Source organism: Phodopus roborovskii, unplaced genomic scaffold (assembly GCF_943737965.1).
Source record: "Phodopus roborovskii unplaced genomic scaffold, PHOROB, whole genome shotgun sequence".
NCBI classification, from domain to species: domain Eukaryota; kingdom Metazoa; phylum Chordata; class Mammalia; order Rodentia; family Cricetidae; genus Phodopus; species Phodopus roborovskii.
Genome location: NW_026126444.1, coordinates 1,953,706 through 2,212,906, shown reverse-complemented (window position 1 = coordinate 2,212,906; position 259,201 = coordinate 1,953,706). Strand labels below are relative to the sequence as shown.

Sequence of the window (259,201 nt, the reverse complement as noted above, 5' to 3'; positions counted from 1 at the left end):
ATTAATACTAACATTGTGTATAAGGAAAGAGGACATTAAGTACCATGATGTGAACTGAGACCACTATGATACATAAGACCCCTAAAAATCTCAGAATCTAGTGAGGTAAAAATGTGTGTGTGTGTATTTGAGATATATGTATGTATACATATATATGATATTAAAACACAATTTTGTAAGTGTTGACAAAGATGGAAATAAAAGGAGAAATAGGAAGTTTGCCAGGAGTTGATAGCTAGGCTATGTCTTTAACTATAGCTTTTAGCCAGGAGCCGTGTGTATGTGTGGTGTGTGTGTGTGTGTGTGTGTGTGTGTGTGTGTGTGTGTGTGTAGAACTCCATGAGCCAGTGTGTCTATGAAAGGGACATGGCGAGAAGTTGTAAGAATGATTTTTCGGAAGAGAGACCAGCAACATTGAAGAGAAAGAAACAGGAACCAGCAGGGTCAGGTTTATGTGTTTATAGTATTGGCTTTAGTTTTGAACAAGGAGAAGGACCATGGTATTAATTCCAGTCATACACAGTTCCATTTACATACAATGTAGTGTGGCATCACTCGGTTTGGGCAGTGCAGAGATCCTGCAGAAAGTGACTAAAGATGAAACAGGAAGAGGAAACAAGGGAACCTTGAATGCAGAAGCCTAGGTGAAAGGTGGATAAAGCTAGGAGCTAGCAAATGCAACAGGTGCCTTCTTCGCTCCCTCAAATCATACATAGGTCATCATTGTCTCAGTTTATAATTTCAATTTAAAACTGTGGAAACATAAAGAACAAAAATAAAAGCAGCTTTCATGACTGACTTCAGTGGTTTGATCTGGGACCATAATTTATATTCCAGCACATGTCATACTTTAGTGTTTTCTTCCCACTAGGAAATTGGGAGAGTGTCTTGTGGGGTGAGAGGAGGGACTGCAGGGGTAGACAGGGCAGTGGCTTCCACCCAGACCCCTGGCACAGCTCCATGTTATATAGCCAGGTACTAGGATATAGTACATGATAGATTTTAGGATGTGCAAGACAGGAAGGCTGCTGCCATGGTGTAGACAAAACAATAGTATTGTCCTCAATTGGGCAGGAGGAACTGGCCCTGAATGGAAAGAGTGTGGAGAAATATGTCACAACACAGAACACGTGGGTAAGAGAAAGGCATCCAGCCTGGTTCTCAAGGCTCAAATGACTCAGAGTAAAGTGATAGTATCATTCAGCAGAGAGGTAAAGAGGAGCTGCCAGGCATCACCAGAGGGTTCCAACTTCAACACAAGAAAACCTGCTAACAATTGATGAATGAATGAATGAATGAGTATATTGGTGGGTGGGTGTGTGGGTGGATGGATAAATAAATGAAAATAAATAAGTGTATTGTCATTTCCTTCTGGACTGGAAGCACTTTGTGCTCTGTATACAGCCAGGGAAAGATACTGATCTGCTTTTAATACAACTGAACAGAGGCCTCCAGGAGATGCAAATTAACAAGAACAAAAGGAACTTGAGTTTCTAGAATATGCTTATCTGCAAATTACAATGTCAGACAGTCCCGGAGGTGCAGGAATGAGTAAAGCAACTGATCTTTTGGAGGTTGCACTTCAACTATTTGTAAATCTAAGGAAACAGGTAAGTTACTCTCAGTCAGAAATCATTTTTTCTTATAACAAACTTTCTATCATTGGAAAAATCAATAAACTAGAATGAATATTCCCATGGCCACTGATTACCATTTCTACCCATTATACATCCATTGTTGGCTAAGTGTGGTGTGTGTGTGTGTGTGTGTGTGTGTGTGTGTGTGTGTGTGTGTGTGTGTTGAACATGAAAAGATGTCAGAAGACAGCTTGAGGGGGTCAGCTCACTCCTTCCTCCACGTGGGTCCCAAACATTGAACTTGGGTCTTCAGGCTTGTTAGCAAGTACCTTTACCTGCTAAGTCGCCTTTTGTTTTGGCTTTATTTTATGTGTATGGTTATATTGTTTGCATGTATATCTATGCACCATGTGCACTGAAGTGCACACAGAGTCCAAAAGAATGTCAGATATCCTAGAGTTACTGACAGTTTAAGCCATCATGTAGGGGCTAGGACTCAAACTTCTGGAAGAGAAGCCAGTGCTCTTAACTGTTGAACCACCTCTCCAGTTCCATGCTAAGCAGTCTATTTACAACCTCAGATGTTGCCCTTTAGATCTAGTAAACCATAAAAACTTTTCTCTCTCATCACCCACCTTCATTAATACACCATGAATTCCTCTTTATGCTGATCTCACCAGCAGATCATTGATGTAAACGCATAAATGCCTTGTGAAAACCCCGGTTTCAGTGTCTCCTTGATTCCCCAACCCTAGCAAATTGACTGTCATCCCACTCAAGCCACCAGCTCCCATCAGCTTACACATCCACCTGCCTATTTTTAAGCCAGGATAAACTAACAATGACTTCACTTTACTTTCTCCACATCTAAGTTTACCATGAAATTTACACATGCAGTCCTAGCCTGCACCAAAGCTTAAGAAAGAGATGGTTCCAGCCATACTGAACCTCTTAGAAGAGAAAGTAGGAGGTACCCTTGAACAAATTGGTATAGAAGACTGCTTCCTGAACATAACTCCAGGAGCACAGACACTGAGATCAACAATTAATAAATGGGACCTCCTCAAACTTAGAAGCTTCTGTAAGGCAAAGGACACTGTTGACAAGACCAAACAGCAGCCCACAGACTGAGAAAAGATTTTCACCAAACCTACATCTGACAAAGGGCTGATCTCCAAAATATACAAAGAATTCAAGAAACTAGTCACCAAAACACCAAATAACCCTATTTAAAAATGGGGTACAGAACTGAAGAAACAATTCTTAATAGAGGAAAACAAAATAGCTAAAAGACACTTAAGAAAGTGCTCAACATCCTTAGCTATCAGGGAAATGCAAATCAAAACAACTCTGAGATACCATTTTACTCCTGCCAGAATGGCTAAAATTAGAAACACCAATTACAACTTATGCTAGAGAGGATGTGGAGAAAGGGGAACACTCCTCCATTGCTGGTGGGAGTGCAAACTTGTACAGCCATTTTGGAGATCAGTATGGCAGTTCCTCAGGAAAATGGGAATTAGTTTACCACAGGACCCAGCAATCCCCCCTTAAGCATATACCCAAATGATCCACATCCATGCAACAAAGATATGTGCTCAACTATGTTCATAGCAACATTATTTGTAATAGCAAGAACCTGGAAGCAACCTAGATGCCCCTCAACTGAAGAATGGATAAAGAAGATGTGGCACATTTACACAATGGAATACTATCTATTGAAAAAAACAATGGAATCACACCGCCAGAGAAACTAGGATACAAGGAGGAACCTAAGAGATTCATATAAGGCCCCTCACAGAAGGGGAAAGGAAGAAGATCTCCTGAGCATATTGGGAGTCGGGGGGGGGGCACTGAGTGGAGAGGGAGCTAGGAGAAAGAGAAGGGGAGGAAAGGAAAGCATGTGGGACTAGGAAGATTGAGTCAGGGGAGGAATAGATGAGAGACAGAGAGAGAGAGAGAGAGAGAGAGAGAGAGAGAGAGAGAGAGAGAGAGAGACCATAAAAGAGGGAGCCATTATAGGTTTGAAGAGAAAACTGACTCTAGAGACTGACCCCAACTAACAATTTGAGCAACAGTGGAAAGGCTACCTTAAATGCCCTTCCCTGATAATGAGATCGATGACTAACTTATCCACCATCATGGAGCCCTCATCTAGTAGCTGATGGAAACAAAAGCAGAAACCCACAACTAAACACTGAGCCAAACTAGAATCCAGATGCAGAGAGGGAGGACAAGACCAAGCTACAGAAACCCACAGAGACAGCTGACCTGAACAAGGGGGAGCTAATAGACCCCCAGACTGATAACTGAGAAACCAGCACTGTACCTACTCAGACCCCCTGAACATGGGTCTCAGTTAGAAGGCCTGGGCAGTCTAAGGGACCTCAGACAGTAGAACCAGGATGTATCCTTGGTGCACAAAAGACTTCGGGAGCACATTCCCCATGGAGGGATACTCCCTTAACCTAGAGGCAGGAGGGAGGGCCTAGACCCTACTCCAAATGACTTGACAGATTCTGTTGACCCCTCCTGGAAGGCATCACCCTCCCTGTGGAGTGGGGGAGTGGGAATGGGATGGGAGGGTGGTCAGGGGACATGGGAGGGAGGGAGGAAAATAGAACTGGGATCAATATGTAAAATATGAAAAAATAGATAATAAAAAAAGAAAACAATTAAGAAAGAAAGAAAGAGGAAGGAAGGAAGGAAGGAAGGAAGGAAGGAAGGAAGGAAGGAAGGAAGAGATGGTGCCACGCCATCTCCACATTCCTCTTGATTTCTCCTTCACAGCCATGCTTGGAAGGTGGGCATTCCCTGAGGATACACATTTGGGGAGCAGAAGTGACGGAAAGTTCAGTTGAGGACAGTTGTTCTTCCTGCTTCCCAGACACGGTACTCTCGCTCTAGAAAGCCACCAGCTCTTCCAGGGAGGGAGGTAGTGATACATGGTGAAAATGTCCACGACAGTATCAGAGGAGGGGGCTGTAATGGCCTGCAAGGAAAAAATGTTCTTACAAAACATTTTAAGACAGGGTAACTTGGTTACAGAATAACTTTGTTTTAGACTCCTTCCAGCTCCTTTCTATCATCTGTCATCTTCTGTGATCTTTCTCCCACATGGGCTAGATGTCAGCCTGGAGGAGTTTAGGTGAGCTTTGCAAGCTCAACATACCAAGACCACAATGTGCTTTTATCACTGCTGTGAGCACCAGCCTTCAGCAGCTTGGGGACTGAAGGGAATCCATGGAGTTGGGGGAATAATCACTCAACTTGGCTTTTCTATATGAGAGAGTGAAACTTAATTCTCTGTGTCCTTCAAGGGGGGCCAAACTTAACTCTCTGGGGCTGCCAACAAGGGGAACACACACACACACACACACACACACACACACACACCCTCCAACATTTCAGGATCTCAACTAGGGGTACTGATAATGGCAAGCCTTCAGCAGGTCAGAGAAACTGAAGAGGAGATCAGAGCAGATAAAATACTGGACAGAAAAACATACACACAAGGACTTTCTGGAGAGTCAAAGTTTAGTTCTTCCTTTTATTAGTCTTTCTGTTGTTTGGTCTACTCTATTCTTTTTCTGTCCTCTTTTCCTACCCTGATGTTTCCCTTCATCTCTCTTGATGTCTTCCTTTTAGCTACTTCCTGATGTCTTCCTTCTACATCTTTCCTGGTGTTTCCCTTCTGTCTAGACTTAATTTTTTCCTCAAAACTTATCCCCAGCAAAATCTCTCAAGCAGTATAAAAATTACAATGTGGTTGCATTCTATTGTTTAAGTGAATGATTATAATGTATACAAGTAAAGAACAGCATGTTTTACATGATTAAATATTTTACGTATTACAGGTCAAAAACATGTTGCCCCAAGAACCCACATACATCGTACCCAAGCAACTTGTTATAGATTAACAGAGTATAAGCAAGCAAGGTATTTTTCTCAGCCAGTTCTTTTGCTGGCAGGCTGTATTTTGTGGTTGTGAAGAAAGGAGCAATACTTTATTATCTCAAAAGGTAATCTTATAAGAAATTATAAAAGAATCACAAATCCAAACTTTTATATATGAAAAGCAATCAGCTCTACTCTAAATCCTCAAGGTACACACCCACTCATCCATATGTATCAGGAAGCTGAGGGAAGAAATGGGTACAGGGAATTAGTAATCACCCTCAATCACCAACCCAGCCTAGCAAGAAAGGAATGTCAGCAAGCAATAGCCAGGCTGCCACTGTTCATGCTCCCTGACCTCAACAAATCCCTTGTTTAACTATTAAAAGTGAGTCTTTATAGACGTTACATTGTTCTCCCAAGATTTTCTACCTCAAAGCCATTAACAAAAACATCTTAACCTAACCATACTAACAATTCTACATCTCTAAATTCTTCTAAGGGTGGTGGTTGAGTCATTAATCTGCTCCAGCAGCAATGCTTGGAAGAAGTCAATCACTATTAGTAAGTACACTGTCCAGTGAGGGGCTAGAAACCCATAATCCATAGATTATGAGGGATGTGGTGACCACAAAGGCAACAATCAGAGCTATGGTCAATAACAACATGAGGTTCTCCGGACATTTAGTCCTCAGGGCTTTGCCTCTCTAAGGCTCACTCAGGTGTGGCTTTGAGAGCCACCCAGTAGTGTTCCATGAGTTCCAATGCTGCCTGATAGACCCCTCACATGGCTCTTGACATGTTTTAAATGAGTAAAATGAGCTGTGTAGAGAGGCAGCAAGGAATAATAGGGACTGCAACAAACCAGAAGCCCATAGGAGATCAGGACAATACACTCTACCTAGCTGTAGCCAGTTACCACCATGTAGGAATATAGGTAAATGTGAGGCATCAGATCTGAATTTTCTCTGGAGAACTATCTTTACTTTGGGATAAAACCTATTCCCTAAGAAGAAGATGAATAGCATAAATAAATAGATAGATAGATAGATAGATAGATAGATAGATAGATAGACAGACAGACAGACAGACAGACAGACAGACAGACAGACAGACAATCTTAATAGTCCCGAGGATCGGTGTGCTGCATTTGGTCTACAGTCTCCAGTTTAAGGCATGGGCTGTAAGGACTTTGAACTTCACATCAACACTTCATAGCTTTCCTTTGGTGACAGTTTGTTGATACCCTGGCTATGCAATGGTAGGTGTGGTTCCATCTGGGGAGGGCAGTACTTGTCATTTATGGAGATGTCCAGGGCTGGAATGATGGTTCAGTGAATAAAGCACTTGTCCTGAAAACATGAGGACTTGCATCTGGACCTCTAGCACCCACATAAAAAGCAGATTTAGCACTGCACCTGTGTAATCCTAGCACCAGGGAAACAGAGGCAGGCAGCCCTCCAAAGCTCTCTGGGGAAGTACTCTAATCAAATTCATCAACTCCGGCTTCAGTGAGAAGCCTTGTCTCGAAAATTAAAGTGGAGAGAGATTGAAGAAGACACTGGGTGTCAACCTCTGACCTCTACATGCGTGCACACACACATACATATACACCCACATGCACAGTGCACACACATGTACACACACAAGCTAACATTTAAAAAAAATGCAGACTAAGGCAACAGACTGGCCAGATCATTGTAAACTGATCAATTCAAACTGCCCAAACCTTATGTAAGTCAGAAGATACTCCCAACCCAAATAAGATACCCCATCATTCCAAGACTAGTCCTGGGATTTGATTCACTATGCCATAAGGCAAAAAAGTACTCTAAAATATGTTCTGCTTCTGTGATGCATACCTTTAGTTCCCTGTGAATAAGAGAGTGCCCCCTGCCCTAATCAGTACTCAAAGCCCAAGGCAGCCAGGATGAGGGGAGGACACCAGATCTCACAACAAACCAAGATCAAAACCAGCAAACTCAAGGAGGCACAGGAGGGGAAACTCAAGAAACCCAAGAAAAATATGTAATCTTGTGAATGGAAAGATAAGAATACGATGAGATGAAGAAAGTCTCTTGAGTTCTTCTGATACCAGGCAGGCAGGAGTTAGACATGAGGTCACTAAGAAAAACTGAAACTCTGTCTTGGTTGCCTAAACCTCCTGACAGTCAGGTACCTACCAGTTAAATGTCCTAGTTGTAGTTAGGTTGTCCTTGCTATATCAGAAATTAAGGCACCAGGACACTGTCACAGTTGCTACACCTAACAAAGAGACTGCTTCCTCAGAAGATGTGGACTTCATTATATGATCAATTACATGGTGTTTTCTATCCCCACCCCTACCATTCATGAAAGGAGTACTCTAAAAAGGAAATCTACTCCACTATTGTTTGGGAAGGACTAAGGTTATTTATGCTACATAACGCATAAATATTCATTAAACACTTCTTTAAAATCCCCAGGGCAGGGGGTGGGGGGAGATGGTAATCCATGAGCCGCTTGGCACCATGAGGATCAAGTGGGCTGAGATAAAGACACATAGGCCTGCCCAGAGCCATTTGTCCTAGGCAGGGAGAAGAATCCATGAGGCCCAGTCCCTCTAAAACCAGAAAAATATTATAATCAGCATGGTTCTTGTTTTCTACCTCTTTTTCTCACAAATCTATTATAACATTTAATATAAATCATAAAAGCCTTCATATTGACAAAGTAGTACAAAACACATGTCTGCGTATTTTATGATATTATTTCACACAACTGCATTACTTTGTATTATAGTCGTCATAGATCCTTGCTCAGTTTTGCTTTAGTAAATCATAACTTTCCGACTTTGAGTCTTTGTAAATCCAGAGCCTTGGTTTGTTTTCCCCCAAAGAGAATGAGGAAGTGGGTGCCCTGGGTGCAGTTTAGAAGCACAGATATAGAGGAGGCATTGTCTATTTGTCCAAAGGCTGTATTATCTGTAGGGTATGAAAGGCTTCCAACTCTCATTCATGAAGTATAGGTGGCTACATTCTTGTATGCGAGGAAAAGAGAAAAAAGTGAATGAACACTCCTGAGGGTGAGTGGCTGAATGAAGCAGTCGGTCAGCTTAATTTCAGCTTTCAATTCTCTCACATAATGAGCATTGCAATTATCTTACCTCTAATGAAAATACTAAGTAGACTGTATTGTGTTGGTGATTGTATTTATGAAATAAGAGAATTGGAAATTCATCCCTTGAATCTGTTTCATGTTATTTACACATAATGTTTCTATTTTGACAGACCCCACTGTTCATAAATGGCATTTGTAGTACCCCAGTGTGATGGCTATTCTTGGTTGTCAACTTGACTATATCTGGAATAAACTGCAATCCAGAAGGGGAGGGCACACTTGTGATCCAGATGTTGAGGCAGGAAAACACATGCCTTTAATCCATATCTTGAGGCAGGAAGGCTCACCTTTAACCTGGGCCACACCTTCTGCTGGAAGCCTATGTAATGACAATGAAAGAAGAAAGTATTTGTTCAACTGGGCTCATCATGTAAAATAAAAAATAAATAATAATAATAAAAAGAAAGTGTTTGACCATTCTTCACCTGCTTGCCCTAGACTTGTCAGCACACCCATCCCTTTTCTGGCTTTGTAGCCTACTTCTTCAGGATTCCAGCATATATGAAGGACCAGCTAAGACACCCAGCCTCATGGGACTGAGCAACTACTAGATTCTTAAACTTTCCATTCACAGCTAGCCATTGTTGGACTGTAGCCTGTAAGTCATTCCAATAAATTCCCATGGGGGTGGAATTCATTCCACAAAGTCCTGTGAAGCTAGAGAACCTTAATTTAATATACCCAGGATCTAGGTTGACAGGTATTCTGCATGCAAATGCAGGTTCTCAGGTCTTACTTAGACATCTGAATTAAAATGTTTGAGAATAGAGAAACATAAAGAATATTTGAGAAGCAGGGTGGGTATTTCTATGTAGCCCAGGGTAGACTCAAACTCATGATGCTTCTGCCTCAGCCTCTCAAGTTTCATTTTTAAAGCTCACTCCTGAAAGCTACAAATGAAGCTCGGTAATAGCACACTTAGTTATCATGCCAAAGGCTCTGGGTTCAATCCCCAGCACTGTAAAGAACAAGCAGCAACTGGTCTGTTACCTGTTTGAGGACCATCTAGTCCTCATGAGCTCACGACTGCCATGCTTTGCTTACTTTCAAGAGTCTACCTACCTTTCTTACCTCCCTGCTTTGTCCCCACGGGTCCTCCCCTTGTCTACCCACCACATCAACCTGAGTATATAAAGGAGAATCTTATCTACGCTTGGGTCCCTCCAGCACCTGCTGCCCCGGAAAAGGCAGAGTGGCTGCTACCTCAGTTGGGCTTGATAATTGCTCCTAACCCTGTGAGTGAGGGCAGGAACTATTCTCAGCAGATGTTACAGATGAATTCTCTGTGTGGGGGAGGACAGAGCAGATGCAAAGAAACACAAGGAAGGATGAGAGACAAGGACCACTGGCGGGAGCATCATCACCTTGTCCATCTTGTCACTTTGTACCAGCAGTGAGCAGCAGTTTCTCTTAAGTTAAAAAAAAAAAAAAAGTTCCTTGATATGGTGAATCTTGACTGTCAAGCTAACAGATTTAGAATCATCAAGAGAACAAAATTCTGGGCATGTCTAAAGGGACTATCTGGTTTGGGTTGGTTAAGGTGGGAAGACTCACAGTAAATGTTATTGGCACTAATCAGTGGATAAGGGTACTGAACGGAACAAAATGGAGAAAGCTGAGCACCAGACATTTGCTGCCCTCTGCTTCCTAAATGTAGACTCCCTATAACCAGCCCCTGCCAGCATGCCTTCCCTGTCACGTGGGTTGTATCCCGCCTAAGCAGAAATAAACCCTTCCTTCCTAAGATATTTATGTTAGGTGTTTTGTCATAGGCAGGAGATAAGAAACTACTACAGTATCTCCAGCTCCAAAAGGACTGGGGCTGAAAAGATGGGCCCTGTGGTCAAAAGCATTTGCTGCTCTTGCAGAGGACCTGGGTTCAGTTCCCAGCATCTTCATGCTGACTCACATATCTGCAATTCCAGCTCCAGAGAATCCACACCCTCTTCTAGCTTTCACAGGCACCAGGCACAACCCTGGTACACGCATGAAGGCAACACATCTAAAATAAAAATAATAAAATCTTAAAAAGTAAATAACCCCAAAAACATTGCAATTCACAGAAGCAAATAAAAATTCTAATGTTCATTAATTTGTATGATAAGCCTTAGATCCCATCTTCCAAACGCTAAGAGAAATTAACTAGGGGGATATTGAAAGAAATTTAAATTATCAAAGAAAAAGTACATATGTTGTTATTTTATAACTGTTTTTTAATAAGTAAAATGTGAGTGTATGAATAAGTGTATGCATGATTCTATTTAGTATTTGATTGTCATGGTGCCAAAAGTCATATGAATAATTTTCTAAACCCTAGAGGACTGCCCATTAGAAAAATGTGATGTCCACAAAGGAAACTGGTAAGAATAAGGTCAATTTTAAAATTCCAGAGGACAGAGCACAGAATGCCCTGGAAATAATTTGTTATGAAGACCAGTAGAAACCAGCACTGGAGTTGAATAGGTGTGAGTCAAGGCTTCTGAAATAGAGAGGGAGAGAAATAGCCATGTATGGTCAGGCATGCCTTTAATTCTAGCGCTTCGGAGGCAGAAATAGGCAGGTCTCTGTAAGTTTAAGGCTACTTTGAACTATGTAGTGAGTTCCAGGCCAGCCAGACATACAAAGTAAAACCCTGTCTCAAGCATACATAAATACAGGTGTGGGGGGAATGGGAGGGAGGGAGAGAGAGAGGAAGGGAGAGAGGGAGGGAGGTGGGGGGGAACGCATCCATGTGCACAGTCAAAGCTAACCTACCCTGGCTAATCTCGAGGAATCTGAGTGTTTCTCAGGTGCCACTTCAACTAGTCATTTTCCCCTTTGGATTAGGGTCAGAAAAGAAAATGAAAATAACATTTCATAGAACAGAAAATGAAGTAAGCATAAATGTGTCAGCTTGACCATCATAATTCCTTTAAGACTATAATTTACCTACTGCAAGAGTCAAAAAAGAAATGGTTTGGACATCCAAATTGTGCTGTGTATTATTAAAAGAGGAAATTACTATGGCTGTTTCAAATGTGGCCACTGCCTTTGTGCAGGTTAAACCTCACACAGTCACAAATGACCTGCTTCCTTCCACTCGGCCCTTCTACAGTCACCTCCCTTTACGCATGATCAAATCATCAAACAGGGCAGAGGTGATGGGATGTGACTAGGTTACAACTTCTGCCTTTTGAGCACCCTTCATCACTTGCATCCTTGGATACAACAAGCAGCCCACCAAGCTGAGAGCAGCATCCAATCAGGAGCAGCACAAGTCTGCAATCCTCCGCTAGACAGAACTCCAGGAAGTGAGTTCCACCAATGTGATGGCCTTAGAAGCAGGTCCTTCTGCACTTGAGCTTCCAAATGACACTGCAACCTTGGGCAACAATTTGAAAAAGTTTTGTAATAAACCCTAAAGCATAAAATGCAACTAACTATGCCAGACTTCTTCCTTGTTTATTTTTTTAACTTCTTATTTATTCTCTGTGTCTTTCACATCATCTAACTCCATCCCATTCTTTTCCCATCCTTGAATATACACCTTTTGCCCTTGCAACCTCCCCCCCAAAAAAATTAAATGAAATAAAATTTAAGAGAAAAGATTTTTTAAAAATCGTCAAGGAAGCTTAGTGTGACACAAGGAGTCACACAGTATACCCTTTAGTCCATGCATCTTTACTTGCAAGAGTTCATTGCAAAGAATCACAGGTCTGGTTCAAGGCCTCTGGGTTCTGGTAGACTATCCATACTGTGTCCTCACTGGGATTCCTCTTGGATATCCTGTCCTTGCCCTGTGTCATGGAAGTCCTGAAGCTTTGCATATGCAGAACTGGCCCCTTCCTGTGTTCCAGTAGTTGGAGTGAACTAATTCATTGCCCTGTTTCTGGGCCTGGATGGTTGCAGGGTTGATCAGCCCACCAGCTCTCTCCCATCTCCACCACCAGGGCGACCTCTCCAGCATGCCCTGGGTAGCTCATCCTATGCAGCAAGGAACAACGGGTGTGGCTGGTTCTCCTGTTCTCCTGCTTACCCATACCTACCATCAGAGCCAGCTCTACTGTGTTGCCCAGCAGAGGTACTAGAGCCACTCTCCCAAATGCTGCAGCTGGTGAGGAGTAGAGACAGCTGTCCTGATCTCATGGCCTCAGGGCCAGCTCTCTCAACTGCTGCAGGCACTGAGGGGGAGGGGGAATCGGCATCTCTCCCTGCCCATGCCACTGCATGGTAGATGAGGGGTGGGACCATATCTTCTACGCTCATGTCCTCTGGGCCAGCTCACCCTTGCCCCTGTCAATGGGGTCAGCTCTGCTGTGCTGCCCAGGTGAGGTGCAGGGCCCACTTTTCCCGAGTGCTGCAGCTGGTAAGGGGTAGGCTCAGCTCCCTCGCCTGCTGCAGATGATGAGGGGTGAGAGGCAAGGGAGAGTATCTCTCCCTCCCTCGCCCACACCACCATATGGCAAATGAGGGGAGAAGGCAGATTTATTACATTCATGTTCTCGGAGCTGGCTCACTCACGACCCTAAATACAGGTGAGGAGCAGAGCCTGCTGTCCCTATTGCTGCAGCTGGTGAGGGGAAGGGTCAGGTCTCCTGCTTGCAGCAGGAGGAAGGGCATCTTTTCCCACCCATGCCACCGCATGGTGAGACAAGCAGGGAGAAACCAACTCTCCCCCTCTTAAGGCCTCAGGGCCAGCCAGCACTCAACACTCCAAACAGGGTCAGCTCCATTGTGCTGCCCAGACGAGGTGTAGGCAGTAATGCGGGCGCAGGCAGCTCTGTGCAGCGCTATCCCCTCAGCCTTCAGTAGTATGAGGAGCCACCGTAGTCAACGCAGACTGCAGCTGCAGCAGGGCCAGACATGGGCCTTGGTAACAGCTCAGGCCTGGCATCACCATGGCCCTGGGTGGCAAGCAGACCACCGATCACAGCCTGCTCCCACCGCCTTCATCTCCAGATCTGCTTCTTTCCACAGGACATAAACCATGCGCGCTCTCTCTCTCCCTCTTCTTCTCCTCCTCCTTCTTCTTCCCTCCCTCTCTCTCTCTCCCTCTCTTCCATATTTCACCATCTAGGATGCCACAGATGCCACAAGACTCATGTTTTCTCCTCACCACCTGGGAGAGGCTGCCATGGGTGGGTATGTGGGTCTCCTTCTCCCAGTCAGTCATAATGACACTAAGCAAGGTAGTAAGGTAGTGCATTTATTGGTTTTTGATTGTTTGTTTTGTTTTGGGGTTTGGTTTTTTTTTTTTTTTTTTTTTTTTTTTTTTGGTTGTTTTGTTTTTGAGACAAAGCTTCTCTATGTTATGTAGCCTTGGCTGGCCAGGAACTCACCATGTAAATCAGACTGGCCTCAAACTCATAGAGATCCACCTACATCTACCTACTGAGTGCTGAGATAAAAGGCGTACACCACCACTACACCAAGCTATGCCAGAATTTTTTTTTATTTTAACCTTTATTTTTAATATATATATATATATATATATATATATATATATTATATGGGTGTTATGTCCATATGGGTGTCTGTGTGTCACATGCATGCAGTACCCTCAGAGGTCAAAAGAAGCCACTTGATCCTCTAGGACTGGAGTTACAAATGGTTGTGAGCCACCAGGTGGGTGCAGAGAATTGAATCCAGGTCCTCTGGAAGAATAACCAGTGCCCTTAACCACTCAGTTCTCTCCAACTCCTGTGACAGACTTTAGACCCTCAGAAACCCTAGGACAATAAATACACATTTTAGCCACAACTTCTTCTAAAGATTTTATTTTTGTTTACAGATATGTGTATACCATGTGATGATGATGCTGGTGTGTGTGTGTGTGTGTGTGTGTGTGTGTGTGTGTGTGTGTGTGTGTAGCTGTAGCTGTGGAGGCTAAAACAGAGCATCAGATAGCATGGATGTGAAGTTTCCTGCTGTTCAACCTGGGTGCTGGACCTCTGCAAAGGTGGCAAAGTGCCCTTAACCACTAAGCCACCTCTGCAGCCACTAGCCACAGACTGTTAAACTGTAGGTCATGGCTCCAAGTGGAATCATGTTACTATACGTGGGGACTGGAGAAATTGTGGCAATAGCAAAAGACTTCTGAATGTGCAATGAGCAAACTTGATTCATGATCAAACATATAAGGAATAAGAGATATTTTTAGCTGTGGTCACTCTGTTCATCATGTGACTTCACAGTGGTCACCATGGCTGTGAACATACTATCTGACATCCATAAATGCTAATGAAACCCTTGGATCAGAGTTAGAGACCATCCTGTTACAAATCGCAGAGCATCTACGGTGCACACACTGCTCTTGTAGAAACACAACAGTTTAAAGAAAACAAAGACTGTATTTTCCCACTGCCTTTCCTCAACATGTGTGTACCAAAGTAGTGTATCTCTGGTTGTATTAACTTAGAATTGTTGGTGTTTTACACTGCTGTTTGAGTTATTGACTTGAGTTTTATTTTTTAAACTTTAAAGACTATTCAATAAAGCTGCAAATGGCTCAGTTGGTAATGTGCCAAGGAACTAAATTTAATGTCCCAAACCTAAGGAAAAGTGCCAGGCATGATGGCACCCTTGCAATACTAGCACTGGGGAGGCATAGCCCAGTGGACATGTGGGATTCCCTGGCCAGTGTGGCCTGACTGATGAGCTCCAGGCCAATGTGAGGCTGTGTCTCACCTCAGTGGAGGTTGACAGCATTCCCAAGGATGTCCTGTAGCCTGCACACACAAACACACAAACACACACACACACACACACACACACACACACACAAAAGAAGCTGTCTGATTCATTTTGACTTAGGAGTAGAACAAAATTTCCAACAATTTCTGACATGACCCTAAAAATACTTCTGACATTTTGTTTTACATATTTATGCAAAACAGCATCCTCAGCACTGACACTTTTAAAAATCAAAACTTCAATCAACTCTAAAAAACACTGAATATGCTCTACATCCTGCAATATCAAATTGTAAGCCAAGATTTATTCTTTATACAAAAATTAAAAAGCACATCCTCCTCATTGCTGCACAAATTTGCTTTCATCTTTAATGAATGTTAAGATTGTATGTATAGTAAAGAACTTTTCGGTTTTTAGATTATTGTTATCATTTGGGTTGTGCATACCACAGCATGAGTGTAGAGGGCAGAGAACAGCTATGTGGATGTAGTTCTGTCTTTCCACCTTTATATGGCTTCTGAGACTTAAACTCAGGCCTGGGTCACTGGCTCAAAAATTGCTTTAAAATAAATTTCTTTGCCAGGTATGGTGGCATATGCATTTAATCTCAGCATTAGGGAGACAGGTGGATCTTTGAGTTTGAGACCAGTCTGATCTACAGAGGGAGTTCCAGGACAGCCAAGGCTACACAAAGAAACCTTACCTTGAAAAAATCAAAAAATAAAATAAATTTCCTTATGGTCTCTTAGGAGTAAATATTTTATTTATGCACACCTGTGGGTGGAAGTTTCAGGTCGTAAATAAGCACACAGAGGCTAACACTAATACTAATTATAAACTGTTTGGCCAATGGCTAAGGCTTTTTAAAGGCTAGCTCTCTCTTAACTATGAACCCATAAGAAATCTGTGTATCTCCATGTGATCTTGGCTTACTGGGGAATACAGAACTCTTGCTTCCTCAGCAGCTACATGGCATCTCCCTCTTTACTCACACTCTGCATTCCTCTTCCCATCATTCTCCTAGTCTGGTAGTCCCACCTATACTTCCTGTCTGGCTATATCCTGCCTCTCCATTGGCTAAAATTGCTTTATTCATCAACCAATAGGAGAAACATATATTCACAGCAGATAGAAGGATATCTAGGGTCATGTAAAAATTTCCCAGGCACGGATAATGAATGGAAAAGCTGTTGGAGTCAGTCTAGTTAGGCAGTGAGGCGAGTCCTCATCTGTAATGAAATAAACAACTAATACAATCTTGGTCTGAGCTAAGAACTTTGCCTTTGTCTTTAGTGAAGTCTTTGTGACAAGACATAAGACTTCCAAGCTGCCTGTATCCAGCATACCATGGCAACGGCCCAAAGAGCCACAGGGGGATCTGAGCTTCCCAATGGAGAGGATCTCATTATCCTCAGACCAAAATATTTACTGATCTTGGCTTGTGTTCTGAAGAGCCCTTTAAAACCCAGAGAAGAGCATGATAAATTGAGTGTTACCTCTTCATTTTTAGCCAAAGGCTTCAATTTTAAACAGTCCCACAAGCCACCACCACCAGCTACACATATAGAGGCTGACACACAGGGTAAGGCTTCAACTGTCTAAAACCAGCATTCATATTCTTTCTCTAGGATATAGTGTGTGCACATATACATGCAACACATATATAATATATGTACACACATGCTCATGCACACATACACACACACACACACACACACACACACACACACACACACACACCACCAGACTCTTTGTAGGAAAGTGGGTTCTTAAGACTTCAGTTGCAGCTAATCCTTTTTTGCTGATGCAGTGATGAATGGATTCAATCAGATAGAAATCATAGTTGGGTTCCCTGGGTGTCGTGGTGTGCAGGGCAGAGGTTATAAACTTTCTCCAGACTACAGCACCATGAAGCTCTTTGGTCAGAAGACATGATCATCAATACCCACCTTTTGGTTCCTCTGGCCACATTAGATGCAGAATGGTTTGGGATCACATATTAAATAAGAGTGTCCAACCCTCAGCCCACAGATTACAAAAACATATGTATTCTTATTTTGCATGACATTGTGACATGAGCTATCCTGGCCAACAAGTGGGAAACCTCTGTATCAGCAGTTTTCAATCTGTGGGTTACAACCATCAGAAAACATATTTCCAATGGTCTTAGGAACTGAGACACTACTCACTAGCAAAATTGCAGTTATGAAGTAAACAAAAATAATTTATGGTTGGGGATCACCACAACAGTAGGAACTATATTAAAGGGCCACAGTATTAGGAAGGTTGAGAACCACTCTTCCACATCCTTCTCAATGAAAACTGGTGTAAAAGAAAACAGAAGTGTGCTGAGGCACTTGGCCAAAGGGCAACAGGAGTCTTCCTTCATTCTCTTCTCAGTCCTCCAGGTTCACAAAGTTCAGCTGACTAACACTGAGTAAGACTTGGGTCACCCAGGACTCCTCTTAACCAAATGTAGATACTTGCATTGGGAAGTATAGTGGTCTGTAAGAACACCCTCACTGATGAGAGTCCAAAGGTTCCTTGACAATTCAAGGCAGGGACTCAAGAAACCCACTGAATGCCATAGCACCCGGGTGTAGCCTATCACAATGAAAGAAACAAATTAAAAGCAGCTTGGAGTAGAGACCATTGCACAAGGGCTGGTGAGCATCAAGTGTGAAGCCTTCAGCTGTCTCCTCCCAACAGGAATGTAGACTGCACTGCTACCTTAGCTGACAATAAGCAGAATGTTGTCAACTAGGCTGTCCCACCTGAGAATTGGTGTCAAAAAGTTTTTCTTGGCGCTCAGCTACATAGACATGATTGACTTCCCTGGTCAATCCTAATCCCAGGCTGATATAAATCCTGTACTACCTAGAATGACCCAAGGCTTTAGGGAATCATGGGATGAACCAAGGTCTAGGGTTACTTCCCAGGGAGGAACACGCTCAACCCTCATCTACACTGCACAGCATGTCATAGGCCATCTAGACTTCCTATATCACTTGACAGAACTTCCCTATGACACCCCCTCATCTCAGATCTCTCCTGATCTCAGTTCCCAGGAACATCTCCCACAAACACATCACTGCTGCTACCGCAGTCCACTCAAGCATCAGTTATCACCTGTACTATTCCATCCTCACGTCTCATTTTCTCCACTCTTGTCACCTGGCAGGCCAACCCTCCATAGAACAGAATTCAATTCATTTCTCTGCTTAAACCAAACTCCAGCCCATCGAGAAGTGCCTTCACACTTAAAGAAGAAGTCACAATTACTTTTCCAGTTCTGACTCGTAGAGTCCTTAATGATCACTGGCCTTCCCCGTTCAGCTCATACTGTGTCCTGTACCACTTTCCTGGGGGCACCCAATTGCTGAGATAAGTACATCCCACACTGGGGTGTTAACATGGCATGTTGTCTCTGCAGTAGACCTGTCCTTAGCCTTCCTGAAGTTCTCCTTGAAGGTCAGTTCTCATGATGATGACGTTGATGACGATTGATTTCTATTTGTGTGTGTGTGTGTGTGTGTGTGTGTGTGTGTGTGTGTGTGCAGCCTGCTTATCTGTATGTGCACCATGCATGCAGTGCTTCTGAAGGCCAGAAAAAGGCCTCAATTTCTTTCTTAAAACTGTACAATATTCTTATTTAGAGATTAAAAACTATAGTTCTTCTAGTGGACACCCTTAATTTGATTTCATGTTTCAACTATTGTGAATAATGTTACAATAAACATTGGGATGCCTGCCTTTATCTCTGAACACACTGAATTTCACACTTGGGTTATATCACATAGTAATGGGGGATTGATGATTGGTGGATCATAAGTTCTCTTTTTAATTAAAGGGGATGGTCCTTGGTGTTTTTCTCTAACTAGGCTCCTTTCCACACCCTTTCCAATACTTGCTACATTTTATCTTTTTGATAATGGCCATCCTTACAAGTATCAGGTGATATATCCCATTGAGGTTTTGTGGGCTCATTTCTTGAAGGTCAACTGGTAATCAGTCCTTTATTGACTGAGAAGGATTTATTGAGCATCCACCATAGGGAGACCACACAAAAGAGAGTATAGACAAGAAGCTTGAAGGATCATGGAACCAAATGGGTAGCATTTGTCTCCATATCTACAGGTCTAGCCCAATCATAGAGGTTCACTGAAGAATGAATGGATAGAAATAGAACTCTGATAAGATGCTATTAGAACTCAAATGGAGCAAAATTTTTATTTCTTAAAAATAAAAAGATAAGGGCTAGAGAGATGGCTCAGCTGTTAAAGGCTAGGCTCACAACCAAAAATAAAAAAAAAATAAAAAGATAAATCTGGGTATTGTGGCACATGCCTTTCATCCCAACACTCAGGAGGCAAAGGCAGGCAGATTTCTGTGACTTGAGGTCAGCCTGGTTCCAGGCCAACCAGGATTGTATAATGAGACCCTGTCTCAGAAAAAAAGAAAAGAAGGAAGGAAGGAAGGAAGGAAGGAAGGAAGGAAGGAAGGAAGAGGAAAAGAAAAAGGTCAGGGTAGGCTTTGTGTAGGGTGTGTATTGAGAGAAGTTGGAGGGTCAGCATTCTGCATTTTGGAACTAGCTCAAGCAAAACACAGAGAACAGGAAGGCACCTCTGGGGAGGGCCAAGTAGCCCTGTCTACTATACAAATGGGGAATATAAAGGGTAGTTCAAGTGGGGAAAGCAGAAGAGTCTGGGAATCAGAATTTATATGGTTCTAAAATTTAAAGCCTATGTTGTGTGTGGCTATTGAAGATGCTAGAGTAAGAGAAGGTCCTGGCCATGACCATGACCGTACTTCACAATGACTAAACTCAGGTCTGACTGGCTCCATAAGTAAGCTACCTGTGTGGTCCTCAGACTCTGCACAGAAGGGCACTGCACTGGAGTTCATGTGACTATGCTATGCTGTGTTGAATTATTTTGAATGAGAGTCCTCTGCTTTATCACTCTATGCCTGTCTCTAAATTTACGCAGAACAGTTCATAACTAGATGCTTCCATCAGGAGGAAGTTTAAAAGTCAGGAAGCCTTTGCAGCTGGGATACCCCATATGTCATTCAATAAGCATCTATTGAGTATTCATTACTATGATGTCTGACAATGGAACCAGAAACCTGCAGTGTACAGAGAGACTCATGGATCCTGGCACAAATGCTGCCGCAGTGGGCAGAATTTTGAGCCAGGTATTTAATTACAATAGATGCATCATTTGATTGGTTAAGAGCACTCACTGCTCTTCCAGAAGGGCCAAGTTCCCAAGCATCCACACCAGGTGATTCACAAGTGTCTGTAATTCCAGCTCCAGGGGATTCAACCCTTATGATCTCCACAGGCACTGCATGTACATACGCACATGAACACACACATATGCATAAAATAAAAATAGATCTTAAAATAAAAGATTGGAAAAATAAAAAAAAGAAGCAAACTTGTCTCTGTGGTGGGGGTAGAGGACAGTAATGCCTTCCTCTTCAGTCTGCTTCAGTGAATAGTCAGCAAACATTTTGAGTGGCAGGTAAAGACTGCTCCAGAATTAATTAAACCCCCTGCCAAGCTACACATTCTTACAAAATGCAGAGTTAGTTGTGGGAACATTCAATCAGATCAACCCACGTCTAAGATTATAGTAACCTCTGCATTCCCAGGGAGCTACAATTTTTTTTCTTCCTTCTCAGCAGCCACAGCTGACAGAAAGTGGACATCTGGGACCTGCCTGAAAATGCAGAGGCTCACCTCATCACTGGAAATTGTTACGGCTGAAGCTAAGCAAAAGAAAAGCATTACCCACATGATAACTCATCCTATGGCCTCTCCAGGCAGATTTAAAAAGAGTAACTGCAGTTTTATTAAAGGTTCTATGCCCTGCCACAGAGAAAATCTTACTGGTTTTGTCTTTGGTTTATTTTGCCTCTCCCCAGAATTCAAGATGATTGGTTTATATAGCCTGGAAGAATCTGACAGAAATCTTTAGGCCATCTTTGGGGATAGCTATCTATGGATGCTCTTGAGCTTGTGGTACCCTGTTCCCGGGACTTTTATCTAATCATGAAGTAGGTGGGTATGGGGAGCTAGCAGACATGTGGTGAACAGATCTGGGTCAAAGCAGTAGCTGATCTCTGCTATCCTCAGCTCCCTCAGACTGCTGGGTTCCTTCCCATCCTCTTCCCTTGTATAAAGATAATCTTTTATCATGGTACTATATTAATGTTACAATTAGGGGGCTGTAGGTATTAGCAAGAGGGAGGATGATGTGTCCAGAAAACACCTCACTCTGAGGAGTGCACCATTTCAATGTTATCTGTCCAAGATTCAACTGCTTCCAAAGCAGCTCCATGGAAGTAGAACCCCAAGGAAATGGAGAAAGATGGAGAGGCACAGGCAAGGGAGAAGACTCATTACATGTGTTATTGCTGTGAAAAATACTGGACAAAAACAACTTAAGGACTCCAGAGCTTGTCTTGGCTCATAGCTTGAGGTTGCATTCCACTGTGAATGGAAAGGCATAGCAGCAGGAGCACGGGACAGCTGGTCATGCAAGAATCCACAGTTTGGGAGCAGAGAGGGATGGACGCTGGCACTCAGTCATCTTCTCCATTCTATGCAGTCTGAAATATCACCCTGTGAAGTCATGCAACCCACATTTAAGGTAGACCTTCCCACCTCAGTTAATCAAGTCTAGAAACTCCTTCACAGAGTTTTGTTTCTGTGGTGACTCCACATGCTACTAAGTTAACAAATAAGATTAACCAGACACATGATGTATTTATCTCGTTTCTTTAATTAACCCTCTGTGTTGACTGATATTAATTGGTTTGAGTGAGATACCAGTCATTTTGTAGATTTTCCAACACTGCTGGGCACCATGACCTCGAGTTTATCAATTTCATATGATGGCATTGCCCATTGTTACCTCAGCCATGATTGAGACTCTCCAAGCAAGGCTGCCACTGAAATAACCAAAGACTGTCAAGATAGAGGGAAATTGCACCATTCTGGAAGTCAGGAAACGGCACCCTTTGAGAAATCCATGAAAAATAAAAGGATCAAGGAAAAAAGAAGGGAAGTTTACTCAACGCCCCATCGGTAAATTAATGCCCTGGAAGTTTCTGTTCTTCCAAGCTGAATAAGAACATGGTAAGGAAGCACTTCCACACATAGACAACAAAATAACAATAATTTATACTGCTTTCAGAAAAGGAAGGGACTTCACAGCTGCAGTTGGAACAGGCTGTAAGAAACACATGGTTTGTTCCACAATACAAGACTTTGCTGTCCCTAAGACATCACACAATCTACACACATGTGAAAAGCCAACAAGTGCTCAACTCCCAGGGGAAATGGATAGTTAGTGGTGGACCCATATCACAGGATGTTGAACGGCTGCCCACTGACATACCTACTCTCCAGTGGACATTCACATTGTCCTCTGTGGAAGACTCTAACTCCCAAAGCAAACTTTGGATCATGAAAGAAGAAACACATTTGTCACATTGCTGTTGGTTTTTAAATAACAGAGAATACAAATAGAAATGTCACTATACTAGCCAAAGAGATAACTCAGTGGGTAAAGGTGTTTGCTATCAAGCTTGAAGTGCTGAGTTCAAATCCTGGACCCACATAGTAGAAGATAAGAACTTCACCTTGTCTTGTGCAAGTTGTTTTCTGACTGCCACACATATATATGGTGTGTGCATGCCCGAACACGTGTACACACACACACTAAATAAATAAATAGAATTTAACATTAAAAAAAGAAATGATACTGTGAAGGTTTATTCACATTGTGGTGGGGAGGGGAAGGTGTCAGACTGTAGTATTTGCTCATCACATAGGGAGCAGAGGAGAGAAAGGTAGTGGTCAGTGCCTATTTGGAAAGAATAAGATGTAGAAACCAGAAGAGCAGATTATTTGGGAGGTGAATTGCCTTGGCTAAAATTCTTGTTAAAACTCACCTTTTGGATCCATGAAAAAACAATAAAACATTCCATTCAATATCACCATCAAGGCAAAACAAGGTGTCAGGGAGACCCATAAGAGGCATTAAAAGGGCTTGGGATGAATGCCTCAGACAGGAAAAGCATTCCCTTTTCCAGAAACCATATTTAGATGTGACGGACTAAAGATTCCCAACAGAGATGATATTCCCTCAGGCAGCAAAACTGGTTCTTGGTCTGGGGCTATAGTTCAGTGGTAGAGTGGTTAGCCAGCATTCATAAGACCTTGAATTCAATTCCCAGAACTACAACAAAGTAGAGTAGCTAGGGAGATGGCTCAGTCAGCCAAGTGCTTGACACACAAGCATGAGGGCCAGAGTTTGGTTCTCCCAGAACCCATATATATGGCACACATCTATCCCAGCACTGAAAGGCTGCAATTTCTTGACCAAGTCAGTCAATAAAATCAAATCAGTAAGTTTCAGATTCAATGAGAGACTCTGCCTCAGATAATAAATGGAGAGTAATTGAGGAAAATACTCAATATTGATCTCGTGTGGGGGGAGGGGTGCCCGTGTATGCGCATGTGTGCACACACACGCAAGTGCACGCATACATACAAATAAATGCATAAACATGTACACACACATACATGCACAACTGGTTCTTGGGATTTGTCTTAAATTGAACAGAATCCTTCAAAGGTAATGTCCATCTCAGATCTCAAAATATGTCTTCATTTGAACACATGATCAAAATCTGTATGGTGACTCACAACCCTCTGTAACTTCAGTCCCAAGGTATCTGATGCCTCCTCTGATCTCCACAGGCTCCTGTATGCACACAGTACACATACATACAAACAGACATACACACAAAATAAAATCATTTTTAAAGGTGAGATCATATGACTGAGAATGGGCTGGAAATCCAATGAGAGTGGCCTAAGAGACAGAATAAAGGCAGAGAGAAGAAGGCAGGACAATGGAGGCAGAGAAGGGAGATACAGCCATGGGCCAAGAAATTGGTGGAGTCAACAAAACTGCAAAAGGCAAGGCAGGATTCTCCCTGAGAACATCAAAAGGGGGCCTGGCCCTGCAGACACCACAATTTCAGATTTCTAGCACCCCAACTCCAGGTACATAAGAAAATGAATTCATATTTTCTTATCCACTGTCAGTCTAATTAACATAATATATGGAACGGGGTAATTATGAAGAGCAAAGATTTATTCATCACAGTTTTAAGACTGGGTGGAAACTGGAGCTCAGCCAAGCTAACCCTGACACACTGGGGAGAGGCAGGAGGAGCATGAGCCAGGCCAGGTGGGCCTTGACCAACAGGGTAGAGGCATGAGGTCTGTGAGGTGAGCTGGGCAGCCTCAACTGACCAGGGAATAGAAGGGAGTGTGAGGTGGGGAATCTGGAAGCACCAGCATCAGTGGCTGCCAGAAGCTATAGTAAGAAGTTCCTCTGGGAAAGAACACCTGTGTCCCAGCCAGCCTGCAGTGTCATTCTCTGTGCATGATACCCAGCAGCATCAGTAACCTCTGGAGCATCAGAGCTACCTACACCTAGAGGAGCAATCACCAGAGACACAGCCCTGACTATCCCTGGTGGACCAATCAATCGATCCACCGCCCCCAAACCCCAAAACACAGGCTCTACCTGGACCAATCAGAGGAAGAGATGGGTAGACAACAAGGTAAGAACAGACTCAACAGCAACAAGAGCAATAATGGCACCTCCAGAAACTAGTGGCTCTACAACAACAAGACATGAACATCCCAATGCAGAGAAAGCGGAAGAAAATTACCTTAAAAATAACTTTATGAAGAGGATGGAAACCCTTAAAGAGGAAATGAAAAACTCCCTTGAAAAAATGGAAGAACAGACAAGTAAAAAAAAAAAATGGAAGAAATCAGCAAATCCCTAAAAGAAAACCAAGAAAAAAAAATCAAACAAGTGAAGGCAACAGTTCAAGACTTAAAAAAATGAAATAGAAACAATAAAGAAAACACAAACTGAGAAAATTCTGGAAATGGAAAATATGGGTAAACAATTAGCACCAACTGATGCAAGCATAAACAACAAAAGACAAGAGATGGAAGAGAGAATCTCAGGCATTGAAAACATGATAGAGGTAATAGATTCAGCAGTCAAAGAAAATGTTACATCCAACAAATTTTTAATACAAAATATCCAGGAAACCTGGGACACCATGAAAAGACCAAACCTAAGAATAATAGGGATAGAAGGAGGAGAAGAATTCCAACTCAAAAGCACAGAAAATATATTCAACAAAATCATAGAAGAAAACTTTCCCAAGAAGGATATACCTATGGAAGTACAAGAAGCTTACAGAACACCAAATCGACTGTACCAAAAAAAAAAAAAAAGAAGAAGAAGCACCCTCACCATATAATCAAAACACTGAACATACAGAATAAAGAAAATAAAGAAATAAAAAAGAAAGTCAAAGTAACATGTAAAGGCAGACCTATTAGAATTACACCCAACTTCTCAGTGGAAACAATATAAGCTAGAAGGTAACATGGACAGACATTATACAGACACTAAGAGAACACAGATGTCAGCTCAGATTATTATATCCAGCAAAGCTTTCAATCATCATAGATGGAGAAAACAAAATATTCCATGACAAAATCAGATTTAAACAATACCTATCAACAAATCCAGTTGTGCAGAAAGTACCAGAGGGAAAACTCAACTGAAGGAAGTTAGCTACCCCCACAAAAACACAGGCAAAAGATAATCCCAAAACAGCAAATACCAAAGAATAGAAACATACACACATTACCAACAGCAACAACAAAAACAAAAATAACAAGAACTAGCAATCACTGGTCATTAATATCCCCTAATATCAATGGACTCAATTCACCTATAAAAAAACACACAGACTAACAAAATGGATACAAAAACAGAATCCATCATCCTGCTGCATACAAGAAACACACTTCAACTCCAAAGACAGACATTACCTTATAGTAAAGGGTTGGGAAAAGATTTTTCCAATCAAATGGACCTAAGAAACAAGCTGGTATAGTTATCCTAATATCTAACAAAATAGACTTCAAACTAAAAATAATCAAAAGAGATGGAGAAGGACATTTCATACTCCTAGCAGGAAAAATCCACCACGATGAAGTCTCTATTCTGAACACCTATGCCCCAAACAAAAGGGCTCCTGCATTTGTAAACGAAACATCACTAAAGTTTAAATCACACATCAAGTCCCAAACACTAAAAGTGGGAGACTTAAACACCCCACTTTCACCACTGGACAGATCTGCCAGATAGAAAACTAACAGAGAGCTAAAGGAACTAACATATGACTCAACTGGGCTTAACAGACATCTGTGGAATATTCCACCCAAACAAAAAGAATATATATTCTTTTCAGCAACTCAGGGAACTTTCTCTAAAACTGATCACATACTCAGTAACAAAACAAATCTCAACAGATACGAAAAAAAGTGGTATAACCCCCTGTTTCTTATCAGATCACCATAGCTTAAAGGTAGAATTCAACAATAACACTAACTGCAGAAAACCCACAAACTCATGGAAACTGAGCAACACCCAACTGACTCACCAATGGGTCAAGGAAGAAAAGAAAGAAATTAAAGACTTCCTAAAATTCAATGAAAAGAACTTCACAACATACCCAAACTAAGGGACACAATGAAAGCAGTGCTGTGAGGAAGTTCATAGCAGTAAATACCTACAAAAAGAAGCCGGAAAAATCCCACTCCAGTGAATTAACAGAATAACTGAAAGCTCTAGAACAAAAAGAAGCAAACTCACCCAGGAGAGCTAGACAGCTGGAAATTATAAAACTGGGGGCTGAAATCAATAAAACCAAAGAAAACAATACAAAGAATCAATGAAACACAGAGTTTGTTCTTCAAAAAAAAAAAATCAACCAGATAGGCAAACCTTTATCCAAACTAAAGGCAGAGAGAGAACATCCAAATTAATAAAATCAGAAATGCAAAGGGGGACATGACAAGTGACACTGAGAAAATACAAAGAATTATCAAGTCGTACTTCAAAAACCTGTACTCCACCAAATTGGACATTTTAAAGGAAATGGACTATTTCTTGGACAAGTACCACATACTGAAATTAAATCAAGACCAGGTAAACAAAATAAATAAAACTATAACTCCTAAGGAAATAGAAACAATCATCAAAAGTCTCTCCACCAAAAAAAAAAAAAAAAAAAAAAAGCCCAGGACCAGATGGATTCAGTGCAGAATTCTACCAGAATTTCAAAGAATATCTAATACCAATACTCCTCAAATTGTTCAACACAATAAAAATAGAAGGAACATTACTAAACTCAGTTATGCTGATACCCAAGACACACAAAGACACAACTAACAAGGAGAACTACAGACCAATCTCCCTCATGAACACTGATGCAAAAATATTCAATAAAATACTGGCAAATCGAATCCAAGAACACATCAGAGAAATCATCCACCATGATGAAATAGCCTTCATCCCAGAGATGAAGGGATGGTTCAACATATGAAAATCCATCAATGTAATTCACCATATAAAAAAACTGAAAGAAAAAAAATCACATGATCATATCATTAGATTTTGAAAAAGCCTTTGACAAAATCCAACACCCCTTCATAATAAAGGTCTTGGAGAGATCAGTGGCACAAGGAACATTCCTAAACACAATAAAAGTAATATACATCGAGCCAATAGCTAATGTCAAATTAAATGGAGAAAAACTCAGTGAGTCCACTAAAATCAGGAACAAGACAAGGCTGTCCACTCTCTACATATCTATTCAATATCATACTCAACGTCCTAGCTAGAACAATAAGACAACAAAAGGAAATCAAAGGGATACAAATTGAAAGGGAAGAAGTCAGACTTTCACTATATGTTGATGATATGACAATACACACAGAGATCCCAAAAATTCTACCAAAGAACTCCTACATGTGAAAAACACATTCAGAAATATGGCAGGTTACAAGATTGACTAAAAAAAATCAGTAGCCCTCCTCCTATATACAGATGACAAATGAGGTGAAAAAGAAATCAGGAAAACATTGCCCTTCACAATAGCCACAAGCCACATAAAATATCTTGGGGTGACTCTAACCGAACAAGTGAAAAACCTGTATGACAAGAACTTTAAATCTTTGACGAAAGAAATTGAAGAAGACATCAGTAAATGGGAAGATCTCCCATGTTCTTGGATAAGTAGGATTAACATAGTAAAAATGACAATATTATCAAAAGTAACCTACAGATTCAGTGCAATCCCCATCAAAATCCCTGTACAATTCTTCACAGATCTTAAAAAGAACAATACTCAACTTCATATGGAAAAAAAAAAAAAAACCAAGGATAGGTAAATTGTCACGTTCAATAAATAAACTTCTGGAGGCATCCACATTCCTGATTTCAAGCTCTACTATAGAGCTACAGTAATGAAAACAGCTTGGTACTGGCATAAAAACAGACAAGTAGACCAATCAAATTGAATTTAAGACCCTGATATCAATCCACATACCTCAGAACATTTGATTTTTGACAAAGAAACTAAAACTATAAAATGGAAAAAAGAAAGTATCTTCAACAAATGGTGCTGGCATAACTGGATATTGACATGTAGAAGAATACAAATAGATCCATATCTATCACCATGCCCAATACTCAAGTCCAAATGGATCAAAGACCTCAACATAAAACCAACCACACCGAACCCCATAGAAGAAAAAGTAGTGAGTAGTCTTGAATGCATTGGCACAGGAGACCACTTCCTAAATATAACACCAGTGTCAGAGACACTAAGAACAACAATTAATAAATGGTACCTGAAACTGAGAAGCTTCTGTAAGACAAAGGACACAGTCAACAAGGCAAAACATCAGCCTACAGAATGGGAAAAGATCTCCACCAACCCCACATCTGATAGAGGACTGATTTCCAAACTATACAAAGAACTCAAGAAACTAGACATCAAAAGACCAAATAATCCAATTTAAAAGTTAGGTACAGATCTAAACAAAGAAATATCAACAGAGGAATCTCAAATGGTTCAACATCCTTAGTCATCAGAGAAATGCAAATCAAAACAACTCTGAGACACCATCTTACACCTGTCAGAATGGCTAAGAGCAAAAACACTGGTGACAACCTATGCTGGAGAGGACATAGAGTAAGGGGAGCACTCCTCCATTGCTGGTGGGAGTACAAACTTGTACAGCTGATTTTGAAATCAGTATGGTGGTTTCTCAGAAAATTGGGAATCAATCTACCACAAAACCCAGCAATACCCCTGTTGGGCATAAACCCAAAGGATGCGCACTCACACCACAAGAACATTTACTCAGTTATGTACATAGTAGCATTATTCATAATAGGCAGAACCTGAAAGACCTTAGGTGCCCCTCAACTGAAGAATGAGTAAAGAAAATGTGGCACATTTACACAATGGAGTACTACTCAGTGGTTTTAAAAAAAAAAATGATATCTTGAAATTGTCAGAAAAATGGACAGAAACGAGAAAAAAAATCATACTGAATGAGGTAACCCAAATGCAGAAAGACAAATATAATATGTACTCACTCATAAGTGGATATTAGACATAAAGCAAAAGATTACCAGCCTACAGGCCACAGCCCTAGAGAACCTAGATAACAAAGAGAACCCTAAGAGAGACACAATGGCTCTTCCTGAGAAGGAGAAAAAAGACAAAATCTCCTAAGTAAGTTGGGAGCTTGGGGGCATGGGGGAAAATGGAAGGGAAGAGGGGAGGGAAGGGGAGTGAGGAAAAATGTACAGCTCTAAAAAAAGAAAAATGTACGGTTCAATAAAAAAAAGTTCAAAAAAAGACTGGGAATTGGGGGTATTTCTGAGTTAAGACTTTCTTGCTGTATGAGTTCATAAGCCCTTTGTCGCTATGATCAAACATATGATATATGTTGTTCTTTTGCTGCAGCTTATGCCTAAGAAACACAAACACGAGACTCAGCACCCACGTGGAGTTTATTGAGAGAAGGGAGAGAAAGAGGGGGTAGCTGGTGGCCAACCGAAAGCAGGAGAGAGAGAGAGAGGGGTGTGGACACTTGCTTTAAAAGAGGCTTGTGCATGCGTAACTGAGTCAGTTTAACTAATCAGTTTTACAAGAGAGTAGGAAAAAACCCCACCCTTCTTATTTTTAAGGCATCAGAAGCCCATACTGTACATAAACAGATTTATCTAGGACACTAAATCTTGGGAAGGGGAGACTAGGAAACAAATGTCTGAATAATAAAGGAATTTATAATCCTTTGTTGAGTTATGAAAGTTTACACAGGGCACTGGGCTGTGGAGATCTTGAGGGAGGCTAGAGATAGAGTGTTTTAGTTGAAGCTTACTTTCCTTGGTTATGAGGACCACTTATTTTTTGTTCTTGGCATGTAGAATAAATGTTTCCAATTATTTCTTTTTTCATTCTAGCCCAGAAAATTAACAAGAGGTCCTGAGCATTGTTTTCCTGTCCATGTGGAATGAAATTCATCCCCAACTGAAGCAGAATAATCACCCGTAGTGTGCCAGTTTGCCGTCTTTGTCTCCGCATCATCTGTTTTCTTGCTCCCTGGGAGTTGTAAGGAAGGCAGTGCCAGCACTTCTAGAATTCGCATTTGCTCTTATATTACTGGCTGTATGTTACAGCTGTAATATCTGCAGGAAGGTTGATTCGAGGGAGTTGGGGCCACTTCTTTTATTTTTTGATTTTTTTTATTTAATTTTACATTCCAACTACAGTTCTTGCTCCCACCCTTTCTCCCATCCTCCCTCACCTCCCCACTAGCCCATCCCCAGTTCATTCCTCCTCATCTGTAAGAGCTCCCATGAGGAGTCAATATAGTCTGGCACAATAGGTTGGAGCAGGGCCAGACCCCTCTCTCATGCATTAAGACTGAGCATGGCATCTCACCATAGGGAATGGGCTCCAACAAGCTAGCTCATGTACCAGGTTTGTACAGTGGTCTTACTGCCAGGGACCCCTCTGATAGTCCAAGCTTCACAACTGTCTCCCACATACAGAAGGCCTAGTTTGGTCTCCTGGAGCCTCCACAGTTAGAGGTCTAGAGTTCATGCTTTTACACAAGCTTGGTTCAGCTGTCTCTGTAGACTTCTCCATCATGATTTTGACCTCCCTTGCTCATATGTTCCCTCCTTCCTCTCTTCGACTAGATTCCCAGAGCTCAACCTGCTTCTTGGTTGTGGATCTCTATGTCTCATTCCATCAGTTACCGGATGAGGGCTCTCATGTTTGTCTTTTTGGGTCTAGATTATCTCACTCAGGATAGTTTTTTCTAGTTCCGTCCATTTGCCTGAAAATACTATGAGGTCATCATTTTTTACTGCTGAGTAGTACTCATTGTGTATCACATTTTCCTTACCCATTCTTTGGTTGAGGGACATCTAGGTTCTTTCCAAGTTTTGGCTGTTAAGAATAACGCTGCTATAAACATTGTTGAGCACATGTCCTTGTGGTATGATTGAACTCCTTTTGGGTAAATGCCCAAGAGTGGTATTGTTGGGTCTTGACATAGATTGATTCCCAATTTTCTCAGAAGCCACCATACTGATTTCCAAAATGGCTATATAAGTTGTAGAGTCAGAGGAACACTCCTTTGACATTTTAATATAACTAAGAAAATCATGTGGTCTGTAGTGGATTGAACAGATTCCCCTGGAGTTCATGCCTATCTGAAATTTCAGAATATGTCTTTATTTGAAAATAGATATTGTTAAAGGAAAGATCAAGGTAAGATCATGCAGAGAGTGGGCTGTAAATCCAATGAGAATGACCTTCTGAGAGACAGACCAAGATAAACAAAGACAGAATAAAGAGAAAGCATGTGATGGTGGAGGCAGAGATGGGCATGTTGCTGCCATAAGCCAAAAAATCCCTGGACCCAGGAGAGCTGTGGAGTTAAGTTGTAGGCCTATAGCATGTTCAGTGAGTGCCTGCTCAGTACTGCTGTGAGTCTCAGACAGTCGGAATAGCACTACTTTGTTTTAGAACTTTAACAGAGACTTTCTGGAACTCAGTGCAACATGGAGGTCTCTACCAAGTTCCAAACACAAGGTGGGTACCAGAACCTGAATGTGTTTAAGTTTCTAAATTCTTCACAGTGAATCACAGCAAATGTGATGATACTAGCCTAGCAGATTTTGACAGGCATCTCCACCCACTTTGTAGTAATCATCCTACCTTCTCTGGAATGTTCCATTTTGAATAGCACTGTCTCTACATACATGGTGGGCTCAGAGTTAAGAGGTATCAGCTGTGCAGGTCTCTTCACTAAAGACTTTCAACTACAACAATAATGGTGTCACCTAGATAGCATATGAAGCCTTTGCCTGGCACATGAGGGCTAGAATTTGTCACAGAGACAGAGGTGAGGTAGGGTTCTTTCGAAAAGTCTCAATGTGTTGTGGCTTTGTCCTGCATGTGACATTAAGGATGGGAAAGAAGTGGGAACTCATTTTTGTTTTAAGCCAAACATGGGAGTCTGGGTTTTAGGTCTTGGGAATTCAACAGGTCCTAACTCTGAAAGTCAAACAACAGAAGCTAGAGTTGGTCCCATCCTTGCCAAACAGGAGATGTTGCCTGGCTAGGCAGAGGAGCCATGGACAGAGAGGGAAGGGCTGCATTGAAAATAGTGAGCACTGGATGAGTATAAAGGGCCAAAGACTTTTTCGTAGAACTGGAGGTGCAGCCCAATGGTTGAGTACTTGGTCAGCTTGCACAAGGCCTTAGGTTCAGTCCACATTACCAGATGTTAGGATAAGATCTTTCTACAGAGAAGAATGTTAATAACACTCAAGAATGAAGCAATTCCACTGGATGGCATGGAGGAAGCCACTGAAGCCAGAGACCAGCCTAGAGGCATGCTACATCAGAGTACAGAACACTGCAGACCCAGCAAGAGATCCTTAAGGGACACAAGGAAGAGACCAGGGAGGGAGAAATAGTTCTGACCCCATCAGAGGTCACCAATGCAAGTACAACCATAAGCGCTAGGGAGATGGCCCCACTCCCACGCCCTTACCCTCCTTTGGGTTGTAGCCTAACCCTAGCTAAGCCAAATTAACGGAGCAGAGGAGAACTGGAGAAGCCAGGCAGGTTGAAGAGCTCAATGGCAGCTCCTTTCCTCATTGCTGGTCTCCTGCCTGACACTGTCCACAGAGTGTGACCAGAATCTTAAACCGCAGGAAAATTGACATTTTCTACTCAACCAGACCAGACTTAATACCTGGAACAACAGACCATGCATTGATACCTGAGAGTGACTGCAAAAGCTTCAGGAGCATCTGGGATGTGAAAGGACCTGCAAACAGGGACACTTAGAGGAAGAATGGAGAGGAAAAAGTCCAGTTATGCTTGTTTAATAAACTGCTCACGTGATGTCTTTTAGATAGAAATGTGTCCAAAGGTGGACTAGGATAAAAAGGCCCACAACATGGGTCTTCAAATATAGTCTGCATTATTCAGCCTTCTTGGTAGCTGTAGGGGGGAAAATGACAGAATTTGAGTAAAGAGATTACATGAGTATGATTTCATTGTGAGACAACAGACAAAAATCCCAGTTCATCTTACCTTGCAACTTCCTTCAGCCTGCCCAGTTACTGATGCCCTCCCTCTTCCTCTATCTCAGCAGCCATGGAGACCTCAGATGAGGTGACACTTAACCCCCACTGTCCATTTTGTTGGATCTGGAGTCAAGTAAAAGACTTGCCTCTAGGTAGTCTCTACCAGCTTGTCCAGGAAGGACTAACTGAAGTAAAAATCCCTCTCCTAGAGTGGAGGACAGTTTCCTGTAGAGAGGCCAATGCCGAGGGACCTAGGGGAAAGCAGCACTGCTTGCCTGCCCACCTCTGTTTCTTGCTGGTAAGTGCATCTGTTCTGCTGTGGCTGCCTCTGCTATCCACGCTGACACTGGAAGCCAGCTTCTTGGCCTTCCAACAGCTCTCTGGGAATCTTCTGGCCTTTATGTCTAGATTGGGACTGATGAGGCATCCAGTTTTGTAGCCTGAGCAGCTACAGGTTGCACAGATTCTCCATCACACAGTGGCCATTGTTAGACTACCCTGGTCCTATAATGCAAGTTAATCTAATAAATCTCCTATAATATGCACTCACTCCATCAATTCTATTCCTCTTGGCTAATTCAGGTGACCTACCTCTATGTAGCATCTCCTGAAAATTCTCAAGGTCCCCCCACAGGGGTCGCTTTGCCCCTTTCATTCCTGGAATTCTTTTCATAAGCATTCTCTGACTAGGAAGGGTTCATTATCCTTGTCCAGTCATGCCATCTTCTAGAAATTTCCTGTCCAATGACAGCTCTTGTTCTCTCCCTCTAACCGTGCTAGTCTTAGGATCAAATGACAGCCAGAACCATAGAGTCTATGGGTAGAGTGGACAACAACAGGCTAAGTTCTGAGCTATAGTGATCATCTCAGTTCTGTGCATGACCTAAATTAGCCAAGGGCGCTGCCCATCCAGACTTGATCTCTAAGTAGCTCTTTGTAATTCACAATCTTCCATTTTGCTTTATGTTGCAAATGGCCTTCATCTACTTTGGCTATCCAAGACTCTTGGGTCCATTGTCTTGATGGAACTAAAATGCCTGGATGCGGTGGTGAGCTTCTCCATGCCTTACTATCAGGTCTCTTTAAAGCAAGTCTCATACCAAATTCTGCCACCTGTACAGATACCAAACAGTGCTACCTCTTTTGATTTCTAGACACTGACTCCACTTTGCATAGATCATCCAGAGACAGGCACCACTGGATTCTGTTCCCTTGCTGTTCCCAGAAAGCAGTCAGAATTGCCTCCCTCTATGACTCAACTCAGAACCACTTGGGGACAGAGTTTCAGGTGCCACCCCAGAGCATAGCTATAGGACTTGCTACAGTGATGGCTATCTGTAGAACATTATCGTTTTAGTCTATCCACACACTTGGAAACCTATTTAATCAGATGGGCCTGCACCTAGCACTGTGCTTGTTACTATTCTCATCACTGGAGAAAAATGCCTAACAGAACAATTTAAAGGAGAAAGTGTTTGTGTTTGCTTGAGGTCCCACTCCATCACAATGGGGAAACTGAACTGGAGGGTACCAGTCTACACCCAGCTTACTCATGTGGAAGCAGACAGGACACAAGGAATGTTGGGCAGGAGCCAGAGGTGGCATAACCTTCAAAGATCCAACCCTAGCAACCCACTCTCCTAGCCAGGACCCACTTCAGGCAAAGCTACAGTGGTTCTCAACTGTCTTAATGCTGGACCCTTTAATACAGTTCCTCATGTTGGGATGACCCACAACCATAAAATTATTTCATTGCTATTTCATGACTGTAACTTTTGCTGCTGTTATGAATTGTGATGTAAATATCTGGTGTGCGATCTCAAAGGGGTCCAGACTCACCGGTTGAGTCCACAACTTTCAAAACAGAGCCACAAGCTGGGGCTTGTGAGCAATCAAAACATGAACCTGTGGGGAAAATTTCAAACTCAAACCACAATTTGTCTATTACACAAACCTGTTTTAGCCATGAAAACCCATTTCTGACTGTTTCAGATTAACTATGAGGATCTCTGCCGATGGAATAGGGATGTGGCTTGGTGGTATAGAAAGTGACCAACATACACAAAGCACTGGATTCTGTCTCCAACACCACAGATGTCTCTTGAGGGAACAGACACAGACTACTCAATGGCTGCACTAGCTTCCTTCTGACTAATGCTAAATTGACTAAAGCAACTGAGATCCCTTAGAGAGCTCTGACAAAAATGCATATACTCACATATTCCCATTCACGCCTGGATCTGTGCTCAGATGATGTAAATTACAGACTCCATGACAATATGCAAATAGAAAACAGTGTCTGCCCAAAGTAACTATTTTGGTAGCCCCATAATTGACATCTATGACACTAAGTAGAAAACTGATTTAAATAATGTAAAAATAATGGAATGTACTGATTTTGTTTTTATAAAACTCAATCTTTTTATCCTTTAATTTGGAAAACATAAAAAGCATGGATTAAGTTAAACTCAGTCACAATCCTATAGAGAGCTAATGTCAATGTCTAGCATTTTCCTTTGTTACCATTCCAAGACGTGTGCATATTCTATGAAATTGAATAATCCTGATCACATTGGATAAGCTTTATGACATGGACTTAAACTATAAATATTGGCCTTTAAATATTTATCATTAAATGGTCTTTCAGAATTTAAATTGGTGTTATTGGATATTTAGCTACACCATAATTTACAAACTAATATTTTATGAGATTCTTCTAGGTTGTTCCTACTTGATTTTCCTTTTTGAATACAAGGTCTTACTGTATAGTGCTGACCAGCCTGAACCTTGCTCTGTAGACCAGGTTGGCCTTGAGCTCACAGAGCTCCACCTGACTCAGCCTCCTGAGTAGAGAGATTACAAGCAGGCACAACACCCACTTTGTTTCTGATCTTTTAGTAACATAAACAAGTTCACACTTGGCACTCAGAGAATCATGGATGATACACATACACTGTGAAGCAGATTTTCATAAAGGGCTGCTTATGGCCTGTGTTACCACCGAAGGCCGTGAGGATGTCTGTGCTCTGTGCTGCTGCATGAGGCCATGTTAATGTCCTGGGAGGGCCTGTACTGCCACCAGCGGCTATGATGGTGTCTGTGACCAGTGCTGCTGCTGCAGAGAGCCTTGTTGATGTCCATAGTCTGTACTGCCACCAGAGACCATGCTGAGGACCGAGGCGTGTGCTGACAACAGAGACCGTGTAGATGTCTGTGGCCCGTGTTGTCACCACAAACCATTTGGAAGTCTTCCCACTGACTGTAAAAGGCAAGGAAGCTACTTTCGCAGTAGCACTGGAGGGACATGGAAGGCTTTGGTGACAACCCCTATCTCCACCCCACCCCAAGAAAAAGTACCTAGATGGGAAACCATTGAAAAGAAATTTTAAAAACGTGATAAGGATGATGAAGTGTTTGTAGTTCTCCACAATTAAGGGCTCAGTTTTCTTTAAGGGGCTGGCTACTGGGAGTTTGACCATGCTCCACTGAGTACACAGGCAACACAAATTTAACTTGTGGACTTTTTTCTTTTTTGGGGGGGATGTGGGGGAGGATGTCACAAGGGTGGGGTGAACCTGGGAGGACTGGGAAGTGAATGTGGTCGGGGTGCATGATGTAAATTACCAAATAATCAAAAAAATTATGAAAATAAATAAATGCATAAAGGCTGCTTACAAAGTGATCAGGGACTGCATGGTTAGCATCGGCTCTGAAAAGCTCTCCTAAGGCCCCTGCACTATTCCATGTTCATCCCCTATGGTTCTACTGGGAACCTTTAGGGGGTGGGGCCTAGTGGAGGAAGTGGGGTATGTCCTTCACAGAGATGTTGTTACATTTCCTCAGTTCTCTCCTTTCTGACTGTCATAAGGTGAGTGGTTTTGTTCAGCCTCACCCCAGTCCCCAAACACTGTGGGCAAGCAGCCATGGACTAAAACTTCTGAAACTGTGAGCCAAAATAAGTCTTTACTTCTTGTAAGCTGATGGTCTCAAGCATCTTCTCATTGCTCCAGGAAGCTGACAAATACAGGCAAGGTTTAGGGAAAGCAACCTGAGACAGTACACACGCCTATGGCATAAAGCATGAGGGAGCTGTTACCTACCCCAGACTTGGACAGAGAAAGTAAGGAGAGGGCATGGATAACCTGTAGTGGGTACCTGCAGCATGGTGATTGACAGAAGCTAAACCCATCCAGAGGAGACCCATGGAAATTGTCAGAGGTTTCATTACTCTGAGTGGAGCAGGACAAAGGGCAGAAATCAAGTTAGGGAAATACTGTTCCCCTTCAGGCCCAAAATCCACCCAGACTTACAAGGTTAAAGACTTTCGTCTAATAAATAACTTCAGCATCAAGAAATGTTATCAAGAATCACAGTGAGGAGAGGGTGAGCTCTGTTTAGCAGATTCAGATGGTCCTTCTGATGAATGATGCTGCAGCTGAATTCTGGTCCAGGACTAGGCAATCCATCCAAGACCCACATGACTGATAGGAAGTATTGATATTCAGCCTGGATTTCTGTGCCTGGGTAGATGGATGGGGTATGTCTGTTGCAATGCTGTCATAGTAACAAGTCTCAGCCTTCTGACATTTGTTAACTGGCATATTCTTGCTGAATACCTTAACAGTTATCTCACTGAACCCTCCTGGTCACCCCCAGAGTAAATGTGATTATCATTGCCGTGTCTTACAGAGGAGGAAGTGAAGATCTGAGACATCTAATAATGTGGTCAAAATCACATATTTATTAAGTGGCAAAGCCAGAATCTAGGCCTTAATAGCGCAGAGTTCAAGGCCAAACTACCCATCCTGTGGACAGTGTCTACATGAGCTGTCCCACACAGAACTACCTTACAAAAGCTATGGTAAATAAAAATTAGGCCATCGCATGGAGTGTCTATCAGAATTTAAAGGGGGGGTCTGTGGAGATGGCTGAGTGGGTAAGAGCACTGGCTGCTCTTCCAGAAGATCAGGGTTCAATTTCCAGCATCCACATGGCTGCCCATGACCACCTGTAACTCCAGCTCTACGGAATCCAACACCCTCTTATGGCCTCTACAGGCACCAGGCACACATGTGATCCACAGACATACAAGTTGTCAGAAAACCCATATACATAAAAATAGAACAAAATATAGAAAATAAATGTTAACTGTTTCAAAAAAATGATCAAATTGAGTGTTGCTTGGTTTTATTAATGAGGCTGAAGGGATGGTTCAGGGGCTAAGAGTGCTTGTTGTAGAACCATGAGGACCTAAATGCAAGTGTCTAGAACCAACAAAAATGTTGCACGTGTGTGTGTGTGTGTGTGTGTGTGTGTGTGTGTGACAGAGAGAGAGAGAGAGAGAGAGAGAGAGAGAGAGAGAGAGGATTGCTGGGGCTTCCTGGATGCCAGCATCAATCCAGGTTCAATGAGAGACCCTCTCCTAAGGGCAAAAAGTGAGAAGTTATAGGGAAGGACACCAAGGTCCTCCTTGTCCTCTGCATGTGTATGGACAAATATACTCACACACATACACATCACTCACACACATGCATAAAATAATAATATGCATTAATCATTTCTTGGAGTTGTCTAGAAACTTTCTAAAATGCCAATTCATTATTCTGAAAATTTGCAACAGGCAAGAATTAAGAACCCATTGTTGTTTTTCCTTTTAAACTGTATTTCATGGCAATGAAACAGCTAACGGATATGTGTTTAGGGGCAGAAAATCCAAGCTATTACATACAAGAAGAACTATAGAATTACCATTTTTCATCTTCTTTTCTCCTTCTCTCATTGTGTATGTATGTATGTGTACATATGTATGTATGCATTATGTATGTATTATATATGTATGCATGCATATGTTATGTATATATACATACATGCATGCCATGGCACATGTATGGAGGTCAGAGGGAAACTTCAGGTGTTAATCTCCACCCTCTTCATTATTTAGTCTCTTTCTTGATTTTCCACTGCATATAACAGGCTATCAAGATTCTAAGGATCCTCCTGTCTTTGCTTTCCATCTCCCTGAAGAAGCACTAATATTACAGATGTGTGCACTGCTACATCTGGCTTTCTATGAAGTCTAGAGATTGGAACACATGTCCTCATGCTGGCACAGCAAGTGTTTTACTTACTCAGCCATTCCCCACCAAGTCTTTGTGAAGTGTTTTATCTATGCAACCATTGGTATATGTTAAAATCATCTCATACAGGGATGGTAGGAATACCCAGAAAGTTCTCCTATCCACTGATCATCTCAGTGCCGCATAGCCAGTAGGAAAAGAGGACCCGTGTTTTCCTATGTGGCATATCTATGTGTGTAACCATGTGGGATGTAGGGGATCAGAGGTGAGATCCACAAGTGTCTTTCCAAAGTGACTGAATTATAATCTAATTAAGTCTCCAAATATAATCACCACTTGTGGAAAATGAAGGAGATAAGGAAGTAAGAAAAGCTTATGTGACATCAAGAAGCAGCTCACCCAAGCTGGTGGACAGGGATTGCTGCAAAGGAAATGACTGGGTTTATTTCACAAACAATGACATGATGGGAGATATCATTCTGTAAACATGTTTCTCTTATTAGCTAATAAATAAAGCCCTGTTAGCCAATAGGAAAGCAAGATAGGCGGAACTAGGAGACAAGGAGGATTCTGGGAGATGTAGTAGAGAGGAGTCAAGATGACAGAAGAGGTCCGGACCCTCCTTTTGGTAAGATAAGACCAAGTAGAGACACTTAGATTGATAGAAATGGGCTAATATTTAAGACAAAGCTAGCCAATAAGAAATGCTGGTAACAGGCCAACAGTTTCACAACTAATACAGTGTCTCTGTGTGTTATTTGGGGTTGACACTGCTCTGGGACCAGGCTGGAGGGAAAGTGCTCGTAACAAAATGGCGTCTACAATGTGGGTACCAAGAACTTCCACTTAAAACTTGACAAAAGTTTATAAAGGGGTTTCAAAAACAAAAGAACAGAGATAAGCAATGCCTCTTGGTAGCAGCATTTTTCTCAGGTGGGCTCTGTTTTGCTAGAGACAAGCAGAGACTTGCTCGGCTCCTTTAAGGAAGGTTTCCTACATAAGCAGAAAAACTGCAGGGCTCTTTCAAGAGACCCTGCTAACAATTGAGTGGTGTGCACAAACAGCTACCTAAAGTAGCTGAAGCTTTAATTTTATCAATGTTGTTTAGCAGATAAAAGATATATGGCTGGAAAAAGGTACAGATATATAGTAAAGATAGATTCAGATGAAGTAAAACCTAAAAAGTTTTTACAGTATGTTTAAAAATATACATAGGCTTGGGAGAGTGGTTTTTAAAAAAGAAAGAGAGCAGCTGGGTATGGTGGCAAACACCTTTATTCCAGCATTCCAGAGGCAGAGGCAAGCAAATCTCTGTGATTTCAAAGCAAACCTGGTGTACAGAGTGAATTTCAGGACAGAAAAAAGTTCACAAGAAACCCTGTCTCAGAAAATGAACAAAACAAAAGTAAAATATTTAAATAGAGTAATAAAAAAGCCACATAAAAATGGGAAATACACAGTATGGATACTGCATGCTATTGTGTCGCCTTTGAATTACTCAATTACTAAGGAAGGAACAACTTACTCAATTACTAAGGAAGGAACAACTCCTAAAACACACTTGATTATCAATGCTGCTAAATTAATCCAACTTATATATTTTAAAAATGCATTGACTTCAAAATTTAAGTCTAAAGACAGGTTACTGGGGGAAAGAATTTCTAGTTTTGTTTTCACAGAAAATGAAAAGCTGTGGATTCCTTCCAGACTAACATCAAGCAAGACCCCCTTAAACAGTGTCCCAGGTGATCCAACCAACATTCAAAACAGCTGAGACAAGACATCCTTGCAGACTACAGCCAGGATGTCTTAGTCTTCTTAGGATTCCCATGGTATTACAACATCCCCAACCAGCAGCCAGCAGTTGGAAAGAATACACCCAGACTCCCAAATATTGTCTATAAATGTTTGTTTTCATTTAAATGAGTTAATAGTTAAGACAAAGCTAGCCATTGGCCAAAAGCTTTATAACTAATAGAGTCTCTGTGTTATTTTGGGATGCAGCTCTGGGATCAGGCTGGCGGGAAAGTGCTGGTAACAATGAAGAGGGAGGGGGGACTGTGACAGGCATAGAGGCTTAGGATCCTAGCTGCTTAACAGGATCAGACTTCCTTTGGGAACAATGAAAAGTTCTGGGATTCAAGGTAGAAGTTGAGCAAAACTGTCAAAATGCTAACTGCTGGTGAGTTGTTCACATTAAAAATGATTGGCCTCTGTTATAAGAGATTTAAGAAACACAGTTCAGGGGCCAGGAAGGTAGTTCAGTACAAGAGTGCTTATCTAGATGTGTAAAGCCCTAGATTCAGTGTTCCCTGTCCTCATCAATGTCACATGACCATCAGGCTTTTCATTTTTCTTGAACCAAGGGTCTCTTTTTCTTTCGGAGTTATCTCTGTTCAGTCTATCAGGACAGCTTCCCATAGGCCTGCAGCTTCCCTGGTGAGTGAAGCTGCCTTTCCTAGCACAAGGAAAGCATCCCCTGGGGCAAGCATATCACTACACCTGGGAGGCAGTGCAGGTGGGGAATCCAGGAATCACCCCTTTCTTTAGTCTAAATTTTTCATTGATTTATTTTTCCTCCCTAGTGACAGTGAAGAATTTATACCATATACCATTCAAAGCCTTTAATTTTTCTTTTTTGTCTTAAATTTGTCATTTCCTTAGAGAAAGATGCTTTTTCTCTAAGATCCCTGAAGTAGTGTACATTTCTCATATACCCCCCAAGTTTATCCAGAATGCCAGTTTGTCCCCCAAGTTGACACAGCCCATCCTCGAGTCATCAGACCTCTCAAACCATTATAACTTTAACTGTCAACTGGATACAACCTACAATCATGTCAGAAGAAACTTTGGGGTGGGGTGGAGGGTTCAAGACACAATTTCTCTGTATCTCCCAAGCTGTCCTGTAACTCACTCTGTTGACCAGGCTGACCTTAAACCCAGAGATCCATCTGCCTCTGCTTCTGCCTCCTGAGTGCTGGGATTAAAGGTGTGCACCACCACTGCCCAGTTAGAAGACACTGTTAATGAGGAGTAGTCTAGATTAGGTTACTCTATGGGCATGTCTTTGGAGGACTATCTTGATTGCTAATGAATGTAGGAATACCCAGCCCACTGAGGGCAGCACCATTCCCAAGGCAAGGGGTCCCGAATAATATGAGAGGAGAAAGCTAGCTGACAGCAAGCAGATGGCATGAGCACATTCATTTCCCTTTGCCCTTGCCTATGGCTATGATGTGACCAGCTGTCTCTCATTCACCTGCTTCTGTGACTGCCCCACAAAGAACCTGCAACCTGGAATTGTGAGCCAAGTAATTGTGAGCCTTCCCTCCCCTCCGTTGCTATTTATCAGAAATGAAACTAGATAGGAAGCTCCAATTGTGAAGTTTTTGCCCTGACAAACCATTCATTCTTGCACACATGTGTTTATGCATTCCTTTCACAACTACATATAGAAGCACAACTATATGACAAGCACTCACTTGAATAACACATGGCTTCCATCATCAGAAACCTAAAGTCTTATTTCAAATACACTTGGTGCTCTATGTCACACTTTGTATGAAATTGTATTAAAATAAAGTAAGTGAAATCAATTCAAACAGTTCTCTATGGAAGGCAGAAGACCACATTGCAGCACCAGCAAACATCCCACCTTCCCTTTCTGTACCTCTCTTACGCACTCCCAGGGCTGCGGGTATAGGGTACATGGTAGATTGCTTGCCTAGCATGCACAAAGACAACACAACTATGACCCAGCATCCAAGTGGCAGAGGCTACACAGTGAGTTCAAAACCAGCCTAGGGCACATGAGACTCTATCAAAATAACTTTTTTTTATTTAAAAAACAATGTCTTTTCTAGGGTAATTTAGTTCACCATGACAAATGTACCGGACATATCATAGACGAAACTCACTCCCACCTCAGCAATAAGCATGCAAAAATCCAATACATAGTCCTTCTCCTAAAACAAGGTGTTCAAGAATACACTGATAAATTAGAAATCAAACTCAGGTATGCTGACAATGTTTAGAAAGGACCTTGGCTCTGAGAGTTGGAAGGCTTGGAAATAAATAGCAAAGCCTCATATTCTTTGGGGGAAAGAGCAAGGGAGGGAAGGGGGAGGGGAGTTCTCCTATTCTATCACCATGAAGGAGACATACTGGCTTTTTGATTTATATTTGCCAAGTAAATGAAGGAGGGACAGACTGAGGGGAAAAAAAAGACTCAATGAAACCTAATCTTCAACCTAACCTTATACAAAAGTATGGGATGGGGGCAGGGTGGAGAGATGACTCAGTAGTTAGAAGCATTGGCTCTTCTTCCAGAAGATCAAGTTCAATTATTGAGAGGTTCACAACTCTCAGCAACTACAGTCGCACAGGGTCTGGTGCCCTCTTCTGACCTCCGTAGGCACTGCATGTACATGACACACATGATGCATTTACATACTGGCAAAACCCCCATGCAAATAAAACAAGTGATAATAATTTAAAAGTACATAGTCATTGTTATTAAAAGAACTAGATTAGTTTTTATATGGATAATAAATATGTTTATATGTCTATAGATGTGTTTATGTGCAGAGTAAATAGAACAGCATTTATCAGCCTTGGGGGTCATGCCACCTAAAGGGGTTGCATAACAGATATTTACATTCCAATTCATAACAGTAGCAAAATTACAGTTACGAAGTATCAATGAAATAATTTTATGGTTGGGGATCACCTCAGCATGAGGAACTGTATCAAAGGACCACAGCATTAGAAAGGCTGAGAACCACTGAACTAGAAGAATAAGTAAATCTTTGGACAAAGAACTAAGGACCAGAGCTAAGAAAGGTTTGTTTGTATTGTTTATCTTCTGGTACCATATGACATTTTCCCATATAATTATCTAGCTTTTCATACACATGCAAAGCACCTCAAATAATTCTATGTCTACCTGATTACATGAAGAAATGATGCTCTGTCAACCTCACCCTCTTGCTGTGATGATTTTGAATGAGACAAAACAACATGGAGCACTCACTACACTGTGAGTATTACACAAGCATCGGTTGTTAATATAATTCCTCTGTGGGTCCTGTCTCCACGTCTCACTTTGACTGGCAGGTGCTGGCAATACAGTGATAATTCCAAGCCAGGAGCATCCCCTTTGGGGACGGTCCAACTAGCAGTTCAGAGGGCCAGGAAAGGTGACTAAACACTGTGTCCTCTATTTCATGCAGGCTCGGTTTTCTCTTAAGACTGCAAAATCTACATGCCTGGACAATCCCTGCATTCTTGGGTGACTTCTTTTGGAAACTGAAACATAAATAATTACCTGAGCCAGGACAAGAAAGTTTTTCTTACAAAAGAGAAACATCTCATTTGGAGTCCCTCTCCATGTCCCACCAAAAGCACATGACCTACTCTTCTGTGCATTCTTTCCATACGATTTCAGTTTAACCAGTCTGAACCACCGCTTTATGTAAGGCTCACCTGTACATAGACCTACCGTTCCAGAATCTTCTTCCCAGCTAACAGGAGAAAATGCAGGGGACGTTTCTGTTCTGAGAACACAAATGACTAGTCCAATTTGGACCTGCATGGGTTTGGTTTTGTTTGTTTGTTTAGTTTTGTTTAGTTTAGTTTGTTTTTTAGGGGTAGGGGGGTAAATATTTACTCAGCAGCTGCCAGGCAACTGGCACCATTAAGCCTATGTCAGGAGGGCACGAGTAATGGTGTCTGCTTCGCTCCAGGAAAAGCAAATACCTTGTACATTATCTCTTTTGTGATGAGGTGAGCAACCATTCTGATAGAGCCAGGTCCACAAAGGGGCCATCACTCTGCCATCTCAGCCTCTTTTCACTTGTCACTGGATTACATAGGCAGAGCTCGGGTCCCTAACTTGAACATGCCACTGTCTGTTGACTGTGGCTGTGGATGAGCCAACCCAGACCTAAGTTCCTCCAGGGGTGCTTCTATGCATCTCCAGCTGAATGCTAAGGTGTTAGATCTTACAGTGGACAACATGGGACTGCGTTTGTTTTCTTTCGTTTCTATGGTTTTTGCATGTTGGGTCCCAAGGATGGCATCTCTCATCTCTTGCCTTAAAGAGAGGAATGTTCAGGGAATGAGACATTGAGAAGAAACATCCCTGAATGACAAGTGCACAAAAGCAAGCCTGGCAGATGAGGGACAGAATCCCAGTTCTCTGTCCCTGCTCTGCTGGGCTGCCCTCCCCGTCATCAAGCTTTGAGCATTTGCTTGAGTTGCTGCAGGAGAGTCTCTGCTCAGAGCTTCCCACCAGAGTCCTGGCTGAGGGATACAGGCGGCACTCAAGCATCTGATAGACATCAAATACATCAACGGATGGAGAGAACAGGCCAACAGACAACTCTCGCCTGAAAGGACTCAACAGACTGATTCTGCATTTTCACCACCCACCCACCTACTCAGTCACCCCCAGGACCAGAGAGAACAGCCCTTTCCCAAAGCAGACAGTGACCCTGACCATGGTTCACTCTTCTTCCAAGTCCTCCTGGGTTTTCTTCTGTATCCCTGTTCTTGCTTTTAAAATTGAACCAACCAAAGTTTCACAAAAGTAACATCCAAAATTAATCTGTGGATTTTTTTCTAGTGTTGGCTATGGGAAGAGCCCAGATCTCACAAACAACCTAAACCATGCTTGCCTAGCTGGAGAGTCATTAAAAGCCAGCCCTACTTGGAAACCTTCCTAATAACTATGGGAACCTGTCAGATGCCCTAGGCGGGGAAGAGGGTTTAATTAAGTCCAATGTCAGATGGCTCTGATTAGGGAACTAAGGACACAGTGACTGGGTGCCATTCAAGCCATGATCTGTTCCTTTTGTGAAGACACAGTGAGGGTCTCTTGTTACCTACGACAAACTGGAGGGTGTAAGTACACAATGTCAGACTGCAGCTAGGCATGCTGTTTTGGATTTCATATTTTTCCTGGAGAGTTCTACAGCCTAGAAGATGAAGAGCCTAGCCTCCCCACTTGAGTAGTGGCTGTGTATTTGGAGTACTCAAGTCCCTGTAACACTCTATAATCCTAATTATACTCTTCATGGCAAACAGAGAGTCACCAGCCAAAATCCGGTGGTGTGTGCTTCATACAGCTGTGGGAGCCTTGTGTCGTCTCCTAGCCAGGACTGTGTGGTTTAAACAGCAGAAATGTATTCTCTGCCAGTTTGGGGGAGCTGGAAGTTCAGATCTAGGTGGTGGCCTGTGAAGGAAATCTGTTCTATGCCCCTTCCCTCCACCCCTGATGGTTGCTCTTGGCTTGTCAATACATCACCCCATCTCTGTCTTCAGCTTTACAATTTATCTCCATAGGTATTCATCCAAATGTCCTTTCCTGAGGGCATGATTGTCTTGGATGAAGGCTTACTTTAATGACCTCATCTTGACTTTACCATCTACAAAGATTGTGTTTCTAAATTCATAGTCCCAGGAACCGAGTTAAGATTTCAATGTCTTTTGAAGTAACACAACCCACATTGTATTGGTTCTGATTAAATCTTAGGTGGATGCTCCCTGTTGGTGAAAAAAAAAAAAAGGAAAAGAAAAGAAAGGAAAGGAAAATAAGCAGATGAGGATAGAACTTATGTGATTGGCATGGGATTGCAGAGTACATACTGAGCTAAATCCCATTCTGTGTCGGTCCTCAAAGTATCACCCCTCGTTCCCATCTCAGTGAGCCTGCACAGCGACATCCAACTTCTTCTGATTTTAAATAAACTAAACTGGAAGAAAACGAATTCTCCCACCCCACAAGCGTGTGCCAGAGATTTATTTAACTTGTTAATTAATAAGAGAAGCAGCAAGATGTTACAGCCAGATAAAAACAGATCATGAACACGCCTGCCAGGATAATCTGGAAAGCTGAGACGAAGTCACAAATAAATACAGAACAGTCCATATCCATACCACAACAGCCAACCATATCTCCACCGGGTAAACCCATTTGCATTTCTATTGGCCGGCCGCATTTGCATTACTATCAGATCATTTTTCGGTTCCTCAGGAAAATGGGAATCAGTCTACCACAGGACCCAGCAATCCCCCTCTTAGGCATATACCCAAATGATCCACATCCATGCAACAAAGACATGTGCTCAACTATGTTCATAGCAGCATTATTTGTAATAGCAAGACCCTGGAAGCAACCTAGATGCCTCTCAACTGAAGAATGGATAATGAAGATGTGGCATATTTACACAATGGAATACTATCTGCTGAAAAAAACAATGGAATTTTGACATTCGCAGGCAAATAGATGGAACTTGAAGAAACCATCCTGAATGAGGTAACCCAGTCACAAAAAGAGGAACATGGTATGTACTCACTCATAAATGGATTTTAGACATAGAGCAAAGGATCACCAGTCTATAATTCACACCACCAGAGAAACAAGGATACAAGGAGAATTCTAAAAGATTCATATAAAGTCCCTCACAGAAGGGGAAAGGGACAAGATCTCCTGAGCATATGGGGGGGGGGCAGTGAGTGGAGAAGGAACTAGGAGAAAGAGAAGGGGAGGAGAGGAAAGCATGTGGGACCAGGAAGATTGAGTCAGGGAAGGAATAGACAAGGCGGGAGGAGAGACCATAAAAGAGGGAGCCATTATAGATTTGAAGAGAAAACTGAACCTAGAGAAATGTCCAGAGACCTACAAGACTGACCCCAACTAACAATTTGAGCAACAGTGGAAAGGCTACCATAAATGTCCTTCCTTGATAATGAGATCGATGACTAACGTATCCACCATCATGGAGCCCTCATCTAGTAGCTGATGGAAACAAAAGCAGAAACCCACAACTAAACACTGAACCGAACTGGAATTCAGATGCAGAGAGAGAGGACAAGACCAGACTACAGAAACACATAGAGACAGCTGACCTGAACAAGGAGGAGCTAATGGGCCCCAGACTGATAGCTGGGAATCCAGCATGTGACAGACTCAGACCCCCTGAACATGGATCTCAGTTTGAAGGACTGAGCAGTCTAAGGGACCTCAGACAGTGGAACCAGGATGTATCCCTGGTGCATGAAAGGACTTTGGGAGCACATCCCCCATGGAGGGATACTTCCTTAACCTAGAGGCAGAAGTCCTAGTCCCTACTCCAGCAAATTACTAGGGAAAAAGGCCAAAGACGATGAAGGTGGGGATAAACCAGAAGGATGCTCTGCATGGGCTTCCCAGGTGCTTGGATTGCCTGTGCACACAGTGCTGAACAGAGAGGGGCTGGCTTCCCTCAAATTTCAGAAATATCGAGATGGTGCCTCTGGGCCCAGCAAGGTAGCTCAGTATACGAAGGTGTTTGTCACTTAGTCTGGCATCCTGAGTTCAATCCCCAGGATTATGTGTTGGAAAGAGACTGATTTCCTCAAGTTGTCCTCTAGCCTCCATATCTGCCACTTGTGTGTGTGTGTGTGTGTGTGTATATTGTGTGTGTACGAGCGCATGCTCATGTGTACATGTCTGACACACTAAATAAATAAGTATACAAGTTTTTAGGAAGCCAGCCCCCTGAGATGGGTGTGCTGGTACTTGCCAATATTCAAATTCTTAGAAGACTGAGGCAGGAGGATCTCATGTCTAAAACAAATGTAGACCACTGAAGCAAGTTTCTGTCTCAAAAACTAACAGCAACCAAAAGGTAGTCTCTTCCTCACCCTGCCCCTGATACTTCCAAGGCCCCACAGCTGAGAGACTGTACTTCCTTCTCTGGATTTCTTAAAAGCCTTCCTTAAAAGCACACCTCAGAGGCCAGGCTTTCCCATATCCCCACCCTTTGCCCTGCTGCTGAGCTGTTTAGTTCTCTCTCACACTCACTCACTCTCTCACTCACTCACTCACTCCCCCCATCCCCGTCCCTCTTCATCTCCCTCCTCTCCCTTCCCCCACCCCAGACTCCAAGGACAGACTCTTCTGTCCTTCAGGACATGTTCATGGCTTGGCTCAGTCCCAGCTGGTCATGTTTCCAGGGCCACTCCAGGCCTAGACATTCACAAGCCTCGACAGCCACCGTTTTCTGTCCTCTCTGCTGTGTCTGCTGTTCACTTCAGCCCCTGACCTGGGGACCGAGCCTGGAGTCCTGAACTGTTCTCCTAGCTCTACTTACAGCTAAGTGTTTCCCCTAACCTCAGATCTCAGCACTAAAAGGGACACGATGACAACAGCTTCTTCCACAAATGGTAGGACCTTCATCCCCGCCTTCACTCCTAACAGTCCTTCCGTGGAAACTGCCCCCAGCCAATAGGCAATGACTAGTCTCTGTGGTGACAAAAAGTCCCATGTCTTTCTTTAATTTAGAACAAGTTGGAGCCTCAAAGACCCTGTGGGGTCAGCAAAAGTGGCAGCCACCTGAGCACAGCCTGGTCCTGCTCTGGCTCCATGGCAGGTGTGGCCCTGTGGCACACCCAGAAGAATCCTTGCATACCAGCCTGGGAGTTTTCAGATCCCTTCCTTCTAGCAACTCAATCCTGCAATGATAAGAAAATCAGAGAATGTAACAAGAGCTCAAATGCATTCCAACAAATCATGTGGCCTTCATCTCTCATGTCTCCCTGGCCTTGATTTTCTAAACAGTGTGTCTGCCCCAAATAGTCTCTGGCTTTCTTCTAAGCAGCAACATTCTCACAATTACTGAACAAGCAGCAGAAGGATGGGTGCACGGAGCAGTAGAAACCAGCCCCATCACCGTCCCCCTCGCTGTCCAGGCTTCACAAATGTGTGCTCACTCAGGTACATTACAAAAGAAGAGTAAGCGAGCCTTGCCTACAAAGAACGAGAAAGATCCAGAGAGGATGGCTCTTTCTTTACTGGTTTCTAGCACAAATTCCAGTGACAAGATGGGAGGGGAAGTGCCCTGAGAGACCTAAGATTCTTTTCCCTCCATACCCTGCCAGACTCCCGACACTGATAGCCCTGGGAAAGGCTCACAGCCCAGTTACATTCTCTCACAGGCCAGCTTCATTCTTGGCTATCCCTCTACATCTCCCATAGGAGCTGGGATCTTATTTGTCAGCAACACAACAGCACCTAGCCCAGATGAGACATGACAGACCCTGCTCTGGCCACTCACCACTCAGCAAGGCACAGAAACAGCCATCCATCTCCTCGCTAGAGTACACCACGGTGTGGAGCATCTCAGGGTCCACAGAGTCTAGAAATACTGATGGAATGGTAACATATACACATGCACTCACCAGCATGCGCGCACGCGCACACACCTCACTTCCCACTGACACTCTTAGACTCAACTTTTTCACCTGTAAAATGAGAACGAACTTAGTGTGGGTGCCACGGTTGTTCTAAAAGATAAACCCCAAATATCTCAGTGCCTTACCACACGCAGTAGGAACTTGTGTGACACTCCTACTGAGTGGAAGCTGTCCCCTAAATTTGCAGCTTCCACTACCTCATACCTGCCTACCCTGATGGAAGAGGAGAAAAGAACATGGAAGGTCTTGCATAGAAAGGTTGATTTAGCCAGTACTACACAATGGTACCCAGAATGAGGTGTACCCAGAATGAGGACCGTTTGTGAGAAGGCAGCCAGTCCCCTCCCAGGATGAAAACCTTATAGCACTGTTGGATTGAATAGGAGGGTAGGTGTTCTTCAGCCCCTGGGTGTTGGCAGGGCAGGAAGTGAGGAGGAGGGAGAGGGTGGGTTCCTCAGCAGACTGCAGACCTTCTCTACCTGCCACACTTGGGCAACTGTGTCACTGCAGTGAGTCTCGGGATTCCCATATTCCCATGGTAATGCAATGCCCAGATTCTTTGTTTCATGGCAGTTGAACAAAACATAGTAATGCAAATACAGATTTGTCTAAAAGTGAGCATACAGAACATGCCACAGAATGGAGAAGGCTCAGATAAGCACGTGACTGCCATAACATCTTCTTGTAAGTCTGGGCAGAGGAGAGGACCTAATCCCCAAGGGCAAGAATGGGACGGATCCTTACCATGACTGACAGATAAGGCCCTTATATAGCTGTAGAATTTGTGTGTGTGGGAGCTGTACACCCCATATTCCTAAGCATGCATGCCCTCCATTATACATGACATGAACACAGGGGGTTTGCCCCATGACATGTCAGTTCAAGGATAGATTGGCATGTATAAGCTTACATCAGTCCAGGTATATGAGTTACCTTCTGTTGCTGTGATAAAACACCATGACCAAAAGCAACTTAGGGGAGAAAGTTTACAGCTCAAGTCTCCAGGGTGAGAGAGTCGGCCCTGATGGGAAAGCATGGCAACAAGCAGCAGATGTGACAGCAGAGGCAGGAGGATGAGCAAGAACATCTTCAGACACAACACGGAAAGTGAGTGCACTCAGAATCCATGTACTTCCTCCACAGGCAGCACCTCCTAAACCTCCCCGACAGTGCCACCTACTGGTGACCAAGTGTTCATATACCCAAAAGTATAGGGGACATTTTCCTTTTTTTTTATTTTATTTTTTTATTTTACATGTCGATCCCAGTTCCCTCTCCCTCCCTCCCTTCCTCTTACCCTCTCTCCCCCCTCACATGCACCCTGACCACCCTCCCCTTCTATCCCCCCATCCCAGTTCCACATGTAGGACAATGCCATCCAGGTGGGGTCATGTAGATCTGTCAAGTCATTTGAAGTAGGGACTAGGACTTCTCTCCTGTCTCTAGGTTAAGGGAGTATCCCTCCATGGGGGATGTGTCCGCAAGGTCCTTTTGTGCACCAGAAATACATCCTGGTTCCACTGTCTGAGGTCCCTTAGACTGCTCAGTCCTTCTGGCTGAGACCCTTATTCAGGGGAGCCTGAGTCAGTCCCATGCTGGATTCCCAGCTATCAGTCTGGGGGCCCGTTAGCTCCTCCTTGTTCAGGTCAGCTGTCTCTATGTGTTTCTGCAACCTGGTCTTGTCCTCTCCCTTTACATCTGGATTCTAGTTCGACTCAGTGTTTAGGTATGGGTGTTTGCTTCTGTTTCCGACGGGTACTAAATGAGAGCTCCATGATGGTGGATAAATTAGTTGATGTCATTATCTGGGAAGGGCATTTATGGTAGCCTTTCCACCGTTGCTCAAATTGTTAGTTTGGGTCAGTCTTGTAGGTCTCTAGACCTTATTTTAGGTTCAGTTTCCTCTTCAAACCAATAATGGCTCCCTTTTTTATGTTTGTTGTCTCTCTCTCTCTCTCTCTCTCTCTCTCTCTCTCTCTCTCTCTCTCTCTCTCTCTCTCTCCTCTGTCTTCTATTCCTACCCTGACTCAATTTTCTTAATCCCACGTGCTTTCCTCTCCTCCACTTCTCTTTCTCCTACTTCTCTCTCCATTCACTGGCCCCCCACTTCCCCTGTGCCTGGGGGGGGGACTTGTCTCTTCCCCCTTCTGTGAGGGACCTTATATGATTCTCTTAGAATACACCTTGTATCCTAGTTCCTCTGGTGGTGTGAATTATAGGCTGGTGATCCTTTGCTCTAGGTCTAAAATCCATATATGAGCGAGTACATACCATGTTCCTTTTTTTGTGACTGGGTTACCTCATTCAGGATGGTTTCTTCAAGTGCCATCCACTTGCCTGAGAATTTCAAGATTCCATTTTTTTTTTCTGCAGAGTAATATTCCATTGTGTAGATGTGCCACATCTTCTTAATCCATTCTTCAGTTGAGGGGCATCTAAGTTGCTTCCAGGTTCTTGTTATTACAAATAATGCTGCTATGAACATAGTTGAACAGATGTCTTTGTTGCATGGATGTGGATCATTTGGGTATATGCCTAAGAGGGGGATTGCCTGGTCCTGTGGTAGACTGATTCCCATTCTACTGATCTCCAAAATGGCTGTACGAGTTTGCACTCCCACCAGCAGTGGAGGAGTGTTTCCCTTTCTCCACATCCTCTCCAGCAATAGTTGTCATTGGTGTTTCTAATTTTAGCCATTCTGGCGGGAGTAAGATGGTATCTCAGAGTTGTTTTGATTTGCATTTCCATGATAGCTAAGGTTGTTGAACACTTTCTTAAGTGTCTTTCAGCCTTTTTGATTTCCTCTATTGAGAATTCTCTCTTCAGTTCTGTACCCCATTTTTAAATAGGGTTATTTGGTATTTTGTTGACTAACAAGACTTGCAACCAGAAAAACCAAACGCCCTTCCAAAGCACACGTTAAGTGACAGGATAGACTTATGCGCTTCCCACTGGCCCCACTCCTTAGGAGGTAACAGCCCACATCTCATTTGCACAGGTGAATATGTGCCTCTTTTCTTTTCTCTTGTCTTCTTTTTCTTTCCTTTTTTTTTTTTAAACAGCATTTTGTTATGTAGCCTCCAGATCCTCCTGCCTCAGCCTCCCGAATACTAGGATTCTAGGCATGTACCACGCCTGGCTCATCTTTATTTTATTTAAAAGGTCTCTGTGTTAGCATGACATGACTGAACAGGTTGTATTTAGCATTATATGTGTATAATAACAATTAGTGAAAAAAGAGGCCGTGAATCTGAAGGAGAGCATCGAGGGGCACATGGGAACATTTGCAAGGAAAAATTGGGAAGAGAGAAATGGTGTAATGTGTAGAGTCTACACTACAATCTGTTCCACTAATTGGGCGAAGGCCTAGAGACTTAAATGAAAGACAAGACAGGTCATTTGTGCAACAGCAATGTCGGAATGCTGAATGCCATTTATTGAGGAGACCAAGTAGGCTTATATGCTGACTCACAGCACAGTGGAAAACAATCAAGGGTCAAGTGTGTAAGTTTTCGGGCTCAGTTCTTCCCCAGCAGATGTGTGTTAGCGAATCAAGAAAACTACCAAGAACTACTCCGGGTAAGACGTTCCAGTCAACAGCTTCAGGCTTGCTCAAGGTGCTTCGAGGGTCCATGCAGGGCCCTACTGTAATTAAATTATAATATCAAAAATTAGGGGAAAAAAGTCTTCATGCTAACCCCGCTTGCCTCTGCCTAAGATATTTGGGGCAGAGACTTCACGATCAAATTCCTCCTCTCTGAAATTTGAAGATTCTGTGGATGAGCACGGAGAAAAGTTATGCCAACACGAGGAAGAGAAAGCAGTCCCGGATGTTCTGTGTGCAATGCCACCTTCTCAGTGTGTCTGAGCACACACTTGGACCTCACCAACATTGACAACAGTGCTGTGTGCACGCACACACCCAGGATCAGCGACAGGGACAATAGGGCAGTGTTTGCCACACACGGACCCCACCAACAGTGCCAACGGCACCAGCTCTCCGCGAAATTTACATGCTGGGTTTTTGAATGTGAAAAAGAAGCAGGAAATGGGAGGGGAGGGCAAAGCAATGGAAAAGACAACTGGGGGACAGGAGAGGAAGGTGAGAGAGTGTCCAGATATGCTGTCGTCTGCTGCTGTTAATCCCACCAAACGAGAGGGAACACCACTGACCCAAATATTTTTGGTTGAATTGAGCAAGCTTTATTATATGTGAACAATATAGCCGGTTCAGCTACTGCCTCTTCCTAAATGGAGGATTTGAGAGTCAGCCCTGACCATAGGAGAAATGGGGTTTTTATAGTCCCAAACGATAAGGCTAGGGGAGGTTCCAAGCATTGGGGATTTCCAGGGCAATTTTGATTGGCAGAACATCTTATCTTCTGAGGTCAGAGGTCAGGCTATAGAGTATGGAATGTGTCAAAATCCAGAAAATAGGTGAAGACACAGCTAAACTACTTTTACAGTAAACAGAAACAAACTTACTTTGACCTTGTAACAAAATGGCTGCTGAGGGGTTTGCATGGGACAGAACCAGGCTCTCTGCATGTGGGCAACCAGTTTTGTAGCCTGGTCTGTTTGTGGGTGCCCTGGCAGCAGGACCAGGATCTATCCTTAGTGTATGATGAGCTGACTCTTTGAAGCCCATTCCATATGGTGGGATGCTGGGGGGTGCGGGGGGCTTAGTCCTGCCTCAACTAAATGTGCCAGACTTTGTGTGGGGAGGCCGTACCCTTTTTGCAGAGTGGATGGAGTGGGTTGGGGGAAGGGGAGGGGAGGGAGAACTGTGGTTGGTATGTAATAAGGAATAAAAAATAAGATATAAAAAAATGGCTACTGATCTTAAGATGGAATCAGGCTGGTTCATCATTGCCACACCCACAGACAATTTCAGTTCCAAGAATCTACTATCCTTAGAAGGTAAATGACTACATTAACATTCTGGAGATGCCCTCACAAAATGCCACAACCCAGGTGGTTTAAATAACAGGAACTGTTTTCTGGAGGTTTAAAGTCTGAACTGAAGATTTGGGCAGGGTCAGTTTCTTCCGAGGCCTCTCTCCTATGCTGCAGATGGGTGAGTTTCCATTCTGTCCCTGCATGGCCTTTTCCAGCATGCACAAGGCCTTCTGTTTGCTGTCTGGATCCTAGACATGTCTGCTTGCAGCCCCCTCTAACCACCTTGCTGCCTCAGTTTTTTGTCTTTCTATTTGTGTGTAATAAAACACTGACCGAAATCAATTTAGAGGAAAGGTTCATTGCCTCTTACAGCTTCCGCCCATCACTGACAGGAGTGGAGGAGGCACTGACTGAGGCGGCCATGGAAACAATACTGACTGGCTCACTCTCCATGACTTGCTCAGCTTGCTTTAGAATACAACTCAGGAAATGCCCAGAGATGGTGCCACTCAAGGTGATCTGAACCCTCCCACATCATTCGTCAAGAAAATGTCCCACAGCCCAGGCTTGGTGACCCATGCCTTGAATCTCGGTATTTGGGAGACAGAAGTGGATCTCTGTAAGTTTATCCAGACAGGGTCTACTTAAGGCGGTCTTGGACAGCCACAGCTACGTAGTGAAATGTTGTCTCTAAAAAGAAAGACTGAATGAATGGGGGCTTGAGACATGACTCAGCTGTTAAGAGCATCGACTGCTCTTCCAAAGGACCCAGGTTCAATTCTGAGCACCTGTATGGCAGATAACAACTATCTGTAACTCCAAGATCTGACACCCTACGCTGACATACATGCAGGCAAAACATCAATACAAGCAAAATAAAAATAAATAACTATCGGTATTTAAAAACAAAAAGAAATAATGACTGAAGAAAAAAGAAAGGAAGGAAGGAAGGAAGAAAGGAAGGAAGGAAGGGAGAGAGAGAGAAGGAAAGACCCACAGCATTCCTACAAACCAATCTGATGGAGAATTTTCTCATTTGAAGTTCCCTCTTCCCAGATGACTCTGGCTGTGGCCAGTTGACAGCACACTTGCCTTAACTTAATCACCTCCTGAAAAGACAGATCTCCAAATACAGTCACGTTCGGGGATATTGTGAGGTAGTAGTTCCACATGTGACTCTGGAAGGATCCACACAGCCCAGCCCATAAAAGTAACCTTGCATCTAGTAAAAACTTTTAGAGTTGAAAATATAGAAAAATAAAGGGACTAAAATACAAGGTGCGTATATCATTTGGATAACTCTGGTCCTCCAGCTTTGCAGCTCCTCCAAATGTTGTGCCATTTGGTTGATTACATGGCATCAAAAATTCCATTTGTTCAACCCATAGCCACATTCATTGGAAGTCTGTATGGATTTCAACATTATCATTGTCAAGCTTGTGGTGGCAAGAACAAGTTTTCCCAAAATTCTCACTTATGCTTGACAACATGGATCTGATCATTGGTAACAAATACTGTTGGTTGTTTTCCTTGAAATAGTGGGCTCATTTTGTTCGCTTTAAGAAAAATATTTGCCAATTCCCCTTATCCAAGCAACCACAGTTGGCCTGTCAGCCACTCTTTCAAATACAAATGAGTTCCACAAGAACAGCCTTTGACAGTAACTGCCACTGGGTTACAAAATGTGTTTTGTTTGGTTCGGTTTGGTTTAGTTTGCTTCAGTTTGGTTTCTCTGCATAATAGCTCTGACTGTCCTGGAACTCACTCTGTAGACCAGACTCGAAGAGATCCACCTGCCTCTGCCTCCCAAAAGCTGGGGGGGGATTAAAGCTATGTACCACCACCACCCGGCTGCTACACGTGTTTTTTAATTAAGTATACAAGAGTCAGATTTAGTTTCTGCCACTTTTTTCAGTACATTCTTTTTAAGATTTTGTTTTGTTTTTTGAGACAAGATTTTTCTGTGTAGCCCTGTCTGTCGTGGAACTATCTTTTTGACCAGTCTGGCCTCAAACTCACAGAGATCCATCTACCTGCCTCTGCCTCTGCCTCCTGAGTGTTGGAGCAAGATTTCTTTTTATGGTGTGTGTGTGTGTGTGTGTGTGTGTGTGTGTGTGTGTGTGTGGTGTGTGTGTGTGTGTGTGCGCGCGCACACATTTGAGTCCAGGTGAGCCTGTAGAGTTCAGAAAAAGGTGTCAGATCTCCTGGCACAAGAGTTCCAGGCAATAATGGGCTGTCCAGTGTGGGTGCCAGGAACTGATTTTGGGTCCTTTGCAAGAGCAGTATATACTCTTAACCATCAAGCCATCTCTCCAGTTGAGTGAAGCCAGTTAGTTTTCTTTGTGAAGTACAGGACGCATGAGTGATGAGCACAGTGTAGAGCCATGGTCTTGATTTGCACTAGCATTCTACAGCCTTATACATCACTGGTTTTGTGCCATCTGTGCAAATGTTGGTCCACTAAAAAGTCAAGTAACACCCTAGTGTTTGCTGTGAACTAAGTAGTTGTGTCTGCTCAAAATTCAGATGTTGCTAACTGAATCTCCAATAGGATGACGTTAGTTCTTATTATTACCTTGGGCAGAATCATCTGATTATGATGGCAGGAACTTCATAAGTGGAGTTAGTGCATTCATTAAATAGTCAGGAAAAGAGGCCTCAGAAAACTGTCTTCCCTTTCCACTGCATGAGCACACACCAAGAAGAAGCCATCTGTGAACCAGGAAGCAGGGCTTCCCCAGACTTCCAGCATCTAGAATTGTCAGAAGTAAGTATATGTGGTGAGAAGCCACCCAGACTATAACAGCCTCAAGTCAACATGCTAACACACTGTATCGTGAAAACAGTTGTAAACTGGAACATCCTCTAAAGAAGGCTATGGAAACTTCCTAGGACCCTACAAGCACACTCTCAAGAGTTGGCACAGACCTTGCTGAAGTACCACTCCACTGGTCCCAATTTCTCTACAACCGCCAGCTCCCAGCACTGCTATAAGCATAGTCACAGAACTAGCATCTCTCTAGGCTGACAGGTGTGCCACCAGGCTGTTCAGCTAAAACAGTTTCCTCTCCCTTGGGCTCTACATGTTGATTAAAACAAATGAAGTCACTCAATTTTTTCCATCGCTTTTACTTTATGCATATGGGTGTTTTGCCTGCATGTATTTCTGCACTATGGACATGTGGTGCTCTAGGAGGCCAGAGGGGCCGTCAGCTCCTAGGACTCAGATGGCTGTGACCCACCATGAGGATGCTAGGAATCTGATTCTTGTCCTCTGGAAGAGCAGCTGGTGCTCTTAACCACTGGACCCTCTCTACACCCCGAGAAGGTACTTTTTAAACTTGTAGTAATCCATAGGACACATTACCCTGTTTTAATGTATCCATTCTCCCACCCAAAAAGAGTTTCTTCATTTCTTTCAAAGTGCTGACTTTCCTTTTTCATGTGCATCCTGAGGCAGTGCCTTTGAGCTGCTACATACAAGACACCACCTGTAATGTGCAGGTGATACACAAATAACACAACCCTGGCACCTCAAGTGCAGAGCTACATATACCAGAGTGAGCCTCACACTCAGCAGGGATGCTCTAGATTGCCCAGGGTATCTGTTGTCTAGTTTCCCACTCATGAATCTTGGCAAGGCTTCAGGGCCCCGTGGAGGAGGCATGAAAAGACATCATTCTTGAAGTTTCCGATAAAACCTGCTCTTTCTTTTGCTCCGGGAAAAGGCACTCCCCTTTTCTGGAGCTGAATGATACACACACAGAGTGTCCTTGTTCCCCTCCAGCAAGGCTCAGGTAAAGGGTCTTTTCCCAACCCATGTCCACAGCACAGTGAAGTATTCAGCCTTTCGCAGTTCTGAGGCAAAGCCATGCCGTGCCCAACAGCAGCCTTCTTCAGTAATCACCTCAGCTACCAGCATTTCAGTCACAATGGTCATATGCAGCAGAGTTATAACATTTCTTTCTTAGATACTTATTAGCTAGAATTTAATGTAGGGAGAGCTCTCAGTTTTTGGTAAAGTGCTTCCCTTGCAAGTACCTTGGGTTCTATCACCGGAACCCACATAAAAAAAAAAAAAACGACAAGCATAGTGACATGATTTTGTAACCCACCACTGGCAATGCAAAAAGAGCATAGCTTTCTTGGGGGGTTTCAAGCCAGTGACAGACCCTGTCTCAAACAAACGAAGTGGACAGCGCTGAAAAAACCAACACCCAAACTTGTCCTCTGGCCTCCACGTACCCACATGCATCCATGCACACTACATGCATAGGCACATATACAAACATGCACACATACACATGTACACACACAGAAACAACAGGAGGGTGTTTTCAGGTTGCCATTGAAGTTCCAAGACATGACATGAACTTTGGACTAGCTCTGAGATAAATGAGACATACTGTACTGCCACTCAAAAATGGTATGACACCGAGCTGGTCAGCTAGGGCTTATAAACATTAATTTGTGTGTATCTTTGTCAGTTTCTGACACAGAGCTGTGGGCATCACGGAAGATCATCTATGCAAAGTGTTTGCCATAGTATAAACACACTAAGCTACGGGTACTTGTATGTCCACCACAAGAGCTATGCCCTAAAGATACGGTGGGTATTTTATCAGAACTCTGGATTTGACTTGACTCTACATTATTCTTAGAAGTTTAATAATTACTCCTTAACTCTTTATTCCTGCTCAACTTCCATTCCAACTGACAGCACACAGCCATTCTTTCTGAAATAGCCACAGTAAGCATTAAGCCATGTGCTTGACTATATTTAAATGTGATGCCTAGAAAAGAAAGCCTGGCCCCATCGCCAGGCCTTGGCTAGAGGTCAGTCTGGGACAAATTCTAGTGGACTTTCCCCTACACCCTTCCCCAGGAACTCCCTGGGTTGGCCCTGGATCTCGCTGCCCCTGTGTCCTGTCCCCATCGAGAGTGCTCTCGGAGCTCTGATACACCCCCACCCACCCTCACCAAGAGCCTGCCCTCCCCCTACCCTGTACCCTACCCTGCCCACTGTCCCACCTCTCTGGTTGACCACTGGGACAGAGAGTGGAGCCAACAATCCAGACACCTTCAGGGAACTTCCAGGAGCGGCTCTGAACACATGAGACCTGCCTATCCACGCAGGACCACCCGTAATTTCCACCTGCCTGGTCTCCGACCCCCACCACCAGTCCTCTACTAGAGTTACGCGACTCTCCCAGAGATCCACCTATCTCTGTGGGACCACTCTGAGTTCCTGCTGGCAGGACCTCCATGGCAGGGCCTCTGCTAAAGAGGCCTCAGCTGGAGAGTGCCAGGCCCAGGCTAGATCTGCCTATAGGCACAAGGAACATCCTGAGTCCCAGCCTTTGGGACCTTTGACCCCCACCGCCAGTCTTCTGCTGGAGCCTGATCACTGATCCCCATCGCCGGGCCCCTGTCTGTGGAGAGACCTCCTAGAGAGCTTGGACCACCCAGAGCTACAGACATTGAACTTCTGACCCACCTAAGCCCACTGGGGAAGTACCATAGAGAGAGGGAGAGACCCCACCAACACCTACTGGAAGAAACTATGGGAAGACGACAATACAAGAAAACACCTAACAATAGAAAGACAAGCATGACACCATCAGAATCTAGGGAATCTACACCAACTAGACCTGAACACAACAAAGCAGATGAAGCAGAAGGGAAAGACTTAAAAATGATTGTCATAAAAATGATAGAGGCCCTCAAAGAAGATGTGAGAAAAATCCCTTAAGGAAATGGAAGAAAAAACAAAAAATTGGAAGAAATGAACAAATTTCTTAAGGAAAGTAAAGAAAGTACAGAAAGCCAAGAAAAAACAATTAAACAGGTGAAGGAAATGGTTCAAGACTTGAAAACTAATAGAGAAAATAAAGACAACACAAACCGAAGGAATGCTGGAAATAGAAAAACTGGGCAAACAATCCGGAACTACAGACGCAAGCATAACCAACAGAATTCAAGAGTTGGAAGAGAGAATCTCAGGTGCGGAAGATAAACTAGAGGAAATAGATTCATCAACCAAAGAAAATCATAAATATAACAATTCCTTAACACAAAACATCCAGGAAATGTGGGACACCATGAAAAGGCCAAACCTAAGAATAATAGGCATAGAGGAAGGTGGGGAAGCCCAGCTCAAAGGTGCCGAAAACATATTCAACAAAATCATCAAGGAAAACTTTCCCAATCTGAAGAAGGACATGCTCAGGAAAGTGCAAGAAGCATACCGAACACCAAATAGGCTGGACCAAAGAAAAAGGACCCCTCAACATATAATAATCAAAACGCCTAGCATACAGAATAAAGAAAGAATATTAAGAGCAGTGAAGTAAAAAGGCCAGGTAACATATAAAGGCAGATCTATTAAAATTACACCTGACTTCTCCATGGAAACCCTCAAGGCCAGAAGGTCCTGGATAGATGTTCTACAAGTACTAAGAGTCCATGGATGCCAACAAAACTATACCCAGCAAAACTCTCAATCACTATAGATGGAGAAAACAAGATATTTAATAACAAAGCCAGATTTTCACAATACGTATCTACAAATCCAGCCCTACAGAAAGTTTTGGAAGGAAAACTCCAACCCAAGGAAGTTAACTATGCCTACAAAGATGTAGGCAACAGATAATCTCACTACACCAGAAACCAAGTGTAAAGCATGACAAATATATTCACAATACACTGCCAACAACAAATCTAAAACAAGCATTAACAATCAATGGTCCATACTCACCCTCAACATTAATGGTCTTAACTCACCTATAAAAACACACAGGCTAACAGAATGGATACAAAAACAGAATCCATCCTTCTGCTGCATACAAGAAACACATCTAAGCTTCAAAGATAGACGTTACCTCAGGATAAAGGGTTGGGAAAAGATTTTCCAATCAAATGGACCCAAGAAGCTAGCAGATGTAGCTATCCTAATATCTAACAAATTAGACTTCAAACCAAAATTAATCAAAAGAGAAGAAGACGGTCATTTCGTATTCATCCCAGGAGAAATCCATCAACACAAAGTCTCACTTCTGAACATCTATGCCCCAAACACAAAGGCACCCACATTCATAAAAGAAACGCTACTAAAACTCAAACCTCACATAAAACCTCACACACTTATAGTGGGAGACTTCAACACAACACTCTCACCATTAGACAGGACAACCAATCAGAAACTCAACAAAGAAACAAAAGAACTAACAGAAGTTATATCTCAACTGGGTTTAACAGACATCTATAGACAAAAGACAAAAGAATATACCTTCTTCTCTGCTCCACATGGAACCTTCTCTAAAATCGACCACATACTAGGTGGCATAACAAACCTCAAAAGATATGAGAGAATTGGAATAGTCCCCTGTATCTTATCAGGCCACCATGCTTTAAAATTGGAATTCAACAGCAACACAAATCACAGAAAACCTACAAACTCCTGGAAACAGAACAATGTGCAATTGCACCACACCTGGGTCAAAGAAGAAATAAAGAAAGGAATTAAGGACTTTCTAAAATTCAACGAGACTGAGGACACAACATACCCGAATTTATGGAACACCTTGAAAGCAGTATTAGGAAGGAAGTTCATTGCACTAAGTGCCCATATAAAGAAAACAGAGGATAGTTCACATAAGAGAATTAACAACACAACTGAAAGCCTTAGAACAAAAAGAAGCAAACTCAACCCAGAGGAGTAGACGCCAGGAAATAATCAATTTGAGGGCTAAAATCAACAACATAGAAACCAGGAAAACAATATTAAAAAAAAAATCAATGCAACAGAGAGTTGGTTTTCTGAGAAATTCAACAAGATAGACAAACCTTTATCCAAACTAATGAAAAAGCAGAGAGAGAACATGCAAATTAACAAAATCAGAAACAAAAAGGAACATAACAATGGACACAGAGGAAATCCAGACAATTTTCAGGTCTTTGAAAACCTGTATCCACAAAAGTTGAAAATTCAAAGGAAATAGACAAATTCTGGATAACTATCACTTACCAAAATTAAATCAAGAACAGACAAACAACTTAAATAGACCTATAACCCGCAATGAAATAGAAGCAGTCTTCGAAAGACTTCCAACCAAAAAAAAATCCCAGGGCCAGATGGCTTCAGTGCAGAATTCTACCAGAAATTCAAGGAAGATCTAATACCAATACTCCTCAAATTGTTCCACACAATAGAAACAGAAGGTTCATTGCCAAACTCTTTCTATGAGGCCACAATAACCTTGCTACCCAAGCCTCACAAAGACACAACTAAGAAGGAAAACTACAGACCAATATCCCTGATGAACATCGATGCAAAAATACTCAATAAAATACTGGCAAACAAATACAGGAATACATCAGAGAAATCAACCACCCTGACCAAATAGGCTTCATCCCTGGATTGCAGGGATGGTTTAACATACAAAAATCTATCAATGTGATCCACCATATAAACAAACTGAAAAAGAAAAACCATATAATCATCTCCCTAGATGCTGAAAAAGCCTTCGACAAAATTCAACACCTTTTCATGATAAAGATCTTGGAGAGATCAGGGATAACAGGAACATACCTAAACATAATAAGAGCAATATACAGCAAGCCAACAGCCAACATCAAACTGAATGGAGAGAAGCTTAAGGTGATTCCTCTAAAATCAGGAACAAGACAAGGCTGCCCTCTCTCTCCATATCTCTTCAATATCGTACTTGAAGTTATACTTAAAGCTATAAGACAACAAAAGGAAATCAAGGGGAGCCAAATTGGAAAGGAACAACTCAAACTCTCTATTTGCAGATGATACAATAGTTTACATAAGCGACCCAATAAACTCTACCAGGGAACTCCTACAGCTGACAAACACCTTCAGCAAGCTAGCAGGATACAAGATAAACTCAAAAAAGTCAGTAGCCCTACTATATTCAGATGACAAAGAGGCTGAGAAAGAAATCAGAGAAACATCACCCTTTACAATAGCCACAAGCAACATAAAGTATCTTGGGGTAACGCTAGTCAAACAAGTGAAAGACCTATATAATAAGAACTTTGTAGCTCTAAAGAAAGAAATTAAAGAAGATACCAGAAAATGGAAAGATCTCCCATGTTCTTGGATAGGTAGGATAAATATAGTAAAAATGGCAATCTTGCCAAAAGCAATCTACAGATTCAATGCAAACACCATTAAAATCCCAGCACAATTCTTCACTGACCTTGAAAGGATAATAGTCAACTTTATATGGAAAAACAAAACACCCAGGATAGCCAAAACAACTCTGTACAATAAAGGAACTTCAGGAGGCATCACCATCCCTGACTTTAAGCTCTACTACAGAACACAGCCTTGTATTGGCACAAAAATAGACAGGTAGACAAATGGAATCAAATCAAAAATCCTGATATAAACCCACACACCTATGAACACCTGATTTTCAACAAAACAGGTAAAAGAATACAATGGGAGGAGGAAAGCATCTTCAACAAATGGTGCTGGCACAATTGAATGATGGTGTGTAGATGACTGCAGATAGACCCTCGTCTGTCGCCATGCACAAAACTCAAGTCCAAATGGATTAAAGACCTCAACATCAATCCAGCCACACTGAACCTCTTAGAAGAGAAAGTAGGAGGTACCCTTGAACAAATTGGTATAGGAGACCACTTCCTGAACATAACTCCAGGAGCACAGACACTGAGATCAACAATTAATAAATGGGATCTCCTCAAACTTAGAAGCTTCTGTAAGGCAAAGGACACTGTTGACAAGACCAAACGGCAGCCCACAGACTGGGAAAAGATCTTCACCAATCCTACATCTGACAAAAGGCTGATCTCCAAAATATACAAAGAAATCAAGAAACTAGTCAACAAAACACCAAATAACCATATTTAAAAATGGGGTACAGAACTGAAGAAAGAATTCTCAACAGAGGAAATCAAAAAGGCTGAAAGACACTTAAGAAAGTGTTCAACAACCTTAGCTATCATGGAAATGCAAATCAAAACAACTTTGAGATAGCATCTTACTCCTGCCAGAATGGCTAAAATTAGAAACACCAATGATGATTCATGTTGGAGAGGACGTGGAGAAAGTGGAACACTCCTCCACTGCTGGTGGGAGTGCAAACTCATACAGTCATTTTGGAGATCAGTATGGCGGTTCCTCAGGAAAATGGGAATCAGTTTACCACAGGAACCAGCAATCCCCCTCTTAGGCATATACCCAAAGGATTCACCTCCATGCAACAAAGACATCTGTTCAACTATGTTTATAGCAGCATTATTTTTAATAGCAAGAACGTAGAAGCAACCTAGATGCCCCTCAACTGAAGAATGGATAAAGATGATGTGGCACATCTACACAATGGAATACTACTCTGCAGAAAAAAATAATGGAATATTGAAATTCGCAGGCAAGTGGATGGCACTTGAAGAAACCATCCTGAATGAGGTAACCCAGTCACAAAAAGTGGAACATGGTATGTACTAGCTCGTAAATGGATTTTAGACCTAGAGCAAAGGATCACCAGCCTATAATTCACACCAACAGAGGAACTAGGACACAAGGCATATTCTAAGAGAATCATATAAGTTCCCTCACAAAAGGGGGAAGGGACAAGTCCCCCCAGAGCACATGGGAAGTGGGGGGGGGGAGCAGTGAATGGAGAGAGAAGTAGGAGAAAGAGAAGTGGAGGAGAGGAAAGCACGTGAGACTAGGAAGATTGAGTCAGGGTAGGAATAGAAGACAGGAGAGGGAGAGAAAAAGAGAGAGAGTGATCATAATAGAGGGAGCCATTATTAGTTTGAAGAGAAAACTGAACCTAACGAAAGGTCTAGAGACCTACAAGACTGCCACCAACTAACAATTTGAGCAACAGTGGAAAGGCTACCATAAATGCCCTTTCCAGATAGTGGGAGCAAAAACTAACTTATCTACCATCATGGAGCCCTTATCTAATACCTGTTGGAAACAGAAGCAAACACCCATAACTAAACACTGAGTCGAACTAGAATCCAGATGCAGAGGGAGAGGACAAGACCAGGTTGCAGAAACACATAGAGACAGCTGACCTGAACAAGGAGGAGCTAATGGGGCCCCAGACTGATAGCTGGGAATCCAGCATGGGACTGACTCAGGCCCCCCTGAATATGGGTCTCAGCTAGAAGGACTGAGCAGTCTAAGGGACCTCAGACAGTGGAACCAGGATGTATTCCTGGTGCACAAAAGGACCTTTGCAGACACATCCCCCCATGGAGGGATACTCCCTTAACCTAGAGACAGGAGAGAAGTCCTAGTCCCTACTTCAAATGACTTGACAGATTTACACGACCCCACCTGGATGGCATTGTCCTTCATGTGTAATTGGGGTGGGGTGGAAGGGAAGGGGGGTCAGGGTGCATGTGAGGAGGCAGAGATGTTAAGGGTTAGTGAGGGAGGGGGAACTGGGATCGACATATAAAATAAAAAAATAAATAATTAAAAAAAGAAAGAAAGAAATTTTTGATATAGGACAGCAGAGTGAACATACTTGTAATAGCCAAAAAAAAAAAAAGGAGAAAAAAGTAGAGTAACTAGGTGTGGTGGCACACGCCTTTAATTCCAGTACTCGGGAGACAGAGGCAAGCAGATCTCTGTGATTGTAAAGTAAACCTGGTATACAGAGTTAATTCCAGGACAAATAAAAGTTTCACAGAGAAACCCTGTCTCAAAAAATTAAAAAATAGAAGTAGAAGAAATAGAGTAATAAAAAAGCCATGTAAAGATGAAAAGCACAGAGGAACTTTGGATACTATATGCTCTTCTGTTATCTTTAAATTGTTTAACTGCTGAGAAAAAACAACTGTTAAAAGAAATACTGCTGGATTAATTCAATTTTTATATTTCAAAAATCCAGTTCAGACCAGTTCTATCTGGTTCAGACCAGATCTATCCGGTTCAGACCGGTTCTATCCAATTCAGACAGGTTCTGTCCAGTTCAAACCAGTTCAGACAGGTTTAGACAGGTTCTGACGGGTTCGATCTGGTTTCAGACCTGTTTTATCCGGCTTGATCAGGTTCAGACCAGTTCTACCCAGTTCAGACCTGTTTAGACTGGATCAAACTGGGTCTATCTGGTTCAGACCAGTTTAGACAGGTTAGATCTGGCTCAGACCGGTTCTATCCGGTTCAAACCAGTTCAGACCGATTTAGACAGGTTCGCACCAGTTCGATCTGGTTCAAACCGGTATAGACCAGTTTTATCGGGCTAGATCCGGTTCTATCCGGTTCAGACCGGTTTAGACCAGTTCGATCTGGTTCAGACCAGTTCTATCCAGTTCAGACTGGATTGATACTGTTTAAGCCAGTTCATACCGGTTTGTTCTTGTTCATACCAGGTTGATCCTTTTTGGACCGGTTCAGACCAGTTTAGACCGGATCAAACTGGGTCTATCCAGTTCAGTTCAGACAGGTCGATCTGGTTCAGACTGGTTCGATCAGGTTCAAACCAGTTTAAACTGGCTCTATCCAGTTCAAGCCAGTTTGGACCGGTTCAATCCGATTCAGACTGGTACAGACCTGTTTTATCTGGCTCTATCTGGTTCAGACCGTTTCTATCCAGTTGAGACCTGATCAAACTGGGTCTATATGGTTCAGTTGATTTACACAGGTTCGATGGAATTCAGACCGATTGGATCCAATTCAGACCATACAGACATTTTTGATCCAGTTCAGACCAATTGGATCTTGTTCATATTGGTTCAGACCGGTTTAAACCAGTTCAATCCGGTTCAGACTGGTTTGATCAGTTTGAGATTGATTCAGACTGGTTTAATCCGGTTCTATCTGGTTCAGACTGGTTTTATCCTGTTCAAGCCAGTTCAATCAGGTTCAGACTGGTTTAATCACTATAGATTTGTTTTCTGTTGAATTTAAGTTTTACTACATCATGTTCAGATGGATACACTGACATATTTCAATTTTTATGACACAATAGTTCATTTTACAAATCAATAAATTAAGCCAGAGAAATAAATGATATACTGAGGCTCACATACAAATCAGTAAAGCACTGAAATACCAAATGTATTTCCCAGATGCCTGCATTTCCTTAAGCACGCCGTTTTTCTTTACAAGTAACTGGGGAAAAGGATTTCTAATTTTGTTTCCACAGAAAATGAAAAGCTGAGATTCCTTCTAGATTAATGTGTCTGATCAAGCAAGACCCCCTGAAACAGAGTCCCAGGTGATCCAACATTCAAAACAGTTGGGACAAGGCAACCTTACAGATTACAGCCAGGATTTCTGCATTTCCTTCAGATCCCCCATGACAGCGCCCCCTACCAGCAGGAAGCAGTTTGGAAAGAACAACACCCAAATTCCCAAATATTGTTTATAAATGTTTGTTGTCATTTAAATGGGCTTGGTTATGAATGGTTAATGATCACAACCAATACTTTTAAAGGTAAAAAGGGGATATGGTATAGAGATGAACACTTAGTTTTAAAATGGATTTTCATTTATTGATACAATTTAAGGTCAATTTTGTGATGTGTATATTTCTCCTCTTGTTTAGGTATTGTGTTTATATAGCTCATTTTAAAATGTAATGTATAATTTAATACAGATTATAGATAGTTACTTATAATAGTCAAAACTTAGAGTTAAGTTACTTAGGTTTTCAAGATACACAGAGATGTATTTGAGATAAATAGGCATTCTTCAAACCTTTCAAAGACCTACAGAATATGGCATTTGGAATGGTTTAGGGTTTTTCTTAACAGTGAGGCACAACTGCTCCTGGCAACACCACCTGCATCAGAAAGGAAGATGGACATTGAAGAAACTTGTTATGGAGTTTACTCCCAATATGACAAAACTAGCCATTTTGGACAAGATACTGCTCTTGTCTGGACTGTTTGACTTTGTGCTGTATAAACTGGACATGCAGGACCCACAGGAAAATGACTGCTGATACAAGATGGACATTGCTACAAGGTTCCTGCTTCATGGAAGAGTCTGCCAGACAGTCTGCAGGACACAGAGAAAAGTGACTGGCAAACTGCCAATACAGATAAACAGTTCAAAGTTTCCTGCCTTGCTGAGGAGTCTGCAAGAAGATGGAACATTACAGAAGAACTTCAGGTGACTGACCAGGAGGCAAGTTGTCTCTGTCATTTCTAGAGTTTAGATATTGTCCTTCTGTGGTCTTTGAAGGAATTAAAGACAGATAGTTATGGTTATAGTTATCTTTAGTTAGGATTAAAGATAAGTTACATATAGGACTTCAGACTCACAAAGATAGGATAGATGATGAAATATTTTCTTTAAATCTTACTAAATGTTAATGGACTAAATATTATTGACTGTGGTTCTCATTTGATAACTGTTTTGTTATACATTTTGCTATTCTAAGGTTAAAACCCTTCTTTTTTATTTTAGACAGAAAAGAGAAGATGATGGGAGATGTCATTCTGTAAATATGTTTCTCTTATTGGTTAATGAATACAGCACTGTTGGCCAATAGGAAAGGAAGATAGGTGGGACTAGGAGACAAGGAGGAGAGAGGAAGTAGGAGGGAGGAGATTCAAGATGGAGGATAGAGAGAAGAATGCCAGCCCCTCTCTCCGGTTCGATAAGACCATATGGAAATACTTAGATTAAGAGAAATGGGTTAATAATTAAGACCGAGCTAGCCCATAAGAAACAAGTAACTGGCCTACAGCTTTATATCAAAAGAAAAGAAAGACAGAAAGCAGATCAGCGGGTCTGAGGGTCTGAGAGAGTGAACAGTGACTGTTATTGGGTATATAGGGTTGTTTGTTTGTTTGTTTGGGGGGGGAGTGAGGCTGAAACATCTTAGATTTGGATTAGCTAATGGTGGTGATTAAACAACCCAGATGCTAAATGCCACTCAACTGCAAATTTTATAGCGTGTAACTCATATCTCAATTTTTAAAGAGTATTGCAGGGCTGGGGGAATAGCTCAGCTGTTAAAGGCAAAAGTTCATAACCAAACATCAAAAGTTCGGTTCCCAGCATCCATAGCAGTGTGTCCCTCCTGCTTCTGTCTGGAGCTGGAGAGATGGGCTCAGTTGTTAAGAGAAATGGCTGCTGTTGCAAAGAACCTGGGTTCAGTTCCCAACACCCACACTGTGGTTAACAGCCATCTATAACTCAAATTCCAGGGGTTCAGTGATGCCCTCTTCTGACTCCCGTGGCACCAGGCATGCACGTGTGCACAGATACACGTGCAAGCACAACATCAAATAACATAGATAAATCTCTTCCTAAAACAAATTCTAAGAGTATGCAAACAAGCTGGCATAGTGGTGCACATCTTTAAACCCAGCACTCCGAAGGCAGAGGCAGGGAGATCTGAGTTTGAGGTCAGTCTGGTCTACAGAGTGATTTCCAGGACAGCTGGCACTACATTGAGAAACCTCTCTCTAAAAAACAAAAACCAAACAAAACAAAAAACAGTATGACAAACTAAGAATCATAGATAGCCATTTTCAAACGCAGTGGGAACTTCCAGAATGTAATAATCACACCAAAGAGTGAGACATATTCAAATCATGCTCTCCAACCTATAACTTCAAGAATGTGAACATCTTGTATCAATGTCTCTAAAAATTGTCTTGTTTTCCTGTACGTGAGAGCGTTGTATATGTGTGGGACTGTTTGGGGATTAAATGAAACCCTAAGAGCAAGCTAGTGTGCTAGCACTGTTCCAAACTTTTAATAATAGGCCCCCATTAATTGATATAAACCACTAACTGATATTACTACTCATTTTTTTTACTATTGTAATTATTTTCCTATCCATTCATTTCAATAGGTTTCTTATTTGTTATTTATAGTAGAGAGACATTGAATGCCTCTTGTTTTTGTGAAGATAACCTTGGAGAATCCTCTAGAAGATATGACTCGAAGGAACGTCTACCTTTAGAATACTGAGAAGTCTGCTGTGCCTCCTCCATGAAGCACTTGGGCGACACAACAGCAGCACAAAGGCTTGCTGAGACCAAGTCGCTTGCAGAAATGTTTGCTTAGGGCACCCTCTTGTGGTAGTTTGTAGTAACTGCTTCTGCTCTGCCAGTACCCAACATAACAATTCAAGGTGCCAGCCTCAGAGTCACAGCACAATAGGCATTATAGAAAGTGAGACTTGGAGTCCCAGCCCAGAATCTGCCGAATCTGCTCCCTGGTGACTTGTATGTGTGCTAAGTTTGAGAAGTGCTGGATGAGAGTCCCTAGGGCACATGCCATCTGTGATGCCAGAACCATTTCTTGAGTGTCTGTCCTGGGAACTTGGAAACCCTGCTCTAAATATCAACCTTTCCGTAAAGAGTTGTTTACTTAAAACTTTATAATAACAGGAATGAAATTCTTTCTCACTTTTAAGAGATTTTTTTTTTAGGTCCCTTACACCGTGACTATCTGCTTTGCTAAAATGGGTGTTTCTGCTGTGGTCGTGGTATGAGTTTGCTCTTCGATGGACAGAAAGATGTCATAGTGACCAAGAGACAACAATCTTGGGCTCATTTTTCACCACTAATGGGAGAGGCCACGAATCTAGCTCACCTCCAAGGTCCCAGAGCCACTGTCTGTACAATTGTGTTTGGATTTTCTGGCACTACTTTTGTTCAGACGCTGCTGATTGAAACCATTTTCATATATTTCATCATATTCACTTTATATATCCTTTCAAAAACATACACAAACTATGTTTTCAATGTTGGCCTCCAATGTTTTTAATATATATATATATATATATATATATATATATATATATATATATTTCCGTTTGTGCTGATTTAAAAAATAAAAGTTCGATTGTTGGGCGGTAGTGGCACACACCTTTACTCTCAGCACTCAGGAGACAGAGGCAGGAGGATCTCTGTGAGTTCCAGACCAGCCCAGTCTACAGAGCTAGTTCCAGAACAGGCTCCAAGTCACAGAGAAAACCTGTCTCTAAATAAATAAATAATAAAAGTTTGATTTTATGATAAGTGAATTATATCTCAATTTTTAAAAGCAAAAGTTAAGAATCACAAGCCACTGATGGGAGATGTCATTCTGAAATATGTTTCTCTTATTGGTTAATGAATAAAGCACTGTTGGCAGATAGGTAGGCAAGATAAGTGGGACTCTAGGAGACAAGGAGGATTCTAGGAGATGGAGTAAGGAGATTCAAGATGTAGAGGCTTGAAAAGAAGGTCCAGACCCTTTCTCTGGTAAGATAAGATCACATGGAAATACTTAGATTAATAGAAATGGGTTAATATTTAAGACAGAGATCTCCAATAAGAAACACTAGTAACTGGCCAACAGCTTTATATCTAATACAGCATCTCTGTCTCTGTGTTTTATTTGGGGCTGACATGGTTATGGGACCAGACTGGCAGGAAAACTACACGTAACAAAATGGCACCTACAAAGTGGGGCCTGAAACTTTCACTTAAAACTTGACAAAAGCTTAAAAAGATGTTTTAGAAACAAAAGAACAGAGACAAGCAAGGCTTCTTGGTAGCAGCATTTTTCTCGGTTAGGCTCGGTTTTGCTAGAGACAAGCAGAGACTTGCATGGCCCCTTTAAGGGAAGTTTCCGGACTCAGCATAAGTGGCAAATCCTGCTAACAATTGAATGGTGTATGGGAGAGCTGGCAATGGCATTGACCACATCTCCTTGCAGCTTGATGGCAGCTTAGTCCTAGGCGGTGAGTACAGCTGTCAGTGCTGGTGGTAAATGTACCCCATCATCTTTGTTAGACTGCAGCTAATACAGCTGTGGCTTTAATATTAGCAATGTCGTTTAGCAGATTTGGCCAGAAAAAGATAAAGATTTACAGTAAAACAGATTCACATAAAGAAAAACCTCTAAAGGTTTACAGTGTGTTATAAAATATACGTAGGCTTGGGAGAGAGAAAGAAACAGGATAAAGTGATTTAAAAAAAATAGAAAGAGAGTAGCTGGGTGTGGTAGCACTTGGGAGACAGAGGCAAGCAGATCTGTGTGATTTCTAAATGACCCTGGTGAAGAGTAAATTCAAGGACAGGCAAAAGTTACACAGAGAAGCCCTGTCTCAATAAAAAAAAAAAAAAAAAAAAAAAAAAGAAGAAGTAAAATAAAATAGAAGTAAAATAATTAGAGTAATAAAATCCACGTAAAAATGAAAAATACACAGAGTCTGGATACTGTATGCTATTGTGTTGTCTCTGAATTGCTCAATTGCTAAGGAAGGAACAACAATAGCTACATTACACTTGATTATCAATGCTGCTGAATTAATCCCATTTATATATTTTTAAAATGCTTTGATCTCAACACTTAAGTCTAAGGACAGGTTACTGGGGAAAAGAGTTTCTATTCTTGTTCCCACAGAAAATGAAAAGCTGTGGAATCCTTCCAGACTAACATGGTTTGATCAAGCAAGAGCCCCTGAAGAATTGTCCCAGGTGATCCAGCATTCAAAACAGCTGGGACAAGGCAGCCTTGCAGACCGCTACAGCCAGGATTTCTTCATCTTCTTAGGATACACAAGACAGTGCCCCCTACCAGCAGGAAGCAGTTTGGAAAGAACAACACCCAAATTCCCAAATATTGTTTATAAATGTTTGTTTTCATTTAAATGGGGTTGGTTATAAATGGTTAATGACCACAACTAATCTCTTTTTAAAGGTAAAAAGGTAAGACTATGGTATAGATATGACTACTTTGTTTTGGAATGGATTTTCATTTATTGATACAATTTAAGGTCAATTTTGTGATGTGTATATTTCTCCTCCTATTGTGTTTATATAGCTCATTTAAAAATGTATAATTTAGTACAAATTTTAGATAGTTACCTATAATAGGCAAAACTTTAGTTAGGTTTTACCTGTAATAGTTGTTAGTTAGGATTTCTAGATATACATAAATATATTTGAGATAAATAAATATTCTTCAAACCTTTCAAAGACCTACAGAATATGGCATTTGGAATGGTTTAGGGTTTTTCTTAACAGTGAGGCACAACTGCTCCTGGCAACACCACCTGCATCAGAAAGGAAGATGGACATCGAAGAAACTCGTTATGGAGTTTACTCCCAATATGACAAAACTAGCCATTTTGGACAAGATACTGCTCTTGTCTAGACTGTTTGACTTTATGCTGTATAAACTGGACATGCAGGACCCACAGGAAAGTGACTGCTGATTCATGATGGACATTGCTACAGGGTTCCTGCTTCATGGAAGAGTCTGCCAGACAGTCTGCAGGACACAGAGAAAAGTGACTAACAAACTGCCAATACAGGAGGACAGTTTAAACTTTCCTTCTTTGCTGAGGACTCTGCCAGACACACTTTGGCCTATAGGCTGAAGATGAGACATTACAAAAGAACTTCAGGTGACTGACCAGGCAGCAATTTGTCTTTGTCATTTCTAGAGTTTATATAGTATCCTTCTGTGGTGTTTGATGGAGTTGAAAACAGATAGTTAGGGTTATAGTTTTCCTTAGTTAGGATTAAAGATAAGTTACATATAAGACTTTAGACTCACAAAGATAGAATAGATGGTAGAATATTTTCTTTAATTCTTGATAATGCCAATAGACTAAATATTGTTAACTATAGTTCTTATTTGATAACTGTTTTGTTATATATTTTACTATGTTATAGTTAAAATCCTTTTTATTTAGACAAAAAAAAAGAGATGATGGGAGATGTCATTCTATAAATATTTTTCTCTTACTGGTTAATGAATAAAGCACTGTTGGCCAATAGGAAAGCAAGATAAGTGGGACTAGGAGACAAGGAGAATTCGGGAGAGGTAGGAGGAGATTCAAGATGTAGGAACTTGAGAAGAAGGTCCAGACCCTCTCTCGTAAGGTAAGACCATGTGGAAATACTTAGATTAATAGAAATGGGTTAATATTTAAGACAGAGCTACTCAATAAGAAACGCTAGTACTGGCCAACAGCTTTGTATCTAATAGTGTCCCTGTGTGTTATTTGGGGCTGGCATGGCTGTGGGACCAGGCTGGCGGGAAAACTACATGTAACAAGCCACTGCTCTAGATGCAGTCGAAAAATACCATGAACTGTCTGTGATCCCAGCAGTCAGGATGCTCAAGCGGAGGAATCTGAAGTTCAAGGCCAGCCTGGGCTACATAGTGAGCCCCTGCCTAAAGAGAGGAGGTGGTGGTGGAAGGGAGTGGCAAACTAGACCTGACTCCACCAAACTGTCCTCTGACCTTCACTGTGTCCCATGGTGCACACACACACACACACACACACACACACACACACACACACACACACACACACACAAATAATAATGAATAAATCTTAAAGAGAGGATAAGTAGTTGAATATATATGAATTTCAAAGTTCAGGAACTATTATAATATATAAATAAGATTAGTGAGAGCATAGAAGACTGGATAATATTATATCAATCAACTTGAGAAGGCCAGATGGGTCAGTGGGTTAAGGCACCAAGCTAAAAAATGTGAACGCAATACCTGGGACTCACCTGTTGGGAAGAGAAAGCCAACTCATGCTGGCTACATGTGAGCATGCACGCACACACTAAATAAACTGTAAAAGTACAAATTCAGCCAATTTGACTTTGTCTTTCTAGAACACTTAATATACCAACATACAATATGCTGAATGTCACCAGTGGCTTGTGCCCCAAAGACTTGGTCTGCAACCCATTTTGATACTAAATGTAGTAGGAGACAGGGCCTAGCAGAACACTAGGCCATTGGGAGATATCGGGATCCCTAATCCCTTGGGGTTCTTCACATTTCAATATGCTGTGCTTTGATTTCCATTCAGTTGAAAGAAAGGAAGGAAGGAAGGAAGGAAGGAAGGAAGGAAGGAAGGAAGGAACTATTTTATACTTTTCCTTGTTCTTCTTGGACTCATGACTGGGTTAAAAAATGTGTTATTTCACTTACAGGTATTTGAGAGTTATATTTCTTGTATATTGTTGTTGTTGTTAATTTCTAACTTAATCCCACCATTGTCTTCAGCATTTAAATATTTGAGTTAAATCTTTTGACATTTGAGATTAGCTCAGCTTGAGTCAGGTTTCAAATTGCTGTAACAAAACAAATAAACAAACAAAACAACCTCCAGTAAAACACTGGTCAGGAGGAAAGGCTAGAAGTTTCAACCTGGTAGTCTGTGGGTTTTGGTCCTGTGGTGCCACAATATGTGGTGATTCGAGAACAAGGCATGGCAAGGGAGGCCCATTCACCACCCCAGCCCCAGGAGGTGAAAAGTGGCAGAGCCTGGTAAGGCAGCTCAGCCAGCAAAGGCCCTTGCTGCTAAGTATGACATCCAAATTGAATCCCCAGAGCCACATGGTGGGAAGAAAGAACTGAATCCTTCAAATTATCTTCTGATTTACACACACACACACACACACACACACACACAGGACATAATGTAAATAATAATAATAATAATAAGGTCTTCTGAGAAACAAAAAACAAAGAGGACAAGTTTGTCTATTTTTATGAAGCATGGCAACAGGAACAAACCTAGCCTCTACCCCAGCTGCTACGGCCCAAACTGGAGCCCAAAGTAACTTCCTTCCCTGACAGTCTGGGGGGAACACAGCTGTGTGTCACAGCCGTCATTTCTCCAGGGATAGACAGAGGCCTTTGTTAAAATTCCATGCCCCACAGGCTAGCAGGAAATGGCAGGGTCTTTCACATAGGGCTCCCAAGAGCAGGAGTTTAAGTAGGAGTCCAACAACCCCAAGAACCAGGTAGAAAGGGGAGGCTGGGGTCTGCGGGGCAAGTGTCCAGGGGTCGCCCAATGACTCCTGCAACAGATCACACTGCTTTTAGTCATACCCTGAGCACCAAAGGCACAAGCAGAGGGCCAGAGAGCAGCCCGATCTTTATGCTTCTGGGGACTAGACAGGAGGGACGGTAAGATTATTCATGCTAATAATGCTCTCCTTTAAAAGTATGTGTGTATCTGTATGTTCACGTATGTGTGTATCAGAAGGCACATGTATAAGATACATAAGTATATCAAAAACTGCCAAATGCATGTGCAAATTTACATGCTTTCATATGCGTTATATTTCAGTTATTTATTGACTTAATCCAAAAGGGATTTTTAATTTAAAAAATTCCCTTGCTGTCAGTTGGCACTGAACCATAGAATGTTCTGATGTCACCCATGATGTCAGAGAAGCCTGTTGGCTGGATTCTGGTGACAGTTTGAATCCTGAACAGTCATTCTGGTGGTAGGGTACAGAGCAGTGCCTCTGGGGTTGCTGGTTTAAGGGACCTGTCCCTGATCATTTGAGGAGAAGAGAGGCTTTGGTTGCCTGTTTTGTTTGGGGCTCTTTCTGGCCCTCAGAAAATCTAGGTGTGCCTAGTGTGCCTAAAGGCAAGAAAGATGAAGTGGCTGGCAGAGATGACAGGAGCCATTGGTAAGAACACAACCTCTTAGGGAAAGATGGTGCATGCTGCTGGCTCAAGCCAGCTGTGAATGAGAATTCAGCCTCGTGGGGAGAGAAAAGGCTGGTGGCACAGGAGAGGTTTCTGGATTTGGTGTCCTTCCTGAGGGAACCAATGGACTGAAGAAGACAGACCCTGCTGTCCCTATCTCTGGCCCTTTTCTCTCCTGCCCATTTTCCAATGGCCACAGAAGACTGGGAAAGTAGCCTAAGCCTCAGTTTCACTCCCCCAAATCCCCTTTACTAAGGAGGACAAAGGGTCTTGAGAATTGAATTCCAATGATGAAAATTTTCAAAAGAAACCTGAGTTCAAATTTCTATCTCCCATTTATTCAGCAGATGGGTGTCAACAAGGGCCTTAAGCTTGTTAGGCCTCCATGTCTTTATCTGTTAATAGGTACAGTGACTCCAAGGTTACAGGACAATCCTACCACTTGATGGATGCTCTCAGAGGGAGTGAGCACTGTACCGTCAGGACCATCAAGCTGAACTAGGGTCTTTGATTTTGAGAAAGTACATTTTAGTGTGCATTCTGACCTCATTATTTCCTTTGCCCTAACTTAGGGTACATAAAAAGTCAGCAGTGTTTTTCCAGCTCCACAGTTGGAGGTAGGAGAAGGGTAATGTGCTCTAATAATGACACTGTGGCTTTCTAGCCCATTTTTGTAGGCTTGTGTGCATGGGTGTGTGCAGGTCTGTGTGTATGCCAGAGGTCACCCTCAGAGGTTGCTCTCAGGGCTCTTGTCTGCCTTGTTGGTTTGAGACAGGGTCTCTCTCCAGCCTGGACCTCACTAAGTGAGCTAGGAACCTGCCCATCTCTGCCTCCCCAACTCTGGGATTACAAGTGTGTACCACTACACCTGGCTTTTGTTTGTTTTGTTTTGTTTTAACATAGGCTCTGGGGATTGAACTCTGGTCCTTGGGTTTGCACAGCAAGCCTTTCACCAGCTCAGTCATTTCCCCAGCCTCTGTACCCTGCTCTTCAGAAGTCACAAATAGCAGGAACACAGGGCAACAGACTGCAGCTCTTTCCACAACCAACACCCACTAGATGACACTAGAGCTGTGACTGCCACCACTTCCCAGCCCAGAGCCTCCTTACTATATAGCACGGCACGCAGGAAAGATGGAGGGATGGAGATTATTTCCCCAGGTCCTAACCAGATTTAGAGGACAATGGACTGGTGAGGCAGGGTCACATGCAGGATAGACTCTGAGCCAGAGGTTTTATCACAGATGTCCATTCTCCCCCACGTGACCTCACCACTGGCCCTTCCACCGCCATTTCAGTTCCTCTTCCCAGGGTAGTGTTCATGAGTCAGATGGAGCGAAGTCCAATCACAATTTACTTCTACAGCCTTGGGGGGCACATTCCCCATGGAAGAATACTCCCTTAGCCTAGAGACAGGAGGGAGGGCCTAGACCATACTCCAAATGACTTGACAGATTTTGACATCCCTCCTGGAAGGCCTTACCCTTCCCTGTGGAGTGGGTGGGAAATGGGGTAGGGAGAAGGGGAATGGGAGGGAGGGAGGGAGAGGGAACTTGGATCGATATGTAAAACAAGAAAAAAAAAATAAAATTAAAAAAAATTTTAAAAGCTTAGGTTCAAAAAGTAACAGCCTGTGATACTGATGTGGGGTGGGTATGCCAGACTCCTAGCTAGACTTCTTAGAAGCTGGAGAAGAAATAGTCTACTTCTTTAAGAGTAGGTTTCTTGGTTACAAGGCACATTTCTTGTAAATCTGTCGTTTCCATGGAAGAAACATTAATCCTTGAGATTAATTAGACATAAGGGGTTAGACATGAGATATGCCCAGTTTTGTGATGGGACAATTACCTTGGACACTGGGTAATTTCTTTATGGCACTCTTTTGGGTCCTAGTTAAACTTAGGTCATTGCATTGAGAAATTTCTTAAATTCTGAAGATTCTAGGAAAGTGTGTCTCTTCTAGTTAAGGTCTTATACTAGGCATCATGAAGAAGTAAAAACCTACAGGTTCTTGACAATTTGTGACAAATCATGCTGGACTGTATATGATGATGTGTTTATATTAGTCTTGTGTGGTTTCTTTTGTTGTTTCATCTTCATGCCTTTATTTTCCTGGCTAGCTGAAAGTCTTAAGGTAAACATGACAAGATTATGAACTCTGTCCAAGAAAATATCTCCCAAAAGGAGTTATCGACACATTTTAATATCATTATGTATTTGAAAGTGTTTTCTTTGCATTTCAGTTTTTCTTGGGAAAAGATTCATATGTTAATTTTGTGTCTTTACTGTATACATACATCTTACAGGAAATAACATTAAAAGAATAAAATTCCTCCAGGAAAGTACAGTCTGGAGAACACAAAGGATTAAAAAAAAAAAAAAAGAATAATTCCACATTTGGCCTTGAACTAAAAAAGCAGCTTGAGGGAGCTGGAGAGGTGACTTAGTGATTGAGAGCAGTGGCTGCTCTTCCAGAGGTCCTGAATTCAATTCCCAGCCAACACATGGTGGCTCACAGCCCTTCCTAATGAGATCTGGTGCCCTCTTCTGGCCTGCAGGCACACGTGCAGGCAGAGCACTGTATCATTAATCTTTTTTAAAAAGACAAAAAGAAAGGAAGAAAATAAAACTGGCTAGTCTTGCACAAGTTCAACTCCTTGAACTCACATACTGAAGTCCAAACCTCTGAATTCCAGCTCCAGGAAATTCAATGCTCTCTTCTGGGCTCCTCGGGCACTCTGTACTGACACACAGGCTGGCAAACACTCATATACATAAAATAAAAGATACCTGGGAAAGGCAACTCCAAATTCAGGTAGCCAGAGGGACACTGGGACCGTCTTCATCAACAGCCTTTAGGTACTGCAGTGTCCCTGGCAACCTCCACTGCTAAAGTCACAAGGGAGCTGGAACTTGACAAAAAAAAAAAACCCAAGTCCATTTTGTGTGCCTACTGCTGAGCCCTTCTATTCCGGGACTGGTCTCTAGATACAGCGAACCTTGGCAGTACTGCCAAGGAAAAGAGGGGAAGGGTCATCCAGGTAACATCACAGTCATCACTTTTGCAAATCTCTGTCTTTGCTCTTGTAATGTAGGACATGACTCTGCTTGCCAGACATTACAGTGGGCTGGATTTGGATCCTTCCGGCGTCACCTGGACTGGCTGCCCTGGAGACATACTTTGCAACTCCTACAGGTACTCTTATTCCCCTGCTCCCATGGAATGGATAGTGGGGCCTCACTGGCCAGTTTATCTAAGCTGTTTAGAGAGACCTTCAAGCCTGAGAAGAGCCTGCAAAGGAACGGTCAGTCACCCAGTGCCCCCACGTCAGCATGGAGTCAGCGAGGGTGGGGGACGATTTTAGGGCGGTAAGACTAACAGATAGGCACTTCTTGTTTGGAAGCAAATGCCCTTGTGAGGGCATGCAGGGTCAAACCGCAGGCAGAGAGGGTGACATAGCTAGGGTGTCGGCAAAGGCCACAAAGACACTGGAAATGCCCCCTCCCCCTTAGCAGGTGGAGAATGCTATGTGACAAGTACCAAAGAGGCAAGGCAGAAGCACGAGACAGACTAGGTCCCCACAGGGAACACATGTCAGAACAGTGGACAGGGAAGAAGAGAGAAAAAGAGCAGGCAGCCAGGCAGGGCGCCCAGGGAACACAGTATAGGGTAGCTGGGGCTGGGACATCCCTGAGGCTCAGCCTAGGTCAGAAACAGCTGCCAGCCACTGGGGCACATGTGGGCAGACACAGGCAGGCAGTGCGCTGGAGTTGAGGAGTTTCAGAAAACACAGCTGAGCAACCTCCTATTGGCAAGACTTTTCCAGTTCATCACCAGGGGCAGGACAATGGATGGATTCAACCTTAGCCTTTGGTTTCTTGGTCTGTGTGCTCAGCACATTGCTAGCAGCCACCAGGGCACAGGCCTCCCACCTGAGCACTCACTAGGCAAGTTAGGCACTGGTACCATGCATGGCCCCAGTACTTTTCCTGGGAAGCAGAGAACCCTCCACCCCAGCCTGTACTGTAGCATATCCTTGCCTTGAGAAAGTCTCAAGGGTGTGGTCTGTAACTCTCCAGTTCCCCAAGGCTTATGTGGAGCCCATACCTTGACCTTGGAGACCCCTAAGGACTGAGCATACCAAAAGCATGGCCTGCAGGAACCTGGGCTTCTCATCCACCATCAATGAGTCACACACACTTTATCTTAGCTGATGTCACTTTTGCCCCTCCCATCCTGAGCTCCAAGGGCTTCATAGGTAATGTAGAATAGTCCTGGCATTTCCACCTGGTCTACCGCTGCAAATTCCCAAGGTTGCCACAGAATCATGCAGACTGTTTGCTTGGTGTCTCCACACTTGGATGAGCTTCTGGGGGAAACAGCTCGTCTTCTAATGGACAAGGCCACCTGCAGAGTGAAACCAACAGGTTGATGTCCCCTTCCCAGTTTAGATAAGAAAAGAATAAAGCACAGAGGCAGTGTGGTTGCTTAGGTGAACACACAGGGACCATGCTCCTTGCTGTCCATTGGACAGCCGCTAGCCATTTATGTCAGCTAGGTTTGGTTCCCAGAATTCATATTAGCTCAGAACTGCCTATGTTTCCAATTCTAGGGAATCAACATCTTCTTTTTGGCCTCTGAAACCACCTCCATATGTGTGGTGCATATTAACTCCAGGCACACAGGCACCTTTTAAGTAAAACTTTAATTAAAAAAAAAATAGAACTTAAAGTCTACAATTTAAAGCTTACTTCCTGTAAGCAAATGTGGGTGATAGGTTTCTGCACCAAAATGTAAGCAAGTGTGAGTGTTAGTTCTGGAGCTGCAAAGGTGTTCTGACTTATCAGAAAGCAGAGCTGCAACTGAACTGCTCAACCTTGGAGAGAAAGATATCCTGACTTATCCGGAAGACAGGCTACCAGAAACTGGTGTGCGATGGAAGGGATGGTCTCCCCACAAGATACAGCAGAGTTAATAGCTTCTTTTTTTTTTTTTTTTTTTTTTTTTTTTTTTTTTTGAGTCTGCTGGTAAGGGGTGCTGTGATGGGGGATTCGAAGAAGATTCAGAAATCCTGGCTGTAGTCTGTAAGGCTGCTTTGTCCAGCTGTTTTGAATGTAGGATCACCTGGTACTCTGTTTCAGGTGGTCTGGCTTGATCAAACCACATTAATCAGGAAGGAATCCACATCTTTTCATTTTCTGTAGAAACAAAAATAGAAATCCTTTTCCCCAGTAACTTGTCCTTGAACTTCCTGTATGCTTCTTCTTTAGCCCTTCTGCTACAGTCTACTTAAGGCGAAGCCGCTGCAAAAAAACGCAGCAAGCTCCTTCTGCTCTGGTGAAAAGTTGTTACTTTTCTGCTACAGACTTGCTCAGCCCCCTAAGATCTTCACCTAAGACTCTTTTGAGGAAAAGGCTTATTTGGGAAGGAGGAGTCCAGAAGAATGGCTAATTCTAGAACCAGGGTGATGAATGACAGCCAACAACTGATCAGGCATACATAGCTTCTTGAGGGCAGAGTTTTCCCAGGAAGAGGTTTTTTGTTGTTGGGTTTGTTTGTTTGTTTGTTTTTGCTCCGGGATTGATTAGTTTAGTGTGGGCAGAGATGGCCCTGGCATCAGGGCAATCTGTGTTTCTTTCCCTGGCCTTTTTTAGCCTTTTGGCTCTAATTTTAGGCCAGAGCATATTTCTTTCACTGGTTCTGATTCTAGGATCAAAGTGTGTTTCTTTGGCACTAGTTTCAAAGTTGGGGTGTTTTTGATTCTGGGTTCAGGGATAAAGTGTTCCTTTCACTGGCTCAGGTTTCAGATCCTGGGTGTGTTCCTTTCACTGGCTCTGGGTTCAGAGTCAGGGTGCTCAGGGATTGGTTGGCTCTGTGTTTCAGTTGGTCAGGGGCAGAATTGGCTCTGGTGTCAGTTGGTCAAAGTGAGCCCTTTTACTCTACAGTTGCAATGGTCCTATTTTAAATCCTCAGTAGTCAATAAGCAACAGTAGATACCCCATCAGGGAGCTCAAACAGTGACCTCCAACAACACTTCCCAAGCCTTCAAGTCTGATGGTTGTCACTCAACGGTAGCTGGGTAAGGAGCCAAAACACTGTCTTCCCTATGTCACTCTGACCCAGACTTGTTTCATTTTCCTCCACCAGATTGTCCCAGTCCCCAGAATGCTTGGAACCCTTGCCACTGAGATGCAAGTAAAGAGATAAGTACTAAGCATGTGGTCGATTGGCCTGGAGTTCCCCAACAAACCTGTACTGGACACCCAGCAGGAGACGTTACTGACTGGAACCAGAATGCCCCCCCAACCCCCCTTCCAAGCCATGTCCTCACCAAATTCTCGACAAACACAGGTCTCTAGTAGCTTCTGGCATTTCAGAGACCAGGGAAGGTCAAGTTTGCCCAAAGTCCTGGATTCTTCTGGCTTCTCTACGCTCAGAACTTACATTAGGAGACTGCTCATTCTCTCATGAGCTCCTACGCAGCCCCTCACTCTGGTTATACTCTGATAAAGCAGTACACCCACCGTAGCCTGCTAACTGGTCTTCCATGGAGGCACCAAGGCTGGGCCACCTTGACCTTCAGAGCCATACCCCACAAGGCTGTCCAGATGTGTCCTGTGTCCTTCATCCTCCGCATGCCTTCGGTCCTCCCACTGCCTTGGTCTCTGTCTCCTTCCTAGCAACTGGCTCATGTGCCATCCACACACAGCTCCCAGGCACCATGTTCTTTCTTCTGGCTTTGGGTAGGTCCCACTCATCTGCTGCTTCTGTGACCCACAACCCAAGGGAACAGAGAGCCGCCTCATCCTTTTCTGGGCTGCTTTTGCCACAGCTGACCCGTGATGGAGTGGGAGTCAAGATGTCATAGCCCTTCCTATCGAGTGTGCATTCCAAGTTCCAGGCTGCAGAAATCAACCACCTGAGAGTCAAAACCATTATCTTCTCTTTCCCTTGTATGGAGTCTCCACACGAGAAACCAGGTCCCTTTTTGTAGGTTTGCCTCCTCCATGTCAGACAGGATGTTTCTAATGGGCACACCCTTCCTTCGGTAAACCCCTCAAAGGAGCCTGACTCCCTGGGGGGCTGGAGGCCCTTTCCATCAATTGGAAAGTTGCTGCCAACTTTCCCATTGGATCTGCAAAGAGTGGGTACTAAGGACCTTTCTGCTGCTTGGTAACAGGAAACAGACTAAGACCTTGTGGGAAGAAGAAGCAAATAAAAAAAAGAAGAGACTTTGCAAAGCTTTTCCTAACTGTCTCTCCACATCTATTCTGCTGCTACCGGTTTGTTTAATAAACACCCCATGTGAATTGCGGGAAGAAAAAAAAAGGAGGGGAGCATGAAAGGCAACGCTCACAGAAAGCCAAGCAAGAAAAGGGAAGCATCTAAAATGGACCTGTATTCAAGTTCACAGTCAGCCAAGAAAATGAAGCCTGGCACTCTGGGAGGCCAATTCACACCTATTACATAGGCAGGAATCTAAAATGATGGTCACTTCCAGTAGTGGAAGGCTGGTTTGTCAAGATGTGAAGGGTCTGGGGACTTTCCCTCCCCTTGCACAATTTGACACATTTTTGTATGCGTGAATGGATGTTGCAAAAATATGAGGTGCTGGGGTCATGGATGAGGGTTTCTCTCAGATGAAAACACCCAGGAACACAGCTTCTACTGCTTTCACCCACTGAGTCCCATAGGCCACAAGCAGCGGTCACTCCACAGCCATGACAGAGAAAACATAGTTCTCTGTATCCAAGCGAGAAGAGAAGCGGAGCAGCTCCATCAACCCCCGCAGCGCAGGGAGACAAGCCTTCGTTCCCTTGGGAAGGATCCTGGATTCTCACCCCAGCCTTTTGGAATATAAGAAGCCTCTCTCCAAGAGCCCTAATTTGTACGGCTTTTGGAGCCGTAGAGAAGTCTCCAAGGTGTGGAATGTAAATACCTGGGGTGGTGGAGAAGTAGTAGATCCTTTGTCCTGCAGTTTTTAAGAATTTCACGTGAGATATTAGTCTGGGCTTTAATTATTAGGACGTTAACTGAAAAGTTTTATTATCCTTATGGATCAGAGAAATGGAAGAAATAAATAGGGTGGAAAAAAAAAAAATCTGAGCTCTAAGGAAAGTCTAGGCAAACCGCCACCTGCTGGCCACACATGTGAAGGCTAGGAAAGCCTTCACATCAAAGTTGGACAGGACAAACTAACAAGGAAAAAGCTCAGAAGAAGGCACTAGAATCAGAGACCCACCAGTTCCCACACGGAAGCCTCACAAAAATACTACACTGAAAGCTAGCATGTATAGGACTAGGCTTAGACTCACGGCTTTCAATAATTGCAGAGACTGTAGTTTGGGTTTTGCAGATGGATGTGCACAACCTTACGATTCTTCAGGGGGAGGAAGAAACCCGGGAAAGTGGACTCTGACCGCAGAACTTTGACTCCAGAAATTCCACTTTGTGGAATCTGGACAAAGATGAAACATGAAGTCAAGAAGAGTTACAAGGCTTCCAGTTACAGAATGGCTGAGATTGACAGACTGGAAAGCAAAATGCAAAGGGAGCAATGCAGGGGAAGTCTCAGAGCTAGAGTGACAGGCCTCAGAGCCAGAGGGGATGCCCTGCCCCCAGCCCACCCCACCCTCCACCCCGCCCCCACCCCGTGAAGACCACAACCTGCATTTCCTAGCTTTCTACTCCCTTTTTTTTGTTTGTTTGTTTCCCAATTTGGACAACTTGTGTCAATGTTTGGTCTTGCAGCTTTCTTTTGAGAATTTAATAATGGACCTGGGAGAACAGTTGTGACTGCAGACCTGAGCCCACGAAGTATTGTGATAGGTTGTTTTTAAATGATGCTTCTACACCCCGATCTGGAATACTTCTCATTGTCTACTTGGAGTGAAAACTGAAAAACACAGCACTTGATCCAAAAGGAAAGGAATAAGAGAATTTATTCTGAGCCAAATATGAGTAGCCAATGCCCAGAAATTCACACGGAGGTTATCTTAAATGTGATAGCACTCCCCTCCATGGAAGAGACTACATGAATGTTCATAATATAGAACAAAAAGTCATATAGTAATACATTTACCCAATACATTGGTGGAGACATCAGGTATAAAACCACTCAAGAGAAAAGAAATCTCTTCAAAAGTCCCAGGTTTGGGTTTGGGGTTGGTAGGAGTTAGTGGTCCAGCTCAGAGAACACATGCCAACAGTTTTGCCTGACAATAACAATGGCATTAGGTCAGATACAGAAACTGATCATTAATGGTTTGTTTGTCTGTTTGTTTTTGGGGGGAGGGTGGCATAGAACTGAAGTTAGCCAGAGATGATATTGGAACTTGATCTACAACACTTCCTTCTCCAGGCCTGTGATTGGTCACAGGTTTGTGATTGGTCGATTGCTACAGAATCATCCATGTGCATATGGTCTTTTCAGGGAATCTACAGTTCCTCTTGCACAGGCAAGACATGGAGAGCTGGCAACATTGTCTTTGGAAGAGCATGGACGAGAAAAGTTTAAATGCAGCCACACAGAAAAGTATCAGTGAAAATAGAGAATGCCATGAGTTTATGCTAAGGAACAAACTGCACCCGCTCCTGGACAAGGGCTGGGCTGTGGAAGGAACAAGTGGAAGTATTCTCTTATTAGGGACTCAGATTTATTCACTCAGGCACTGAATTCTTCCCAAAAATATAGTGCTGGGCACCAGCCTTGACATTGTAGAAATTGCTCTCCAGTAGCAGGGCTGAGGCATTACAGTCAGACGTAGATGGGTCCCACAACATCAGGAGGCAGAAATGCCTTGATGAATAATTAAATCAGGTGTCCCAGAAACCGGGCTTACTATTTTGAATGGGGTGATGAGGGAAGGCTTCTTTCTAGGAGGTAGAGAACCAAAGGAAAAGAAGGTGCCAATCAAGCGATTTCCTAGCCAAGTCCCATTTTGTGGTTCGTCTCTGGTTCGTAACATCCCAAACCCAGCCCTAACATTTTCTGGATGATTTTCTAGTGTAAGAAGATGCCTGGGTTCATATCCTGCCACACTAGTTCCTCTTCATTAATATGTATATACACATATATAAGTTGGTAAAGAAAAATGGATTTATTTACAGTTTGGACAAAACAGAAAGACAGAGGCTTTGATTTTGTCCTGCAATGCCCTGCAGTGTTGGGTCACCTTTTGTCTGTGCATAGAGACACATATACAAGAAGTGTGCCACTCAGAGAACCCTGCCAGGTGCAAGGTTCTGGTACCCGGCTCTCTCTTTCCAGAGAGATCCCAAAGAAGTCCTGATTCCTGTTTATTTCCTCTGGGCTTGGGAGTACAATGTTTCAGCACCACAGAGCAGAGATGTGGCTACCAGCTACCCTTTCTCTCCTGCAAACACATCAGCTGCTGTTTATTACATGGACCGGCACTGTTCTGGAGAGTGTAAGCCATGAGAGTGAAGAGTATGCAATCTGGAGAGGCATGTTCCAGGCTCAGCTCCTGCTTTCCTATTGTGTGACCTTGACCCTGAGCCCTCTATAATAAAATCTCCAAAACAAGGAATTGTTTCAACTGTCCCACAGAAGCAATGCTTTTAAAGACTTCGTTGGTGTCTGGTATAGAAATGTTAACTCTATAGCTCACCATTGTTGCTGCTACTAACTTGAGAGTTGGCTCTTGTGAAACTTGGAGAATTCTTTTCCCCAGAGTACAACTGACAAATAAATCTTTCCTGTATTGAAGACAGACTGTGAAGTGTTGTTATATGCAATGTGAGATGATTACCGAAATCAAGCTTGTTCCTTGGGGGTGGGGTAGCGGAAAACATCCAAAATTGTTGTCTTGGTATGTTTCAAGTGTCCAGTAGTCATCACTAGCTGTAGTCACTTTCATTGTGCTATCAAGTCTCCAGAATTAATTCCTCTTGTGACTGATATTTGTTCCCTGTTACCAAGATCTCTCCATTTATCTCACACCCTGATTGATGGACAGTCTGTGTCCTTCTACTGTGTGTTCCTGTGAGTTGGACTCCTTTAGATTATACACATAACTGAGTGTTCTGGTTTCCAGTTTCTGTGACAAAATACCCTGACAAAAACCAGCTTGGGCTGGAGAGATGGCTCAGAGGTTAAGAACACTGGCTGCTTTTCTAGAAGTCCTGAGTTCAATTCCCAGCAACCACATGGTGGCTCACAACCACCTATAATGAGATCTGGTGCCCTCTTCTGGCGGTGCAGGCATACATGCAGAAAAAAATACTGTGTATTTAATAAATAAAATAAAACCAACTTGGGGAGGAAGGGTATGTTTTTGTTAGTGCAGAGAAGTCAGGGAGTGGGGTATGGTTCTGTCTACGTGCTGTGTTTTATAGCCTGAATGGTACTTCCATCAGAGTCAGTTGTGCTAAGGTCTGAAGCCCTGTTACAATTCATTTCAGGTCATAATTCTGGACACCCATGGTTGAGGGGCTGTGTCTGCTCACTAGCAGACTCCCTAGACAGTGTGGAGACCATGTGACAAGCACAGGGAATAAAGATACTAGATTCCATCATGGGGTCTACCCTTATGAATTTATACTACCTTTATCATTCTCAAAGGCCCTGCCTTAAACACCATACTTAGAGTTTTGACCCTCTCAACACCTCACAACGGTAGCTTAGTTTCAACGCACAAAGCCTCCAGAGATACACAAACCATATGAGAGCCATATATCACCAACCAATCAATAGTAAGGTCCTATCTCATTTCGAATGTTAATCTGCTTGGGCTAGGACAGGTATTTCCAGGTTCTTGGGCTCTTGTTGAAGGAACAGAAATAAAAGCGCTCACAGATCTACAAAAGGAGCAATAGTAAAGCTCCTTTTAAAGCAAGCAAGGAATGCACTTCAAGGGCATAACAGACCACATGTGTGAAGACACCCGGGGTCTCTGGCTGTTGGGGGGCACCCTTTTATGGATTCAGCAGAAGAGTTTGTTTCTAAGGGGTGTAACATGGGTGTTTCCTCTTTCTATTGATAATCATATCATAATGTCCCTTCCATAATGTCAGTTTGGTTTGGTGTGGGTTTAGGTTTAGGGTGGGGTTTTGTGGACCAGGATGGCCTCAAATGTGAAGTGATCCTCCTGCCTCCACATGCCCAGTAGGACAGGGTTTTTCTGTGTAGCTTTGGAGCCTGTCCTGGAACTCGCTCTGTAGACCAGGCTGGCCTTGATCACACAGAGATCCTCCTGCCTCTGCCTCCCAAGTGCTGGGATTAAAGGCATGTGCCACCAATGCCCAGCTTACATGCACAGTTTTTCATGGGCATAAGATGATGAGTAGGGGCTTCTCCCTAAAAGTTTTCTAATGAAGACAGTTTTTTCTTACTGCTCATTCATGCAAAATCAGTCCAGACTGGACCAACCTTTCTAGTCTCCATACCCAGACATTTTGGGAACATATTTGAATAGAAACTTAAGTTTGGCAGTGGTTAGAAAAGGAGACACATCCCATTGTGTAGATAAAGGAGCACTACAGGTATAGCCCAATGCTGGGAGGGGACAAGTATTGTCTGTTGCACTGTTAGGGGTGAGGCGTGCTTAGTACATGCAGGTAAAGAAACTGGAATGCCAAGTGTATTAGAACAGGTGGTGGGGGTAGCCCAAGCCAAGCAGAAATCCCAGGAAATAAAGGCATTCTCTATGTGCAGTAATTAGTGACACTGGTTAAGCACCAGTGTGTCTTCTTTGGGGGAAAAAATGTCTCCATATCTCTTAGTCATTTTTATTGGGTGACTTAAGGGCATTATTTTTCCCTTGAGGTAGGGTCCCCTGTATCCTAGTTTTGACTCCTACTCTCTATGAAGCCAAGGATGATCTTGAACTCCTGATCCCCCTGCCTCTGCTTCCCAAGTATTGGGGCTACAGATGTACTGGATGCTTACTAAGCAAACCATGGAAATATTCCTCCCATGTTATGTAATGTCATTTTGCTGTTTCCGTTCTTGTACAGATTTTCCCCATTATATCTACTTTTTTTTTTACTTTTGTTGCTTGTTATGTTGGTGTCAAATCCAAAATCCCTTGCAAGACCAATGTCACAGAACTTCCCCTGTCTTCTCCCAGTGGTGCACTTAAAGCTTCAAGTTGTATCAAGCTTTTTCCCTATTTGAGTATTTGTGACTCTTATTTGACTTATACGTGTTTAGATTTGTTTCTGGGCTTTCTGTTCTATTTCCCTGGCCTCTGTGTCTGCTTTTGTGTTTTACCTGTTTCTATTACTGTTTTAAAAGTTGTAAAATAATAAAATATTTGAAGACAAAGCACAATATTCACAAGGAATGTATGCTAAGCAGCCGTTTTCTCATTTTTATATTTCTTTTTTCATACTGTGTATTTTGATTGTGTTCTTTCCTTTCCCCTAACTTCTCCCAGATCCCATCCATTTCCCTACCCATCTATCTTAGTTACTGTTCTATTGCTGTGAAGAAAACCATGACCAAGACAACTCCTATAACAGAAACCATTCGACTGAGGGCTTGCTTACAGTTTCAGAGGGTTGGTCCATGATTATCACTGCGGGAAGCAGACAGGCTTGGCACTAGAGGAGTAGCTGAGAGCTTTACATCCCAAGGGCAACAGCGGGCAGAGAGAGAAAAACACAGGGCCTGGTGTGGGCTTTTGGAATTGCAGAGCCAACTCCCAGTGACATACCCCCAACACGTGCACACCTCCAGATCCTTCCCAAACAGTTCCGCTAACTGGGGAATCAAGCATTCAGATGTGGGAGCCTGTGGGGACTGCTCACTTTCAAACCATCCAGCCGCTCAACTTTCTCAAAAGAAAGTAGTAAAGAAAATAAGCTGGCCTTGAACTCCTAGATATCCGCCTACTTCTGCCTCCCACATGTTGTGGGAATTACCTTAACCATGTAAAGATGGATTACATTTGTTTATGCTGTGGAATATTACTTAACTGTGTAAAGGCGTGTGACAGTTGCTTATGCTGCCTTTGTCAATGATGTAAGGGTGTGTTGCTGTTTCATCTTGCATGCTTAAGGTAGCAGTTTGCTCTAGTGAAGAGCTGAACAGCCAATTGCTAGGCAGATAAAGGATAGGCAGGACTGGCAGGCAGAGAGAAAAGTAGGAGGAAAAAAAAAATCTAGGTTCAAAGGAGGGAAGAGAGACGAGAACAAGGGAGAAGGGAGAAAGAGAAGGACACACCCAGAGCCAGAAGCCAGGCAACTGCCAGACAGACAGACATAAGAAGCAAGAAAGTAGGACAAGCAGGAAAAAAAGCCCTGAGGCAAAATGTAGATGAAGAGAAACAAGTTATAAGATCAAGAAATGAGCCTAAGCTAAGACCAAGCATTCATTATTAATAAGTCTCCGTGTCATGATTTGGGAAGTGGTTGGTGGTCTAAAAAAAAAAAAAAAAAAAAAAAAAAAAAAAAAAGGCTGATACATTTGGTGTTCCCAACATGGGGCCCATATTTCCACATAGGGCCTGAGATAGCTGGTACACTAAACAGACACAGCACGCTAAGTATAAACACCTGTCACAGCGCGGGGCACCAGCTTCCTAGAGCTGAGGTGGTTGAATGCAGTTCCCAGTCAAATCATGCTCCAGCTCTGGACCGGGTCATGGGCTTAGGCTTGGCTTTCATAGATCCAAAATGGGGGCAGAGCCAGTCATCAGAGCTGCTAGCAGAGGGCCTGGCCACTGCTATTTAGCAGTTTTAAATATAAAAAGGGGGGGTACAGAAAGTCATAGAAAAAGTAAATAGTTTAAAAATAGTATCTTTTAAAGAAAAAGTAAAGGAAAGGAAAAAAGTGCTCAACATCCTTAGCCATCAGGGAAATGCAAATCAAAACAACTCTGAGATACCATCTTATATCAGTCAGAATGGCTAAGATCAAAAACACTGGTGACAGCTTATGTTGGAGAGGATTCAGAGCAAGGGGGACACTCCTCCATTGCTGGTGGGAATGCAAACTTGTACAGCTGTTTTAGATACCAGTATGGTGGTTTCTCAGAAAATTGGGAATCAACCCACCTCAAGACCCAGCAATACCACTCTTGGGCATATACCCAAAGGATGCACTCTCATACCACAAGGGCATTTGCTCAACTATGTTTGTAGCAGCATTACTCATAATAGCCAGAACCCAGAAACAGCCTAAATGCTCCTCAACCAAAAAATGGGTAAAGAAAATGTACAATTACACAATGGAGTATTATTCATCGGTTAAAAAAAAAAATGACATCTTGAATTGCAGGCAAGTGGATGGATCTATGAAAAACCATCCTGAGTGAAGTAACCCAGACCCAGAAAGACAAACATGGATACTAGATGTGAAGCAAAGGATAACCAGGGTACAATCCACAGCCCCAGAGAAGCTAGGTAAAAAGGACACATGAAGAGCCCCAGGAAGGGAAAATAGTTAAGATTTCCAGGGTAAACTGGGGGTGGGGGATAGAAGGGAGGGGATGGGGGATGGGAACATGGGGAGGGACTGAGAGGGAGAGCAATGAAAGAGATATCATGATAGAGGGAGTTGTTATGGGGTTAGGAAGAAACCTGGTGCTAGGGAGACTCCTAGAAATCCACAAGGATGACCCCAACTGAGACTCCTAGCAATAGCCTGGTGGTAGTGGCTGCAGCTACAGCACACACCTTTAATCCCAGCACTTGAGAGGCAGAGATAGGCAGATCTCTGTGAGTTCAAGGCCAGTCTGGTCTACAGAGAAAGTTCCAGCATAGCTAGGGCAACACAGAGAAACCCTGTCTCGAGAGAGAGAGACCTATCAATAGTGGAGAGGATGCCTGAAGTGGCCTTCCTCTGTAATCAGATTGGTGATCACCCTAACTCTCATCATAGAATCGACATCCAGTAACTGATGGAAGCAGATGCAGTGGCCCGCAGCCAAGCACTGGGCTGAGCTCCTGGAGTTCAGTTGAAGAGAGGGAGGAGAGATCATATGAGCAAGGGGGGTCAAGATCATGATAAGAAAAACCACAGAGACAGCTGATCCCAGCTATCGGTAGCTCAAGGACTCTGAACTGATAGCTGGGGATCCTGCATGGGACCAAACTAAGTCCTCTAAATGTGGGTGACAGTTATGTGGAGTGATCTGTTTTGTTTGTTTTTTTTTTGGGGGGGGGGCCACTGGTAAGACCAGGACTTATTCCAGGTACATGAACTGGCTTTGTAGAGCCCATTACCTATAGTACCTAAGATACCTTGCCCATTGTCATCATCTATTAATCCATTTGACTAGTCAGCCACCCAGCCTACTGCAAGTCCATCCATTTATGCATGTATCTGAACTATTCAACAGTCCATCCATTCAATAAACAATTACTAGCTTCTGTGCTAAGGAATCTAAGGCAGAAGGACTTAGGCCTTGGTTTTCAACCTCATTGAATAGAGCTTTAAAAAGCAATAAACAGATAACCAAAACAATACCATAAAGTGTTAAAAGTGTCAGGACAAATGTGTGACTCACTCAGTGATCTCATAAACATAGTGGTAGAGTGAGGGTGTGGCTCATTAAAAAAATAAAAAAAACCTCCAAAATAGAGGCACCACCTGCACTATGTAGAAAGTGCTGAGAAGACAGGTGTTGGTGAGGAGTTAGGTCAAAGAGTATCAAGGCATGGCATCATTGTCTTTCAGAGAAAGGTAGCTCTTAGGTATTGCCAAAGGGAGTGATAAGACCAAGCTTGGGAGTCAGCAAAACTCCAGATGACTCTGGTTGGAATAAGTGCTCCAAAGGGATTGCAATCAAAGAAATCAGAGCTAGCCAAGTGTGGTGGCACATGTCTTTAATCTCACCACTTGGGAGGCAGAAATAGGCAGATCTCTGTGAGTTGAAGACCAGCCTGGTACCAACAAAGCCAGAAGAAAGAGGCGACCAGAGGTTCAAGTTGAAAACACTGGACAGACCTCTAGGGTAGGAGGCCTAGAGAGACTCTGACAACTGGGTATGAAGAGCCCTACAAAGGTCTGCTCCTTCAACACACGTAAAGGGAGTGCCACATTTATTTGAGGTGTAAGGACTTCAGCCTGAGGAAGATAAGAAACCAGTGAAGACAGGGAAATACAATAATTTCTATATAGTGTAACAAGAGCAAGAGTGGAAGGAAATTCAGAGTTCCTGGAATGGCCAGGAGAGCAGCTAACCAGGCCACATATCAGAGTCAGTCCCAATGAAGGCGACACTGAGTGGAGTATTAAAGGCTCAATCAGAGTTAGCTAGGTAAGCTGGAATCTCTGAGGAATGTGCCATGGGCCACGCAAGGACTCGAGCAGCTGAAAGCATAAGCAGTTCCGTATTTCTGGGCTGCCAGTCAAGGATGAGGGAGAAGGTTGGCTGTAGGTAATGGGAGAGGAGCGTGGAAAGGTTCACAAGAGAGCTAGCTACTGGGAAGCCCAGGACAACAAGGACTTCATCCTGAAGTTCAAAGAGAGCCACTGGAGTGTCTCACAGATGAGTTGTAGATCAGAAAATGCATTGAGATGAGAAGTTGCTCTGACTATGGAGACAGAATTGGATTGCACCAAGGAAGTGGGGGCAGAATGAGGAAGAGCAACTAAGCAGGAAACTGAAACTCGGAATGGGCCAAATAGGAAGATTCAGCCCGGAGGGAGAGGAGGAAGGAGGTGGGAGGGGGGAACAGCGGTACTATTAGAAATCATGACTAGGACTAGAGAGGCGGGTCATCAGATAAAAACACTTGCTGCTCTTAAGGAGAACCTGGGTTCAGATCCCAGCACCCACATGGTGCCTCATGTCCATGCTTAGCTCCAATTCCAGAGGATCCAGTGCCCTCTTTTGTCCTTCTGGGCATCAGGCACATGTGGTACACACACATACATGCAGGCAAAGCATTCATTAAAAAAAAATCAGTTTAAAAATCATGACAAGAAAGTCCATATTTATGGATGGAAAAAAATGTTCATCAGGAGCTAGAAAGATAGCTCAGCAGTAAAGAGCACTTACTGCTATTCCAGAAGACCCGGATATGGTTCCCAGGACCTACATATCAGCTCACAACCATCTAACTCCAGTCAGTCCCAAGGAATTCAAAACCCTCTTCTGGCCTCTATGGTACACAGGCACACATGCAGATGAAACAGCCATATACATATAACTAAATAAAATTTTAAGTCCACTAAAAATGGTCAAATAAGGAACTAGAGAGATGGCTCAGCAGTTAAGAGCATGGACTGCTCTTACAGAGGACCTGGGTTCAGTTCTCAGCACCCACATGGCAGCTCACAACCACCTGTAACTCCAGTCCCCGAGGATCTTATGTCTCTTCTTGCCTCCTTGGGAACTGCACACACATAATGTGTGTGTGTGTGTGTGTGTGTGTGTGTGTGTGTGTGTGTGTATATATGAAGGCAAACACTCATGCACATAAAATAAAAATATTTCTACAAAATTGTCAAGTGAACTTGGCTATGGTGGTACATAAGTTAAACACAGCACTCAAAAGGCAGAGGCAGGAGGATTTCTATAAACTTAAGACCATCCTGGCCTATACAGTGTGTTCCAGACCAGTCTGGCCTATACAGTGAGTTCCAGAACAGCCTGGAACTACAGCCAGAGTCACATAGACAAAAAAAAAAAAAAAAAAAAAAAAGTCAAGTTGATGTTTTTTGTTTGTTTGTTTGTTTGTTTGTTTTGAGACAGGGTTTTTCTGTATTGCTTTGGAGCCTGTCCTGGAACTTGATCTGTAGACCAGGCTGGCCTCAAACTCACAGAGATCTGCCTGCCTGCCTCCTGAGTGCTGGGACTAAGGGCATGTGCCACCAACTCCGGCCTAATTATTCTTTATCAATGAAAACTTGGGAGTCAGATATCTAAGTAAGAACCTGAATGATCAGAGAAGTGGCAGAGAAGCAACCAATTACCTCTCCTATCTCTGTCATTCCTCCACCCAAAAAGGGTGAGACCCTCTCTAAGCCCCACCCTACTACTTCCTGTCTATCTATCCACAATCCTCCAAAACCTCTATGGTCAATTTTGGTCAGTTAGTAGCTAGCTCTGCCCTCTGATTCAAAGTAACCTTTATTGTCAGAATGTTATCAAAATATACAACATCAAGTAAAAAAGGATTGAGAGGCACTATTTCACAATAACGATGAAATGACATTTTAATATGAGCTGTGTGTGTATGTGCATGGCTGTCCACACATTTAGAGAAATCTAGAATGAAAGTGAAAATAAGCTCAAGGTAAATTTTCCCTGGTATCGGGATTCCAGGTAACTTTTACTTTATTCTATACACTACTGCCCTATCTTTTTATTCTTCCATTGACATGCCCAATCTTCATAATCAGAAAAATCTATGAAGCTATTTTCATTCTGGAAAAAAAATATCTAAATAAGAGCTGATGAGATAACTCAGCTAGTAAAATGTTTGCCTCTTAAGAACAGGGACCTGAGTTCAATTCCCCAGAACCAGGGTAAACAAGTCAGGCATGGTAGCACATGTTTATAATCCCAGTGCTGGTGACACAGAGACAGGAAAATCCCTGGAGTTTGCAGACCAGACAACCTAGCCTACTCTGCAAGTTCCAGACCAAAGAAAGGACTCAATTAAAAAAGAAAAAAAAAGTGGTTGGGCCTATGGAATGCCACCCAAGGTTATACACATGCACACATTCATACACACACACACACACACACACACACACACACACACACACACACACCCCGATAAATGCAAACCCTAGAAAGTACTTTCTGCTTCCTTTCTAGCTGTTCCTGGACAGCTACTCTTGCAAACTCAGTGAACTCCAAGTTCAATAAGAGAACCTGTCTGAAAAAATAAAGTGGAGAGCAACTGAGGAAGACTCTGAACATTGATCTCGGGCTTCCCTGCACACACATGCGCACATGCATGCCTACAAATACATATGCCCATACATAAACACACATAAGGAAATAGAGGGTGTTGATGGTACTCCAATCCACAGCAGTAGCCCGACTCCTCTTTTTCTTCCTCCTACCACATATTCATAACCTTCCATTTCTTTCTAAGAATATGTTTCTCAAATTTGGATGCATAGATGAATTACCAGGCAACCCTGTTTACTACATTCTCAGGACCCATTCACAGATCTCATTTCTTAGTTCAAGAGTGGGTTGCAAGAATTTGTATCATTAAGAGTACTAGGTGATGTTCATCCTGCCTTGAAAAACATTGTCCTAGAAGATGTCACCGGGCAGTGGTGACACATGCCTTTAATCCCAGCACTCAGGAGGCAGAGACAGGAGGATCTCTAAGTTCCAGACCAGCCTGGTCTACAAGAGCTAGTTTCAGAACAGCCTCCAAAGCCACAGAGAAACTCTGTCTCGAAAAACCAAAGAAGAAGAAGGAAGAAGAGGAAGAGGAAGAGGGAGAGGGGGAGGGAGAAGGAGAAGGAGAAGGAGAAGGAGAAGGAGAAGGAGAAGGAGAAGGAGAAGGAGAAGGAGAAGAAGAAGAAGAAGAAGAAGAAGAAGAAGAAGAAGAAGAAGAAGAAGAAGAAGAAGAAGAAGAAGAAGAAGAAGGTGTCTTTCCTCATTCTTGATACTGATGTGAGCTGAGGAAGATGTGAGTGGTGGTGTAGCCAACATTCTCCGTTTCCCAAAGGTCTTGATCCTCAAAACTCAGTCTTGTCAGTTCAGATCTCACACAAATTCTGGGACACAGAAAAGGTGTCTGTGTGTAAGAAATAGACTGTGTCTGAGTGACAGCTTCCCAAGCCTTTTGCTCTTGACTCACAAGTGTGGTGACTTGGTCCCATTATATATCATAACAATAATTGCCACTATCACCACATTGGGAACTGCCATATGAAAAGCCCCTACTAAATTTCAAACACTCCAAATCTTTTATTAGCATTGTCTTCCTTAATACAGTAATTCTCTGCTGCAAATACTATCATTATCCTGTCCCAGTCAGGAAACTGAGATTAAGGGAGGTTTTATTCAAGGTAATAACCTTGAAAACAATGAATCCCATGTTTTTTCCCATTAATATTCCTGATGTATTCTCCTTCCAAGTGTTCTCTGTAACAATAACAACACAACAACAACAATAAACTGTGAAAATATCAAAGGTCTAAAATGGAGGGGTGGGACCAGAGAGATGGCTTAACAAGTAAAGTCACCTGCTGCCAAGCCTGACAACCTGGCTTCAACTCCTGGAACCCATATGGTGGAAGAAGAGCGCTGACTCCCACAAAGTACAATGCATATTGTCCTTTGACCTCCAACTGTAGGAAGCAAAAATATTTAGTGTTGTCTGGTAAGATTTTGCACCTATATGGATGTAATAAATGCAACCTTTCTATAATACAGGAGGAAATGTGTATTATTCTAAGGTTTCTACATTTTATCTGCTTTTGTAAAATATTAACTCTAAGTAGTCTATAGAATTTTAGGTGTGGAATCTAGGGTGTAGCTCAGTGGAAAAACACCTGCCTCACATGCATGACATTCTATATCTGGACCCAAGCTCTGCAAAAAAAAGTAAAATAAAATGTTAGGTATGTATGATACACTGAGAAAGAAATTTAAAAAAAAAATCCATGTACAAAAATTACAGAGTCAGGGCTGGAGAGATGGCTCAAAGGCTAAGAGCATTGGCTGCTCTTTCAGAGGACCCAGGTTCAATTCCCAGCACCTACACGGCAGTCCACAACTGTCTGTAACTCCAGTTCAAGGGGATCTAACACCCTCACACCAATACATACAAAATAAAATTAAATAAATTAAGATTACAGCTTCATAGACAAAGGCTGATTAAAACAGGATGTTGTTTATCTAATCCAAAGAAGACAAAAAAGGAAGAACAAGATCAACAGAATGAATCCAAATAGATAATTGCATTAAATATAAACAGTCAAAGGGTCTGAGGAGATAGTGCAGAGGGGAAAGTGCTTACCAAGCAAACCTGACAACATGCATTCAACCCCTGAAATACATAAAGAGCCCTACAAAGTGGGATGCAGTGGTGTGCATCTGGAACTCCAGCACTCCTCTGGCGAGACGAGAAGCAGAATCAGGAGAGACACCTGGAAGCCTGAAGGCCAACTGGCCTGGAATGCACTGCTTAGCAATAACGACAGAAGCAATTCTGCCTCAAGAAGGTGGAAAGTGTTCTAGCTAATGCTATAAGACAACAAAAGGAGATCAAGGGGATCCAAATTGGAAAGGAAGAAGTCAAACTGTCTCTATTTGCAGATGATATGATAGTTTACATAAGTAACCCAATAAACTCTGCCAGGGAACTCCTACAGCTGATAAACACCTTCAGCAAACTAGCAGGATACAAGATAAACTCAAAAAAGTCAGTAGCCCTACTTTTTTCAGACGACAAAGAGACAGAGAAAGAAATCAGAGAAACATCACCCTTTACAATAGCCACAAGCAACATAAAGTATCTTGGTGTAACGCTTACCAAACAAGTAAAAGACCTATATAATAAGAACTTTGTGGCTCTAAAGAAAGAAATTAAAGAAGATACCAGAAAATGGAAAGATCTCCCATGCTCTTGGATAGGTAGGATAAACATAGTAAAAATGGCAATCTTGCCAAAAGCAATCTACAGATTCAATGCAATCCCCATTAAAATCCCACCACAATTCTTCACTGACCTTGAAAGGATAATAATCAACTTTATATGGAAAATCAAAAGACCCAGGATAGCCAAAACAACCCTATACAATAAAAGAACTTCAGGAGGCATCACCATTCCTGACTTTAAGCTCTACTACAGAGCTATAGTTCTGAAAACAGCCTGGTATTGGCATAAAAATAGACAGGTAGACCAATGGAATTGAATTGAAAATCCTGATATTAACACACACACACCTGTGAACACCTGCTTTTCGACAAAACAGCTAAAATTATACAATGGGGCGAAGACAGCATCTTCAACAAATGGTGCTAGCACAATTGGATGAGGGTGTGTAGAAGACTGCAGATAGACCCATGTCAGTCGCCATGCACAAAACTCAAGTCCAAATGGATCAAAGACCTCAACATCAATCCAGCCACATTGAACCTCTTAGAAGAGAAAGTAGGAGGTATCCTTGAACAAATTGGTATAGGAGACCACTTCCTGAACATAACTCCAGGGGCACAGACACTGAGATCAACAATTAATAAATGGGACCTCTTCAAACTTAGAAGCTTCTGTAAGGCAAAGGACACTGTTGACAAGACCAAATGGCAGCCCACAGACTGGGAAAAGATTTTCACCAATCCTATATCCGACAAAGGGCTGATCTCCAAAATATACAAAGAACTCAAGAAACTAGTCAACAAAACACCAAATAACCCTATTAAAAAATGGGGTACAAAACTGAAGAAAGAATTCTCAACAGAGGAAATCAAAAAGGCTGAAAGGCACTTAAGAAAATGTTCCACATCCTTAACTATCAGGGAAATGCAAATCAAAACAACTTTGAGATACCATCTTACCCCTGCCAGAATGGCTAAAATTAGAAACACCAATGATAACTCATGCTGGAGAGGATGTGGAGAAAGGGGAACACTCCTCCACTGCTGGTGGAAGTGCAAACTCATACAGCCATTTTGGAGATCAGTATGGCGGTTCCTCAGGAAAATGGGATTTAGTTTACCACAGGACCCGGAAATCCCCCTCTTAGGCATATACCCAAAGGATTCACATCCATGCAACAAAGACATCTGTTCAACTATGTTCATAGCAGCACTATTTGTAATAGCAAGAACCTGGAAGCAACCTAGATGTCCCTCAATTGAAGAATGGTTAATGAAGATGTGGCACATCTACACAATGGAATACTATTCTGCAGAAAAAAATAATGGTATCTTGAAATTCACAGGCAAGTGGATGGCACTTGAAGAAACCATCCTGAATGAGGTAACCCAGTCACAAAAAGAGGAACACAGTATGTACTCACTCATATATGGATTTTAGACCTAGATCAAAGGATCACCAGCCTATAATTCACACCACCAGAGGAACTAGGATACAAGGTGTATTCTAAGAGATTCATATAAAGTCCCTCACAGAACTGGGAAGGGACAAGTCCCCCAGAGCTCAGGGGAAGTAGGGGGGGCAGTGAATGGAGAGAGAAGTAGGAGAAAATGAGGGGGAGGAAAGGAAAACATGTGTGACCAGGAAGATTGAGCCTGGTTAGGAATAGAAGACAGGAAAGAAAGAGAGAGAGACAGAGACAGAGAGACAGAGACAGAGAGACAGAGAGAGAGCGAGAACATAAAAGAGGGAGCCAATATTGTTTTGAAGATAAAATTGAACACAAAGAAAGGTCTAGAGAACAAGACTGCTCCCAACTAACAGTTTGAGCTTCCGTGGAAAGGCTATCATAAATGCCCTTCCTGGAGAGTGAGATCAACAACTAACTTATCCATGGAGCCCTCAACTAATGCCTGTTGGAAACAGGATCAAACACCCATACATAAACACTGAGTCGAACTAGAACCCAGTTCAGTTGCAAATGGAGAGGACAAGACCAGGCCGCAGAAACACAGACAGCTTACCTGAACAAGGAGGAGCTAATGGCCACTAGACTGATAGCTGGGAATCCACCATGGGACTGACTCAGGCCCCCCTGAATATGGGTCTCAGCCAGAAGGACTGAGCAGTCTAAGGGACCTCAGACAGTGGAGCCAGGATGTATCCCTGGTGCACAAAAGGAGTTTGCGAACACATCCCCCATGGAGGGATAACTGCCTTAATCTAGAGACAGGAGAGAAGCCCTAGTCCCTACTTCACATGACCTGTCAGATCTACATGACCCCAACTGGATGGCATTCCCCTACATATGGAATTAGGGTGGGGGGATGGGAGAGGAGGGTGGTTAGAGTGCATGTGAGAGGGCAGAGAGGGTAAAAGGGAGGGAAGGAGGGAGAGAGGGAGGGAGATGGAACTGGGATCGACATGTAAAATAATAAAGTAAATTAAAAAAATGCTTTGAATTCAAAATTTAAGTTCAAGGACAAGTTACTGGGGAAAAGGATTTCTATTTTTGTTTCCACAGAAAATGAAAAGCTGTGGATTCCTTCCAGACTAATGTGGTTTGATCAAGCCAGACTGCCTGAAACAGTATGAGGTGATCCTACATTCAAAACAGCTGGACAAAGCAGCCTTACAGACTACAGCCAGGATTTCTGAATCTTCTTCGAATCCCCCATGACAGCGCTCCTTACCAGCAGGAAGTGGTTTGGAAAGAACAATGCCCAAATTCCCAAATATTGTCTATAAATGTTGTTTTCATTTAAATGGACTTTGTTATATAAAATAAATTAAAAAAGAATTTAAAAAAAAAAAGAAATCTAAGCAATCCACTATGAACAACCCAGAAGCCAGTGTTCCTCTGTGGCCTGTGATTTGGTCCCTGTATTCAGGTTTCTGCCTTGACTTCCTGCCCTGTCTTCCTTTGATGATGGACTGTAATTTATAAGACAGATAAATTATTTCCTTCCTGATAGTTTTGATCAGTTTTTTTTTAAATCACAAAAACAAATATCAAACTAAGGGCAATACCTTTTATTTCCTTCTCTTCTCCCACAGTCAGCTAGGATTATAAGCAGTACACTTGAATAAAACAAAGAAAATTAGAAAGCTTTTCTCACTCCTAATTTTACTGGAAATGTTTTTGCCTTTTGCTTTAAAAATAATGTTGGATTATGGGTTTGCTGTATATAGCCCTTAAAACATTGTGGTATGTTCTATCTATTCTCCTAGCTCCTGCCTAGGGGATTTGTCATATTATGTTCAATTTTGCTAATAGCCTCTCTTTCTATTGAGATAATCATATGTTTTTGTTTTTAAGTCTGTATGTAATGTATCACATCTGGTAATACTCATAAGTATGTTATTTATTACTACCTAATTACTTGGAATAAAGCAATCTTCAACACACACACACACAAAAAAAAAAAGAAGGTAGAAAGTGAGAATCAAGCCCTAAAAGTTGTCCTTTGCCTGACATCAGCACCATGGTCCTTGTGCACTTGTATCTTCATATCTAAGCATATGAAGGATGCTTTTTCAAGTTATGTATAAATGATCAATAAATACTGAAATACTTGGGTTGTCATAATGTATTTTTTTTCTTTCCCCTACCCCCTGTTTTGTTTTGTTTTGTTTTGTTTGTCTTCAAGAAGCACACTCTGAGGCTGAGAGTTGGCTCATTGAGTACAGGTGCTTGTTGTTGGTGTTGAGGCTCCATTCCTCAAAGGTTCCACAAGCAAACATCAACGGGGGACCAAGTGTTTGAACACAGGAGTCTGTGGAGGACATTTCTCATTCCAACCACCCTGTGCAAGCCCAGCGACCTGAGTTAGATGGCCAGAACCCAGATAAAAAGCAGAAACAATAATGCAACTCGTGCAGACTCCGCACTCCCTATGGAAACATGGGAGACAGAGACAGAATAGATGGGAGCTTGAAGGCCAGTGAACCTGGCTCAGAAAGAAGAGAGACTGCCTCAGGAAAGGTGAGGACCAGTGCCCAAACGTAGTCCTCTGACCTCCATCCAAGCACTTAGCTGAGTAGTTTTGTGTCAACTTGACACAAGCTAAAGTCATCTGAGAGGAGGGAGCCTCAATTAAGAAAATGCCTCCATAAGATGTGTCTGTAAGCAAGCCTGTAGAGCATTTCCTTAATTAGTCATTGATGGGAGACAGCCCAGCCCATTGTGGGTGGTGCAATGCCTGGTGGTCCTTGGTTATAAGTAAGCAAGCTGAGCAAGCCATGGGGAGTAAGTCAGTAAGCAGCATCCCTCTGTGGCTTCTACAGCTGCTCCTGACTCCAGGTACCTGGCCTGTTTGAGTTCCTGTCCTGATGGACTACCAATATGAAGGTATAAGCCAAATGAAACCCTTTCCTCCTCCAACTTGTTTTTGGACATAATGCTTCATCAGAGCGATAGGAATCCTAATTAAGACAATCACCATGATACATACACTTCTATATCTACACACAAGATATAATAAAACTAAAATAGGGAAAGTCATACCACAAAAACCACAAATTAAAAGTAGACAAAGACACTATGACAAAGAATATTTATTACCGGGTATGAAGTGTATTACATAGCAACAAAATGTTGATTTCTATCACTATAGCAAAAAGACATTGTGGTTATAAAAGTATATGTATTTAAAAACATTTTAAAATATATGAAACAAAAAAGAGAAATAGATAAACACACAATCATAGTTGGAGAATTCAATCGTCTTAGTAATTGGCAGAGAAAGATGTAATAAACATTATGCTGTGGAGAAAGCTTAAAGCACTTACTGTGAAAGCGTGAGTTCTGTCCCCAGGCTGGCTTGCTCTTTAATGCTGGCACTGGGAACACAAAAGACAAATAAGCAGATCTCTGGATCTCACTGGCTGACCAGTCTAGGCTAATCAGAGAGTCCCTGAGTCTCGGTGAAGAGACTCTGCCTCAAGAAACAAGGCAGGAGGTTAGAGAAGATGACTCAGCAATTGAAAGCTGCCCTTGCAGGATTGAGTGTGACAGCACAGCCTTTATCTCAGCTCTCAGGAGGCAGAGGCAGACAGATCTCTGAGTTTGAGGCCAGCCTGGTCCACATAGTAAGTTTCAAGACAGCCAGGGCTACATAGAAAGACCCTGTCTCAAAAAAAAAAAAAAAAAAAAAGGAATCAACACAGGTCTCGTCACTAATACAGAGCTAAGAGCTAAGACATAGTTCTGGCTCTAGCTGTGTGACCTCAGGAAGCCTCTGTTTCCCTCATTTGTGAAATAGTTTGACAAGGTGCAAAAAATACTAGCAAATAGTGGCAAGCCTTTATCTTCTTCACTGAGAAAAAGGCTGTCTGCATCTCTGGTTCCCCCTTTCCTTCCCATCACCAGCTATTGCTACCCCAGGAGATGTAGACAAATGAATGCTTCAGCACATTCTTTCCCAGCTGTGTGCTATGAAGATTAAGGACTATTTCTACTCATGCTGAAATGGAGTGCCACTGGGTTTGAAAATGTCAGAAGAGAAGGAACAGGAAGGAAGAAGAGGAGAAGAGGAGACAAACAGGAAAAGGGAGAAAGGAAATACGAAATGGAAAGAAATTGAGAATTTTTTTTAAACATCTACTATCTCAGTTTGAGAGATTTAGGATTTGAGTTTGACTAAGGAAAGAGAAGATAGATGTGAGGCAAGCAGGTGAGTGAACAGGTGGCAAATATGTGACAGATGGGCAAAGAGAGAAGAATGGATGACAGCTACATTAGATGATAGATGATTGACAGAAAATGGTGATGGTGATGATAGATAGATAGATAGATAGATAGATAGATAGATAGATAGATAGATAGATAATACAGGAAGGGAAGGAAAACAGAACATAACAGCAGAAGGATCCACTCTGTCACTGACAAACCTCCTTCAGGTCTTTTTGAGTGATAGTAATAAAAATTCAGATTATTTTCCATTGCCCAGTACACAGTAATGTCTAGGCCCTGCCATGAGTCAAGCTGGTTTTATAGGCTACATGGGGATAACCCACAGAGGTAGAGAAGGTCCAGTGAGATCCTAGGTACAAAATCGCAGTTGTTTTAGTATGAAGCTTCTTCAGCTGTCCATTTTAAAGTTAGTTCGCATTATTAACTCAGCATTCCAAAGGACCCCCGGTTATTTTTCCCAAATACCAACATGGTGGCTCACATATATCTGTAACTCCAGTTCCAGGAGAACCTGATGCCCTTTTCTGGCCTCCTAGGGCACTGCATGCATGTGGTGCATGAACACAGACACAACACCCATACACATAAAAATTTAAAAGTTTAAAATTCGCCGGGCGTTGTTGGCGTATGCTTTTAATCCCAGCACTAGGGAGGCAGAGGTTGGTGGTCAACCTGGTCTACAGAGGTAGTTCCAGGACAAGCTCCAAAGCTACACAGAGAAACCCTGTCTCAAAAAAAACAAAACAAAAATCTAAAATTTATGAAACGTGAGAAATAGATAAATGCACAGTTGGTGTTTCTTTCTCAGTATTTAGTAGAGAAAGTACATAGGAAACTGGGAAAGTTATAATGGACCTTCAGCTGTGGAAAAAGCAAGTAAAGAGACCACAGTCCCATATTTAGCACCCGTGTGAAAAGCCAGGAGCTGTCTTGTGGCACGATCTTGGCTACTAGCCAAGGAAGACGATCATTACTAACCAAGCATCTGTTATTTAACCTACCTTGGCCACTTACTGTCTGTGTTCCCCTGAACAGGGTACAAGCCCCTTTGGGCCTCAGTATTCTTAATTCTAAAATGGGCATAATGGTGGCCATTCTGCCCTCTGTAAAATGTCATCAGGAAGAGGAAACGACAGGATATAGGAAGGTGCTTTATGTGGGATCTCCCCGTCTGGTGGTGGAAACCCAGGGCATCACTCTTTGTACTGTTCTTTCTTCGGGACTAGTAAGAACACGGTCTCTAGAACCATGTGAGCCCTGACCGAGGACTTCCCAGGTTGCACTGAGCCTCAGTAAAGTTCTCTTCCTCAAGCACAATCATCAAGGCGCAAAACAAATTTATTTGCATTGTGAAACAATCTGTCTGCTATGCGACAACAAATTAAACTCAGGTGACTATTCCTGTAAAACATGTCCTGCGCACAGCACTACTATTATGGGGTGGATAGACCTGGTGAAGAATCAATTAAAAACTCTGACACACGAACTGGAGCCCGAAGACCTGTTTCACAGGTCTACCCAGAAGAAAATAATCCTGTAACATTAGCGCTTGGAAGCCGATGGAGACGAGACTTCTGAGGCAGGTCCCCGGGTTTGCAAGACAAACTTGCGCCTTTGTGAAGCTCTAGTTAAAGGATTGCAGCTTTCCAGTCACCCCATCGGGCCAGCTGCAGCATGGTGGAGCAAGAGGGGTTTCCGCCACGTGGGCCACCTGAGGACAACCGTGAGTTCCCTTGACAAGTGGAGGGAATGGGGTGGTGCCTGTCCTTAAAATTGCTCCCATTTTGAAGCAAAAGCCATCACTGAGGAAGTAAAATCTAAGGGCTATTGAGCCTGTAACCGTCTTTCTGTTTTCATCCTCTCCTGTAAAAAAAAGTAGATCCTGGGCTCAAGAACTGTCTTTTAAAAATAAAGTTTGCAGGACTCCACCCAGGGAGAGCCCCCACGAAAATAAAGGGAGAGGGTTAACAGTGGGCTAGGAATCGTGTACATTCTGTAACAGCAAGTGGCAATGTTCGCCGTAATTCAGACATCTGTGTAAGCGTCTTCCCAGCTCACTGTCTCTCAAGCTGAATAAACAGAAAACAGTTTGAAGTTCAGGCAGGATTGCTTCGGAAGTGGCCCACACATGAGAATCAGTTGGCGGCAAGATGCCAGCCAGGCATAGGGAAGTGAAAGCTCAGCCGGGGCGACTGCTGAGGGACAGGAAGTATTGGGGAGTCTCGGCCAAGGCTTGATTCAGAACTGCTAGCTAGGGCAGAGTGTGAATGTCATGCTCTCAAGACATTTTGTTAGAAGAGAGAGACAGAGAAAGCTAAGAAACCGGGCACAGGACAAGACAAGGCCTGCCCACTCCTGTGCCGAGCCGCGGTACAGAGTCAAGCATTTCCACAGGAAATGTTCTCATAGAACAGGAATCCATTCAGTTCAAAGTAAAAAATGTTCTGGTCACGAAATTTACCCTCAGCATCTTTTCATATTTAATATAAAAGTTGAGAAATATATGTATATATATATAATAAAAGGTTTAATATAAAAAAAGAGCTCCCTTCTTAGCCAAGAGCATTACTCACTATATTTCAAAAAGAATTTCTGATTCTTTTCTAACTTAAGTTACTTTTAAAAAATAACTTTTATATATTTACCTCTCAGTGTTGGAATGGAACTCAGGGTTTCGTACAGGCAAGGCAAGTACTAATACCACACTCCAAGCCCTTTAGTTGCTATTTAAATTTTTTTTAAGATTTATTAATTTTATGTACATGAGTGTTTTGCCTGCATGTATCTATGTGAATCTGTGTGCCTGGTGCTTGAAGAAGCCAGAAGAGGGTGCCTGGTCCCCTGGAACTGGAGTTACAGATGGTTATGAGTCACCAGGTGGGTGCTGGGAATTGAACCCAAGTCTCTGGAACGGTAGCCAGTGCTCTTAACTGCTGAGCCATCTCTCCATCCCTACTATTTGAATCTTACGTCCCCTCTTCTCAAAAAAAAGATGTATTTTTGATTATCAATATAAACCTGTGTCTATAGCTTTCTTTGTCTTCGAAAGACTCGGAATAAGCAGGGACTTGAGAGTTGTGGAGGTTTTGCTAGGGTTCTTGGGATGCAGAGTCAGGCCATGCCTGGGCCCTGCCTCCTCTCTGTGCTATCACCACTCTCTCCTCATCAAGTGCACTTCCAACTCCACAAGGTTTTCACCCATGCGTTCAAATTGTCTTTACGTTTTTATTCACGCATTTTATTTTATGTGTGAGTGTTTAGCCTGCATGTGTACATATGAATCACTTGTGTGCCTGGTGCCCTCAGGGATCAGAAGAGGGCATCAACCCGGACCCAGAACCTCTCTGCAAGGGCAACAGTGCTCCTAATCTCTGAGTCATCTTTCCAGCCTCGGTTCATATTTTTTAAGTGATGCTTCTGCTGTGTAAAGCAACAAAAAGAACTGTGTATCACTGAAATATGTGGTCTTTTCATTTGGCAGAAGAATGTGGTTCCCTGGCGAATTATTAGTTAAAGCCCCAGCCCCACCCCCACCCCGCGCTCACCCAATAAGTGCATGTAAACTAATTCTCCCACCATGCTCTTCCTTTCTCTCTGTTCAAAGAAGTGGGGGAGGCTGTCCTGGCCCCATCTGCTCCCTCTTCCCACCTGTGTTATCTCTCAAATTCCAAAGCCTCCCCACAGATATACCAGCTCCTCCTTAAAGATAGAACTGTTTGTGGGCTGGGAAGGTAGCTCCATCACTGAAGTGATTGCCATGCCAACAGTGGAGAACAGACTTAGATCTCCAAAACACACATTAAAACTAATAATAATAATAGTAAGTTGCCATGGTAATGTATGTTTGTAATCCCAGGGCTGGCAAGGCTGAAACAGGCAGATTCTTGGCCTCTGTGGGCAGGCAGTCTAGCCTAACTCCTGCCAGGGAGAGACCATGTCTCTAAAAAGAGTTGATGGCTCCGGAGGCTGAACTATGGTTTACATACACACACACACACAGAGAGAGAGAGAGAGAGAGAGAGAGAGAGAGAGAGAGAGAGAGAGAGAGAGAGAGAGACTCTTCTAGAGACCATCCAATTCCACAAGCATTTACTAAACATCTTTTTTGTGCAGCCCCTATGCCAGATACTAAAGACTGACACATAAATTCCAGGCAGACACAATTCCTGCCCCCCACAAATATCTATACAATCTGTTATTACTAAAGATATCTCATTTTACTAACTAGGGCATATTGTCTTGAATATATATGTTATGGGAACAGAGAAGAGAAGCAAACACGTTGGTGGGTCTTCCATGTGTTGGCTATAGAATTAGCCTGTGAGCCTGTAAGGGATAGATATCATTATGTCTCAAAGAATATATAACAGGTGCTCAAACATATATGTGGACATACATACACTATTCACACTAGCCAAAACATAGGAGTCACCCAAATGCCCACTAGTGGGTCAACAGATAAAACAAATATGAAATGTCCACGTACAGCAATATCACTCAGCCATTAAAGAGACCAAGACTCTAAGACATGCAACCATGTGGATGAAATTTGGCAACATTAAGATAACCAAAAGAAACCAGACTCAAGTCTGGAACTGTATGGTTCCATTTATAAGCAGTATCCAGAACAAGCAAAGCCACAGATAGAATGTAGGTTTTACTATTGAGGCCAGAGTGAGGGGTTTCTTAGAACAGGATTTTGTTTGGGGTGATGAAAATCTCCAGAAACTCGATTTCAGTTCTCTTAACATTTTTCTTTTTGCTGTGAGAAAATAGCAATCTAGGGAAGAAAGGGTTTACTTCAGCGCACCGTTCTAGGTCTAGTGCGTCATGGCTTGAAGGACATGGCAGCAGGAGTGTGAAGCAGTTGTATCCACAGCTGGGAAGCAGAGAGCATGAATTCTGATCATTAGCTCAACTTCTCCTTTATATTCAGTCCTGGGCCCTAACCCACATTTAGAAGGGGTCTTTATACCTCAGTTAACCCAAACTAAAACTTCCTCATAAACAAACCTAGAGGTTTGTTCCCTAAGTGATTGTAGATCCTGTCAGGATGATGGCCTAGTTCTTGCAGAGCATTGTAAATGAGCTAAATGCCAGAGAATCAACTTATTTGACACAATTCTGGCTAGTTTTATGTCAGTTTGACACAAACTAGAGTCAGTGGAAAGGAGACAGCCTCGGTTAAGAAAATGCCTCCTAAGATCAGGTTGTAGGCAAGTCTATGGGGCATTCCTTAATTAGTGATTTGAGTGGAGACACCCCTGGGCTGGTGACCCTAGATTCTATAAGAAAGCAGGCTGAGCAAGCCAGTAAGCAGCACCCCTTTGAGGTCTCTACATCAGCTCCTGCCTCCAGGTTCCTGCCCTGTTTAAGTTCCTGTCATGACTTCCTTTAATGATTAGTGATGAGGAAGAGTAAGCCATGGTGGGTTTTTTTGTTTGTTTGTTTTGTTTTGTTTTTTTGTTTTTTATTTTGTTTGGTCATGGTGTTTCATAACATCAAGAAGAACCCTAAGAACATGGTTGGTTCTGAGATATTCGAATTTTACCCTGATTGAAAAGATAGGCAAGAGTGGGGAAGAGCCTCTAAAGAAACTGGGAGCATGGACACTCGCTGGTAGCATCAGAAGAGATGGCTTTGGGTCTGGTCCTAAGAGAAGTGGACCAGCCAATAGAAGCCTTCAGGTAGGAGGAGGATGTGACCAGATCTGTGATTTGCACTGGGCATTTGAGTAGAGGGCTGACATTAAGAAGATGGATTCTTGAAACAACAGGGAAGTCATAAAGAACATTCCAGGTATGAAACACCTGCCAGATCATGTTCCAGCTAAGTCACTAAAAATACTTTCTACCAAGTTCAAACTCAGAAATACTAGCTAGGGTGAGGAAAAAAAAAAAAGTACCTTTCAAACTTATTTTTAAAACAACATAAGCCCATGGTTTTGCACATCCTACCAGCTTTGGCATCCAAGTTAACCTACTTCCTCTTCCTATAGGGATTACTCATACAAACTTGTCCTAGCACAAACACCTCACCAAAGCAGCAAGCCTACTTCTGATGAGAACAAACTGCAGCCAGAAAGCAGGCTTGAAGGGGAACTGAGAAACAGAGTTAACATCAGCTTGGGTCAAGGTCGGGTCACATTAGCATGCAGAAAACAATGCACACTGGCTGTATTACAAGCACCAGCTACATCACGTGTTTATATAGTCAAACCTGAGCAAGAGGCTGCAGAGATGGCTCAGCTATTATGAGTGTGCTCCTCTTCAGAGGATTGGGTTCCTAGCACCCATGGAGCAACTCACAACTGGCTGGAACTCCAGCTGTAGGGAATCCAATACCCTCTTCTGGCCTCCATGGGTACCTGCACACACATGTGCACATACACAGAATGTGTGTGTGTGTGTGTGTGTGTGTGTGTTTCTATTTACAATCTTTTTTTGAATGAAGACAGAATAAAACTTTGATCTACCCCATATTTGTGTAAGCCCTAACATCAATACATCCTAATAGAACCAACCAAGTCAAACTACCAGTGGAATTCATATCTTAGTCTTGTAATGAGTGATTTTTGTCTGTGTTGTAGTAGAGGAATTAACCACTTGGAGAAAATAACCAAGGCCCAAAGAGTTTTCTGAACTCTCGGTGACAAAACTAAGTACTCAGCCTCACTGCCACAAATAACAACTCCTCAGACACCTAGCTGGTTTCATTTGGAAAGCAAAAAATGACAGAGCCATGAAGAGAAGAACACCTACCATCCATATTGTAGAGAAGTCTCAGTGAACCTCCATGTCCACAGCTTGCTGGCCACGGGGTTCCCGTTAGCAGGACCCTAAGGTTCCATCCATGGCTTCAGATTCAAGGACCAGTCAGAAATATTCAGGAAAAACATGCAACTGTACTGATCACTAACAGACTTTTCCTTTGTGCTAGTGTTGGAACAACACCATGGGGTACTCATCCAGCACTGACCTTGTATTACATGTTCTAAGTATGTGGTCAGAGTATACACAAGCACTATACAAGTTACATGCATATACTACATCATTTTACATGAGTGACTTGCACATCCAGGAGTCATGTGTCTGGAAGGGTACGGGAACCAATACCAACCAATATGGAAGGCTGCCTGTGTTTGCAAAGAGCAAGAATTCAAGTGAGATCTCAGACTCCTGGCTGCAAATGTGTATATCCTGACAGTGCTGTGGTTTCCAGGCTGGCTGAAGGAGAATTTTTTCCTTTTGTTTTCCAAACCATTCAGTAAACAAATCCTACTGAGTCCTCCATGTGCTAGGATTTGGGGTACAGAAAGGAAGATGATCCAGGCTGGTCTCTAGGGATGCTCATGTGCTCCAGGCTGAGCAGAGGATGTAGTGAGAGATAACCTGTCTCACACAATGGAACTAATAATTAGAGGTCCCAACTTCCAAGAGTGAGAGGCTTGCATACATTATCTCTCATTCCTACAAGAAAAACTTCAGGAGATTATTATTATCCCCATTTTAGAGATAAGGAAAAGTAAAACCTAAGCATAAGGAAGTTATGGGAGTTAGCCAAGGCCACCCAGCTAGTACTAGCAGTACAAAATGCAAACCAAGGCTTTGAAACAAGGCCACTAGGCTCTAGTGGCTCTGCCCTTCTGTTGGCCCTAGCGCCCCTTTAAGTATGACCAGAGTTAAGGTCATGGTCATTTCTTCCTTCCTTTTATTTAAGGTTTAGTTTATTTTTAATTATGTATATGAATGTGGGGAGGTATGCACACATGAGTGCAAGTAGTTGAGAGTCCAGAAGAGGGTGTTGGATCTCTCAGAGCTAGAGTACAGGTGTCTGTGAGCCATTGGACATGTGAGACTTAGTCTTTTACCAGACAGCAGTATCTACACTCTAGATTCATAACAAAATAGCCAGGTTTTAAACATTCATGCTAAATGGCAAGGTAGGGAACTGGGGTAATTAGATACTTATAAGTAACAGATATTTGAAAACTATTTTTGAAGGTTGTTTAGATTGTATAGAAGAAGTATACAAAGTGGAAAATACCAGAAGTTTCATGAGTTTGACTTTGACAATGCCTTCTTTTTTAAAAATGATTGATTTTTATGTGCATTGATGTTTTGCCTGCATGTATATCCATGTGGGGGTACCAGGTCCCTGGGAACTGGGGTTACAAACAGTTGTGGGTATTGGGAATTGAACCCAGGCCCTCTGGAAGAGCAGCCATTGCTCTTAACCACTGTGCCATCTCTGCAGCCTCTGGCAATGCTTTCTTAAGCAAGACACCAAAGGCATAAGAAACAAAAGGGAGGAAAATACTCGCTGAACTTCATCAACATGAAAAACTGTTATGTGTGCGTGAACAAAGGCCACAACATAGTAAGGAGCCAATGCCCGTAGTCAAGAGGGTACACCACTTCACTCACTGAGAGAGCTGTTGGTGGGGAATGGCCCAGTTGCTAAGATGTTTGCTATACAAGCATGAGGTACTGAGTTCAGATGCCAGCCATGCTGGCATCTGGGTAACCCCAGCACTGGGGTGACAGAGACAGAATTCCTGGCTTCACTAGCCAGCCAGTCTAGCTATTTAGCTAACCTATTTAGGTTAGCTCCAGATTCTCTGAGAGACCCTGTTTGAAAAAAAACTTAAGTGGAGGGGGGTGGAGACTCAACAGTTAAAAGTTCTCATTACTCTTCCAGAAGATCCAAATTCCATTCCTAGTGCCCACTTTGGGAGGCTCACAAATGCCATAACTCCAGCTCCAGGGGACCTGACACCCTCTTCTGTCCTCTGTGCGCACCCATACTCACACGGCATATACACACAGAGAGACCCATACAGTTCAATCAAAATAGAGGTAAATGTTAAAAAAAAAAAAAAAAAAAAAAAGGTGGAGTCCAATTAAGAAAGACTTAATAGAAACCTGTGTCCTACAGGTGCACCCTCTCACCATACACACACAGGTGAAGACTGTTGATTTAAAACAGAAAATAACAACTGGTGCCAAAAGCCAGAGGGAAATTAGAACCCTTGCACACCACAGTAGGGAGTATAAAATGATGCAGCATCAATAAAACACAGTACAGTAGTTCCTGAAAAAGTTAAAACTGGGTAGCCAGAAGTATTGGTGCACACTTTTAATCCAAGCACTCGGGAGGCAGAGGCAGGTGAATCTCTGAGTTTGAGGCTAACCTAATCTACAGAGTGAGTTTCATTACAGCTGGGGCTATACAGAGAATCCCTGTCTTGAAAAGAAAAAAGAAATCACTAAAACTGTAATCACCACATAACCTAGTGACTCTACTTCTGTCCTAAAAGCATTGCAAGTAGAGATGTGAAAACACATTTGCACATCCATGTTCTTAGCAGCCATTTTCACAGCAGCCAAAACACATCAGCAACTCAAGTGTTCATTGGCAGTTGACCTAAGAAAGTATGCTGGGAAATATAACTGTTAGATAGGTCCGGAGGAAATTCTTATTCCCCAAACTCCAAAGGCAGTCCAAATATCGAGAAAAGAGTTCAACCTGAACTGTAGGAGGACTTCTGGTGGTTAGATAAACGCCAGCACTTCTTGGGAACTTGTGAAGCTGGTTCTCCTCTACCAAAACAAGTCAGTTAGTTCCCTTACCTCTGGCAGAAGGGACATATGGCTACCTGTGGTCCTTTCACTATCACAAGTACCTGTTACACATTTCAAAGTCCATGTTAGCATCCTATCCCTTCTCACCTTGTCCCCTACCCAAAACTCCCTCCAGCTTCTCCTCCACCGCTATTCATTCTCCTTATAACCCTGTTATTCTCACTATGCTCTCTCTCTCTCTCTCTCTCTCTCTCTCTCTCATTCTTGCTTCTCTAACCATATTTTCATATTTTCTCTATTCTCTATCCCCTGCTATTATTCCCTGTCTCACACATAGCCTTGGGCAGGTCCAGTATACTTCTTTCTCTCCTGCTCTGGACCCTTCAAGATACCTTTGTTTGTTCTCTCTCTCTCATATCTACAATCAAAACCTAAACATACCATACCAATACCTTGGAGCTATCATGTCATCACTTTATACAACAGAATAATATTCAGACTTTCAAAGGACAAGAATTCTGACACTCAAACACACACACACACAGAGTAACCCTGATGAATCTCAAAAGCACTACACCCAGTGAAACCAACCAGTTACATAAAGACCAAGCTGTATGTGTCCATGAGTCAGCTTCACAGAGATAGGAAGGAGAAAGGGACTGGGTATTCGGAGTAGGGGTGGGAGGTGTGTTAAATGAGCGCAGAATCTCACAGTGCAGTCTGAGGAGGAGAGAGGCATTCTGGGGATGAAAGTGGCTTGTATTGATGATAGCACAGCTCCTTGAGTGCATACAACTGAACCTATAAACTATGCCTACAAATGCTTGGAACTGTTCATTTCATATATTTTATATTATGTTTCATAGAGTCTATCACAATGAAGTAAAAATTTTAAAAAGACATGCAAACATGTGTCTACTGATCTCAAACTCTCCCAAAATTGCTATTGATAACCCCCCCCCAAAAAAAACGTGATTTTAAAAAGCCATTAAAGGACCAGGCAGTGGTGGCACATGCCTTTAATCTCAGCACTCAGGAGGCAGAGAGAGGCTGATCTCTGTGAGTTCAAGGCCAGCCTGGTCTACAAAGAAAGTTCCAGGACAGCCAGAGCTGTTGTTATTAAAAATAAAATAAAATAAAATAAAAAAAGAAAGCCAGTCTTAAAAAGCCATTTTAAAAAAATGCAGTGAAGGGCTGGTGAGATGACTCTGCAGGTTGCCAGCTGTGCTACCTGCCCCACAAGCCTGGAAATATATATAAACAGGGGACATGTCAAGTGGCAGCCAACAGGGATAAAGAAATCTGTGATGTTCAGGAAGTTAACTGGGGCATTCTCTGATACAGTCCCTGTCAGTCTCAAACAACAAGACAGGCCAAAGCAGACTGCTGGCCCACCCAGACTTTGCAATTCTAATGATCTGGGTGGAGTGAGGACTTTGAATTTCTTATAAGTGCAAGTTTAGGAACCAGGAGATGTCCAGCTGCACCTGTCCACCCTCCCTCCTCCTTCACTTGTCCAAAGATGCAACATTCATCCCAGGGAGAGTGCAGGGTACAGGTACAAGGACACTCAAGGGACTGGGAGTCTCCACACTAACAGGCATCTACCACGACCTACCAGCAAGTCCTCCCCATAATAAGGGCAGCAGTTATTGTAAGCTTAACACACTTCTAACGTCCTAAAGAGCCTCAGCCAAAAATGTCTAAGAATTGATACACGAGAAAGTAGAAGTAAAATCAATCAAACCAACATGATAGATAGAGAGAGAGAGAGAGAGAGAGAGAGAGAGATGTATCTTATATTCTCACACTCTAAAGACACAGGAAGAGAAGAAAGAGACTGGAAGAAAACCATTAAACCTTATAGTCATAAAATGCACCCGTATCAAGCTCAGTTACAACTGGAATTCATTCTAACACATGGAGATCATTTTTAGACAACAGGCACTCTTGAAACCACCACCTGCATCCAAATGAAGTCTACATCCAGGGCCAGACATGGTGGCCCACACCTGTCAATCCAGCATACTAGAGGCTGAAGCAAGAGGTCATGAGTTTGAATCTTCTCCCTACACAGAGAGACAGAAATAAAAAGAATTGTAGAATAGATTAATGAACAGGTCAGATCCAATCCTGCAGAAGGCTCCTTCCCCAGCCAGTAACCCCCATACTTCTTGCTCTGTCCCCAGATGCCTAGCTCGATGCCTCGCACAATACAACAAAAGACTATGTGCTCTTCATGTCTGAACTCTTACGTAGGCTTTCTTCTGTGACATGAGTCCTCTTTGTTGTGGATAGCAGTAGTTTGTCTGTAGTAGGGCCCTACAGATGAGTGTCGCACTGATGTTACACTGATGTTGATGGACATTCAGGTTGTTTCCACGTAGCTCTTATAAGTGATAGATGGAAAAAACCGTTCATATACATACATGCTGAAGAGTATCTGTCTTGTGTCTATGCTGACTGGCATTGCTTGAACATAAAGACTCACTTGACTTAAATTAATGTCATCCAGTTGTTCTATATATTTGCTAACACCAATGTATCAATTGTTTGAATTATTGTAAATGATGTGGGAGAAGGCACGTGTAGTTTTAATTCACATAATCCTAATGAGTAATGACACGTACTTTTTTTAACATTTATTATTTGAATATCTCTTTATTTCAATAGTCTTTAGCCTATTTTGTTATGGGATTGATTTTTTATTGATTTATTAAAGGCCTTTACATATGATGTATCCAAGTCCTTTAACAAAGCTACATGTATATTCAGTTATTTGCTACCAAGCTGGTTTCCCTTCTTGATCTTATGATATCCTTTGTTAGAAGGTATTTGCTTTAATGAAGTTGCTTATCAAGTTTTTTGTGAGTTTGTGCTTTTGTGTATCTTTGTGTTCTATTGTGAAAATTGATGCTTCCCCTCAAGTACATGAAGATATTCTGCTGTGTTTTCTTCTACAATCTCTTTTAAAGATTTATTTTATCTTTAGTTGTGGGGAGCAGGGTATGTGACCTTGAATGCTGACCCAGAGGTCAGAAGAAAGCACCTGACCCTGGAGTTGGACTTACAGGTGTTTTGTGGCCCAGAAGGTATGGGGGTGCTGGGAACGGAGCTCAGACCCTCTGCAGGAGCAGCAAGTGCCCTTAACTGATGAGCTATCTCTCCAGGCCCTCCTTTTAGAATCATTATTGTAGCAATTGCTTTGGTTTGTATACCTTTAATCCAATGTGTAATCTGTGTGTGTGTTTGAAGGACCCAATTCTTCCTTCATTTCTTCCTTCATTCCTTCCTTCCACCTCTTTCCTTTCCTAGAACCCCAATTGACTCAGTGTCATTTACTGATATCTAACTGATCAGCACTTCCACTGACTTGCTATTGGAACACTCGTTCAAAACCATGCACTCTCATGAATGAGACTGTATGGTCTGAACCCTCCAACCTATTTCAATGGTCTATCTGCTTTAGGGAATTTTTTGTGAAGAGGGGACAGGGTTTTTCTGGTGGTGATGGTGGCTCTTTAGACAGGGTCTCAGTTTGTGACTCTGGCTGTCCTGGAACTCACTATGTAGAGCAGACTGTCCCCAAGTGCTGGAAGGCAGGCACCATGTCCATCAGTTAACTTGCTTTGTTGTTTTGTTTTGTTCTGTTTTGTTTGAGACAGAACCTCACTGCATAGCCTGGATAACCTGGAACTCTCTTTGTAGACCAGGCTGGCCTTGAACTCACAGAGCTCTGCCTGCTGGGGTTAGAGGCGTGTGCCTCCACACCCAGGTTTAGTTTGTTTCTAATTCAAGTTCATCACTGGTGGTCCTCTTAGCTCTAACCACCTTCAGCCTGTGCTATCCTAACTCTTTTTCAGTCATGCAAATTTTGGACTAAACTCCTCAGTGTTCACTAAAACTAAGCCAGAATTTTTGGAGTTACAGGTGGTTGTGAGCTGCCTGATGTGAGTGCTGGGAATCAAACTCAGGTCCTCTGGAAGATAGGTACATGTTCATAACCACCAAGCCATCCAGCAGAGGGTAATTTTTTTTTTTTTTAGAACTAAAACAGTGGACCCCATGCAACAAGCATGAGCCTATTTAAGACTAAACTATGTCATTTTCTCACCTTGCACAGCAAATAGCCTCAAGGTTCTGCCACCTGAAGACATAATCTTGCACAAGGATTCTCACAAAAGCTTGCTTTTGACTTTGGAATCACCATTCAGTATAAGCATTTTGCTGGGAAGGCAAAATTCCAAGTGTGGCCTTGGAGACGAACAAACCCAGTTAAAATACCAGCTTGTTCTGATGCATGGGGGCTGTGTGACAAACAAACTCCTTAACATGTAAGACTTGCACAGGCTCCGGCTCCAATGGGATCGCGTGCCTACCTCAAAAGTACTTTGTAAGAAATGCCTGGAAAGCCACAGTAGTGAAATCCTAGGCAAGCATCAGGCTTTCAAGGAATCTGTCTGTTATCATTGGAACAGTAGGGTTGTCTCCTGAGGGGGGGGGGGGGAAATTACCCTGTAAGTCAGGGAAGTCAGAGTGAAGAAGGACAAAAGGGACTCCCTGGTACTCAGCAACAGAACTCAGGCACCATGAAAGAGTGACTTGCTGAAGGCAGCTGGGCATGTGTGTGCATTCGTGTATGTATTCATGTGTATGTTAAACACTGCCAGTTCAGGCCTATGTATGGTAAAGTTATCATAAAAGAGCAAAAGTTAGTGGTGATAGTAGGGATTGAAAAATGATCCTGGGGACTATAGAGATGGCTAAGCAGGTAAAGGTGCTTGCTGCCAAGTCTGAGAACCGGAGTTCGATCCTCAGAACATCATATAGTGGAAGGGAATAACTGGCTCCTGTGACCTCCACATGAGCACTGTGACCACAGACCACATGTACCCCTTACTCCAACACCCCCCCACACACACACAGAGAGAGAAAATTAAAAAAGAAAAGACAGTCAGTCCCTGGGTTGCCTGTCTCAGTATCAACAGGATAACAACCACAAGAGCCACACTGAATAGGCTGTGTGAACTAGTTGAGCACACTCATTTGTTCTCTCTGCTTAGCCTGGAAAGAAAAGGGGGAAACAAAAAACTACGCTGACTACAAATAGGGCTGGGGAAATGGCCTAAGGGTCTTGGATTTATCTCAGGATATCAAGCCCTGAGGTGGGAAGACAGACAGCTTTGCAACAGATGTGGTGGGCATTCTGTTTGCATGTTAAAATGGCGATACACATCTACGAAGAGGCACTATTACAAGCCCTTTAATGGATGCAATTAAGCCACTTGATCTTCCCGGGAGCCCACTGGAGTAGATACTGTTATCATCCCCTTCCTCCAGGTGAGGAGATGGAGGCATACAGCAGCTATGTCAGCTTTCCCAGAGTCACACAGTCAGCTACAGAGAACTACATCCCAGAGAACATGTTCTTAACCCCTGGGCGCCAGCAGGTGAACGAGGGCCCCTGAGTGCTGGGCAGTAAAGACACATCGCCCTTTCTACTTACAGCCTGGGTATTTTCTACTTTCGGCTGTAATAGACACTTCTGAGCATGTGATTTTTCTCTCCTGTTGAATCACCTCTCAGGATTGTCTCCTGGAAGTGGCATGACTCCGTCCCAGGCGATAAAACACTCCACAGTCATTGCTACACATTGTGCTTGCCAAACAGGCGGCACCGGTTTACAGCGTAGAGTATGACTCCGCCACTTTCACCACCACCATTAGGAGCAGATGAAGAATCATCGGTAGAAATAAACACCCAGTTCTACAGTGTTTAAATGGGATACACACATAGATGGTAGGCAGTTTGTGGCATCTGACTGGCAAATAGCCTTTCAGCTAGGGTTCTGAAAGTCTCTCTTTGGTCAAGGCCTTTTTGTTCACCACATCAGTTTCTCTGGAGGTGAATTTTCCCTTTCACGCAGGGCTTCCAGTCTATCTGGAACGCTGGGGGTGAGGGGTCCATGCTTTTGACTTTCTCCGCAGTGTGCACTAAATACACAAGATGCTGACTACGAACACTGTTTTGTTTTCTTTTCCTGTTTTCATAAAATCAGAGGGATTTTAAAGCCAGGCTAGCTATCCCTCTGGCTCACTGAAAGAAACTTCCATATCTTTATTTTGTCTGCAAAGTCCCTAGAAATCTCATTAGAATGAAAACTCTGAATCAGCTATTTGAGGGGAGTCAAGGGAAGGACCCAAGAATCTAATTAACTCCCTTCATTGAGCTGCTGAAGGCAAAGCACCCTCTAGTCTTAGATAAGCCTGACAGCAAACAACGCCCCCAGGATCTCCATTAGAACCCCCCCATTTCCAGGTCTGCCACAGATGACCTCCAGGATTGCAATCTCAACTCTCTCTGTGCCTCGGTTTCTCCATCTGTGTTCCTCGATTCTCATTTCCATCTTGAAATTATCTAGCCCATTCGTATTATTTGCACTGAACACTCACTTCAGCAAGTAGTTCTTGAGTTCAGAGAATGACGGACTGCAGACCCCATTTAATCACTTGACACACTAGACATCATCTCTCTTTTTGTGGAAGTCTGATGGGAAAGATAGGAACCTGAAGCTGGGGAGGAGTCTGATAAATGCCCTGATGGGCAAGCCAAGGTAACTATGCAAATGAATGGAATATGAATGTCACCCAGACCATTGGGAGTGAGTGGGGATTTCCTCCACGGAACTGCTTGCAGGTTGACACCTGAGAGATGAGATGGGAGAGAGGTGACACTGGCCAAGGTAAGGGGGAAAGACGTGGCAGAAGAAAGTGAGCAAGAAAGAACACGGAGATCTGAAAGGACCAGGGGTGGGGCTCAAAACGCAGAAGAGCAGCTGTGAAAACAGCACAGAGATCTAGAGCCTCCCAAAGCACTGAGGGCCCCGTGTGTCACGAGTGTGGGTGTTTCTCTAAGAGTGACGACAAGCCCTTGTGACCGGAATGTAAATGGAGTTTAGGAACGTCACTCCTGCTGGTGTGCAGAGATTAGACTGGAGAGCACAAGACTGAACACGAGGACATCAGGGGAAAGCCTTGTAAGAGTCTGATGGTAAAAAGCCAGGTCAGTGACGGCAGTGATGGCAAAGGAGATAACTGGAAGAATCAGGACAGATGTGGGAGGTGAAATGGGAAGGCTGGATGAGGCAAGTGAGGAGCCAAAGCGAACAGAAGTCCCAGTGGCTTACAGCACATGCACTTATGTCCTGTTTGTGTGTCTGTGGGTCCACTGGGCTCCAGCTGGCTCAGCTGGACAAGTTCAGGTCTGCTCCAAGCATCGCCCATCCAGGGATCCAGGTGGAAGGCTAACAGCGACCTGTAACATCTCCAGCTTGCTGTTTTCACCACAGATGGCAGAAGTGCCAGGGGAGAGACAGTGAGGCCCCAGCACAGTACCATGAGATTCTGTGAGAAAAGGCCATATGGCCATCCCCTTATTCAAAGCAAGACACATAGAGGAGCCAAGTCCAAGTGATACAAATCGAAATACACTCTGAGTCAAAATGGTGAGGGGTTGTGAATACTGCATAACAATAGTATATTCTAGAAGCAGGAAGCCAGGCCAGCTCCAGGGAGGCACCTGCTGAAGTAAAGAACACAGAAGAGACAAGCCTCTCTAGGGAGGGTGGGAAAATGAAGAGAGCCTTCAAGGGCATGTTGAGCATATTGTCAATGAGATGTCGGTAGAGGTATAAAAAAGGCATCCGGATAGATGGTTCGCAGGGCTCAGTAATGATGGGTTGAGATAGTCTTGATGAGTCATCAGCAGGCGGCTGGTCAGGAGAGGGGATGAGGTCATCCCGGGAGAATCTGCAGGCCTAGCACAGCACAGTTGGAATGACAAAGTAAAGTTCTTGGGGGAAATACCTGCAAGAGAGACTAGGGGTATTGCTTCTAGGAACTAAGGATGGAGTATTTTATGAGAGAGCAGCCCAGAAATTCAAGCACTAAAAGTCCGATGGTTGTGACAACCAGAGATGAATTTCAGAGGTTTGGGGGCTGTCAATGACTAGCTTTCTTCCCGGGAGTGTATGCAGCTCAGTGGTGGAGTGCTTGCCCAGCATGCATGACAAAGCTAGACTGTAAGACAACAAATGATAGGGACTGGAGACATGGCTCAGCAGTTAAGAACACTCAGTGTTCTTCTAGTTGTTCTAAATTTGATTCTCAGATCAGACATCTCATAACCACCTGCAACTCTAGGTACAGGGAGAGCCCACAGAACATCTGTGTCCATACCAAAGAAATGCATGGGTGTGCGACACATAACACACACACACACACACACACCACACCATACACACATATTCACACACACACCATACACATATTCACACACACATACATAACACACACACATATTCACACACACTTGTTAGGAGGAAAATCACACACACACACACACACACACACACACACCCCTTTTTTTTTTAAGACAGCAAATGTGGAAAATACCTTCAAAAAAAACTCAACAACCTACCCTACCCTTGTAAGTAGGCTTCAGGGAACGAGGATGGATCTGGAATTCAAGAAAATCACTTGTGCCACAGTGCAGATTGGCCTCTAGAATTTGAGGACTCCAGGGAAGACACTTAACCAAGCTCAAGATGGCTAAGTCCCTCTCGAGTACCATTCAAGTATATAATGTTCACTGGCGAATAACACACAAACCCTAAGGATACTTCTGAGTACCACACCTTCACATGGTGAGCGCTTGTACCAGCAGCAGTATCCTCAAAGCCCTCCTTCTATCCCAGCTCCATCTGCTGACACCCTGAACCCCAAAAGTTTGGAACCAGGGAGCCAACTCAGAAACACACTCTACCCCTCACACACACACACACACACTCACACACACACACACACACACCTCACTGCTTCTCCTCATCCCTGACATTCTTTCTCAGCTCACTGTGTCTTCTTTGGTTCATCTGCTCTTCTGTCGGGCCGTCATCCTTTGGTTTAACTTACTTGGAGCACTCATGTGTCCTATGCTGTACAAGGGGGCAGGGAGGGACTACGAAGGCCAGTGACACCAGGCTTCTAGTTAAAAAGACAGGCATGTCCCTGGGCAGCTGGCATCCATTGTGGTGACCATAGTGAAGGAGTGCTGCTGGGCCTGTGGAGAGGGTGTGTGCTTGCACAGTCAGGAGGCAGCACTTAGGGAAATAATCGAAATTGTGTGGGAGAGATCAACTGGACTCCTGAGTCCGATGGGAATGAAGGCAACTGGCTTTCTCTTTGTTACATTATGGACTTCTGTGGATGAACTTGATAGCTCATGGCTTCTTGTGGCAGTAAAAGCTGTAGCCCTTGCTTTCAAGAAAACAACATACAAAATCAAACAACAATACTTCAGCTGAACAGTAGAGGGCACCAAAGACTTGTGCTTGATGACAAAATTAAGCACACCCCACATATAACACCCTCCCCCCCCCAAAAAAAAAAAAAAAAAAAAAAAACTTTCATGAAAGTTCTCTGAAAAGAGATAAGGAAGCAGATGAAGCTCAGGGTATGGTCAGATTCACACATCTCAACAGCAGGGGGAGCCTGGTCCAGCCTCATTCACATTATCCCTACTGCTGTCAATTTTCCAAAAATCTCAGTTCTTAAAATCCAGATGCTTCATGCGTCTCTTTTTAAATTTCCTTTTTCTCCTTTTCTTTGAGGTGGTGAAGGGAAAATGAGCCACGGTGTAGAGGCGTATTTAAGTATGAATGTCTTACAAATAAAACTCGACCCGTAGCTTCCCTTTCTTCCTGTCCCTGAATGAAGTTGGTGACTCAAAGCATGGTGTGCCGGTTTGAGCAGAAGCCCTTCCTCTTCTTGCTATGGTCATAGATTCATTGCTTGGAGCCTTTGGACCTAACTGTAAAACCAGGAGCTCACATCTATACCTCCAAGACCGGCAGCAGGGTTGAGAGAATCGGTTAAACGTGTCCCAAACAGTTCCTGGCACAGAGCAGGTGTTCCATCAAGCAGTATTCCTATTGGCAGTCCCAACCCACATGGTCCTCTGTACCAAGTCCCAGCTCTGTCATAAACATTGCGGGTCCTTCTCTGTGTCAAGCCATAGTCATCTCATTCTTCAAACGAGGATGATAAGATCACTGTTTGTTGTTGGTTGGTTGGTTGGTTGGTTTTTTGAGACACTGTTTCTCTGTGTAATAGAACTCATAACCTCACCGGTTATTCTAATTCTACTGCTAAAACAATTTATTTTAGTTCAGCAAAACAGATATTGTCCACTCTTTCACTATGCTCTGGGCACACTGCTGGGCCCTAGAAGAAACAGATAAGTGGGTCAGAGACAAATATCCAAGAGTCTAGCAACCAAGGGTGTTGCTTAAACTCATGGCTGTGACGAATTATCAGAGACCCTATCACAAGTTCCAGGCCAGCCTCAACAACTCAGTGAGACCTTATATCAAAAGGGGGTGGGGTGAGGCAGGGGTGTTGATCAGTGTAGAGTACTTACCTTACACGCTCAGAACTCTGGATTTAATCCCCAGGCTTGTCAGTAAGACAGGGTTAGGGTTTTCTTTTTCACTGGAGGAGGTGAAATCTCATTGTCTGTTGAGGGGGTGGAAAAATGACTCAGTGGTTAAGAGCAGGGACTGCTCTTCCAGAGGACATGGGTTCCATTCCCAGCACCCACATAGCAGTTTGTAAATGTTTATAACTCCTGCAATAGGGGATCTGACACCCTCACATAGAATTACATGCAGGCAAAACACCAATGTACATAAATGCAAATAAATTAATTTAAAAAAAAAGAGTTTGCCAGATTCACCCTCCCTTCAAGTCAGCAGAGGTAGCTCATAGCCTCAGGAATCTAGGGCCCATCTAGGGCACATATCAGACACAACTGTTATCTTCACCTCAGGGCTCCCAGGCCCATGATGCCACGCCTCCTTGTTTTCTCTCAGATGCTCCTCTACTGGGAGCTAGTGGGGACTACTTAGGTAAGCCAGTAGATTTGGGGATGCTTGAAAAGAAAGGAAGCCAAAATTACGACAACTAGAAGATACTGGGGGCACTCAACCAGCACAGGTAACCTAGAGGTGAAAGTACTTCATAGTCCTAGACTCAGCTGTTCCCTCCCCTGCCCATCACTTGCATATGGTTGGTACCTAGCACTTCAGCTAAGTGCCCCTCCCCCATATTCTCCCTGCATCCTGTCTCCCAGGAAGCTGTGGCTGGGTCCCCGCCTGTAGGTTCTGTGTCTGTGTTTTCTCGGTCCCCAGTTCCTGGCACAAAGCCTGATGGAGAGGACCTCACTCAGTCAATGTTTGCTAAATTGAATTGAACTGAGCTGCACTGGGCCCAGAATTATTGACCTTTCCAGGCAATGTTTTTGTTTTCCTAGCTTTGCAGGAAGCACAGGGCACACTCAAAAAGGTAATTGGAGAGTGTGTCATGGAGAGATCCCTGAGAGAGGGCTAAACAGGTTAAAGGAAATAAAGATGAGAAAGTGTCCGGGCATCTGCAGGCAGGGGAAGCAGTACCTCTCCCAGACTTACAGGGGAAAGGAGGAGCTTGGGAAGAACTTGGCAAGCTGCAGACTTTGAGAGGAGCTAAGGACAGGATGCAGCCACCTGCCAAAAGGCAGCCAGTGGGCAGGGTGAAGTAAAGATCCATTCCACCTTCTCCCTTCGGTGCTGATGTTGTCTCTCAGTGGTTGGACACACATAGAAGCCAAAGAATCCCAGGGTCCAAGCCGTCAAAGGCAACTTCTCTGGACTCAAAGCCAAAAGGATGAAAATCAAAAACACATCTGGACAGGTGAATGAGGAATGCCCAACACCAGGAAGTGTCATTCCCCCAAACATCCTCTGCTTTGCATTAGCATCGTAACTGCTTCACAAGCTAATTTCTCTTTCTCCTTTTCATTTGTTTGGTTTTGAGACAGGGTCCATCTATGTAGCCCTGGTTGTCCTTGAACTTGCTTTGTAAACCATGCTGGCCTCCAACTCACAGAGATTTCCCTGCCTCTACCCACTAAGTGCTGGGGTTAAAGGAGCGCCCCACCATGCCCCACCACCTTATAATAGTCTATGGTCCTGTGGTAGTTGGTGTTGTCAATTCGATAGAATCTAGACTTCACCTAGGAATGGGCCTCTGAACATGCCTACAGGGATTATCTTGACTGTGTTAGCTAATTGAGATAGGAAGGTCTCTGCCCACTGTGGGTGGCACAGTTCCCTGGCTGGGACCCTGGACTGTATCAGTAGAGAAAGGGAGCTGAGCAGCGGCAGGTGATCATGGCTCTCTATTCCTGATTGCAGGTCTGGGGTGATGAGCTACCTTGATGCACTACAACCCAGGAACTATGAACCAAAAATACCTTAAGCTGGTTCTGTCAAGGTATTTTATCTCAACAACAAAGAACTAAGACATGCCTCTTCTGTTAGTCTCTGATCCCTCTAAAAGCAGATCACTCATTGCATTCATCTCTACATTCAGATGCATACAGAGTATCTTCTGGCCACCAGGTGGAGTGGATGGATGAGAGGACAGGTAATCCAAATTAACCGTAGTAGCTTTTTGTTTGAGGAAGGATCATCCAGGAGAAGATGCAGGGCAAACTGTCTCATTCGACTTACTAATTTAACAGGAGTTAAGTCAGATTTTACCACTAGAACGGTATACCAGATCATCCCCTGTGTTCTATGCCCACACATCAATCAAGAACAGTGTTAGGCTGGGGAGAGGGGCCAATGGTTGAATAAATACTCTCTTGCAGGAGACCAGAGTTCAGTTCCCATCCATCTGTGGAGCAACTACTCCAGCTGCAGAAGATCTAATGCCAACGGCCACTTTCAGGCTATAGGGTAAAGAGTCTCTTATTTCTTAGGTGCTGATGAAACAGCTATATGAAGTACTTTTTATATGGAATTTTTTCTCATATAGAACCATGAGAGCCATCCTGGTGCAGGCCAGTCCCTCTGGACCAGTACTTCCAATTCAGGGCTGTACCAGGCTTTTTCTTTTAGCCCACCAACCCGTTCCCAAATCATGACACAGAGACTTATTATTAGTTCTGAATGCTCAGCCTAACTTAGGCACATTTCTGGCTAGCTCTTTTAAATTAACCTGCAAAGATGCTGAAATACCAAGTGACATTCACCAAGGGAAGGATCCAAACAGGTCCAGAGCAGTTACGTACTTTTATTCCCAGCACTTGGGAGGCAGAGGCAGGTGGATCTCTTTGAGTTCAAGACCAGCCTGGTCTACATAATGAGTTCTAGGATAGCCAGGGTTACACAGAGAAACCCTATCAAAAAAATAAAGCAGAAGCCAACCAATCAAAAACATTCAAGTGTCCAAGGATACCTTTCCTTGAGGAATTTTTCAGCAGGGATCTCAAAGATTTGCCTCTGGTAATGAATTCTAATTGGTTTCCTTAAGTTAGGGCTGGACAGGTGGCTCGATAGGTTAAGAGCTTGTTCTGCTCTCGCAGAGGACCTGAGTTGGGTCCCAGCACCCACTTCAGGTAGCTCATAACCACCTGTAGCTCAGTTCCAGTGGCTCTGCAGCTCTCCGGGGGCAATTGCATTCGCATGCACAGACCCCCGCATAGATCCACATGCTTCTACATAATGAAAAGTAAATAAATAATTTAGATGAACTGTTTTAACCCTCTGTGTGATATATGTGTAGTGAAAGCCTTCCTGATTCTGTGCATGGTGCTTGAAGTTCTAACATGGGATCATACACCTTAATTATTCCATCCTCACAGCATACGGAAGGCAGATGCTGCTCTCATCTGTTTGACAAATGAGCCATTAAGATGCACAGAGAGCTTTTCCCCAAAGGCTGGGAGTCTGGTGTGGTGACATTTAACTAAGCAGGAGTGAGAGGACAGTTGACTGCCACACGCCTTTCAGAGGTTTGTGGTGCCTGGTGCCTATCCTTACTGGTGGACCAGTTTCACCCAGGATCTCCTTAATAATCTAGTCTGTGACTCTCTGCCCTTTGTGAAGACCAGGGGCTACTCTGAAGTGGTTTTCTAGGAGGCTCAAAATCAGAGTTATTGGAACATTAGTTTGGTATGTCCTTCTGCTGTCTGTCTCAGCATCACTCAGCTGTCTTCAAGCCAACTCAGTTACCTGGGCCCACTTAAACCTCCCAAACTAATCTCCAGAGGCACTCTGTGATCCACACTTTAAATGAACCTCCAAGGTCCGTTTGCTCATTTACTCACAAACATTGCTTGGGTCTGGCTACATGATGGATACCATCCAGACATGGGGATGTACTAGTGAGTAAGACCAATAACATAGTTCCCTTAAGGAAACGTGTTTTGTCTCAGCTCTTTTAGGTAGAGTTTAAGAACCACTGACTTAAAATAGTAAGGGAGGGGCTGCCACCAGAATGGGAGAAGAATGGCAGGGATGGGGGAGTTGACGAAAAAAAAAAAAAAAAAACACAAAACCTAATTTGTTTGAAAATGTTATAATGGTATCCAACCTATTTTACGCCTATTTTAAAAATCCAAATAATAACAAGGGGCAGTGGTAGGGCTATAAGAGGCAATGTTGAGCTGGGGCTAGGTGAATCCAAGGATTAGGCAAAGCCAAAGGGGTCCCTTTCTCTGACTGCCTTAGTTATGTGGCTGGTAACAGAGCCCCATGGAAATACAATGCCTGGAAGTGGCACCAGTTTCTCGTGTTTCTTATGATTCAGCTCTAGCAATCTGCTTCATATTCAGCTAAAACTTTGCACAGCCAGACCTCTCCCCACAGAGAAGTTAATCTTGGTGTTGGGGATGGAGCCCAGGGCCTCAGACACATGCTCTGCCAAGCAGGACCTGCCAGCCCCGTTCTAGGCTTCTTGTCTGGTTAATGGTGTCAGGGTTCTACCAGGGCCAGCACAAACAAGCTGATGTCCATCTAGTCCCTGCTGTGCTGCATCCACTGATGTCCCCTCTGGTCAAATCAAAATGAAGCCATGCTGAGCCAACACAGCAGGGAAGTCACAGTGGTGTGGACACCAGAGGGTCACTTCTTTGCATGTCACTGCCGTGTATCAGTTGGTCTGGCAGGCTCCCAGTCTAAGGATTCTCTTGTGTGTCCTCTCTCTTTCCTTTGGGGTCCAGTAATAATTCCCACAGAAAGGAATCCAGTTGATATTCTAAGATCTCCCCTAGAATCCTGGGGACTCTTCCTCACTCATGGGATATAAGAATCCTCACTGGACTATTGCCAAGCAGCCATTGGGCCTCCCAGAGGACCACCAGGAAATCCTGGCCCAAGTTACAGGCATACTCCTGTATCTTTTGTGTGTTTGTTTCTGGGAACGACGTTGAAGTTTCATGGGGGAATTTTTCTTTTAAAATATTTTGTTTGCTTTGCTGAGTTGGGGAGGGAGAGGAACTATGCTGGTACCCTCACAGAGATCTCTTTGTGCTGCGGGTTCTGGGGCTGGAACTCAGGTCTCGGGCTCTGCCAGAAGCACCTTTACCTGCTGAACCATCATGCTGGTCATCTTCTAGACATTTGTGGTGCACAAGTGTCTTTGTTTACTATGCAGTATTGTGAGTACAGCTTTGCGGTATCATGACCTAAACTGTACCACTAGAAATGCCCCATGCCATTACAACCCCTGCCAATAACCAAGTTACACAATAAGCAAGGAGACATGCTATTTTAATCTTCCTTTAGTCACTTGGGTTGTATCTCTATTACTAGCCATCATGATTCATTTGAGAGAAGAAGTCTTGGTCTTCACCTGGATATTTTTTCCCTTGAATGGATTGAGTCCATGTTTTTTCCCCTTACGCACTGAGGCACTCAAGATTGCTTCAGTATTTCCTAGCAAACAGCTGAAGAGACAGTTTTCTCCCACATGAGAAGCATGCATGCCTCTCTCTGTTCCATGAGCAAAAGCTGGCCTGACAGGGCTAACCTTTCAGAATAGGCCCATTTCCTCTTGCTTGGTTTCCTCTCAGTTGACATCCTTCATCTGTCCCTGTTTCCCACACGAGTACACACTGCAGCCTGGCTGGGTTGGCTTTTCCTAATTTTACCACAACTGGAGAAAGCTGTACATGTTCCCACGGCTGCCCCTTTGTCCAAACTATGGAAAACTGGTCTTTTCTGTTCCTCATAACTGGCATGGGCTGTGTTTGGGTCAGGCGCCCAACACAAACTACAAAGAATGACCTCAACCCAGGGAACTTGAGAAGCAACTAGATAACACTGTTAGGAAAGTATTCCCTCACATGAACTGGCATTTGAAATATGTACTGGTTGTGTGTGTGTGTGTGGGGGGGGTTTGAGCTAGTGTAATGGGAAAAAATCCATTAGCTTTCATAAGCCAACAGACTTAGCTTAGGGCTGGGGATATAATTTGGCTGATAGAGTAACGACCTAGCTTATACAGGCCCCGTGTTTGCTCTCTAACATTGGATAAACCAAGCATGGTGTTTCATACCTGTGGTCTCAGAATATGGAAAGTGGAGGCAGGAGGGTCAGAAGTCCAAGGTCATACTTTGTTACATCATATGTTTGAGGGCATCCTGAGAGATATGAGGTTCTGTCTCAAAAACAAACACACAAACACTGTTTGACTTGAATGTGTTAATAAGGTACTCTAAAGCTGTGAACATAGTTCACTGGCTGAGAGCATAGTTCAGTGACTATGAGCATAGTTCAGTAGCTGTGGGCATAATTCATTGGCTGTGAGCAAAGTTCAGTGGTTGTGAGCATAGTTCAGTGGTAGAGAACTTGTTTAGCATGCAAGATCAAGGTTCAACCTCCAGCATCAAACAAAATAAGTAAATAAAAATAAGGTAACCGGGTTGCAGAGATGGCTCAGTGGTTAAAAGCAAGGACTGCTCTTTCAGAGAAACCAAGTTTGGTTCCTAACACTCATGTCAGGTAGCTCACAACCACCAGTAACTCGATACTTCTGGCCTTCAAGGGTTCCTGCACTCATGTACTTGTATATGTACATGAGTACACACCACACACCACACACACACACACACACACACACACACACACACACACACACACTTAAAATAAATCTCTAGAAAAATAAGGTCAACCAATTTCAACCCATTCGCTCACTTGTCACTCTCAGTAACAGATTCTGTCTTGGCCTCAAGTATAAAGAGAAAAGTCGTGAGAGAGTTCACAGTTGGGATCGCAGATTTGTACAGATGAATATAATGTGTTAATGTGTGAATCTGAGGGAATATAAATGCAGGAGGAAGGGGTCCCTCCGCCTGCCCATGCGAACAAAGCTGGATACTACAGACTGACATCACTAAGAGACCTACAGGCCAGAGTGTTTATCCAATAGTGTGAAGATGAAACATTGTCACAGGGGCAGCTTCCTGTGGTTGAGACTGTACGTGATTCCAGATTGCAGTGAAATTGAAACCATGAGACACAGAAGGATTTTCACCCTCTCATTATTACCTGGTAATTTCGATGAGTGATTTTACTGGCTGTGCTATTGTCTGTCCTTCTGCCTAAATGTGGAGGTTACTGGCCCCAGAGCTGGTTTGGAAACAGCTCACTCAGCAATACAGGGAGACAAGGAAAGGGTGTGGCCTTCACCTGCAGGTGACTCCTTTAGGGAGAAGGGGGTGGGGGACAGTAAAGCCCTAGCTCCTTTGACTGCTTCACTTAGGCAAGACATTGAGAGTGCTCAGGACACCCAATCCCAGATTTATTCTACCATTCAGGACATTACCAGATTTTTTTCACCATATCCCTCTACATCTCTTCAATCTAGCTAATACTTAATCAATTACCAAGCTGGCAAGCCAAGTTCTAGAAGGATTTCTGACCAACAACTATTAGACACAACAGACTTTTTGTTCATAGGGGACAGGCAAACTTTATTTATTTATTTGTTTGTTTGTTTGTTTGTTTGTTTATTTTTCCAGAAAGGGCTCATATTTTGTGATGGTTAATCTTGATTGTGTAGAGTCACTGAGGGAGCAGACCTTGAGTATGTTATAGATGAATTTCTAGACTGGATTAATTAAGCAAGAAGACCCACCCTGAATGTGGACATCAAAATCCAATGGACTGGGGTCTCAGACTGAAACAAAAGGAGGAAGCAAGTTGAGCACCGGTATTCATCACTCTCTGCCTGGTGACTGTGGATGCAAAGTGAGCAGGTACTCCATATTCCTGCTGCTGTGCTGTGCCTTTCTTGCTGTGATGGCCTGTACCAAGATAAACCCTCCCTTCCATGGGCCTGGAGAGATGGATTCATTGTTAAGAGTACTTACTACTTTTGCAGAGGTTTCGTTCCCAGCGCCCACACAGCAGCTGACAACCAGCAATGAGAAAAGCGACTGAGGCACCGTCTTTTCATGCTCTGGGAGGAACAGCTGCAGTCTCTGGCGTTTGGGAGAACTTTTAGGGGATTTCCAGAAGTTTTCCAAAGGACAAATGCACATTAACAGTAAAATGAAGATCAAATTGTGTTGTGAAGCAGGAAAGAAAGGTCCTGGCACCCTGTAGGGCAGGAGGTTGGTAGAATCCATGCAACAGGGAGACAAGTTTAAACACAGTGGATTTCAGCAGGTGGACTTGGTGGTCTGAGTCCTTCTGGAAGGATGATGAGGGCGATTTTCATTCTTCATGGGGAAGCAAAGAAGATGCTTGGGTTGGGATGACCAAGGCTGTGGTGGCATCAAGGACCCGAGGGAAGTTCAAAAGGTTGCTATGGTTTGAGTTAGGTTTCTTCCCTCCAAAAGCTGTGTTGAGCTTGACTCACTGTGTAGTGATGTTGAGAAATGATGGGGGTCTAAAGAGTGACACTTTCTCAAAAGACTGGACTAGTTCCCCCTCACCACAAAAAACAGATTATACTGTATGCCTGTAACCTGCACAGCACCCAGAAAACTGAGGTTGGAGTTCAAGATGAGCCTAGGCTACAAAGTCAGGACCAGGCTAGTTTGAGATTTTGCTGCAAAACAAAAAGAAACAACAACAAAAGCAGTAGATGGTGATGGAGCGAGGCAGCCCCTCCTAGCTTTTTTTCTTTCCACTTCTCACTTTCACCACAACACAGAGCAATACGACACCTTCACAAGATGACCAGATGGGGCTGCCCAATTAGGCTTTCCCAGCCTCTAAAACCATGCGCCAAAATAAACCTCTCTTTATAAATCATTCAGACTCAAATATTCTGTCACAGTGACACAAGACAAAGACGAAGAAATGGAAATGTGCTGTGACTGCTGGAGAACTGTATCACGGGAGGCAAAGTTAGGAATGAAGAAAAGCTATGCATGTGTAGGCAGGCCTCTGTGACTTCTGCCTTAGAGCTCCACTTGGGCACCTCGGCAGGCCACATCCCTCACATGAAGGTGATGTGCCTTGGGAGCCCTGCTGTCCCCCACACTGAGCACGAAGCCCTTTAACTTCGCATGTGACTCATGTTTACAGAGGCAATGCCGGATAGCCTGTTTGTACCGTGATGCAATGGATGTGTGTCCCATGGAAAAAATGAAAAAGTCATCGCAGCAGGACGCCAGGGCGCAGTTGAGGAAATCCTGTGATGTGTCATCTGTGCGGTGCTAGAAGGTCACCAGAGCACTGGGCAGCCCAGCAGCAACTCTGTTCTTGAAATGTCACCAGGAGGTGGGGCGTAGTGTTCTGGGCACAGATCAAGTTTCTGGTGTCTCAGGGATGAACTAGAGAGCCAAGCAAGCTGAGTTCTCAGGTGATGCCTTTGCCTGGATGTGAGTTCCCGCAGAGGCCTAGGCATCAAAGTTCTCCCAGTGGCTTCTCAGCCCCATAGTGCTGGACCAGTGATGTCAGGAAAGCATCATTCCTGACCCCAAGGTGACTGTGACCATTTTTCTTTCTCTTTTATCCTCATCCAAAGTTCTGTTTCCTGTTCCACCCTTCAATCATGTGAATTTCCAAGAGGAGTTAAAAGTGTTTGAGTCAGGGCATCCTTCCAGCACCCTGTACATTACTGTGTCCTGATGTAGCCAGAGCCTTGATGTGTCAAACAACCAGGGCTTTGCTCTTGGGCAGTAGAAACAAGAAGCAAAATATTTAGCAAAAAAGATCATGAATTCTTGATTGTTTTCCCTTGAGATACAATGCCTTTAGAGTTAAATTGGCTAGATATATCACATGGTACAAAAATTCAAAAGACACCAAAATGTTTAGGGTACAAGTTAAATGTGTACCCCTCCTCTCACTGACTCACTCGGCTCCTCCTGGGGATGTAATGACCTCTCTGGGGTCAGTTTTCTGTGTATCCTACGCGCTCCAGCGCTCCAGCACTCCAGTACTCTAATATGTTTATTTAAAGGTCCACTCCCCTTAGCAAACATCACCACTGTGATTACTAGCCTCATCACTCCCTCCTCTCCTGTCTCATGATTAGCTGCTATTAGCCTCTGGAGAGGGAGCCAAGGTCAAGGGCAGAGAGCCTGACGTCTGGAAGGCATGCCCTCTCTACATCCCCTCTTCCTTTCCCTTCTGCTCTTTTGTTTGGTGAGGATAGGAACCTTCTGTCTAGGTTCTGGAAAGTGACCATTTCATTCAGTGGTTAAAAATATGGCAGCCATAGCTCAGGATGACAGCATCCTTCCTCTGATTTCTCCTTGTCATTCTGTTTCTAAAGCCTCAATGCATTGGGTTTCCACAACTGGACCACACAATGTCTTCGACTTACTATTTTGTTTTCCCAAATAGCAGCTAATTCATAGGGTCTATTGTGGTCCGGTTCTGTCAGTCCTAAGGTGTATGCATGCAGTCCTAAGGGCCTGCATGGGGATACCCAAAAGTCCAAGCATCCTGAGAGAAATAGTTAATGTTATCTTCCCAGTCTGCATGCCTGGCTGACCTCGTCAGCTGCTAGCTGATTTTCAACCACTTATTTGAGTCTGTGATCACTGTCAAGTAGATCAGGAACAGCATTTACATTTGGATGTGTTGGCAGGTGCATTTAGCTGCCAGGAAACTGGCTATCTCTGGAGGGCCAAGCCCTTCTTAGTGCTGGTGGTGAAGGCTCTCTTCTCAGTCCTCAATGCTCTCCATTTTGTTCTCTGCTGCTTTCTTCAAGGCCTCAGGCTTCATTCTTGCACATCTGCTCCCTCAAGGGTATTGGGAGTTGCTGCTTTGGCTGTTAGAAGATTCTCTTCTCAGACCCTGTGTGAATAACTCCCTCCTCTCCTTCAGTTCTGTTTAAATACTTTTCTTGGTTTTATATAAAATGGTTGTCTCCGTAGCCCGTGAGGGCCTTAAACTTGCTATGCAGCTGAGGAGACCTTAGTGTGGGTCTTTTGTTTGTTTTGTGGGGTTTTTTTTTGTTTTGTTTTGTCTTTTGAGACAGAGTCCCACTGTGTCTTCCTGGTTAGCCTGGAACTCACTATGTAGACCGGGATGACTTTGAGCTCACATAGATTCACCTATTTCTGCCTTCTGAGTGTGGGGATTAAAGGGATCTACTCCTATGCCAGGCAACCTTGACTTTTGAACCTCCTACCTCTATGGTCAGATGCTGGGATCACAGGCCTGTGTCAGGTGTCACCATGCCTACTTTTAACAGTGTTGGGAACAGTGCCTCATGCATGCTAAACAAGCCCTCTATCAGCCGAGTCATATCCCTAAGACTTGCTTACTATCCCTCTGAACTCAGGCATTCAGGTTTGTTATCCACAAGGTGGGAAAGGGTGTTTGTTTTGACCTCTGTCACTGGTGTTTCCTAAGCATGTAGAGCAATGCTGAACACACAATAGGCGCCTAATAAATAGTTGAATGAATGTTCTAGCCTTGAGGGGTCCTGGACTTCTTAATTTATAACTGACCACTTCCTCCTCTCTCTTACTCTTGGACCAGGGACCGTGCCCCCCGCTGCCACCACAGGGGAGAGGCTTTTTTTGGATGAAAAGTTTCTTCTTACTTTTTGTAATCTCCAAGTAACCCCTTTTCCTCTCTTTCCACATTCTTTCCCTTGAGCCAGCTTCAACATTTGCTTTATTTTTCTTCCCCTGACAATAAAAGAAACCAGGCTTGTTGTAAAATGAGAGCCTGCAAACTCTAAGGACATTTTCACACATGTAAGATACCTTCTGTGGCTGCTTCTCCACCCCTAAAGGCAACAGTGAGAGCCAGCCACCCTCCATAGGCTTATGCAGCTCATTAGTTTTCCTTTGTGCACTCACTGCATCGAAACACAGGAAGCTGCCCATGTTCATTCTGACCCACATAATGGCAACCTTCTATGGTTCAACCCGGTGATTTTGGTCTCAGTGGAGGCCATCCTATGCACAAGGCTTGACGGCTTATTCCTCCTTCCCCCTGGCGTCCCCCCCCCCCAGCTTCATCAGTACCACTTACCCATCCTTCTCTGTTCTGGAACCCCTCGTGAGCTTGCATTAACAGCACAAATAATTCATAAGCATTAGCAAGTCAGTGGGGAGCCCTGCCACTCAATCACTGTCCAGATTTCCTGAGTCTTGATTTGAGTGACTGATGGGCTGTGGTGTTTTTTCCAGGAAACTCTTCCCACTAATGCTCCCAACCAATTGCTGCTATACTGTGTTGGTCACTGGACAGTTCACACAAATGGTGCCTTCCTGGGGCTGCTGCTAACTTTGCTTGCTGTTCACACTGTTCTCTTCCATCAATCCAGTCTCTAACAAATGGTGAATATTTAGCCTGCTGTGTATCTCCTCTGTCATGAAATCACTTCCCTGGTTCGTTGTTTGCGGAGAGGGTTTGGATTTCTGGGCCAACACCACTAAGACAAAGAGAAAATTGGCGCTTAATTTTAAAAGGGCTGTTGGGGCGGGGTGCTTTTCTCCAGCAAACAGCAGCAGGACCGTTAACTCTACATCCCACCACAGTCTTGAGTCTTAAAGGGGTCTGGGGACAATGTGTCTCCAGAGTCATGACCCTGTCCCCACCCCCAAATGAATGTCCAGGGACATCATCTATCTATATGAATTCCTTTGGGCCTGGCCTCATTCTCTGGGGCTTAGAACAGCCCCATTCACTACTGAGAGTCATTTGCTTTAGAGCTAGCTGTGAAGATTACACGTCCATTCAAAAGCCCCATTCACATAAGAAGGGGCATGAAGACTATAAGATCACCTGTCATTAAGGCTAATAACATCATGCCAATCCAGCTGCACCAGATTAAATGTCTGGGTTTGAATATTTTGGCTCCAAGAACAAAACAGTAACAGGAGACCAGGACGTTAAAAGTAATCTGCAGACTAAAAAATGCATCAGACTAGATGGGGAAAGGCACACAAAAGGCAGAATAAAATGACAGTCTCCTTTACTCATCAATCAACGGCTAGCTCCTTTACACAGAGTAACAGACCATAAAACCCGACACCCTCACTAGCTATGAGGTCAATGGGCTTGCCTTCAAATCCTCCCCAGTGTGTCACCAACTGTGAACCCACCCCTGTCCCCAGCTGTGAACCCACCTCTGTAATTGTTTTCAGTGAAACTGAGATAAAAACAAACAAAACCACCTACTGTAAGGATTGAAGAAAGAATTGATGGAAAGCATACGCCACATTTAAACCTAATCACAGCAGTTTAGATGAACACAAGAAAAAATTAATTGGATCTTTTGTGTGTTATTTACTTGGGAGAGGATTTTTGAGACAGGGTGTCTCTAATGAGCCCTGGCTATACTGGAACTTGCTATGTAGACCAAACTGGCCTAGAACTCACAGAGACCTGACTGCCTCTGCTTCCAGTGCTGGGATTAAAGAAATGTATCACCATGTCCAGGTCTTTATGGGTTTATTATCACAAACACAGCACCAAGACATTAATTAACTTTAAAAACAAAACAAAACATAGAAGCCCTGGCTATCCTAGAACTTGCTTTGTAGACCAGGCTGGCCTCAAACTCACAGAGATCTGATGGCCTCTACCTCCTGAGTGCTGATATTAAAGGCCTGCACCACCACTCCTGGCTTCAAAATTCTATTATTTGCATTCTCAGTGAGTGTGGCCATGCCACCTTTTCACAATGTATTGCTTTCAATATTTTCATTCCTTGTTTTCCTGTTGTAGCATGCTTATGATAATTTTATTTATTGTGTGTATGTATGTATGTGCACACACCTGGAGGGCAGAGGATGACTTGCTTGCAGGAATAGCCTTCCACCACGAGGGCCTTGTCTGCAAGTGCCCTTACCCACTGAACCATATCAAGGACCCAGAGAGACCTAGTTGTAATAATTATTTCAATGAATGTATCTGAATACAATCAATCATTACCCTCCCTTTGAGCATCTTCTTTGTTTCCAGTTGGGGAGGGAGATTCTTTTATTTCTTTTATTGTGTTCTTGGTTTAGTTATGATGACTTGAAATATGAATTAAAAAAAAAAAAGTCTTGCCTGTTGGGGTAGCACATGCCTTTAATTCCAGTACCTGGGAGATAGAGGCAGGTGGAAGGTTGAGACCAGCCTGGTCTACAGATTGAGTTCCAGGACAGCAAGGCTACACAGAGAAAGAAACCTTATCTCGAAAAACAAAACAAAAATTAATAATCATCTTTAGGGCTTTAAGGTTCACTGCTATTTTCTAGCTCAAATCCGAGACCATTGCTTAAGCAATGGTGAGCAGAAGAAAGGTAACGCTTTTACTCCAACAACTTTAAGCTGGACAGCTCTAAGAATTCCCCATGCCTCTACTTAGCAGTCCGTGTTACGTATGAGAGGATGACAAAATTGAGACAGGGCAAATTCGATGGTTGAGATTTATGCTTATGGTGTGCAAATCCCTGGATTCATGCCTCATCAAGGAGAAAAATATTTAAAGTGGACTGAATACATTCACGTTCTTCCCCCCCCCCCTCCCCCCAATCCCCACACGCCTCCGGATCCAAGCGTAGGCATTTGTATTATTTAGGGCACAGAGAGCGCAAGGCTCTGGTAGCAGATCACACAGCAGCTGGTAGAGGACAGAGTGTGCCGTCAGCTGACTGAATGGTCTTCCCACCATTGCTTGGGGGAGGAGAGTTACCCAACACTCAGCAGAAGGCTGAGTCTTAGATGGCTAGGTGGGACTCGGTGGGTAGCCTAACCAACCCCTCCAGGGGTCTTTTCCTTCCCGACGCTGGGCTTCCCCAGGATCCGAGCATGCCCAGAGCTCTCCCTGCCTGTCGGAATGGTGCTGCCACGGCGCGGTGGCTCCAGGTTTTGCGTACGATCCTAGGCGGGGCCAGGGCAGTGCAGCCCCCGGGACTCCGGGCTCAGTCGGAATTCGCCGGTCGCGACGCTCTGGCGGCGCCCACAGCGATGCACTACTTCAGGACCGGGACCGAGATCTAAACCAGGAAACCAGGCACGGTCGAGGGCCTCATGGTACCTCGGGGACAAAAGGTTCTCAGGACAGCTGGCACTCAGGTCCGACTATAGGGTTCTAGCCACCTCTACATCCTTCTGTTAACATCTTCATTCAACAAGAACGTTTTTAGTTTGTGCCAGTAGTTGTTTAGAGGCTAGGTCTCTTGAGAGGAGGAGCTACCGAACTGACACTGAAGCAAGGCACTCCTTACGGGGGATCTGAGTCAAGAGAGACAGCCAGACAACCGACCCCATTTGCCCCTCTGCCCTTTTTTCCTGTGCCGTAGGCACAAAACCTGCACTCCTTGTTTTGGCACTGGCTTTTCCGTCCCAGGAAAGCTTCCTCGTTTAGCTGTATGACTGAATGGTATTTGTCACCTGATCCGGCTGTTCCACCAGCTCTCACCGGCCACCCCCTAGCCTTCTTGCCCAGCTCTTTTTCCCTGTTCTTAAGAATTTATCACCGCATACACGGCGTTGTTTGCGGACCTGTTGTTTGGTGCGAGAGACTCCCTTCCAAACTCCCAGCAAGGGGCAGAAATTTTGTCTATATACTAAGTGTGAAGAACGTAAGTAATTGCTGAATGGATACGTGATACATGCTTGGAAGGCGATAACGGACGTGGAGAGTCGCCAAGAGGTCAGGGCTAATTTAGAACGGTAGCCAGAAAGGCCTCTCCTACGGAAGATACCTGTACGGTGAGAGAGCGCCGGGCACAGCTAAGTTGGGGAAAAGGCGTCCTACCCCGAGGGAAAGGTAGTGCAAACGTCCCGAGGCGAGTCAAGTTCAGAGGGTGTGATGAAGAGGAAGGTGCACTCAGCGCAGGAAGGCAGGTGTGGGAGGAGGCGGAAGAGGCAGGCAGGAACGCCCGCCAGCTAGGGGCCCTGCAGGCCTTGGGACGGACTAACCAGCTTGGCGTCCTAGGACTAGCAAAGGAGCACTGCGCTGGAGTCAGCGCGACCCCCAACTCAGCCACGGAGCCCGATGCAAGCTCGCAGTCATTTCAAAGATTCATTGAGCGCCAAGTCCTTGCCATTCCTAGGCATGCAATCCCGGAAAGCCAGGCACACAGTAGGTGTTCAATGAATGCTTAAGGTATGAATGGCAGCGTGCATGAGCCGGGGTCTCGTAGGTCTGCGGGAGTACAGCAGGTGGCCCGCAAAGGCGCGTGGCAGTGTTCCCTAAGCCGGCCCCGGGCCCGCCCCTGTCCCGGGTCCCCCCGCCCCGCGCGCTGGCCCGTCGCGGCCACAGCCGGGCCGGCGGGAGCCGCCCGCGGGCTGCACTGGGCATGCTCAGACGGCGGCCAGGTCGCGGCGCGAGCGAGCTTCCGAGCCGCCCGTCCGCGCGACCTACCTGGGCGCCCCGCGCCCCCGGATGCTGCAGGTATGGGCGGCTGGGACCTCCGCGGGGCGGGCCGGGGCGGGGGCTGCGGCGATCGGGGACACGCGGGGCGCCACCCCACCCCCACCCGGCCCGGGGCGCGGCGGACGCGCGGGAGGACTAGCGGGAAGGCTGGCAGCCCCGGGTCCCCCGCGCCACGTCGGGCATCTGGGGAAGGGGGCGCAGGCCGGGATCACCTGGTGGGGCTGGGGCGGGGCGCGAGCGGAGGCGGCGCAGGGCTGGGCGTTCAGGACACGGCGGCGCGGGCGTGGGCGTGCGCTCCAGTCTGAGCCCTGGGCCCCGCGCCGCTGTAAACTCAACCCAGCCGAGGGGGCACACGGCCGCAGGGATCCAGCCCTCCGCGGCCCCAGAGGCTCGCCCCCCAAAGGGGGGTGCAGATTGGCCTCCCAATTGCAAAACTGGCATTTCCTGGGCTTGGCACGAACTCCAGAGCCAAATCAATTCAGCCCCTCTCCGCCGGCGACCGGGTGGCTTCTCTGTTAACTTGCGGTGACATTGCTGCGTTGTGCGGAGAGAGAACCGGAAACCCTCGCCCCCGCTGCTGCCAACCAAACTTATTGCGAACTTGAGGGTTGCCTTTAAAAAATTAATGAGAAGTTAAGACAAGACAACTTGGCACCTGGGTGTTCCATGAAGGTGCAGGGAGCTTGTGGTTAGGAAACGCGAGACCTAGGTTCATGTTGGGCTCTTTACCTTGGCCAGCTGGTGACCTTGGACGAGTCGTTTAACCGCCCTGATCCTCCATTTCCTCCCTTGCATGCAGGCAGTAATAATGCCCACCTCGCCTGGTTGGTGGTGGATTAAGTAGGATAAATGATGTGGAGGTGTTTGGCTCTGTGCCCGGCACAAAGCAAGCGAGCAGTTGGCGTGATGTGATTTTAATTCAGTTAGAGACCCTCGTGGCTCCCATTTCGTCAGGAAATTAGAATTAGGCAAGCATTTTTGGAGCCTGTTTGTGCCCGGAGAACGTCTGCTGAGGCTTTGGAAAAGCAACTCAACGGAGCGGTGGGGAGCAGAGAGCCTCTTGTTTAAAGACAATCTGGAGTTCAGAAACTCCAGAAGTTGACACTCGGGCCCCACTTGCAGAAAGAACTATTTCTGCAAGATGACCCGCCTTGCAAATGTGGAAGCCGATGAGTTGGAAAGCCTGTCTGGGAAGATGCCTATGCTGCAGAGCTCCCAGGCCTAACCTTAAGTACTTGGATCAGGGTCTGTCGGCTTCTCACAGTGGCTTTGTGCCTTCTTTGTGGTGCCCCTTGTGCATTATAGGTTGCAAAAGCAGCCTCCCTGGTCTTTGCTCAGTCGGTTCTAGCCGTAGCCCTCTCCCTGTGCCAACCAGGAATGCCACCTTATATTGTCTGGGTTGAAGTGTCCCCCCTTTTGGCAGAATCAGTTGTGATACCCTCTACTTTTTGTCTAACCTGAGCTGAGAATTTCATCTGGGTTTTTTTTTTTTTTTTTCTGATAATATCGAACATTTGCAGTTAATTACCTCGTACGTAGAGTTGTGCGGTGTGTATGGACATCTCATTTCGCTTTTACAGTTCTCCCTCGGAGGGTAGTGCCACTCCCGTTTTATAGTGGAGGAAATTGAGGCTCTGAGAGGGCACCTGTAATTGTCTTGATCTTGACTGAGATGGAGGAACCCAAAGGCTTCTGGTTCCAGGGACAGTGCTTTTTCTTCTGGATAAAACAGCCAAGTGTGGTTAGACCTCACATAGTTGTCTTTCCTGATGATTAAATCAAGATCTAGACTGTATTGGAAACCGGAAGCCTTCCTGAGATTGACTAGTTGAAAATTAACAACAGTAAGCTATTATCTGACAGGGAGTAGGCTATTCTAGTTAAATATTCTAGAATATGAGCACTCCCATAAATCCCCACATACAGTTAATGGAATACCAATAGAATGGAATAAAAATCGTGCCTAATACTCTATATTGATCTGGGTTGCCTCTGGTGATTTGTCTTCTCAAAAGACTAGTGTATGCAAATTAGACATGAAAGGCAGACTGGGAGGTCAGGTTGCTGAGGGCACTTGGAAGAGCTGAGGCAGCCTTTGAGCAGATGTTCCTGTTTGGCAGCTATAGGGCTGCAGGTAGGGAAGCATGGTGAATAGGTCAAGGACCCCATACCCCCAACCAGGAATCTGATGCACTTCCCTGCAGCTCAGGCCAGATCTTAGTATGGCTTGGGGCTCCTAGCTTACCTAGGAGCTAAATCCAAGATCACAGCTTGAAGCCCTCATTTTACCTGACTGATCTCATAGCAAAAAGGTATGATAGCTTTGGATATGCTAGCTGAGGTCTCGACTCCCTCCCAAAGAGACAAGGTCATAGGCAAATCTCATCCCAGGAAGAAGTTGGAGTTCTAGGTTGGTATTTGGACTCAGTCCTAGGATGGTAATTGCTCTCAGTTGTTGCTGGCTGAAACTTTAATTATAGTGTGCCCCACTCCCCACCCCCAACAGGCACACATGTGGGCTAGCAAAGACTGAGACCAGAGCGAGAGGACTGACTGTGTCCTTCCAAGCTACACACAGGTCCGTGAACGCAAGGGGCACTTGTTTTCTGCAATGGGTGTAACCTGCTGGAGTGACCAGAAGACATGGAACACCCTCTTCCCTTTCCAGGGATTGGCCTGTTGGGAAGGGATTGGTGATTTGTGGTCCCCTCTCTTGACCATAATCACAGGGCTTACCTTCCTGCTCCAGTCAGTCAGTTCCTGGAAAGCAAAGCCTGGCCCCGTTTCTCTCCACAGGCTCTGGCAAGGCTGGAATCCCAATGGTATTCTACATAGCTTAGCCTGGCTGGGCTGGTGTAGGGGGGCGGGGGAGGAGCAGTCCCCTGCTACCTTCCCCCATACTGCAGAGAAAGGACTGGATTGGATGCTATTGCTGTTGTCTGGGCTCAGTGACCAGCTCTGAGACTTGGTGAAGCTCTGGCCTTGACTCCTAGGACCCAGAAGTCTTGCATCTCCAGAATTTCTGCTAGTGTCAGCACCTGAAGCCACCTCTACCTCCAAGTTATCTAGTTATCCCAAGGCCCTCCCTCTTAAGTGCAGGTCCAATAGCAAATGCAGACTTTTGTTGTTGTTAAGTCTAGACTTCCTGTCAGGCTGAGCAACTGGAAGCTGAATTGGGCTGTGAAGGTGTGTACAGTGGGCTTTCGAAGACAAATGTACATGAGTGTCTCTGTCTATTCACCTATCTCATAACTGTTTTCAAGCAGGATCAAGTTAGATGCCAAGTGACAGTAGGGGTGCAGCCACGCATCATCCATACCATGTTACTTTTCTCATTGCTGTGACCAGTTCCCTGACAGGAGCAGCTTAAGGCAGGTTTATTCTGGCTCCCATCGCATAATTCATTATGGCAGGAAAGTCACCACTGTAAGAGCTTCAGTCATCTGGTCACGTTGGCTCCACAGTCAGAAAACAGAGATGGCTGACCCCTGATGCTTTGCTCGCTTTCTCCTTTTTATGTAGTCTGGGGTTCCAGGTCATGAGATGGTGCCAGCCATATTGTGAGTGGTCTTCCCACTTTTAATCAAAACGCTCTAGAAAATGCCTGGCAGTCAGCTCCCCTCCCCCTATGTGACTGGAGAGCCCATCAAGTTGGAGGTCATTATTAAGCACCTTGGATGGTTGCCAGGAAATACACAGAGATGGGTCTGTGTTACTGTTTTCAGAGTAATTGGGGTGCTCCCTAGTTGCTGAGTAAGGCAGGCCTTACTCGCCATGTACAAGGCTAAGTGCTGATTGTTTTCCTACTTCCCTCTACCTTGTACCAGAGGTGTCTCTTATCCAAATTAATATGGTCCTTCCTGGCCACCAGATGCTGCTTGAGTGCTTAGGCCTCACAGCCACTCTCTAGCAATGCTGCCTCCCCAGGAAGGGTCTGCTGGGCAGCTACCAAATCAGAGATCGCGGAGAGTCCTGGTGGCCCTGGGTTGTTATCCCTGACACTGGGGCCAGCAGGGCTCTGCTGACAACATTTTCTGAACCAAAGACTGGGCTCTGTCCCATGAAAAAGACTGTTGGAGCAGGCGCTCTGTAAGAGGAGGCGCAGGAGGTGTTTGGATATTGAGAGAGTGGAATTTTTGAGGCACTCAATGGTTTATGTGGAAAGTTGGAACCAGGATAGTTCTGGAAGCCACAAGCTCCCGATAAACTGTCAGTATACACATGCTTTAACAAATGTGGATGCAGCTTGGCTGCTGTAATGGATGTTCAGTGCTGTGCCTGGGGCTGAAAGCATGGAGTCCCTCCCTGCCTCTGAGACTTACTTAGTAACTCCCACTTCACAGATGCATTGAACAAACAGGGCTCAGAGATGGCAGGGACTTCCCAGAAGACCCCGCAGCAGCATGGTGGGGACTTGAGTCCACATCTGTCCCCTAGACTGATTATTTGCCTGTGAAGTGAAAATCACCAAAGATCTCATTTCTCTTAAACAGGCTTTTCTTAAATGAGCTAATGAGCTCCTAATGTCTGGGACAGTGACAGTCCCCTCTGGGGACTCTCCCAAGTCAAGGCCACAGGTTCCCTTCCTCAGGACTGAAGGAAGGCAAGATTCAGGATCTGGAGGGCTTTGCTGGCTGCTGTGCTGTGTTTATGAACTGAGATGGGCGTGGGCGTGGGGTGGAGCCCTGGCCTCTGTACCCACCTCCTTTAGATGAGTCAGCTTTGAGGGCCAGACCAGAGAGGCCCAGTTCCCTGGCAGCCAGCCCCTGCCCACTCTGGGCACACAGCTTGACCCCACTTACCACTGTGTCCCTTTGTCTGGTTGGCAAATGAGTGCATGTGGTTGTAGAACACTGCAGTGTCGGTCAGGAGAAACACATAGATGGTGCTTCTTCAAGAAGCAGCTGTCACCACCGCCACAGTGGCCTTCACGTGTCCTGTCACCTGTCCAGTCTGTTCCATGTAGAAAGGGCCCCAGTGTTCCTAGAGTAAGGACACATCAGTCTCCGTTCTTTACTTGGCCCCTGTGCACCTACTCTGGCCTCTTGCAACTCTGCCTCATGATCCTGCAGCCTGGGACTGACAGGGCTGGCAAATGGCTCCCTCCCACTCAGGTCGGCTCAGCCCTGAGCTTTAGCTTGGGATGTTCAGTCCAGCACCGCCTTGCCTTGACAGCCCTTTCCACACTGGCAATTTTCGTGGTTGTTTAGTGTAGTTTGTAGTAATACCTGTGTCCCCATATGGGCTGGGAGCTCTGCTGCCAAGTCAGGCTAGATCTTAATGGCTCCCTCCCCTCCCTCCTTTCTTCCTTCCCCTCCCTCCCCCACCTTCCCTCCCTCTCCCTCCCTCCCTCCCCACTCCTCCTCTCTCCCCACTGCCCATCCCTCCCTCCCACCTCTCCCTCCCTCCTTTCTCTGAGCTTTGTTTTTTAACTTTGTTCTGACCTAATCAGACATAAAGAAAAGTTTCAAGAACCCCAGGGAGAACTCCCCTGTCCTTTCACTGAAATCCCTTAGCCCCCATCCCCACCACCACTCTGTCCCATTTATCATAATCCTCCTGTGTGTTCGAGGGCCACTGATAGGCTCTTCCCCCAATATATTTATTTCCCGAGAGCAGTCACATCCTTTGACATAACTGTAGTGCACGCTTTATTCTCCTTTTTAGTTAGAGTACAAACGTCACTGGCTGATAACCTTTCCGTACACTCGCATTTTCCTCCTATGAGCCCCTGCCAGCCTCCCTTTGTGTCCTCCCCTCTGCTGCTGGTGCGTTCTTCCCCCCCCTACATATAGTCTGTCTTCTGCTTCCGTGTTTTCAGATGTGTGTGCACACATGTTCATGCCTGTGTGTGTGTGTGAGTGTGTGTGTGTGTGAGAGAGAGAAAGATGTATATATGAGAAAAAGGATGCTTCACTGTACACATTTCTCTCTTTTGATTTTGACGACCTTATGAAGGCCCTGCTAACCTCAATCTTGTTCATTTGTTTTTTTTTTTTTTTTTTTTTTTTTTTGGTTTTGTTTGTTTTGGTTTTTTTGTTCTTTAGAGACAGGGTTTCTCTGTATTGTTTTGGAGCCAGTCCTGGAACTCGCTCTGCAGATCAGGCTGGCCTTGAACTAACAGAGAATCACCTGCCTCTGCCTCCCAAGTTCTGGGATTAAAGGGTGTGCCACCAATGCCCAGCTCCTTTTTACAGAAATACGCCGACCTCTGCCTCCTGAGTGCTGGAGGCGTGCTGCACCACTGCCCAGCCGTCCTCAATTTTTCTGTGCAGTTGAGGAGTTCAGATTTTGTGCTGTTAGAACTCAGAGTTTCATGCTTGCTAGACAAGCATTCTCCCCAGGGAGCTGAATCCCCATTCCTCTCCACCACCCCGATAACTTTTAGACTCACAAAATTCATAGCTACGGCACTGCTGCCTAATCTGAAATCTTATTTTTTGTCACTTGCCTCACTATCGTGCTTCGTGGAGCAAACAAAGCCTCTGGGGTGTGCTCAGTGTGGTATGTCCCAGTTACTGTGCCTCTCTTTTAGAGTGATTTAAAGGAGAGCAGTTCTCCAGCTTACCTGTATGACCATGGCATTTTTGCTGTGCACACGTCAGTCATTTTGTCGCAGGTCCTTCAACGTTGGGCCTTTCTATTTGACTCACTGTTGTGTCCCTAACGTCAGCCACAGTCAGGGACAGTCCAGGGTTCTTAGTAAACACTTGTTGAGTCTGGGGGGGAGTTACACCATGGAAAGTGAAGTGAAGCAGGTTTCCTGGTTTCCTGTGTCCCCAGCCCTTGCCTTGCTGAGGGATGTTGGTGTTATTTGTTATAATCTTGCTGTAGATAAGTTTCAGTGCTGCTATTTTTATCTTATCTTACACACCAAAAGGGTGGGATAGTAAACCTACTGTTGGCACAAGCAACCTCATTAAAGGGTTGGCAGGTATCATACTTGATGAGGAAGGAGACTCCCTTTTGAGGCTCCCCTACCTCAAAAATAGCATCCTCCAACTGTGCCTTTGACTTCTCTGGATTTGGGGCTCAAGGTATTACCCAAAACAAGAACATTTTGAGAGTGATGGGTTGTGTTGTTAATAACTGATCGGTAAGCCTTGGCTGGGACTACTGTAGGTACATAAGTGTATGTGTTCAAGCTAACCAATTGTGACTTTGAGGTTGCAATAAGACCAGCCTAACAACCCCCCCCAACACACACACACACACACACACACACACACACACACACACACACACACACACGAAATCCTCCATCTTGATGAAGACAGAAGCTGTTGAGATTCTTGGTAGTGCTTAGGAGCTCAACATGTTCTGTGTTCCCTACTTTGGTCCCATCCCTCTGATCACCCTGTTCCTGGATGTGCTCTTCCCAAGCTGTTCCTGTCATGGCCTCTATACAGCCTTCACTTTGCTCTTTCTTCAATGCAAACTCAGGTTGGATGGAGGAGCAGGGCAGGTTTATGATGTAAGGCCTCAAGGAGAAGTGTGCCAGGCCTGCTGCTCTCCACCCATTATGGAGCAAATTCCAATGGAATTCAAAGGCCAGATGTGTAAGCAAGGCAGAGCAGGAGGCCCACAGTCTCCCTAAATTAGAGTTTCTTTCCCCGACCATGCACAGCTCACATATCCCTGTAGCTTCAGCTCTGTGATCAGATCCTTGGCAGAGGCATGCAAACAGGTGGCATTGGGGACCTAGTCACAAGCAACTGGCTATTCATGCCCAGTAGGTACAGACAGGTTTGGATGCAGAGAAACCAGGCAGTAAGCCCGCCTAGAAAGATCCTAGTAACTGTGTCAATCCCGGGCCGCTTATCAGGAAGCCTAGGTTCCCAGTGTCAAATGTGCACAGGGCCGGGGCAGGTTTTGGCGTCCATGCAGACAGGCCCCTTTTTCACTTTCACCCCCTAAGAGAACACCAGCCAGAATGCCTGGGTCCACAAGTATTGTAGGATAGAAATTTTATAGAAAACTGGCCAGGTGGGCTTCAAGAACACCATCTAAGAAAGCACGATTTGACCTCAAAATGAAAAAGTACAAAAAGAGGGCTGGGCCTGTGACTCAGTGGCAGAATGATTTCTGAGCGTGTGCAAGGCCCTTAGGACCACAGAAACGGTAACCAAAGCAAAACTGCTATGTATGTAAAAACAAAATGTCGTTTCCCCAAGCTGAGAGAGGCAAAAGCATTTAGCCTTGAGTCTCCTTTTACAGGGTTAGGATTACAGGACAAAATGTCAGTGTCAAAACTTCAGGGGACCTTAAGGCAACCTTATCTCGTTCCCTTCTCATATAGACGGAGGTCCTAATGGGACTTGCATTCTCAAGGGCATTCAGGTACATAGCAATGACTGGGACCCACTTCTCAGAGTTCCCAGCCCCCAGGTCTTGGGTGTGTTTTTAGGTCTGCTCCGACAGAACATATCAGGCGGGCTGTATATTTTTATTTGTTAATAGCCTTTGACATTTCTCTTACTACATGAGTAAGTTTGCTGTTGCCTTTGGAGCAGTTAGACATTTCTTGTTCTTTTATATAAAAGTTATTAGGTTGGTGGGATTCCCCCCCCCCATTTTCATATATATATTTTTAAGACTATATAAACTTTCCATTGACTATAGTCCATGCTTGTGTTTCTCAGATTTAGAACATCGGAATCCCCTGGAGGACTTGGCTTCTGGGCCACATTCTCCGAGCTCTGTTGGTCTGACTCAGATCTGTGGTGGGCCGGAGCGTTTTCATTGCAGTTGGCTTTATGGAAGTCACCAATGCAGAGATTGTCCTCCTAGAAACTGTGCTAGGGTAGGAGATGGTTGAAGATGCTAGCCCAGACCTTGTAGCCAGCTGGCTCTCTCATGTGGTCCCTCTTTGCTCAGATTGGTCCACACCCTGGCCTTGACCTCTACATTCTCCGCAGGACTTCTCCCGATCACCACACCACCTCTGCCTCTTGCCCCATCACGCTGAAGGCATTTGAACTAACATCCCTGCTTGTCTTCGTCTTCCTGCTCTACTCTCCTTGCTTTCTGTCCTCCAGTCAGAGGAAAATGAATGTGTCTGCTGGGGACTTTGGCCTTTCTTAACCCATCACCACCTGGAGGAGAAAAGGTCCCTGCCCCCTTCCTGCTAGGTCTCTGCCCAAGTCTCTCTTTACCACCAAGCATCCTGGAGAGACAGTCAACAGAAACTGAGAAAGAGTGGTTCTCATCTCTCATGACACAGACTTGCCATTCAATTCCACTTCAGATTTGTTTGTCCCTATAATGAAGGAAAGACCTCATTAAAACAACAACAACAACAAAAAATGGTGGTAAAAAATAGTAGAGTTTAGAATTTTCCATTTGGCCATGTTTATGTGTCCAGGTTAAGGGGCATGAAATGATTAAATGCATTTGTGCTGTTGTACAGTGGTCCCTGCCATCCACCGAACTCCACATCTCACACTTGGGAGTAGATGCCCATTGAGGAACAGCTTCCTTAAACACACCTTTCTCCATGGCTCACACAGCCACCAGCTTAGTTTCTGTGTACAGATTTGGCTGTTCTGAAATACTTCAGCACTATTTCTTTACTGTCCCGATGATGTCACTTAGCATAAGGGAAATCAAACCAGGCATGATGATACACATCCTTAATCCCAGCACTCTGGAGGCAGAGGCAGGCAGATCTCTGTGAGTTTGAAGCCAGCCTGGTCTAAGAGCCTGTTCCAAGCCAACTAAGGCTACCGAGTGAGGTCTCAAACACAAAACAGAAAAGCAAAATCAAGCTTTATCCATGTTGTAGCATATGTTGGTATGTTCTTTAAAATACTGAGTACTGTTCTGTTGTGTGTTTTGTTTTTTCTTTGTCCTTTGATGGACAAGTGGGTTATTTCTGCCTTTGGCTGTTGTCAGTACCTCTGGAAGCACAGGAGTGCAGGCAGTAGCATTCTGACTAATTTGCATGCTCAGGTGACTATTTAGGCATTTATATGGCAGTCACACCCTGCCATTTAACCGATGCTGTGGCTGCTGTGATGGCCACGTGGAAGACACTTGCTATGATGGGGCCTCTACAATGCTGTTCTCCCCTTACCCGCAGTCTGCGTGGCTCTCCCACTGCTTCTGAGTTCCTCTGTCCCCTTTTCTCCCTGTCCTGGAGGCCTTCCTGTGTTAGCTTCCTTATCTTTCCATGCTCTCAGGTGTGAGCCTTTGGCTTGGTCAGCACTGTTCATTTTTGGTCTGTATATTACTGCTGAGTATCTCCCTATGTGTGTCCCCAAATCCTTCTCATGTTCAAAGCAGCTCACTGCCTTCTTTCTTCAAATACCTCCTGTTGCCCAGATTGATGGCACACACCTTTAGTCCCAGCATTCCAGAGACAGGCAGGTGAATTGATGTTAGTTCAAAACCAGCCTGGTCTATATAGTAAGTTCAAGGCCAGGAAGGGCTACATAGTCCTCCAGTGTCTAAGAATTTTAAAGTTACCCTTTTTTGGTCTCCATCCCTGCCCTGGACAGATCTTATCTTTTCATCTCACAGATCTTTTCCCACCCGACTCTAATTCTACCCCTTACTCGACCAGCTTTCCCCCAACACTTTTCTTATGTTTCTCCCTTTACCAACAGTCCCCTATGCACTCCCAGACCCCTTTACTGTTGTCCCCATAAAGTGTTCCCCGAAAAAAGCATAGGGGTCAATCTCATTCTCTACAGGCTGTGTATGAACTGGTGACATCTGTCCCTGCCTCCTGCCATCTTTCCCCAGCACCTCAAACTGTGACTCCAAACCAAGCTTCCCCAGGTTACATGTTTTAATGGAGATGTCCATTCCCCGGGACTTAGTTGAATTCTACATTCTTTGTTTCCAGAAAGTTCCTAGAAGATGCTGAGATGTGGCCTACACACCAGCAACTGTGACACAGGTAGAGTCCAGGACACATCTGTCACAGGCCTATTTTCAGGCTAGTTTGCAAGAATTGTGTGTGTGTGTGTGTGTGTGTGTGTGTGTGTGTGTGTGTGTATGCGCGCGTGCATGCGTGCGCACACACCCCCAGGTATAGTTTGTATAGGGGTTTGTGCATGTGTGTTTGTATGTGCAAGCATAAGCAGGCATGTGGAAGCCTGAGTTGATGTCAAGCGTCTTCCTCCGTCGCTGACCACTTTATTTATTCAGGTAGGGAGGGTCTCACTGAACTCTGAAATTACCACTTAGGACTAGTCTGGTATAGTGGTTTGACTGAGAATGGCCTGCATAAGCTCATAGATTTGAATGCTTGATTCCCAGTTAGTGGACTGTTTGGGAAGGGCTCAGAGGTGTGGCCTTGTTGGAGAGGTGTGCCATTAGGGCAGGTTTTGAGGCTTCAAATGACTCCTATGACTGCCAGTGCTCTCCCTCTACCTGTGGCTGTGGATCAAGATGAGAACTCCGCGCTGTTACTCTGTCCCCACACCATGGACCCCAGCCCTCTGAAATCATAAGCCAAGTTAAATGCTTTTTTAAATAAGTGGCCTTGGTCATGGTGTTTTATCACAGCAATAGAAGCCAGCTGAGGATCCCTGTCTCTGCTTCCTGAGTGCTGGGGTTTCAAGTGGCAGCTATGTCTGTGAGCTCTTTATATGGTGTTAGGGATCCAAACTGCAGTCCTCATACTCTTAGGACAAACACTTTAGCCCCTGAGCCATCTCCCCAGCCCCTGCAAGGATCTTCAAGTTTGTGTTGTAATTTTAACCTTCCCATCTTACAGAAAGTTGATCTTAAATGGCTGAAATCAGGAAGGCATATTCTTTGCCACTGGTGATATTAAAAGAAATTCTAAAAGACTTTTTTTCTTAGCCATAAGCCTCAGGCATGGAAGGTCTGTGGGTTGGGCCTCTCTTAAAGGGGGGGGTGTGTCTCTCTGTGGGGTTCCTGGGCTGGAGCACCCTCTTACTCAGCTCTATCCCCAGGGCCCAGCATGTCAGGGCTATTGGTGGGAGGAGTAGAAGTGCCCCAGGGCCTCCTGGGAAGAGATGAATGTAAGAACAAAATTCCAGGTGGGGTGACATTCTGGGGAAGATGCTGTCAGTCGTGGAAGAGAGAGAGAGGTCTGACACTGGGTCTTTTGAGGGGCCCTTCAGACCTGTCTTTTGAGCATCATGAGTTTCTAATTGAGAAGCCAGCTGCAGGGAGCCAGATGTTCTGGCAGTTTCTGGAGTGGGTGTTCTGGAGGGCTGAGGGTTGTGGGAGGTTGAGCTGGCAGCAGATGGGGCCCTATGCACCTGGGAGCCAGACAGCATTTGGGACTTTTGATGGGGGTGGGGGATTGGGGGTTTAAGTTCCAAGTAGGGATCTTGGAACTGTTGGGTGAGGAAATGAGATGAATGGCAGGGTGAGTGACTCCCCAAACTAAATTACCTTCCTGACTTCCTCTCTGCTGCCTTCGAACGGTTTTGCCCTCTGGCCTCCTGCTTGCTTGCTGAACAACCTTCTCTCCTCTTCTAAGTCCCAGCCAGGTGATTATCCCCACTGAAATGCCCATGCCTTTTCTCATTGCCAAGCTGTCACTCAGCAAAGTAGCCTGTGCTCAGGTGTGAGGCTCAGTAGCAGCAGTTGTGAGCCTGGGCTAGCAGACTCCACCCACACCCTCTGTGACCCCGGACCTCTGTGGTCCCTAATAGCTGTTTACTGTTCTGCACTTGAGGAATGACAGTGACACCCCATCTTCAGGAGTCACGTGAAGATCCCTGATGGCACAGTGGTACATGGTGATTACTCTGACATAGCTGTTGTCAGTTTCTGCTTGTTGGGTGATACTGATCTCTGGTTTGAGCTGGCAGCCTCGGGGATGGAGAAGGCTAGTGTTGGTGTTCGCTGCCTGAACTGTGGAGCCTTAGCTCCTTGCATGGATGGTGACAACATCCAAAGATGGTGGCTGGCAACAGAGAGGAGGGAGTCAAAGATCTAGGGAACTGGCCATAGCAGATCCTCCTCAGCTTCAGTGAGAATACAGCGTGCATGGATTTGCCAGGCCTGGAGTGGGACTCGGAAGTCTTCGTTTCTAGTAGGAGACTTCTGATTCTGAACTGTTGGTTAGAGACCACACCTGGCGGTTTAGAACTTGCTTTATGGAAGTGGGGACTATAGAGTGTACAGTACTAAACCCTAGTATACTATGGATTTTCCTGGCTGTCCATACCTAGGTGTACTAACTTGTAAATTACCCACAGTAAGAGATTAAGAACCGAAAATAAAATAGAAAACAGTAAATTCTGTAATAAAAAGATATTTAGCTGGCTATGGTAGCACACACCTTTAATCCCAGGACTTGGGAGTCAGAGGCAGGTGGCTATCTATGAATTCAAGGCCAGCCTGGGCTATGTAGTGAGACACTGTGTAAAACTAAGTAAAATTAAAATAAGAAATATGAAAGGATTGTGGAGTGAGCTAGCATGTTCAAAGCCCTGGATGCCATCACTAAGAATCCAGCATAAGCCAAGGATGTGGCTCCAATCACGGAGGAGGTGGAGGCAGGAAGACCAGAAGTTCTGGGTCACCATCAGCTACGTAGCCAGTTTGAGGCCAGCCTGGGATACATGAGAGCCTGTCCAAGAAAAATACTGGAGAGTTATATAAAACTTATGCATTGAGAACTGAAAATATATAACTTGGTAGCAGCCCGGGGTGGGGGGGTGGGCTGGGTGTGTATGGTCACCACACAACAACAAACCCACCAAAACAACCTGCATGAATTGTTCACTTCTAGAACTTTCCATTTTGTATTTTCAGAACCAGTCAGTTCTAGGTAATTGAAACTACAGAAAGCTACATTCATCCCTGCTGAATTCTCAGCCTGACACTCAGCTCTCAGTGGGACCAGTGGACCTGGATCCCGGGCATGGCGGGTTCATTGGCGTGAGATCGGAAGTGCTGATATGTCAGTTCAGTAAGAGCCCTAGAGCTCTTGAGATTGCATGGGGTGACTTGATGGTTGACCTGCATTCCCTCAGAGTCGCTTCACAGTTAGATTTCTCTTAGAAGGTGCTGTTTTCTGTCCCACTGAGCTGTGGTCATCTCCTGGAGGGAGGACAGACAGCCCAGAGGCCGGTGGCACCATTCCCTCTCTTTCAACACTCACTGAGCTGATGGTGATTATTCCTGAGATAGCCCAGTACTCACTTCCCTAAGCAACTGCCCTGCCCTGCAATTTAGGCAGAGGAGGGCCTCATGAATGCCCGAGGTGTTGTAGAGCAGGACACAAGCAGAGTTCAGGAGGGGCGGATGTATCTGTCCAGTGCTGATATCAGCAGGCTACCTGAGAACCCAGCTCCGAGCCAGGAAGAGGCCCGGGTATGGGGTCGGCAGGCCCTCCAGTGCAAGCACCAGTGACATAGCATGCTGGAGGCTAAGAGACCAGGGCCGGGCTGTGAACTGTCTGAGCTGGTGGAGGGTCCACACAAGGAATGGGGAGTTTCTGTGAAGAAGGCAGCAGTGAGTGTGGTAGCCCAGAACAGATTTCTTTTCTGCTGCTTAGAAGATAGGCCCCAGGCTTAGGATCGGGTCTCTGCGTGGACCTAAGGGTGCTGCCCTTAGCGGCTCTCCCCTAGGCTGTTCGAGCAGTGTTCGGTATCAGCACCACCCAGAGAATGAGGGCCCGAGCACTCCTGTTCCCAAGGAGGAATGGAATGTCTGCTAGGTTCTAGCATTTGCAGCAGGCATAGGGCTGTTGCAGGAGGGCATCTGGCTTCCAAGCTCTTGCAGGAGGTCTGGAACTGGGCTAAGCACTTCAGGCCCTGAAGGACTGTGGGGGTGGACCTAGGGCCAGAGCCACCCCTGGAAGGGGAAGCTAGTCAGGCCGGTTGCAAAATAGAAGGAAGGTGGGAGGTGTCAGGCAGAGCAGGAAGGATTAAGGTCTTAATCCCCAGGCACCCAAAAAGCCTCAGGTGACAGCCTTTCTTTCAAAATGATATCTACTTGATTTTCTTTAAATTCATCATAGCTCCTTATAGAAAACCATACCATAGATGTGGCTTTAAACAAACAAACTGATAGTTTCACTGTTTTTTGTTTGTTTGTTTGTTTTGTTTTATAAAATTTCTTTTTCTGTTTTGGTCTGTCATTTTGAGACAGGGTCTCCTGTAGCCCAGGATAACCCCAAACTCACCATGTAGTCAAAGGTGACCTTGAACTCCCGGCTTTTGTGCCTCCAGTTCCTGAGTGCTGGGATTACAGACATGCTCCCTAGCCGCCACCACCGTTATACCTGGTCCATACTGTGAAATGTCCATGACTCCCTTGTAGCTATTTAAGATTGGGACCACACTTGTATGGTCCACACAAGTTGGCAGTTAGCCTTTTTGTTTTTAGTTTTCAGTGTGGTAGATGTGGTGGGGAGAAAGACTTTTGCAGCTGCCACCTTTCCCTTGTCTGAATGTTTCCTGGCAGTAGGTTTCTGGGAATCATTTCCTGTAACCACCTTCTGGCTTCATTGGAATGTGTTAAGGCTGACAGCCCTTTTCACGGTGTGGGCACGGTGTGGGTGAGATGGCCACTTACTCATTCACACGTGCATCTCACAAACATCTATCATGGGTGGAGATTCCATCTCCTGTGGCTAAGTCAATTGCCACCAACATCTGAGCTTGACTGACAGATGTAGGAGTGTTGGATTACATGTGGTGTTCTGCCCTCTCCCTGTCCTTGTCACAACTCAGGGGTCCCAGACAGCCTGCAGGTCCAGAAGTAAGTGTGGGTGCCTCTGTGGCCACACCTGTGCATATGGAACTGTCTAGGTAACCTCTTGTGTATAGTGGAATCATATAGACTTGGGTATGCTGCCTTCCCTTTTATCCACTTACTTGTGCTATGAAGAAAAAGTAGGGTTCTGGGCATAAGTAATGATATATAGAAGAAGATCACACTGATAAAGTGAAATTTGAGCAGACACGTGAGGGGAGGGAGAGACAGAAACCCTTCTAAAGAAGGGTGTCACAGGGAGAGGGGACAGCGAGCATGAACCTCCAAGGTAGAATAAGCGTAGGGCAAGCTGGGAACAGTCGTGGGGGCTGGGTCTAGGCAGAGTGAGCACGGTGGAGGCGGACAGAAGTGGCCGCAGCCAGGTCATGCAAGGTCCTAAGGGAGATCTGGAAGATGGGGTTCCCACCCCTGACTCTTTGAATGGAGTCAGAACAATGGCATGGATCTTCCCTGCATATCTGTGTGGGTGAACACCTGGGCCCAGGCTATGTTTGCTCCTGGGTAAGGCCCTGAGAGCTGAAGCCCGGGCTGTGGGAAGGTCCTATTTTACTCTTCCCTTCAGTTCCTCATCCATGTGCCGAGGACCCAAGACAGGAAGCTGGTAAGAAAATGCTGAGCTTCCCAAGGCTGGAGCCCTCCATCTTGTCATTACTTAGGAGTGTTTATTTGTCATTTTAGGCTAGCCAGTGGGTGTGTGTAAACTCCATGGTTTGTTTGTACGTATTTAGTCTTTAACCTGTTTAGATGATCGATCAGACTCAACTTCCTCGCTGGGAAGCAGCCAGCTCCCTGCCTGCTGTGGGTCGTCATGTAGCAGTCAGGGACATCAGGTGGAGGAACGGGGTATATATGCCTGGGATGGTTTTTCTGCTCATGGTGGCTTAACCCACGATGAACTATTGATTGGATGCTGGGGACTGGGAGCAAGGCTGGTTGCCTGAGCCATGGGGCTGACCTTTTACATGCTGTCATCAGCCTTCATGGTTAACTCTGCTGTCATAACCTAGCTAAACAACAACACCACCGAACCCTCAAAATATGTTGGATCGATGTATAAAAGCTAAAACCTCTTAGAGAAAGCCTTGGAGATCAGTCTTTATTGCTTTGGATTTTGCAGTGGGTTCTTCACATATGGTACCAGAAGCCCAAACCACAAAGGAAAAAGTAGTACATTGAGTTCCATCAAAGCTAAAGCTTTGGTGCAGCACTTAAGGGATGGTAGCCTATAGAGCAGGAGAGCGTGTTTTAGAATCCCAAGCCCATGAAAGTTTAATATTAGGAACGTATTTCTAAAATTAGGGGGTGAGAGAGATGGTTCAGTGGTCAAGAGTGCATGCTGCTCTTCTAGAGGAGCTAAGTTCTGTTCACACATTATGAGCAGCTCCTAACAGCCTGTGACTTGTGTTCCAGGAACTTCCATACCCTCTTTGGTTTCTGTGGGCACTGTAATCATAAGCACATACTTGCACACACAGATATGCTTAAAAATGAATCCTTCAAAAGTATCCTAAAGCTCACCAGCGCTAATCTTGACAAGTTCATTGCAATAAAGGACAGGGAACTTGAACAGACTTTTCACTTAAAGACGGATGGTCAGTGAGCATACATGAAAGAGCACACTCACTGTCGTAGTCATTATGGCTGGGAAAATCTACCTAGAAGAATGTTAATAACTAGAAGAAAGGGGAAGGGAGACACCCAAGTGTTTGCAGGGATGTGGGGAGATAGGAGACATTGCTGGTGAAAATGTGAAGTGATTTAGCCTCTGTAGGAAAGGTCAGTGGGTCTTATGTCTTGGTTAGGGTTATTATTGCTGCGATGAAACACTATGACCAAAAGCAGGATGGGGAGAAAAGGGTTTATTTGGCTTTCACTTCTCCATTATAGTCCATCATTGAAGGAAGCCAGGACAGGATGTACAGGCCACAAAGAGAATGCTGCTTACTGGCTTGCTCAGCCTGCTTTACTATAGAACCTAGGACCACCAGCTCAGGGATGGCACCATTTACAATGGACTGGGCCCTCTCCCATCGATCACTAATTAAGAAAATGGCCTACAGCCTGATCTTAGTGAAGCATTTTTTAAACTGAGGTTCCCTCCTTTCTGATAACTCTAGCTTGTGTCAAGTTGACACAAAACTAGCCAGCACCTCTTGAGAAAAGTAGATATGGAATTCCCATATGACCTGGCAAACTGTCCTTAGGCCTTGAACAGAACACAAGCATCCAAACATTTGTTGTTGTTGTTTTGTGACATAATTTCTCTCTGTGGTTGTTGCTGTCCTGGAACTCACACTGTAGACCAGGCTCTGGCCTTGAACTCAGAGCTCCACCTGTCTCTGTCTACCTAGTGCTGGGATTAAAGGTGTGCACCACCATGCCCAGTTCCAAATGGATCCTTCCACACTGAAGTTGACTGCATCACTAGGCACAACTGGCACAAGGTGAAAACAACTTGAATGAATGAATGGCTGTGGGAAAATGCATTGAGGTAAAGAAACGGGATGTTAGGTAGCCATGAAAAAGGAAAAAGTTGTGACACATGCTAAAACATAGAAGAACTTAAGAGCGCATGCTGAAGAATAGTAAGGCAGACTCAAAAGGAGATACTTCATGATTCCACTTTGTCCTCATTAGGTTTTTCATTTGTTTGTTTGTTTTTTCAACTTGACATAAGCTAGAGTCAAATGGAAGAGGATCCTTAGTTGAGAAAATGCCTCCAATCAGATTGACCTGGAAGGAAGTCAGCGGGGCGTTTTCTTGACTGCTAATTGATGGAGGAAGGCCCAGCCTGATTTGGGAGATACCACCCCCGGGCAGGTGTTCCTGGGTGTGTAAAAGTGGGTTGAGCAAGGCATGAAGAACAAGGCAGTAAGCAGGGCATTCCTCCATGGTTTCTGCTTCGGCTCTTGTCTTGGATCCTCTTGGATCGCCTGTAACCCATAAATAACTTAATAAATGCTTTCCTCCCCAAGTTGATTTTGGTCATGGTTTTTTTTTTATCACAACAATAGAAAGCAAACTGGGGCACACTTACGTGAAAGATCAAAAATCGGTAGATCCTCAGGCAGGAGGTAGAACAGTTGTGGAGTTGGGTAGAGACCTATTGCCTAATGAGTACAGAGTTTCTGTTTGGGGTGATGGGATTTCTGGGAACAGATAGTAGTGCGGTTGTACAATATTGCATATGAATATAATTAATGTTACAGAATTGTACTGAGAAGTGGTTAAAATAGCCCTACCATAGTTTCAAGAGCACAATTAATGTTAACATTCCGTGCCTGGGGAAAGCTTGATTCTTTCAGCACCCCCTGGGATGGACTGAGACATGAGGGTATCTCAGAGACACATAGGCTTACCTCAAGGGCTGAGCTCAGTTGTGTTTCTGATATGATTTCCATCAGTATTGTGTCTCACTGGCCATGAGAGGCTTTCAGGATGGCTCCCTATCTCTCTGTGTCCTAGTTCAGTGCAAAGACTGCTCTGCCTGGTTGGAAAAAAAAAGAAAAAGACAGAAACAGTAAATGTGGGTGCTTTCTCCCGAATTGTCTTCAGTAGCCTGTTTATTGGTCTTGCTGTTTTTTTGCCTGAGTATTGGTCTAGCCTCTTCCTGGAAGTTCACACCCACTGAGCTTTCACAGTTTTACCGGAAAACACACCTCTTCTGGGCCCTGCAGCCATGAAGTTAGTGCCTATCCTGGCTCCTTCTCCTCCTCTGTGTTTTCTGTGTGTCCTTTTGAGATCTTAGCCCCACTACTTGAATGTCCAGCTGCAGTCATATGCACACCCACTTGGAATACTGTAAAACGGAAGACAGGAGGTCTGTGATGTGGTTGAGGCCAGTGATAGCGCAGGCTGGCGTGGTGTGAAGCGCAGAGGTTACAACTTCCTGAAACAGATGAACACTATTTAAACAAAATCACCCTGCAGGTTGGCATGTTGCTTTGCCTCGGGTATGCTCCCCTGAGTGTGTCCTTGAATATCACCTGTATGTTCTTCAGGGTCAGCTGTCACCCGATGCTCAGAGCCACATTGCTGTGCCACATCCAGGTTGATTCTGCTGGGCCTGATCATCTCCCACTTGTGTTTTAGAATCTGAAGCTGGATTATATCCTGTGTCCCTACATACCCAAGGTGTTCCCTAGCTTATTGTTCACAGTGACTGTCTTTATTAGATCCTCTGTTTGAAATCTTTAGGAGTATCTGCAACTGTGAAAAAGCTAGGGTCTAGCTGAGTTCTAGTTTATAGAGGCCAGGCTGCTCTGGGGTCTTCCTGGGGTCATAGAATAGGAGGGGCCCAAGGTCAAATCCAGGGTCTGGCCTCAGACACTAGGTGGCTCACTCCTGCTCTTGGGAAGCTAATAATTAAAGCTGGTGGCTTCTGATCTGGAAGTGCCTTGATTGACACATGATGCTTTCCAACCCACAACTTTTTATAAAACTAAGGAGATCATTTGCTGTGTTTCTCAATTCCGAAAGGGGCTGAAATGGCCCTGACCTTCACCGAAAAGGACTGTCCTTTGGGTAGTTTCCTGGGGCACCTGTTAAAAGTGTTGTGTCAGCTTACCACAGAGGAACACTGGTAATAAACAGCCATATCATTGCCCGAGTTTCTAATGTTACAGAATTAATTGGGGAGAAAGGCGGCTTTTCTGGACCATTTCCTTCATAAGAGGAAATTCTCCTTCATGTGAGCCTTGGGGAGTGCTTATGAAGATTATCTCACAGGGGTAAGAATGGACCTGTCGTCAGTAAATTACAGAGACAGAGTGATTAAGTATGGGGCCCTGTTTACCTGCAGTGAATCACCTGTAATTCACCTCCCGCCCAGTGGCATGGGTCAGGAGACTTGGTGCTGGCAAGCGTGTAATGCTAGAATTGAGTGGGAATACATATTACTGTTGGAGTTGACCATGGGTTTGGCTGGGCATGCATCTCTGAGTCTAATCTACTGACCTGTACAATGGATCAGTGCTGACACAAGCCATGATGTCAGGAGAGATAATGAAAGGAAAAGCAATGGGAAACCTGGTGCTTTCTAGGACCGTCTCTTGTTCCTCTCACAGCAGTTCCAGCTTTGGGGTGGCCCTGGGACACAGGAACGAGGTGACAGGAGAGTTGACTATGGGAGTGGGAGACCAGGTCCTCTGCTGCACTGGGTTTTAAACCCCCTGCTCCTAGGGAATGTTTACAGGGAGGCAGCTGAGACCTAAGAAGTCAGTTTGTTCAGGGTCATGTTAGTCTGCCAATGGCGGAGCAGAGGCCTGCTGAGATACTCCTCCTAAAGTGGGCTTTATTCAAGTCACCAATCACTCCTGGCCTTCAACACATGTTTGCACTCAGTCTAAATAAATGCAATATATATATTCCTTAAGACTTTAAACATCTGCTTTTATTGGTACTAAGGGCAATTATACATTTCTGTATTTTGTGCATGTTTAGCTTGTAGAACACGGTATTTTGAATGTTCATATTCCCAAATACCAACGTTCTGCACACTAAGTCTATGTTTTAAGTCTTCAAAGAAAAAGAGTTTTATTAGCTTCTGCTCTCATTTTATCAAGAGACAAAACCCCAGGAAGCTGAAAAGGCGTCATGAGAGTACATTTTTATCTCAGTTTCTAGAGGCACTGACAGCTGGCATGGTTACAGTGCCTAGTCCAACCGGAGATGGCCTGTGGGATTGAAGCCTTCCAGGCAGAGGGCTGGCTCTAGGGCTGGAACAAGCTTCGCAGCCTTGCCTAGGAAACCCATGAAAGCAAAGGTAGCTGAAGGAAAGCCTCCCCAGCTTGATATTCACAAATGGAAGGATGCTGGGAAGTGGGCGTTGGGGTGGGAGCAAGGATAAGGGTGGGAGCATTTCTCTGTGTTTCCTTGGGAAGGCTGCTCGATGGTAATGAGCATTGGCTTTTTCTGGCCTGGCTGTCCCTGGCTTCAGACTTCTTGGCAGGAGTGGAGGCTGGCAGGACAGTCCACTGTGAGATTCCAGCCTCTTGGCTGGGATGCACCATGATTAGCACATCTCAAACCTTTCAAAGTGACTTTAGCTGTTTTCTTTAGTGAAGGCTTCTGCTGCTTTTGGCTGTAAAGGGGTGGGGGCTGGAGCCCAAGACAGAAATATCAGAGGCTGACACCCAAGTGGGTGTGGTCATGGCTGAGGGCAAATATTACCACAGTATTTTTGTAAAGTTTATGCAACTTGATTCATGTTCCAGTAGAGTAAATTTATTCCATCCTGTTTTTTCCAGTCTGATCCACAGGCAAGATGAAACAAGGTTGGTTGCTTAATTTTAGGTAGAAAGTGCTAAGAATTGAACATACTTCAATGTCAGTGTTTAATTAAGCCTTACATAGTGCCTTGCTGTGTCTTCATACTACTTTGGCCCCTAGCTCGTGATCTGATGGACCATTTAAAAGTTCCAAGAATGAGGCATCCATTTAGAATGATTTCCGTGGAAATCTATGTAAGGAGATAGTCTGAGAAGTTGAGTGTGGCTTCTAAACAAATATACCCTGGACACTTCCAAAACAGAAGTCATGATAGAATTTTGGCCCCCAAAGCCTAGAGCTCATTCATCATACCCTCCATTAGCCTTCTCATCAGGGGTGTCATCGAGTTCCTCAACTTGGTTACCTCTAGTGATGGGTGTTGGTTAACTAAGAACCGCCCACATTCCAGAGCCAGGTTCCTCAGAGCTTCTCCACCCTTTCAATGGGTTGACTCAGTGTCTTTCATGTTTGTGCAGCCTTTTCGTTACGCTTTTTTCTTCTGTCGAGCAGAAATCTGTTTCGTTTCTTCTGTGTGTGTGAGTGTGCCTGTGTGTAGGAGGGCCATGGCATGTTTGTGGACATCAGGGAATAAACATGGGTGTTGATGATTATGTTCTCTCGTGTTTGAGATCAGGGGCTTTCTTCTGTGTTTCTGTGTACCATTTTCCAGGTTACCTGGCCTGTGAGACTGGGAATTGTGTCTCTGCCTCATGTTTTTCCCACAGGAGCTCTGGGAGCGCACACAAAAGGTGTTCTCACACCTGCATGGCAAGCTGTTACCGGCTGAGCAATCTCTCAGGCCCTGAAACCTGGTTTTTTTTCACCTGTTTAACCACTGGGTTACTAAGAGTCAGCCCAGCCGGGCAGTGGTGGTGCAAGGCTTTAATCTTTACTCCAGACAGAGGCAGGTGGATCTCTGTGATCCAGCCTTGTCTGCAAAGTGAGTTCCAGGACTGTTAAATAGAGAAACACCCATCTCCAAAAACAATGACAACAAAAGAAAGTCATTAATTTGCATACATAGTCTCTGAAAGGCTCAAAACAGCCCGAGAAGGAAGGAAACGTGCCTTTTACTAGATAAGGAAAGTGAGTCTTAGACAGAAAATAAATCCTGCTGAGGTTCCTCTCCACAAGGAAGTGATTAAGCAGGAGCTCCCATCTTCCTCCCACTGCCCGATGCTAACTAACACTCTCACCTTATCCGGATTCCTCTTTTGTGTAAAAGCCTTTAAAAAGAACCTGGCCTAATCTCTGAACTTTTACTAAGATATCAGTCATCCCGCAGGCTCTCTCTTGCCTGGAGCGTCTACCCCCCCCCCCCCACTTCCCCTGCTGACCTTTCAGTGCAGTCCTGTCTGCCGGTGGGGAGTCTTCCCCAGGCCTGGAAACCTCAGTGAGCTGGTCCCATCACCCACCTCACCCTGGAGCTCCTCTCCTGTCTTCAAGGGCTTCTTATACTGTGGAAGCTGGGCTTCCAGCACCTCTACCCTCCCCCTCCTCCTTGCCACTTCCTGGCTTGGCCTGGGGCCGAGTAAATGAGTATTGAGTGAGTAAATGGTCCGGAACTCCTTTGCCAAAGTAATAACAAAGGAAACCAAATGTAATTATAAACAAGATCTGCAGGTCCTGGGGGTCGGCGGGGGTTGGGGGGGTGGTTGTGTGCAACCAAAATACCCTAGTATAAGGCTGGAATTTGGGGGTTACTCACATAGTGAGTTCTTAAAGAGTCTGTCCCTCCACAGCTTGATCTGGTGAGAACCGTCCATCCCTGGGTCTTGTATTTGACCTGTTTGTCCCAGCAGGCAGGTCTGTGGCTGAGGCTTCTGGATTCACCAAGGTTGCAGAGAACAGGGCAAGTCCACCAGTGACTGTTGGGTGAGTGCATGGTCAAGGCCCAGCACCGCCTATACCCTGTGTGCCTCTAGAGAAGTCAGGTGGGTTCTGTGAACTCTAAGGGTGTGGTTCCAGCATGATAACGTCTTCCCAAACATTAAAGTAACTAATAAAAAAATCTCATTTCAACAGTCTTTCCAACAGATACTGTCAGTTGGGGAGAAGAGTCACCCACTTGAGGGAGGCCTGGGGCCTGGGGAGTTTTGGCTGCCTTGGCCCTGTGTGATACCCCCAGGAAAAGGGCTCCTCATACATACCCAGAGTTGCCACCCTCTCATGCTGGGGCTGATTTCCTCTTGCCTGAGGCAGACCTGTGTGAAGGTAGCTGAGGCCAGCAGTATAGTATAGGGAACCTGTTTCCCTTTATACTATAAAACTTATAGGCAACCTCTCCACCGCCTGCAGCTCCACTGGGAGGAGCCTAAGCCGCTTCTTAACCTCCCAGTGGCCAGACTAACACTTTTTTATTTTGTTAGTTTTGAAAGTGTCATGGTGTCCAACCTATAAATAAAACCTATAAATAAACCCTGGGCTCTAGAATAAGAAAACTATTTGACATTTTGAAGTCGTCTGAGGGTGCTAATTACAGGTCTTGGTTTGAATTGAACTGATGGGACAGTCCCTCACAGCTTTGGTGGGGGTGGTAGGGGGTGGTAGGGGGGAGTCTTCTTTGGGAGCTCCCCTCTCCGAACAAATTAAAGGACCTAGGGGAACAAAGGAAGCAACTGATTCTACAGTTGTCCTCAGGGAGTGTTCAGATTGGTGATGCAAGTCAAGTTGCACACTAATTGCTAACTCTTAAGTGTGATCTGATGAACAAAAGGTACTAGTACTTTCGTGAATGCATACCCAGTTAAAAATAAAAGTTTGGTTTTCCACACCATTTGAGATTATCATATTGGTTAGCAGGCCTTAAGCTTTAAAAGTATTATTTTAAAAGTTAATGTTTTTTTTTGGTATAAAGCTTAAGAAAAATTGTTTACTGACCTTAACATTAATTTAGCAATAAATATGAAATTGTCTTGTTTGTTTGGTTGGTTGGTTTGTTGTTGCTTGGTGTTTTTGTTTTGTTTTGAGGCAGGGTTTCTCATTGTAACACCTCTAGCTGTCCTGGCTTTGTAGACAGCCTCCCGAGTGCTCCAATGGGCCTAGCAAAAGTGCCTTTTTAAGTGAATAGACTTGTTTTCCTAACTCTGTGTGTGCAGGCTTTCTCGTGTATGTACATGTGGTGTGGGTATGTGTGCCTGTCTGCCGAGGCCCTAGGTTGATGCTGGGAGCCTTCCTCAACCACTCTCCCTACCTTCTTCTTCGAGGCAGAGGAAGACAGTTCCTCTCGTGGCCTCCCATCTCTGCCTGCTCAATGCTGGGGTTATCCATGGATTGCCACACCTGCCCAGAGTATACATGGGTGCTTGGGAACTAAATTCTTGTCCTCGTGCTCAAGCTATGAGCAGTGTACAAACTGAGCCATCTCCCCGCCCCTACTATAGTGTTCAGTACTGACTGTGTACATTGAAAACTAAAGTGGACAGTAAATTAGTGTATTAACCTTTGTATTGTTATGCCTTGTATTTAAGGAATTAAGAAAGCCAGAAAAATGAAAGGACAGTGGATAGTATTGATCAGTTTACAAAAAATCACAGCCATGAGAAAAAAAAAGGTTCCATGTGCCACTTTAATTTGGTTACCAGCACATAAATTAAAATTGATCAAACAAAACCGTGTTGATGGATGTGTTTTTCTGCGTGTGTGGGCATTTCCCAAGCAAAAACTAAAACCACTGATTTTTAATTCACTTGGCTGAATTGAACTTCAAAACATTTGGCAAGCCTAATAAATCACACTCATTGTAGGCAGCTTTCCCTCTCTGCTCCTTTTTAGGAAAATGCTAGCTGTCCCTTGCACATGCTTCTGAGAGGGATGTACTCTGTGAGGGTGTCCTGGTCTCTAGTCTCGGGTGTCACAGACTGATATGAATTTGGGATCAGGATGATGCCAGCTCCTTTGAGGAAACAAGACAAGACATCTGGTTACATAATAGCAGGTGAAAATGCACTTTTTGAACTTTCCTTCTTCTTTGTTTTGACATCTGTGCTAATCCCAGTACTGACATATAGACTAGAAAATTCTGCCACTCACTCCATCAACAATGATTTAGGGAGCACTTCTTCCACCCTGAGTGACAGGGCTCCTGCTAAGCTATGAAAATGCTGCCTATGTAGCCCTGGGAAGTAACTGTAACTTAGGCTTGGAAACTGGCATCGCACTCTGGTCCCCAACACCAGATGGGTAGAACCAGAAGAGATCCTGGAGATGGTAGTTGACAGTGTTCCAGTGTGTGACTCTCAGGTTGTCATGGGGTACAGGTATTAAAAGTATGTCTTCTCTGGGACAGTATAATACCACATTGTTTCAGATTTTGTCCTGGGGCAGTAGGAAAGAAAGACAGAATGATTTGTAAAATTTAATTACGATCTGTAAGATAAGTGCTTGTTCGATGCTTGTTTTCTTGAGTGCAGTAGCTTTACTGTGGTTATGAAATAAATATCCTTGGTCTTGGGAGATCTGTGCTAAAATATTTAGACGCAAAGTGATAATATCAGACCTGTAGCGTGTGCTACAGAGCCAACCCTGGGTTCTGTACACATGTACATGTATGCACGTGCATGAGAGTGTGTGTATTTCACAGGCATGTGAGTGTGATCCACCTACCTCTCTGCTGAGATTAGGGATACATCATCACCCCTGTTTTCCTCTTTTTAAATTATGTCTATGGATGTGTGTCTGTATACATGTGATCACAGGTGCCCTTTATTTACTGAAACCTTCTCTCACTCAACTAGGAACTTGTGGATTCTGCTAGTCAGATAACCAGCTTGCCCCAGGGACCTCCTGTCTCCTCACCTCCTGAACACTGGGATTACAGATGACCACATTGCCTGGTTTTTATTTAGGTGCTGGAATCCAACCCCCCGAATTCCAGTCCGCACACTAGGTGATGGCAAGTCCTCATCCACAGAGTCATCTTCCCACCCTGTAAAGGGTTATTTGTAGGAAGGCATGCCCTTTAGCATTTAAGGAACACCCTAACCTGGTCCCAAAACGGAGGACCTGGGGACATTGTATGTCAGGTGGAGGCAGTGGTTGGAGTCTGTTTTCTTCTGGAAGAACCATAAAGTATGTGTGTGATGTGGTTGTTACAGACCTGGTTGATTCTTCCTCTACACTCCACCCCACCCCCCACCAGGACTGAATTAGCACAAAATGCAGTCCAGCTTCTGTGTGTTCCCAGCAAAAAGAAAAGGCAATATTGATACTCTCTCCGTGGCCAAATAAAGCATCTACATTCCACCTATTAAATATTGATAATTGATGAGAATTGCTGCTGAGTCATTGCCTCACGTTGCTGATGGTACATGGTGTTCTTTTCTGTGCTAGAAGTCTCCCCCTCTCTCGGATTGGTCTTCATTGGTACTCACAATTAGAAAAGAAAAAAAAAAAAAAAAGGAAGGGGGAGCACTCCTCAGCCCAGCAGGGAAGAAGGATTAGGAAAAAGATACTGAGCTGCTGAGAAAGGCTTACACACTCAGAGAGCAATTGCCTGGTAGACAAGAACAGAGCCCAACTGTGTCGCCCCTAAGTCATAGGGTTGGAGGCAACTGCATCCTTCTGGTGGCCACTAGATGGTAGTATTGGCAAGGTCAGCCTGATTGTGGGTGCCTGGGTTGGTTCTAGGAGCAAGGCCCACCCATGGTTCACTTACACAGAATACGCATACATTTCTTCATAAATCCAGACTGTTTTCTTTAAAAAGATCTGAGTGTGGTGTGGCATGCCTAATCCTTGCATCTGGCAGGTGGAAATAGGAACATCAAAGCTACCCTCCACTACATAGCAGGTTCTGGGCCAGCCTAAGCTATATAAGACACAGTCTCAAATCAAATTGAATCAGTGGTTGCTTACTTTTTTTTTTTTTTTTTCTGAAAGCCTCATGACATTAAGCTTCCCCTGTTTCTACCTTTGCCCAATGTGGCGGGATCACCTTTGGGCATTGCCTGGTTTGTGCAGGACTGTGGATCAAACCCAGGACCCCATGCTTGCAACACAAGCACTCTACCAACTGAGCTACATCCTTAGGCCTTCAGTTAAAAGTCATGTTTCCTTAATTATTTCCAGAGGCATGTAACATCTATAGTGGTGACTGGCTTTAAACACACTGTGAGTTGCTCTAAAAGAAATAACATTACAGAAATGAAACCTTTATATGTCTGTAAGATATATGACGTCAAGAGTCAAGATAGCCCCCACAAAATCTGGACTCTATCTATAGTCAGTACCTGTTCACATCAGAAACTTAGCCTTATGTCCTGGCATGGTGGCACATACCTATAATCCCAGTTCTTGGGAGGTGGGGGCAGGAGGATCACATCCAACCTCAGCTCTGTAGTAAATTGGAGGTCAGCCTTGGCTATATGAAACCCCAACCTCCACGGTAATAAATAAACAATGCCTTTTGTTGGTACATGTCCCCTATGGTACGCTAGACATCTTATGTATTCCATCTCTTATCTTTGAAGTATTTACTGAGCCCCAGCTGTGTGCATCATGAGATCATGCTTTTTCTATAAATGTTTTTCGAATCTCATCTTTGATTAAGATCTGAATCACGGTAGAACACACAGAGCGTTCCAGTTATCCCAAAGCTATAGCTCTTTGATGTGAAACCTTGTGCAAATGGGCTTGCCTCCCATGATGTCAGTGGTAGTACCTGCAGCTCTGATGGTCTGTGGTTACTGAGGCCAATGTGATCCTGTTTGGGTTTTGGCTTTGTTTAGAATTAAGAGGCTTATAAAGGAAGCCATAGAAAACCCGAGTTCCCCAATTGCTGTGGTACAGGAAACCGGGCAATTAGTCAGCCTCCATTGTCCAACCAGATTGTTTAAGATGCAATTTCAAGACAATCGGGAAACACCTCCTGACCTGATAGTGTGTAGTTTAGTGTCGGGCAAGCTCTTATCAAAGTTTGCATTAGGGACAATCACAGGAAGAACATTCTGCGGTTTTCATGAAGTATCTTTCAATGGTACTGTCCTTAGGTTCCAAGGCCTTCGTGTGACAAACAGGGAGGAGGGAAAAGTCTGAGTATATGGCCATGTGGGGAAGCATGGTCAGCCACGGTTGTTTCCAGTGCTAGGATCCCATGCTGGCACAGGGATAAGTGGTTGCCTAGGAGGGGAACAGCGATTTGGACTGTGCCTGTGATTGGCTCAGCAGCTGACGTTGCTTTCATTCCCAGAGTTCCTCCCTGAAGTCCCTGTAGGTTTTATGTCCAGTGTCTATCTGCTTTGTCTGGTCTGCAGACCTGACTCTGTTCTAAGGCCAGCCATGTGAAAAGCTGCTGTCTGCGCAGCCCCAGTCTGCCCTTTGAGGGGCTCCCAAAGGCCCAGTGTGCTGCATCCTCACAGGAGGTCAGACCAATGGAAGCATTATTTTCACAAGATGCCTCAGGAGGCTCTGAGGGGCACTGCCCATTAACACAATACTTCATAATGATGCTATTGTGTCTTCTAAAAAGCACAGTTCACCTGAGATTCTTAAACAAGAAAAAAAGCAACAGAATTGACATTTTCAGTTGCATTGTGGGATAAAGCATTCGGGAACACATTTGTTGTCTTTTGATAACTTCTTGTATTACTCAGAAAATGCACCCCTGATTCCAATGACATTTTTATTGAAAAGGGCATGATGGAGGTGGTGGGTGGAATTTTCTGTGATTGAGTGTGTGTGTGTGTGTGTGTGTGTGTGTGTGTGTGTGTGTGTGCGCGCGCGTGTGCACATGCACTGCCAGTCCCAGGAATTTTTTTAAATTAATATTTGAGGTTTTCCCGTCCTAGCTAGCTACTTTTCAAAGCTAGAACTTTTACCTAGAACACCTTAAATTTATTGATGGGGACTCCATGCACTGTTTCTGTCATCTTCCGGTACCCAGCCTGTGGTCCCTGCTGTCCCAGAGACTTGATTTTCAGCCTCTGGTCTGCTCTGCCCCCCTTTCCACAGCAGAGTGACACACAGATCTTCTCACTGCCCCGGTCTTTACCTCTGGTCCTGCCCTGACGTTTAGCACTGTCTTTCTGGGTGTTTGTGCCTTGTTCCCTAAGAGCAGACAGACCGCGGATGGCTAACTTGAGCATCATTTGGAAGAGTAAGAGATTCAGAAGGACACTCAGACCATACTAGGAACTACTGCATTTTGGTCCAAATCCTGCTCTGTCTACTCAACTTGCCATGTAAGAAGCACTGGCGTAAAGGCTATCTCCTTTTCCACCCACCCTCACACATCTTTCTGTCCTGCCTGCCCTGCTCTAGTCAGCCTGAGTTTGCCTGTCTCAATCTAACGTGCTTGTTCTCCAGACTTTTATGGCTTCACTTTCTGTGCCATTTATTGGTCTATGCAAGTACTTAATGGATTGCCCATCAGAGCTGGTGTCCACAGGTAGAGTGAACAAAACCAGACCTTATTTGTACCCTCATGGAGTTTGTTATGTAGTGGGGAACACAGCTAGAAACACACACCATGAGTTCCAAGTGCAGAATTAGTGAGCACAATTGGGAGAGTCTGTAACACCCAATGTGACTGGCTGGGGACACAGGGTGAGTAGGGTAATCAGAGGGAAAGCAGGAAGTACAGCAGAAGCAGGGAGGGGGCGGGCATGCTCTTCAAACCTTCGCCTGCTTTCGCTCGTCCACTTAACCAGTTAACCACGTCTCCTTTCCATGTGAATTATTCGTCCTGTTTTCTCTGTGGAGGCCCAGGCCCTCAGCACAGCCGCAGGGATGCTGTAGCCATGTGCTCAGTTGCAAATCTCATCATTCTTTTTATTCTACCATCCCATTATTGAGCAGTTGGTAAAACCAGTTTCCTTACTCTTCCAAAGCACAGTGATCAGATTTTAAACTGCCCTCTAATGCAACCTCTCTTCCTCCTCCTCTTAGTTTTGTGAGTGTGTGTGTGTGTGTGTGTGTGTGTGTGTGTGTGTGTGTTGAGGAAAAAGTCTCTATTCTACTAGTTCTGGTTGTCCTGGAACTCACTTTGTGCATCAGGCTGGCTTCAAACTCACAGAGATCCGCTTGCCTCTGCCTCCAGAGTGCTGGGATAAAAAGTGTGCTTCTTCTTTTTTTTTTTTTTTTTTTTTTTTTTTTTTTTTGAGACACGGTTTCTCTGTGTAGCTTTGGAGCCTGTTCTGTAACTCCCTCTGTAGACCAGGCTGGCCTCTAACTCACAGAGATCCTCCTGCCCCTGCCTTCTGAGTGCTGGGATGAAAAGCGAGCACCACCACTGCCCAGCTTTGATGCTTCCTTCCTAAAAGTGTCTCAAGGGCCCAGGAGAACACTCAGCTGCTAAACACCTGCCATACAAGTGAGGGCCGAGTCTGAGTCCCTTCCCCTCCACTTATATGGAGAACCATGTGCAGTGGCGGGGAGACAGCCAGGAGGATGGTGGGCAACCGGCCAGCTGGCCTGCCAAATCAGTGGTCTCTGAAAGGTAGAATAAAGGTAGAGGGTTGGTGTTGAGACAGCACAGCAGGTAAAGGTGTCTGCCCTCAAGCCTGAGTTCAATTCCTGGGGCCCACGTGGTAGGAGAGAGCTGTCTCCTAAAAGTTGTCCTCTGGTCTCCTCCACATGCTCACTGTGGCGCATGGGCGCACGCGTGCGCGCGCGCGCACACACACACACACACACACACACACACACACACACACACAGGTTTAAAGTAGGAAAAACAAAGTAGAAAGTGATTAAAGGAAGTCACTGAGCATCAACTTCTGTTGCTCTCTGGCTCCCACTTCAGGCAGGCAGACAGACAGACAGACACACACACACACACACACACACACACACACACACACACAGGTTTAAAGTAGGAAAAACAAAGTAGAAAGTGATTAAAGGAAGTCACTGAGCATCAACTTCTGTTGCTCTCTGGCTCCCACTTCAGGCAGGCAGGCAGGCAGGCAGGCAGGCAGACAGACAGACAGACACACACACACACACACACACACACGCGCGCGCACGCACAAACATACAAAAGCATTGTGGACACCCTCCAGAGGTAGCCGCTGGTTTTTCTTCTATCAGTATTGATTAGTTTTGCCCATTTTTGACTTTTAATACATGGAATTGTGTTTAGGGAACACAATTTATGTTGTCTGGCTTCTTTTACACAAAGTAACATTAGAGAAAAGCCTGTGTTGTAGGGTTTCATTCCTGTCCTTTGCTGCATACAAGTGCATGGTCTGAACATACTACAATTTATCCATCCTACAGCTGGTGGCAACTTAGGTCTCTTCCCATTTGGTTGTATTATGAAGAGTTGTGTGTGTGTGTGTGTGTTGTTTTTTCTATTTTTGTTGTTTCTATTAGGTGCACACCAAGGAATGAGATTGTTGTGTCACAGAACATGTGTATGTTCAACTTGGTAGATATATTGCTCCAAAATTTCCCAAAGTAGTTGTGTTAATTTATGTTCTTTGCAGCAGCTAGTAGAAGTTAGGAAAACTGGACACCTTCCACAGTGTTGTCAGACTTTAAGCATAGTCCTGCAGTGGGTGTGTGGGGAACTTTGTTTTGTGGCTTTACTTTGTATCTATTTGACAAGCAATTGTCTAAGTACTTCCTTTTATTTCTCCCCATGTTTTTAAAAATAGAAAGTCTTTAATTCCTTAAATTATAGGTATATGTCAGGTGGTTGTGGCATATGCCTTTGATGCCTTTAATCCCAGCACTCGGGAGGCAGAGGCAGGCAGATATCAATGAGTTCCAGGCTAGCCTGTCTACAGAGCAAGTGCCAGGATAGGCTCTAAACCTACACAAGAAACCAAAAAACAGAACAAACAAACAAAAAAACAAAAAACGGATATGCGTGTGTATCTGAGTATAGGTGTGTACAGTTCCTGCAGAGGCCTGAAGAGGGCAGGGCAATGGATCTGCTGGAGTTACCTAGCAGTTGTGAGCTGCCTGATGTGGGTGCTGGGAATAGAACTTTGGCCCTCTACAATAGTTGTATGTGCTCTTGACTGCTGAGCCATCTCTCCAGCTCTCTCTCCATTGTCTATTGCATTGTTTTACTCTTGTGGAGCTCAAGGAATACTTAAGTCTTTGTAGATCTGCTGCAGATGTACTCCTCCACTGTGGGGACTGCTTTTTTTGGTCTTCTGAATAAATGTTCTTTTTTAAGAAGTAGAAGTTTGGGGGCTGGAGAGATGGATCAGTGGTTTACAGTGCTTGTTGCTCTTGCAGAGGACCCAGGTTTGGCTCCTGGCACCCACATGATGTCTCACAACCATCCATTAACTCTAGATCCAAAGGATCCAATGTCCTCTTCTGAGCTCTGAGGGCACCAAGCATGTATGCATGTGGTTACATACATACAGACATGCAAAATACTCATCAACATAAAATAAATATTTTTATACCATACTGATGTTTTGAAATTCATTTTTATTTTATGTATATGAGTGTTTTGCCTGCTTGTCTGTAAGTGCACCATGTGTATTTGGTGCCTGTGGAGGCCAGAAAAGAGTACTGGATCCCCTGGGACTGTAGTTATAGATAGTTGTGGGCCACCATGTGAGTGCTGGGAATCTAACTCAGGTCCTTTGGAAGAACAGCCAGTGTTCTTAACTGCTAAGCCGTCTCACCCACTAGCCAAAATAAAATAATCTTTTAAAAAAATTTCTTTTACGAAGTAGAAGTTCTTAATTTTAATGTAATTAATTAACCAGCTTTTTCATGTCGTATTTATTTCATGCTTAGTTTTGTAAAACATGCAAATATCTAAGGTAGGAATTACACTCTGGGAAATTAGGAAGTACAGATCTTGGAGATAATAGGACAAACAGCTAAATAAGCCATGTATTTCTTTGACCTAACATCATCAAGAGCAGGTTTTGCTTAGCAGTGGTTCTCAACCTTCCTAACGCTGTGACCCTTCAGTATGGTTCCTCGTGTTGTAGTGACGCCCCCCAACCATAAAATTGTTTTCATTGCTACTTCACAACTGCAATTTTGCTGCTGTGACGAATCCAGCATGTCATATCTGTGTTTTCCGATGGTCTTAGGCGACCTCTGTGAATCCATCCCCAGGTTGACAACCACTGGCTTAGGAGACCCTGTTCTCCTGCCTGCAGATTCTGCAGCTGACCGGTGTGGGGAAGGAGCTGTGTGGGGCCTGATGTTTTGCATTTGAAAGGACTGACACGTGTCTTACATTACAGGTTACTCAGCGGTCGTTATGACCTCCCGGTTACGCGCGTTGGGTGGAAGAATTAATAATATACGAACCTCCGAATTACCCAAAGAGAAAACCCGATCCGAGGTCATTTGCAGCATACGGTTTTTAGATGGCTTGGTACAGACCTTTAAAGTTAATGTAAGTTCTCCACTTTCTTTTCTTTTCTTTTTTGTGTAAATCCTCTTAAATAGTTTTAAGAAAAAAAGATTGACCGAAAATTGCTTGAGATTTCAGATCTCATATGGTGAGACTGGGCTGGGCATAGCTTGCAACCTTTGCCCTGTCTCACCTTTTCCATTCTTCTGAGGGATGTGAATCTCCTGGTGTCTTCCTCCAATGTTGATGTGCCTGATGTCCCCACCCACTCCCCTCCCTACCCCCAGGCAGAGCTGGTCCTTGGATGACTGTGCTCTCTGTACGTGATACATAGAGCCCACGTGACTCTACGATTTTAAAAATAGTAAAAATGACTAGGTTATAAGTCTCCTACTAAAGTGTGACCCCCTTGAGGACAGGACGGGTGTCCTGGCACAAGACTGGGCACGCAGCTGTGCTCTGTGAGATGGTCAGCCTCACAGATGGCAGGACTCCTAAAGGTCCTGGCTCCTGCTCAGAGCCCTTGATCTCAGGTTTTCATGTAAGCAGCTGTGAGAGGCAAGAGCAGCAACTGTCGTCTCAGCTGGCTGCACACCCAGGCTCCACGCTACCTAGCCCAGGACTTCTCTGTGTCTCTCAGTCCTAATAGCATCAAGTTCAGCCCCCAGTCACCTGTGCCTCAGTTTTTATGGTGTGTGCAGAGAAAGAGAATGATGGTGGAGGAGACAGACTGGATATGATGGTAAATGCCTGTGATTCAGCGGACTCAGGAGGAGCAAAAGTTTGAGGCCAACCTGGGCTATGTGACACCCTGTCTTAAAACACACACACATAGTCGAGGGTGGGGTGGGGGACATTGGCCAGAAAAGGCCATAGCACTTAAACCTTATTGAAATCTGACAGACCCCTGCTGTAGCTGCTACTGTTCTACCACCCCACTTTCTTCTCCTTTGACAGCCTTGGCTGGCCTAAACTCACTAGGAAGACTAGGCTGGCCTAGAAATCTGAGGTCTGCCTGCCTCTGCCTAGGATCAAAGGCTTGCACCACTATTTTTGCGTTTTCTTACCCATTCACAAGATCTCTTTCTCTCCCTCCCTGCCCCTCTCTCTCTCTCTCTCTCTCTCTCTCTCTCTCTCTCTCTCTCTCTCTCTCTCTCGTATCAGTGACCTTGGTGCAGGCAGAAGGTAATTTTCAGTTCTTCCAAACCAAGCCAGGGCGGCTACCCCGTGTGTGGGTGTGAGAATGGTCCTCAGCAGCACACAGGACTCAGGTTCCAGCCAGCTCAGTGGCAGTGCTTAGCGGAGACGTGTTACCCTGCCTTCTTCAGTTCTTCAGCTGTCTCTAAGGCCATGCTTTGTCTTTCTGAGGATGGGATGTGTTGTTTATTGTACCAAGAGAGAGAAGAACAAGATAGCTCAGCCAGGAAGGGTGCTTGCCGCCGAGCCTGGACCCTCATGCTGGAAGGAAGGCCTGTGCATCTGGGATGACGTGAGCCCCAAGGGAGGAGAGCCAGAGAAGAGTGAGGTCAGAGGTACCACAGGGTTGGAGATGGGAGGCCAGCTGCAACCCGGGTGCCCTGGCTTCCACACTGGGTGAGGTAGAGAGCACTGGATAGAGACCTGACATGGCCTGACTTAAGGGTCCACAGCAGCCAGGGAGACTACAGCAGCGGTCACCAAGCCAGGTTCTGATGCTGAGCAGAGAGCAGTGTTTGGGCCTGGCCAGAGCATGGCATCTAGAGGATGGAGCCAATAGGACTTGCTGGCAGTGCCCCGATTGGTGTGCTGCTCTAGTTTCTCTCCTCTGTATTCCCCTTTCCCCATTTTCCCCCTGAGATGTGATCTCACCATATATCTATCCCCTGCTGGGCTGGGCCCAAACTCACAGAGATCCACTTGCCTCTACCTCTCAGGGGTAAAAGGGGTGTGCCTTTGGTCCTGTATTAATTCTTCTGGGAAGGAGGAGAATTGAGCAGAATTGATACCTGCATGTATGGATTCTGCAGCTCAGAGGTGAGAGACTCAATCCAGCAAGAACATAGGGCTTTGGTGTTGCACTTATGTGAGTCAGATGGTCAGGTAGGGTGATAAGGTGGGAATGCCAGGCATGGCACCTCCCAGTGCCTGGTTCCCAGTGGCAAGGCACGTGTCGAGGGCTACTTTGCAGAGTTGCATCAAAGTGAGTGTGGTATCATGTCTCTGCAGGTGTGCAGTGAATTACAGGTGCTAATGATATAATAAGTCAAAGTTACATAAATGATGTCCCCAAATGTATAAGGAATAATTACAGTAAAGTCAGAGGGTTAGCTCTGATACTCGAGGAGAATGGCTCTGGCCTGGGAGATGACTGGGGTTGAGGGGGCAAAGTGCTTGTTTGCAAGCATGAGGACTCCAGATCGCAAGCAAACCCATAAAAACTGGGTGATGCTATATGTGGCTACAACCCTGCACTAGGGTTGGGTGTGGGAGATGGAGATGCCAGTACCCCTAGGGCTGACCAGCCAGTCTTGCTGAAACTGTAAAGTTAAGATTCAATGAGAAATTCTGCCCCCCAACCCCCCCCCCACACACACACACAGTATCTGGTAACTCAGGGGAACTGGTAAATTGGGGGAATGGGCAGACTGTATTGTTCTTACCCAAGGAGACTTTCTTCTGGTGGATGGTGGCAAGTTCTGGCGCCTTCAGGACATAGGTTATGCATTCTAGAAACAGACAAGTCTCATTCTCTCACAAAACAGACCAAATTCCATGAAGTCACCCCAAAGATGCTGCTGCAGGAATGTCCTCAGGTTACCTAACTCTGCTGGCCCTGGTCAACTGCGACCCAATTTCCACAGGTTACCTGCTCTCTCAGAAGCTCCCAGGAAGAGCCTCTTCTGTACCTGTCTATTTCTGACTTGCATTGTCCTGAGTTAAATGGTTGGGTTCAAAGCATTCCTGGGAGGTCAACCTCTTAAAATAGAATCTGAAATCTCCCAAATGCTCCATGCTGTTTTTGCGTGCATGTCTCACCCCGCCTCCCAAAGCCATCTTTTGTTTGTGCCGTCAGCTTCAAACTGGGTGGGCCCACTAGATAGATTGGGGGGAAGGTGACATTACACCCTGTCATCCCCCTGAACACAGAGGAAGGGGTTCCATATCCCTGTCCCCAGGAGGCCCCCACTCTTCATGCTGCCCTCTAAAGACTCTCTCCACTGTGTCTGACTGGTTCAAAGCACTTGACAGCGTTTGACACTCTGTGTTAGTCACCACCTCTACAGCCGAGAAGGAGAGAGATGCTTACTGTGGCTCTGTCCCAGTGCCCACATCAGGCTGCCCCATAAACACTGGAGCAGGCCGCTGAGTCCCACTCTGGAGTGAAGTGTGGCCGAATGTCCCCACCGGCTTCTCACTTCGGATGACCGGCAAGCAGTAGGGCAGATAATCCCACAGGGGGACCCAGGCCAAGTCACTTTGAGGGTATTTTGGATGGCATTCGAGTATTTTTAGCTGTTAGTGGAGAGTTTTCCTCCCTGCACACTCTCTGGGTTCCTCCAGGAGAAGGAGATACAGCTGGAGCCCAAGCAGCCAACAGGAGCTGACCTGGGATTAGCATTTGCTGTGTGTAATCCGCAGCGGGTCATGGCGTGTTTGCTGTGTAATGTGTGAGTTTTCCAACTTAGAAGTCACTGGAGAACCCCAGCTAAGGGATGGAAGCAGCTTAGAAAGCTCAGTTAAGCTCACAGGGGTGTGTGGGGGTGTGTGCACGTGCACGTTCACATGCATGTGTACATACATGGCATGTGGAGGCCAGAAGACAGCCTTCGATGTTATTTCTCAGAAGCCATCACAGTCATTCATTAACCTGGAGCTTGATAAATTGGCCAGGTTGGCTGACAAGTGAAGCCAGAGGCTAATGTAACATGTCTTCTTTTGTTGTTCTCCACCTTATTTTATTTTCTTAAACATTTTGCCTATCTTTCTCTCTACTTATTTGAGACAGATTCTCACTATATAGACAAGGCTGGTTTCAAATTCAAAGAGATCTGTCTGCCCCTGCCTTCTGAGCACAGGCATTCATTAAAAATGTGTGCCCACTAAGATTTATTTTTATTTATGTGTCTCTATGGTAGTAGTGCACATGCAATCAGAGGCCAGAAGAGGGTGTTAGGTCCCCTGTAGCTGGTATTGTAGGTGATTTGAGTGTCTCAGCTTCATGCTAGGAATGGAACTTCAGTATTCGGCAAGTGCAGAAAGTATTTAACCACGCCAGCTCCTGCCTTAATTTTTTGAGACATGATCTCACTGAACCTGGAACATTCATATTTGGCTAAATTGCTTGGCCAGCAAGCTCTAAGGATGTGTCTTCCCCCACTCATGGATTGTGGGGAGATGAGTTCAGGTCCTCACTCTTGCAAGGCAAGTAAGTACTCTGTTAACTTACTTTTCTCCCTGGTCTTTTCAACTCAAAGTGTCTCAAATCATTTATATAGTTTGTCTTGAACCTACTTTGTAACCCTCTTGTAGCCTTGTAACTTGGAATTTATTAATGCTTTTGTTACTCTGGGAAATATATATTCATAAACTCTGAAGATTTTAGTTTCCCTCTGCATATATAGAAAAGCAAAGCAGTTTCCCTCGCATATAGAAAAGCAAAGCAAAACAAACAAAAAAAGTTGTTGCTTCTAGTTCTTGGTTTAACACTTTCTCCACTTGATGTTTTCTGATCTAGAAACAAGATTTGGGCCAGTCGCTTTTGGACTTGGCATATGGCCACCTGGGTGTGACAGAGAAGGAGTACTTTGGCTTGCAACATGGCGATGACCCAGTGGACTCCCCTGTAAGTGTTAACCCATAAGAAGTGCTGCTTGCCTGCTTGGGTTGGTCTCATTGCTTATGTTTTCTCACTCAACAGAGATGGCTTGAGGCGAGCAAACCCCTCAGGAAGCAGCTGAAAGGTAGGTATGACCTCACTTGGGTTGGTCATTGGGTGTGTGGCCATCTATCTTCTCCTCGGAGAGTTATGGGGGCCAGGGAGAGATGCTCCAGCTGTGCTTCAGAGCAGCCTTAAGGATCCCAGCTGTGCAGAAGGGTGAGGGGAGAGGAGCCTGCTCACAACAAGGGAGCTCTCGCTTATTTTTATAAGGGAGGAAGTGAAGGAAGGATGGGTCTTCTCAGCCCAGTATAAGAAAGAGAGATGTAAAAGGGCTGGGTGATGTCTCAGTCGGTAAACATGCTGGCTGTACAAGCTTAAGCACCTGAGCTGGGATCCCAAGCACCAACGTTAAAAGCTGGTACTGCGGTGCCTGCCCAGTGCTGAGAGGCTGAGACAGGGTTCAGTAAGAGACCCTGTCTCAAAAAACTAGATGGAGAGCAGTGGAGGAAGATACCTGAATGTCAGCCTGTGGTTTCCACGTGCACATGCATGTATGCTCACATGTGTGCACACATGCATGTACACGCACGCACACACACACACAAGTGCATACACACCAAGGGAGACAGATATAAACCCTCATACTTTCCAAAAGCACAGATGCTGGCTCGTCCACTCTGAGTGGGCTCCTGTGTTACCCTCAGCTCCCAGTGAGACAGTGACTCTGGTCATGCTCAGCCTACCTTCTGGCCACTCCTTCTCAGCCTTGCTTCCCTCATGGCTCTCATTGGCCCAGGTGGGTACCTGTTGTCCCAGCCTAACTTGACAAGTCTACAGGACTTCTTTGAACTGCCCTTCAGTCTCCTCCCTCTGTAAAGAATGCTTTTCCTCTTAACCCAGAGTCCATCCATCTCCTGCCATTCATTCCTCAGGGTTCCACAGATATCTCCTGCTATCTGAAAGGAAGCACTAATTCTCACCTTCCTTCTCCTTTCTTTGACCACTCTTCCGGGTACCTCACAGTGAGTGTTTTAAGTGCCTTTCATTCTCGCTGCATTCTTCTCTGTCCCCTTCATGATTGATGATGCACCAGAGATGGCCAATCACATGAGGCCTAGGGAGCTGTTATCTGTCCTTCTCCTTCTGACTCATTCTTGCAGCAAGCACTGTACTAAGCCTGGGAAATGCAGACCAAACTAGATTCAACCCCTGCTCTCACAGTCAAGTGTAGAAGTTGAAAAGAGGAGTTCTGTGATAGGACTATCATCTCTACTTACGCATGCGCGCGCCAGCGCTCACACACACACACACACACACACACACACACATATGCATATATGTGCTCCGAGTCCACAGAAGAACCAAGAAAGACAAACAGACCACGCCTGAAACACCAAAGTAACAAATGGTGGAAGGGGAAGACTAGAAAACTTCGCCGCGGAGCTAGCGCCACCCACTGGTAGCTAGATGTGTATACAAAGGCACACCTACCTACCATTGATGACAGTTTTAGCACCCACCAGCCTAGAGGTGACAAAGGAACTAAGAGATGATAGAGTGGAGCCAGGATGAACCAAGGCAGAAGACGAGATGAGCAGTAGGATTAGCCAGCTAGCCAGACCACAGAAGGACTTGGATTTCAGAGAGCATGGACATGCTGTATGAGCCTGTAGACAGGACCTGGGCATATTTACCAAGTTGCAGAGACAGGGTGAACTCAGCGAGGTCGGTTCTTCCCATGTCTTGGCAACAGTCGGATCTTCAATCAGACATGTGGCTAGTTTTATCCCACAAGCAAAGCGGCCTTTGGTGTTGATGTCTAAGTCACATCTGAGTGGCGTAGCCCTCTGGATCATAGTGACAGTTGTGATGGCCATTGAAATTGCAAAAATGTTTTCCAGTTTAAAAAAAAAAAATCAAGTCAAAAAATTGAGTCCAGTTTAAAAAAAAAACAAAAAACAAAAAAACATCAAGTCAAAAAATTGAGTCAGTGTTACAGAATGTTCTGGTCTTGTCACTGGTGCCTAGTCAGGAGAGCCGTTTATACCCACTGAGCCCTCAGGTAGCCATGGTGGTGTTTAAGTTCTAGAGGCTACAGGAAATGTTGCAAAAGCATGAGTCACTATGTAAATGCAAGTGGCTTGAGTTATTTGTGAGTTTTATGGATTGATGCTGGTTTTGAGACTTTTACACATGCTTAATACAGATGTCACTGTTTGCACAGGGCCCTAAGGCAGATGTACAACCGGAAGTAGGTGACACCACAATGGAACAGATGCTAAATAAGTACTTTTGGTGTGTGTGGATGCTTCTGAACCGTTAGCTTACACACTGTAGGTCTGAACTTGGGGCTTTTATAATGGAAAACATTGCGATTCAGTGAGAAGTACTCCTTTTATGGGAGAGTAGCATTGTTCGTTGACTTTTAAAGGGAAAACCTAACTTGTTTTTGAAAAATATTATAGGAGGTCTCCCCTGTACCCTGCATTTTCGAGTAAGATATTTTATACCTGATCCCAACACACTGCAGCAGGAACAAACCAGGTAATAACCTTTTTTGAAGTTCTCTGTCTAGTATATATGAATCTGTAGCCACCAAAAATGTGCTCTTTGTTTTCTAGCTATGGACACTTAATTTGATTTTGGTATGACCTCCCCAACAATCATGATCCAAGAAAAAAGTTGGGGTTGCATAGACTGAAATTTTAATCGGCAGTTTTGTTTTCAGTTTGTGGCCTGTGTCTCAAAGCCCCAAACTGGTGTGATTTCCTACACATGGGCACCCTATCTCTCTCCTCTTCTATCTGGTTAAGCATTGTGACTATTAAGGGTGCTGAGTCAGTCCTGCCTGGAATAGAGTGGTCACCCATGGGGTACATAATCTGGACTATGAGGGGCTGGAATGAAGTCCTTTGAGGATGACAAGGCTTAGCTGTAACTGGAACATTCCATCAGGTTCCCCCTTTGCAGGGGTGAGGAAGGAGAGTGGGCTCTGGCTGGATCCAACTTGTCTTCTGGGTGAATAAGCAGGTGCAAGAAGTTTGGGAGGCAGATGGGGGGCAATGATAGGAGCTATTTACCCCAAGGGGCTTGAAGGCTGTGATGGCTGTGGTTGGCCCTGACAAGTGGGTTTTCTGTGTGGGAAAACAGGGACGTGCAGGATGGGAAGGATGCAGTAAGAGAGCCATTGTTGCCTTGGGCTAGAAGACTGTGCCAGCCATTTCCTCTGCCTTATGACCACTCTGAGCCCTTTCGTAATGTGTCCCTTTGTTGTTCTTAAGGAGGGAAACTGTCTTCCTGGGAAGAAGAGGCTGTTCTGGATTATTGAATCTCATTTTATGGCGGAAAAATCCCACCAAAGAGATGCCATTAACTCAGACATAGACTGCTCTCTCATTTTTTCTTTCTTCTTTTTAATGGCAATTACATGATCATATTTTAGCTTTTAATATGTTTAAACACCAGTTGTTCGTTTATTACTGTTTTTCCTTCTGTGTATGAGCTTCTTTTCCTCCACAGAGTCAGGCCTTGGGGCTGGACTGTGTTTATCATTATGGGTAGCTCCTTGGGAGCCATGAAGTGCATGCTGCTTTGAATCATTTTCGTATACTACCCCCACCCCTCCACACCACCACCCCTACCACACCCACCACAACTACACCTACACCACCACCATCACACCATCCCCTATTCTCCCACCCCTTTATCCCCACCACCACCACCACCATCACAATATAACTCTTTACTCTGGTGAACTAGGGACATTGGTGGGATACTCAACCCAGCATACCATGTCATTGTTTTTTTTTTTTTTTTTTTTTTTTTCTGAAGTTGAGGTCTGTTCCACTTAAAATTCTGTTACTGTGATAAAATACCCTAACCAAAAGCAACATAGGGGAGGAAGGGGTTTGTTTCAACTCACAGTTCCAGGTTAAAGTCCATCACTGCAAGCAAGGGAAGGGAGAAATGAGATAGCCAGTCTTATCACATCTATAGTCAAGAGCATGCATGCTCCATTGCTTGTTCACCTCAGTTTCTTCATTCCTGCACAGTTAAGGGATCCCTTCCTAGGGAATAGTGCTGCCCACAGTGGTCTGCATCTTCCCATATTAATTAACCTATTAGGGCTGTCCCCATGACATGCCTACAGGCCAACTGTGTAGACAGTACCTCATCAAGACTCTTCCCAGGTGATTGTAGTTTGTGTCAGATTGACAGCCATCATAGGATCTGGAAGGAATATACTCTCAGAGGAGATCAAATGTTAGACATGCCAAGTCACTCCCATTGACAGTGTTCCTTTATTCTCATGGGCACTTTCTTCCATGTCTGTGTATTGTGAGCCTCCACAACTGCTGGTACTGATAAATTTAGATCATTCTAAGCAGTGTTCCACTTACTGACAGTCTCTGATTACAATTTGAACTCCTTGGGGAAAATGATAAAACCTCCTAAGTTTGGGGGTGCGTTCTGTGATTCTTGTTTCTTTACACGTGATTCTGTGGGGTTGACTCGGATTTGCTCTGCAAAGGGCCAGGTAGCATTTGGTGAAGGATCCATGGAATGTTCAAGGTCTCGTTTATGGCCATCAGTGAAAGCCTAGGTTTTATCAGTGGATCAACTATAGCTCTGCCCCTTTCTTCTTTCTCCCAGCATCCTTCCAGGAAGAGAGAACACTTAATTCTGGTTGAATGTTAGCTTGGATAAACATAGAAACCAACTAGAAAGAACTGGTTATGTTCTCCTAGGTGGAAAAGATAATCCCACTACTGAGTGGGTGTGAATTAGCATAAGTATTTTGTTACTTTCCTTATTGATGTGAGGAAATCCTTAAGAAGAAGAATAAGAAGTTACTTAAGGGAAGAGGATTTGACTTGGCTCACAGTTCTAGAGGCTCCAGTCGGTCATGGCAGACGTCCTGGCGGTGGGAGTGAGAGAGGCAGCCAATCACATTGTGCCCTCAGTCAGGAAGCACAGGTGAATACTAGTGTTGGGCTTGCTTCCTCCTCCTGTTCGGTCCGTGAATTATTCATCAGATTATTCACCAGTTATTCATCACCAGATTCAGGGTGGGTCTTCCATCTTCAGTTAAACCTTCTGGAAACATCATTAGATACACTCAGAGGTGTGTTTCCATGGTGATCCTAAACCCTGTCAAGTTGACAGAAAGGTTAACCACTCGTGTGCCCATGTGACTAATACCATCTATCAGTGCCCTAGGTTCAACATAACAGAGTGTTGATAATAGATCCTAAGCTTGGCGGTGACTTATACAAAGTCATATTGTTCTCATAGCATGTGTGTCCAGGCTAAAGGGAAGCAAAGCTAATCCATAAAACGCGCCTGAGTACCAGTTTTCCCAGACTGGCAATTCTTACTGTAGAGAATTCATTGAGATGTATAGCCTTCAGGTCTGCTTAATTTTGTAGTGTGATTTTCTTTTATTCTTTTTCTTTTTCTTCATTTGTGAGTTCTTTACCATGAAGTTTTAGTAAGTTAAAGAGTGGAGATGGTGTTACAGAGTCACAGAGTCACTGAGCAGCTGAAATGAGGAAGAAAGCCTCAGAGCACCAGGCATCCAGCCCCAGGCTGCACATAGGAGGTTGCAATATTGTCTGAAGCATCCAGGTCTCAAAACAGCTAGCTCCCTGACCTTTCTCAACCCCAAGGAATATGAGACTGGTTTGTTTAAATTGCCAGAGTGATCTCTCCTGTCCCCAGAACTTCTGCGCTTGTCTGTATTAGCTTTCAAGAGGTTTCCCTTTTGTCATCTTTGGCCAGACCCTGGAATGTCAATCCCGCTTGAATCTGGGTTTTAAAAAAGAGTGGGGATAGGAGCCAAGCGTCACATGTATGCCGCGTCCCTAAATATAAATGCCTCCACAGTGCTTCCTGGCCTTGCCAGGCCTGTGGGCGTTGGCCTCCTTTTCCCCTATCTGCCCCAGGGCAAAGAGGCGGCCTGCAGGGCTAAGGGGCCTGGAACAGTTTGCCCCTAGGACAGCTCTGGGCTTTCAAAGCTGATTCTGTTGCATTCAGGTTCTGGCAACTAGGCTATCAATACTTTGCTCTAGGACCCATAGCTTTTAGGTTACAGGACAAAGCCCAGCTGGAGTTTGCACCCCAGCTAAGGCATGATCTCCACCTCCTCTTAGTTTCACACAGTGGAACAGGGGCAGGGGAGGGGGTGTATACATGCCCATTCAGTGTTTAGAGCAGTGCCTGTGTGTGTGGGCAGCTTGTACAGAATGCTATGGGTCCCCGTGCCTAATTAAGAAAGCCCATGCAGCCGGTGGGGCACCCTTGACTGCTACCCCATCCATCCCCACAGCCCTCCCTAGCACAGGGCGCCTAGGCAGTTTACAAATAGATAAAATGGTATTTGCATACATATATATCCCAGTTTTCAAATGTTCATTTTTCTTGTTTATTATTTGATTATTGCATTCTGAGCATTTGTTAACAAACACCGTTGTTTCCTAGGCATTTGTATTTCTTACAACTGAAGATGGATGTTTGCGAAGGAAGGTAATGAGACTTTCATATTCTTCTTTTCCTGTCAGACTAGCCAGATTCCTGGTTTTAATCTAATGAGCATTCATTCCTGGCAACAGTACTCAATTTAAACAAAGCCTGTACGTTTTCAACTCCGTCTCGGTTTACAGAGACTAACAATTGAGAAATTTTGTTCCATACTGTGATTTTATTACAAAAGATACAGTGATTTTCCCCCCACCCCCACCCCCGGTAAAGACTTGGGGAATTTTAAGAGTTCAGGAAAGACCCTGGATGTAAAATGGGCCTCAGGTCAGGTAGCAAATGGGTATGACTTAGAGCCGCTTCCGAGCCGGTGGTGCTTGTGGGTGACTTATCTTCTCTCTGGAAGGGACTATGTTCAGATGCGAGCATCTGCTTGTGAGTCAGTGTTCTGGGTGTATCCAGACCTTCTCAGCGCTTGGACGGGAGCTGAGAGTGGCTAGAAAGGGAATCAAAATTCCACAGAACCCCCATCTTCCAAGTCCTTGATATTTTTTAAAAACATTTTTGCTGATTATTTTTAGAGACAGGATTAATGAGCATGAGTGTATTCGTGTGTGTATGTGTGTGTGTGTGTGTGTGTTTGTGTGTGTGTGTGTGTGTGTGCATATGCCTGTGTGTGCATGTGTGCGCCTACCTGCTAAGCCCTCTCACCTGCCGGTGGCCCCTTAGCATTTTCTTGTCTTCTGAAAAAAATCCACAGCAGGGAAGGAGCCCCCTCTAATTCCATTTTCCTCACCCCCCACTTCTTCCTGGGCCTTCACTTCCACTGCAGAGGGTCGCCAGAGGCCACCAGCCTGCTGCACCACAAGGAGGCTGGCAGTTAGTGTGACTGGTGACATGAGACAGGAGTCCATGAAGCAAGTGAGACCATTATGGGCAGTGGGGATCACAGTTGGCCTAGAATTTCAGGAGCTGTGGCCTAGAAAAGTCTCTGTGGGTTACTGGGAGTAAGCCAAAGTTAGAGTTGGTGGAGAAAATAAATATGGGATTTCCCTGGACAGCCAGGAGGCCCTCCCATCCCCATTCCAGCTGGAGGCCATATGTGGTTGACTTGGAGGCAAACAAGGAGGGCTTTGCATACTCAGTGGGGGCTTCTCTCTCTCTCTCTCTCTCTCTCTCTCTCTCTCTCTCTCTCTCTCATCCACCAGACAGAAGAAAGCAGCTGCAGGGTCTTAAAGCAGAGGACAGGCTATAGTAAGAGACAAATCTGCAGACATGGTGTCTGTGTGCACGAGGACGGACTGAAAGAGACCGGGGCTTCCCTCTGCTGGACGGGAGCCTCCTTGAGGGGCTAGCAGAGCTGTTGGCTATGTAGTGATCACAGGCTACCAGAGCTTCGTGAATTCTATGTATCTTTTCCCCAAAGTACATCCCTTCTCCAGCACAAACTGTAGACCAGTGCTGGGGACTCCTCTTTGGCACTGCAAGGCAGCCTCAGAAGAACTCCATGTTGAAATGCCCCACTCCCTCTTGAGCTGTTCTTGACATAGAAACCTGTTCAATGGCACCCTTACGTGCCATTGCTTTGCTTTTCCATAAATACCTGTTTTATGAGGCAGGTTCCAGCCTATGCTGGTCACCAGGCCAGGACCTCCCCTTTAATCTTCCTGTCCTCCAAACTCTAGGACTACATTGTCCTCTTCTCTGCAGAGATGGGTCCTCCAGGATAGTCCCTTCACTTGACACATGGAGGTCTGAACCACAGAGGAAAAGAAATCTGTATAGGAGCATATGGAATGCTGAGAGGAGCATACAGGCTGTCATTGTTTTTGACTATATATTTGAACACCAACCATTCTTGGGAATTTTTTCCCCCTTCAGTTTCCATAGGATCCTTCTATCTAGTCTGGGCTTCCATAGCTTGTTTCTTGGCTGTCCCACAAATCCATTCAGCTGTCCATCTTCTAGCAAAGACACAAGATACTAACTAGAGGTTAAGTGAAGCTCACCTTAGTAGGAGAGTGACAGCTTGTGCTCATCACATATCTAATGAGCAACCCTAGGATAGATACATCCATAGACTCAGAGAGACACACTTTTCTGTAGGGACGCACAGAGTTACTCAGTGGGATCAGGGGCCCTTCAGATAGGGGGTGCTACTACCTTCATAAGAACCTTCCGAACCAGCAGGAGTTCCGGACAGAAAGGGAAACTGCTGGAGGCCAACCAGATTAGACAGGCAAGTGATGACTCACATGTGGGAACTTCATAGGCTGCCATGGAAACTACATGTTCTCTCAGCTTGCCACAGGGCTGGAAGATTGCTTTTAAAATCTCATTGTCTCCCAGTGTTGCTGGTAAGGACGGCTCCCTTTCCCAGTTGCTGCCCCTAGCTTTCCCCAGCCCATTCTTCCACTCAGCAGTGGCCCTTGCTCCAGGTTTGGTGGCAGAGCTCTTGAGCAGACCATAGAGTCAGATTTGAATGGAGGGAAAAAAAAAAAAAAGAAGAAGAAGAAGAAGAAGAAAGAAAGTAATGTCACTGAGAACAGGCATTTGGGAGGACAGTGAGGTTAGCTGGAAATAAGAACAAATCCAGGCTAAGCCTAGATTCCTAGTGGGTGGCGGATGACAGGGAAGCAGGCAGATGGTTGAATCCTATAAACCTCAGTGAGGTCAGGAGGTTAAAGAATAGTAATTAGTGAATTAAGTAATTTAATTACAGAATTATAAATGTTAAACTGTAGAATACCTTTTTTTTCCTTCCTTTTATTTTTCCATCTAGAAGGTGTCACCATTCCAGGAAGGAGGTGCCCAAGAGTCCTAAAGGAAGTAGTCAGAGCCCAAGTCTCAGGTCTTTATTAGAAAGATTGGAAGGCCGCTCACATCTCGGATTCCATCTTCTCACTTTCCGTCTTGCAATATGAGCATGCCATCCAACCCAAGATCACCAGCTTCCTGGTCTTTGTCATAGTTATAATTTTAAACCAAAAATTATGTTTTTGCTTTTTTTTTTTTTTAATCTTCAGAAAACACTTTAATGTATTCCCTGTGCTATTTGAGATCGATTGGTATTGTAGTTGCCTTTAAGATTCATGTTGCTCATTAACAGTTAATGGAGAAGAGAATGCTATGGGCTGTCTGTGATTTATGAGTGTCCATGGTTCTTCTGACTTAACTCATCCTCATTTCTCCTGACAGGTTAACGTGCCCTCTCAACTCAGCGGTGGTCCTAGCCTCCTATGCTGTGCAGTGTAAGTCCTGAGATTGACTAGGTAGTGGCCAGCTTGTTCCAGTTAGCCACTGAGAGAGCCCCCGGCTGCTCTCTTTGAGGGAGTCTCTTCCCCAGGATTCCTAGAACGGAACCTTGTGCTGTCCCGATAGTAAAACTTTTAACCTGAGCCATACTCTCCTTTTACTTGGGGATATCAGATGGACAGTGATGCTGGGGGAAGGCGTGGTGTGGCTTTCCCCCCAACCCCCCCAGGGAGCTATGAAACAGCAGACAGCTACACCCAGCTTTTTCCAGAGTCTCTGCCCAGGTATTTGGATCTGGTCTCCATACAAACCCCTACGGAACAATATTTATATCCCTTGCCTCCTCAGAACATGGAAACTGAGACCCAACTAGTTTAAGGAATTTGCTGGAAGGCACCACTGCTGCTTGCCTGATGCCCATTTAAAATGATACTGAGATCTTATGAATCTATATTCAGAGCTTCCGTGTAGCTATGGTCAATGACCATTCAGAAGCAAAATCACAAGTTCAAAGTCATCCTTGGCTTCATGGTGAGTTCAAGGCCAGCCTGGACAACAGGAGGCCCTCCTTTAAAAAAAATATGAGGAAAATAATTTAAATGTTTTATTTAACCCATTTAAATATTATTTTAATATACAGTCAGTATTAAAAAATTAATGAGATATTTTTATGGGTTTTTTCTTTCCTTTTTCTTTTTAATTAAATATTTGAAATCCCATCTAGGTTTTGCAATTTCTATACTTTCCAATTGAACTAGCCACACATAATTATGGGTACCACTGTGGATAGAAAGTCCAGATAGAGTTTTCCACCAAGGCTGGTTTAAACTACAGAAGAAATCTCTTCATTCTGTCAGCAAAACATAATTAATCATATTCAGTGTCAGATCCCATAAAAGGTGAAATACACTTTGCCAGTCATTGGGTGCATGGTGCCAGCACAGACACCATGTTACTTGCATTAAATTGTGTAGTAGCATAGGACTGAAGTGTCTGTCCCCTCTGCCTTTCCAGAAGTCTCAACCAACAGGTCAGGTGGTTAAGAAAGCAAGATGATGATGTCTCAGAGCAGGTGCCGACCAAATTACCCATCTTACTGTGGCCTCAGAAATATAATGGCAAAAAAAGAAAGAAAAAAGGGCTGCTGAGGAGACCCCAGATGCATCTCCTCCCTTAGCAAAAAGGACAGACACAGGAGAGGTGAAGGACAAGGCTGGGGAAGCTGCGTGGAACCAGAGAATGGGAGAAAGAGGATATCAGGGTTGACCCCCGTGATGTTGAGCATAAGGCTAGGCTCCTAACTGGAAAGATGCCCAGCATCAGCTCCATCTCTCCTGCCTCCTCTTCTCAGGATGGGAAATTCAGAAGAGGTTGCTCTCTTCTTATGTTACCAGCTTGCAGCATCCACATGTCCCCATGGCACAGTGTGTGACTTCTCCTGGGAAGACACAACCTACAGATAGGACACCAACAACAGACCAAAGAAACTATTCTGTCCAAGTCCAGCTTCATGAGCCACTGGGTTTATACTTTGAAGGAGCACGACTGACTTTAAAAATATCTGCTTCACCCAACATGGATGATGACTTCCCAAAAGCTGCATGAACGGAGCCACCCTGTCAGTTAACATCCACCTACTATGTACCAGGAAGAGCTGAGGCAGGATTGCATGGAGCAGGTAGTAGGCAGGAGAGAGTGAGTGGCTGGATTCTCTAGTGATGGTCTAATGACCCTCCTCCCACTCCCTCTGGGAGGGAAAGTTAATAGGCACCGTCTTGTGAGGCTCCAGGACAATAGTCATGCTGCTATGATTAAGATGGTGCCGACCCAGAGGGCAGTGTTCTATAACGTACGGCCAGAGTTGGCGTGTTCTCATCCATCTCTAGATTTGTGCCTCCCATTTCTTCGAGCTGATCAGTGACAGAGGCAGGGACTTTCTCACATTGAAGACAAGGTGGATGCTTACCACTAGAGCATCAGGGCTGGGAGGAAAGAACTTGAGGAAGGCAACAATTGTATTTAGTTTACCTCACCCTACTCATTTGTCACTGTGTGATACTGCCTCAATGAACCTCCAGCTTCCCACCTGGGAATGGAGGTGACACTGGCACCTGTGCCAACTTGGCAATATGGCTGTCTCGCTAAGGTGACCTATAGTAAAAGATTCCTCATAGTTGAACCAACAGTGACTTAGGTAGGTAAGGATAGGGATAGAAGCCATGTTGCCTGGGTCTTGGCTTTTCTCTTATCTGCATGACCTGACCTTTCAGGCCTCATGTGTTGAGCAGGGCTAGAAATGTCTGTTCTACTTTGGAGGGTGGTAGGAAAGAGAGCACAAACCACTGAATGAAGAACTCTCTACATAGAGTTAACTCTTGGTGTCTTTTCCTGTCAGTCCATAAGGAAACTGTTATGGGCAATATGGCTCCTCACATAAAAATGCTTGCTGCCAAGCCTGATGGCCTGAGTTCAGTCAAGTTACTCACACTGGGAGGAAAATACTTACCCCTGAATGTTGTCATCTGACCTCCACACATACCTTAGAAAATAAAAATAAAAATTAACCCATGATAGACAATAAGCTATAATTAGAGAAAATTAAAGGCCTACATTAAAGACATCCTGTTCATGAGTCTGCCATCAGGCTTCCCACTGTGGAAGATTAATAGAATGGTAACTAAACAAAGTCATCAGAGGCCTGACAGTGTTGGTGCAGGCCTTTACCTTCAGGCAGAGGCAGGCAGATCTCTGAGTTCAAGGCCAACCTGGTCTAAAGAATGAATTCCCAGACAGCCAGGGCTACACAGAGAAACCCTGTCTCAAAAAACCAAAAAAACAAACAAACAAAAACAAAACATCATCAACAAAAAGATGCTTTGAATTAAATAACTAAAAAAAAAGCCATTAGAACTGAAAAGGTATAAGCTGGTTGACAGAAAACTTTGCATTACTGTCATACTGAAAGATCATGAGTTGTTAGACAGTTTGAAGTTTAAGCTCTTTATATTCCTATAGCCTTGATAAATAAATAAACACATATCTGCATACTCTACATACGTTTCTTTTTGGTTTTTGAGACAGGATTTCTCTGTGTAGCTTTAGTTGTCACTCTGTAGATCAGGCTGGCCTGGAACTCAAGAGATCTTCCTGCCTTTGCCTCCTGCATGCTGGGATTAAGAGAGTGTGCCACCACCACGTGGCATGCATACATTTCTTATCGAACTGATTCTTACATTTAAAAATTAGTGACTTAGAAGGTATACTAACTACCTTTTGTCTGATACATTTTGGCGGGTTATTACAAGATGAGTGCCTAATGGTTAAGTCCTGCCTGTGTGATCTGCTAGCGGAAGCACGTTTTCTTATTAGACTAAAAAGCAAAGTATTTGAGAGATAAAATACTTTTAGCACAATGGCCGAAGATTGCTGCTGGCCACAAGGGCTTTTGAGGCACAAGAAAATGTTTGAGAAGAATGTAGATTCTTCATAATGTTTTCTGCCACAAGCAGGCACTGGATTAGCCTGGGATAAAGGGAGCTCGCTGCTCTCCCTAAGGGTTCTGCATCCTGCTGAGAATGCTGACTCTAAGGAAGACCCCCACCCCCAGCTTGGGGAAGGAAAGGGAGTCTAGAAAAGTTATCAGAGGAATGAGCCCCAAGAGGAGGCTCGAAGATCAAGTTAGAGTTGGAAGACTAGCTGGTGGAAGATTTCCCATTGGGCTAGATTGGTCACTTGAAACAGTACCTGGGATCTCAAGTTGGCAGTGTGTGTTCAGCTAATACATTAGACAGGCCCCTATAGTGGGGAGTCTAGGGATGTAGATCCTGCGTCTTGTTCGGTCTTCTTATCTGTATAATAGGAATAAAGGCATTATCTGTGGTTTTGGGGTGTGTGTTGAGCATTTGCTCAAGCCCTCCAGTGAGATGATGTCATTGACACCCTTTGCAGACCTCCTCCCACCTCCCCAGGCCTTTGCAAATGTGTCTGGTGTGGCTGTTGACCTTTCCCCCTAGTGGTTATCCCAGAGCTCTGAGCTGGTTATGTTAAGGTCAAAATGTTTGTCAAGTGACTTTGCTAAAGCAAGAAGCTTATAGCTTATTCCTGTCAAATGGAAGTTGGACCGGGACAACTAATTAACTGATTCAGAAGGCTCTCCATGAGCTAATGAATCCAACAGGGAAATTGAAGAGGTTTCAGCCTTTGGTCTTGGGAAAATCAGTCACAGCACTTGTTGGCCTTCCAGGACATCAAGAGAAGACTCAGCAGCTCACTGTCATCTAGGTCTTTACTCTGCTGAAAATAGCCTGTGTCGGGGGTGGGTCTCTCCCCCCCCCCCCGGTCTCAGTTCCTTTCTCTTTAATGTGAACTCCAATGAAGATATATTAATGCCATCTCACTGGGCACCCTATAAGAACATCCCAGTGGTAGTACCTCATAGCGCAACGGTAGCACATCTGACTCCGAGAAGATCCCAGTGTTATCTTTTTAAGCACGCTATTGTGAGCTTAACCACCCCCACCCCTGGTCTGCCACCCTTGCACTTAACATGGAACTTAGCCCTAAGCAGAGGTTCCGATTAGAAGCATGGAATTGGAAACTAATGAGACACTGGTACATATGGCTCAGAGCTTATCACAACTGTTCCCATGGGAGGCATTTCTCATGATGTTATCGATACTTGTTGATGCAGACCACACTGAACAAGCCAGGCTAATTATGATTTTCCCCCATTGTGTTTTAATAGCTCATTTTGGAGACTTTAATTCTTCCGTACATCACCCAGGCTATCTTGCCGACAGCCAGTTCATACCAGATCAAAATGATGACTTTTTAAGCAAAGTGGAGTCGCTCCATGAACAGCACAGGTGCGGGGACTGGGTGGGAGGGGAGTGGTGTTGGAACTCAGGCTGGGTATTTACAGATACTGTATCACTTTGTGTTTGTGCGCCCTTGGCTTCCTTTGTCGTTGTTTTTGTTGTTGTTGTTTGTTTTTGTACCTTTAAGGTGTGATGGTGGTAAATAAATATATATTTAACATCACTTGCATTCTTGGGAAACATAAAAATGCAATAGGAATTGAGGGTGATAGCTGGCACATTCTTCCTTCAAGATGTCATAGACATTGACTAATTCCTCCAGGAAATGCCCATTTTCAATCTGATTGATTGGCCTACAGGATGAATGAACCACGCATACCTTTTCGCCATTTGCCTCATTTAATAAGATAGGCCGTTCCCTCAGGTGTTGTTGAGTGGACAGACTGGTGGACTGGAGAGCTGATAGGGTGGATAGCCCTGGATTCAGACCACTTTTCCTCCACATAGGAAGACACTAGGGACAAGCTTTTCCCCTAACAAATACTTGCCATTTCCAATCTCCTTTTCCCACTCCTCACGTGACTGGAAGCTCCTGTGGCAGCTGCTGTGTTCCCATTAAATGAGGACCACGCTGACCCAGGCCAGCTCTCCAAACACATCTCATTTCTTGGGGAGGCCATAAAAACAAAGGGCAAGCTACCAGCGTACCTTCTTAGAGGGCACTGCCAACCCTCTCTCCCGGAATTGCTCCCGGGACAGAAGTCAGTGTCTTAAAATAGCACAGGGCCACTGGCGTTTGAAGCGTGAGGGCCACTGTTGAGAGAATAGACGGGCAAAAAGATGAAAGATTACCTATTAATTGAACAACGTGGCACAATGAAGGCAGGGTTTCTGCAAGGCGACAGATAGTTTTCACTGTCTGAAGACCTCTCTTGAGAGCACGTTAAGTGTCGAGTGTTTCTTAGTAAGGACCGAGGTGTCCAGAGGAGGTCAGGTTCATGGACAAGAAGAAAACCTTGCTTCAGTAAAATTGTTAGAGTGCTTAGGGGGCTAACCCAAGGCATTCAGTAACCTTTAGTAACTATTACGGAGGACTATTACGTTTTACAGATACTTTTAATTTTTAAACCCTCAAGTTAATGTTCTCCACCTACTGAGTGAGTCTTGCAATTTCTCTTTTCTTCTGCAGTGGGCTAAAGCAGTCAGAAGCGGAATCTTGCTATATCAACATAGCCCGGACCCTTGACTTCTACGGAGTGGAGCTTCACGGAGGCAGAGTATGTATCCTTTAGTTCATAAACTATTGCTTATTTTTTAATTGTGCAAGTTCACAAACTTCCTTGGGGAGTTGTTTCTCTCCCACTAGAACAAATAAGACCTTTTTAAAAGATGGTTGGGGGCTGGAGAGATGACTCTGTGTTTAAAAGCACTTGTTCTTGCAGAGGACCTGGGTTTGAGTCCCGGAACCCACATGGAGGCTCATAACCTCCGTGGGAATCAGGCACACACATGATCCACAGACATACATGCAGACAAAACACTCATGTGCACAAAATAATAAATAAAGCAAATCTGAGAGAGGGAGGGAAACAGGGAAGGGGGGAGAGAGAGAGAGAAAAAGAGAGAGACTTGGAAAGTGGATCTAGTACTTACTGAGTTTTACCGATCATCCAGTCAATTGCTTTTTTCACACTTCTGAAGGATCACAGCACAGGAAACTTACAAGCTTTTTTGTCTAAATGGGAAAAATCCATTTTTCTGTGTTATAAATTTTTTAGTAAGCATACAAAATGATGGCTTTAGGGGCTGAGGATGTCCTTTGGCTGGCAGAGTGTTTCTCTAGCATTTGTGAGGCCCTGGGTTCAATCCCAGTACCATGTAAACTGGGTGTGCTGGTGTACATCTGTGATCCCAGCATTCAGGAGGAAGAGACAAGAGGATCAAAGGTTCAAGGCCGTCCTCTGTTACATAGTGAGGTTGAGGCCAGCCTGGGCCCCCATCTCTAAAAGTGGGGAGGGTGTTAATGACATTTCCATGCATGCATGTTATTTGTATTTTGCTCATATTCAACCTATCCTCATGCTCCCTTGTCTCTCCTCACCCTGAACCCTTCTTCCCCACAAATGGCCCCCCCTTCTACATTCATGTGATTTTATAAATCTATTTTTAAGTGGCAGTTTAATGAGCCAAGGTTTCTACTGCATCTTAGGTATTACTCAGATTAGAGCTGGATAATCAAATACAGTAATGTGTGTATGTCTGCATATGATGTATGTAGTGTATATGTATGCATGCTTGTGTGTGTGCATATGTGTATGTATGTAGGTATAACTAGAAGCAACTTGCATGCGTGCCTGTGGAGACCAGAGGTTGATGTCCAGGGTCTTCTTAGTCACTCTCCACCTTCATCTCTTAAAACGGCGTCTATCATGAATCTGTATTCACTGTCTGGCTGCCCAGTGCACTCCGGTCATCCACATCTGTCTCACTTTCTCAGTGCTGGGATTACAGTCATGTATAGCCATGCCTAGGTGCTGGGGATGGGAACTCAGATCCTAAATGCTTGCACATCAGGCACTTTGCTGACTGAACCATCTCCCCAGCCCTATTCAAGCTTAATCGTTTTATAGGAGAAATTACAGTGGCAGGATTTCAAGACTGGTAAATCTTTTACATTGGGATTAGTTTAATAGAATTGGCTAATATGTGTCATTTACTGGGCAGATTTCTATGTTCGGATAGTTTCTTCCAGTAATTACTTACATCACCTGGGGGATTATCACGTTTCCCACTTTGTAAGTAAGAGACCGGTTCTGTGGTATTAGAGGACACTCAGTCAGGACATGACCTCAGCACTGGTTGTCTTTTGTTTGTTGGTTGGTTTTCATCGAGACAGGGTTTCTCTGTAGCTTTGGAGTCTGTCCAGGAACTAGCTCTGTAGACTAGGCTGGCCTCGAACTCAGAGATCCGCCTGCCTCTGCCTCCCGAGGGCTGGGATTAAAGGGTGCACAACCAACACCTGGGAGCACTGGTTGTCTTAAGACACTTTTTATTGCTGGGAAGAGACACCATAACCAGGACAACTTATTAAAGAAAACATTTGTTGGAGCTCATGGTTCCTGAGGGTTTGAGTCCAGTAGGGAGCATGGCAGCAGGCAAGCATGGCTCTGGAGCAGTAGCTGAGAGCTACATACAGGTCAGCAAGCATGAGGTGGAGAGTATGTGAGCGCTGTCTGGGAGTGACACAGGTCTTTTGAAATATTAAACTCTGCCTCCAGTGACACACCTCCTCCAACGAGGCCCCGACTCCTAATCCTTCCAAAACAGTTCTACCAACTGGGCACCAGGCATTTAAATATATAAATCTGGGTTGGGCATGGTGCTCTAGGACACAGAGGCAGGAAAATCTCTTTGAGTTCGAGGCCAACCTGTTCTAAATAGCAAGTTCCGGGACAGCCAGGACTACTTAGAGAGACCTTTTCTCAAAAAAAAAAAAAAAATCTCCCCCCAAAACATGTGGGGCTCATTCTCATTCAAACCATCACGCCAACATTTTAGCACTGACACACTAACATTGACTGCCTGTCATTAGCCCGCATCGTACCCACCATGAAACAATTATTGGGCGGAGAAGATAGCTCACTCCATCAAGTTCTTGTTGCAGAAGCACGAGGACCTGAGCTCAGAACACATGTGAAAAGCCAGGCTTGGTGATGTGTGCTTTGGAATCCCAGTGCTGGAGAGGCAGGGGTGGGAGGTGGGGACAGGAGGACCTCTGGGCCACCATGGCTAACTAGACTAGCTTCCTGATGAGGTCCAGGCCTATCTCCACCAAGGTCCATAGCTCCCAAGGAATGACAGACACTCAGGGTTGTCCTCTGGCCTCCATACTCTCAAATACACATGTGCACACATATATGCATTTGCACACACACACACACACACACACACCGTATTAATTAAGCACCAGCTGTGGGCTAGTCTTTGTTTCACGTGCTTTTATAGAAGACCTTTGGGTCTTGTTTCTACAGAAACCTTGCCAAATTGGTGTTCTTAGCATCTTCATTTACAGATGAGAGAGCTGTGCCTGTTTAAAAATCTACACATTGTGCTGAAGCTTACAGAAACACTTAAACTTCTTTGTCTCACTTCTGTCCCATGAGCTCTCCATTAGACAGGGTCTAACATGGTTCATAAATGGAGGGAATATATTGTCTCTTATACAATAACAGCTTTGGGATATAACTGGTAAGTTTTATTCCTTCTTGCAAGTATTTTTTTCCCCCTTGATAGAATGTTTTGGAGAACCTTATTCAGTGGCAGAATAGGAATATCTGTCTACTTCCAGAATTAATCTTCACCTTCTCTGCCCTTTGCTGTCAGTGAAGTAAACCCTTCAGGCTGGCAGGGTGTACACATCCCAATACTTGTGGGGTTGAGGCAAGAGGAATGTAACTTTGAGGTCAACCTGGGCTCCATAGTGAGGTCTAGGCCAGCCTGGTATACATATGGAAACCCAATCTGAAAAGGAGAAAAAAATTGCTTGGTGATTAAAAGTACTTGTTGCTCTTGTAGAGGACCAGGGCTTGATTCCCAGCCCCTACATGGTGGCTCACAGCCATCTGTAACTCAGTTCTAGGGGATCCAGTGGCCTTTTCTAACCTCTGAGGACACCAAGCATAAACAGGGTTCACTTATATGCATGCAGGCAAAACACTTACACATAAAACAAGTCTAAAAAGGAAGAAAGGAAGGAAGGAAAGAAGGAAGGAAGGAAGCAAGCAAGCAAGCAAGCAAAACACGAGACCAGTCTGCGTTTGGAGGCAAATGATCCGCTGACATCCCAACCTCAGTCCCCTAGTTACTGGAGGAGCTACCTTAACACCAGTCAGTACTGAGTGGATACTGCCATGTCTGAGCAGCTTTATGCCACATAGTTTTTAGTAGCGTTCTGTTGTCATTGGGCCCAGACTTCTCTTCAGGCGGCTCCTACCATCCAGTAGCTTCACAGTCTGGGCTCCTTCTCCGGCTTCACTATCTTCCCATGTGGTTTCCATGTTGTCAGGAGCCAGAGCATGGTGGCCAGAACTGGTCACATGACCCAGCCTTCTGCACAGGAAGCTGGGATGCAGGGCTGGTGTGGGAATTGAGTAAAGAGCTAACTGGGATTAACTGTAGTTAGCTGGGGTAAAGGTGCACCCTGAAAGGCAATGGAAATGCCTGATGAGATTCAGTCCTTGGCCCACCAAGCCATTCATAGCCATACATTCAGTCCCTCTCCCTATACTGTGGTGAGTGTCATGCTTGCCACAGCTTTGTTCTTCACCATGCCGTCCTGGCTTTGCTTACGTGTGTGATTTTAGCCTGGTGTCTAGTGTGAATGCTCAAGACTTCCTCTGTCCACTTTCTATCCCCGTTTTTGTTCCTTTGTTACTCATAAACGATGGCCCCATCCCAACAGAAAATGAGCATTTGTTATATCAGCCATGTGCCAATTCTCCACCTAGAGCATCATATACACACAGCCTTGTTTCTGGTTCTTATTTTTCTCTACTTTCAGCCTGATAGAAACCTTTGAGGTAGAACCCATAATTTTTATAATGCTAAAAGGAAAATGGAGGCTTTCTTGAACCTCAAATAACGTAGGCTACAAGTGGCAGGCCAAAAGTTCATGCTCACTTTTTACTGGCTCTGCCCCGTGTTTGTAGTTGTGGTAGCTGATTGGAAATAGAGATATGTGTGACTCAAGGAAGGAACTCTTGTCCCTTTGAATGTTACTTGCTTATTCTCAAGTGGATTTAAAACAGTTTTAGATGCCTGTGTTTTCCTTTCGTTTCTGTGTGATATATGGCTGTGCCAAACACACAAGCCCTTAGTGTAGTGACATTAGTGTAGACTCATAAGCAGCATTTATTTCTTGATTGGATTTAGAGTCATGTCTACATGTGTAATTTTTCTTTATTATTTCATAATAGCTAAAGCCTTTTCAGTAATTGAAGTTGAGATCTGTACGGAGTTGTACAGAGAAGAGGCCTATTTGAGTCTTATGTGGCTCCCAAATGCTGATGGTTGAAAATTCAAGAGTGTTTTTATATCTGATTCTGTGGAGTGAATATTCTTACCTGGTAACTTCCTAAACCAGGTATCATGACATGCTCTGCACGCGTGTGTGTACATGCATGCACGTGTGCGTGTGTGTGTTTTCACTTTAGAAAAACTGGGTGCCAAGTACTTGGCTCTTAAGTGGCTGCTAAGTGGGGCTTTTTTCCTGTGTTCTGTGGCACTTTCCTCTCTTGAGTGGATACATACTGCTATTTATAAAAGCGTGGGCACTTTAAAGTTAGAGGATGAGCATGGCTGTAACACATTGTGAACCTAGTCTCTTCCCTCCCACCCCCCAGGATCTGCACAATTTAGATCTAATGATCGGAATTGCTTCTGCGGGCATTGCAGTATACCGAAAATACATTTGCACAAGTTTCTACCCTTGGTAAGTGCAAACATTTCCAATTGTCTGAATCATGCTTTAAAAATACGCTGAGCAAAAGTAATGCTAGTTCCAATTTTAAGCTTTTATTTCTGAAGAAGGGCTAGAAGTCCCCCGCTGCTTTTAAGCTCTGAACTCTGAATTTGATCCAGATTTGGCACCTGGGAAAGTAAACTTTGGCTTTCATGAACTTTCCTCTGCCAGTCATCCTATGGTTAGGATAGTTGGTGGATAAATGGCACAGGTGGGTCTTGGAGTTATATGTGTAGAATCAGTCTTCGATTGTGGTAATCAAGAGCCTGTAAGTATCACAAGCCCTATATATGTGGGTGGGGTTTTCCCCTCTACCTATATATCTGTGGTAAAGTTTAATCTATGAATTAAGTCCACTAAGAGATTTCAAACGATACATAATAAAATCAAACAGTTGTTACCACAGTATACTGTAATGGAAAGTATGTGGGTATGGCGTCTCTCTTGAGAGAGTCAAGGCAGTAGAGTTTTTAAATTGTGGTGGACTCCAGGAGATTGAAACCATAGAGAAACAGAGCAGAGGTGGAGAAAGGAAGAATGGAATTGATCTTTCAAGATGACTTTGAAAGATCAGGCAAATGAGCTTCGGGGAAATAGGAGACCTCCCAAATAATGCATTTTTATGAATGAAAATATGAGCACGTGTAGGGCAGGGGTGGGGCAGATCGAGGAGAGCAAGTGCCGCAGACCATGGAAGTTATGAAAATACAAACACGCATAGAAAATACAAGCACACATGGAAACTTATTGAAAGGGGAAAGGAGATTTGGGCATCAGAGTTGTGGCACACCAGATATGACATTTAGGTTTATACCTGTTCCTCAGTTTGACTGTCTAGAACTTCACAAACAGGTGATAAAATCTTGAGCCCCTCACTGGCAGCAGAAAACCCCAGCCATGGCTTGGCTAGCTGGGTGTGGCCTGCAGAGTTCTCTGGCCTGCTCAGAACGAAGGGCCAGGCAGTAGGCACAGACCTGATTCTCTCTTAAGTGTTACCAGTCCCCCAATACCATAGGCCAGGAGCCACCCTGATTTAATCTGTGGCTGGATCGGTGAAGTTTCCATAAGCTGGTATGGACATCACCTTTAAAGGTAGAGTTGGATCCCATAAGCATTTGTTAGTTAGGAAGCTGAAAGCTTCATAAAGCAAGTTCACAAACAGAAGCCTTTGGGGCAGGAAGGACAGGGACTCTTGCCACCCCTCCAGTCCCTCAGACTCTCCTTCCGATAATCTGGGTTACTCTTCAGCTTCAGCCCCTGTTAAAGCCTGTCTCTGATGCCGCTGCTGTATTGGTTACTTTTTGTAACACTGCAACAAAACAACTAATAGAAGCAATTTAAGAGAAGCAAATTGGCTCACAGCTCTGAGAATCTGGTATGCCATGCAGGTAGAGTGTGAGCACTTGAGTGGCTCAGCAACTGGCAGTAAGAGTTTGCAACGTGGCCTTTTCACAGGCCTGATATTAGTAGATCAGGAAACAGCTCAGGCTGGAGCCTTCAGGGTGCCCTCCCGCTGATCCATAGCTAGGCCCCATTTCCCAAAGGTTCCAGAACTTTCCAAACAGCACCACAAACAGCTGGGGAACCAGTGTTCAAGCTTATAAACACTTCACACTCAGACTGTAACAAGTGCAAACCTCAGAGACCAGTAGGAAGGTCAGCACTGGAGAGTAAACTCAAGGTAATAATAGGTCACAGGGCAGGGTGCAGAAAGGCCCAGAGCCTGCAGGAGTGACTCTAAAGAGGGTAGGTAGGCTTTGGCCTCAGCGATATGTTCTAGAAAGAAGGTACAGAGTGAGTGTGTCTCCAGAAACAAGGGAGAACATAGTGACCAGCACAGGGTAGATGGTGGATTAGGCTAGAGCATGGTGTGCCATGGCCAGTCACTAGAGAGTGATCTGGGCACCGAGCAACTCACAGGACACTGGAGTGGAGACGTAATCCTCGATGTTCCAATGAGAACTAGATTATCTCAACTGCAGTGCTCACAGGGGTTTGGCTGTATGTATCTTTTGGTACCTGTTTCCTTTGTTAGGTCATGAATGTCCAGATTGCAGTACCCACTGTCTAGTTCTTTCTGTCCCTGAGACCTGGCACAGGGCTTAGTCCAGCTACACACTCGGTACATTCCATCTTTCCTTGTGACTGAGGGGCAGTAGGGAGCCCACTGTAGGGCCTTTGGCCTGGAAACCACATCTGTGTTCTTCACATTTGCTCTAGTGGAGGACACAGCCAATGAGAGACTTGTAAGCAGAGGCTTGAGGCAGAACAGTCTGAACCAGGGAGCCTAGCAGGGGACCCCCACATGAAGCCATTGGCACACAGGCTAAGAACTCTGTTAAGAATGAGTTTGTTCTTCTGACCCCTGTGAAATATGTGTGCCCTTCATCACAAGTTGTATGGAGGAGACCTGCCCACCTCAAAGTGTAACATGATCTGTGATGGGTGCCTCAGAACTGACCCTACGAGCCTTCTGGTCACTCCCAAAATTCACTTGTCAAATAAAAGCATCTGCCAGCAGATTACTTAAACTAGCTGTTCACTTTTAGTATATAATGTAAGTGTGCTCGAGTGTGTGTGTGTTGCTGATCTACTGGGGAAATGCCATATGAATAAATGTTCACTTTTCTTACTCAACCCCTCTGTTCTTGAATGCTCTTATCAAGTTCTTGATATGATCCTAGAGAGTAGCAGAGTTCCTTTCTTCCCCCAAATATTGTGTGGGTTATTGTAGCTTGTCATAGTGAATACAATCTATTTAAGAGGTGAACGTCTACTGAGCATGGTGGTGCACATTTGTAATCCCAACACTAGGGGATCAGAAAGGATAATCTCTGAGGTCACTGGCCCGGCAGCCTAGCCTCACGTAGTAGGTGAGCTCCAGGTCAAATGAAAGACACTGTCTTAAAGAATAAGGTGGACAGCACTTGAGGAAGGACACTCAGGGTAGACCTCTGGCTTCCACGTATGAACACACACACACACACACACACACACACACACACACACACACACGTGTGCACACGCACATGCACCCTGGTCTCATTCACCAGTTTTAATGAAAAGTACCAACACTGAGCACCTATGGTGCATTAAGAATCATGTAAGAACTTGGCTTGCTTACTGCATCTGTACTGTCATAGGACCATGGTGAGAAAGGCTGTGATGGGCTACCACTCAGCAGATGTTATAGGGCCCAAGATCATAGGCTCTGGAGGTTGAGCCCCAAGCTCAGAGCATGGCTCCCAGCAACGACATCTCTGCACCCCAACTTCCTCTTCTAGATAAATACTGTTTGGGACTGTTACAAGATACAATGGAGGCAGTGTTTATAAAGCCTGTGGCAGTGGCCTAGTAGATGAAAACACTTGGTGTACTTACTTGGCAGGGGAGATAAGGTGATCACAAAGGTGGTTTCCCCAGGGCAAGGTTTATCCATTGCACTCTGGATGTGCTGACCCTTGCGATTTCCCCAAATTTGGGAAGCTCGACTGAATAATTTGTGGTAGTGGACGGCTTCATTCGTGCTGTCCCCAGAAGAGAGAGGAAAATGAGAAAATACTTGGTGACTGGTAGCTTTCATTCCATATCATGCACATGGTAAAGAGGTTCTTTCGCACGTGACTGTTAAGTAACAGAGCTGGGGTACAACCCAGGTCTGTCCTCCCTCTGCTCCACACTGCCCTCAGCTGCCTTCCCCCATGTAGGCACCAGCTCCTGCAGGAGCTGCAGTGTCACAAAGAGACTTAGAGCAAAGAGTGCGCATGGCCCACGCTCCCAGTTATTTAAAAGCTACCTCACAGTCCAGAGGCCCCATGGAAATCCAGCTCGGTCAGCTCCTTGTATTCAGCCCAGGCACACTCCCAGCAGCCAGCAGTCATCGGATCATGAAATAGAGGACCATTGCCTCCAGAGAGTCAGCTATAGCCCGGCTGAACCCTGATGTCTTTGTTTGATTTGCATTTTGCTTTATTTTTTGTGTTATGTGTGGTTCTGTTTTGCTTTGCTTTTTACAGGGTGAACATACTCAAAATTTCTTTCAAAAGGAAAAAGTTCTTCATACACCAGCGCCAAAAACAGGTGAGTTCTGCCCACACTTGCTGCATGGGTTCTGGGTTCTGTACACGCTTGCTGTATTTGCTGTGTTATCGAGGCTTCCTCCAGACCTTCAGGGATGGGTTTCTGTATTTTAGGAAGGGAGAACTGGCCATCAGGTCTTCAGACCTGTGGTCCTCTCCATGAGTCAGTTGGCCTATAACTTGTTTTAGATGCAGAGACTCTGAAGATTCTGGCTCTTCCCCCAACAGCGCCTCTAGCCCATATTACCTTGTTTCTAGAAGTTCAAGTAATGCCCACTTCTCAGGGAGCTGTTTGGATTAGACAAAGGGGCCCAGTCTGAGCACCTAGCAGAGTCCACGGCTGCATAATAGGAAGCATCCATGCAGCCAGTCCCTTCTTTGAGTGTGTTCCACTGGTGATAGCTTGTGACTGGGTCTTACGAGTGGAGTCGGCAGGATCCTAGACAACTCTGTTTGTTTGCTTAGCCACAGCCGAAGTACACTCAGTAAGAAAGCCAAAGCTCCCACAGCCTCAGAGTGAAGGAGCTGGAATTTGAACCGAGGCGCCTGCCCTTTCCACACCACACCCTGTCTTGTTATGCTGCATAGTTGTCACTGGCTGTCACTGTGTGTCCATTTCCCAACTTTACAAAGATGATATGCCCTTAGGCTGACCCCACACAGTGAATGGGCACTTAAAAACGGGATTACTAGAGCTCAGAGTACCAAGGACTGGAATCTGGGTTGCCTGAGTACCCATCAACTCCCACCCCTAGGGCAAGGAGGGTCAGGATGGCACTAAATTTCATAGGGAATCAGAAAGCCTAAATGCAGGTAGACTAAAACCACAGCCCAGGGATGAAATGGCCTATTTATAAATACTGGAATTTACTCTAGAGCAAGAATTTGAGAGTCCCAGGGTTCTAACGTCTCTACTACCTGCTTGGTAGAAGAGTATTTCTTCAGGAAAGAGGTATTTCCAAGTCTGAGTTTCCAAGTTTATCAGGTGGTAGCTCCAAGTAAGCTCCCTCTTAAACTATATGCAGGTTTGAAACAACAGTGTTTGTGAAGCCCCCTCCCCCCGTGGTGAGGGGTCATGGATTTGGGCCATTTTTATTATCACACTCATAGAGACACTCCTACTCCAAGATATTCCTGGGACCCTGAAGTGCCTGGAATCCTGTTCCTTCCCTTTGTCACGTCTTCCCTGGTTATTCCATGTGGGTTGCAAGCACCACACATTTTAATCATCCTATACATCCATTACAGTGACTCCTCTACTCTTCTCCCTCCCAGGCTGAATCCAGGGAACATATCGTGGCCTTCAACATGCTAAATTACCGATCTTGCAAAAACTTGTGGAAATCCTGCGTCGAGCACCATTCATTCTTTCAAGCAAAGAAGTTACTACCTCAGGAAAAGAATGTTCTGTCTCAGTACTGGACTCTAGGCTCCAGGAACCCCAAAAAGTGAGTATGCTTTAGGGGGACCATCCATGCTAACCTGAGATATTAATGTGTGCTGGTTGTTCGTGGGTCAGGGGCATCCTTGGGCATGAGAGGCAGCTGTGAGAGGGTAAATCTGTAAAATTTACCCAGATTTTAGGTCCCTGGATGGCAGCTGAGGCTCTCCAGGGGAAGTTGTGATCTTTATATACCTACTCAGGTACATCTCATATCCTCAGCATTAGTGTGTGCCCCCCCCACCCCCCCTCCATTGTCATCTGAGTTCCCAGACAGCTGGAATTACAATTGCCACCACACCTTGTCCAATAAAGGAAACTGAGTGTCACTGCCAGCATATTGGGCTTTTCACAGCCTGAGGCCACTAAGCCAGCCCCTCCCATAGAACATTCATTAGTTCATAGGCACCCTATAAAAATGAACAAAGGTTTCCAGAGTCTGGTGGCTTTGGAATATATTGCCAATAATAGCTACAAAACAATAATTATAATAGACAATTACCTAGTATTTATAAAAAGAACACACTTAATTATAGTTAATTCTTGTAATAAACTTGACAAATGCTACCTACAAGAATAATATTCAAAATATTAAATGATAAGAACAGTAAAATTAAATTTATATATGTATGTCATGTACATTATAATTTTTAAAAATAATATATCTGTTGGGTCTTTAAGTAAAGTAACTGTGGGGCCTATGTTTTTGTTCTGTTTGTTCCAAGACAGCCTTGTATAAGAGACAGCAGAAATTGCTTATCACATTGTTAGAATTTCTAAGTCATTTGCTGGTTTTTTCAAAATTGTGATTGATTGTTGTGAATGTGGCTTTTTCTAAATGAGGCTCAAGTATGAGCTATTATTTGATGTGAAATTTGATAAGAGCGTTCTTGTCGCTTTTCTATTACATGTTAGTCCTTAGGTAATGTAATAATCTAGTAAGTGGCAAATTGCTTCTGGTAGGGGTGGTGTTATTTCTTATGAACCAAGAGCAATCATTTTTTAAAAAAGTGTTTAGCTCTTATAGTATTCATATGCACTCAATATTCTATCTACTACTGAATAGGCCATAAGGATAATGTTGATGAGGCACCTGTGGAGCTGCCTGGTACCCAGGATGCTACATGGTAACTATATCCTCTTCCTGCATGGTGGTCCCTCCAGCCAGCCGGAGGCATCAGATGAGAGATGCACTCAAGCGTGGTGAGCTTAGTCTCCCCACTGCTCGTCCACTACTGTTTTCCAGTGCCAGCACTGACAGCCCAGTTAGCTGCAGCTGGTAGGGCCATGCCTCTTTGTTAGGCACTCACTGGGTCACGCCATCCTGGGGACTTCCCTGGTGGAAGTAATGCTGAACACTCCAGGCCTGGCATCCCCCGCCAGGAGCCTCAGGATCCTAGCCCGTGTAGCAGCAGGAGCAACAATAGCAGATTAGCAACCCGTGTCTGGGAGAGTCCGGGAGTGTGCTCAGAGTAATGGAATCAGACTCAGGCGCTACAGCGGGTCAGATTGGCAGATTTGTACACTCAAGGAGTTCAGGTTGAAGAAACAAAAAAAAAAAGAAATTGTTTTTTTTTTTGTGACCTCTCCATCATAAAAATGTAATTGAGCTAAAGTACAAGGCATGAATGCACCAGTGAACTCTGCTATACACAGCTTTGCTGCGGAGTGGCTGTGTGAGTGGTAATATCACTATAGTTTCAGTACAGAGTGCAATGAGATGTGGAGTTTTCAGGGGGCCTCCTTGTCGGTGTGTTATTTGTGTGGCCCCACCCAGATGTTATAATGTTACTGTTTATGTGGTCTTTAGAAGGAAGCGGTTTTCTTCTAAGTAAGAATTGGCTAGACCTTGATGGGCAGTGGTGGTACACACCTTTAATCCAGCACTGGGGAGACAGAGGCAGGTGGGTCTCTGAGTTGGAGGTGAGCCTGGTCTATAGAGAGAGTTCCAGGACAGCCAGGGCTGTTACACAGAGAAATCTTGTCTTAAAAAAACAAACAAAAAAGTCAAATTGGCTAGACCTAATTCTCCAGGCAGGTTGGAGGTGGCATATAAGAGACTTGAAAGGGTACATTCCAACACTGAGTGACAGAGTTCAAATCCTCTGTCTCACACTTGAGTTTTAGTTTACCACCTCAAACTTCTCCATCTGCAGACAGTACAAAATGATGAGTTCTGGTCAACTTCTGTGATGTGAGAACCCCTATTTTGGCGCTTACAACAACAATAGTCTTTTATATCTCAAGGTTTGTGGGTTTGGAATTCCAGAAGGATGCTCCAGTGACTTTTCTGTTCCATTAGACCTACCCTGATGGGCAGGGGTTTTGTGACAGTCAGTTGCTCGTAGCCATTTTTAATCCTCTACAAAGGGTCACTTGAGGCCTGGGAGGCAGTTTAGGGTACAATTCGTCAATTTTTATTGGTACCATCTTTGAGCATACTGTTAATTTTGACTCTTAAATTGTTTTGTTGTTGTTGTTTTGTTTGTTTGTTTTACATTTACTTATTTATGTGTAGGGATGGGGTGGAGTTAAACACGTGCACACCATGGTACAAATGTGGAGGTCCAATGACAAATTCTGGGAATCAATTCTCTTCTATCCTGTGGGTCTCGGGGATGGAATTCAATTCATCAGGCTTGGTGGCAAGTGCCATTACCCACTGAGCTGTCTGACTAGCCCTTACCACTCACTTCCACTCATTTCCCAGATGAGGAAACCAAGGTCCAGCCCAGCCCCAGAGTATCATCCGTGTGTGTTGGGCCTTCTGATAGGTTTCATGAAAGAGGAATTTGACCATTAGTTTCCAGAGATAATGGAACAGTTTCAAGTTTCTATTAATAACTCGTGACACGTGCTTTAGGGATCTGCCATATTAAACCTTGGAGTCACGCTGCCTGCTTCTCCTTATTTTGATTTCATATCCTTAATCAGTGGCCATGTGGCTTCTGATATAACTGACCTCAGGGGAAAGGGTCGCCTGGTGATACAGCACTGAGCACTTTGATGAGAGTGACAATGGCATTCGTTATTATAAACCTGTACCTAGATTTTATTGTGCTTCTTTGAGCTGTTGTTTTTATCAGTCAGTTGGTTTTAGGCCATAAGGAAATATATGGAATATTTAAGACATTAGAGCATGGTGTAAAATTGGAAATGCCCCAACTGTTACCTCTAACCAGACTTCAAATGATTTACTAAGGTAATCTATTCTTTGGGATTTCAGTTTTCTAACTATAAATAAACTTCAGAAATAATAGCCTTCAGATAACACGTTCAAGGACTATGACCTGAAGCTGTTCTAAGTACATCCTTAGCTTCTCTGTCAAAGATTTCCCAGTGATCTGTGGTCACTGCCTCTGCTGGCCAAGGAATGGGGAGCATCTGGAAGGATGAGTGTGCTTTTGTTCAGGCTAGTGGGAGGCAAGTGAGGTAGATCCATTGAAGTTACCGGAGATGTGCTGGTCTGTGCTATTCTGGTGCTCCCTCTAACAGGTAGCTTTGGTTATAGTCTAGAAGCAGCTCGACTGTTTAAAGTAGTACAGACACAGAAGCATTTTCACCAAAAGACCAAATATAACCTGAAGAAACGCTGAACAAGAAAAGAAGTCTGGGCCAAGGGGATGGTTCATTGGGTAAAGGCACTTGCTGCCAAGCCTGATGACCTGAGTTTAGATCCCATCCCCACATGATGGAAAGAGTTGTTTACTGACCTCCGCAAGCACACCATGGCATGCCCACACACGTGTGTACCCATACAAAATAAATTAATCTAATCTTCAAATATTTTTAGAAGGGGGCTGATGATGGTGGCGCATGCCTTTAATCCCAGCACTTGGGAGGCAGAGGTAGGTGGATCTCTCTGTGGGTTCGAGCCCAGCCTGGTTTACAGAGTGAGTGCTAGGCCACACAGAGAAACCTTGTCTCAAAAAACAAAAACTTTTTTTTTTTTAATGGGTACTCTGGAAACTGCCTCCTGTCTCCACTCATCACTAGCTGGTGTGGCCAGGGCTGGTGTCACTGGGGGGGGCTAAGTAAGTGCCTTCGGAGAAGGTATCAGGGACATTGTATTTTATGGATGCTGCACTTGCTTCTTATTGGACATGTCAGTATGGAAAGTGACCCTGCATCTGGTTTTTCAGGTCTGTAAATAACCAATATTGCAAAAAAGTGATTGGAGGGATGGTGTGGAACCCAGCCATGAGGAGGTCCTTATCGGTGGAACGACTAGAAACCAAGAGCCTGCCTTCTCGGTCCCCACCCATCACCCCCAACTGGTATGCCCTCTTTTATGCTGTTCACTAGCAGCAGAAACCTTCTCTCTTTTAAAAACATAAAGTCAACTTTAAACTCTTCAACAGGGATGGCCTGTAGTCAGATGTCCATGTGAGTTCTATGTGTTGCAGAAGGAGCCAGTCAAGGCATACAGACTCTTTCCATACTGGATACTGCTAAGATGGCCTTAAAATAATAATAAATTCACCTATTCATGGATGCACTGTGACATTCCAATACATGTGTGGTATTCAAGTCAAGTTACTTGTCATGTCCATCAGACAAATAGCATTTCTTTGTGTTGAGAACTTAAAAATCCCTTCTAGTAGCTGGACATGGTGGTAAATACTTGTACGTTTAGCATTCAGGAGCCTGAGGCAAGAGAGCCAAGAGTTCTAGGCCAGCTTGGGCTACATAGACCCAATCTCACACAAGCAAGCAAACAAATAAGTGCATCCTTTCTGCTGGCTGTTTTGAATAGTCAGTTGATTTATTGTATAGCCCAGTCACCCTACTGTTCTAGAGTATCAGATGCTATCCCTTCTACCTAACTGCATTCCTGAAGTACTTCTGTAAACTGCATTCCTGAAGTACTTCTGTAAAAGATGGTCAATTGCTGGATGGTGGTGCACACATCTTTAATCCCAGCACTCCAGAGGCAGAGGCAGGGGGATCTCTGAGTTCGAGGCCAGCCTGATCTACAATGTGAGTTCCAGGACAACCATGGCTACAGCATTTTTTTTTGAGACAGGGTTTCTCTATATTGCTTTGGAGCCTGTCCTGGAACTAGCTCTTATAGATCAGGCTAGACTCAAGTTCACAGAGATCCTCTTGCCTCTGCCGACCACGTGCTAGGACTAAAGATGCGCACCACTACTGCCCTGTTAGAAACCCTGTCTTGAAAAACCAAATAATAATAATAATAATAATAATAATAATAATAATAATAATAATAATAATAAAAAATTGGGGCAGGGCCCAAGGGCTCAGTGATAAAGTACTTATATAGCATGGGCAGATCCTGTTTTCATTCTACGACCTTACAAAATAAATTAAAAAAGCATTTGGAGCCTAGGGGCCTGCTGTAACGTCCGCCTTAGAATCATGGGGTATGGCAGCATCTTGAACTCATTATGCTCTAAGAAGTTTGTGGTAAGGAAGTTAAAAGGATAAAGGATGAAAAGAGAAAAGAAACCCTCAGGGTTCTAAGTTTCCACAAATGGAATAATATATGATGCTTCTTCTTAAGCTTATTTCAGAAAAGGATCATGTGGAATCTTCTATTGGTATTTTAATGCTCCACAAAGATAGCAGCCATTTTTGTGAATGTCTCCTAAAAGACCAGGTGTCATCAACAGAAGAAGCAAAGCAGGGAACGATTGTACCCTGGCTCCATAGGATTAGCAGCATGGCTTGCAAGACAGGTGCACCTGCACATTTCCTAGTTAGGATCTATGGACTTAAGGGTTATGGGGAGAGGCTTGCTAGGAAAGGAGCCTCTACAGGGGCCTTGTTTCCTGGGCAGTATTGATGATGATGATGACGATGACGACAATGACATGTGTGCTGTAAAGCTCTGGCTTAATTTACAAGGAAATTTGTCAAGGAGCTAGAGAAGAGCCCCTAGTGATATCTTGGAGAATAGCAAGCTTGGGTGTTACTGCATCCCTGGCTTGTCTCTCTTATTGCAAATTAAAGATCCTCTCCCAGGAGTTGCAAGAGCCATCTTGCTTCCACAATGGACACACATTGATTGTGCAGGAGGAGGGGGAGGGGCTTGCAAGTCACTGAGAGTCCCAGAGAGAGTAGCTGACAAAGGGAAGCTGGGGACACTTCAGGAGAAGGATGCACTAAGGGCCCGGCACCCAGGTGCAAGCCTAAATGTTCCATGAACACTGTCTCGTTTGGCTCATCCTCAGGAGCTGTATCTACAGCTGAGGCCCAGAGGTGATGGGACTTATCCAAGGTCACCTGACTACTGTTGATAATGGAAAGCAGGGCAGTGTTCTGATGCCCATCACATTACAGGTGTTGAATAAGAACACTAAAAATACCAAGCATGTTTGGTCTGCAGAGAAGGCTGTGTGTAAAGTGCTTGCTGTGTAAACAGGAGGACTGAGTTCCGATGCTAGCATGCACATTGAAAAGTAAGGCATTGCTATAAGTGCCTATAATCCCAGAGATGGGAGAACCCCAGGGGCTGGCCAGCCAGCCTAGCTGGGTGGATGAGCTCCATGTTCAATAAGAGACCCTGCTTCAAAAAATAAGGTAAAAGTGACAGAAGGTACCAAGCTAGACATGCACTTTCATGGACACCCCCACACACATATAACACACATGTACACAAGTTCTAAAGTTAATTTTCCCTCTTGGATCAAGGGAAACTCAGTGAGAAGTAACACACTTTGCCTTTTTAATCTGTCAGTGTGTAGTTAGGCGGGAAGTGAATGGTACCTTTGACAATAGAACCAGGATGTAACCCTAGTGCAGAAACGGACTTCAGGAGCCCATTCCCCATGGAGGGATACTCCCTTAGCCTGGAGACACCAAATGATTTGACAGACTTTGATGATCCCTCATGGAAGGCCTCACCCTCCCTGGGGAGTGGATGGGGGATGGGATGGGGGGGGTTCAGTGGGGGACATGGGAGAGAGAGGGTACTGGGATCAATATGCAAAATAAGAAAAAAATATTTAAAAAAAAAATCTGTCAGTGTACATTGTTGGATTGGTGAGAAAACTTCCAGATGGCTTGAACCTTCTAGGAGAGCAGCTCATCCTTAATCAATACTCACTGACCAGAAGGCCTAAACCAGTTCAGTTCTGCCTATTTCTAAGCTGAGACTGTGGTTCTCTGGGCTACACTACTTACTGGAACATGTCAGGGACCTGTGTTGCCCTGGCTGGAGTCTACTGGAGTAAGAATGATCTCACTGGCCCTGACATATTTGTTTTGGTTGTTTTTGAGACAAGTTCTCATTAATTCCCCTGACTGCCCTCCTTGGTGCTGGAGTTATGGGTGTGTACCACCACACCCAGCTCTGGAGCTGACTTTCTAAGCACCAGTCAGGGCATCCATGGAGACACCGGGTCATAAGGTTACACAGCTGCTATTGGGTCAGACCCCCGGGTGGGGACTGCGCTCAGCACTTGGCAGTGTACTTCTCCCCTTTGCAGGCGAAGTCCCCGGCTACGGCACGAAATCCGAAAGCCCCGCCACTCCTCTGCAGACAACCTGGCCAATGAGATGACCTACATCACGGAAACAGAAGATGTGTTCTATACCTACAAGGGATCCCTGTCCCCAAAAGACAGTGATTCCGAAGTTTCCCAGAACCACAGCCCACACCGAGAGTAAGAATCACATATTTTTGTATCTGTCTTTGGGCTGGTGAGGAGTTTGCTCAGGCCCGAGTGCCAGCTGAGAAGAGGTAGGAGCTGGTGGTGCTGAGATGGGAACATTTATCCAAATGCCTGTGTGTTCCTGGAGCTCACAGAAGCTGAGCTACTCTCCAAGACCTGTATGTGGGTCCTGTACTGCCCAGGACACAGGCAGTGCCTTGTATAAGATATTTCTGTCTGCGTCACACAAGTACAGACTCACTATTCCTCTGCATCATTTAAGCTTGGCCTGTGACCTTAGTCAACAAGACCATTCTGACATCCATCTAGGAGCTGTCTGGGAACAGCAGTGTGTCCTCGGATTCTGTTTCCATTCCACTTTAAATTAATAGTGTAAAGAGAGAAAACAAAACAGGACTGCCAGAGTGGCTCAGTGGGTAAAGGCACTTGTTGCCAAGTCTGTCGACCCATACCCGTGTGGTGGGAGCAGAGAACCAGCTCCCACCACTTGTCATCCCACCCCCACAGCATGCATGCACGTGCACACTCATTAAAATATTTCAAAGTAGGCTTTTTATTGGGAAGTGTTTGTCAAGGAGAGTTTCTTCTCAAGTCTTCCGTGGCCTCTTTTATGTTGTCTGAGACAGGTGCAGCAATGTACTTCTATGTGGCTTGCATTACGGGACCATTGAGGATCTGGTCTTTCACTTTCCTGTAGAGTGTCCACTTGCCACAAGACTTCATGCTTCTAACTTGCTGTGTAGCTGAATCTGATGCTGAACTCTTGATGCTCCTGTCTTCACCTCCTAAGTGCTGGGGTTACAGTCATGTGCCAGCATACCCAGTTTATGTCCACTCTTCCTGCAGTGGCATGGTCCCCTCATCGATCAAGGCCAGGAAAAAGTGTCTGTTCTGAACGTCAGGCTTGAGTCTTAGTTACTCAGACACAGCTGGTGCACCTGCTCTGTTTTTGCCTTGATTATCAGAGAGCTCGGAACTGCTTAAGCATTAGATTCAATTGCATTTACTTCCCCCAAGCCAGGTGTCTGGTAGTCTCTTCTCCACATTCCTCACCTTCAGTATACAATTCTATCATACCTCTGTGTTTGGGATAAGCCATCTCATATTTTGAAGCAGATAAGACGCAGGTCATAAATGGTATCTTTAAGTTAAATCATGATAGGAGAGGGTAAGGCATTCGGAAGCCACTCTTAGCCATTGGGTATTCAAACCGTTAAGCCCCAAATAATGGCCAAAAACCGAGAAAGGTAATGTCTCCCATATTGGAAAAGGATTAGCAAGCAGGCACTTCAATCTGTAAATGTTTGCCAAAGAAGCTGCTAACGCTTCCTCCATTAAGTACATCCTGCATGTGCAGTAGGCATTCACAGGTGAATGGCAGATCTTCCCACTTCCTTGAGGGGTGGAAAGGTAGGGAGCTTGTTTCTTTGTCCCTGCCCACAGCAAACTTGCTTTTCAGATGATCTGCATTGTTAACACCTCCGCTTAAATGATCCCTGTGCTCATTATCTCTTTGTGATCTGAACCTCAGGACTCTGTTGAAATGATCTCTGTCTGTTGCTGCAGTTTGCAGCCTGCTGCACTGCTGTGAAAGCTGCAATAGAAGGGTGTGAGCTTCATTCATGAACCTGTGGTTTTGTAAACTATGAGCAGCTCTATGATGGCAAAGCAGGAGTATAGCAGGTGGCTATTGGAACCAGCCTGAGTCCTCCTTGACCTCCAGAGTCTGTTACCTTGATACAAGGTAACAAACCCCATCGAGGGTTTGTGGAAGTCCACATATACTCTCCCTATTGAGCATCTAGATTTTCACTGGCCAGTGCAGCAGCCACCCACTGTAGGCAGCTGCCCATATGTAAGCCAACTAAATTAAGATGTGTGTTCAGCAACTAGGACATGCACATGCATTTTAAGCATCGTCGAGTCACATGTGCACGACCCCTCCATATCAGTCAGCCGTTACTGCCCGAGCCTATCATCCCACCTTGCCAGTGGGATGAAAATAGAGCAAACCCCCAAAAGTCAAGTTTAGGGGCATCACCTGGCTTACCTGTGAAGTATTTGCCACCTCTCACCTAGCTGCACAGCTGTAGAGTAGGTGGGGGACCTCTCAGAGTCTTTGTGTTCCCATGCCTATGATGGCTGAGGTCTTGTCTCTGTTTCTCCTGAGTACGTCATCATACTGGCTGGTTGTGGAGAAGGGACCACAAAATGCAGTTCAGTAAGGCTTCATTTGTAAGTGCTTCCAGGCCTGCTGGGGCAGTACCGTGTCATCTGCCTTCACTGTCACACTGTGGTGCTCTGTGGCTCTGGGTTGAGAAAGGCCCACACAGACTTTCCTACTGTTCTACAGCCACAGTGGCTGTCAGCATTTCTAGGCTTTCATGGTCAGGTCTGCCAACCACCACCCATACCAGACTGCTTACTTATAAACTCTTGAGAGTGAGGTACAGTTTGAGGTCTGCTTCTTCCAGCTCTGGTGGCTTCAGTGACTTCTTGCCCCAGCCATTTCTTCACATTTCATGCTGGTTCTCTGAACTGGTTCCATGAGACCTTCCTTGTAAGATGGCCCCTCTGGGCGCTTTTTCTTTTGCAGCCCAGGATTAGGAGACACAGAAGATGCTATTGCAAAGGTACTCTGACAGCGCAGAGAGTATGCTTTGTGGCTGGGCTTCCCAAGGTGGGGGTGGATGGTTGGAAAACCAGAACCCCAGTCCCCTCAGTGGCATCAAGGACCACTCTGTACTGGGGCTTCTGAAGCCTTAGCACCTGGGCAGGAGGGCTTTATACCTCAGGCAAGAGATACAGGCTGGTCTGAACTTAATTGAAAAGAAACTTTGCGGTAACATTGTATTTACGAAATGTTTAAGAAGCAGTTTGACATGTTTTCTACAGCAGGTTTGTGTTAAGAGTCTAAAAGAAGCGTTCTGTCAGAGAAATCAGAGGAAGGAGCTCAGACAGCAAGGACGACTCCTTTGAAGCAGAATTAAGTGTAATGTTCTGTGCTCATTCACAAAAGAGAAGAGAGAGAAAGAGAGAAAGGCGTGCTTAGCCCCATCACCCACACCCACCCACCCCCACCCCCCCCAGTGCACAGGGAAGGAACATCATCCCGGCAGATGAGTCACTTGCTGGTTGGTTCCATATTTATAGCAGCGCCGCAGAGTTTATGATTATAGTTTTGAAGCCTTGGCAGAGTGCTTTGTGCCCAGGCAGGCTGTGTGCTTTTGTTATTCCCAGCTCCGCTCTCTATTCCTCCTTGCTTCCAGGGGAAGTTCAAATTCTGGCAGAGGAGCCGATTTTCCTCATGGAAGAGACAAAAACCAAAATTCCCCATCTCCTCACACCCAGACACAAGGAAGGAGATGTGTGCAAAGGAGGAGCCCACCCTTGGAGCTGGCACGGGGGCGGGGGGGGGGGGCAAGCAAGGGTGACGGCGGCTCGGGCTTGTACCCCAGAGATGTTACTGGGCTTCTTGGTCAGAGTTGTTTTGGTGGGTCACCACTATTGTGCCCAGAGTGAGTCTCACTTCCTGTCACAGTAGCTTATTGGCTGCTTACTTCTTTCCCGAAGGCCTGTCCTCTTCCATTAGACACAGGATAACTCTTACATTCATTTGAAAACTTGTGTGGTTTGGATGGGACCTTGTGGCAGTCTCCTTTCTCCATCTACAGCCCCACAATGGAGGAGTTCATGTGGCCCCATCCTGAGCCCTTGGGGTCTCTGAACCCTACCAGTGACAGGATTCCTTGCACTGTGATGCTCTGTTGTACTGTTAGACACTCAAGTTGTTGATACAATTGACCCTCTCTGCCCACATATTCTGCATCCATAGACCAAATCACCTACGTGTCCAGAGTGATGAGACCTATCCTGGTCACTGAAGTAAAATATGTACTGATTTTGTTTTTCTTATCAGGACAACAAGTGTTTGTGCAACATTGGTACCAAATTGGGTATCGCAAGTAACCTAGATATGATTTAAAAACATAGGGAGTTGCATATAGATAAAATGAAAATATTAGAGCATTTTATATAAGAGACTTAAGCACCTGCAAGGGAGGGTATCCTGGAACTCCTCATCAGGGGATACTGAAGGGCAACTGTGTTATTCTCAAACTGTTCTTATCTTAGGGTTTCTATTGCTGTGAAGAGACACCATGACCACAGCAACTCCTTTTATAAAAGGAAACATTTAATTGAGGGTGGCTCACTTACTGTTTCAGTGGTTTAGGCCATTATCATCATGACAGGAAGCAAGGCAGTGTGCAGACAAACAAGGTGCTGGAATTGAGTCTTTATATCTTGATCCAAAGGAAGCAGGAAGTGAACTGACTCACAGGGCATGGCTTGAGCATATAGAAAACCTCAAAGCCCACCTCCACAGTGACACACTTCCTCCAAGAAGGCCACACCCATTCCAAAAAGGCCAACCTCCTAACAGTGACACTCCCTTTAGTGGGGGACATTTTCTTTCAAGCCACCACAGTGATCTACATTTTGATGTTGACCTAGCATGTAGGCTCCTGCCTTTGGTTTCTAGAATGAACGTGCGGCACATTGCTTTCCAGGTCTCCTGGCAGCCCTGCCTTAAAGAACAGTGGTTCTTTAAGTAAAGCAGTCTAGTTCTTCTTGCCACTTTCTACTTTCCTTCCCTGCCACTACCGTCTGGGAACACGTGGTCCCCTAAGCAAAAGACAGTGCAGCACCTAATGTAGGAGAGGGTCTGCTACCATCCAAGGGAGCCAGCCAGGGTCAAGGTTTCTTTAGGTGTGGGTAAGGTGGTGGTGATGGCAATTATCCCTGAGCCAGACCAGGTCTATGGGTGAACCCCCATAAGTACTGGAACCTCCCAACCTAGACTCTGCTCTTGATCTCTGTATTGGTGCTATGACTCCCATTGTCTCAGAGCCACCCGGTTTTCACCTGCAGAGAACCTTAGTTTCCTTTGTCCTCTTTTCCATCTGCCATCCTCACTCACATGATTGGTTCTAATCTACGTCACCACCTCCACCATCCTCTGACATCTTTTGGATCAGAGAAAACATCATATACAAGTATTTCATGAGAATGGCGCTGTTTCTCATCTCTCCAACATTGCAATTCATTCAGAAAATAGGATTCCGTCATGACCTTTGTTTCTGATGCCTGTTACATCTCTAGCCCCGGTGTCTGACATTCTGTCTCTCTGCCCCTTTCTTCCCAGGGACTGGGGTGTCTATCCCACTCTGGCTGCTCCGTTTCCTGGAGGATGGAGACAGGTCTCTTGGTGTTGCCTACCTCCTATTCAGAGGTGGCTTCTTGCTTCCTTCACCCTCCCCCTTTCTCAGCTCCTTTTTCAGTAACTTCCCTGAATTCCCCATTCCGTGGGGCTGTGTCTTCTCCCGACAACTCCACAGAGTACCCTGGAGAGAGAGCCATGCCGTTCTGACATCTTCTCTCTTGGCATCCCATCATCTGCCTGTCCAACTTCTCATCATTCTATTTTCTCTTTGAGTCTCTCTCCATCCGCCCTGAACACCAAGGAGAATGTCGTTATGCTCTTCAGGAATAAACCTGTGTGCAGCTAATCCATCCAAACACTGGCCACTTGTTCATTAAACCCCTACCTGTTGGTAGAATAGCCTCTCCAACCCTACTTAGGAGACAGGTTAGGGTGTGGGAGGTCTTAGAATATGTCAATGTTCACTGTTTTAAAACAGGATTAAATGTTTTTAGGTTTATTATATTTTATGTATTTGAGTGTTTTGCCTACATGTTTGTATGTGTACCATATGTATGCCTGATTATCATGGAGTTCAGAAGAAAGAATTGAATTCCCTGTGAGCTACCATGTGGGTGCCAGAAACCAAACCCAGGTCCTCTGCAAGAGCAAAAAGTGTTCTTATCTGCTGCGCTATCTGTCTAGCCCCAAGTTCCCTTTTTAGATATAGATCAAAAGCTGTTTTATTTTTGTTTGTTTTGCTTTTCTGGGACAGGGCCTGTCTACTTAGCCCTCTTAGCCCTGGCTGTCCTGGAGCTCACTATGTAGACCAACCAATGTTTGGTATTAGGAAGAGAAAAACACTTTGAAACCCTGTGAAACAAAACTCATGAACTACAATTTTAAAACCTAAGGGAATAGGATGGTTGATGGTACCATTTTACTGAATGCAGTTTTTTTTCACAGGCTGGTGAGATGGTAACCAGTAAACTGCAGGCCAGATTCTTCTCTTACACACCTCTGTTTGCCTCTGGTCTGCCGTTGAATATTTTGTTCAAATAAACTAAGACGGTGAATCATTGTGTGTGAATAGGGTGCAGATTTTATATTTAGAGTAGGCTAACTTAGGCTGGGGGTGTAGCTCAGTCCTTGCTTACCATGTGAGAGGCCCTGGACTCTCAGCAGTGAAATAAGAGAGAGAAAGAGAGGGAGAGAGAGAGAGAGAGAGAGGGAAGGAAAAAAAAAAAAAACAACCAATCCCTCCAACTTCTACCCCGCAATTTTAACTTGCTAGGAAAGCAGAAGCACCATTTAAAGAAAAAATCTACAGGCAACGGCCTGGAATAGACATTTATGGAACTGTAGAAGCAGACGTGGGACTGTGAGGAATGGGTGGAGAAGCCACGCCCGGAGGTTTTGTAGGATCCTGTGCTGGTTACATCATGTACAGTATATAACCCACCGCCCACCCACTGCCTGTGCATTACTCTTTAAATGATGCTTCTGCTCCCTGGAAGTTCATATTAGTGGGTCCATGGCTGCAGTCCTCTTGAGCCAGAAGTTCAAAACCAGCCCAGGCAGCACCTCCCACGTTAAGAAGCAAGGTGTTAAACCAGAGTAGCTGTCTGCATCTGCCCACCAGCCTTCAAAGCAGCTGAGAGAGGAGCTGTTGCCCATGGCCATAGTTCCTCCTGCCCTTTGCCCCTAAGTCATATGTGATTGTATTTAGCCAAAATGAGAGCTTGGGTAGCCTAAGGACTTCTGCAGAAATGCTCAGGTTCCATTATCCCATGGCAAAGTCAAGATGCCAGCTCCATCCCCCCCACCCCAGTCAATGGTATTTACTCTGATAGTATTAATTGATTTATTAAAACATCTCCTTCTTCCCCATGATGAAGGAGTTTGTCTGAAAACAAGCCAACACAAAGCTGCCTGACCCGGAAGTCATCCAGTTCTGTGTCGCCGTCTTCGAATGCTCCGGGCTCCTGCTCCCCAGACGGAGTTGACCAACAGTTCTTAGAAGACTATCACAAGATGATCAAAGGGGGCTCTGTCGAGGATGCCAGCCAGTACTACTGTGACAAGGTGAGGGGGTCCAGGTGCTGCCACACTTGGCCCAAGTGACTTGGTGACCCTCCCTCATGGACAGGCAAACGAGTAGTTCTGACTGAGAGGAAGGATCTTGTCACCAACCACTGCGAATGGAAGGGATATAAATGACACTGTCACCTCTCTTCTAGAATGACGAAGGTGATGGCTACCTTGTCCTGATCCGTATCACCCCAGATGAAGATGGAAGATTTGGATTTAATCTTAAGGTATGCTTTGGCGAGTATGTGTAGCCCTTAGGTTATATGCAGCGAGACAGTCTTCAGGTGAATTTTGAATTTCAGTCGGAGATCTGCTATATACCCACACTGTATCAACAAAACAAAACCTCACTTGGCGCTGTAGAGGCAGCTCAGTCGGTAAGGTTCTTGCCATGCAAACATGAGGACCTGCTTTCAGTCCCCAGAAACTACCTAACAGAGATGAGTGTGGTGGTGCACTCCTGTGATCCCAGCACTGGGGGAGCAGAAGCAGGTGGATCCCTGGGCCTTACTGGCCTGTCTAGCATAATCGGCAAGCTCTGGGCAAGTAAAAGACACTGTCTCAAGAAACAAATTAGATGGCACCAGAAGAATGAGATCCCCAAGGATGACCTCTAGCCTCCACCCATATACACATGTGCACACGGTCATTCAGAACTACCCAGGGCCTTTTATATGCTTGTATAACTACCTTATCGTAAGTGTTTGCAGTGTGCCTGACAATAGCCGTATTATACTATATTTCTGTCATTTTACTGAGCTCTTAGAATAAGTGGTTTATGCAGAGCCTTGGGGACTAATGCCTGTAACTCCAGTATATCAGAGACCAACACAGGAAGATTATGAGTTTGAAGCCAGCCTAGACTGCATATCAAGTTCATGGCCAGCCAGAGCTGTCGAGACCTTATCTCAAAAGAAATGAAGAAAGCCTAAGACGGTTGTTAAACAGATCTTACAAATGAAACTGAGGCTCAGAAAGTAGTGTGTGTGATTGGTGATCAAACTCAGGCCACAGCCCACCCTGGAGGGGTTATTTAGAGAACCCTACAGCCCTGCTAGACTGGTAAAGGAAGCTGGCTCTTTAAATTGCTGGGTTCCTTGTCTAATGGGTCCCTCTAGGCAGTGTCTCCAAACTGCTACCATGGGCCAGCGCCCATCTGTTTGTGTACATAGCATTATTGAAGCAGGCGCTGCACGCATTCGATTACAGATCCAGGTATTTATTGGTGGTATTAAATGACTGCCTCAGGGCCCTCTTTCCCACACAGCTTAAATAGCTATTGAAGGAAGCATAATCTAACTTCCATCTCACTCCCACCTCCCCACTCCTCCCGCCCCCATCCCTCTTCTAGGGTACCAGCCTCTGGCATGTCACACACATCCTATTCTTCCCAGCAGCCCCCTAGGGCTCTCCTCACAGGGGAGCACTCAGGTGCATGTGGCCCTTCCTGAGGCTTTGTGCCTCCTCTTTCAGAAAAGTTAACATAGCCCTTTGCCAGAAAATGTTGTTGGGTCCTCCAAGGGCATCTTCAGTTCCGGTGATGAGGATGTTAGGATATGCTTCTGAGCAGAATTCTGGCTATCCTGCTGGGTAAAGAGGAGTCAGCAGTGTGTTCTGTAATTCTGCAAGGGGTCCCAGCCCTGTGATTGGTGGTCCTTCTGCAAAACCTTTCTGAACCATAAGGCTCACATCTACTGTATCTACATCTCTTTGATGGCAAAACTACTTCAGTGTTTTAGTTTTGGTTTTGTTTGCTTTAAAACATTTACAGGGAGGAGTGGATCAAAAGATGCCTCTTGTGGTCTCTAGGATAAACCCAGAGTCGCCTGTAAGTAAACATATTCCATTTTGCTTCCTGCGTTTGCTTTCCCCTGAGTCAAGCAAGTTTCTATTTCTACATCCCATTCCTGAGTTTTGTTGGGATTTAATTTTTATTTGATTGGGGTGGCTGGTTAGGTGATCAGGTCCTTGCTTGGTTTGATCAGTAACAACGTGTATTTGGTAATAGACACAGACAGATGAAGACAAAAGTGGGACTCACATTAACTGTAACTGTGTAGTATGGTCCCTGAAACTGTGGAGCTGTCACCTGGGGCCTTGTTATATGTGTGAACCTCTGGCCAAAGCACAGGTGCGGGCCCAGGCCTAGAGTCCTGCTTACCCTAGGTCTGTCTGTAAGAAGATCCTTGTGTGATATGTATGCACATTGAACTTTGGGTAGTGCTACTCTAGTGAAGGAGACTGAGAGAGTTTGCTTCCTGCTTGCCTCCCGTAGAGATCCTTTGCCTCTTTTTGATTTTCTTGCTATGTACATGTGTAAGGTATTGAATGATCTATTGGCTAAGCCTGTATGGAGTGGACAGATGAGTGGGAAGACCTGTTATCTTCCCTGGTTTTTGTGTGATGGTTTGCTTTCACTAACACACTGCAATGTGAGCAAGTGACTGTGCCATCTCTGAGGGGATCGCTTGGGCAGAGGGTTCCCTCTTCAGTCCTCATACAGCTTACCACTGGGGTCTGGGAAGATGGCTCAGTGGTTGATGCGCATGCTGCTCAAGCCAGAGGACCAGGTTTGCATCCCTAGTACCCACATAAAAGGCAGGCAGCAGGTGCAATGACCACCTGTAATCCTATTGTGTGGGAGGCAGATGGGACCCCAGAGCCTGGATAGCAGGACTAGGTGAACTAATAAGATGAGTGAGAGCCCCTGCCTTGGTAATGGAGTAAAAAAACAATCAAGGAAGATACCCATTGCCCGTGACTGTGTGCATGTGAACACATACACACACAGGGTTTTGTTTCTGTTTTAAACTTGCCTTTTACCAGTTGCTTTTTGCTTGTGGTTTGTAGGGAATAAAGCTTGTTTTCCCACACCATTCTGGTCACCATCTTGCTATGGTTTCTGCCCCTGCTACGGGACGGACAACATTGTATTTCTCCCTTTGTAAGACAGATTAATGCTCATTCATAGCTGACTGGGCATTTTTGTTCTATCCAACACACCAAAGGTTGGAGGTGTTGTTGCGTCATTCTGCTTAGCAAGGTGGGCTCCCGTGAAGAAACGCTTCTGTAAACTTGGCTTCCCTGTTCTGATTCGCTTTTAAGTCCCAGCAGCAGCAGCAGCAGCAGCTTTGTCCACCTAGCAGCAGCTACACAAACGACGGCAGTGAAACCCAAGAGAGGGGAGGTGAACTTGATCGCAGTCTCAGGTGTCTGGGATCAGAGAGAGGCGGCCCTCTTCTTCCCCTTGAGGCCAGTGCTATGGTAACAAAGAAACTCACTTCCCTCCACCAGGCGGACACCTGTATGCCTAAGCTGAATGAAGGGGATCAGATCGTGTTGATCAATGGCCGGGACATCTCAGAGCACACTCATGACCAGGTGGTGATGTTCATCAAAGCAAGCCGGGAGTCCCACTCGAGAGAACTGGCCCTGGTGATCAGGAGGAAAGGTAACTCACAGGCCCCTGGGGGTGGAGCCACAGGGACACGCTGCCGAGGAGCTGCATCTTATCTACCCAGTTTCTTTGTTTATTTGGTGTTCTGGGACAGCTCCCACACATAGCCCACGCTATACTCCAGTAGCAGCAATTTTTCTGCTTCAGCTTCCGGGATGTTCCACTTGTAAGCATGAGGTCCCATTCTGGGCTGCATGCTGTATTTTCTACAGTAGTAGTCAGCGTTTGGAAATGAATTTCTTAACAATATCTGACTTGTCACCAGCACAAACAAATAAACAAACAAATATGAAGGTCTGTATGCAGAGGCCATGACCATTCCTGGCCAGTCCTCCAGAGAGAGGCAACCCTAGTACCCTTTACATAGACTTAGAGCCCTGTAATTCTAACAGCCCACTCTTAGCTTGCCTGGCTCTGAATGTGACTCACTAGGTCCTGTCTTATTTTTGAGTGTTTGTCTTTGTCACAAGGGAGGCAGTAGGATCAGAGGGCAGGGACCTGACCCTGCCTCTTATACTGTGGACCCTCCAAGATAACCAGTCTTCCCTATCGTTCCCCAGATGTTACACCAGCATGGGTAGCCTAGACTCTCCTCAGGGGCTCTTGTGCAGATTAAATGACTCACTTGGAGCACTGGGGAAATGGGGGAATACTGTAAATATGTGAAGAAAGGCCTGTTAAATAGTATTACTGAAGAAAGGCCTGTTGAATAGTGTTACTTGTTGTTTTAATATGCTGAGCCAAGTACTCCCAACTAGGGACAGTGACAGAATAAAGAAAAGATGGACACACAGACTCAGGACAGCTGAGTTCATATGGGCTGTGTGCACTCTGGTACATGGCATCAACCACTTCAACAGTGAGTTTACTGTGGACAGCACAGGGGGGAGGAGTTAGCTAGACACTGTAGGCGGTTTCTGTAGGCAGTAGTCTCAGGCTGTAAACATCTGGGAGGAGGAAGCTACAGTTGCTAGATTTTGTACACACTGGCCAGTCATTCATAAACACTTTTACTTGGGCTACAGGGTGGCTATGCCATTCTGAGCCTGACCTGAGGAAGGCTTTGCCAATTTCCTATGGGTCCAAGGCATTGGTCCTTGACATGGCTGTGCCTGTGACCTGTGACAACATACATATTCATTCAGGACTTCTTATGCTCTTTATAAATTCACTTCCTCAGCTCCCCACACTTCTATAGTCATATTATTAGTATTATTATAACATTTGTTTGTCCATTTTATTTTTGTACATATGTGTGCTGGCTCTTGCATAGCTTTAAACACTAACATGAATAGAACCTGGGTTTGTAGTCTGGCCTTGGTGTAGGCGCGGCCCATTGCCTCACTCCCTGCTCCCACTAGGACCCCTATCAGCCATACTGGAGCCATGCTCACCCTACCCCTCCTGGGAGGCCTTAGGGCAGCTCTCCAGCTCCCATCCATCCCTGTCCTGACACCCACTGTGCAAATCCCAGCAGCCTCCTAGAACTCAGACGCTCAGTGGGAGTTCAACAGTAACAGGCCATACCAGGGAAAGTGTGCTTTGGGCTGCCTGCTTCATGGTGGCAATCCCTTTAGCCCTCACCTGCAGGGAGAAGAATCAGGAAACAAAGCCACAGAGAGAGGGAAGGCAGTTGCCCTACTACCATGTGGTTATGGCCACACATTGATAAGGGACCAGTCCACCCCCTTTGTGCCATCCTGATTATCCAGACCCCCAGGAAAGGTCACCTCTTTTGGCCACAGGGGACTGATGCCTGCTGGTGATAAGGAAAACCTAGCACTGTTAGAGATCACCTGTTTTCAAGCAACTATAATAACCTTCTTTGTAGCATCAGTCTGACAGTGAGAAATACGAATTTAAAGAAAAGGAAGTTAGCGAGTTTAACACAAAGGGTTGAAAATATGACCGAAACCACATATCATAAGAAAAATTGCTTTGCTGTGGTCAGTAAGTGTGGCCCTTAAAGGCAGGTAAAGATATGGACTGCTTTCCCATGACCCTGCCTGGACAGGCTGGGTGACTGAACAAACTCTCTGGAATGGGAAACTCAATAGCTGACTCAGAATTCTGAAGATTCAGTTCAACTATCTGAGAAAATTCGAAGTTGTTTAGTTACTTTCTCCTTTCCTCTTGTCTTGAAAGTCGGGAGCCATCGAGAGCTCAGTGAGGGAATAATTTCCCTTTCTGAGTTAAAGGGAAAATTCAGAAATGTTCCTGAAGTTTCAAATTTAGGAAGAGGAAGTAAGGGTTGATGATGACATCTGAGGTGAAGTATTGCATAAGGCAGAGAAGGGGAGGAGATGTGGCTCAGCAGACAGCGTGAGAACTGGAATTTAGACCTCTAGCACCCATATAAAAAAAACAAGGTGCATTATCCCAGCACATGGGACGTAGAGACGGGACCCCCAGAATTTGCAGCTAGCTTGATTACCCAGTTCATTGAGTTCTAGGGCCAAGGGACAGGCCCAGTCTAAGGTGGAGAGTGATGAGGGAAGATACATAATGTCAACTTTGAACTCCCCAAACACAGACACACACACAGACACACACACACACACACACACACGATAGGAAGCTTGGGCCTGTGTTTTTCTCCATAGAGCCTGGTGTGTAAGGAGAAGTTGAACTTGAAGAGGTGAGGCTGAAATGCAGAGATGTTGGCACTAGTACTAATCCCTTGGCAAAACTGATCTCAAATTGAAACTAGGCTCTTAAGGGGAAGGAACAACACACTGGGACAGTGAGATATAGCTCAGTGGATAAAGGCACCTGCTGCCAAGCCTGCTGACCTAAGTTTGATCCCTAGGGCTCACTCAGTATGAGAGAACTGACTTTAAGAGTTTTCCCTGATGTTCTCACATGCACTCACACACATGCATACACACACACATGCACACATACTCCCACACATACATACATGCATACACACACATGCGCTCACACATAAACACACATGCACTTGGACACATGCACACCTAATGATAAACAGAAATGTAATTTAAAATTTTTGTAAGAAGAAACCAGACTGTAGGAAACAGTAATGTCACAGGGAGAGCTTGAGGTCCTCCTCATGTGTCTAGAAAAAGAGCACTCATGTTGAGGATGTTGGTGGGAGCCAAAGAGTTCTTCCTTCCTCCCTCCCTCCCTTCCTTTCTTCCTTCTGCCCTCCCTCCCTCCCTCCCTTCCTTCCCTCTCCTCCCCTGCCCTCTTTCTTCCTTCCCTCTCCTCCCCTCCCCCTTCCTTCCTTCTTTCCTTCCTTCTTTCCTCTTCTTTGTAGCTCTGGGAACTGAACTTAGAGCCTCATACCTCTCTACCACTAATCTGTGTTCCCAGCCCATGACCTCTTTCTTCAACAATGTTCATTCCCACACCTGACCTATGACCCACAGCCTGCCAGGGTCACTCACCTAGAAATGGCATTGGGTAGAAATGATGCCCATGTAATTGACCATTTAATGAGGCCAGTGGACCACCTCACCTGGTGTTCTGGGCCGATAAGCAGAGTGACCATTGTCCTGTCTTTTGTGTCTGTTCCAGCTGTGCGCTCACTGGCGGAGATCAGATCAGAAGATGAGCTGAGTCAGCTTTTCCCAGAAGCCATGTTTCCTGTCTGTCCTGAGGGTGGGGACAGTCTAGAGGGATCCATGGAACTACTAAAGAAAGGTCTGGAAAGTGGTACAGTGCTGATCCAGTTTGAGGTAAGGGGATCCCAGGGCCTGAGTCTCCACCCATTTACTGTCATTCACTGTGTGCCCCTGCTACGCCTCTGCTGCAACTGAGTAGCAGGCGGCAAAGCTGGAACATGGTTCTGTCTCATTGGCCAAGGTGACTCTGGTTCACAGGCCTCAGACTACAGTCTCAGTGAGGACCGTACTATAAAGGCTCACGCTCCCCAGGTCAGATGGGAACCTCCTCTCAGGCTCAGAGTGATGAAGCATCAGGTGAAGGCCCAGGGCCTCTTCCAGGTGTTCAGCTCTCCTAGCAGCAATCTGTAGGCAGGCCTGGCCTGTCAGAAACTGAGGATGAGGGGCTCTGAACCTACAGAGCTGCCAACAGGAGCTCGAAACTCCACAGGACAGAAAATGGTGCCGTTCACAGGATAGCAGCACGTTAGCACTCTACCCCCAACTACACTTGTGATTTAGAGAGTTGGTATCACCCCCACGAGGGCACGGTGTCTGGCCTCCCAAAGCCACCAGACCACAGAAACATAAAGTCTGTGCTGTCTTCTCAGGGAGGATGGCTCTGCAGTAGGCAGGGTCATGCCTCACCTGCAACAGCGCCCACAAAGCCCCTATCACACAAACCCCAAAAGCACAACTGCTCTCAAGTCACTTTTATCCACCTCTAACCAAATGAAAACAGAACGTGGTCATCTGCCATGTGTTTGAAGGTAGAAGAGAGCAGTTGTTCATGCAATGAACAGGTGCCTCCTGCATGGTGCCTGGGTGTGCTGAAGGCTGACGCAGAAGGATCACAGGTTCAAGCCTAGCCTGGACCACATAGTAAGACCCTGTCTCAGAAGGGGTCTTGGGGTAGGAGAGAGGAGAAAAAGGAAAACAAAAGAATCTGGTTAACAGTTTTACACAGTAAACAATGCCATACATGGTCTCAACTCACAAAGTAGGCATAAGAGGTGCCAAATGAGATTCAGAAACAGATCAACAATACATCATTTACTAGAAAAACCCTAGAAGGAAAAAGACAAAGGAAGGTGGGCAATCTGTCAAATGTATTGACTGCAGGGTGACTCAGGAAGAAAGTGTAGCACAGATGGCAGACGAAAAGGAATGCCAAGCAAAAAGCCTTAAGCAAAAGCCTTACCCAACAGTAGCCTGGGGCCCAGAATGTAAACTATGTGAGAACAGTGTGAGCTGAACGCCAGTAGAAAGAACTCCATGGGAGAAAAAGCAAAGGTGGTTGACTTCTCCCTTCCACACACCCCCCCCCCACATCAATAGAAGATTCTCAATTTTTTTAAAGCCACCAGTACCCTGGACGAGTAACATAAAAGTTTGCATCTTGTGGTGGTGATATTTGGGTGAGAAATTGTGACATGAATACTCCAGAGTAACTGAAGCAAGGATGTGAATCCAGGCTGAGACTCCATGAGTTTCCTCCTTTTGGTGCTGGGGATGCTGTGAACTGGGAGGGCAGTGGTGGACTATTTGTTGATTCTGCCAATATGTCGGAGTTACTCTGGGGGCATGATGAGGGATGGAGAAGGAGGCTTCTAACCACAAGGAGCCTGCTGTTTAATTTTGATGTATTTTGGGGGCTGTATCATGGGACCAAGCAAGACAGGGTAAGATTTTATAATTGTGAGTATGTGTTTACTGGCAACTGGTAATTCCAGTTGATCAGAAAATCCACAAGGAGGCACTGTCGGCTCTCCTTGGGAACTTGAAGCCATGCTCTTTGCCTAACCAAAGCCTCTGTGCTATTGGCTCAACTTTGGTGTGCTTTTTACATCTAAGAAGCCCCCATAAGGTTCTCCTTGCAATGATTGCAACAGCTTCTAAAAGGTTTTTAAGAATATTTCTTTCTCATCACTGGAAGTCCAATGCCCAATCCTTTGCACCACACAGCCACCTTGGAAAGTATTTCTTAAAGGGCAAGCCTGAAGCCACTTGTACGGAAATCACACGAGGAGCCGTGGACCTAGCCCACAGCTACCAGGCATTGATGTGTTTTGGTTTGGTTTGGTTTTGGTTTTTTCAAGACAAGGTCTCTCTGTGTAGACCAGGCTGGCCTTGAACTCACAGAGAGATCCACCTGCTTCTGCCTCCCAAGTGCTGGGATTAAAGGCATGAGCCACCACTGCCTGGCTAGACATTGGTGTTTTAACAAAGTCACCTGAGATTCTATGAGTGTTTAGGGGCACTAATTTATTATTAGCACATGGTATGGCAGGGGGCTTGTGCTGCAGCGTGCACGAAGAGGGCAAAGGACAGCCTTGTGAAGCCATGTGTTTTCTTTTTTGTTTTGTTCTGGGGGTTTTTTGTTGTTGTTTTTTGTTTTGTTTTGTTTGTTTGATTTTTGTTTTTTGTTTGTTGTTGTTGTTGTTGTTGTTTTGAGACAGGCTTTCTCTCTGTGGCTCTGGCTATCCTGGAACTTGCTCTGTAGATCAGGCTTGTTCTCGAACTCAGAGATCTGCCTGCCTCTGCCCAACGAGAGCTGGGATTAAAGGCATGAGCCGCCACATGCCTTTTCTGGCTTGTTTATTTTCTTTTATGTGAGTTTTGGAGATTGAACTCAGGTTGCCAGACTTTCGCATCAAGCACCTCTATTCATTGAGCTGCCTCCCTTGTCCTCGCTTGAGGTTTTGATGCTTCAAATGATCCCAGAGAAGAAGGTAGAAATGGTATTAGGCCCATTGCCCACTACTGCCTCTCCCTGCCCTCCAGAGGATGCCTTAAGAATACCCACAGCTGGGCAATGGTGGCACACACCTTTAATCCAGCCCTCAAGAGGCAGAGAGGTGAATCTCTGTGAGTTTGAGGTCAGTCTAGTCTACAACAGCTAGAACTGTTACACAGAGAAACCCTGTCTTGAAAAACCAAAAAAAGGAAGGGAGGGAGGGAGGGAGGAAGGATGGACATTGGGGTTTATACTTCAGTCTGGTATACTTCTTACTTCATGTTCTAGGATATTCCTCTTTGAAATAATGTCTTATTGAAGTCTAAGATAGTGACTGGATAAGACAGATCTAATCTGCAAGGAGCTGCTGCGATCCCACAGCTCTCTGGGTGTTCCTCGCTGCCCCTCAAGGAGCCCTAGGCTCCTGGGAGCATCATGTGACACCCACCATCTCAGGGTGGGAGGTTGTGTGTCAACACTAAGCAGCAGGACCCAAGGGAGACCAGAACAAACAGGAAACACCCAGGAAAGGCAGCCTTGGTGAGCCCTTGCTGTGTCCAGGGCATCAGCTTCTGAAATTCTCACATCACTTCTGTTAGAGCAGTTTCATCCCATAGCACACAGGAGGGAGCAGAATCTCAGATTCTCATAGTAGAAGTCAGAGAGCCTGACTGGAGCCCAGAGAGAGTACCAGTACCTCAAGCTTGTTCTTTTAACCACCACATACACAGGCTTAGGAAACTAAGATGTTCTTGGCCCTTGAAGTTGTCATTAGAGGCATACATGCCAATGCTATCTGGGAGGCTGTCTAGCCACATGGAGCCAGACATTAAATTCTGGCTCTACCCTTTACCCCCACCCCTTAACCTCTATGGCCCTTGTCTCCCCATGTGTAAATTGGATGTCTCCTGAATTGATTGTTAGGATTAGATGAGATAAATGCTTACTGCATCATCTGGCCCTTGATAAGAACACTATAAAAATTAATAGCTGTTATTATTTAAAAAACAAGAGCGGCTACAAGAGCCATGTCCAGCCTGCATAAGGTATCATCACTTGGCACTGAGCTTGGAGCCCTGGGCTGTCAATTCCAGAGTCATGGCTGTCTGAGTCCTTCCATCCTCCAGTTCCTTGACAAATGGCTTTTTGGCTTATGGACTCTGTGGACAAGTGTGGGATAAAGATCCTGGTTCCCAGCAGGCATTGACGCTGCCTCCTTCATGACACAGAGTCCCTGCCCAAGGGTTGTGGTCTGCAGACTGATATCCCCACCCTCACTCTTGTAAAACTTATTTTAAACATTTTTTTTTTCATTAAGGGAATTCCTTCATCCTTTCCTGTGTCTTCCAGTAAACAGAAGGCATTTGGTCCCCAATGTACCAAAATGACAATAATAATTAGCATTTCTAAAGTACTCTGCAGTCTACTGAGTGTGTCTCACATGTCAGCTACATTAACTCTCCCATCATCTGTGAAATAGATGGGGCAGGAGTTACTAGAATCAGCCTTTACATGCTGTTGCTGCTGGAGATTGAACCCCAGGACCTCTGCTACCCTAAGCATGCACTCTGCCACAGAGCCACAACCATAGCCCACAGATCGCTGTTTAGAAATAGAGCAAAAGAGGTTAGGAGATATTCAAGAACTCATCCAGTGTATACACCTCGTCAGAGAGAGACCTAGAATTAGATCCATGCTGAAAATGAAATCTGGGGCTAGAGAGATAGCTCAGCTGTCAAGAGCAGAGACTGGTCTTCCAGAGGTCCCACGTGCACTTCCCAGCACCCATGGTGGGTGACTCATGATTTCCTGTAACTCTAGCTCCAAGGGATCAGACTCTTCGTCTTTTAGCCTTCTCATGCACCTACACTCACGTGTGCAAATCATCACAGGGATACACACATAAACATAACAAAAAATAAGATAGAGCTAAAGACAAACCCCTAAAAACTAAAATATACCTGGGTTGGTATTGGGCACCTGTAGTCTGAGGTAAGAGGATCATACACAGGAGTTTTGAGACCAGTGTGGACAGCATAGCAAGACCTTGACTCAAATACACATAAAAATTCAATCACTAATCTGTCAGTGGTGGTGTACTCCTTTAATCCAAATACTCAGGAGGCAGAGGCAGGCAGATCTTTGTGAGTTCGAGACCAGCCTGGTCTATAAGAGATAGTTCCAGGACAGCCTCCAAAACCACAGAGAGACCCTGTCTGGAAACACTCCCCCCTCCAAAAAAAGAAAGAAAGAAAACGACAAAGCAGAGAGAAGGAGAGGGAAGGAAAAGTAAAGGGAATGATGGCACATATGTAATTCCAGCACTCAGGATGTAGAGGCAGGTGTATTTAAACGAGTTCCAGGCTAGCCAGGCCTATGTGGTGTCTTTCAAGGTCAAGACACCATCTCCAGAGGACATGCTCCTCCATCTAGTGTATCTGTCTGTGAAATACACAAAAATACTTGTTAGGATGCCAGCCACATGGACCTGGGATCATGCCCTCACTCCACTAAGGATCCCAGAATCACTGGTACCTGCTCATTGTGTCCTACCTTCATGGAAAGGTCAGTAGAAGCTCCAGGTGCCCTCTAGACAGTGTCTTTTGCCCCCTGGCTGTGCCAGGTTCAGAGGAAAAGGGATGTCCCCAGTGTCTCCCAGGAAACGTGAGCTACTACTAATGCTTCTACCAGATAATACCAAGAGAAGCTCATCTTGGCGCCATTCTGAGAATAGGTTCTCCCTGACTTAATTATATGGCGACATGTCTAAGAAAGCTTGTCTTGTCATGCTTTAGTTGTGTGGCCTACACCTTTCTTACACCTTTTGTTTTTATTTTTGTTTCTTTTTGTTTTGTTTTGTTTTTTGTTTATTTGTTTTTTGTTTCTTGTACAATACTAAGGATTAAACCGTTGTGAAGTGCTCTGCCACTCAACTACATCTCCAACTTATTTGTTTGTTCATTCATTCTTTCAGATTTATTTTGTTTTTGAGTGTTTCTCCTGTATATATGTCTGCACCACATATATATCCACAGCCTGGTGCCAGTGTAGATCAGAAGTGGGGAGTTGAATGTTGAATTCCCCAGAAATAGAATTACAAATGATTATGGGAATTGACCCAAGGTCCTCTGCAATATCAACAAGTACCCTTAATCTTTTTTTTGTTTGTTTGTTTTTGTTTTTGTTTTTGTTTTTTTTTTTTTGTTTTTTGAGATAGGGTGTCTCTGTGGCTTTGGAAGCGTTCCTGGAACTAGCTCTTGTAGACCAGGCTGGTCTCGAACTCACAGAGATCCGCCTGCATCTGCCTCCCCCGTACTGGGATTAAAGGTGTGCGTCACCATCATCTGGCCTCATTAAGTTTTCTAGTCCATCCTTGAGCTCACTCTGTAACCCGTCCCTAGCCTTCCAAGCAATAAGGATTGCTGACCCAAGCTCAACACTAGCATCTACTCTTTTGTAAAGCAACAGCTCCCAACACTGCAGTGTTTTTATTGAGCACCTACTGTGCGACAGCTACAGTGCTGACCTTCAGCTCTTTGTGGTTAATAAGACATGATTCCTGCATTCATGGAGGGGACAGCTGAGTGGTGGCTATGGAGTGCAGGCAGCAGGTTATCTTAACATCACCTCCCTGACAGACTCTAGTTGCACTTTGCTATCTTTAGCCAGGGTCACCTCATCTCCTCTCCCCACCTTACCTTTCCCTGTCTTTTGTTACCATCCTCCCCCCATCCTGAGGCTCTCAGCTTTCTCTGCTCCTGCTGCTGGTGGCTCTCATTTGCTATGCTGGGCCTGGCCTTGATTTCTGGTGGAACCCAAATCATGCCACCCTGACTGAGGAAGAAGAGTGTGGTGCCCAAGGTGATCAGAGCACCCTAATGCCAGGAAGCCGATGCAAAGCATTTACACTGCAAAGCCCTGTCTCTGTCCAGCTACCTGTATGCGCTAAAGAAGGCCAGCTCTTCAGCTCAAGGGACTCAGCAGGAGATGTGATCATCACCTAGATCCTTCTGCTCCTTAGCAGCTTCTTTCAGCCAACATCCTCGTCATTTCTCCTTACGTTCAGAGCTGGTAGGATGAGGGTGGTGCACTGTAGGGCCTAAACATTGATAGTTTATTATAAGTCATTACTACTGAGATACATGTAAAATCTTATGATAAATAACACCTTAAGCTGGGTCTGTGTTTGTCTGCTAGAACTCAGGTTCATTGCATTTACATTTCTGTTATTTGAAAACATATCTATCTTCTTACCTAGAGGCTAGAGGTGCTGGTTCATATTCGCTTAATTGGATTTTACTTCCACATAGTTAATCAGAAGAAAAATGTCATTTAGATAAATGTGACTGGCTTGTGTGCTTTTTTCTGCCAGCATCAGACCAGAACCTGCAATGAATAATGGGTTCATTTCTGGAATGTACTCATAGTCTGTAAAAGCCAACAGGTATTTAGAGTTGGTTCAATAGCTTCCTTTAGATTGTTAAGTGCTGAAACTGTCCAGGTCATACATAGGTCAGTAGTTGAGTTCTTAGAACTGGCAAATTCTAAACATCCAGTAGTTGTATAAGTACCATTGTTATGACTCTGAATCTCCACTGTTACTAGCAGTTTTCCCCCCAGCCTGGTCCTACAGCAATGTCAGCCCCAAATAATACACAGAGACACTGTGTAGATATAAAGCGGCTGACCTGTTACTAGCATTTCTTATGGGCTAGCTCTGTCTTAAATATTAACCCATTTCTATCAATGTAAGTAGTTCCATGTGGTCTTATCTTACTGGAGAGAGGGTCTGGACCTCTTCCACTCAAGTCCCTACATCTTGACTCCCTTCCCTACTACATCTCCCAGAATCCTCCTTGTCTCCTAGAGTCCCACCTATCTTGCCTTCCTATTTGCCAACAGTGCTTTATTCATTAAACAATAAGAGAAACGTATTTACAGAATGACATCTCCCATCACTCCATGTTAACTCTCTTCTGCTAAGTTCTATGCAGTTTGTCTAATGAGAGAAACAGACCTAACAGATGCCAGTTTATAAAACAATACAGTGCACAGAAATATGGCTGGGGATGGATGTTCAGTCTCCCCTTTCAAAACACAAAGCAATCTTAATTGAAGCTGTTGGCTACTACAGCTTGGTGAACAGACCAGTCTCCATCCCTGCAGGGCAATACATATCAGAGTCCTTGCAAATATGCTCAGAAGCTGTAATTCTGTTCTCAGATACTTGTCAGAGTAAAAAGAATGTAGAATGAGCTAGCAACAAAGCAGGCTAAAAATTAAGATAAATTATAATAATTAGATTATTGAGCCATTGAAAACCATTGGAGTGGAGAATATCTTGCAGCATGGGAGACAGATACCATGTAATAAGGAGGGTAAAACAGGCTTCAGAATTGCAGCAGGGTTTCCCAGAGCGCTTGCTGGCTATGAGATGCTGAGATCTTTTGGTTTAAATTAGCTTGAGAAATGTTTGCCTGGTTAGAATTAAAGAGGACTTGTAGGACTTGTCCTGCTAGAGATTTGTAAAACACAAGGTTAGAGAAAATCAATATTGAAATTGTTTCTGAGAATTATTGTGTTAGCTTTGTGTTTCTGTGTCAAATGCCCAAGAGAAATGGTCAAAAGGGAGGAGGGGCTTGTTTGGGCTCTTGGGTTTCGGAAGTCATGACGCATGTTTGCCTGGCTTCATGGTTTATGGATCCGTGTTGAATCAGAGCATCACCGTGCAGGGCATATGAAGCAGAACTGCTCACCTCAGCATCCAGGAAGCAGAAGAAGGATGACTGTCATAGACATTCTTGCCTTCCTTCCTGTCCTGGTCCTGTGGAAATGGTGCCACCACACTCAGTATTGCTCTGTCCTCCTGAGTTAACCACCTCTGTAGAATATGTCACATATTCAGAGTTTTAACTTATCTAACCTAGCTCAACTCAATCCAGTTGACAATCAACATTAATTATTACAGCTGGGCAGTGCTGGTGCACGCCTTTCGTCCCAGTACTCAGGAGGCAGAGGCTGGCAGATCTCTGTAAATTAAGATAGCCAAGGCTATACAGAGAAACCCTGTCTTGAAAAACAAAATAATGCCCCCCCAAAAAAACTATCACAAGTACTTATTACTCTAAAATATTTTGTTTTCATTGACTATCACATGAGAAATACCAGTATTACTTCATTCTCTTTTTTTTTTTTTTTTTTTTTTTTTTTTGATGCTAAGAAGGTAATATTGGGTCTAGAGAGATGGCAGCTCTTCCAGAGGACCCAGTTTGATACCTAACACCCTGTTGAGGCTCAAAACTGTCTGTAACTCCAGTTCAGGGGATCTTAGATCCTCCTCTAGTTTCTTTTCTTTCTTTTTTTTTGGGGGGGGAGGGAACAGGGTTTCTCTTTGTAGCCCTGGCTGTTCTGGAACTCGCTCTGTAAACAAGGCAGGCTTCAAGCTCACAGAGATCTGCCTGCCTCTGCTTCCTAAGTGCTGGGATTAAAGGCGTGCATCATCATGCTTGGCTCCTTCTCTAGTTTCTATGGACACCAGACACATGGTGCACAAACACACATGCAGGCAAAACACTCATACACATAAAAATATTTATAAGAAGACAGTATATACATGCATTGTGTATGTTTATACACATACTTATGTGTATTTCCATACATGTATATATAGAAAATAATAAGCTTTGGAAAATATGAAAAGACCACTGGGGAGTTGTAAGATTACAAGTAACTTTTTGTTTGTTTGTTTGTTTGTTTTTAATAGTACCAGTCTAAATTCCCAAATTTGCAGTAAGGGAAAAAAAAATTACCCCTTCTATCATTGAAAAGGGGGAGAAAGCTACTTAAATTCCTGGAGAGCTACTAAGAAGTACTTATGGGAAGGGCTTTGTTACAGTTGTGGAAGCAGCTATATAGGAATGAAAAGGAAAGTATGGCCGGCTCCCATCAGACCTGAGTCTCTCTGACTTAAGATCTTGGGCCAAGCAATTAAGCTTCAACTGTCTCTTACAAAATTTCCAATACTTCCCACAGCTGCGGTGAGGATCATGTCAGCTTCTGTAGCAGCATGTGCATCAGGTCTTTGCATAGGATACTTTTACTTTCTAGTGGTAATTGTATGCTTGGAGAACTGTCTCTTTAAAGGTAGTTACTGTATCAGTTACTGTGTTCTGCTGTGGGCTTGTACTCCCAAAATGCTGAATGAAGTCTCTTGTTCTTAAGCAAAGTATACATTTCATTCTCTTGAGGAGGAAAATGTAGTTTTAGACTAATTTAGGTGAGTCAGAATTCCTCCCCTCCATCCCCCACACTTGCCAAGGAATTGCCCTAAAAATAAGGTTCTACCTGGATCCATTGACTATGACTCAATCCCTGCCTGCATTTTTCTCTCTACAGATCCTCAAGTTTGGATATATGTAAGGTTTTAGTTGGTTTGTTCCACCAGGATAGGATTTCTTACTGGAGTTTTCTTTTGCTGTGTAACATAGGGTCACTTTGAAATGTTAAGATTTGGGAGGTTTAGCCAGGCGTTGGTGGCTCACACCTTTAATCCCAGAATTCCAGAGGCAGAGACAGGTGGATCTCTGAGTTCCAGGCCAGCCTGATCTACTGAGCCAAGTTCCAGGACAGCCAAGATTTCTTCCCTGTCTCAGGGAAGGAAAAAAGAAAGAAAAAAAAAAAAAAAAAAAAAAAAAAAAGATTGGCTGGGTTCTCGAATGAAAACCTTTGCCATTAGGTTATGCTTTGGGGTTTTGTTTTTGTTTTTCATGGCAATGGGATTATGTGGGGCTTGACTTTGTTGTTTTTAATTTCTCTATTTGTCTGATAGCAACTCTACAGAAAGAAGCCAGGCTTAGCTGTTACATTTGCAAAGCTGCCTCAGAATTTGGATAAAAACCGATACAAAGATGTGCTGCCTTGTGAGTATCCAGCCCAATGCCTCCTTCCCCCTTCATGAGACAATGCTTCCCTTTTTAAAACATATTGTCTGGGATTCTGGACTGGTTTTCAGTGTGTCTGTAGACACCACTGTCTTTATTGCAGCCATCTCAGACTCAGAACAGTTGGGGAATAGTGTTTATGCTAATGAGGAGAGAGCTGCAGGTGGGGCTGGGAACTGAACCCTTGTTTACTCCGGATGATAAAAATAACACTTGAAATAATGGATAAACTTTTCTTTCTCCGGCAGATGACACCACCCGGGTATTATTGCAGGGAGACGAAGATTATATTAACGCGAGTTATGTGGACGTAAGCTGGGAATGTGGGGGATAAAAAAAGTACACGCTGATCCTAGTCTTGACAGTGGGGACAGAATGGGGGACTTTGCCCGGAACAAAGCACACTATCATTCACTCCATCATTCTAGAACAGTGGCTTTGTGAAGAAGTGAGAGGCCTCTCTTTACAGGGAGCAAAGTCACTGAATAATTACCGAATAACCTGAAAAGCCACAAAACTTTGAGAGATGGATCCAAACATGCTCTAATTCCAACATCCATCTGCCAAAGTACTGGGCCATTGCCATTTTTATGTTTATTTCTGCTGATGGTATGTTTAACTTTCTGTGTTTGCCCGAGTACTATTAGTCTCACCCTGCCTACAAGTTAAAGAAACGTAATATATATATATATATATATATATATATATATATATATATACACACACACACACACACACACACACACACACACATACATACATACATATGTATAAGAGAAAAAAGGAAAAGGTTTGCCTGTCATGGGGACACACTCACATACCCATCCTGGGCAACTTACCTGAATGTAGATTTCTCAGTTTAAAGGCATAGTCAACAAGCTTTTTTTTTTTTTTTTTTTTTTTTTTCTGTAGTGGACCACTTTGAAAACCACTTTTAAGTAACCAGGTGGCAATATTGGTGCCTGGGGCCATCATCGGCAAAAGTGTGACCTTGCAGAACTGTTCCTGTAAGAACCGGTTTAATCAGGGTTCCACTATTCTCTTCACATTATTGTCAAATCTGAAGACAGCTTTGTGCTGCAAATTTTTTTTTCTAGCTGTGAGTGGATAAGATCTTTTTCTGGGGTGATTCAGCTAGCTGTTAGAAAAGTATAAAATGGAGAGTTCTGCTTACTCTGTGTGTGCTACAATGTATAACCGCTGTAATCTATAACGCCTTATGGATCTCACAATAGATGGAGATTCCGGCAGCTAACCTTGTGAACAAGTACATTGCGGCTCAGGGACCCCTGCCACACACCTGTGCACAGTTTTGGCAAGTTGTCTGGGATCAGAAGTTGTCTCTTGTGGTTATGCTGACAACTCTCACAGAGCGAGGCCGGGTAAGTGACTTGATTTCCAGTTCAAATGTGTGTAGATTGTGCTTTGTAGAACATGAGTGTCAGGGCTGGAAAGGGACTCCGAGTGACCTGTAACTCTCCAAATGAACACCTGCAGGGATGAGAAATGCGGCCTCCTCTTGCCCGTTTCCTCATGTGGATCTATTAAAGCAAGCTAGAAGTGGGGCTGGAGAGGTGGCCCAGAGGAACCAGAGGACCCAGGTTCAATTCCCAGCACCCACATAGGAGCTCTCAACTGTCTGTTAACTCCAGTTCCAGGGCACTGGACACCCTTACACAGGCAAAACGCCAAAGCACATAAAAGAGCACTGGGTACTCTTCCTGAGGACCTGGGTTCAATTCCCAGCACTCACATGACAGCTCATCGCCATATGTAACTCCATTTCCAGGGGCTCCAATACCCTCTTCTGATCTCTATGGACACTAGCACATAGATGTTACACAGACGTATATGCAGGCCAAACACTAATATACATAAGATAGTATATCTAAAAAAAACACATTTTAAAAAGACAAGCTAGAAAGCAGTACTTCTCCCCACCTCACCTGCCCCGGGACCCCTGTGCCATGTGTGGCTTTGCTCATTTGGGAACTATGTCTCACCTCACACAGTAAGATTGTAGTCTGCAAAGGCAATTTGCACACCCTTGACTCTTGACATCTTTACCCAGCACTAGTTCAGACTGGGTTGAAAACAGTTATTCCTGATGAAGTTATTAGCCTTGGCTTTCCTCAGTGTACAGTGGAGACAGAAATAGTACCCACCACCTTGGGGCACTGGGAAAGACTGGGCAGTGTATATAAAGAGATCAGAGAACTGTGTGCTTCCAGTGTTCAGCAGACGTCATCATCATAATCATCATCATCATCGTGTGGACTTACCTCTTCTAGCCTTGATCCTGACCTTTGTGTCACTCGTGGATTGGCCAGAATCTCTCTCATTTTGTAATCAGAATAAAAAAGTGTGATGTCCCCTGGGGTGGTAGAAACTTCATCCTGAATACTGTTCCTCAGAGGCACTAAGGACTCATTTGGGAGTAGTTGCTAATCCTGGCAACTCTTCCTGCCTCCGGTTTCCCATCTTGCCTGCCCCGTTACTGTGAGAAACTGTGAAATCACCATGCTGTCCGGCTCACTGATGAGAGCCTTGTTCTTATCTGCTTTTGTTTTCATACGGGATGGAGTTTCTTGGCCTTTTTTTGAACTTAGAGATTCCCAGCTCCTTGAGCTAGCTCACAGTGCTGCTGCTCCCTATCTGATTATGTGGCACAGTGGGTCTGTCTGGTTATGGGGCACAGTGTGTCTGTCTGGTTATGGGGCACAGTGCGTCTGTCTGGTTATGGGGCACAGTGGCATCTCTCTGGTTATGGGGCACAGCAGGTAGGAAAGCAGACCCTCAAGCCGGTCAGGGTTAATTCCTGGTATTGCTTCCCACCTGTGTGATTAAGGAATCATGCAACACTATCACCCATTTTAGTGTGGTTGTGGGGAACTGAGCTTGTTGCTACAGGAAGCCTCTCCAAAGAGTGCTTGGTGCATGGTCATTTTTGTGTTATTATTTTTGTGGTTTTTGTTTTGTTTGGGGGGAATAGATTTTACTCTATATAGCAAGCTGGTGATATTCCTCCTGTCTCAGCCCTCCCATGTGCCAAGAGGGAACACATGTGCTGCATTACCAAGTGACCACCGTTAATGCTATACACGTGTTAGCCAGCAATAGCAATAACATCCATTTGTATTTACCTTAATTGCATTGTATTTGTTTTGTAGTTTTACTTCTTTAAACAAACTTATTTTTGTTGTTTGCTCTAATAGCCTTTCAAATATGTTTATTAAATATAAATCCAGTATCATTTGCCAAAAGTAAAAGTATAGGTAAAATTTTCAGAAAGTGTTCAACGAAGCCAAGCATTGTAGCAAACACCTGTAATCCAGCACTCAAGAGGCAGACACACAAGGATTGTGAGTTCAAGGCCAACTTTGGCTGCACTGAGACCTTATCTCAAAACAAACAGTCAAAACAAATATAAAGCACTAAGTCCAAGTGTTCTTCTCTCACAAGCCCTGTAGCTGAGGCCAACAACACTTACTCATTTTCTATTATGTATCATGAAAAAAGTGAAGAAGTGTTAGGGATAGAATGCTCCAGGGGTCCTAGACCCAGGCAGAGGCTTTCTTGCTGGCACAGTGAGTCACTTGACTCCCACAATCGAGAATCTGCCTCCATACCTGGCAGCCTCCAATTCTACTGTTTTTGATAGCAAATAGCCTGTGTTCTGCCTGCCTTCATTTGTCCTTATATTCTGGTACTTTGGGTGCCCAGACTGCACGTCTCCTCAGGAGCAGTTTTCAGAGCCGACACTCTGAGGTCTCTGAGTTCACGATGTTGTTCCTCAAAGCTAACCTGCCCAGTGACTCAGCACTGATGCTGGCTTGCTGGTGTCAGGCTTCTTGCTGTTTGAGAGCTCACGCTTGCCTTTGCAGATAGACAGTCATTCTTCTCCTCAGAACTGGGAGCCCCTAAAGGAATGATAGGTGACAGATGATCAGCCCTGGTGGCAGCTCCTCCTTCCCTTCATCTGCTTGTTCCAGCTCAGGAAAAAAGATATTTCCTATGATCCGAGAAACCTTACCGCCATCCGCCCGCTCTTCCAGGACTCGACCCTCCAGCTCCAAGCTGCAGCTGCCCTTTCCTGTCATCTGAGGTCTCCTTGTGACCCAGCGTGTTTCCCAACCTTTTCTTCTCAGTGTAACTCACCACCCTGTTTCCATGTGTTAGAGAGTCCCAGGAGGCCTACCCATCCCTTGAGCATCTCTGGCCCTGGCAACTTTGTCACTCATCAATAGTTGAAAACCTGTTCTTTCAAAGTGTAAAGTGCCTGCTTCCCTCTCCTGTTACAGATTCTCAGGTGACCTGCACCCTTTGTCCTCCAGACCCAGCCGATCACCACTTCTGAATCAGCCATTCCAGGTGAATGGCTGTGCCCCTCTTTTGCTGTAAGATGAACTTTCTAGCGCATCCTGTTTGTTCTCCCTATGTTGCTCATGGCTGTAGGAAAGTGGGTCTCCCCACAGGCATGCCCTAGAGTCCCATGCCCTTCCTGTACTGCACCGAGTCCATGCAGTCTCTTTGTTCAGGGAGCTACCTGCAGCGCCTCATCACCTGCGCTCAGAAAGCTTGCAGCCTGCAGGGCCACTGACCTCTGTCCTTGTTCACTTCTACTGAGGGTGCTTTTGGATAGGTTCTCTATTGAGGCTTAGGGGAAACAATATCCCTGGCCTTCCATCGGATGTTTTTTTTTTTTTTTTCCTCCTGGGAAGAGGGGCTATATATAGTTTATGTCGAAATATGAATAATGTGGCTAATCTTTCCTGTCCCAGCCATCTCTGAAAGCACTGAATAGGCTGTAAGGTTCCAATTTCCACGTCATAACAAAGGACAATGCCTACCTCCTGAATGGTTCTGAGTGTTGAGAATGGCTAAGCCGTAGTTTCCATTGTCTCACTGGACCCGAGGCAGTGGATTTGCTCTGAGTAGCAGTAAAGCCCATGAGTGTCAGGAGGTTGACAAGAAGAGGTTTGGGGTGACATGGACCTCCCTCTTGCAACTCCCTTGTTCTGTGTATATGCTTGATACTGTGCACTTAGAGGGTAGATGGCTCCTCCCCGTAGACCTGGTTTCTGAGTGTGGCTAGCCCCTTCATGTCCTCATGTAGCCTTACAAACCTTCCGTCTTTCGAACCTTCAGGCTAACTGCTTACTCTCTGGTTGGACACATCTTCCTACTGCCATTATGTAAGATCCCCAAGCCACCAACTAGCCACTCATGTGTATACATGGAGCCCATCACCTGAGCCTACCATCGGAGCCAGAGGCTGGGTTACTTAACTTAGCCACCAATACTAGCCACCTGAAGCAGGTCTCAGCTCTCAGGTCTTTACTTCATCCACTCACCATTGCTTAATGCCATCAGCACCCTCTCAAACTTCCCATTTCTCTCCCACAGCAGAAGTAACAGCTCGCTGGCCCAGAATTTCCATAGGCTAGTCCCATCCACTTTACCTTCAGCTGGGCCTTGCCAGAAGGTCTGAGCCAGCATTTCCTGCCCATCCCCTGGAGTGGCCCTAAATACACAGAGCAAAATGTTGCCTGACTCCAGACCAACTTGAACCCTTTGTGCAGCTCTGTTGTCCCCTGGATGCCCAGGTGACCCTTTACATTCTGTCTCCTTTCCCTTTGGCCTAAAAGATCTGCCCTTGCCTCATCCTTGTAGGCCTGTAGTCCAGAGCTCCATGTCTACTCTGTTCAGTGACAACTCCTACCTGATCTGCCCCAACCTGTGTCTGTCCTTTCTTCCTGTGTGACTGACTAGATTGGAGAGCACCCAGAGGATAATGCCAGAGCATCTCTTATTCATCAAACCCACCCCCAAGGATGCTTGTTGACCAACTAAGTTAGCAAAAAAAAAAAAAAAAAAAAAAAACAAGAGATGATGATACAGCCTTCTTAATTGAGCCCACGGCTCTCCCACAAACCCCATCTGGCCCATCTTCCTGAGACATTCTTCCTCTGCCAGGAACCCAGCCTTCTGCCTGTTCCTCTGGAACCCTAAAGCGCTTCCTTTCCAAAGCTGTTTCAGTGTTACTTTTTCTTCCCAAGTCCTCTTCTCAGAGTTTCTGCATGGCTAGGACCAGAAGTCGAGAGCAGTCTCGTGGGCCTACAATGCCTTGTGGAGACAGTATTCCGAGTCCGGGCAACATCTGCCAGTAGCTATGGCCTACCAACCAGCTGCAGGGTCTGTTGTTCTTCTACAACCTGCTTCTTGGTGGTGCCAGGCCTCTTTCTTTTCCTCTTGTCCTCACAGCCTTGTACTTTCAGAGGGTACGAACCTGTGATGAAATTCAGGCTCTGTCCCGTAGTTCTTGTGACCTGACATGGGGTGAGGTCTTCTAAGCCTCGGTCAATCCATTCATAGCCACTGTTCGTACCTCAGAGAGTGGTCCTGAGGCCAGTATAAACAGCATCCATAAAAGCACCTCCTGGGGCTTAACAGATACTATCCAAAGATGTGGGGCTTCTATACCCCTCCCCCAGCAGGCATGAGAGACAGGTTCACTGGGTTCTAGCACACGTGAACAGGATGGAGAGCAAGGCCCTAGTGCATCCAGATCCAGATAGACCTAAAATGAGTCCAGTTCCCTGCAGATCCATGTGGATAAAGGTACTACTGGAAAGTGCAGGTCTGTAACCCCTTGTACAGTGTGTTCCACTTTGGAGAGGATCGTCCCCCAGCTATCCTAGGGCAGGAGCCCGTGGGGCAATTTTCTTCTGTATAGATGAGATTGACACGGGTTCAGATGGACAGACAGACAGGAGTACAGCCTTTGCCTGGCAGCCCTGCCTCTGGTCCTGCTGACAGCGAGCGCTCTGAATCTTGGAGAGGCAGAGAGTAACTATCCAAACTGTTTCAATAAACTCCAGCCTCCACAGCATACTTTTAATTTCGGATATTCACTGTGACATTTGAGAAAAAGGCGAGGAGAGCTGTTTCCCGACAAGTTCTGTGTGTCTGTTAGTTATACCACCTTTCTGCTATAAACAAATGCCATTTTTACTTACACCGGTACCAGTCTAGATTTGAGAAAGATTTTTTTTTTTCTCTTTAAGCTGTGTATGCCTACAAGGCAAGCTCTCAGTAGGCCAAGGCAAGAAGATGGCTTGAGTAGCTAGACCAACACAGAAATCTATAATAATAATTGTTAAATGAGTCAAAGCTTGGCAGAGTAACTATGCACAGCTTAGACTTGCACTTGATACAGAAACCAGAGCTGGGAACTACAATGGCTTATGGAAGAGGCTGCAGGGTTTGGAAGGGAAAATAGACCATGGAAAGGTGGTTACATTAGCAAGCCACAGCTGCTCTATTGGGAGACACTGTAACAAACCGTAGAATGAATGCTACACTCTGTCACAACAGTTTCCTGGCCATGGCAAGTCACTTAGTGTGTACAGTACTCTGGATTTCTCCTTTGCTGTATGGGAAGTCTTGGCTCCCTTGGGAATTTTATTTTTTATTGTTTTCATTTTATTTTGTGTATATGATTGCTTTGCCTGCATGTATGTCTGTGTACCAGTATGTACCTGGTGACCATAGAGGCCACAAGAAGGGATCAGATCCCCTGGGACTAGAACTACAGATGGTTGTGAGCTGTCATATGGATAGTGGGAATTGAACCCTGGTCCTCTGGAGAAACAGACATTTCTCTTAACCTCTGGCCCAACTCACCTTTAAAAAAATATTTTACAACTTTCATTTTTATTTATTATCAGTATGTGTGTGTGTGTGTGTGTGTGTGTGTGTGTGTGTGTGTGTGTTCAGAGCACACATGTGGAAATAAGCATTTATGGATCAGCTCTCTCCTTCTGTGGATTTGGGGGATTGAATTCACTACCAAGCTTACCCAGCAAGTGCTTTTACCTGCTGAGCCATTCACCGCCCTCAGAGAGGCAGGTGCAAAGTCTGTACCCTCTGTGGTCCCAGACCCTATTTCCTGTGAAGGCATTTGAGGTTGTAGGAGGCACTGTTGACATGAAGAGTTGTCTCTGCTTGCAGGCTTTTTAAATGAGGACTTTTGAGGAACCTGACCGCCCTAACTCAGTTACTATAGCTTTTATGACGATGGTATTGTTAATCACATTTGACCTCACCCACAAGGGACTCCACACTGCCGCCTCTCCTGCCTCTGTCAGTTTGTGAAAACCTGAGATTCAAGGAGTTTGACTGTTGGAAGTCAGATGACCAACGAGAGGAAATTCTTCCCTTAGGTCCCTATCCAATGCCCAGTGAGCTCTTAACTGCTGTGTCCCAAGGCGCCTGTGAGGTGGGGTGGCAGATGAAGAGCCCTGAGGGTCAGCCTGGGCAGAGTGTAGGTAGCCCTGAAACCCAGGCCCTATTGCTCTCCCAGTGAACAAACCATAGAGGGGAAGTTGACTCCCTTCAGGCTCCAGCCAGGGCGGACTGGCTTCTGGTAGGCTGACTCACCACCTTATAAACCCAGGCCCTACTGCTCTCCCAGTAAACAAACCCTAGAAGGTAAATTGACTCCCTTTTTCAGGCCGTGGGCACAAGTGGGTCTCATCTGAGTTTCTCATCTCCTGTCACTTCAACTTGAACAGATGTGACTGGATGCCGTGTAGTTGACTGCCCTGGTTATGCCCTACAGAAAAGCCTGACTTGTGTTCTCTGGCTTGTTACAGACCAAGTGTCACCAGTACTGGCCGGATCCCCCTGACGTCATGGACCACGGCGTCTTTCACATCCAATGTCAGGCAGAGGACTGTACCATCGCTTATGTGTCCCGAGAAATGCTAGTTACAAACACTGAGGTGAGCAGGGCTGGGAGGCGCATGGTGGTGGGGCGGGCACAGTCAGTAGCCCCTGTGGGCTTTCGTGTCCAGCTCTGCTGCCATGTCACCTGCCAGTGCCCCACGTGCATATCTGTGCCATTCACAGTAGCCAAGAGCGAGAGGCGGCCCTGGGCTCTGCCCATCAGATTTGTGGATAAATGAACTAGGCCTAGCTGTGTAGTAGTATTCAACCTCAAAAAAGGAGGGCATTTTGGGCAAATGCTTCTGTGGGATGAGTCTGAAAGACATACTAAATGAAAGAGGCCAGTCAAGAGGGTAAGTGCTAAGATTACATGTATCTGGATACCTAAAATACTAAACTCACAGGCATGGGGAGAAGAATGGTATTTGCCCTGGTTAGAAGAAGGGGAAGGGCCGGGCTTGGTGGCGCACGCCTTTAATTCCAGCACTCAGGGGTCAGAGGCAGGAGGATCTCTGTGAGTTTAAGACCAGCCTGGTCTACAGAACTAGTTCCAGGACAGGCTCCAAATCCACAGACAAACCCTGTCTCGAAAAACAAAAAAAAAAATAAATAAATAAATAAAAATAAAAAAGCGGGGGGAAGAAAATGGGGAGTTACATTGTAATGGCTATAGAGGTCGTATTTGGGTGGTAGAAATGAAAGTTCTGGAAGGAGATAGAAGTAATGGTTGCCCAGCATTGTAACCATGCTTAATGCCAGTAGACCTTACCTCTAAAATTAGTTAAGCTTCACTGTGTTATATGTGTACTGAGGGTAGAAGTCAGCAATGGAAGGTGTGTTTAGCCACATGATAGTAGGGGGCCCCTGATGGTCATGAGCAAGAAGGCCTCAACACCAGACTAAAGTATGTACACTATACAGAGGCAGCGTGGATGACCCTGGCTGCAGGATGCATAGGAGCAGGTGGGGGAAATGCCTGGAGGCACAAGAGGTCAAGAGAGCAGTGTCTTGGGGACAAGAGTGGTGTTTTGGGAAAGTGGGAGCTTGATGGGAATTGACTGAGACCATAGCAGGGCTGAGCACAGAGGCACAAGAGGACACTGAGGCTAAGGCCACCCTGGCTGGTGTCCAGGGCAGGGCTCATTGCTTTGATGACTCACCAAGGCCACATCTTCCACAGACTGGGGAAGAGCACACAGTGACCCATCTCCAGTACGTTGCGTGGCCTGACCACGGCGTGCCTGATGACTCCTCAGACTTCTTGGAGTTTGTGAAGTACGTGAGGTCCCTGAGGGTAGACGGTGAGCCTGCCCTAGTTCACTGCAGGTACTGAGCCTTACTGCATTCTGTTCTAAATTGTTCTTCTACCCCTTGGGAAAGGCCAGGAGAAATAGGCAGACAACAAACCCACCCTTATCCCACAAAGTCAAATGATCCTGTAAAACTATGCTCATTTCCTAACAATTTCTAAATGCTTTGAAATGTAACGAAGTCATAATCATGCAAGTGCAGCTGGATGCTGAAAAGGAAAACCCCACCTCCTTGTCCTGAGGTTTCTGACTTCAACAGCAGGCATGACTCAGAAGGAGTGGAGTTTTGGGTTTCGTGGATGGGTTTCTTGTTGAGTCCCAGTCTTAGGACCTGTGGGGATGGGCTTTTTCTTTTGACAAGCTTAAGATCACACCTGAATGTGTGCTTTCTGTTCTTGAAATCAGCATTAGGACTCACCCTGGGGCAGGCCATGGTGAGGGGGGCAGGGGTTCAGCTCAGCCCTACAGAAATGATGCCCATCCTGAGTCTCTGTCTCTGTCTCCTCCCCAGTGCTGGAATAGGGCGGACAGGCGTGTTGGTCACTATGGAAACAGCCATGTGCTTAATTGAGAGGAACCTGCCCGTTTATCCACTAGACATTGTCCGAAAAATGAGAGACCAGCGGGCCATGATGGTGCAGACATCAGTAAGTAGAAACTCAGTAATTAAAAAAAAAAAAAGAAAAAGAAAAAGTAGTAAGGAAAACAGTGGTAGATGTTGGCTAGGTATAGTGGCGATTGCCTTTATTCCCAACACAGAAGACAGCGGCAGGTGGATCTCTGAATTTGAGGCCAGCTTGGTCTATATAAAGCATTCCAGGCCGGCCAGGGCTGCATACTGAGACCCTGTCTAAACAACAACAGTGACAAAAAGGCAGAGATCCATATTTCCTGAGCTCACACAGGAGTGTCCATAGCCAGGGTCATCGTGAATAGAATGAGGTTCAAGGGGACTGAGTCAGTGCCTAGAGTCACAGCGTGTCAGAGGCACAGTGACTACAAAGCACAGACCCATTTGCATGCATTCTGTTTATCTCCGGCATATCCTATTTGTCACTCAGCCCAAGAGCAGCCCTGTTTGCATCCCGTCATCACCCATCAGAGGAAAACAGTTACTCGGGTCCCCTCACCATGAGCTGTCTCCTACTGTATCATGCCAGGGCGCTTGATATGACAGGTGTCCTCGGGAGAAAATATCTGCTTGTCATTTTGAGTTGCAAGAAGAGCAGGGTATGGTTATTGTAAAAAGAGCATGATTTGGGCCTCCTCCTCACACACTTACAAGCTTTGGGTAACCCTGAACCCTTCTGTAGGCCTCAGTTTCCCCCTTTTGCAGATGGAAGCTATCCTGCCTTTGGTCATTCATTCACCAGACAGTGTTGTCCAAATAGAAGACACCCAAGCTTGGGCTAAGTAGAACTGGTTTTTAATCTCAGCCATGATGGGCAAAGCTCCAGGGGTATCCAAGAATGTTCTAGAAGAATATTAAGAATAACTTGTCAAAGACAGGGAAGTAGCCTCCTGACAAAACTTGCAAGGTGGTTGAGAAGGCTTGGTTAGGAAGCAAGGAGCAGGAACTCTGTTCTAACCAACTAAGAGCAGTCACGGGCTGCTGGAAAGACATAAAATTTCCCTAAAAGATTGTGAGTCCTTAGTTTATACCTGGGAAATACAGTTGAGAGAAACCAGCTCAGCCGTAGAGATATCTTAGTAGGTAAGGATACCAAGCTGAGTGGCATCTCCTGAAAGGCAAGCTGTCCTCCCTTTGCCATAAATAAATAACTAAGGGAAAAAAAAAAAGAATCATCTACTTAAGGTCATTGTTTGCCCTGTTTGGAAGAATAAATAAATGGTGGTTCAAATCATAGCACACCCCAGCTAGGCCTGGTGGTAGAAGACGCTCTAATCCCAGCTAGTCCAAAGGTGGTGGCCCAAGGTTATAATCTTAAGACCTACCTGGACAACTTAGCAAGACCTTGTCAGCTTTCTGTATCTGGGGCTCCACATACAAGGATTCAAGTGGTCACAGCTAAAAAGATAGCAAAGAAAATGTTTCTGCATGAACATATAAAGACTCTTTTCTGTTTTATTCCCCATAAAGTACAGTACAGCTGTTCCCACTGTATTAGATATTAGAAATATCAAGAGGTAATGTTTGCTTTGCTTTGGGGTTTTGGTGGTATTTGAGTAGGGGCTGTTTCAGACTCACTATGTAAACTATTGGCCTAGAACTCAGAGATCCACCTGCCTCTCCCGCCCAATGGGTGTACCACCGTGTCCTGCCAAAAAGGATGGTATGTGGAGGTTGCTCATAGGCTATACACAAATACTGTACTATTTTATAGAAAAGATTGGAGTGCCTGAGGGTTTGGGTGTCCATAGGGACTTCTAAAATCAATCCTCCATGGTTACTGAAGGTCTGTCTCATAATCAGCATCTTTCCCTAACTCTCTTAAGAAAAAAGGAATCTAGATTCCTTGTCCCACACCCAATCCCAGCCTACCTGTGTTCCTATCCTCCATCACCCACCTCCCAACCCCTAGACATGCCCGTGTATTCCAGGCCAGGACAGCGGGGTCCTCTTGTACACTTCTCAGAACAGACTTTTCTTGTCACAGAGTTTCCACATCAGTGTCATCCTTATATTAGTTACTTTTCTTGTTACTGTGGCCAAGCGCCTAACAAGCATGAGAGGAAGGGTTTATTTGTGCTCATAACTTGAGGGACAGTCTATCATGCTAAGGAAGGCATGGCAACAGGAACTATAGAAGCTGTATTTAGTAATCAGAGAAAGATGAATGCTAGTACTTAACTCCCATACTTCACCGCTTTCCTCCGCCCACACTTCTCTGAGGGCAGGCCCCCTCCCAGTCTGAAGATTTGAGTTCACCTCACTCTTCCCCAGCACAAGGCCCAGACAGAGTTAGCACACGTGGAGAGAATATAAATGTCCCAGAGACACTCTCAAGCATGGTGTGAGGCAACACTTCTGATGCTCTGGACTTGACAGCTTTCTTTTCTCTTCCAGAGCCAATACAAGTTTGTATGTGAAGCGATTCTTCGAGTGTATGAGGAAGGCTTAATCCAGAAGCTGGATCCCAGTTAGGACAACTGTGAAGCGTTCATTCCTCATTCCCCTGAAGGCCCCCAGAGATGCTGGTCACTGTGGGAAGGGATGAGCTTATTTGAACCTAGGCACTTTAAATTTAAATTTCTGTGGAAAAGGTATCCTGTACATAGGAACTGCTGATGTAGATATGCATGCCGCTATGACGTCTTTGGGCCCAGAGAGATAAGCAACAGGGATCTCCAACTGGGAACTGTGTTTCTCCCTCAGTATCGCCACCCCGTCAGCCATCTTCCGGCAATGAGAAGGGGATGCCAGCTGCACTGTTGACACTCCTCCCTCCAGAAGCCAGACAGTGTGGCTACTTGTGGTTGCTCAGGTGTTTTGTGTGTTGATCTGTGCGGGACTGACTCCAAGGGCTGAACTTCCTTGGCAATTGATATCCATTTCCCCTGACGCCAGGGAAAACTCAGATGAATGTACCGCAGGCAGGGCACAAGGGACTTCAGGCTGGAGGATGAACAGGGTCTATTCTGCCCTCCCTCCCTCTGCCTCTACTCCATCCCTTCTGCACTCGTGTTCCAAAGCACCCACTTCCCCACCCCCGAGTTCCTCTCTTCAGGATCACAGCCAGTGCCTGAACCTGTTTCATAATGTATGTTCAGGTGACTTCTCAGCTGAGGCTGGGAACCAGACTCCACGCTGCGTAATGCTGAGTCTTAGCTTTAGAAGCAGCCGAGCCTCTGCTCACCCCTTACTGTATACTCAGCCACCATGACTGGAATCACCGACTACTGAATCTCTATGTGGATTGCTGCTACTTCAAGCTCTCACACTTGAAACAAGACAATTTTCCTGTGGGTTGGGGGGGGGGGTATCATGTGGTAGCATCCAAATATTCAGAATTTTGAACCCTTCTGAGAAAAGACCTTCTAGTAAGTGACCATAAGAAACACCGCTTCTCGAAGGTGTCCTGTGTGTGTGTGTGTGTGTGTGTGTGTGTGTGTGTGTGTGTGTGTGTGTGATGGGTGACTCTCTCAGGATTCCTAACTTGATTCAAATTACTGTTGAGTTTATGTAAAGAATGAGCCTCTGTACAGGACAGATGTGTGCATTCACCCTTGGTTACAGTGGTCTCCATTTCATTTCAGAGGCGAGAATCAGACTATCTAGATATACACACAATTTGATGTTAATTTATTCAAAGTACTCTGGGATTTTGATTGTCCTCAAGAATTCTGCTCTGTGAATACCATGGGGAAAAAAAATTTTTTTTAATTTGTGGCAGGATTGTAGCGAATTATTATTTAAGGAAAAATAAATTACATGAATGCTTTAAGGTGGTATTTTTAAATAGCAGTTTTTGTGTATCTAGAAAAGTGTTAGCAGGTTTCTTAGTGGTGCTTATGGGAGAAGGGCACTCCGTGTTGTCATGTAAGTAGGTGAAGCTACATCAATACTTAGCAGGCACTGAAGCAGTTAAAGCATTTCCTAATTACAAGATGGGTAAGGACTTGTGCAGAAGAGCCCAGGTTTCCCAGCAATCTTTATCTGTAGGTTCAGCATATCCATCCATTTCCCTCCTGCCCATCTTTTACCCACACACATCTTACTGCTCAATGATGTGAATGGGAGAGTACAATGCCCAGTGCCCTGTGTAATGAAAAACTAAAATGGTTCTCCAGACCACTCAATACCAAGTAGCCCTCAGCCTAGGAACCTGGGATCTGTGACTGTATTTCTTTCTGTATAAAATAAAGAGAAACAACAGTTGGAACTTGAAAGCAAAATGAGATCATTCTATAGAAGTGAATTTCCCACCACTAGAATATGTAAACCAAAGCTACCGAAGACCTAGGGAGGTTGACTTCTTTGTGGTTGGCCCCAAATTGCACCAAAAATATGGAGCCCACTGGGTTTTCCTAGCCTAGTGTCCCAGAGGGCAAAAGCCCAGAAGATGGAGGACTGGTACCTTTATTCAACCTGGATTCTGAGAACGCCCTCCACAAAGAACCAAAAAGAGGAGTAGCAAAGAACATTGGGTGCATTTCAGGGGTATCAGGCTGCTTTGCAAATTATCGTTTTGTCGAAATGTTTGTCACCACCTTGTGTGCAAAGCACTTTCAATGTCTAAATGTCCTTGGAGATTGTTTTATTATTTTCTAAAAACAAGCTGTTGAGTGTGGTCATGAAAATGCTGCTGTTACACTTACATAATATTCCGTGAAGCTTGAAAAGGCTGCAGCTGGCCTCTCTGCCATTGTGTGGGGCCAGCAGTTCAGACACAACAGATGTTGCCAGCAGCAAAGTCCATGGAATCCTGGGAAGGATGACAAGAAGATAATCTCAAGGAGCAGAACACCCGAGTAAACAGAGACAACATCACCAATTACAAACCAAAGCTCTGAGCTCCTGTTTCCCTGCATCCCACACTCCCACGGTTGCTCTTAAGAAACCATGTTTCATCCTAAGAACTGCATCAGAATCAGGCTAAATATTTTGCCTGGGAAATTTGGCTGGATATGAATGAAGAAGATATTTATAGCCTACATTCTAGCACCTTCCAGAAGATCAGAGTAGACACCCCAATCTGCTGCCTTCATCCAGATGGGTCCCCTGTTAACATCACTCAAGAACCCACACATGGTGAAAAAAATTAAGTTTGTTTAGGGGTAGGGAGACAGGATAGATGGATCTCAAACTTGTAGCCGTATTTTTAGCTTCCTCCCACGGTCATTGTTATCTAAATAAGCTTTGAGACCAGTGTAGAGTCTCTCACAGCTGTGTTCCTGATTGATCCACTCCCACCCCCATCCTTAAACTTTTTCATTTGGGGGCAGTAAGTGGCCTCTTCATCCTCCCAAGGCAACCAAGACATTATACACAGGGAAAAACTGTAAGAGCCATGACCTAGTCCAGTCCTAGGCTTATGGAGATGCTTTACCCTCAGCCCTTAGTTGTGTGTTTGTGTGTTTGCTTTTGTTGAAAGGGACTGATGATCAGGTGGAGTAGATGAGCTCACAGTTAGATTTCAGGGAAGCAATTTAACTGTAACCAAATCTGAAGAGCATACTCCATTTCTGTGACTTGTCCCCAAGAGGTTGTCTCAGCCCTTGTCACTGTGGAATTACGAAGATAAAGATTGCCACCCTCTTGGTTCTTGCCTGTCATCCTAGAGTAGACCTATTAAAGATGGCAAAGCCCTGGTGATCTTGAGACTGATACTAGCTATGCCACTATCTTGAGCATCCTCATACCACTGGAGCAACCAAAGGATTGTGCTAAGCCATGTTTTGTAAAGTATCTTAGTCAATCAGCAATATGTTTTTCTGTAAATTTGGAATGTTTTTCATTCTGACTTATTGTCGGGGACTCTACTGAAAAACAGTTTGGTTAATATAAAAGCATTCAGGCTATGCAACTCTATTATTGTCTGTCAACATTTTTATTTGTATGTCTGATTTCGGCCCCTCCCCCTATCAACTCAAATGCTGTCGATCCATCTCACCAGCCCGCTGGTTATGCAGTATTTGGCCTTAGCATTCGTGTTGGGTGGCCAATTTTAGTCCATAATTGCATGCATTCTAATGCTGTGGAAACAATAGCTTACAGAAAGTCCCCTCCCCCTTCATCCTGCAGGGTTGCTGAACATCCTCTTGCTCCCTTCCAGAGGACCCAGTTCAGTCACCACCACATATCAGGTGGCTTGCAATCTCCTTTAACTTATCTCCAGAAGTCCTGATGGCCTCTTCTCACACATGCTGCTCTTGGAGCAGGCCCAAGTTCTGTTCCCAACATCCATGTTGGATGTCTTACAACCTTTAACTCCAGATCCGAAGGATCTGACCACTCTGGCCTCCTATAGGCACTTAGATGGCCATGCCCAAAAATAAAAATATTTTAAAACTTAAAGTAGCTTCTTTAATGGATATATAGTTGTCTTAGCTTAAGCAGGCTGCGGTAACAAAAATACCAAGGCTGGGTGACCTAACCTCTTTCTGGAGGTTAGGAAGTTCAAAATGAAGGTGCTGGGTGATTGTTCCTTGGCAGCCTAAGCATAACATTCTTAACTGTCAGAAAGAATCCATCTTGGTTTTCTCCTTTTCTTTTAAGGCCCCTCAGACTATCATGAGGGCCCTACCCTACAACCTCATCTGATCTGTTTCTAGAGGCTCTATCTCCACAGCCCATCTGTCTTAGTTACTTCCCTGTTGCTATGATGAAAATAGCCTGACAAAAGCAACATAGGGAACAAAGTTGATTTGGTTTCGCAACTTGTTGCTAGGAAGTCAGGGCAACAGGTACTGGTCATATTACATCTGTAATCAGGAAAAAAAAGAGCAATAAATGCATGTATGCTACACCCAGCACTCTCCTTTTCATTCAACACAGGACCCTCAACCCAGTGAAGAAAATCTCCCCGTATCCACCCACAGGTCAAACTAGACAATTCCTCACACGGAGACTCCTCAGGTGATTCTACACTGGCCACAGTCAAAACCATTACACCGTCTAACTGGGAGACAGCTTCAATATGAATTAACCAGCCTTCTGGCTTTTCTTATTTATCCTTGTCATCTCCAGAGACCCAGATTCTCTCTGACCTTCCTCTCCCCACCTCACCTCTGGGTACCAGAACTCTTAGAGGCTTCACAAGTGCTTGGGAGTAGAGCTT

The 259,201-nt window shown here is 44.7% G+C and overlaps 1 protein-coding gene and 1 non-coding gene across 6 annotated transcripts; both read left to right on the top strand.

Moving 5' to 3' along the window:
- The first annotated feature begins 108,419 nt into the window (after nt 1-108,419).
- Ptpn3 (protein tyrosine phosphatase non-receptor type 3) lies at nt 108,420-257,952 on the top strand. Of its 5 annotated transcripts, none has more exons than XM_051187839.1 (26): nt 108,420-108,481; nt 177,169-177,323; nt 181,996-182,103; nt 182,179-182,221; nt 184,605-184,683; nt 188,620-188,664; nt 191,815-191,867; nt 196,616-196,736; nt 197,878-197,965; nt 203,090-203,178; nt 207,225-207,288; nt 208,563-208,735; nt 212,871-213,005; nt 216,180-216,356; nt 223,467-223,653; nt 223,809-223,886; nt 225,431-225,487; nt 226,954-227,110; nt 230,657-230,817; nt 241,308-241,398; nt 241,668-241,729; nt 242,655-242,801; nt 250,077-250,205; nt 251,330-251,475; nt 251,971-252,106; nt 254,488-257,952. In XM_051187839.1, the coding sequence occupies exons 1-26, from the start codon at nt 108,433-108,435 to the stop codon at nt 254,563-254,565; spliced, it is 2,808 nt and encodes a 935-aa protein (XP_051043796.1). In that variant the 5' UTR covers nt 108,420-108,432; the 3' UTR covers nt 254,566-257,952. The 5 variants fall into 5 exon arrangements, with proteins under 5 accessions (XP_051043796.1, XP_051043799.1, XP_051043797.1 ...); XM_051187842.1 differs by lacking the exon at nt 108,420-108,481 and adding an exon at nt 142,080-142,220; XM_051187840.1 differs by lacking the exon at nt 108,420-108,481 and adding an exon at nt 142,556-142,723.
- Nucleotides 206,582-206,745, top strand: LOC127224725 (U1 spliceosomal RNA). The gene has a single exon (XR_007834736.1). It is a non-coding gene; the product is annotated as a U1 spliceosomal RNA (small nuclear RNA).
- Nucleotides 257,953-259,201: the final 1,249 nt, after the last annotated feature.

Coding starts and splice junctions, on each gene's coding strand:
- Ptpn3 (XM_051187839.1), top strand. CDS start 108,433: ATGGTGGAGCAAGAGGGGTTTCCGCCACGTGGGCCACCTGAGGACAAC. Junction 216,357..223,466: donor AACCACAGCCCACACCGAGA/GTAAGAATCACA, acceptor CCCATGATGAAG/GAGTTTGTCTGAAAACAAGC. Junction 241,730..242,654: donor TTAACGCGAGTTATGTGGAC/GTAAGCTGGGAA, acceptor ATCTCACAATAG/ATGGAGATTCCGGCAGCTAA.